Source organism: Pipra filicauda, unplaced genomic scaffold (genome assembly GCF_003945595.2).
Source record: "Pipra filicauda isolate LSUMZ 115617 unplaced genomic scaffold, ASM394559v2 scaffold69_size3009148_pilon, whole genome shotgun sequence".
Lineage (NCBI taxonomy): Eukaryota > Metazoa > Chordata > Aves > Passeriformes > Pipridae > Pipra > Pipra filicauda.
Genome location: NW_024104864.1, coordinates 2214307 through 2475882, shown reverse-complemented (window position 1 = coordinate 2475882; position 261576 = coordinate 2214307). Strand labels below are relative to the sequence as shown.

At 39.8% G+C, this 261576-nt stretch overlaps 3 protein-coding genes across 6 annotated transcripts; 1 reads left to right on the top strand and 2 right to left on the bottom strand.

Moving 5' to 3' along the window:
• The first annotated feature begins 28592 nt into the window (after positions 1-28592).
• MAN1A2 (mannosidase alpha class 1A member 2) lies at positions 28593-162925 on the top strand. The gene is made up of 13 exons (XM_027730364.2): positions 28593-29361; positions 57601-57856; positions 72593-72689; positions 90849-90967; positions 93375-93455; positions 116790-116884; positions 119401-119524; positions 119952-120045; positions 137760-137875; positions 143128-143347; positions 148001-148173; positions 155651-155766; positions 158260-162925. Exons 1-13 carry the CDS (start codon positions 29054-29056, stop codon positions 158390-158392), a joined length of 1932 nt encoding a protein of 643 aa, XP_027586165.1. The 5' UTR covers positions 28593-29053; the 3' UTR covers positions 158393-162925.
• A 9606-nt stretch (positions 162926-172531) lies between these two features.
• HSD3B1 (hydroxy-delta-5-steroid dehydrogenase, 3 beta- and steroid delta-isomerase 1) lies at positions 172532-185365 on the bottom strand. 3 transcript variants are annotated; one of them, XM_027730377.2, is made up of 5 exons: positions 185338-185365; positions 184850-185072; positions 180560-180724; positions 177670-178422; positions 172532-172790 (listed from the first exon to the last, which is right to left on the bottom strand). In XM_027730377.2, the coding sequence occupies exons 2-5, from the start codon at positions 185001-185003 to the stop codon at positions 172621-172623; spliced, it is 1242 nt and encodes a 413-aa protein (XP_027586178.2). In that variant the 5' UTR covers positions 185004-185072; positions 185338-185365; the 3' UTR covers positions 172532-172620. The 3 variants fall into 3 exon arrangements, with proteins under 3 accessions (XP_027586178.2, XP_027586180.2, XP_027586183.2); XM_027730379.2 differs by lacking the exon at positions 185338-185365 and adding an exon at positions 185203-185290; XM_027730382.2 differs by lacking the exon at positions 172532-172790 and having other exon boundaries at positions 176534-178422.
• Positions 185366-192374: 7009 nt separating this feature from the next.
• HAO2 (hydroxyacid oxidase 2) lies at positions 192375-202818 on the bottom strand. 2 transcript variants are annotated; one of them, XM_027730384.2, is made up of 8 exons: positions 202779-202818; positions 200991-201143; positions 200077-200228; positions 198999-199282; positions 198414-198629; positions 196503-196661; positions 195086-195155; positions 192375-193195 (listed from the first exon to the last, which is right to left on the bottom strand). In XM_027730384.2, the coding sequence occupies exons 2-8, from the start codon at positions 201119-201121 to the stop codon at positions 193140-193142; spliced, it is 1068 nt and encodes a 355-aa protein (XP_027586185.1). In that variant the 5' UTR covers positions 201122-201143; positions 202779-202818; the 3' UTR covers positions 192375-193139. The 2 variants fall into 2 exon arrangements, with proteins under 2 accessions (XP_027586185.1, XP_027586186.1); XM_027730385.2 differs by having other exon boundaries at positions 198999-199279.
• Positions 202819-261576: the final 58758 nt, after the last annotated feature.

Genomic DNA, 261576 nt, shown 5'->3' with positions numbered 1-261576 from the left:
GTCAGAGAACAGCACCTGCATCTGACTGGTCTGTGCTTGCTAGTTTGCATTTGAGCAGCGCCTTTGTGTTTTTTGTGTGCATTTTCCATGTATTTGGGAGAAGCCTCTACACTATCCTTGCCAAGATCCTTCACTCTCCTCCTTTAAACAGCTCCAAAGAGTCCTGTTTTGCTGGAGCAGATATGAAAACTCTCCAGCTGTCATACTACTTAAAACCAGTGAGATTGCTGTCTGCTGTCAGTTTCCTGATGGTTCCCCATTTTTTGTCATGTTTTATTTCAGGCTGGTACACTTGGGTCTTTACCCTGGGTCTCTGGTCTCTTCTTCTATTTAATACAGAATTCCACTCAGCCCACTGACATATTTTTTGTGTGTGTACTGTAACGTACGGAACTGCCAATAATTTTTCCAGGTTCATCCTGCCTTTTCTTAGGAAAGGGGAAAAAGAAGTCCAACTGTCTCAGAGGATATAGATAGTTTTTTCTGTGATACAGCTGTCATAGCAGAAGAGGAGGAAAGGGAGGGAGGGCTCATGCAGAATCCATTGTTGTAGACAGGGGTCATCCTCTTTCTGCTCTGGCTGCCCTACTACATGGTGAACTGTTATCAAGGGGTTTTCTTCCCAGGCTGGGCTTCACTGAATTAAACCATGCAACTGACTGCCTAAATAAAAAGGCATGTGCCAAGCCACTGAAAACTACAGAAACTATTTCTCAGCAAATAAATAAGAATTTTTGCTTTCAGTCAAGAAAAAAATAAAGGATAGCCCTATTTTTTTTTTTTAATTCAATGCAGATGTGTAAGAGGAGAAGTTAAAACAATTTAGCAACTGGAGACATAAGTGGAGAGAATATACTGCTATAGCTGGGCATGTTTTGCAATGACTGTCTCACAGGAGCAAAGACCAAAACCGGAACTGAAAACAGGAGTGAGAGAGAGACAAAACCCAGGCCAGAATACCAGATAACGCTTGCCTTTCTTGAGGGGTTGTATTTGAGCTGTGAGAACAGAAGTCTCAAAGATCCTACATGGTTTCCTGTCTGCCATCTTCCAGGAGAAGGCATGTTGCTGGCGATGCTTGCATGAAGAAGGATCCCATGAGTCTGCAGATGGGAATTACACCCACATTCCCTGCAGAGGGGAATTGCTTGTCACTGAGAGTGTGACAAGCTGCTTCTCTCACATGAACTACTTTATAGAGAGAAGCTGAATCATTAATTGGGACACTACAACTTCAGTGCTGCATGCAGCTTTTCTTCCCCTTTTTTACAAAATGTCTTTAACAACCAAATGCAGATCCTTGGAGCCAGTGTTCAGGAAGGCTGAAGGAAGGGGAATTACACAGTTGGCTTCTTACATTTCTTTGGCATATTCAGTACAAATTCTGTGCTCAATTCTCTCTTATATCTGCAGGCCATTGAAAGTCTTCTTGTGTCCTAGAATTGATTAGCAATGGGGGCTAGGTAAGAGAGGAAAGATAGACTTAGCTTCAGGATATGGCCTCCTGCTGGCAAATGGTGCAGATCAAACTGCCCTCTTTGTGGCCATGGCCCAGTGCATGAGCACACTGCTCCACTTCAGAGCATTGTGGTCTGTGTATGGATGTGCAGTTTTCCTGGTCACAGGCTGAGTGCATCTGTTTGTGGAAGCAGCACTTTTTCATGATGCCAATGATAACTGATGAGATGAGAGTGGTTTGAAGACCTGTGGCTTTAGAATTATCTCTGACATTCAGAATAATGTGAGGTCAGTCCACGGGGAGGTACACATTTTCCCTTGCTAAATAAGGCTAGCTCTATGTGTTGTGTCTTTCTTGCCTTTTGAAGCTTTGTCAGCCATTCCTGGAGATGTCTTTATGACTCACAATTACAAATCATGTGTGGACATCAGAGATGAAAAATGGAGAAGTATATTAATTGAAATTCTGTCAGTACGCAGCCAGTAGTCACACTCAAACCCTTTATTTACTATCTCTTCAGTCCAATCACTGAAAGGAGAAGAAACCACATGAATACATGCACTTTACAGGCCTGATTCACGACCGGATTGGTTTGGCCCAAACAAGTCTGAGAAAACTCATGAAACAGTCCCCACTTGTCTCAGTACAGGGGGATTCCTGTCCTGAATCATAGATTCATAGAATCATAGAATGTTAAGGTTTGGAAGGGACGTTAAAGATCACCTAGTCCCAAGCTCCCCTGCCATGGGCAGGGACAACTCTCACTAGACCAGGTTGCGCAAGGCTATATCCAACCTGTCCTTGAACACTGCCAGGGATGGGGAATCCACAACCTCCCTGGACAATCTGTTTCAGTGTCTCACTACTCTCACAGTAAAGAATTTCTTCCTAATATCCAACCTAAATTTCCCCCTTTCAACTTGTACCCACTACTCCTTGTCCTGTCACCAGAGTTCCTGATGAAGATCCGCTCTCCAGCTTCCCTGTAGCCCCCTTCAGATACTGGAAGATTGCTATTTGGTCTCCATGCAGCCTTCTCTTCTCTAAGCTGAACAGCCCCAACTTTCTCAGCCTGTCTTCATAAGGTAGGTGTTCTTATCAACTTCCTGGCCCTGCTTTGGACTTGCTCCAACAGCTCAATGTCCTTTTTATGTTGGGGGCACCAGAATTTTACGCAATACTCCAGGTGGGGTCTCTCAAGAGCAGAGTAGAGGGGGCCAATCACCTCCCTCAACCTGCTGGCCACGCTCCTTTTGATGCAGCCCCAGGTACATGTGCCTTTCTGTGCTGCAAGCGCAGCACAGTTGAGTTTTTCATCAAGCATCACCCCCAAGTCCTTTTCTGCAGAGCTGTTCTCAATCACTTCTCCGCCCAACCTGTTGTGTCTGGGATTGCCGCAAGCCAAGTGTAGGACCTTGCACTTTGCTTTGTTCAACTTCACGAGGTTTGCATGTCACGGTGCCTCTGGATAACAAAGAACTCTAAAATCGATGTTTGGGAAAAACGGCGACTTCGCTCCCTTTACTTTTGAGGGCAATTGCCAGAAAGCTCGGTGTGACTTAGTTTGAGATTGGCGAGTGCTTTCCGTCTCCTGTTCCTCCCAATCCAGCATGTGAAACCCAGCATGTAAAACCCCAACAGGCACACTGAAGCATAAAGGTCTTGGAGTAAACAAGAGCTTTACCAATATGCTTGTCTGGGTTTTCATTTGCTCTCTTTTTTGCTGTTTTCAGTTTTGGATGTAGTCATTAACTTTTGAAAGACACTCACATCTGTACTCTTTGACTCCTAAGTTCCTTCACTGCCCCTCAGTTCCTTCCAAAATGTTCCTTTCTTGCATGGTCTCAGATGTAATTAGCTTATTTTCTTACATTGGGTACACATACTCTATGGGAAGGCTCCTGCCCCATGTTTCTTGTTGAACTCAAAACAAAACTAAAGACCAAAGTAGTAAATCATTCTTTTGACTTCTCTAATGTGGGGATTTTTCTGAAATTTCCACCCACTTGCAACACTGAGTAGTTCCACAAGCAGTGCTGTGAGCCTCCTGGCGGCAGAACATCTCTAAGACTTTCCACTCCTGACCTGAAAGCTACTAAATTAAATTATCCTAAAAATGCATTTACCAGCCTTCTCCCATGTAAACACAGGTTGATTGAACAAGTGTTATCAAAGGAAGTCACAATTTAAGAAAATTCTCTTAACGTGGCAAGTTTAGAGAATTCTGTGGTGCCCTTCACCCAAATACTGTGCCATACAACCATATAATATCCATCGAGGGACACATTTTAAAAAGATACCGTTACTCAGGCGACTTGTGTTTCCTATGTGCTTCTCCAGTTAGAAGGCGTCACTGTTTTAAACGATTGCGAAACTTTTCCTATTGCTCATTCTTTTAAAACAATTTTTTACACCAAGTTACATTTAAAAATTCTGGGCTTATTGTTTAATTATATTGTTATTATATGAAAAAATACAACTCTCTGTCCCCCTAATTTTTCATTTCTGAATGGATTTTTTCATTCTTTTCCATTATCCCCTCTCTAAGTAACATCCTTTTATTATATCCAAGATCTCCAGGAGAACCATGACTTTCACTATGATTCTGGGATAACTTTGTCCTAACATCTAGAAACTCCTCTTTTGATAGCAATTAAGAAACACCAATTATTTAAATAATACCTTTGGTCCAAAGATCATGGAGCATTCCACTGCTTCTGCAAGCAGAATTCTTCATCCACAAGTAGGGTGAGGTATCTCCGAGAGAGAGCACAGCGGCTGCCTAACGACACACAGTCCCACTGCACAAATCATAGGACACGAAAGTATTCTCCCTGCAAGCGAAACTGGGGGGGGAAATTCAGAGGGGAAGAACGTCATCAACCAGAATTAGACATTCATTAGGATTAGCTGTGGTGTTTGAGTTCCACCTAAAGGACACGTCAGGTTGACATATTTTTCCACACTCTAAGCTACATCTGGCCACAGAATTGGCAAGTTGCTTGAACCACTTCTGCATCACAGGTACCATACCTGTCCTCCTTTCCCAGCCCTTGTACTTGCCTCAAGGCTAGTGAAGCAAACTTGTCAGCTGGGAAGTAGCAATTGCTGGGTTTACTTCTCATCAAATCACACTAAACTGTTTGACTTCACAGTGAAACAGAGAAGGAGCACACCCTGTTCCCATACAGGTCATAATTTAGAGATGTTAGATGATTAACAAACCAGACAATCGCCGGAGTCTCTTCGAGAGGGAAGAAGAGGAAATTCAAATGCCCACTCCCAAGTTGTCCCTCTTCCAAGCCTACTATTTCTGCACAAGACACTGCCTGGAAATAGCATCATGGCTACACAATGCAGTGCAGGCATAACCTCAGATAGCAGTTTGCAGGGCACCTCTGATGTCAAGGTATGTACTGTATACAGAAGGATGAATCTGTACTTGATTCCTAACCTATATGCAAACACAGCTAACAAGGATTAGCAGCCATAGAATATATTATATGCTTCGTTCTCAGGTATTACATACTTTATTTTCAGTGTCTCTCAAAAGCAGCTGGGCATGTGACACAAACCTCATACTGCTTTTCAAACAAAAGGATCACTGATCAGATGCTACTTTTTCCTGCAATAAATTGATCTCAATTATTAAATGAAGATGTGATATTCAGAAGTGCAGTTAAATGAGCCAAGCCCTTCTGCTCTCAGTTCTAGTGCAGAAATCACTCTGGGGACACATACTGGTTTTCTCACAGTGCTTCTCATGGCACATTAACTGATTTACAAAGCTAAAGGAAAAGATTTTGCCTTTTGGTTTTTGTTCCCTCCCTTCAATCACCAGAATTGCAGTAGCTGGGAAGAAAGTACCTGATTCTCCTATCCACTGCTGTAAATTAAGACCAGTATCCTTACAACATGCATAATCAGACAATACCCTGCAGATCCACTTCGGTCCTTTTGCCCAGTTCCTGATTATAAACACCCTGCTCCAGGAATTCAGGAAATATTCTGTTGATGCCACTACAGAATGGGCTCTGGTTCGTTCTGCTATAGCTTGGTCAGCTTGCTCCAGGAAATAAGGAATATGTGTCTGAAACTGCTATGATAGCAGCTGTGACTCAAATGAAACAGAGAGTATCTGTGGAGCCACTTCACTAATAGCAATTATATTTTTACTGATGTATGCACCTTCTTGTTTATAGGAGCATTACAAAGGCTTGCATCTGTAGCTGTTCAAATCATTATCAGATAAAGAAAAAAGTCTAAACCACTCAATTGAAAGCATTATTACAATACTAGGGAATGCCTTATTTCTTTTTCCAAGGTTCCTGTCTCAGAGGCAGCAAAATAGCCCACTATGTCTTGACAACAGAAATGTTCATTCTTTCGTCTGTCCTCAGTATCTGTCCTCCACCATGTGCAGAAAGCCCAGATCACAGAAAATCAGACTTTCCTATCACAAATACGTTTGTGCTACTTATAGCAAACACTCTCTGTCCAAAAGAAGTTTCCTCTTTTTAAGTCGAAGTTCCCCTTTCAAAGAACATTTAATTCTTTCACAAGTCTCAGTGTTATTCACAGTGTACCTGAGCTGCTGTGTTGCCCCAGTCTTCAAGAAAACCTTTGCTTGGATTTTGCCTGAAGGAAAAAACCCTTTTTGAATAAGACTAAGTCTTCATGGCTGGCAAATTCCATTCACTTTTGTTTGCTTAAATAGGTCTTATAATAATAGAATATGAAATAGATTTTTGGCAAAGACCAAAGTTACTACAATGAGATTAAACAAAACTGTCTGTCTTTCCCTGATACTTTGCTGTTGAAAGTCACCAAGTTAATTTAAGAACTGATGACACAATAAAAATGCAGCTGAATGGTTTGTTATGTAAGAATAGTGATATCAGGACTGATTCCATAATATTTATGGGAAATTGTGGAAGTTTAAGGCCATATCTATGCCACAGCTTCCCTTCTTGTTCTCATTGACTTTTCTATATGACTGAGTAAAGAAGTTGTGCTTATGTGTTTGACTATTTGTATGTATAATTCTTTGATAAATTGATGACAATTTTCCTGTACTGCCAATCTATTTACATGGAATTTTATTTCTCCTGTAACCTCATTTTTTATTCTGCCAGCTTAGTAAAACTTGCAATTTTATAATTCATTAAGGTTTGTTTCAAGTTGGCTTATGAACATGCAGTGAGCCTCATAAAAGCCCAGCTTAACGACTGCAGTTATGCTTGCCAGACGTAGATCAAACAATATTCACACCTGAGTTTTTGTCTGAATAACAATTTATACATGGCTTTCAAAAAGGAAAAGGGCTGTCTGGGGAGAAAAAAAATCCACCCTCTATCTATTGCCTATTAAACATCTTATATCTATTGCCTATTATTAGAAATGAAATCCAAATCAGTTTCTATACACACGTTTTTCTTTGCTCAGGACAAACTACTCAAAAGCTCTGATTAAAAATAGAGAAGTAGGCTGTTAGGAGTGAAGAAGGGGAAGTATTTTCTCCAGTCTGTAGCAATCAGAGAACTATAATTTACTTTTAACAGTTTCCCACGAATGCAGCCAAAAGAATAATTTCTTCAACTAGATTGATTAAAGACTAATTGGACCTAATTTAAGTGTTTCCCAAACATGTTCAGTAAAAATCTAAAACCTAGGAGCATTTACAGGCTTCAGTTTTTTTACTTGCTTGCAACTTAGTTGTGCAATTAACAGGAAAAGCAGAAGAGGTGCATAGGATTTTCAGAGATGACGGAGTATCCTCCTCCAAGTTTAAGATGTCACCACAAATAATGATGGATGAGACCTAAACTTTGCACTGGAAGTAATCAAATTTGAAATGCTAAATATTCTTTGCCTTTCTGCCTACAGAGTCTCACCATTTATACTGAATGTTGTACAAATTTATTGAGTTCAGTGTTCATCTGAGTCAAATCACCAACCAGCTGGGCTGGCTACAGTTGGATTAGAAGGTAGTGCTCTTTGTAGGAGCCTGGGTAACTTTTGAAGAGATGGAATTTGGTTCCTAGTTCATGGTGAAAGTTTTGCTATGCATTTATAGTTTAGTTTTACCTATACTGTTATTGATAATAATAGGTACTTGATGCTGATAGCTTTGTTTGCAATGTACTGCCTGTGATTATCTCTTAAAAACTTGGGTGGCATCTGAAATAGGAAACCGATGAGTCTAAATCAGAAGAGAATCTAAAAGGTTTGGAGAAAGACAGAGAAAGTGCATAGGCAAGGAAAGAGAAACTAGATCAGGCTTTAATTGAAACACATAAAAACTACATGAGAAGACCAGAGAGGCAGGTATTTTTTAGAATAGAATTAAGAGTTAGCAGCAGATAAGAAGGTTTTTAAGAAGAGGTTAGTGAGAACACCCTCTAACAGTGTTAGGGGAAGAGACATACTTGATAATAGATCATGAAGAAAAGGCAAGTAATTATTCAGAAAGATAGACTGAACTTGAAAGCCTATGCTTAAGAGTGAATTTTCATCAGAAGTTCAGCCACTTCTTTGTCTGCTGCTAAAAGAAAAACCTTGAAGCTGAAATGGAAGAAACATGAAGATACAAAGTAAGGATTGAAAACACATCTCCAAGTTCGTATATATAGAAAGAGGAAATGTTCTTTGTTGAAACAGGTCACACTAATCATTGTATATATCTCAAACACATCACACCCTAAAAGCTGACAGGTACCTGGAAAAATGTTTCCTTGCAGCCTAGATTCCAGCTCTGTGCAGGTTTCCCCTGAAGACATGCAGCAGCAAGGACAAGATGCTATGGTCTGCACAGAACCTCACTGAAATTCACAACTGTGCAGCAGGGCTGCAGGTTAAGAAGATTTGTCAATCTGGAAGCTGTCTGTGATACTGCAAAACACATTATGATAAGATGATGTGCAAGAGATTGACTGAAGCATATGAGGACGTATGGGGACATATACCTGCCACCCATAGCATGGGTGCAAATGCTGTGAGCAGCCTAAACATGCTCAGCAGATGTCCCAGCCTGATAGAGGGCCAAAGCGTGGAGGGCCAAAGTCTTAATTTTTGTGCACACGGCTTAGCGTTAAATACATTTCTACTTATGGTAGGCAGATGTTTTGTAGATATTTATCAGAGTGGGAAGAGCATGGGATAAAATGGTCAAAGGCAAGCAAATCTGGTGTACTGAATCATGCGAGGATGTGGAGAGGTTTTTTTGGAAGGTTTTGGGAAGGAGGTAAAGGGCATCCTAAAGGAAGGGATTTTGGTGCCCCAGGAAATGGTTTGGCCTGAAAGTAAGTGCTGCAGTCTTTGGGAATCCCAGAAAACTTCCAGAGGAACAGTGTGATCCATTGCCTAAGGCTGAAGTAGCCACCAGGAAGGCGGGAGAGAAGTCATAAGGAGCCAAAAACTGGGGCGATGGCATCTAAGGCAAAGAGAACAGCCCAGTTTACGGTGAAGGAACCCCCTTAGCCATATGTGGGATCTCAGTTTTAGGCATATGGGATATGTTAAAGGCATATGGAATATGTTAAAGGCATATGGGATGGCAAAATATTCTTCATTAGCCCCAGAGTATTAACAGCTGATGCAGAAATGATTAAAAAGACTGATTAAAAAGCAAGATGAGCTCCAGACAAAAGTGTGTTACAGCAAACAACAGGGAAGTACCCAAGGTATTCTTAGGAGGTATCTTGGGACTCTGGAGGTATAATTACGAAATTGTTTTAGCATGGTCCCCCTAGAGTCTCTGGGTACCACCAAGGCCAAAACCTCTGCTAAGTGGCCTGAGAGTACAATGCACAAAAAGACTGAAAAACCAGATTGCCTTTTTTCCGCTGCCACAATCACAGCTCACCCTGAGAAATGAAAAGAACCCTGGCATGGGGTATTGCCCAAATGGGTTGTACAGGACAAATCTTAAAATCTAGGGAAGGTGGTGATACATATTTTGTCATAAATTCATGAGACAAGCTTTGTAGACAGAGAAATATCTTTTATGAGATCCAAATATTGGTGGAAAAACCAGGAAGAGCTTGAAAAGGCTTGAAAAATGCCTAACAGCCTGTTTTGTTTTTTCTGTTGTATGAGTTGCTCCAATAGGAAACATGATCTCTCTAAAAATCTTGCTTTACTTAGACTACCCTGGCTACAGCAGGACTGCTATTATAACTAAGGCTTTGAATGCCTACATCCAGAAAACAAGAGATGCTAAACACAGAGTTTGCATGGGGAGAATGCAATGCTTCCAAATGGAAATTTTGACAATTAGCACATTGAGGAGGGAGACATCTACATGAATCTATGGGAGAGGCCCGCTAAAATAAGTTTTCAGTCTGACCACTTTCTAGGATGTGGCTTTCATATTCTGTGCTAATAGGTAGCTGATTTCCCTCAGGAATACCAGCCTGAAAGCTTTTCCTGCTAATAGGCGTCTTCATCACTTCCTTTAAAAAGAAGGATGCATCTCTCTAGCAGAAGGGCATAAGCAAATCCTCTTTCTCTTCTTTAGGTGGCTCAGGTTCACAGTCCTAGTGAGGAGTGCCTGACTTAATTTTTCACACTACAGGACTACTCCCATGTACCAGGCTAAAGGCAGTCCTGTGGCAGTACCAAATCACTTCTGAACCAGTTCTACTTTGCACAGAAGAATTACCAAGTCTCTTGGTCAGAGACGGAGAAGGAGCAGAATGACCTTCATTTACCAGTGCTTCATGTGGAGCACTGGATTAATATTGCTGCTCCCAGGACTGTGTTAAGAGTTTTGTGTTAAATATTATTATGCCAAATGCACTGGTGGTGGCTTGGGGCTGAGAAAAGAAGACCAGGAATGACCTCCTCTGTGAGACTGCTTGTATCATACAGATAAAGTAGTATTCTCCCTTTCTAATTCACAGGTTCAGGAGCAGTTGAGAATTGCCATCTACCAGAGAATAGCTGTCTACAGTGCTATTCCATAACATAGGCGATGGAAGCGTACAAACATCTGACAGCAGGACTGGGAAATGGCCTGCACCCTCCCCACCTCTAAATGAGGGCTCTAACCACTAAGCAACTGTAAAAATAGTCCCAACCTAATAGGCAGAGAGAGACATTGTGCTTCTACCCAAACTTCCAAAGGAATAAGCACCTGCAATCCAATTTTGTGCAGAGACAATTCAATAAGTGTGGTCTGAGACAACCAACTACGTCAAGTCCATCAAAAAAGACAAAGAGAGGAAAGGCTGGGACTTGGCTGAGACTGGCTCTTGGTAGGTCCTGAATTAGTAAACCCTCTCTAAGTATCTCAGGTTTTGTCACCTGGAAACCTGAAACCCTGGAGGCCTATAGAATTTACCATAGTAGGCGCTGAGAAACTTGGTGGATTTATCCTACTGGGACAGACTTTTTCTCTCCTTTTATGGCCAGAGGCAGATCCTACACTGGTTTTTGTTATGTCTTTGGTCACTGGTGATTACCAATGTCTGTTGAAAATGACATCCCACATCTTCTCAACTTGCAGAATGGCAAAAACTTCTGGAGATTAAAGGAAATCTCATAGAAAATACATACTACAGTTTCTAAGAGCCATGGCCAGCAGTGCCTGGGAAAACACTCTACCCCTCAGGAAAGATTGAGATTTAAAATTCTGCTGGTCCCAGGGCCCATTTTGGCAAGTCCTAACAGTTGTCCAGGAATGAGAACTCTCAGGCACACCCTGCTTAGTTTGGATTCAGAGAAAGAAGTAGTTGCTATTATGGGGCAGGGAAACTACATTTAAATTTCAGTCCTTAAGTTTATTTAATTGGTCGTGTCTTACAGGATGTTCCAGTCAAACTGGGAGCAAAGTTTATTTAATACAAAATGCCTGCATTTTGAGAGATGAAGATTAAAGTATCCAGTGCATTTGGAGAGGATTTCATTTTCATGGCATCTGGTTTAGCAACTTGTTTAAACAAAATGTGATTCTTTGATGTGGAAGTGATGGTAACATGCAAGGGAATAAAATACATAACATTTAAATACAGGGAATGGGTTTAAAAACAGCCTTGTATATATGCTGATATACTGAAGTGCTCTTGTCCATGCATTCTATAGACTTATTCACTATTTTTCTATATTATGCCAACTGGAAGAATTACAGCATTTGAGACCAGAGAAGAGAGCGTACCCTTTTCAATTCAAATCTTCCCAGAACATAAGAGAATCTGGCAGTCCTCCTAATAAAAAATAAAAATAAAAACTGGCTGAAAATGGAAGAAAATTACTGTAGCCTCTTCTGCAGTGCAAGTCCACTGTGTGAAAATATAATCAAAAGAGAACTGTAAGATTTTACTCTTTAATGTTTTTGAGGGTTTTTTATATGTACCTTAAAAAAACTAAAAGTCATTGCTGAAAAACTGAAATAATCACATAAGTTGACAACTTATGAACATTTTTGTATGGTTTTTGATTTTTTTAATAAGTATTGATAGCAACTCGCTTGTCTTTGAAGCCATCATTTGAAGGCAGCACTAAAATAATAAACCCCTTTGGACAAAGCTTGGGTATTTAAACCTCTCTTTACATACTCTCCTGTCTCATGCTCTGCTAATGCTGTTTTCCTTTACTTAACTAAATTTCTTATTACTGTACCTACAAAAAATTCTTTTGCAGGGGTGACCTTCCTTCAGCTAGGATGAATAAAATTACTTTATTTCCCTGATGCTTTGCTGCTAATGGGACCAAGAATGGTTGAAAAAATTGTTAAGAGAGTACAAAATATTGACAGGAGCACTAGGAGTATCAACAGTCAGAGAAAGTGAGAGAAAATATTGGTGAATTTGGTCATCAATGAAACTAAACAGCCAGAGGAAGTGAGAGAAACTGAGAGCATCATCAGCTCATCTCTTAACCTGTGTGGGATTTGATAAAAGAGCTGTGCAGTAATCTCCTCCTTACCCTGAAAGCTTCCTATTTTGAGACCCTTCTATCATTGCTTTAATAGAGGTTGACAACATGCAAACTGATAGGAAGAGAGTTCAACTTTCAGGATTTGACATGGGGCTAAATTGAAGATAATCCCCTGAAGTTAAAGGGGTCAGAAAAAGGAAACAACATATATCAGAGATAAAATATGTGACATCCTTCAATACATTTGAGTTGCTGCAGAGAAAGAAGGATCCCATTCATAAGGGTAAGCAGCACTGGTAGTTTCCTCTTGGACCAACAAGATGCAGCTCCTGCTGTCCTAAGGCTAGTCCAAAGCAGATGGCAGTTCAAGACTCTGCAAACTAGCCTATAGATAGCTTCCCTACCAATGAGTAATATTTGTAACCTTTAGAAACTGTGATTAAGTGTGTCTGCGTGCTAGCTTGTACACATCCAAATATGTAGAAATTGTTACCTTAAATCATACTGCATTGTGAGGGTTGGAAACTGTGTTTGTAGCGTATTAGCTTGCCAAAATGAAAAAGAGAGGGTTTTAGGCCATTTTGAATGAAACAAGAGCAATCAGGTTGAATAATGGAAAATTGCATTAAGATCCTCAATAAAGAGCAATTTTGACAAGTCGAGCAGCTGCCTCAAAGAGACTGAAAGAAGGTTGTGTTTGTTATATTACCATTATCACACATTTCTAAGTCTCAGACAGGTAATTTCACAGCCTGAATCCCATTTGTGTTCATCTAAAGTGCAGTTGTTTACTTCATACTGTATCTTAAAAGTATATTAATTCATTTTATTGCAGTTGTAATTTAATTTGAGCACTGTCTTGCTTGATTTCATTTGGCTTAGTGGGCAATACTGTTTTATTAAGATATGAATGAACTTTAAGCTTCTTTGTTTATTAATAGGTAATCATCCTTGTAAAAGCTCTTGGGCATAGGGTTTTTCCCTTTCAGAAATGTAGTATGGTTATAAAAGCTATAGTTATTCTGCTGGTAAATATCTGTCTCTATCTCTTGATGTGTACCTGGGTTCTTCACAGTACATTATACACTTACACATCTGTGTAAGACACGTGCTCACCTCAGCTTTTAAGACTATTACATTAAATGCCTACATATACCTGTGTATCAGTGGGTATTATATTAACAGGGTATGAACCTGGAAAAAAAAAATCTAGCTATTTCAAATTATATGTAACTTTAGAATGTTTAATGGACTGTTTGTGTAGTTATGGTCTCCCAAAAGACTATTTGGTCCACACTGCAGCTCTCACTGTATTTTGTCATCCTTCAACATTAGGCTGTACTTTTTGAACAACTGTAACTTCTAGAAATCAAAGTACTTCATCTTGAATTTGCATCATGTATAACAGCCAATGGGTCTCGAAATATTCTTCAAGGTTATTTAATGTGCTTCTGTTATCTCATCACAGTTCTGGCAAAGACAAGTGAAAAGCTGTGGAGTTTATTAGCAATGCTCTGAAATATTTAGTCCACCAGAATACGTCAAAAAAGGATTATATAATCAGCAAACATTTTTTATACATTCTAGATTTACATTTCTATTGCAAAGACAAGCTCTTCAAAACTCAGAAATCACTGCATTTATTATAACGCTCCACCTGCCTTGCCCAGTGCATTCATTTATGTAGGCCTGAAGGAAGCAATGTACCAAAACTAGTATTGTGCAAGAATGGTATAGTCAAAACCTCATTGAGACAGATGTATCTGCTTATGTGTAGTACCATTCAAACACCTCTTTCAATGCATTATTTCTGTTATGTACTATTTATATCCTACAGAAATTCATGAGTAGTATTGGAGTACCTCAGTACACTGGCACACTAACACTTGAAATGAGGCATGTTATCAAAGACTTTGTTTTTACGTAGTATAAAGACTGAGTTCAGTCTGGTGAGGAAAAGACCTGAAAAAATGGAACAGCCTTAATAAAAAGACATTTTAATTTCACTGACATTATCAGTTACATTGACCTGCTCAGATGTTAATGATGTGAATGTTAACACCTCTGGTTATGATGTGATTAAGACAGATTGAGAGGAAAAAAAGAGTTTAAGAGATAGGACTATACAGTGAAGATACAATTACCTCGTTTTAGGTCTGTAGCTCATAGAACCATGAATTATTTAGGTTGGAAGGGACCTCTGGGGGTCATTTAGGGGAACCTCCCTGCTCAAAGCAGGTATAATTAGATCAGGTTGCTCAGGGCCATGTCTCGTTAAGGCTTGAACACATCTTGGGAAGGAGATCCTGTAACCTCTCTGGGCAACCTTTTCCAGCATCTGACCACTGTCAAGGTAAAAAACACCAAATCAAACGAAACCAAAAAATATGATCTATAATTGAAATTTCTCACGTCCTAACTTGTGCCTTTTGCCTGTCATGTTATTGCTTTGCACCTGGAAGATGAGATAAATCAGAAGTGAAGATTCCTGAATGCCTATAGACCAGTATGCCAACTAACACTGAAAAATATAACAGAAGTAGCAGGGTGGAAGGAGACAATAAGATGAATGTGAAAAGGGCCAACCCCTTAGAAGGGTTAGAAAACTTGCAATTACACCTAATCAAGTTTCTACAATGGGCAGAATTCAAATCTGCACTGTTATGGGGAAATTAAAAACTGGAAGAGTTGCAGTTACCAATTAAACATCAATAGAGTTTCATTTTTTGTTCAAAGACTTTCAGATTCTCTCGACAGAAGGGACCTCCCTGTTCACCTCGGCTGACCCTCCCTGTGCAGATCTGGATAATTTTTTTCAGAACTAGATCAAAGAATGTCTTTTAAAAAGAGATCTAATCTTGTATTCTGCATTCAAAGGGATGGTGACCTAACCACTTCTTCCAAAAAGTTGGTAAAATGTCACTTCTATAACTTAAAAGCCTTACCAGCATAAGATAAATATTTTGGACTTCACTACAAGGAATAAAGATAAAAGTTGTTGAATTGGAAGTTAGTGGTTACCAAGAGACCAGTGTTCAAGGCCTGATTATATTTAGTGTGGCCAATCAGAGGAGAGTCTCAAACACAGACAGCTTCAAAAGCTTTAATTTATGAAATCTCAAGAAAGTTATAAGCAGAATCTGTTGGGGTAATATATCTGGGCAGAACAATGTACATGGAAGATGGTGGCTCTTGAGGAGGGTTTATTAGCTGTCTAAAAGTCACCATCAAAGAACAGAACATTGGCCATACTGTTTTCAGTAAGGGAAAGCCATGATTAGAAACAAAGAAGCAATTCATAACTAATGAAAAAATTGGAAACGGGCCGTAAGAATGTTGAATGAGGACACATAAATCTTGGGAAATGGATATAGGAAGATAAGGTTGTCAAAGAAGGTTGCTTACTGGAAAGTCAAAAGACAACATAAAGTTAAGAGCATTAGTATAAAAAAAACCCAAAACAACCAACGAAAAAACCTCCACCAGCCCCAGCAATGTTTGCCCTAGCTAAATGCAGCTGATAAAATTGCTTCTAACAGTGCAGAAAAGACAGAATAATAATTTCTTTACTATATTTGGAAGAAAGCAGTGTGACACGTATGTCAAATGAACTATTTTCTGACCCACTGATTATTGGCATGTTAAGTAGCAGAGGCTAACACTGATAAACCCGCAGGCCCAAATTATTTCCTCCTATGAGTCATAAAAGTATTGGCCAACTTGACTTCTGCACCTCTGATAATTTTTAACACATATAGGCATGACAGAAAAAAAAACCAAAAAAACATGTCTTAGTGATAACGTCATGTCAATATTCAGAGAATGAGAATGGTACTGCTAATTATAAGTTAGTTAGCCTGATTCAGTCATGGTAAAACAAGGGAAAAGTGGTTAAGGGATTAGCTAAGAAAAACCTGAAGAGTAAGATTATAATTAATGTCAGTTAGTATATTTTTAGGGAAATGAATCAGATCAAACAGTTGTGCTGGGAAGACAGCAAGATATACAGATTAAGACAACATTGATACAGTATATACAGATGTTTATAAGGGGGTCGATTTAGTACCTCATTACACTCATCAAAAACTTTGCACAGTGCGATGAGAAGACAGACCACATTAACTGGGTTAATAACTGGCTAAACAATGGCTCCCAGTGCCTGTTTGCAAAGCAGAAGCCGTGGCTGAGCAATCGTGTCGTTACTTGGAAGTATCAGCTGTCAGTGGCTTGTCAGGTGCTGTGTGGTGTGGATTCCTTAGAAATTTCTTTTGGGCAGGCAGGCTGTGACTAAGTACACAGTAGGTGGGTTTGTGCTCAACAGGACCACGTTGAGGTGCAGCTCCATGTGTAATGTGAGCAACTGTGAAAAGTCCAGGGACTCTCATTGTGATAACTCTAGCACAAAACCATAGGTAAAACGGACTTCCCCCAGATGATTTTGAGAGAAAATGTCCATTTTCTCAGCAAAAGAGTGGAAGACTCTGGCTGATAGTCCATGCTTGTGGACAAATAGCTCAGAGGAATTTGGTGCACATCAGGACAGAGGGTCTGATAGCCATGGGCTGGCTTTTCTTGGGTGGGAAAGCCATCTTCAGTTCTCCCTGGTTATGGCAGGAATGCCGCAGCAAGATATTTCTGTGCACCCAGCAAGATGTTTTCACACTCTTGTCACTTATTTAAGTCAGAACTTTTCTTTTTGAACTCATTGTTCAAGTTTGAGACGGTTTGGAGATAAGCTTGTAACACAACAGGAATTTGTTTCTTGATGAAAGAGGCTGAAACTGGTTTTGCCTAAGCTTAAAGCAGAAAATTCAGCAACTGGATAAACCAGGCATGGGAAATTTCTGTCAGAAGACAATTATGGGTAATGGCAAACAAGAGATTAGAATTTAAACCCTTCTGCATCCTAACCAAAATGAGCATTACTGATTCAATAAAACTACATTATAGATGATGTATCTTTTGTTTAACCTCAATTTTTCACCTTTTTTCTTCTCCCCTCCCCCCCCAAACATGCTCAGTGTAGGCACATATTTCTCTGCTTCCCACAACCTGTGTCCTGGAGCACTGAGCGGAGGCAGACTAAAGGGAATTTTTGAAGGATTTTTCAGAATGAATCTTGGGTGCTTTCTTCTTAGGTGCATTTCTCTTTCAGTAATGATAAAGAAATACCACAGTGGAACATTTATCCTGACCTGTGGGGAATGTGTCATGATTTGTTTCCCGCCTGAAGACTGATGAAGCTGCTAGCATATGAAACGCTAGTTGTTGGCCATGCTGACAAAAAAGGCATTTGTAGTTTTTAAGAACTGTCATTAATCATACCTTGTGTCAGGGAGTGAAGAGTGCAGCAGTGCCAGCACATTTCTAAGAAAAGAATGAGCTGACAAAAAGGGGAACGGGACTAAAGGATTGTCTGTGACTGGCTATGTTGCTATTTGGTGCTATGTCATGGGGGTGGAGTGTGCTGGTGTGACAGGTAACGGGAGTCCCCAGGCAAATGAAGAAGGGAGGCTGAGCTGCTAATTCAAAAAGTAACTTTTACAATGCACATGCCTTTGGGAGAGGTGTGGAAGGTGGAAGTAGGTTGCTTGCCCTAACTTTTCACTCCTTTGCTTCCCAGGGTCCCTGCCAAGACTATTATGTATTTGTGTGTCTTAAAATTATTTTAAAAGTGCATCTAATTACTTTCTTAATACATTTCAACTCTTAAATAATGTCTGTGAGGGATATGAAGTGTAGCTGATGACAGAGAACATCTCAGATTTATGTGCTGTTATTAGCTGTACATGAAGTTTAGTGCTTTAAGCTGTACTTAAAAGCCTTCTGTCTAACGTAAACAGTACATTTCTTCTACCTGTTGGTAATTAGGTAGATAGACATGAAAAAAATGTGAAATAGCATAAACAGAACATTCCAGGCATTACATCTACACTAAATGGCACAGACATTTGCATTATTTATTATGGGATATCGACGAACAATCTCTGAATCTCTGTCATGAGAAAAATTCAGCCAAAACTAAATTTCAAAGTCTTCATAAAAAGAAATCATAAACCCTGAATGCTGGTGCTTTAACAGTAGCATCTGAGCAAAAATGAATGGCTATAAATTAGTCCAACCAAATTTAAAACATGCTAGAAGATTTTAAACACTGAAGAATGAATTTCTGGAGCATCCTTGCACGCTGAGATGTAGATGCAACCCAAGTTTCGTCAAATATAGCACAAAGGAGGCAGAAAATGTGGCTATGGAATGTCATAAACTCATAAAAATGTAGCTGATGAAGTGAGAAGCTGATAGGCCTAATGATGGGAGAATGATGGGCTGGGGAGGTTGTCAGTTTAGCCACAGGCTTTTTCCTAGAATTGCTTCTCTACGCAAAAGCAGGCTGAGTAGGAGCAAGCATCAGGTAGAAAACAGGCCTAGAAATATCTAGTCAGGTCCTCGGGTCTGCACAGAAATACCACAGCTGTAGAGCACACTATGAAAGAGTTTTGTGAGGCAATATCTATCAAACACATCAGAAGACCAAGTCTTTAGTATTGTAAAAAATGTGCAAGTTACAGTGATCTCTAAGGCCTTCTATAAATATTCTTTTGCCTCTGTCTCTCCTGCAAATACAGTTCTGTGTGATGCAACTGGCTTGCTCAGATCTGGGTCAGGTTTATTAAGGAAGCTGATTTTCTGTACTGGCCTACACCTTGTTAAGGACAAACACATGTGTTCCCCCTGAGATTTTGATGGAAACTTGTTGGTTGCCTGGGTATACCCCTGTGCCCTTATCTCACCATTTTGCCTTTTCTCTGAGTCAATGCTACCCAGATACTCAGTTTCGGAATTTCTACCCCAGCGTGGCATTTTACTCTCTGACATTTCAAGCTTGTTCCATGTGTAAATAATTTTGTTTCAGTTATTTTTATTTCTGCTTTCACTTTCCTTGCTGGTGTTCTGACTGTTCTATATGTTAGAATATGAACCATTTTTGCCTGGTTTTGTTGGGTATTCTCAGAAATTGCACATTTCCCCTTTATCCTGCTTACGAGGACCTTATTCCCAGTCATCACATCTTTAATGCAAATATTTTCCTGCCTTGTGTGTATATCTTTGTGAACTAGCTGGGTTCATCACTACAACTGCCGGTATTTGGACATTTTCTATTACACCTGCCAGCTGCTTTTTTGCTGACATTGTTTGGCATGTTTATTTATTTTGCTTTTTTATTTCTCTAGTCTTTACTGAAATAGTTTAAAATGGGTTGCTTACATCATGTAATCTATGCTTTTTACAGACCTTTGGGATTTTGATTCAGTGGTCACTCAGATATTCCATTCGATAAATCAAAAGTTTCTGACCATTAATTAATAGTTCTGATTAAACCAAACCAAGCCAAACAACAACAAAAAAACCCCCCTCCAAACATCCCACAACAAAACTCTTCAGGGTGGGGGGAAAAAATCCTACTTCCTCTTTTTATTCCGAACTCTTTGTGAGAAAATGGGTAACATTCCTATGGACACAATGTTCGTCCTACCTTTGCATTACCATTTCAAAACAGAGTTCCCTTTATCTTCCCAAACAAAATGCAATCAATACTCCCCAAACCAGTACCATTTGTTTAACTGTCATCTCATTTACTAGCCCAAATGATTTTCATGTACAACAGAAAGTGCTGGTTGCATCTGAGCTTTTACAAGATTTCATCATAATCTCTCGTAAGTTTTAGAGCTGCCATGTTATTTACACAGTGCCTGCCCGGAGACTTTGGAACTCTGTTTTTATTGTGATTTTACTGTACTGAGGTTAGTGATTTTCATCCAACTTCTTAGATTCATAAAATCATTTAGGTTGGGAAAGACCATTAAGATCACAAAGTCCAACTGTAAACCTGATACTGCCAAGTCCATCACTAAACCATGTCCCTAAGTGCCACATCGACATGTCTTTTAAATATCTCCATGGATAGTGACTCAACCACTTCCCTGGGCAGTCTCTTGCAAAGGTGGCCACCCTTTCCAGGAAGAAATCTTCCCTAATATCCGGTCAAAGCCTCCCTGACAACTTGACGCCATTTTCTTGTCCTGTTGCTTGTTACTTGGGAGAAGAGGCCGACCCCCACCTGGCTACAACCTCCTTTCAGGTAGTTGTAGAGAGCAATAAGGTGCCCCCGAGCCTCCTTTTCTCCAAGGTAAACATCCCCAGCTCCCTCAGCTGCATCTCATAGGACTTGTACTGCAGACTCTTCATCAGTTTTGTTGCCCTTCTCTGAACTTGCTCCAGCACCTCAATGTCTTTCTTGAATTGAGGGACCCAAAACTAAACACAGGATTTGAGGTGTAGCCTCACCAGTGCCCAGTACTGGGGGATGATCATTACCCTTGTCCTGCTGGCCAAACTATTTTTGATACAGGCCAGAATGCCATTGGCCTCCTTGGCCACCTGGGCATACTGCTGGCTCGTGTTTAGCTATTATCAACAAGCACCTCCAGTTTCTCCTCTGCCAGGCAGCTTTCCAGCCGCTCTGCCCCAAGCCTGTAGTGTTGCATGGGTTTGTTATGACCCAAGGGCAGGACCTGGCAACATCTTCCACAGTCTCGTTCTTTTTTCTGTATTTACTGGGAATTGTGATTTCCATTTTCCATTGCATTCAAGCCCTATTATATACAAATTTCAGGTAACAAAAACACAAACAGTAAGCACAGCATTCATGCTGTCTTTCATCTTGGCTTTAGTCTCTGCCTCTATCCATGAAGGAGTATCTGAAAATCTAACAATGGTCAATACAATAACCTGTCAGCAGTTATTTAGCTATTGGATGGAACATAAACTTCCATTGCAGCATTTATAGGAAGGTTGGATAGGCTCTCTGAGGCATGAAAGGACTAGCTGTAAAAGTCTGAAGATGTTCAGGTAAGATCAGCAGATTGTTATTCATGCTTGAGAGAGAAGGGATGAAGCTGGCTTTGTTCTTCCTGAGGGGAGACAGCTCTGTGTTCTTTGCTTTCAGTGTGTGCTCACGCGTGTGTGTTTGCAGAAGGGAAAAGAAGAGAATATATAATGATGGTGAAGGTATATAATCACAGACACAGTAGAGAAGTTTCCAGTCTCATTTCTGGGCATCTCCATCAGCAGTGGCAACAGTGGTCATCACAACCAGTAGAAGCAGAAAGAGAAACACCTTTTTTCCTCACCTGTTGTCCCATACCTAGATTTCATCAGAGAAGCTCTGTTTTGGTATCCAGAATTTCAAACTTGTTGGAACTGGAGATTTTGAACTGTATCTAGTAGATTCAAGTTGCTGCAAGTCTCCTGCATAGTTGTTCCAGTTGGGGGGGCTCTGTATCTGGAAGTCACTGTGGTTTCAAACACACACCTCACACAGCTGCTGCATACCCGTCAAATAGAGCTAATACCATCAGGATGCGCTGGACTCAATTACCATCTGTCTGCTACTCAGCCAGCGGAGTCTGACCAGCATTTTGAGCAAATGCTGCGTTCGTTGTGTATGTATGACTTTGATTAGTATTAGATAAGTGAGGAGGAGGAGGAAGATTACTGAAAAGTGTAAAGGGTAGACTAACAAACCAAAAGAAAGCCTTGTGTTTGGGTGATGAATATAATCTTTCATTGAAAGCAGTTGCACTGGCTTGACTTTCAACCTGCATAGAAGTGGATGGAAAATCCTTGTCTTACTGTTGCCAATCCTGATAGGCACTCAGAGGCTTCACAAGGTAGCAAGGATGAGCACAATGCTTGGGACACAGCAGTGCAGCTTTCCCTGCTGCATGTCACATTGCAGCTACCTAGATATGTGCAGGGGAGACAACAGTTTGACAGGAATTTGTTGGCTGAGCATTGCATCCATGCAACGCAGTCATGCATTTGCCCACTGTAGCTGATGATGGTGTTCCCCATAGGGGTTTTTTGGTTCATTTGGAACAAAGGAGCATTGTTACATGAACCTCATACATCCTAAGAAATGACAGCTACTGTGTCTAGTCAATTTGTCTTGATGCCTTCAACTCCACCCTCAGGCTTGAGCTAGCCTAGGAGATCCCAGGCAGTTTGTGCAGAGCCTTTCTTGCCTCTCAACCTGTGGCTAGGCTAATGAAGAGAGCTAATAATGTGAGAGCTGACACAGTTATTTTTACATCAAGTGGTATATTCTCCTTTAACAGCAGAATTCTTCACTGACTCTTTTCATGGTCCAAGTCTGATTCAGTAGCATGAGCTGAATGAGAACATTTACCCAAAGATTAGGCTTCCAAAGACACTTTCTTATCAGCTTGTTGTAGTTCTAAGGCAGTTTATACTTGAATGTCCATCTTTCCTTCATGTTTTTTCTCTTTCTAAAGCAAAACGTCTTTTAATTGCTCTTTTAGCCTTGAATGAAGATAATGCAAAACTATGAACAACACAATGATAAAATGTTAAACAGCAATACATGCAGGGGCCCATCAGTTTTCTACATATTTATGACTGACTTTCTTTTAATAGAAAACATATATTTTTTCTTTCAATGTACAGATACAGAATAAAATCACTTGAAAGCAAAGAATGAAATTGGATCTCATTAAAATATGGAGTTAGTGAAATGGTGACAGATGGGCCCTGCTGGGAAGGAGAAGATCGTTGAACGAGACTGGGATAAGTTAGTGAGTTTGCAATTATAAAGCATGTGGCTTTTGTAATTTCTAACCCCCAGTTCTGCAAAGTAATCAGTGTAGTTGGGCCCATATGCCTGCAGGGAGGTTCATTGAGACAGGCATGAAGATCTGTGTAGAGGAACAGGGACATGCAGATATTCCAAAACACAGCTGTAAGGGAGCAAATCTCTCTCTTTTTCAGCCAAATTTTAATCTGCCCTGTCCAGAATGGAAGAATGCTTCACTATGAAATATGAACTTGATTTTCATGTTCCCCATAGCGCTCACCAGACTAGGGTGGAATTTTAAGAAAAACATTACCCTTTCAAACATTGATGGATCTGCCACTGTTAAATGTTGTCCATCTCAGTATGCCTGTGGCATACTGAGTGCTGGGTGACAGGTTTTTTTAATTATGTTTTGAAGAGGACTCTGACTTGTTTTTTATAATGTTGAAAATCTTTGTCTTGACTCATTTCTGTAATAAACTTCTGGCAACGGGAAGCTATAATTTATTTACGTAGAAATTTCTCATCTCTATTATCGTAAAGATGTCTTAGCAATTCTATTTTTAGGATTGCACAAATGGGGCATAAATCCTATTTTTCTTTTAAAGCAGATTGTGCTAGGATATAAAACATCAAATGTGTGAGATTTGTGTCCATCTGAATGATCAGCTTGGTTTTTATTTCCAGGGACAACCTCAGTCATCAAGTCCCACCATATGTAAATGCAGACCACTAAGCAGATGATATATTTAACTTGTTACACAATCTCTTCCATGCATTTAACAAGCTGCAATAATTCAGAGATGGTCTTCCCAGTGCACCTTACAATAGGCAACTATTTGGTTTCAAGGTCTTGAAGCTATGCAGCTCTTGGCCCTTTTTTCTGACCGTTCCTGGCAAACTTATTTTCACTTTTCAACCAAAGAATGGCAGTGCTGCTGCTGATCCCAATACACTCATCGACATCATGTTTTCTTTTACAATCTGATATTTATGCCTGTTCTGTGTCTCTGTAGAGAAGTTGCCATGAGTAAGTTCAGTTGTCATAGCTGCAAATTTTATGGTGTAGTCTAATATTCTTTCATGGTTCCCAAATTTCTTTTTGATGTTCAAGTCCTTTCATGCCTTAAGGAAGCATAGAAGAAAGCACAGAAGTACTTGAAACACTAATAAATAGGAGCCGGAGGCTGATATTATAGGCCAACTGGGTGTAGGAGGAGCTGATGTCTTAATGATGAATCAGAAATGCTAGGAGAGGGGGAAGGCATGTCAGGAAAGATTGGGAAGATGCAAAACTTGAAGTGACACAGCGAGGTCAATCACTCACAAAAAAAAATCTCTTTCCGGAAGCACTTGGAATGGACATGAAAAGTGCAATACTGTCTTTGTGGGAACCAGAGAAAAGGAATCGAGACAATGCCTAAGTGGAATAGTTTGGCTGAGGTGATGGATCAGAAAGTCCATATCTTTGATACATTAAGCAGAAAAAATTCAACAAGTGCGATTCAGAGCGTGGATGTGAGTGTGTAAGGTGAATTCAGAGCTGAAGACCAAGCATGGGTTATGGGTCTGAAATAGGAGAAGATTGTGTTCTCCACCTCGATTGAAAAAGGAAGGAGGAAATTTAGACAGTATTAATCATCCTGCTGTAGCCAAGGTAAGGATGAGCAACGCTAGTCTTCCTCAGAAAGTTCTGAGGGAAAGGGTGGTTTGGAACAAAATGGGATTTGAATCAGAAAGGGTGATTTATGAGTTGTCCACATAGAAATAACAGTAAAATGTATGTTTACATACATTCAGCAACACAGAGAGGAGGTCTATATAGAGAGGGGTAATGTGCCAAAGACCAAAGTTTTGTGGCAAAGCTTGGCTGTGGATGAAGTCTCTTCCAAAGAAGTAATGATTGGAGCAATAGGAGGGAAAACGTGAAGACAAAGTCACAGGAGCCACTAGAGACTGGATTCCATAAAAAATGTGCTCTTGGGACCCCGATCACCATTGGGTCCAAGAGAATGTGAATGTTGTTTCAAGCTGCATCAGACTTTCCAGGGAATCTGGGGGCCACAGGAAAGACTGGAATGTGTTTGGAAGAAAACTGAAGAGGCTTTGCAAACAATGAATCCAGACTGTGTGCCCAAATTGTGATGCTAGAAAAGCTTCCTGTGGTCATTTAAAGAAGAAAGAAATAATACGTTGATATGGATCTGTACTTCTACAGGACTTAATTTGTCTACCTTTGAAAAATGTGAACTACCCTAATAGCTTTCCAGAAATGTTGACTTGTGGAAATACAGTGACTTCAGTGCTGATGATCAAGCACTTTTGGACCTCAAGTTCCCAGTTACATTAGCAATTGATCAAAGTCAAGGCAATGAGTACAGGAAGTTCCTGGTTCTTGTGAAAACCTTTAGGTTTCAGCTCAGGACACTTCAGAGAATGTTCTGAGAATCTCTGATAAAACCCTAAGAGATGCAGAATCTATATAGTGCAGCTCCCAAAATCCAACTAATTCAATACAGTTCTATATTTAATGTTGTTCAGCTACAGAGTAACACCACTGCAGCGTGGAAAATCACTGGCAGACTTACAGGGATATGCATATTACCCAGTATGACAGAACCAAAGGATGAAAAATTACTATCAGACTTTGGTAAAAAGTAGGGAAGTCAAAACAAGCACAAAATTGTAGAAATACAAAACTTCATCATAGTTTAGACACAGATGCTTTAGAATTTGGGAAGGTCACATAACAAAACCTACAGAAATGCCACTTTCTTGCAATGAGCTGAACACAAAAGAAACATGTTATAAAGAAATTGGAAGCTTCTGCTCAGTCTTTTAAAGCAAAAGAAAAACAAGTGTTGGCAGAGGAGAGTGAAACAAAGGGCAAAGAGACTGAAGAACAAAAGTCTTCATGGACTGATCTTTGTTTTCCAGACTGTGTGTAAAAGCAATTTAACAAGTGAAGACATGAACATATTTGAAGATACTTTACTTTACCAGATCAAAACTAGAAGGCAGCTGAAATGGCCAACAGACCAGTTGAAGCATGTTCATCCTGCAGTAACAACTTAAATGTTTGGTTTAGTTACTGTACTGGCTGGAGCACTTCGTAGCGCAAGACTGGTGAGCAGGGTCCATCTGTCTGCTGCATGGCACTGTCATGGGTCCTCTTTGTAAAAAAACAGAGAAGAGGAAGCAAAATATAAGTTGATGAAAGAGTTTAGCTGGGTGGACAGATGAGAAAGGCCACTGTCTCTGATATGTTATGAAAGATGAGAAGATTCAGCAAGGTGCAATTCATAGCTTGGTTGTGAGAACATAAGGAGTGGTCAGAGTAGAAGAGTTAATTTTGCCTAGGTCTCCTTTACCTTGATCAGTTAACTTCAGCTAACTTGACTGGCTCATTAATCTGGATTTTTTTGACACACCCACATCTGTGCCACTAGATTGACCATCAGAGTATTTTTTGTTAGCTCAGCTGCTTTCCTTCCCTGGAATCCTCCAAAAATAACCTTTCTCGAGGGCTTAATTTCCATAGTACACCACACTCTGAATTCCCCAAAGACTGTAAACACTTAAAGGAAAGCATAAGCCAGACCTAAATGCCTGGTATTACTGTTATCAAGTCTGCATTGCTCAGATACCAGCAGCTGCTGTGGCTGGGATCAAGGGCACCACACTCATGGGCATTGGAAGCATTTGGGTAGTGGAAGCCACTCTTGGCTCTGTGCCTGCTCTGTCTACCTGCAGGACACATGCCTCAAGGCTTTCTCTCCCACTTTGTTTGTGTATTTACACCTGCAGATGGGATTCCTCACCCTTCTGGAGCTTCCTGAGGAGGAAGGTTTCCTGCTGGGAGCTGCTGCCTACTGCTTCAGTTCAGTTCTCATCTTGTCACTCCTACCCCAGTATAGGGATGCTGCCTTACACCTCAGAAGTCCTCTCCAGCCTAGCTAGCTTCACTTCAGCACGTTCAACTGACCTGTTCTCTCTCCTGCCTTTATGCTTCCTTGGCTGTGATTCAGACTTGTCTGCCAGGTTTGCTGAACACACTCTGCTCTCCATAATCTGGGAGTACCCGAGTCTCCAGTGATGTTGTAAAATCTTTAAAACGTGGAAAACACCCTACTTTGAAAAGAGCTTCAGGTGTAACTTGTCTCCCAAACTTATGGACCTGCTTTTGTTATGTGAACTCCTCTGAATCTGGTTCCTGCAGTTACCTTGTCCATGCCTTTTCTTCACTTTTCCTTTTGCTTTTTTATTAAACCCTGTACTGAATGGGGAGCCCTGCCTTGTGGGGGAATGCAGGCAGCAAACCATGGCTGACCAGAGTAAAACAGCTACGTTAAATATTTGTAAAGGGCAATTCAGGTACGCTTTCTGTCTGTCACTTTATCTGCATCCCTTCTCAACACACTTCTGCCTGAACATTCCCACAGGTTAGGTTTGAAGTGGCTCAGGGAGCAGGATGGCTCCAAGAGTTGAAGCCACGAGACCTGGCACTCTTTGTGCCAGAGAAGTTGTGAGAGAGAACACCCTGGAAGTGTTCAAGGCCAGACTGGATAGGACTCGGAGCAACCTGGAGTCTAGTGGAAGGTGCCCCTGCCCATGGCAGAGGGGTTAGAAATAGATGATCTTTAAGGTCGTTTCCAACTGAAACCACTCTATGATTCTATGACTATCTGTGGTGGACCCTCGGCTGCCCCAGGACAGCTGCCCTGGGCAGTGTGCTAAGCCCCTAAAGTAAACCAGAACAAGCTCACCTGGGGTGCAAAGCCTGACGCCTCCAAGTCCGTCTTACCTGTGCTCCCCTCAGGTCTCTGCAGCTCCCTCAGGATGTACCACAGAAAATGTCACTCCTACTCAGGGCCTTGTCTCGCAGGGTGCCCAGGGTGACTATGAGGCCCTGTGCTGGGGCAAATCACAGAATCATAGCATCCTTAGGGTTGGAAGGGACCTCTGGAGATCACCTAGTCCAGCCCCCCTTCCAAGGCAGGGTCACCTAGAGCAGGTTACTAGATGCAAATAATAGCATAGGAACACATCCAGGTGGGTTTTGAATGTCTCCAGAAAGGGAGACTCCACAATCTCCCTGGGCAGCCTGTTCCAGTGCTCTGCCACCCTCAGTGTAAAGAAGTTCTTCCTCATGTTCAGGTGAAACTTCCTGCATTTTAGTTTATGGCCATTATTCCTTGTCCTGTCGCTGGGCACCACTGAAAAGAGTCTGGCACCATCCCCGTGGCACCCGCCTTTGAGATATTTATATGCATTGATGAGATCCTCTCTGAGTCTTCTCTGGATTAAACAGCCCCGGCTCCTGCAGTCTCTCCCCGTAGGAGAGACGCTCCAGTCCCCCCAGCATCCCCGTGGCCCCCACTGGACCCTCTCCCGCGGCTCCGTGTGCGGGCGGTGTTTCCGGGACCCCCCGCGGTGTCTCCGCCCGCCCCCCACGCGCTCCGGTACCGGCGCCGCATCCCGCGGGGGCCGCGCTGAGGCCCCTCCCCCTCCCCGACCCCGCCTCTCCCGGGGCCCCGCCCACGCCCCGCGCGCGTGCGCCGCCCGCCGCCGCCGCGCAGGCGCAGTGAGGGGCGGGCAGAGGGTCCGGAGCGGGACGGGCGCGGCGGCCGCTCCCGGCGGTCTTCGCAGCGGGACCCCGGCGCGGCCAAGGGGATGCGCCTCCGCCCGGCCCGGGCAAGGGGACGCGGGCGAAGCGACGCCGCGTGCCAGGCCGGGCCCCCGACCGCCCGCTGCCGCTCGTCCCGCAGCCCCGCGGTCGCGGAGCGCGGGCAGTGCCGCTGACCGGAGTCGCCCGCTCGGGCCCGGCCGGCCCCGCGGCCAGGGAGGGAGGGAGGGAGGGAGGCGCTCAGGTACTGGGGCGGCCGCGCCTCGGCCCGAGCCCCCGCGGGGGCCGTCGGGGCGGCCCGGCCTCCCCCCTGCCCTCCCTTCCCTCGGCGTGGAGGATGGTGCAGCCGCCCGCAGCCCCCGAGCCGGGCCGGGGCCGCCCTCCCCGGGGGCTGAGGGGATGAGCCGTGCCCCGCCGGGTGGTCGCTAGCGCAAGGATGACCACTCCCGCCCTGCTGCCGCTCTCCGGGCGGAGGCTGCCCCCGCTCAACCTGGGGGCCTCCGCCTTCCCGCACCACAGGGCTACCTTGAGACTCTCCGAAAAATTTATCCTGCTCCTTATTCTTAGTGCCTTCATCACCCTGTGCTTCGGGGCGTTCTTCTTCCTCCCCGACTCCTCGAAGCACAAGCGCTTTGACCTGGGCTTGGAGGATGTGCTCATTCCCCACGTGGACACCAGCAAAGGGGGCAAGAACCTCGGCGGCTTCCTCATCCACGGGCAGGGGCACGACGAGCACCGGCACAGGTAGGTACCTTGCTCGCCGGCGAGGGAGCGGGACTGGGGAGAGGGAGATCCCTTAAAATAGGTCCTTCCCGTACTGCTGTTCCTCCTCTCTCCGACATCCTCGTGTCTTCCCAACGTGCATCAACTTCTGAGCGCTAGCCTGGTGTCCTCCAGCTGCCACATGTAGCTGTGGCTCCATGTTTTCTTTCCCAGTGTGAATTTAGCCTTCTGGCGAGCGAGAGCTGGAAGGATAAATATGAGCTGTCCTCCAGTGACTGATTTATTTTCTCACCCTGGCCAATTCCCTGCATCAGTCATGGAGAGAAGGGGGTTAAGTTATGGCGTTTGTGGAGACAGTGTAAGTGACTGAAAAACTGCTGCATCTCTTCTGTAGCTATTATGTGCTTACTCAAAACAGCTGCTTGTTGCTGAATAGTGTGCAAGAACTTTGATCTGACAAAGACTGCATGCTGTGATCCAGAGGCTGTCAGCCTCTGATGAGCAGGACACGGAACTAGTGCGTATGGCACAATTGCCTTTTTCTGGCCCTTAAACTCACTTGTAATTATGTTATTCCAGATAATTGAAGTTGCCGGTTGCTGAGTTGCCTTAATTGTATTTGCCAGTGTAAAGAACTTGGAGATAAGATAAGAGTATCAAGGTTTAATGTCATACTGTTGATAGCTTTTTGGGGGCCACCTAAAGCTTTGTGTGGTGTAAGCCTCTAAATGCTCAAGGCTGGGTCATGTGAAGTAAAGCGTTCAAAATGGAGATAAAAACCCCCTAAAATTATGGTTATACAGTGTGCTTACTTCTAACATACTTTAATTGCTTAAATCCTGCCCTAGTGCCTAGATCATAGTGAGGCTGACAGATCTCTCTTCACTGTCAAACATGTGCTAAAATATGATGATGGGTGATAAAAGATCTGCTCTTCCATACTCAAATTAGTAATACAGTGAAATTTGAAGAAAGGTTACTTATGTTGGTAATGTTCCTTTGAGAACAGTTTAAAACGTATCTTTTTTACGTAAGTATTATTTAATGGTTATTTGTGCTAGATTAAAAGGAGAGGTTTTAATTGACCTCTTTTTATTAATCTGTTATGAGTTATAAAGAATACCTGAATACTGTGGTATTTTTCCTTAAGGCATCTTTGCTGTCGGATACCTTAGGCCACTTACATGAGCCCTTTCTCACTATCTGAAAGGGCATGGATACTTAATATTTAACAAGTATTTATTTTGTCTATGATGTTAATTGCTGATGTGGTTAAATGTTGCATTAAGGATAAGTTTAGACAGTCTCTAATATGCCTTTGAAGTTCTCGTGTTTCGCTGTGTGTGTTTTTTTTTTTCGTGATGTTATTTCTTAGCTTCCCTGCTCCCTGTTGCACATTCAGTCAAAATCAGTTTCTAAAATATAGGACAGATGAAACAAAAAGAGAGTTCAGGAATTTTCAAAACTCCAGCTGTGACTGTTGTACCTTGTGTTGCTCAGTAGATGGGCTGTAGAAAAAGGAGTTAGTTGATAGTGATATTTCATGTGGGTCCTTTACAGGTTCCTTCTTGAAGTGTAATTACTGAGGCCACAGCTTTAGTAATGAAGTACATACGTTTTTGTCTGTCATGTGTAGATAAGCAGTAACTTAAAACTGTTGGAACTAAATGCATTTTTGGTTGTTTGGGATATGTTCTTAAGCGAAGTGGTTATCCTGTCATCAGTCACCTCTCCTACTGTTCCTCTATTGCTGTAACTGTGTGTACCCTGCCCTCCATTCAAAATTTCCCTGTCATGTTCTTTTTTTTTTTTTTTTTTATGGCCACATTTTGAATTGTTATTTAAGCAAGAATAGATATTGTTCCTATTGTTTTAGCTCTGCAAACCACTAGATTACTCTAGGCATATCTTAACTGCTTTAAAAGCCTGCCTGCTTAACCTGCTTGTAAGACCCTTGTGTGAATGCCACAAAATGCATTGTGAAGCAAGGTTACGTGCTTTACTTTCAAAACAACTTCTTTGGCTGATTACCATACAGTCTTATCAACAAGCTATTTCCTAGCTTGGAGCTGATGTGGTGGCTGCTTTCCATAATGGAAAACACATTTTCATTATCGAGTTCTTGCTCCTGGGTTGCAGGGACATTGATAGATGGTATTTTGAGAAAGTATAGGGTCTTTGGTGGTGAGTTCTAGATTACTTGTTATATCTGTTTGGGATGGAAAATTTTGTTCTACCTGCTGTCAAGGAGCAAAGTCATGCGTCAACTCTGTAAGTGTTGGTTTTTGGGTAGTGCAGAGGAGTTATGGTACAAAAGATCAAGAGAAATTAACCTACCCTGAGTACGAAGGAGGATGCAGTCTAAGATGTGCAGTGTGAGGATGGATTGACAAGTTGTGTTTCCAGAAATTGAGGGACTTAGGTAATCAGATCAAAGGTCATTCATATGAAGTATACACTTGATCATGAAATGACAGGTGTTTTGATTTAGTCACTAAAAAAAGTGTTTCTTCTGTGAATGCTAGTATTGACCTCTATCAAATGATAAAGTGCTCATATTAAAATGCTGCTCCCTTGGTATATAGGCTATAATAATTTAATGCACATTTTGCCGTACTCAAATTTTTAGCTTTGTAGGCTGTTGGAAAATAATTTTGTTTCTGTCTTCTAGCAAAATATAGCAATGCTGTAGGTAGAAAGTTGTCGTGCAGCTATGCTTTAGTGTTGGGTGTACAAACAATTGTTCCCACAGGACCTTTTCTGTATTCCTTGCATTGCTTTCCCACCTTGTCCCTTGGGCACCCTTGACATTCTTGAGTGCTTTTATTATTATTGTTACAGTGGTTACCCCTTGCTGACATTAACTTTACATCTTCCATTAAACTGTTTTCCTTACTGCTCCCGTCCCTTTTTTTGTTTTCCCTTCCAGGCAGAAAAAGGCAGGAGGCGGGGGGGAACCCTGCTCCCTTCCTGATGTTCTTAAATATTTATTCAAGAATTACAGTGTCCTTGCCTATCATCCAAAGAAAAAGACATTTCATGTAACGAGATAGTTAAAATCTGGAGTTAAACTGCAATTTATATTTTGGGAAATGGGAGGGCTGTATTGCAAGGTGATGATCATTTTCAGCTGCTCGTTTCATCGGTAAACTCTTCATGTGCACTTGCAGCATAGTGCATGGGGAATGAGTTAGTAATGTTGGAAAGATGTACCACAAAATTTTGCCTCTGAGGGGAGGGAGAGTGGAAAAGACTAGTCCAGGACTTAGGAAGATATGTGCGTACACACACTTTTAAAAAATAAATTTAATTTCCTGAAGATGAATTTCTCTCCATTTCAAATAGGATATTGCAGAGATTCTGGAATGAGAGCTGCATGGTTTTAAAGATACATCTTGCCAAACTAACTTGAGTGTCACTCAAAATTTGTTACACAGCTTTAGATAACTGTCACTTCTGCATCTCCTACCACACAAAAATACTTAAGGGGTTTCTTACTACCCAGTTACTTTTCAGATATCTTAGGTATTTTATTCTTCCATACTAGGCCTAAAAGATAGCTCAGGAACCAAATCAAAACATTCTTATGGCTTCTTGGCATCTAATGTAAATGAGTGAGAATGCAGATGCCCTGTAATCTCCTTGATTTCTCAGATTTTTTGAAAACAGGATTATCTGCAATATAAAAATGGAGGGAACTTGTTTATTTAATGATGTGTCAAGCAGCTGCTCTTTGTATTACTTTACAAAAGCTAAGATCATTTCTGTGGTAAAAGTGCATTAATCTTAGAGGCAACGAATAATGTAACTTCAGGAGCTCAAAGCAACAAAGCTACTTTGTAACAGCAATTGGACTACTATTGTACCAACAGTTAAGTCCTTCAGAATTTGCAAAGCTGTATCTTCAGCTGCTAAATTCCTGTGTATTGCTGAAGTCATACTTTCTGTCTGTGCTTAAAAAACAAAAACAAAACACCAACCCTCACGTCATCAGGTTGATAGCAGGAGCTGTTAATAGAAGTGACCACCTCAACTACCTTACCCTCTGTGAGTGAGTAGGTATAGATCAGTTTAAATCATGCTTTCAACTTTGTTTCTGGAAAGCTAAGGAATATTGATTTCCATGTGATGCAAAGATATAAGCTCAGCAGTCTGACATGACCAGTTGAGAGTCAGCAACTGTATGGCAATAGTCTGAAAGTGCTCTTTCTTCTGTTGCTCCATATGTGGTTGTCTCTATGGCAGTAGCAGCTCCTGTGTCAACTCATAGGAGGTGAAAATAACAAAAATTATTCTGAGGAGCTTTCAGTCTTAATTTTTTCTTTTAAATTCTGCATTTTTTAAAAAGAAGCAGGAAAAGCTTAACATACTTCTTTTGAATCCCTTTATCTTATCTGTATGACTTAATTAGCCATACTAAAAGTGGGCAGAGGAGATAATTTAATCTCTATTACTGGGATCAGTGTGTTCTGTCATAAAAGTACCTAACGCTCTTTGCTCTTCCTTTCCCAACTTTACTCTAGGCACAGCTCATTAGTGTAATTAACAGTATTTGCTGTTGTGATTCAGTGAGCCTGTTTTTTCCCCTGAAACATCAGGAGCTGCTGTGGTGTTTGCACCCCAACTCCTACTCCATTCAGTTTTTCATTGCAGACTCCCCACAGTCTCTTTCAAGTTTGGGCACTGAGTTTAGGCTGAGATGCTTGATCTAGAAGCAAGGATTTTCTAGGGTGCAACACACAGGAGATACGGGTCCTCATGGTTACATCTCTGGAGCTCAAGTAGTAGGTTCCAATTCAGGGGTCAGAAATATCTTGTATGTCTAGGGCAAAGTAGGCATAACTGACTGGTGCCAGTCTTCAACTGTTGAAACTACTGCAAGAGCACTGACCCTCTTTATTGGGAGACTTTTCTCAGCTGGAGTTTTTAGTAGACAAATATAATTCTTCATTCTGGACTCCATTTTGAGAAGGGACTTGAGAGATGATGCTGGTACTTGAAGATTTATGGGAGTTTGATTTCTTCTGGAGTGCCCACTTTATACCCTTAAACTCAATTTTGATTTGTCCTGAAGTTGCACTGGGCAGTGGGAGAGGTGCCCTCTTGTATTATTTCTGAGGTTCTACTGGAATTAACGCATTATGTTGTAGGCTGAGAAGTGCTTTCAATTTTGAATTACAAAATGCAAATTCTAGACCATCTGTCTAGATGTCCTCCTTCCTCTCCCCCATCTGCTGAACAGAGTAGAGCATGTGTAGAGCACTGCTTTCTTCATGTTATTTTACTGTACTCCAGTTTGTCAAAGTATTTCCTCTATTATGAAAGAGGGGAGTCAAGAGCTGGTGTTCTCCAGTTCTTACCCTTTTCAGTTAAAAAAAAAAAAGTTTTAACTTGTTGGTTTTCTGCATGATCTATACTTTGTCTGCATGCTGGAAAACAATCAGGCGTGGGAAAACTGCAGGAAGCCTGCTAGCTGGACTTACGCCAGCTAGTGGGTGGGAGGCAGTAGCAATTTGGTTCATTCGTAGTTTTGTAGATTAAAATCTCAAAAGAACTTTAGCATAAATGTGGGTTGCTTGATTATGGTAGCAATGGAGGCAATAGTAAGCAGCATGGCTAGTTGTGGGCATATTGCACTACAAGAGTTCTCCCATTGTTTGATCCTCTCAGTTTCCTGTAGTAAATACAAATATCTCGATCCTACTCAGCTAGTTCTGAGTTATGGGGTTTTGCTTCCTTACAACAAACGTCACCAAACTTGTAATTAGTTTTTCATACACGTGTGGTATGTGCACATGTTTTCATAACAACTGAACTGGGACTGAATATGGGCAAAGAGGAGAAATTTTGTAATACCTTTATTTTCTTCTTATGTCCATCCCTAGAAAGCCCATAAAATTAAAAAACATGGTCAATGCTTTTATTCTACCATTCTGCACTTCCATTATTGCAGCTGTCAATGTTGAGAAGAGACTGGTCTCTTGGGTAGGCAGCTGTTCCTCAGAGTAGTTATTCCAGCTAACAAAGTGGGAACTCGGGGACACCTGTTTGGGTATAGCTTGTGGGATTTGTTCTTTTCCCTTCATTTTCAGATGCAGGCTCAAGTGAGTGCTATCATCTGTCTTAATTCAGTAATAAGATTATCTCTTTATTACTGAAATTTAGAGTTCTCTTGCAAGTTAGCTGTTTGTGGAGAGAGGAGTGTTCAACAGGCCAACAAGCCTGTAAGGGCAAGAAAGGGAAAAAATAAGTATCTTTTTTCCTGCTGCCTCAAACCTTGAAATAAAAAGTCTGAGGGCTTCAAATGTCCTGTTTGCTCAATATGACCTAGGATATTTGTCTTCAAATTCAACACATAGATTTTGCTTTATTATTTTATTGTATTGAGAGTGAATACATTCATTCATGGGGGGAGGAATGTTGGGAAAAGTTTTGGTGATTGCTAGGTTCTTGTCATAGGTTTGCTCATAAAATTTGTGGGATTTTGATTCCTTTTGTCTTTGTTGTCTGACCTAGTGTCCGGTACGGAGGAAATTATGTAACTTCATCCATTCACTCTAAGATCTGGAGATTCTGTGTTATTGTTTGAGATCTTCGAATACTAAATAATAAGGGAGATAATTTCCCTGGTAACTTCCATTCTTGTTTTTTTGAGTACCCAACCAGGTACACTGGTGTTTCTAAAATTAAAAAAAAAAAAGCTTAGAAGATAGGTTAATAAATAGCCTATAATATTATTATGTCAGCTAGACATTGCTTTTTAAAGGTCTTTTTGGCCTTGTTGCCAGAGCAAACAAAGTTTGTGGACATGCTGTGTGTTTACCTGTAGCTCTTACTGACCCTTTGCTGTTCTGTATTCCTCATTCTTCCCTGTAGGATCTCTCAGCAGCAAAGGGTGACCTGTTGAAATAAGTGCTAAAGGAAGGATCACAGCTGTGAGCCCAAGAGTCATTTGTGATACTTGGTCTGTGTTAGTCAGTCTGCACAAGTGTAACTCTGAACCAGCCACAGCACTTGTCCTCTGTTCTTCACTGATTGCTGGAGAGGGGTGGTTGGAGATTAATGCTGTGGCAGGGAAGAGCTGGATTTTATGGGATAGCAGTAGCAATGAGGTGTGTTACTGAGGTGGTAGGAAACATTGAGACAGAAAGCGGAAGGCTATTGGTGTTTGAACTACAGGACTGTGTTAGTTCTTCTTCTTAGAGGACTTATTTGCCCAAATGTTGAATCATATTTGCGATTCTCTCTTGCTGCTTTTTTTTATTTTAAATACTCTTATGATGCACACTGATGAAGAGGATTACCTTCCATGTGGTATTGAGCATTAGTTTCATTAATGTTTTATGTGCTCTATTACTTGCTAGTCATCTCTTAAACCACCAGAGGATTTTAAAATGCTTTCCCAGCTCCTTGCAGTTACTGCCATTGTGGCTTACAGTGGACAGCTAGCTATTTTCCATGATTCTATTTGAGAGAGCAAGTTTGAGGTTCTCACTTGGCTTAACATTATGTAATCTGATCAGTATGGCATGAGCAAAATTACAGCTTTAAGGGAGTGCATGTGATGAAAGTATTTTCTTGCTATATAAAGCTCTAGGAACTCTTAAATGAGATAACTCTGTTAACACCAGGATGCAGAAATGTCAGTTTTCACAGAATCCTAGAATGGTTTGGGTTCAAAGGAACCTTAAAGATCATCTAGCTCCAACCCCACTGCCATGAGCAAGGACATCTTCTACTAGACCAGGTTCCTTAAAACCCCGTCCAACTTGGCCTTGAACACTTTCAGGGATGGCGAGTCCACAGCTGCTCTGGGCAACCTGTGCCTCACACCCTCACAGTAAAGAATTTCTTCCTAACATCTAATATAAACCTCTTCAGTTTAAGGCCATTCTTCCTTGTCCCATCACTACATGCCTTTGTAAAAAATCTCTCTCTCCAGCTTTCTTGTAGGTCCCCTTTAGGTACTTGAAGGCTGCTAGAAGGTTTCCACAGAGCTTTCTCCAGACTGAACAACCCCTACTCTCAGCCTGTCTTCATAGAAGATGTGCTCCAGCTTTTTATATGCTAGTAGGCAGTTGGAAGACTTTTGCAAGATGGTGTTCATCTCAGCTGAGTTTTAGCACTGTTTGCAGTCCAGCAAGGCATTTGGAGCTTTCACGGACAGGCTGCATAAGTAGTTTCTCCCTCTCAGTAATTTGCTATCATATCTCTCTGTGACCTGCTGACATGTTTTAATGTCTGAAGTGTACAGTCAGGCCATTTATGAGCAGGTGACCATCAGTGGTAAATCAGACTAATCCAATTGACTTTTTATTGGATCAAACTGAATGTGATCACTAAGGGTAAGAAAAACATACCGTCTGTGGGATTGGTATATCCCTTAAATCCTTCAGTGGGAAGGGGAGGATCACATCTGCTGTATTCTTGCTTTGAATATCCTGCTGGATAAATAAACTTGTGCTGAATATACTGGGTTCTACACTTGGTTTAGGTTTGTTGGCTAGTAAGAATAGCTTGCAGCATGTGCTGTTCCCTCAGCAGATTTTTCTGGATATGTTGCTATCTTTATAAACGTGTTGCATTTTGAGTGCTATTTGCTGTTTTTCCAATGCAAGTTGTGGGATCTGCTTTCGCTCCAGAATACTTTCATCCTTTCTGTAGTATATTTAGAAAATCGTAATCCAGAGCTGACTTTCTGGACCACAAACTTCCTGTTTGTTTTTATTACTTTTGTGACATGAAATTTGCTCTATGCTTTAAAAATAGAACTTGAAAAACACCTGCCACTCTCTTGGCTTGTTTGAGATGGCAAAAGTAGAGGGAAGGATGCTTAGAGAAGAGGGAAGTTATTTTCCTTGTTAAGATACAATATTCCTCTCCTCCCCCCCTTTTTTTTTGTTTCCAAAGAAAGAAAGAATTCTGTCCTGAAAAAATGATAGTGTGAACTAGTTTGACTAAGAACTGTGTTTCTGGTGACCTTTTAAATCTCTTAATCAGGTTTATCTTGGAAACAGTGATGACTATTTAATTCTAAACTTAATAATTGCAGATGATGCAAGCAGTGCTATAATCACACATTCTTAGTTTCCTAAAGGCATCTGTTCTGCTGTCACTGGCTTCTGTTTGAGTTGAAAATGTTCTCCAAGTTTTTAAGTACTGTATGTAGTGAATTCTGAATTGCAATGCACAGTGTTCTGGAGAAGACATGACTGCAGAGAGTTAAGTGGGCTCTTCTGTTTCATGGAGCTCTGATTTTATAAAGGGTATTCAAGAAATTCAGATTTTCAAATTTTCTACAGATAGTAGAATCCGTGGCAATTGAAATATTAATGGGTCTCTGAAACAGCTCTTTTCCAATAAATACATAAAAATTAAAACAAATGAGAAACAATGCTAACAATTAAAAAAAATTAACTTTAGTTTTATCACTGTCTTGCACATTATTTTAACTGGTTGTTACTCTGAACTGTTAAAAATACTGATTTAGGTACTTAAAAACAGTTAAGTTGGATCTGCTGATTGTTATACTTGTTAAACTGGTCGAGATCAGTGCAGTGAAAAGTTAATAGAATTTGAATGTTACACCTATTTCTATGTGAAATGAGTTACTATTTCACATGCCAGAGGATGGACCTTAACTGCTCTTCAGTAACTGTCACCCTAATGACTAAGAATTTTTTCAGTTTTATGTCATGTCTGGGAACTTTCTCATTTTGGGAGTTTGATACCCATGGAAGGATACTAGAGATATCACGTATACAGATATATTATCTGTATATGTGATATCTATAAACTGCTTGGTGAAGTGGATAATCAATTGTCACTGCTATCACTTAAATACTTGAATGTGAAACTTTAAAACCAATGACTAATGAGGTGACCGATATTCTACTGGAAGTTTTTATAAGTAACTTCTTTATGAACTTGGTTCAGCATTTTCTTGAAATAATATTAGTGAACATGATGATTGGGAATAATTCAAAGTTGTACTGGTAACCAAAGGAAGCTCTCTTGTAAAAACAACACCAAAATCCACCCAAATCCCCACCCCAAACCAAACAATAAACCCTCTCATCACCCCACCATTCTTGGTATTTATGTGAAAAACAATGGCAGAAACCAGTGATGGAAGAGAACCTGGAATCTTTCTGACAGACTTCTACTCAACCCTGTGTTGGCATTGCAGCATTTGATTGCTGCTTGTTGGCCAAAGTTGGCAATGGTAGACAGTTTATTCACTCAAAGTGAGTGCCTAATGGTGACTTTGTTCTTGAGTGTGTTGGTGAAACAACAGAATTTTTATCATTGCTCCATGTGACCCCCAGGTTCCTTGCTTTGCTCTGTTTTCTTTTGATATGTTTATTTTGGTTTCTATAAGTCACTTGAGTACTAATTTTATTCCGATGGGTGTGCTGTTGTGGTTATGCTCAGTCATTCGCTTGACACCCCGTCTCCCCTTTTTAGTCATAATTTTCTCAGAATAGCATCTGGCCGTCACACTATGGTGGGACTAGATCATCCAATCTACTGCTGTTACAAAGAAAAATGAGGCTTGACATATTCATGTCAATTTGGCAAGGTGCCTGAATCATTGTGCTCAATGAAATATGTGACGTTTCAAGTGGCAATGTAACCTGCAGGAGCACTTGCAGGAGAAACTTGAGGCAGTGCAAAGAAAATGCCACGTTTGCTCGGGCTGGAAGGTTTAGATGCTGACACAAGCCACCTGATCAATCCCCATCACAAGATGGTTTAACCCATTCCGATATTTCATTTTATTCAAAATTTTTTATTCTCTAGAATTTGTTGGTGGTGATCCTAGAAAAAGTTAAGTGCCTTTTGAGTTCAAAAGCTAAAAAAACCCAAGGAAGCATCCATGGAGCTTCCTTTCATACATTAACAGGTAGACAAACTAGCAACTAGCCCAAACTCCAAAGTGGTGTGTGTAACTTTTGAGTAAGTTGTAATTCCTTGCTTTTCTATGGTTCTCTAGCAAGTTGCTTTTGAACTTTCATGGATTCATAGTATGGAATTTTTAGGAAAAAAAAAAACAAGCTATGTAATACTGTCTAGTGTTTTAGTAATTAGAAAATATGTAGAGGCATAAAAAATTAAATTACTCCTAAAATATGATACTTAAAAAATTCATTTTTTTATCTGACTTCTGTTAAGGAGAAGAAATTCTGGAACCTGTACAGACTGTGAGTAGAATTCTTCCAAGCTGTCTTGAAAAATTCCCTTAAACTGCATCAGCCATAACCTTGTTCTTACCAGCTTTCAAGTGTATTCAATAGTGCTTAAAATAGAATGCCTTTTGAGATTTAGAAAGGCTTGTATTTACATCAAACTGTTAAAAAACATTTGTGGCAGATGGTTTTTGGATTTGTATTTTATTTTCAGTTTCTGCTCTACCTCTTCTTTGTATAGAATTGTTCACTTATTTTTAGCAATTTGACCCTGCTGTTTTCAGTTCAGTGCTCAACAATTAAAAGGAAACAGGGCAGTGAAGGTGGCAAGTGCTATCCAATGGTTCTATAGTCCAAGACTTCTAAAACAGCATCACCAACTTCTGTGCTATGTGGAGATGGGAAAGCTGCGAGGGGAGGAAAGGGTAGACGTTGGATTGTAGTCTAACCCAGAAATTTTTCTTATATTCCTTTATGCCATGCTGGTTTTCAGATCACGAATAGCCTTTGCCCCAGCCTTTCTCCCACAAAGGCTTCGTGTGGTATTGAAACATGTTGTGGTGATGGATGGCTAATAATGCCTTTTCTTCTTTTAACCCATTAATAATGACTGAACTGTAGCCGCTCAGAAGAAAGAATGAATAAAAGCCTCCATAAAACTGAAGAAATCCTCAAGAAAGGAAGCTACATTTGGCTTTGACAACCAGTTTAAATACCATGTTTTGTGTTATTTGTTTTTTCTGGAATCCAGAATGATAATGACTGAAGGTGACATAATATTTATAGGGGAGGGAATTAAGCTTCCATTTTCTAGTCTGAGTGCATAATTTTGCAGCACCTTTACTTTAGGGTTGGAAAGAACTTCCAGCTAATACTAACTTCCATGCGTGACAGTGGCTGCAAGGACATGACCTTTTACCACAGCATTAATCTTCAGAAATAGAATCTGTCTTTAAAATTGCCATGGGTGAGCGTTTGGCATCTTCTGCCATGCACAGAGGTTCTTCAGACAGGGGATACACAGCAGTTATTTACTGGCTCATGCAGAGAGCCTCACCAGTTAGGCTATTTACTGTGGATTAATGTGCTTACCAGCTCAGTGAGTCTCTGCTGACCTGGAAGGTATAAGGTAGGAAAATATCAGCCTCCTTTGATCTTGGAGTGGGTTGATTCTTGATCTGGCTGAGTCAACATATTCCAACTCCACTTTTTCTTCAGCTTTTATGCCTTTTGGAGTCAATATTTTTCTCTTGGATTAAGTTAGTATCTCATCAATTACATTCTGTTTCTTACCTTTGGTAGCTTATAGCTGTGAGAGTATCCTCTCATAAGGTTCCAGTTTATTTTTGGAGCTCAGCCCAAGCTCACACTGGATTTTGAGTTGTAAAAGAGTTGAATCTCATGATTTGGTCATCTTGGGACCATACGCTTGTTTACTCTGGACCAGTATGTTTGAAGCTATTAGGTCTGAACTCAAAATAAACATGACTGTTGCCTACAGCCAGTGAAATGAAGGAAAGAGTTGCGAGTTGTTTTCTAGTTCCAGAGTTTTCATTAGTCAAATCAATGGTGTTATCCTGTTTGAGTCATCTCTTAGTTATGTACTGTTATATAGTACATATAGCGTGGATACCATTTGTTAGTGAAATGATCTGTTTTTCATGAAAGAGGTAAGAAAGTTGCCATAATAGTTTGAGCTAATGAAACAGATTTTATTTTAATCTTTGAGGAATCAAACATTTAACTACATCTATCCATGAGCTGCATTTTGTTGCTGGGAATTTAGGAAGTTGTATATGGTGGTGGTGAAGGAAGAAATTAGACTTTACATGCTGGATGCATGTATGATTATATTACACAAATTAATAGAGGAAGAGACGTGTGTACTATGTACTGTTTATAAAGCTCTCTGAAAAACTTGAAATTCTATTGATGAAGACAATTCAAAGACCAAATTGCTGAGACATTTTATATCCCCATCTCTCTCCTTGTTTTGGATTCATGTTCTTAGCTACAGTACTTCTGTGTATTTTCTGTCTCGGTCATGTCAAGAGCAGTTTGTGTCCAGCTCATCTGTTGTTGCATACAGCTAAAGTCTGTATGTGTAGCCTGTAAAACGTTGATATTTAACTGATACTGAAAATAGCTTTTAATCAACATTTCATTGCATTAGCTTAATCTGTTAATGTTATCGTAGGTTTATGAAAAATATCCATGATAATTCTAGATGTACATACTACTGAGACATTTGCTGTATTTTGTTTCTTGTATCCTGACAATATTTTTTTATAGCAGATATATATGAAAAAAGATTTGCTTAGCAATTCCCAAAGAAAGCCAAATCATCTTTGGATGAATTATTTGTAATGTGTAAGAGTAGTTTACGCATCACAATTTCCTCTGTCATACTTTTTTTGTATTCTGTTATGTTTACCATCATGATGCTGACATCCTTGCCTTGTTTATGGGTCAGTCATTCCTTAGACTTTGTGCTGGATTTTGCTGTCAGCAATATTGTTTACTCAGTTGGGAAGATGTTTCAATTGGGAAGATGTCTTTTGCAGAGTGAAGCTTATCATTCATATTCTATGCAGTTTGCTCGTGGAGTGGAGCAAATGAGCAAACTCCACTGCATAATTTATGGCAACGATATCTATATCCTTGAAGATATTCAGAAGCTATCTGGACATGGTCCTGGACAATCAGTTCTAGGTGACTCTGCCTGAATATGGGAGTTGGACTGGATGACCTCCAGAGTTCCCTTTCCACCTCAAACTTTTTGTGATTCTGTGATAGGTGCTGTATTCTTGTCAGATGTGCAAAAACCTGCTTTCCGTATTCGTAGATGTACTGAGTAGTGTGAACCTTCCATTGTTATATTTTTTCAGATGAGGAGTTACTGATCCTCTCTTGCATTTCTGGCCTTTTCGAAAAGGAAAAAACTCAACACCCAGTTATCTGTCTCTTGAATCACAATTGTGTATTTCATTAGCAGTGTGGATTATTTTAATGTGGAAACTTATTAAAAGCACCTAGAAGGCTAAATAATTTGTCACACAGTTGTCTCTTATCCTCTGCTTTACTGACAAGATTAAAGAACTTTGGGAGTAATGAGATACAGTTTTGCTCTGTGGAGCAGTGCAGATTAGACTGTATGTCATGATTTGCAGGTATTTTGTTGCTCTATCTTTAGTTACTGTTTTGGCTGATTTGCTAAGTAGAGAGGTATAAAACCTTGCTGTTCTTTCCCTCTAAGTAGTCCCAGCGGTGCTGCATGGGAGAAGGACTTATATTTCTGTTTTAATTAATCCAATATTACTGTTAAGTATATCCACTCTGCAGTCTGTATCATTCTATATGAAATTCTCTTGAGTCACAGTATATGTTCTCTGTATATATAGATATACCTCCCCTCCCCTATCCCTCCTTCCCCAAAACAACAATGACTGTGTTTAACAACAGAACATGGTCTGCAGGTCCTGTCCTGTCCGGGCCTTTTCTCACGACGTGTGTCTAAATATCTTCTGGAAGCTATTGATATTCTGAGACTGAGTACAATCTCTTTTTTTTTTTTCTTTTTTGCTGTCATTGCCCCATAATTCATCCAATGTCTGTAAGCAGGACTACATTTTAAAGTGTTGCCTCATAGAGGGAAGGAAGTGATCCTGCCAGTCCTGCACTGTGATGAGCTGATCTGTGTCTTTCAGACAAATCCAGTGCTGCTGCTGTGCCACAGCAAGGCGAGTGGAGTAGCACTGATGCTGTAATAGCCAGAAGGGTTGTGCATAGCTGTGTCTTGGTGTCAAGAGGAAGAAGTAAAGGGAAATTGCTGTGTTTGGACTGAGCTGCACGCCCCTAATAGTGTTGATTCCTATAATGGAATCACTTCCCTAGAGTAGATTCCAGGATTTTCCACTTTGTCTTCAAGCTCTCCCTACAACATTGCAGTGCATGGCTTATGGTGCCATGCATGGCGACTAGTCTTCTGATTTTGAACACAATGATAGACAGGTATCAACTTACCATGTTAGCCATATGGTAACAATTATAGGTGGAGGAGGAAGATGAATCTGAGCAGTATGTGTGAATTTCCAATCCAATATTTAAAGCAGTGTTGCTTCTGGGATGTGCAAGGCAACTTTGGCTGGGTGATTAAAATAGCATTATGGAAATGTGGCACTTTGTGTCGACAGAACATCTGTGTGAGGGTAGTCACTTCCTTAGAACTATGTAGGACCTGCCAGAGGGTTTCCTGTGCAGAGAAGTCTAGTACCATCTGCTTACCTGAAAGTTTGCCATCTCTGAGTCTGCATTATATGCTACTGCTACTTTTACTTTGTAACAACCACTCTCTTTATGTGTTGGATTTTTTTTTTTTTTTTTTTTTTTTTTGCTGGCAACTTATTTTGTATTTGAACAATTGAGAATTTTTAGACTAAGACCATACTAATGTCATGGCTATTGCTTTAAATTGCTTATGTTCTCCAGCTGTTTTTCTTCTGTTGGTGAGAGTATTGGTGTTTTCTGCTGAAGATCAGGCTGCCTAGAGGATTCTGGTTGTAAAAAGAGGGAACTATCATACTAACTGTGGTACCCCTTTTGAACACAGACATCAGGAAGAAGACATTGCTTCAGTCAATATAGTTTTCATTTTTCCAGCATGGGGCGGGGGGGAAGAAAGAAAAGTATGTGATTAGGAACAGGAGCCTGGAGGGGAGGGGAAAATTGAGCCAGGGCTAGCAGGGGGACTTGGTGGTAGTGAGGAGCAGCAATTTCTTTTCCTGGGAGCCCGAGATGGAAACTGCACATGGAGCAAACTACAAGAGGATAGGATGACTGTGAAATGGTGCCTTTTGGTTTCCTCCCCTTTGTCCCTAAGTAGAAAGAGATGAGTGTTGTCTGAGGCATAAGAAGAGGTGGACATTGGCTGAATGAGATACTAATCAGAGAAAGGAGACATTTGGAGGAAGGTGATACTCAGGCATAAATAAAATTTAGCATTGTAGGGACTGACTTGCTGATGGAAGAAGTGGTATCAATGGGGTAAACTAGAGAAGAGGAAACCATATGGCTGAGTGTGGGGATAGAGGTGATAGCAGGGAATGGTTGTGGTTAATGGCTGTGTGAATTTGTATGCAGAAAACACGCATCTTATAACTTGGACTTTAACATCCCTGAACATGCAGGTCTGTAATACTTGAAACTCATGTCCCGTTCTGTGGTGCCCCCAGCCATTTAATCTTGCCTATATCCTTGCCCCAGCATCAGTGTTTGGGCAGTCAGCCAGTTAGGAGACCTGATTTGGTCTGAAATGATCCATAATTTTTCAGCTGGCTCAACTCACCACTGGCTGAATGGCTTGTTGCCCGGTCTCCTGAGTACCAGCATAAGGAGTAAGTGAGCTTGCTTCTGTAGGGCCACTAAAGCCCTGAAAAAAGAATGTTTTGCACAGAGATGGTGACCAACATAAGGCATATAGAGTTATAATATCCTTTATTACAAAACCCAGTATTTAGACTATTACAATTGATCATGCTATTAATGCTGCAGTCATTTTTTAATGCTACAATTAATGCTGCAATCAGTTTTTAACCTAATAAAGCATGTATGGGATATACAAGCATCCTTCATGCACTAGCTGGCTTGTTTCTAAAGAACTGTTAATTTTCTAGTCACAAGTGTCTCTGTGTCAATGCCAGGGAAGCTGTGTTCCTTTGCAGTCTCTGGCTGGTGATGAGCAGAGGGAACCCCTGCTGATGGTGTGCAACTCATAATTACTCAGGGATATTTTCTTACCAGCCCACACAGGTGGACTTCTCTGCCTCAGTGAAGGCAGTGTCATCGCTTCTCCAGCTGGAAGTTGTGTCTGCAGATGGGTTCCCTGTGAGTTTGTCAGAAAAATTTCCCAAAGCTTAACCTGCCATGGCTTGTGCATGCATTGGTGATCTGTGCTCTAAATGTTGTTTGGGATGTCCCATCAGTTTGTTTATCTCACTGCATATTTATACAGTAGTCCTCAGTTTCCATCGGATCCTTGCCTTATTACTGTTGAGACCTTTTACTTGGCAGTAACTGGGTATTAGTCAACTTAAATCTAATGTGAAACTGTAGCTGGAGTCTTTTTTTTTTTTTTTTTTCTGCTGTAAGCTGATATGTGTGAAACCCTGTCAAGGTATTCTTTTCTTCCTCTGTTGTTTACCTACATAGTAACTGATAGAGGATGACAGCTTCCTGCCATTAGCTCGAATGGTGGATCCTCTTATGGATGAAAAGCTCCAGCATTACCATTTTGAAACACTAGGATGTTAAAATGATTGTCATAATTTTTAGTGATTGCTTCTTAGTTTCATTAAAAAACACTCCCTTACCCCATGACAATTCTACACAGCAAATGTCTTTTGACAGCCTATTTTCTGTTGTTTCAGGCTCTGTTCTTAAGGTTGCTTATTTGATACTTTTAAAAGTCAGAAAGATGTTACTGCTCACAGTTGATGTTTAACTTTTTTTTCTGATTGTTGTTTGAAACTAAATGCTTTCAAGCCCTGTTCTTAACAAAATAAAGTCAAAAGTTGGTTGATAGAGTTGTTTGCTTGTTGATTGTGTTGCTTGAAACGTTTTCTTGGTCTGTTTAATGGTTTGCTTGGTTTTTTGTCGTTTTTTTTTCAAACCAAAAGTAGACCAGGAGTTTCCTTCCTTCTGTTATTGATCTTCCTGGAATCACATGTTTAATGTGGGGCTTTTTGGCCAAATTCTTCTCAAGTATGTCCCCTCCTGTTCTTTCATTTCAGAACAAATTTATGTCTATGTAGAATGCCACAGAAGCATCATCTGTCCTACCACCTGTGGAGAATGAGGCTATTGTGTTATATTAAGTACTTAAAACATTTGTATTAAGCACTTCCAATTGCAAGGAGTAAATGCAGCTTTCTCTGTGATATGTGCTATTCTTACGCAGTGATTTCCACAAGCTTTTGATAGCTCCTGGAGGAGAGTTTTCAAGCTATATCTTACGAACATAAACAGGTAGAATCCTGTTTCTCTTTTGCTTAAACATTCTCTCATATATTGCTGTTTCTCTGTGTCAGGTGAAATGTTAGAAAACTCTTCATAGCTTATTAGTCAAACAAATATCACCTGTTCTCTTTTTGGGCCGAACTGCCTGAGTAAGGGCGTGCTGTAATCAAGAAATGTGCTGAGAAATTCCTTTAACATGTGTATATGCAGAGGAGAAAGGAATTTTTCAACTAGCTAAGGCTCCTACTCAAAACTGGTTCAGTTTCTGGAGGCTATTTGGGTCCTTTCTACTACTCCTGAAGATTTTCTGCATGCCTCCAGGAACTTTTTTCTTCCTCTGGGAAGAACTCCTCTGGACTTCATTCTTGTTTTTGTCCCCACCTAATCCCAAAATTCCTGTACAAGTCTAAGGTTATGAACCCAGCATCCCATCTTGGCACAACTCTTACGCAGTGTAGTTGGTACAGAGGATAAAGGAGTGGCAAGTGAGTAGTGTAGTGCTTAAGATGTAGTACAAGCCTCTGTAGAGCATATACTAAAATACTTACTGGTGTTGTACAAAATGGTACAAAATGATTAATTTTCTTTAGGTAAAAAAATATGTAAGCGTTATATTTTAGAGAAAACAAACTTTTCAAAGAATGTTCAAATGTTAAGTAGTATAGTAGTTTCACATGCAATTTGAGGGGCTGCAGTGCTCAAAAGGGTAAGAATTAAGGTGTAGCAGAAACCAGTAATATTCTTGGTTTTCAGGTGTTTGAATCTGTTTTTTTTAATTTAAAATTAGCTGTTGAAGTCTGGCTAATTTTAGGATTCTGTTTCATATTGGGTGGCTAAGTTATCAGCTTTTCCCCAGGAAAACTACTATCAAAGCAGCTTTGTTTATCATTGTGAAAAACACGAATTTGCAAATATTCAGTTATGTATAGAATAAAGAAAAATAAGGAATGTTTGTAAAGATTGTAGCATGGTGACCTTTGAGGAAGATGAGCTTTGATGCTTCAGACTCTGCAGCAACTTTTGTGATATATGCCAAATCATAGAATGTACCACTCTTATTTTCCTTCCTGGCTTCTGTTGATGAGTTTGACTCTTTGTTGTTTTTTGTTTTTTGTTTTTTTTTTTCCTATTGGAAACTTAGTTTTGGGCAGTAGCAGTAGACTAGAAATAATATTTAAGAGCTTGATGCTGTATGTGGGAGTGCTCTGGTTCTTTTTATTTCTGCTTGAGCCTATGCTTCAGTATCTGATCTGCACCACCAACATCAATGGGTCTGCTTTGTCCTATATGTAAATGTACTTATTTATAAAAATTCCTTCTTTAATAAGACACAAAGATGACACGTTGTTCTTGCATGAGGACTCAGTTCATTGCTTTCTCAGTATCATAGGACCAGCTAAGTATTATTCTACCTTGATCAATCTGTCTTTTATATCAATAAATTATATAATATGCAAGATGGTGGTTTGTGCTGTATTAGAATTGACCGCGGTGAGTTGAGTTTAAATACATTGCTATGTACATGTTTAAATTTGTACAACAGCAGTGTTTCCAATGACTTAGAATGGTTTGTAGTAGAAAATTCTGTGGTTTGACATTGTTAATCGTAGTGGGGTTCTGAAGTTTTGAATTAGGATTATCCTACTATTTTTTGGTGCTGTTTGAATCCCACATCAAAATAAACCTTAGATTTCCAGATGAAGAGTTGTTAACTTTTTATCCTACCCAATTCACTTGTTCAGTACTGATTTCTTTTTCTGTTTCTTATTCCTATAGTCTATATGTGTTTGTCACTCCTGTTTCTTGTGACATTCTTTCATCTTTATTACTTTTAAATAAATAAAGTCTATCTCATTGGGATACTAGTTGGAAAGGAAGATCTGATGTTCCAGTCAGTATGGTGTTAGGAGACAGGAAGCTATTTAAAATCATTTTGCACAGGGCAGGTAGCACCCTTCTTCTCGTTCAGTTTTCTTGATAGAATGTGAAGAGATCCTAAATTTCCTGAAGTTTTAGTAGGACTTAGGCTTTTCAGAGTACCTTTTTAGAAGTAAACTGGATTCCTAAAAGATAAATTTCTTTTCCCTCTGTATTAGTATTGTAAGTACTTTGACAATCAGATTTAAGACTTTGTTCTGCAGAGGCTAAGTATTCTGCACAGATGTAATTAGCTGCAGATGTTAACTCAAGTTTCTTTAATCATCAAAAAATCTGAAATAATGCCTGTTTTTGATTGTGTTAGTGCCTTGAGGCAAATGTAGTTGTATTCTGTTTTACGTTGTGTAAGCGAAACAGATCTAAATGAGGTGTGTTTGATAGAGCTGTAGTGATTGAAAACTCTACATTGTTGAACTTTTTGCTTTTTCTAATGAAGTGGTTTTGTACCTGAATGACATTAAGACACTAAAAACTGAATGAGTTTACTTGTATACAGTTGAAAACTTGTGTAATTTGTTTTATTTGCTCCTCACTAGTGAAAATTGCTTTCATTGCTGTTGTAGTCTTAAAAAGTATGTTGATCTGATTCTTCTTAAAATCTGTTTCAGCTGATACGTGAAACTTCTTAGTTTCATAGTTACAGTAAGCTTAAAATATTTGTGCAGTCTCTAGTGACCCTTCTTAGCATTGAGAAATTCCTACTGCTGGTGTAAGTGCAGCTGTAGGAGTGTTTGTAGAAAACATCTGCTTTTCTTCACTGGTAAAACTTAAGCTGACTGTAGCAGTTATGACAGTGCTTCCAGGTCCCAAGGAAGTCACTGACTTGAGCTTGGCACCCTTCTCATTTTTTTGCATTGGTGCTTGGAATAATGTGGCTGCTACAGAGGTGAAGAAAAAATGCCTTTGCTAATGGCCACAGCACTTGACAGATTCTCAAGATAAGTTTTACCAATTCTGTTCATGTCAACATTCATAACATCAGAAGCAAATAATTTCCAAAGGATGATCCCTCACCTGCATAGGTTTTGTTTTGTTGGTTTGTTTTTTTTTTTTGTTCCATCAAAGGTTATACATGTTCCACATTTGATCGCGTAATCTGTATTGTTTTATTCTTAACTGGAAGGTACGTTTTCTTTTTATGGTGGTTATGAAAGAAAAAAAGAGATGTCTCATATGTTCATGCTCTTTATTAATGAAGTATTTCCATATGATGATTCACGAAGATCCTAGCTATGTTCCAAAATCTTATAAAAGATACCTGGGAATACTCAGGCTCTTTTTGACTTGCAGTTTTGCAGAGGACTTGGTCTTCATGTGTAAGGGATGTGCTTCAACTCTCCACTCTCTTCTGCAAGTTCTGTGTGCCCACTCAATCTGTGTTTTTGAAATTCTCTCTAAATATGTTTCCCCAAGGATTTTGCTTGTCCTCATTCCAGAGCAGCTTCCAAAGGCCATACCTTAATTATGAGACAAAGGAAAACAATTGGGAAGAGACAGCAAAGGATTAACAAGCAGCAGCTGGTCATCTTTAATGACCAGGATGGAAATCCATGAATTTAACATACTGGACATCTGGAAGTAGCCATGTTTTTCAATTGTCTAAAAAAATACATATAATGAGTTAAAGTTGAAGGGAAAAAAAAGTACAGAAAGGCAGTCTAAGGATGCCAGTAGTTAAGTGGATTGTCTTCCTAGGTGAATTGCTGTATGAAAGGAACAAGATCAAGCTCTGAGGGCTTATAACTATGGGTTAAGAAAGACTGAATTTAAAACACATGGAAACTAAGCAGAAAGAATGCGCAGACACTGGCAATCTGGGCAATGGAAAAGTTTCCATTGCTGAACAAAAGATGTGGAAAGAAGATTAAAAGTTAAATTACATTTGGCTTGAAGGTGACACCTAACTATCTACAAAGACATGTCAGAGGCTGAGGTTTTGGTTTAGACAAGAGAGCAGATCTGAAACAGAATCAGTGAGCTTCTACGATAGAGATGAGAGATTTAGAGACCAATCTGGCTGACAGCCCAGAGTCTTGGTCTAAGATTTGGCTGCAAAAGAGATCAATTAGGGACATGATTTCACAGAAGTGGAAGGAAGTTTTATTTGGAGGAGGTCTACAGGAACTTTAGGAGGGGGTATTTAGTATTGAAGGAGAGTGCCTGTGTCAGTGCATTAGTTCTCGCTTCTCCCTAGCATGGTCCAAATAAGTCAAATGATGCAAGTGAGGAGGACTGGCTTTCAGTGTGGTGGCCCTGCCTTTGTAGAAGACCAAGGAAGCAAACTAGCCTAAGTTGGTACAAATAATAGTAAAGAAAGGCAGGAAATAGGAACATGAAAAAGGTCAAAAGGCAAACTGAAACTGAATGGAGAGGGATAGGAGTTGAATAAGGACTCTTATCTCACGTTCCTTATGTTTGAGGAGCATTACTCATGTTCACATGCAAATCTAATCACTTGCTAGAAATAAATTCTACTGTCATTTTTGTTGAAAAGAAACCACTCAAGGAATCTATTATTTGGTTTAATTTTCTGGGCTATGAATCATAGAATTATAGAGTATCTTGGGTTGGAAAGGACCGGCAAAGGTTCATTGAGTCCACTCCTGGTCCTGCACAGGACAACCCCAGGAATCACACCGTGTGCCTGAGAGTGTTGTCCAAACACCTCTTGAACATCCACTTTCTGGGGGAGCCTGTTTCAGTGCCTGACCACCCTCTGCTGAAGAACCTTTTCCTAATATCTAACCTAAACCTCCCCTGACACAGCTGACAGGCTGGTGATGCTTTGCCTGATGCCCCCAGGACACGGTTGGCTCTCCTGGCTGCAAGGGCGCTTCCACTCATATTCAACGTGATGTTGACCAGGACTCCCAGGTCCCTTTCCACAGGTTTTCTGTATCTGGAAAAGTTTAACAATAATTTTTCAAAGTGAATTAGATCTGTTCCCTTCTGATGTCATAATGAACTGTTGTCTCCCATAAGGGAGAAGGATTGAAATGGGAATATTCTGCATTTTGGCTATTCCTAGGCCACCAGTACATACATGCACAAGTAACTATAGCACGTGTATTACGTGTAGGTATTACTGTCTTAACTAAAACAGTGATCAGGTAGGATGTTTGCAGATAAATAGAATCATAATGTTCTTAAAATAGTTTAGAACATCAACAAAGAACAGTTTGACTTTTGGTCTTCTTTTTTAAATAACAAAAATTTTTTACTACTAAGTTATCACCTATCTACTTTGCCTGTGCTAAAGTTTCAAGCTGTTTCCATCTGCAAGAGTATTTTAAGCAAAGGTGAAAACATATTTAGAAACTGTGTTTTGGACGAACACTGTGTCAGAGAGAGGATTTTGGGACAACATATTCCCTTGCAAACATGCACAAGATTATTCTTAAAAGTCTGGTTGGAAAATCTTTATAACCAATACTTTGACACAATGTTTTTGATACACTTAAGTTACCTTCAGTCCTGCAGGATTCACTTATTTTCTGATAAAAACATTCCTTTCTAACCAGTGATCTCTGATTAAGTTCATTACCTGAGGAAAAAAACTTCAGTAAAATAAATACAACCTTGAAAGAGAAATGGTAAGTAGCAGTCTCACTGTTAACAGTGGTGGAGCTTGCCCCTTTAGCTGTCACAGTCATATACAGATCTGGTACTCCTTCCTGAGCATATTTTCTGCTGCCTCAGAGCAGCCCAGCAAATTGGGAGGAAAGTGGTTATTTCTGCAGGATGACCATGATGAAAACCAAACATGGGAAAAAATAATCAAGCCTCCTCCTCTGTACACACTTGACAATAGAGAGCAATGCAGCCATCCAGCAAGGAGAAAAACCAACACAACTGCTCCTTTTTTCCAGTTCTTTCTCCTTCAGACTCTCTTCATGTAAGGGGCAGTATATCTCTCCAGTCGTGAGATATATAGACTTGTATGTCCTTGTATGTTGTGAATTTACATTCTCCATATGCTGGGAGGACACGATGAGGTTGTAGGTATTATAAAATCGTGTATGCTGCAAGATTGGAGTAAAAACAACATTTGTAGTTAATGTGTGAAATGTTTTTTAGGCACTGACTCTCAAAGATTTAGTTTTTTTTTTTTTTTTTTTTTTTTTTTTTTTTTTTTTTTTTTTTTTTTTTTTTTAATTAGTGCCTGTTTTTTTGTTTTACTGTCTCTGAAAGCCTCTGGTTGAAGATCAAACTTGACCAAAGGGTAAAAGTTTAGAATTTCCACATAGGAGGTTGTTTCTGAATGACAGGCTTACACAAATATTTATGTGCTTTAACAGTTCTTGCCTATCCACTTGCTGAAACTCCAAATGATAATAAACTGGATGTCCTTTTGCTATAGTGAGCCAGTGGTTTGCTTTTTTAGTGGAGAGAACAGTTGCTGGTGGCCAGTTTGCTTTTCTTGACTCCATTCTAATTTTTATTTTCTTTTTTTATCTTGAATCTTACAAAGAAATTTGAAAACATTTTTACAGATTTTTTTTGCAGTTCACTTTCTAAAGAGCATGCTGTGTCACAGCAGATAGGAAAGACTTGGTTTAAAGTCATTGTCTTGGCAAGTGAAGCTGTTCAGAAGGCTCACTACTGTGTACATAATTAAAGCACATTAAGTTTTGGTTAGTGATTTGCTTATCAAGCATTATAATTTGTGGTCTTTTCCAAATGATATTTGGACAGTTTTTGGACACTTTGAGAGTGTTCAGTGTTCCTGCATAAGCAGCTGCATTAGTTAATTGCAGTGATTGTTTAAAATACTTGCACCTGTTTCGAATTTCAGATTGTAATTATTAGATCTATTTATGGTTCTTACTGGCAAAAATAGTCTAATCACAGGTTCTTTTAATAGCATTGCTTGTTTTAAAGTAGCTTCTGCTGTAGTTTTATGGTACTTGAATCTCTGTTTTGAGACTTTTGAATAAGCTTTTGGGATGACTAGAAGAAAGCAGCTTTCTATTAGATAAGGTTTTTGAAGATTTGCTCAAATACTCTAAATTTTAAGTTTACTTATGTTGCTTAGAAGCGGGGGTGGGATACGGAAACAGTTTGACACGTTTTGGTATATGTGTTTATGCTGGGATTCTTTCCAATCTTATATTTTTAGATTGATTCTTTCTGAGGTCTCTTTAACTCTGAGAATTTGAATGTAGTGCTATCTACATGTATTAAACTGCTGCTTACCCTTTCTTATGCTGGCTGAGGAGCTTGTTGGTGACTTGAGGGGGTGTCAGCTGCTCACACATATCCAGTCTTCTCATTAACTTTATTCTGTATTTTCACTTAGTTCTTGTTGCTTAAGAACTCAGAAGAAACATGTGGTATTGATTTTAGGAGTGTGATTTTTCTTCCATTAGAGCCGTGTTCATGAATATATTTGGTAAAATATGTCTTCAGCTGGCACATAGAATATGACATATCTTGTAGTTCCTGCTGTCCATCATTGGTAATTGCACTGAGAGTATGTGTCTGCAGAAGAAGCTCTTGTACTATCTCCTGTAAACTCCCTCAAATACCTGTTGACCTTTCTCTTCATCTTACTGTTTTCTTATGTTTATCTCAAAATGTCACTTCCTGGAAGGAAGGCTTTGAGCTGATCATACAGTTAGCGCTAGAATTTTTCATCTCTATTGAGTCTCTGTGTGTTTTATTCTGGTTGACTGAAGGAAAGCAGACTGTCATTCAAACCTCCTTAATGACTCTAATTGGATTATATTGCTGGAGAAATCAACAGCTTTTGTATATTTATGCAGTGGTGTCTGCAGTGTAGGCAGATGTAAGTTCAAAACTTGTTTTCCGATTTATGGCTGTTTCATGCAGTTTGAATCTAGATGATTCAAATTATTTGAATCGATGAAGTTGGTAGAGTTATGGAGCTTTTATTATTACTGTTGTATGCAGCACCTGGGACTGAAAATTCAAAATAAAGGTAAAAGCGAAATCTTCCTGGCACTTGATCTTGATGGTGCAAAATTGTGAAGGTGCACAAAGCACATCACCAGTGACTCATTCCAGTGAGTCAGAGTCACTGTAGCTACTAAAACTTCCTTAATCTTTTTCACTTAGGGGAATTGTATTTGGGGACATGCAAGTTAACTGTGGGGTTTACCGAAAGCATTTTTATTTATCAATAAAGCACACTCATTGTAAAGCATCTTCAAATTAGGGTTGTGTGACTATACCTTGAACATATTTTTATTAAGGTCTGAGATAAATTGTTACCATTTTTTTTCGAAAAGTTCAAGCATTTCAGTGATGGTTGATGCTTTGCAAAAGAATTCTAGTATTTAGTAAGAAAATGTTAGTAAATTTGGTCAGAAAATAAAGACTGTCACTTGCCTCCAGAAACCGAGTTTTGAATATGAGAAGTGTACCTCCAAAATACATTATTCCCAGACTGAATTATTTTGATTCTTAACCGTTCAGTAACACTTCTGATTTCTCATTCTTCGTCAGCCCTCCCTTTGGCTCCTGTACAGCTGCTGTCTCTTGGTGAGAACATGTCTCTTGGTGTGGGAAGGATGTCTTGTTCTGGCGACCTCATTCTCTCTAACTGCATCTTACACAGAGCCCTCTGCTAGCCTTGGAAAAGTTTCCCAAGGTTTCAAATCTTTCAGGTGGTAGGAATTTTCATCTGTTTTTGTTATTGAAAATTGAGCACATTTACTGCCACACCGAAATGTGAGTAGCTTTTGCAGGAATACAGGGAAGTTATTTCCCCATATAAGTGGGTCATAGTAGAAGTAAAAGTTATCCTAAATGGCATTACTTGTGTTTTCTCTTTTTATAATAGCGTTTTGCCACTTTGAAGGTTGTTTCTTTGCTCCTCGGTTGAGGGAGAGAGACACTGATACTGTTTGACAGTATTAATGAGCTTGGATTTGACAGTCAAATTGAGGAGCTCAGTCCTTTGCTTTTTTAATGTTTGGGATGTTAATGTTTTAATATGGATGTGACTGGAGAAAAGTGGCTGAAGAACTTCCATTTAAAAGCCCTTCAGTCGGCGCATCTATTAAAATGTTGCTTTGTATTTCTAGTACTGAAATATTGAAGGTAATAATGCTGCTATAATTTATTTTAGATGTAAACCTAATAGCACTTCAGAAAAATGTAGGGGCTGATAAAGTACTCTTTGGGTAACAATGCATTTTTTACCTAGTGCTTGTTTTAAATCCCTACAACTTTTTTTGACTTACATTAGTCATTGGGCAACTCTGTATTTTAAAGAAGCTTGAAAAGGTTGTGCTATATTGAGAGATCCATGTGTATCTTTCTGATGCCTTGAAATAATTTAGAACTGGAATGGACCATTTTTGTCTGTTGTTAGAATAATCTCTTGTTTAAACCAGGCTTTAAACCAGCACTCTTTGTTTTGAGTGTGAATCTTAAAACTTTATCTGATCATTAAAGATCACATTGTAAGATACTGCTTAAAACCAAGATGGTGTTGATTTTGTTGACAGTGAATTTAAAAATCATGTTTTACTAAAAGCTCTTATGCTCCTAAATGGCTTTATAATTAATTCTGCTTTTAACCTTTGGGGTTTAAGGACTGTACTGATTGGAATAATGTGTTCTGAATTCAAGACAAAACATACTGCAGTGGAGTTTGGTCATAAAAGAAGTGGCTGTGATTTTTTTCTTTTTTTTGGTAGCGGTTACTTTACTTCAGATCTTGGCAAGTTGCGTACGATCTATTTATTGTGCAGAAGGTGAGGAAGAGACCTTCTGATTTATAACAAAAAAAAAAAAAAAGGAATGTTTGCTAGATGTGCCTCTGCACACATCCTGTATTTGAAGTACAGGATGTAGGTCTTTTCCTCTCTAAATTCTTGAGTGGACAAGCAAAGGTGCTGAGACATAATCTAGAAAACTCTTATGATACATATTTCCACAATAATGTTGCTGATGTGTGTGGTGTTCTTTTGGGGCTCATGGCAAAAATAGCTTAGGATTGTGCACTGACATAATACAGTAAGCTTGTCTGCATCATTGGAATTACTTAGAGTAAACCAGCTGGGGATGTGGATTCTGTTTTGAAGCTGCAGTTTGTTTATAAGCAATATGTTTTTAGTAATGAGATGCTGACTAGCATTTGTGTCTCTAGAGAAGAAGAGGAACGTCTGAGAAATAAGATCCGAGCAGATCATGAAAAGGCTCTGGAAGAGGCTAAGGAGAAATTGAAGAAATCACGTGATGAAATTCAAGCTGAGATTCAGACAGAAAAGAACAAAGTAGTGCAAGAATTGAAAAAGAAAGACAGCAAACCACTGCCCCCTGTTCCTTTACCAAATCTAATAGGGATAAACAGTGGAGAACCAGCAGACCCGGATATCCGAGAGAAGAGGAACAAAGTTAAAGAGGTAAAGATGATGTGGTCCTCTGTGTTCTTGTATCTGATAGCAGTTATTTGTATGGCATTTAGTTGCTATGATTTATACTAAAAAGAAAAGAAAAACAGGCCTACAAATCTTTTAATAAACAGTAAGATAAAAGTGCACAGGTATTAATGAGCATCAGCATTATTGCTTTTTTCCTTGTGTTGGAGTGTTAATATTTCACTGGATAACAACATAAAAATTATTTTAAGGATTTCTTCAGCTTAGTGGTATGAGTTCAAAGTGAGTTTGTTGTTGACTCATGGAGCAGTAACAAGAGCATCTTTAAAGTAGAGCATGACTTTGTCCGTTTCCTTTCAAAGAATGGGTTATGTTACTGTATCACAGGATAGTTTTAAAAGTTTAAAAAGTAGATTGAAAAGATAATTTTTTAGACACACTGAAGTTTTATTTTGAAAAGCATATGACTATTTTTAATAATTTTCAAGTATTAGCAGAAGGTCTTTTTTTCCTTATGAGTTAATTTGAGTAGCTTGAATGTTTTACAGGTAAATGACGTAAACTAAGATGTTTGCTTAGGCTTTTGATTCTGTGGCAGCTTATGCTATGGAAATTGCTGTTTCTGGTCTTACCCTCTCCACTCCCGATTGGCCATGAGATTTGTTGCCCTGTTTTGCCCTGGCAATGCCAATTTCCTATTAGTATTGCCAGGCATTTTTCTGAGTCTGTACTTCTAACTAATACGGCAGAAATCTCGTACGGCCTTTTTTTTCTTTTTCCTTTCGTACAATCTGATTAGTTTTATGCCTAAAAATCGGGTTAGCAAGCAGGAATGGTTCAGCCAGAGTTAGACAAGCACAGGCTCTGTTATTAAAGAACATCCAGGACCACAGCACTAAGTGTTTACATCACCTGAATCTTCTTTTAAATTCTAATCTGAGTTTAGTTAGCTCATAGAACCAAACAGAGATCAGTCATACACCTGTCCTTGTCACAGGAAGGAGTTGTAGTTGAAGTGTGTGCCATGCTGTGGGTAGATCACCCAACCTGGAATTTTAATTTGAATATTAATGATAACTAGATGGAATCCACTCTTACCGAGTAATGAACAACTGCTTATGATACATGAGAGATACAGCGTGGGGCCGTATCACTGTTGGTAGTAGTTACTACAGAGCTGTATCACAATTTGAATCTCTGAAGTAGCAAATCCTTCCCCACAAGATGTGCCCGTTAGTGATTATTGCAGAAGTACTTCTGACTGAGAAGTTGTGTGTGGAATATTGGACCTCTTTTACCCTGCTTGGTTAGGGCTGTTTCCCAAAGGACAGCACTGAACTGTGGACTTGAAAAGGCTCTACTGCTTTTCAAGCCTATGTCTTCAAACGTTTTCGGTAAGAATATACAGGGTATTTTGCTTTTCAAAATGTCTCTGAAGATGAACAGTGAATGGGTATGGTCATGTAGTTGTCAACACTTCTTATTTTTTACTACAGATTACTGTAGTTAAACACTTTTACCACTGATGGATTTAATAGATGGAATAAAATTGAGTTGACCAAGAACTGCAAAATTACTGCACACAGGTAACAATGAAGAACTAGCTGGAAGAAATTATCAACCAAAGTTCCTCTAGATCAAGCCTGGAATTGGAGGGAGGGTTGAAAATTGATATTTACATTTCTGAGGTTGTTTGGTCAGAATGTAGACTGAGAGGAGATGATGAGCTATAGGTTAATACAGAATGGCAATTTTCTTGGCATCATGAATAAGTAGTAAAATTTGGACAATTCTTGCTGATCTAAACCTGAAGGTATATCTATTTGTAAGGAATTCAGGGTAGTTTGTGAGGATCACTAGGTTATAGTTCTGGTGATCCTTAGCTGCAGTTGCCACACACCTCGTGCTGTAAAAGGCTTACTCCTTTTTTTGGTGATCGGCCTACGTGTGAGTCACGCTGACAATCTGTTTTTCTGTTGCATAACTTGTTGATGACTACTGTTGTGGTTTCTGAGGTGTAGCTTTTCATAGCCAGACAAAAGGTTTTTGTGGGTCTATGTATTGGGTAGGTAAGTCCTTCAGTTAGGATAATAATGCCTTTGTACTATGCAGTCTTCAGTTGTGTGACCACTTTGCTTGAACAGTCCAGGATCATACTAGTATGACTGAAATTTGTCTTTGTGTGAATTGCCTTCATTGAATCAATCTTGTTAGTACTGGTACTTGTTGGTGTCAGGTGATTTCCAGAATTTTTAATTTTTTTTCATGCAGGGCAGCAGATTATCACTTCTACAGCAGATATGAGAAGACATAAAATACAGGGGCAGAAGGTCTTCTAGGGAGAGCAGTCAAATGATAATGCTGAGGAACCCATGTTGGTACAGTGTTATTTTTTTTGGCCTTTGGGTCCTCTTCTGGATTTTGCATCTGCTATGTTGCAATGAATACAATGTGGCGGAGATAAAACATGTATTGACAGTGTCAGATGGATAATATTTTACCTGAAACCTGTTTTTGGCAGCATCAGATGTCTCAGAGAAGGCTTTAGTGATTCCAGAGACGTGAAGTGCATTTTGAAATACGTTATGTTCATCACTGAGTTGCTCTCTCACTGTTTTATGTAACCAGTATAGACTAATACACATTGTCTTGGTAGATGAGATGGAGACCAGGTGGCCAAGAAGGCCAATGGGATCTTGTCCTGTATCAAAAATAGCGTGGCCAGCAGGAGCAGGGAAGTGATCCTTCCCCTGTACTCTGCATTGGTGAGGCCACACCTTGAGTATTGTGTTCAGTTCTGGGCCCCTCAGTTCAGAAAGGACATTGAGGTGCTGGAGCGGGTCCAGAGAAGAGCAACAAGGCTGGTGAAGGGACTGGAGCATAAGTCCTATGGGGAGAGGCTGAGGGAGCTGGGGTTGTTTAGCCTGGAGAAGAGGAGGCTCAGAGGTGACCTCATCACCGTCGATAACTACCTGAAGGGAAGTTCTAGCCAGGTGGGGGTTGGTCTCTTCTCTCAGGCACTCAGCAATAGGACAAGGGGGCACGGGCTTAAGCTCCGCCAGGGGAAATTTAAGTTGGATATCAGGAGAAAATTCTTTACAGAGAGAGTAATCAGGCATTGGAATGGGCTGCCCAGAGAGGTGGTGGATTCACCATGCCTGGAGATTTTTAAACGCAGATTGGACGTGGCACTGAGTGCCATGATCTAGTAAATGGACTGGATTTGGACCAAGGGTTGGACTCGATGATCTCGGAGGTCTTTTCCAACCCAGTCGATTCTATGATTCTATAATTCTATGAGACTTAGCAAAAAAAAGAACAAGTTTCAGGAGACAATCTCTCTTAACACTGGTCTGCAACTAGCACATATAGCATTTGTGACATGCAAGACATTATAGGTGCCCGGATTGAGGCTTAAAAAATAGCACAGGGAAGCTCCTAGCTCTTTGAAGGCTGCATATCTGGCTTCGGAATTCCAGAGGGTCCCAGGAAGGCATTTGACCTATGCCTTGGTTTACTGTAAAGTGTCCTGGTGCATGTTTGAGGAACTTCACTCTCAGAGAACAGCTTTAGACTGTTTAAATGCATGAAACTAATGATGTTATTCAGCCTGTTTCACCTCTTATCAAATAGTGGAAAACTGTGTAGAATTAGGCTGAATGATGGGGACAGTATGGAACACGTACCACACACGGGTCTTTACAGTTGTGAGAAAGGCTGGGAAATTTTCAAATGAGGATTTAGTTTCTATTATTTTTGCAGAAAATTTATTACCAATTTTTCTTTCCAAATAACAGCTTGATAAAGTCTTTTTTTTTAACAGATCTCTGTATAAAAAGTGATTTCTCAGTACTTAAATATTTTAAAAAGTCTTACTTTGATTTCAAAAAAATGCATATAAAAGAAAAAAAATTGTGTAATGCTCTTAAGAGAGCTTTGTAAAACATTTGAAAGCTTTTTATAATAACAATGCTTGCTGAGCACAGAGAGGGAGCCTTCTTAAGGTTGTGAAATAAACTGGGAGCAGAATCTGCATCTTCTTGGGGGTTTTTTTTGTGTCTTTGGTTCTGATAATTATATGTAGTGTTACATTGTATTCTCAAGTGTAACTAATTTACAGAATTGCAAAATTTGTCTGTCTTCTTCTAACAAACTATTCATTTATTCCAATAAGCAGTATTTATGAATTGGCTGATTATTTTAGATACACAATGACAACTTCAAGAAGAAAAGGTTTTCCACCTGCTTACAATATGTGCTTTGTAGTATATTAGCTTGCTGTTCTGGCTTTTAAAAAATGCTATGGTGTTTAATTAACTGGTATTTTAAGAACAAACATATCTGAAAATCTTTTCAGATTATTGCTGCTACACTTTAGCTTTCTATTAATATTTCAGTGGGCTTTTATAGTATGTAAAAGAAGAATGTTGGAAGTAGAAAATGTTCTTTAAGATGGTAGAAGTAAATTGTATAATCTCACAAAAAGATTTTAAAGTGTCTCTTTTTGTTGTGGTTAATGCAGAGAAATTAAGAACAAAAACTCATCTTTTGGAAGTCACTGACTTCCTTTCCAAGTTAAATTAGATATAAATTACTTGAACACTTGGAATTTTTGGCACTTAATTTTCATTATTATGTCCTTTAAATGATCAGAATATTAATTTTTTTCCCCTACAGTTTAAATGTAATCATTACATAGTGCTCTGTAGTCTGTAATGAGTTTTATTTCCTTTAGAAGTTAAATTTTACCCAGTCAAATAAGGAAAATTTTGTAATTTTTTTCACCCTAGTCAGGGTTCAGGTTTTCTTTACTTTCAGCATGTCATAGTATTATCTTACTGCCAGCATTCATTTCGGGCTAAAGTAGTGTATTTCACCCAATAATGGTACTAATCCCATGCAGGTGATCCTTCCTCTCTACTCAGCACCAGTAAGGCCACACATGGAGTTGTGTGTCCAGTTTTGGGCTCCTCAGTATGAGAGACATGAGCATACTGGAGAGGGTAGAGAACCACAAAGATGCTTAAGGGGACTGGAGCATCTCATCTGAGCAAAGGAGGAGACAGCTGGGACTGTTTGTCCTGGATGAGAGAAGGAATCTTACCAGTGTATAAAATAGCTGAAGGGAGGGTACAAGGAGGATGGAGCCAGGCTCTTTTCACAGTGACAGGCACAAGGGTAATGGGCACAAATTGAAACACAAGAGGCTCCATCTGAACATCATAAAACATTGTTTATTGTGAGGGTGACCCAAGCACTGGAACTAGTTGCCCGTAGAGGTTGTGGAGTCTCCCTCCTTGGAAATACTTATAAGATGACTGGAAATGGACCTGGACAGCTTGTTCCAGATTACCCTGCTTGAGCAGGGAGGTTGGACCAGATACCCTCCAGAGGTCCTTTCCAACCTCAAGCAGTTTGTGGTAGGATGATGTTTGTTGACTAAGCCTGTCAGCTGAAAGAAAGCTTCTCTAGAATGTTACGCAAGTACGCATAGTAAACTTAGGAGTGAAATAATAATGTTCTAGGTTTCAAAGAGACTGGAAAATATCAGTTCTCTGGAGCTTTTACTCTATTACTTGTTCTGTATTTGTTGAGATGTGCAGTCATGTAATTAGGCAATGCTACTTCTAAATGCACTTTTTTTAAATTGACCTCAAGGGAGGTGTGTTGTTCACACAGACAAGCTACTTATGAAGTGACTGAGGGTGCTGGCTGTAGAACATATTTGCCTGTGCAATTTAAAAGCTGTTATGTTTAATGAGATGGGATAGCAAGGCGGTATCCTATTACTTTCTGATAAGCTGTTTTCAAGGCAGCAAAATTTTAGTTATCCTGCTTGTCACAGATTTCTGATAAAAAGAAAAAGCGGAGAAAGACATTTAAGCAAAAGGTGAAATGGACATCTGGGGAGTATGGGTGCCATGGTTAAGGTTCATAGAATCATAGGATAGTTTGGGTTGGAAGAAACCTTTGAAGGTCATCTAGTCAAACTTGAAATTCACTTGCTACACTTGTGGAAGGAGTTACTGTTAAGTTTGGATGCTTTGCACAATTGAGGAACAAGGTCCTGTCTGGGAAGCTGGGGATGTTCTAACTTGAGTTCTTTTGCTGGTGAACTTCCTTTGGCAGAAGTTTCCGTTGATCCTCTTTTAAAATTAGAGTTATAATATATTGCCTCTTAGAAGGGAAGGTAGAAAGTTCATTTATTTAATATTAGCGGAGGCAATTTTGGAAATACTTCTAGGAAGGTGCCAAGAAGAAAAGTGATTAAAATGTATTTTTTCATGGTCTCTGGATGATACTCAAGAGGCTGTTTATAGTGTTGAGAAGTAACAAGCTGTTTTGTAAGCAGCAAAACTAGAGGTTTTCTGTGGATTTTTGACCTAAATCCCATTGTACTACCCTCTGCTCATCGTGCACATATTGCTGTGAATGTCCTCTTATCTTCCTGTTTGGCTGCATGAATTGCAGTGTGTTCCATACCTGCTTTAGAGATACCTGTGTGCTAAATGCTGCCCCTCTGAATGAATAAAGGGTTGAATTATGACTGCCTTTGTCTCCGTCAGGGTATTAATTTGTGACTGTTTACCTTATCTAGCCGCAGGTATTTTTTTTTCCTTTCCCCCCCCCCCCAAAAGCACAGTATCTGGTTCCTCCAGCTCTTTAAAATCAAGTATGAAATTAGAAACGGATTCAAAGGCTACTGCAAATGTATGTGTCAAATGACAGATGTACAGACAGCAAGACTGCATAAGCCTTATTCTTTTAAGAAATCAGGTTAACAGTAATAAGTGGCCTTTTACCTGAGTTCTATTTAGTGTGCTTATTGAGAAAAGAGCTGTGTAGAAGAAAGAAATACTTAATCATCTGGAGATCTTTTTATGCTGCATAACTCCTCTTTTCATAGTTACTATTCATACAACTTCCAATGCTAATCTTGTTTATTGTTTCTAATTGCAGTGTTTCTTATCTAGCCAAATACACTGCCTTCTGTGACTGGGGGACCTTTTTTCAACTTCTGAAACCAACTTAGAACAATTTCATTGTTGCTGACACTTTATACTCTTTGTTTTCTTGATCAGACTTTCTTGGACTTCTAGTTGGTTATGACACCAGTTTTTAATAGTCCACGTCTGTTCAGAGTTTTGCACTGTATTTTGTAGTGCACTGTTCCTGACTTAGATCCCAGTGAAACTGAAGGACATCAGGATTATGATCCAGCTTTTTCAGTGTTTAACACTCGCTGCTGTGTTTGTATAAAATATATACACATATTTTATATGTAAGTGTGCATATAAAAATGTCTTTGTATCTGTACATATGTATACATACACATTGTTTATTTTGTGTGCACACTATTTGGATTCTCTGTGCTCTGGATTCTCCAATGTAATTCGACATTATGAGAACAGATAAGTTGGCTTTCAGCTAGTTTCACTGCACTTCTTTAAAGCTTGTCTTAATTTTATTTAATTAGTGAAATCTGTAAATTAAGGATAAAATCTTTTTGATCGAGTTGGTAAATTAATTTTCTGTGGATATATTCGAATGAATATTTTGTAGTTAGCACTTTGGCCAGTACAGACATGTTAGGAGTGGCCCTGCGCAAAGTTCTGTCCCAGCTTGTTGGAATGATTGTATAAAGAGCTCATTTTACATTTGTAAATCTTTCATTTATGCCTATGAGAAGTTTTGTAGGTTGGTGTATTTATTTTGCTGAAACAGAAGAATGAAAATAAAGCTTGGAGTTTTATGTGCAGTATTTCAGCTGCACATCCTGGATAAGTTGCTTGGCTGGTAACTTAAAATATTCTACTCGTGAAGAATGCAAGTTTTTGTTTGAGGGTATTTTAAAAATGAATCAGTTTATTCAAGTTGTAGCAATGACAGAATTCTCCAGTACTCGTGCACTATTGGAAGCATGTTAAAAATTCAAGGGCTTCATTATTAGATTTATCTTTTTTCCAAACCATTGTGAGAATAACCTGTCTTTCAATGTGAATTAAGTGATTTAACACATTTGCAGCGCTTAATATTCAGAAATGCAAAATATAATCAAAGAAATAAGGAAATATTTCACTTCCCTGATATAATCAGACAAACAAAAATGAGCAAAACTCCAGGTAAATTACTTATCTTCAGAACTGGGTATATCTAAAGGCTCCCTGAAATCTCATTGACCTTTTTTTTATTTGTATTTTATATGCCATTTATTCCCATACAACAGAAAAGCTCATAGCAAAAATCATGAATTATGGCTAGATGGAAGATATCTCTATTTTAAATTTTACAAGATCTAATAGACCAGTGATATTATGTTTATTTTGCAGCTATGGGGACTTTGATTGGAAGGCCAGAGCATGCTGTTACGCTTTTGTTAGTCATCTTTACATAATATCTCCTGTAGGCTCCTCTGTGTTTCCCAGAGCAACTCCAGGGAATATATGCCAGTGTGTTCTTAACATACAGTTTTTCTGATAATGCTACCTCTCAATTGTTGATATTAATAATGTAATTGATACACAATATGAGGTGCTGGTAGTTGATGAGTAACCTCTCATGGTGTGTTCCATTAAGACACAGACCATCTGCACACAATACTGAAATACCCAAAACTTGAAACAGTTCACTCTAACTAGTTTACTTTGAGATTTGGGTTCCTGATTTGCATTGCTGGCATCTATTCTTATTTTCTGCTTTGTTACCCGAGCACTGATGGCTAACAAGGCTAACAAGGGGAGATCAAAGAACTGCAGAACACTATGCCTGCTGATGAACTGCCGATTAACAGAAACCTGAGTGGGGAATAGAATCTCTGAGCACACAGATATGTAAGATTTCCTGCTGCATTTTATTGATGTCATCATGCACAAAGCTACAGAAGATTCCTGAAAGAGTCAGCAAACATGGGAACAAGGGAGATAGGGTTAGATACATAATTTTTCAAAAAATGTTTGGCAAGGTTTATTGCTAGTAGATATTGAACCAAGCAGCTGTGGGATGGAGGATAGTTTCTCTGTTTGCCTGAAGAAATTGGTTAGAAGGCGGGAAGTGGAGACTACAGATAAATGGTGCTGGAGGCCACAGAGGACATGTGCTGGGGATCCGTGCTCTAAATTATACAAATAAATTATTTAGAGTTTGAAAATGGATGAATATGGTAACTGCTGCCAATGTGAAGAATTGCAAAAAACCCTTATGGGACTGAGTGATTTTTCTCCCCTTTTATTTCACAGCTAAATGTAAAATGATGATATTGGGGCTGGAGAGGGAGAGATTCCAACTTCATGCTTAATATGAAAAAGTGTGAGGTGATTTATTACCACTTTAGAATGAGAAATTGTATTTATTATAGTTCCTTGGAAATGTCAATGTAGTACTCAACAGCAGACAAAGAGCAGATATTCAGTATTTCAAAAAAGAACAGAACAGGAAAGGTTCTTATGGTAGCTTCTGAAGCTCCTCAGGTGTCTCTGCATCTTGCATGCTTCACGTAGTTATTCAGCTTCAAAAAGGATGCAGCAAAACTGGCGAAGGTGCAGGGATTAGCTGATGAAGATGATTAGTCTGATGCCTGAAAAGACAAGACTGGAAGAAAGCAACTGCTTTCTGCTGGTTGATGTGCAGTCAGGGTTGTTTACAAAGATGTTCTGAGAGATTCTAGTGTTCTAAACACCACAGGACCAGTCAATCCTGTGAATACCAGTTTCTTTTGAAACTATGAGAATGCACAAGGTCAAAAATCTTGATTTTCCTTCTTGGATAGAAAGCATTTGGCTCTCTTGTACAAATTTGAGCAGTCAGTTCACTGCTTTAAGCTCTCCAAATTTAGGCTCTTTACATCTACTGTTCCAGTTCCCACCAATTTGAAGTACTTTCCCCTTAATTTCATCAGGCATCTAAGACTTCAAGTGTTTAATGCAGGGGGAAAAAAAAAAGCTTTTCACTTTGCATCCATTTGATAAACAGTTTTGTTTTAGTAATGGATTTGTTACCAGATTTGACAATAGAAGAAAACCCAACTGTGTGTGTGTTAGGAGCATGTTCCAAACAGACATTTTCAGTGACAGTGTTCAGAAGTGCATGACAGAGGCATGAACTGATGCCTGAAATAATTTCTCTTTAAGTAGAGCTCCCAGAAGAATAAAAAAATCTGAGTTTTCTAAGTTTCATCAGCAATCTGAGTAGACAAGGAAAAGATCGTTCTTTAAATTAACCTCCAAAACATATTCTCTGCAGACAGGAGGAAAATGGTTATTAATTTTTAATCTGCCAGTTGAGCAGTAATTTTGTCTAGCAAATCCTTGGTTAATTTTAAAACTGAATTTGAAGGTGGTTTATATAAATCTCTTTAAAGTGTACTCTTAACCAGAAGACATTCCTTTGGAAGCAAAACCTATTTGCTATCTGTTATGCATATTGCTGATGGAATGGCAGGAACCAGTAAATACTGCAATTTGCCAGTAAATTGTTTCTTTTGCTAGTTTGTCAGGACTTTTCTGTTGCCACGTTGTCTGCCCTATTTCGAGGACTGGAAAGGTGCTTTTGAACCAATCATTAGTTTGAATTAATGTTTCTAACATGTCACTATAGCGATAGATCTTCCTTACAAATCTGTTTTCAATCACTGTAATCTCCTTTTACTGTTACAATTGTGGATTTGTGAAAGATGTCATTACCACTCTATATGTATAAAAACCTGATTTCCCAGTTACTATAGAGAATTAGATCCCATGAAAGTGCTCTAAAGTCAGTAGAATCAACTAGATAAGGGTGTACCTACAAGAGCAGTTTCATTTGACATGCCCTGCTTCTTGCCGTTCTGGCTCTCTTGCGGCAGAGTCCAAATCAGTCTTTTTGTAGAATTATCAAGATGTACGTGCAGCAGCATCTTGCTGGTGGTTGTTTCTGGTGCATCCCATAATAAACATTTGCAATATTAGTATGCAATAGACCTCTCCCCTATTAATGATTTTGCCTTCAAAAGCAAAATTTGGCACTAATAGTGTCAGTAAAAAGTCCACTGCTAAAACCAAGTGTTCTCTGGTGGACAGATTGTAAGATCTTTATGTGACATCAAGCTCCAAGCACTTACCGTGACAAACTACTATCAGGTAAGGAAATTTCAACTGTGGAAATCTGTGTATTGCCTTTTTCACAATGCTTGTAATTTTCATTCTACTGAACTTAAAATGTCTCTCTTGTGAGTTCTTTAAGGGTTGGGTGTGGTTTTTTGCTAATAGTTTTACCTTCTTTCTATTATCTGTAGTGCTGATGTTCCAGTCAGTGTGTGAGACTTTCCTCTCCTCTTAAAGACAAGGTTTTGGTTTAAGAAAAGCCTGTCTCTTCCTGGTGCTGTTCTTCAGCATTTCCAGCTTTGACTATGCAAATGCTATCTAGTGTAACTATAGAGATAATTTTGTTTTTCCGATTAGGAGTTCACGTTGCTTGTACTTCCTGAGCCAAAATGCCATCCTCTGTTAATTTTTCAACTGGCAGAGGCATCTATCTTTTTGTGTCTCTCCAAAGCTTTTGTGTGAACAACTACTCCCAATAGTATAGATGGTCTAACTATAGTATAACATGCTACCTGGTCTGGATGTAACAGAAATCTCCATGTTGTTATAAGATCTCTTGGCATATCATCCTTACAAAATTTAATGCTGTATACAAGAGCTGTGGGGTTTCTCACTTGCAGATAATGTGCATTTATCTGCCATCATATCATGAAACCTGCTTGCTTTGTGGTAGAGGAAAGCAGTGAGCTGTGTGACAGAGTAATGCTCAGTGTTCATCTGGCAAAAAACCAGTTGACTACTTCCTGTAATAAAGTCAAAGGATTCTGAAGGACTTATCATATTCTTAGTACACTGCTTGGGGGAGGCAAAGGGGACAGGACAGATATGTTTGTGGTTATCAAAGTAGCTTAATCTCCTCAAAATATGATTTCCTGTCTCAGAATTAGATGATGCAGTTAACTGTGTCTTAGCCTCTTGTGTTCAACTGAGTTTCAGGTCTCAGTAGTGTATTCTTAAGTTACTTCTGCATTAAGTTATGTGTCTGGTGAAATGTACTCTTTCACAATTTCTATCTTAATTTTATCTTAGAATAAATTATGGATATAGAAACATGTTGTGATGTATTTGGTTTTAGCCATTTGTGATTTCCATATTTTTTGTGTTTCTTCAGAGCTAAATATTCTGTAACAAAATCTGTACCTTTTCCCCAGAAGCATAGCAAATTAGGGCAGTGAAATATTCCACAATTAATATTCTACTGTGAGGAAACAAGTTCTTCTCTTGGACTTAGCTGGTATTTGCATACACTGTGTGATTTTTACAAAGCTAAAATGTCAATGGTTATTTGATTTTCCTTAATAAATATTTATTTGAGGCATCCAAACATCCCAGAAGCCCAGTTTCCCTCATATGCAAGCCAAGTGGTTAGATCTGCCATGTCATGGTCACAGTCACCTTCTTGTTTAGTCACTCATCTGTTTTGAACCACACTGGTCAGTCAGTCTTTAGTTTCATCCTCTAAACCTATAGGTCTGTGTTTTCCCAAGTAGAGTTTTTAGGACTTTAAGGTGGTCTGGCAAACTGTGAGTTAGAGCAAGACCCTTCACAGAGGCCTCGACTATCCCATTCTGACTGTCCTTAACTCTGTCCTGACCGGATAAAGCCTTGAGTAGCCCGGTTTGATCCCATAACTTTGAGCAGGAGGTTGAACTGAGATCCCTTCCCGCTTGAAAGATGCTGGGATTATTGATTTTATGATCTTAAATTAATTAACAATTTTATACAGAAATTTGTACGTTGGTTCTGGATAACCTCAGCAAGAGCTCTCACAGGAACTTCTGTACTTACTGACTGTGACCAGGCTTTTACTGCGTTTGTCACGTCAAGAGAGAATCACTTTGCCTGAGTCATCCTGAGGTTCTAATAGCTATGAATTGGTCAGTTTGGTAAGTGCTTTGTAAACACTAAGGAATTTGTGAGTGCTAATGAAATAACTTTTCTCTCCTATTTTAGTATAATATTTGCATCCGCTTTTGCTAGTTCATGACACTAAAAGAAGTGATACAGTATTATTGCCTATTCAAGTGTCAAAATTTTTTAGTGCAAATACCAAAAACAACGTATGAGCAGACTTTGAATGACAAGCGGTAGGAGTGGGACCTCTGGCACGTTGAGAGGGACAGCTGTGCCTAAGTTGATGCTAGTTTAACACAGGAGTGCTTCCCATCTTTTGGACCTGTGTGTATACCTTTGCTGTGGTTCACATTTATTGTGTAGGCATGACTTAACTGAGCCGTGGGAAATTTGGAAGGAATTTACATTCAAAGGAATTACGGCTGTTTAGTTTGGACAGGGATCTCTTGATGGTTGTAGGGAGACAGGGACTTCGTTTTCCATGTCTCAGCAGGCAGTTTAGATGCAGTCTGAAAGATTTGGGATTACCGGATGCTGACTTCCACTTGAACTTGACAAGAGGGGAAACCTGTGAGGAAGTAGGACACATGTGAGGTAGTGCTGGCTGCACCTCATTTTTTAGCCAGCATCTGCTTCTTCCTACCATTTTCTGTGAGTATAGTGACTCTCTGATTAAAATAAGATAACTACAGTAATGTACATTGTAGTGAAAACTGCCTTCCCTCAGTTTCTGAAACGGTTAGTATTGGTTTGTTAGTTACATTAGCATAGTTTCTTTTCCGAGAGAGCATTTCTCAAACTTGTGGAGATCACGATTTTAAGTCCTATACAGTTGCTTGGGGATCTTGTTTATATTAACAATATTTTAACACCATTTTAAAAATGCAATATAAAATAAAAATATATGTAATGTGAATGCAGACACATGGCTGTTGTTCTAGAAGAGTTTTTTCCTAACTGTCACTGTGGTAGTTTGTCTTTTGAAATATAATTTCCTTCTGTTACTTGCTCTTGTCTCTTTGGGTAACTAATAATTTTTTTTTTTAAACTGCATTCAATTTGCAGTTTTCAGCTGCTGTATATCAACAGGCAAGGAGTTTGAAGAGTTTTAGCAAATCCATAAAAGCACTGCTTAGTGGCTGATGTGCACAGCTAGTATTTATGTGGGTCAACAAGACCTTTTAGGGTTTTAGATGTAATTTTCCTACCAGGTGGTGGAAACATCTATTAAAAGGAGTTTAATGTTTTGTGTAGCAAGTATTAATAATGTTATACTTCTTTGTTCATTATGCTTTCTAAAGAGCAACCTTTTGGCATTTCTTTAGGTAGAGGCTATATGACAGTATATCTTTGTCAAGTAGGTGTTGCTAATAAGAAATTCATTATGCCTTTTGCAGAATTGTTTAGTCATACTTGGATGTACCAGTGTAAATAAATCCCTTTTATGCTTCAGATATTGGTAGATATCTTTTTCTTTTAGTTAGCATCTTAAGACATTAACCAGTGTTTTACAGCCGTTCCTTACACTTAAATGCATTCCTTATGCTTACATTCTTACATATCTGTGCATATATTAAAGGAAAAGAAAGAACAAGAAAATACCTAATGCAGAGCATTAGGCTCTATAGCTCAAATCAAATAGACTTGAAGTTGTTTCCAAATTTATTTATGCTGTAAAATCTGATTTTTTGTAACAGATAGAAATAGTGGCAAAGTAATTAATCAATATGCTGGGATGCCTATGAAAGTTAAGTCTCAAATAAGAAATAAAATATGTTAATAGAAAGTGGTTTTATAATGTAATCAAATCTTATTTTTCATTTCTCAGATGATGAAGCATGCCTGGGACAATTACAGACAATATGGATGGGGACATAATGAGCTCAAACCAATTGCCCGGAAAGGACATTCCACCAACATATTTGGTAGGCTATGTTATATGGTTTGTTTGTGAATTTGGTTTTTTTTTATATTTCTGTCTGTGTGTGCTCTTTGAAAGTCTACCCAAACTTACTACCAAACTCTGTTTTAACACAGATCTTTTGAAGTGTGGTTGACAGAAATGTTTGAATTATTTCCATGGTATTTCGTTGAATTACTTTACTAACCTATCTTTTTGGGAGTAATATGTTCTTATTGTTGCAAAAGCTAAGCTGTATCTATGTGCACTGTTACTTTGTGTGTGTGTGTGTGTGTGTTTATATAAATGAAAGTTCTAATGCACTGATGATATTTTGGGATGCAATGAATATAATTTTTTTTTTTTTAAAAGCCAACCTTATGTTGTCTAGATCTTTGTGTTTAATTCCATGAGAATCATAGAACAGTTTGATTTGGAGGGAATATTTTAATTTAAAGATGATCTAGTCCTACCCCCTCTACCATGAGCAGGGACACCTTCCACTAGACCAGGGTGCTCAGAGCCCCATCCAGCCTGGACTTGAACACTTCCAGGGATGGGATATCCACAGCTTCCCTGGGAAACCTGTTCCAGTGTCTCGTCACCCTCAGAGTTAAAAACTTCTTGTGATACAAGAAAAAGGCGCATGTAAGATGCTGAAAAACTGCTAGTACCAAGGTGAAATTTAACGTAGCTATAAAATGGTCTGGGTAAGGAGAAAGTAAATTATTACTTGAGGTGTGTGACTTGTGGATCCTGACCCTGTGGATTGGAATGAAAGAAAAAAATTATATTCAAAATACGGAAGTTTGAGGGTAGGGGCAAGTTTTGAAGAAATTCAAGGGATGAAGTGAGAATATTAGAGCAATGGAGTGTGAATATAAGTGTTACAAATGGCATTTATAATAGTATAAAATGTGAGGACGGTAAAGATCAAGAAACTGATCAAGCCATCAGACTAGATGGCTTTTCTTCCTTAAAATATCAGTGTTCTGTGGCAGTACTGCTTTTTTTGGTGTTAATGCACCGAGATAGATCAAATAGAATAGTGATTAGAAAATGACAAGCATTTTATTCGTTCCCAAACCAGGAAAGAATCCATTTTTTGACCCCAACTCTGTAGGACTGATGGTTCCAAAAAACCCACATGGTCACTTGGTTGTCACTGTTGAGGACTGAACCCTGGAGGTCCCTTACGTTCATCCTCTGGTATATCAAAACACGTAACCTTTGTGTTAGTAATTAAGGTTAAGTCTGGATTGGTCCAGGATGCACAGCACCTAAGATGGCTGAGCTGTGAAGTTTGTGCATTTATTCTGAAACATAGTGGAGAGCTGCTCGAAGGCTAGGAAGAATTTTCTGAATGCTTTTCAGGGTTTCACACTGTGTTCATCCATTCTCGTATTTGAGGAAGATACAACTTTATCATAACCCCTTTTTACATCAAGAATGATTGTGAATATACTGTGTATACCTTAATTATGTTAGTATTGTTTATAAATTTGCTTGAAATCAGGGGGTTTTTTTTGGCTTTTATTGTAATGGCTTTGTGTGAGGCGGTTTCTCATTGTAATTGATATTTATATTATTCATCTTGTTTTAAACCTTGAATTTGTTTCTTGTAGGTGATAGAATATGGATTTAGATTGTGTAATTGTCTCATTTTTGCTGCTTAGTGCCTGAACGTAGAATAAAATATTTTGACTTAAATCAAAATTTGGTTAGCTTTTTGTTTTCATTCATAGAGAAAAAGTAAGGTCACAGAAGAACCCTATTCCAAAAGAAAAGTCAAAGGATGTTTTTCAAAAGTATTGTAATATTTAAAGGATCTTTCTAATTTTTTTGCTGTCCCTTTTCCCAATCCCCTTAAATTTTATCTCAAAACCATTCTTATATCTTATCAAATAAACAAGTTATTTTCTTTATATCCAAACAGTTTTTCATTAAATTTATTTGCATGATGAATTTCAACCTTAAATAAGTTGTGGATAATGGAGCATGGAGGAGAATTTTTAACTAGGCACACTGCTCCTTTCCCCTGCTCCCAGCAATGGAAGGAGAAGCCTCCAAGTTAAATTTTCTGCAATACTTAAAAAAATCTCAAATGAATAAAACAAAAAGAAAGCCCACAAATAAATGCGCTTCCTCCTTGGAAGCTTATTGAAATCCATAGGAGAATAATTTCGGCTACTGTACTAGGCCAATCTGCAGTAAGGAGTGTTTGACTTAACTGCAAACCTTGACAGCATTGATGTCTTCTGGTCTTGTGCTGGAACCTGTTTTTTTACAGTTCAGTACGGTATGAAAGCTGATAGTGTTCTGATGTTATTTTACTTATTTATATTCCCTTATACAGAAAATGACTGGATCAGGGGGAGTTGTCTGAGAGAGGGAAGATGAACCAAGTTAGTATGCACAGGAGAAAAAAAACATCTGGACTGGGCGAGGAGTTTGATGAACGAAAGGGAGAAGTCTTAGATGCAACTGGTACTAAGCGTAGTGCAAGGAAGGATTGTGAGGCTGAAGGAAAGACTGTAGGAATAGGCTTCTGCCATAACAGACAAAAGAACTTTTCTTAGATACCAGGAAAGTACTGTGAAGTATTCTTAGATAATTTGTTTGCTACCTTGTACGTTGGCACTGCTTTAATTTCTACTAGAAAAATATATTTTGAAGCTTACTGTGATTTAGTTTTATGTTATGACTAATTCATGGCTTTCCTTTATATTTTTTCCAGCTGATGAAATGGGATCTGACAGTGAAAAATCTTTAATGTTCACCTGCATGATCATGTCTTTGTTGAATTTAGATGCAATTCTGTTGCTTAATTTGCCATGTATAATTTTAGATTAGCCTTGGTTTGTAACCCAAACTCTATGAACTAAGGTTCTTTCTTCATATGGAAGGAAAACATTTTTATAATGTTTTGTTTTTAATGTGAGTGACGAAGTATTTTGAAGCAGTTATGAATTATAATTTCATTGTAGTCTTTTCTTTCCATTCTTCCTCTGCGTACTTCTAACATGTCTCCTAATGAGTCTGGAGGACTTCAGCTTTTTTCTCCTTGGAATGCTTATTCTTTAGAATGATGTATTTTTTAAGTTTTGGCATTGCTTTCTGAAAGAAATTGCAGGCTTTTCCACATTAAAGTTTCTGCTCCTCTTGTTACAGTTAACTCTAGCAGCCAGTTCCTGTGCGTCTGTCCTTCTAAAATCCAGATGCTATTTTGTGCCATTTAATTTTTAGCCAAATCATGTCATTATTGCTCAAGGCTATTTCATGTGGAAAACTTTTCTAAAATACATAGTCTTGCAGTATATTTTAAGTATATTTGATATAAGAATAGAATCAGCTGTTGTTCATTTGGTGGATGGTTGATGGGGGGAATATGTGTGTGGAAATTGGCCTTTCTACCAAGAACTATCTAGGCTGTTTTGTTATTCCTAATTCTTTGCCAATCTCTATTACCCCTAATGTCACCATTCCCAGCAATATTTGCCTTTATGGAAGGATTGCATAGTTATTTTTGAAATCTCATGCTAGTTTTAAGAAAAAGATGCTTAGCAAAACTTGTTTTTATTATTCACCTGAAAGATGATGTGACCCAAACTATTTTCTGCCATTACTGTGGTCTGCAGTCTTCCATTTCAATTCCTAGCACATCTGTGGGATTCTGCAAGGAGATGGTATCGCTGGTTGACACTGCAACCATTTGCATGAATCTTTGGGAAATCAGGTTTACTGATAACTCTCAAGTGAGGTAAACATGATTCAATGTGGAAGGCAAATAAGTCATTAGTCTTCTCTGGTGGACTCTACTTCTGTCCGAAGAAGTGTATATCCATATCTATGCCAAGAGGAACGCTGGTGTTTCTAACATTGCAAGATCTAGCAGGGTTCAGACTGGGGTCAGAGAAGGGGAGACCAGGTGGCCTGCTCTGCTCTTATAAATCTTAGTTTTAAGTCATTAAAAATATGAGGAAGGATAAACTTTGTAAACTTAAAAGCAAGATGCTCTATGCCTCACTGAAGCATGCCAACAGGAACATATATGGGCTTCCTCAATTTATTAGCTTGACTTTTATAATGAAACCTGCTAGGGTTGCTTTAGTTGGCCTGCAACTAGAAACTGTTGCCAGTCTTCTTGAGATGTCTGACTGTAAATTGTAAAGGAGAGCCTGCTAAAAATACTCGTCAGTCAAACTGTGTAGTCAGTCAGTAGTTATAATCTTGAATAGTACCTCTTCAATTGCTGGGTCACAACAGTAGTATGGTGCTGCTTTGGGAAAGTACAATTGGGAATTGGTGAGCTTTTAAAGATATTTACATTTAGATAACATATAAACCAAACCTTTATAGGTTCTCTGTTGGTGAAACAGGATGATAACTTACCTGTTTTTGAAAAGGCTGGTATTCTCAAGATTTGTTATTTATTCCTACCCCATAAGATGAAATATGAAAGGCAAAGAGAAAGTACAGCAGAGAGGTGTAAATTTTTTTTCCAGTTTAAATTTTAATTTGTAGCTCTGCCGGAGGTTGTAGCAGCTAAGCTTAAAAAAAAAAGTGAACCTTTTTTGTTGGACTGCTTAAATTGCTGGAATAATTTGATGGCAGCCTCGGGGCATTATTGCAGAGGTGTGTTTCTATGGGATCTGGGTCAAGTTCTCATTAGAACACAAAGTATGGAGAGAAAAGGCTGATGGAAAACGATGCACGTAAGATAATGAGCAAGCGTGACAAACACTGAGCTTTCTTCAGAAGGTTTTCTGAGTTTAGCCAAAACCAGAGTAGTTGATGATACTGTTGGATTCTCTTGCTGTAGTGAAATCTGATTGGATTTGCGTTTGAGGATGAGAGTAACCGTCTGAAACATGCTGTTTGAGGATGATTTGTCCCTGCACTTGTTTGATGACCTGTAGGTGAACATCAGTCCAAATATGCTTCAGAGTTTTAAGATGTATGTTTGTGGTATCTTTTACTTCAGTATCGTATGAACTGATTACTGTACCATAAGCTGTAAGGATACTTTATTGTGAGTTAAATTTAATAGTTTGTACTACTTAGTTTCTATCAGTCTTCAATCTTTATTTTTCTAAAACAATGTTTATTTGAGAACCTGAATGACTTTTAAGGAAAAAGGTAAAGAAAATAGACCACAATCCTTGGGCGATTTGGAACATTGTCTTCAGCAAAACTAGAAATCAGGGGCTGTCATCTTACCTGATGCTTTCTGAAATGAGAGTTCTAAAATTTGTGGTGTGGTTTTTTTTGTTGTTTTGGTATTGTTTTTTGTTTTGTTTTGATAATTTTACTGTCTAAAAATAAACTGAAGATGTGCATTTTTTTCAAGCAATAAGTATATGACAAAGTATACAAGTCTGGCAAAACTGAAAAATTTCCATCTTACTAGCAGTGTATTTCTAAACCTGGCATTTGGATGTATTCTGTCTAGAGATGAAGACAATCTGATAATGTATATATCCATAAACAGTTATATGTCTAGATTGTTTTGAAGGGTGTAAAAAGATCTTAAGAATGATATCAAGTTTTAGTTGTAGGCTCTTGCATACAGATATGCCCATTCTTATGCACAAAGATTTAATAAAATCATAATTTTGTATTTTGTCACACTATTTTGACACTGTCTCACATATCAATAGGGCTTTCATGCCTCTCCCGTTCTCTCACCTTACATGCTACCCAAACAGTCAATTTAATCTGCGATGTCTTCCAGCTCTGTCTTGGGATCTTGTCTTCTAGGGGGGAAGAGAAAATTGTGAATGAAGTCACGGTTGCATTTGTGTTAACGTGGTAGAGCCTCAAGGCTGCAATGCAGTGCCTTATCTCTTCCTTAAAGTTGACCAAATGAAGCCATTCTCTTTTTTATGAGGGATTTTTGTCTGGAACGTTCAATGTCATTAATGAGCAACATGTGTCTAAGGGAACAACTTAAGGATTCAGTCGGGGCAGCTAGTGTGCTGAATATTTTTTAACTTGCCGGGTACTACTTGGTTTCTACCTCCTCACTGAGTGTGTCCTGTTGCCTGGCTTGTGCACAGCCCGTCTCAGCCTTTTGCTGCCCGTGCCACTGGTAAACCCTTGTGACACGGGAGAAAGTTGCTGAGCCAGCTGCCAACTGCCCACTGCCGCAGTGTAGGAAGCTCTTGCTGCAGATCTTTGTGTTGCTAAGCAATGGAGATCTGACAGTGCATTTCTCTGCTGTGCCAGAGAGCGGGAGCAGCGATACTCTCAAGCCCCGTTCAGAAAATGCATTTGTCAGACCACAAGGACATGGGAGCTGTTGCAAGAAGGAGCTGAGTCAGGCTCAGGAGTCTGTTTTTCCAATACCTTTGACAAGTACAGTATAGCTTGGGAGAGGAGTGTGATTTCTTTGTTGAGTTTGTGGTCCTAAAAATGAGAGGCGGAATATTTCTTGTAAGCACTACAAGAAAATGTAACACTTTTTTTTTTTTTTAATTTACCCTTGGAAATATTCATTAGTTTATTAGACATTTTGGTTATCTGTCCTTGTAACAGTTACTGGACTGCCTGAGTTGCTCTGACACTATCATCTGCTGTCACCTGATTAGTTGTAATTTACTTCTGAAGTTCACTTAATTGAATGTCGTGGGTGTCTGGTTTCATGGGCCTTCTGTATTTTCTGTTTGGTTTTTTTTTTAAGCTGGCAAAATACCTGCAAAAATTTATAAACAGTACGGAGACAAACACTTTTACTGGGAAGAAATTAGATGATACACCCTAAAGTACAGGCTGAAGGATGACCTTCTGAAAATATGGCTGAAAACTTCTTGTGTCTTCTTATTGTAAAATCCTAATAAAGATGGGAAACACAACTTCTGCTCAGCATCCTTTTTCTGTGCATGAGTTCAGCCTCTGAATCCATGAGGAGGATAAATGAGCACAAAAAAAGGAATATGAGGTCTATATGTAAACAAAAATGTCCTTGACTATATGTTATCTCGATGAAAAAAACCTACTTAGTGAACAGTAGTTCTTATCTTTTAACCATACCTGCACAAGTAATCTACCCATCATTGCCTTTTCGTGTGGCAGATGAAAGGGGAAAGAAAATCCATTCATGCTAACTAGTAAAGAGAGGTAATTTCATGATGCAAATTTCAGGCTAATCTCTGTATATCAGGTTCTATTCAATTTTAAAGTAAATGGATCTGGCCTTAGGACAGGCCCGTGTACCTGTGTCCTCTGCAAACTTAGTAATGAGCGACTACAGCGAGACAGTGTTGAATATTATATGTACATTGAATGTGTATTTTTTTGGCCAGTAACACAAATTTTGGAAAGATAAAATTTTGAGAAAGGGCATAACTATTCGAGTTGCTGGCTTTTTTTTGTAATCAGAACAGTGTTCTGATATCGCAGGAAAAGTTTGTTCAGGTTGGATGAAAGATCAAAGATGATCATTACTCATCCTTCAAAAATTGTTTACAGCAAGTACCAAGGGAAAAAAATGTAAGAGCAGGAAAAGCTTATAGTAAGTGAGCTTGTGTCTGAGTACTCTATAGCCTTACAGAAGTTTGTGCTTCTGTGGTCAGAGGCAGCAAGTTTTATTTAATAGCTTTTAGTTTATTTTTCTTTGATTTCGTGCACGCTACTTTGGAGTCTGGGCAAACTTAAGAGCACTCAACATATCCCCTTATGAGTGGTTCCATAGTTTGATTTGATATTGTGTGGGAAACTTTTTACTTTTGAAGTCTGCTCGCTGTCCTAGGTGACTGGTTTTGGTCTCTTATTCATCTTTTCCTCGCCATTCTTGAGTTTGTAGAACTGCATATGCCCTCAGTTGTATGCCTGTTTTGTATGGAGAGTCTTAGCCTGTTAACATATCAGGTATGAAAAAATGTATGTATGAGAAATGACTTATCTCCTTTCCTTTTATCTTTTCAAGTTCTTTTTTTTGTTTGTTTTTAAGAGAAAGACCGAATCTTTGTTCTATTTTCTGCTCTGTTCACTGTTCCTTTCCTAGTAATTGTATTTTGTATCTTTTAGGCTCCTTATGGAGTCTAGGAAAATACTACAGGGTAGCTTTTCTGCAGTAGCATTCCTTTTCAAAATCCTAATCCACTGTATCCAATTATATTTATTTATAAATATTTATAAATATTTCCAAATTATTTAATAAATAATCATTTGCCCAAGCATTCATCTCTATAGGATCCCACTGGTGGTTTCACCTCACAGTGATAATTGATTGTTTATACTTGTCCCATTTCCTTTCTTTATAACAGTTACTCACCTGCATGAGAAATTTTTCTTATCCTGTGGTAGGTTAGTTTTCTTAAAAGCTTTAGTTAAGAGATGTTCTCACATTCCTTCTGTGTATGCTCTCTTTCCGTATACAAGTTCACTTCTTAAAGAGGCCTCAACATTTGTCTGAAGATAAGGCTTCCCTTTGCAATATTTCAGACTCTTCCTCAGTTCATATAATTTAAAAGCTGTCTTCTGATTGATGCTGCTAATTGGGCAAATAGTGGTGTGTTAACACTATTTTACTTCACTGCAATACATGTCACACTTATTCAGAATATAGTTGTTCTCTAAAACTTGTAAATGTGTGCAGGCAGGATGCAATCTGTCTGTGTGTTCCCTCAGCTGTTTTACAATACTGGTGCCATAGATAAAAACAACTGCTTAGCTAAGAATCTTTTTGGAATGTCATTGATAGTTCATCAAATTGTCACAAGTGTGCCTGTGCATATCAGGAAAATGCACCATGAGCAGCTGTTTCTGTTCTTTTTAATAATACAATATTCCCACTGAATTCTTCTCACCCAGTTTGTATTAGCTCATGTACAACACATTTAGGTCAGTTGTTCTCAGTGGCTTTTTTTTATGTGTTTTTGGACCAATGATATTTAATCCTATGACACTATTCAAAAGATTGAAAATTCTGCTTTAACAACAACAAAAAAAAAAGATATGCACAAAAAAAAGGTGGAATTAGATAAAAACACATCATTTCTATAACCTGTGTTGTAGAATAGTGAGGTAAACATCTGCATGAAATGGTAATGAAGAAATTAAGCCATACTATAGTTCAGGGCTAAGATTCAGATTGAGAATTTTGATTCTTTCTAATCGCATCCTTTCCTGCTCTTCTCTTATAAACCAGATGGTTTGCTCTGAGGAAAAAAAAATTATTTCCCATTGGAAATCTTTGGACTTAACATTTGTTTTGATTTGGGAATTATTTAGGTTCTGGGAATTCTGTTCATGAATTTAAACTTGTTTCCTATCATTTGGAATTAGGAACAGAGCGTGAAATTAAAGCTATGCAGTCTGTTTTGGACTGTGTTAAAATATTAAGTAAACAGGCATGACAGCTAAGTAAGAATTAGCATACTGAGCTCTAAAACTATATATGCTGAGGACAACCAAGTGGGCACATGTACGAAGAGGGAGGCAGATGCGAGAACGCTTTGTTGTGATCTGAAGCTGGCAGATGTGCAAGGCAGTTGTAATTCAGAAACAGTTCAGCCACATGAGTGTAGCACTGTGCTTGTGCCTAATACACTGATACTGTTCACTCAAGTTTTGCACCATTCTGGTAAAGTTTTATGGCTACCACACTGAAATCAGCTCCTCTTCAGCTGTTCCAAAGAAAATTTAGAATGTGGTTTGGACCAAAATGTGTGGAAGTGGCCCAAGCTTCTACCTAAAGATAGAAAAGCTTTTGTGGCATGATGGCTCTTAGGTGTTTTGTTTTGTTTTGTTTTGGGTTTTGTTTGGTTTGGTTTTATGGTGTTTGTTTGTGTTTTGTAGGGTTTTTTGTTTGGTTGGTTTTGGTTTTTTTTTTGGGGTGTGTGATGCTTTTCCTACTACCTAACTGACAAAGTAACTTAGCTCACAGTTTTCTGTAAGAGGTTGTATCTTGTCTGGGAAGATGAGTATTTAGCTTTCTTCGTACATCAGGTCACACAACTACACTCGATAACATCTTGTTCTCTTATTTACTGTCAAATATTAGTCTTGCTTTGCTTCCTGCTGGGTTTAAGTGGCTGCTGCCAGTGTTTAGGTTCTGCATGCTTCTGTGCCATCGTTCATAGGTACTTTTCCTTTCAGTCTTCCACTTCCTGCTTTCTCAAAATGGACTTGATTCAGATCAGTATTTCTGGTTAGTTTTGATGGACTGCTTCATGTGCGCAGCAGATTGTCGTCACCATTCACTTCTCGCACGTTATTCTTGCTTCCCTTCTGATACACTTCCGTCCCATTTAATGCCGATTTAATGCCATCTCCTCTCTCTCCTTCCTTTCCTACTCTGAACTTCATCCTAATCTTTCTCTCCTGATATTGTGGCCTTTCAGTTATCACGAGGTCTTAAACTTCCCCTAACTCAGATCATAGTTTCTGCAGTAATCTTCATTATGGTCTGCACACAGTCCTTCTTCTGTCTACAGTAATTCAGTTTTGTGTTTGTGCTAAGAAATAAAGTAACCAAAAAATATGGAGACAAATGGATTGAAATGTAGAAAATTGAAGTGGTCCGATATTAATCATAAGCCCTTTTCGGATTAGTTTTGAGGACATTAAGTCTTTGTACTAAAGAAACTGCATTCAAGTCTTGCTTGCATGACTTTCAAATTAATTTAAAGGGCCATAGAAGATTTAGTTAGAGAGCAAAGTAAAGCAATCAAGTGAGGAGCAGAGAAGAGGAATGTTTACTGTAGTATAGATTCTTAGACACTAAGTTTTAGAATTTGGGTCTTAAGAACATAGCTATTTGAGCAGCAGTTTGCTGATTAATCACATCTAGCTGTGGTCCAGTTATTAATATATTCAAAGACTAGCATACACTTCAGTGCTTCACTCCCATTACTTCCTCAGTTATGAAATTAAGGAAAGCATTAAAATTGATTATTTAATGTTATTTATATGCTGAAGTACTTTATTGTGTGGTACAAAACATTAAGACCTCCTTTTCATGTTGTCTATTATCAGCAATTTAACAGAGCTAAGCAATCAACATGCTTAGTTTCTTGTTCTGCTTTTTTAATTAGTCTAAAATGTTAAAGGCAATTGGTTTCTTCATGGATACTTAAAGGCTTATTCATTGTATTTTATGACTGAGCTGAAATCATATATTGCAGTTTTGTATTAAATGTATGGTTTCATTGACTAATTTTGAGGCACTTGTTTTCTCAGTGAAATTAAACTCTCTTGTTCAAAAGTTTAATTAATTTTCTTAAATGTTATCTTGTTCTTCCTGAGTCGTTAAGATATTTTGCAAGTGGTATGCTTCAGTAGTGGCAGCTTTATTGCCAGAGCCTCATTAGAGATACAGAGAACTGTTGACAATTGTTTGCATTTAATTTTCATGTTACATATTTTCCTACCATGTCTGTAATTGTCTGTCACATCAAGAAGTCCCGTTGCTACAGTCTGAAAGCTTGAATTATTTGAATCTTTTTTAGGAGATATTAGTATAATTTCCCTAGATCAATAAAGTCTTGCCCAGTCTGCATTTTTCAAAGCAAACTGGGCGGACAGGAATATCAATAACAAGAATATTTGTTTTCTTTAAGATTGTAACAACTCTTTATTGAATATCAGGCTGAGTTTATCAAGGAAACATTTTCACTCTGTTACTAGGGATTGAAACACCTGCCTATGTGAAAAATAAACTTTCTGGTTCGAAGTGTGACAGAGTATATACTTCTCCTTGGGGAGGCTTTACATCTCCTCTTTTGTTTCTGGAATCACTGTGGTGAAATTGGGAGGATCTGCTCTATGGTTGTGCACACCCAGTGGTTGGGTTGCTCTGTGGGTAGTGCTGGATCACTCTGAAGCTGAGATCACCCGTCTTAGTGGAAATTTGTCTTAGGAATGAAGATAAATCGAAAAATATAAAGTCTCAAATCAAAAAGATAAAGTCTCAAATCCCTTGAGACTTCGGTCGTCTTACATTCCTTTTGCAAATCGAACCTCCCTCCACCCTCAAATAAATACACCAGTAATCAAATGCATTCTGCACCAGTAGGGGTAGGTTCTGTTTCTAGTTTCTAGGACCCTGGAAAAAAACAAGAACTGGATATGAGTGGCTGAGACCAGTAGTATTTGTGGCAGATGAGGTCTGTTCATATCTTATGGTTCTGTTGATCACTCCTGTTAGCCATACTGTTTTGAGTGAAAGCCATTTCCTTACATCTAGATCTCCAGTCTTTACACATAACTAACTATGGATTTCAGCTTTCTAATGCTTAGGAAGATAAATTGGCTTTCTAAAATATAAAATAACTTATTTCCAGAGCGGGGATGTTTTATGACAGAGATACTTGCTGTTTGTATGACGTAGAGTCAGTTGTCTTCAATAACAGACCAAGTGCTTTTACTGTGTCTAACTGCTTGTTCTTCCCCAAGCAATCTTGCCAATTCCCTTAGCTTTCTTCAAAACATAGCTGCTGGTGGTGTCCACAGGCTGTCCTTGTAAACAGGAATAATAGTCTTTATTAGATTTCTGTGTGATTTTGTCACTGGTGTAGGAAATACTAAAACCCTACCTTGATTGTAAATGAACTGGTGAGCATCCTGCTTTTGGATCTGTCATCTGCAATCTTTTCTGAGTAATAATAAAATACTTCCTTCTCAGTCAACAGCATAAGGTAGAAGAGTACAAATGGTTACATGCACCTCTTAGGACTATTTATGTGACTTGGTTTGGAAGCAGAGTGGCCTCGCAGTAATTTTCCGCTTAGGCTGGTTTCCTTGACTTTGTAGCAGCAGTCTGCATTTTGGTAATGAGAGATCCATTTGAATGGGCTAGATTTCCTTCAGGTTTGTTACTCCTCAGGCTGGTCTCTGGGTAAATACCAAGTGTGTTGTAAGACACACTTGGTGTTGTGTCCCAAGTGTGTTGGGACACAAAAGTGTTAGAGCACAGGCAGCAGAGAAGGGGTAAGAAGGAAAATTCTCTCTCCAACCTCTTGCCTACCCCCAGCTTATTCACTGTGGGGGCACAGAGCGGGGGGGAAAAAGAGAAAGCCTCGTTGCTGTGCAAGCACTGCTTAGCAATAGTCAAAATTTTGGTGTGTTATCAATACTGGTTTAGTCACATATGCAAACCACAGCACTGTACAGGCTGCTGTGAAGAAAATTAGCTCAGTCCCATGCAGACTCAGTACACCTCCACCCTCAATTTGGGCTAATGAAAGCCTCCATGGAAGTGTTTTTCAGGAGAAGTAATGAGATTTGTGTGTGGTGTATACATGTTGAAATAAGGAGTAGGTATGGGCGATGTGTCAAATAACGTTTCTGTGAAGCACCTATTTGATGACTACCTTTCAATTCAAAGTGTATGACTTCAGTTTGCTGATGCAGAGTTTTAATTTGTCATCTTGTTCCTTATTTAACTTGTCTGTGGCTCATATCTTCAGTCTTCTCTGTTCATAATTCGTCTGTGCTTATTCTCATATTTTCTCTAGTACCTCACTGCTCATAGTCTCTTCTACTTCCACATAATAAATACACTAAGCAATTCTGTAACTGATATCAGACTTTCTAAATCTCTACACTTATGGTATAATGAAAATGGGCTATTTGTTTTCTTCATATTCTTTTTGTGACAGAACTCATGACAATGATCTGTCTCCCTTGTACTTTCATAGTCTCTTGTGAGACTTTCAAATGGTACAAATAAACCAGTTCTTCATTTAGTGCTTTGGCATACTGAAAGAATTCTGGATAGGGAGATAGTTTTTCTTTTAGAGGCTTGATATTTTACACTTAGTCATACGATTTGCTAGATATTTCAAACTGTAGATTTATGTGCTATCAAGTGAAGGAATTATTTGGCTTATCTGAGGAAACAGAATTCTACCTAAATACAAATCTGTATTACTGTTTTGCAGTCCTTTGGAATAATACTGTTGCTTAATGAGAGTGTGCATGATTTTCTTAGTAGTTCAGCTGTTTCGTGGTAAATTCTTTCCATTAGCTTGTGATGGATGTTCTGTTTTATTTTGAAGAATAAGCATTGCATTCATTAGGCAAACTTCATTAAATTTGGAGCTCAATCAACTAGAACTATAATTATATGGAGAGGAGACTTCCTAATCTGACGTTTGTAAAAACTGAGCCTTTTTGGAATCAGTTATTATCTTATGCAACATGACTAGTCGAACCTTTTTATTGAACAGAGGCAGATCCTGGGAGGAGTGCCTTCAGTTAGGAGGAGTGTTATTTTCCATTGTAGTTTAATTGTTTTATAACCTTTTTCACCACAGTAAGACATCTGCTCTCTCTGTATCTGGAGCGATAATAGATCAGATTGGTTGAAGTGGTAGCAAGCAGTGTATGCTCCTCTAAACTGTAATCTTGTTGTTTAAGGTTACTTTATGGTTACTTTATGGCTCTTCAAATGACCACCTTTTACAGTTTAAGTCCAAGAAGGCTATACTCTTGTCCTTTACAGCAAAATTTATGGATATTTGTGTGGTTATGAAATAAAAAAACTCCCACCATCCTTTATTATGAATGGAAAGTGATTTCTCTTTGTGACTTCAGAAGAATGGTTTCTATCAACATCAGGAGGGGGGAATACAGCTGCCTATCCATTGCAGTCTGCTTTCCCTATGGTACCACGAATGACACTAATTCAAGTCAATGATCTTTGAACACTTGCTGTTTCTTCCTGCTTATATTTCAGCTAATGCTTTGCTGCATTGGTATTACTGCTAATGGTATTGCAGTGAATTTCAAGATGAAGACAGCTATGACAACATCACTGCCTGTTTTGGTTAGATTGTAGACCTGAGCAGATAGAGAAGAATTCAGTGGAAACTCTTATTTAGGAACAAATTAAGAATGACATCCTTTCCACATAGTCCTTGAAGAAAGCTTAGAGCAATTAATTTTACTCTTTAACCAACCTCATAAATGGTTTTGAGTTGTACTTCTACCAGAGTATGGGGCACCCAGTGTGTTACATGTGTATTGTCCTCAGTGTTGCCTTAAGTCCAGGGCTGCCTTCCATTCAGCACAAGACTTCTGGGTGTGAGTGCCTCATTTTGGACTCTTCTGCCTCAGTGCCCAGGAGGAGAGAATTAGCTGTTTTTGTGCTGCCTGATTGACACTAAAGGAAGAAGACTGGGTAGACAATCTGTTGCAAAATATTGACTTGTCATCTCTTGACCTTTTGAAAACGTGTTCAACCAAAAGAGTTTGAAAAAACAAAGATTGTTCTTTTGAGTCTTCCTCAAGGAAGAAATACTCATGCAGAAAAAAGAAAAATAACCCAAATTTGGTTGAAAAACCCTACTTAGAAGGAAGAAGAAAAACTAATAATTTATGATAGGTTGGGATATAAATGCTATCCTTAAGAGATGGTGTTAAAAAACAATTGAGCTCTCACATGGAGTCTAGAAACTATAACAGTACTGATCTGCATCTCAGAAACAGGTACCCATCACCGCTCAGGGAAGAGGCAAAGTGTGAGTAGAAGGGGCTTTGCTCAGTAATGTTTTATTTGATGTTTGTGCTTCTAGGAAATATAAACATAAAAATATGAGAGAAAGGAGTGTAAAGAGAGGAGGAGGGGGAGCTTCAACGAACTATCGGAGTATAGCCCGGACAAAAGTTTAGAGTACAATGTTATGCCTTTAATTGACTCTTAGGGGCAAAAAATGCTGAGCAAGTCTGTTTTACTGTTTTGGGCTGCATTTGTTTCTGCAGCTGTCAACAGCATGAAACAGGTTGTCAGGCAATCCCTTTTGGGGACCACTGTTTTAGGTGTGATCTCTGTATGTGGGGTTGAGGGCTCACTTTTAACACAGTGATGATGGAAGCAGATTTCTTGTCTGTATTTGGTGAAGTCATATTGTTCAGTCATTATGAGATGCATTGGGGAAACTGTGGATGCTTTTGGTCAGTTCTGGAGAGAGATCTGTTCTGCTCTTTCTGAATGCATCTGTTTCATTCGTAAGATGGCAAAAGTAGTCATGTGCTCTTGCATTTCCATGGCCCTTTTTTCATGGTTCTGTGCAGAGAACTCCATGAAAAAGGTGGTTTAAATTTGTGAAGATATTTTCTTGAGGACTGGCAATTAGGTATTCTTGTGCCCAACATACTGCTGTCCCACATTGTGGACACTGGAACGTATTTCTGAGATCTAGAAAACTGTGGGTGATTGTTACTGTGGTGTTTGAAATTTTTTGGGGGAGGCTCGGGTGTGGGATGGCAGACAATGACACACCCGTCCATTCCCATGCAATGCGTTCTCTTTATCCCATGCCAGTTGAATAATATGAGAGCTTACTGATGTGATTACCACTATGTTTAACTTACAAGGTTTTTATTTTTTGAAACTATTACAAGAAGGACTTTCAGGATTTCCCAAGGGTATGTATCCCTATTTGTTCAGACACTTTGTGTATTTGAAAGTTTTATCAACGTGGTTTAAATAAAGGAACAGAAATTACTTTGAATGTGTCCTGGAATCAGTATAACACATTCCAGTTTCATGTCAAAAGATACTTTGTCAGCTGGTACTGAAGGTAGTCCTCATATCCTGGTCTGATTTGCATATTTTTGAAGTGATGTATTAGATAACTGTCACATTATGCTTATGAGAAGGTGTGAAGTTAAGTGCAGTGCTGTAGCTCTGCTCAAAGCAGCCTCCACTTCAGGACAAGCAATGGAATTTGGCTGAAGGCGTTAAACCTTACAGTACTTACGCACCACGGTGAATTCATATCCTCAGAGCTATAGGTGTGGATGGTGGCCAGTTTGACAGAGAACGTCTTTTAATTAATCTTGCAAAAGGTGGTGTGTCATGATCTGTACTTGAATATTCTTAACAAATACCACTAACTATAGGCTTTCCATATCTAATTGAAATTAATTAAAAATGATGCATGACTTTCTTAAGAAATTAGTTGGTGAGATACTGCTGTGTTTAATTTTTATTATTTGGGGAAAGAAGTCCCTGAAAATGGAGTTAAGCTTGCATGTGTGTCAGTCATTTAGGTTTGTGAAAGAAATACGATGGGGTTGTTGGTTTCATTCAGTTATTGTTATGCTTGAGGGGAAAAAATAACTCTAACCATGTGAAAGTCAGAAATGGAATAGAAAATACCATGCAGAAGCACTGCTCTTTAGAGATTCCATTACGGGTGAAAAGCACATTAAAAAAACCCTAAAATAGGCTTAGCTTGTTAGGACACTACTGTCATTAAATTGCTAATCATAGCAATTGTACTGGTTTATAGATTACTGGTATGAACAGTGAAATTTGGCTATTTTCTTAGTGCATAGGACATTTTATACACTCTATGAAAACAAATAAAACCGATGGTAATTTTTGCTTTCCTCTAGAAACAACGATCTCTGCCTGCTGAGGGCAACAGCTTAGGTAGGGGTGGCCCAAGGAGACCAGTGCTAACATGGGCAATGACTCACTACCTCATCATCCTGTCTCCCTTGTACAAGTCGATGAGTCAGTCATCAATCAGCTCTAAATTGCTGCTGTTTCAAGTGAATGGCGTTTTAGGGTAAAGCACCATTGATTTTTATTTGTCTTTCAATGCTCCACTTGAAATGGTGACAGTTGAGAAAGCCATTAGCAACTCACGTTGTGGAACCCCCGAGAAACTGAGGTGAACGTCTTGGGACTGTGGCTTTCTCAGTCAATCCAAGCCAGTGCGTCTCTGCTCATCAGGCCATGCTTATCAATGATAAGGTAGCTTCCATAATTGCAAACTTTGAACATTTCAGAAATAAATGTTGGGAAATGCAAGACGTTACTTCAAGTATGGATTGTTTTATCTTGCATATGATTTTTTTTCCCTAATGCTTCTGTCCTAGAATTCCTAGTAGCTTTTTGAAGCTGAATGTCTTTCTGTCCCTTTTTTTTGTGTCGAACTACAGTTGCTCAAGTTCAGGTTAGAAAAGCAGATGAGAAGGGCTATTTTTCCATCTTTAGTCTTCTTTTCTCCCCAGAAGCCAAACTGTTCCAGAGTGGTGCGTTGAAAGAGAAATGGGAATCTTCTTATGTACCTGATATTCCTTGCTCGTTTTGATTATTCTTTGTGCTGACATCTTTGTAGTAACTTTGCTTTGCTACTGCTTCTGTTATTTTGTCATGTTTGTAATGTTTAAGAAAAGTAATGAAATAATCACTTGTAATATAAGTTCTTCTTATTGCATGTAGGAAACTCGCAAATGGGTGCTACCATAGTAGATGCATTGGATACTCTTTATATCATGGGGCTTCATGATGAATTCAGAGAAGGTCAAGAATGGATTGACAAAAATCTTGATTTCAGTGTGGTGAGTAAAGCTTGCCCTAATATTTCTCTAGTCCTTTTTAGTGTCCCCCTTGGGGGAGACAGAAGAGGTCTTTCAGCTGAAACTTAAAAAACATATGAATCAAAGTGTCATATCTAAGCTTTAACTGAGTTCTCTGTGTATCTAACTTTATTTTGGAAAAAAAATATACCTCAACCCTTTTGCACTTACAACTGTAAGTAAAGTAATGTCTATATATTGTGTTTTCAAAGTGCAAATTATAATTGGATAATGGAAGAAAGTGTTCTGTGAGAACCAACAGGGCCTCAGAAATGAAGGCAGAAAGGTGAAGTTTTATTAACTGATAGTAGTTGCAACTAACTGAGCTATGAAAGACAAATTTCCTCCAAGCCAGTGTGTAAATTACTTAAGAATACAATCTCTTCTTCTTCTTCTTCAATGTCCTTAAGCGTTTTAACATGAAAAATGCCACCTGAGTTGTTGAGTTTTCCTTTTCTATCATAAGAATTTCCCAGTCGGTCATACAGCATCTGACATTCTTCGTGTATGCAGAGTTTGGAAACATTACATGGAAGAAATGGCTCTATTTTAGTCTTATTGATTAGTGTTCTTATTCCTAATTTTGGGACTGTCACAGACTCTGTGATGGAATTTTTATTTCAGTCCTTGGATTTGCCCTATGGTTCCAAAAATAATTTTTCATTCAATAAATGAAAAATTATATCTACATAATTAAATGTAGATATACACTCAGAATTCAGCAAATGCTTACTGTTGTTTTTATATCTTATCCTACTTTTCAGAAATTATTTGTTTCAGCTTTTTCCTTTTCTTTTATACATCAGCTGTCTGGCAAATGTTAAAGAAATTTTACTTTGCTTTTTCAGTTAGTGCCAGATAATTATTCAGTCTAAAACTGAAGATCCTAAATATATCAGAGACAGTGTAGACATAATGATACCATTATGAGGGTGAACTAAATTACTTCCATAACTTTTTTCTGATCTAAGGCAATTTCAATATAAATTTGCAGAATTAATCTAGGATTTGGATTGAAGAAATTTACAGGACCCACTAGGGTTCAATTAGGTCTTCCTATGTATGAGAAACTATCTCTGAAGGTTAATGAGTTGTCCTGTGTATACACTAGACTTGAGTAATTTCCTTATATGGTTTGAAGTTTATAAATACGTAAATTTGTTCCTCTTGGATTGTTTTACTTGGAAATGGAAATATTTTGTTTCACTTCACACTGTACCATTGCATGTGTGATTCATGACTTTAATAGCTATTAAGTGGAATCATATGCTGCATTGGTGTTATTTTTCTTTTATCACTTGTTTATGAAAAAAGAACAGCCTTTACTAAAAACTCATATTTGGGAGTATTTCAAACTTTAGGTTTTTAATCATCAGTGCTATTTGAGGAAATCTTTAAAGTACTCATATAATCTTTCTGAAATAAGTAATACATGCAAAATGCATTGATTTTGGACACAAGCAAAATGCATGATATACTGGAGGTGCCCTGGAAATAGCATGAAAGGAAAGACATACCTATGGATATATTTCATCTGTGTGTGAATTGGTGAGTCAGCTTGTACAGTGTACATTCTAGTGACTTTTCTGGATAAAAGGAAAAGTCTGCCCCATCTCAAAATCTCTTGATAAAACTGCATTTCTGTGTCTAATGGGTTGAAGAGAAGTTTACAGGGGAGACAGATGGAGTGTATGTGGGCAAATGAGTGAATGGGGCACAGAGGGAGTCAGAAAGATATTAAAACTACCTGGTTCTTCTTAATTTTTCTGTCATTAAATGAGTCAGAAGATACTGTTGAATTTAGCCTGAGGATATTAATGTGGAGGAAGGCAATAAAATGGTTTGTTCTCCTGAGTTTCTCGGTGGTCTTGCAGTATTTCTTGTCATAACATTAAATACATAAAGGCTGTTTCTAGACAGAAAGTGTTAAAATGGAGCTCTGAATTTTAAATTGCTCATTAGTAATTCAGGTTAAGAAAGTGCATTATGAGAATTCTGTAGTTATTATTCTGCTTTATCCTGTAAACCTAGAAGATTTGGTGTTATGCTTAAACATAAGAGAAAAGATGCTGAATTATGGAAATGTATGGTCTTTGCCTTCTTTCCCACCATCCCCAAATTACTGTAATTGCACTTTGTGGTGATAGTATGAGTAGAGGGCAGGAGAAAAACTAAGTTGATTTAAAAAAAAATCACTTGAAGCTGTAATTAGAATTATCATTTGATGTAATGAAGATGTGCACAAGAATTTCAGTATGGATCTAGAAACTGAAACAGTACAGCCCCTTGCATGTAGGTTGGTTTAGGATATCTACTTGCCTCTGCCTTGATTTTTTTTTTTCCTTTGAATAAGAAATTGATTATTATTTATTCTTCCTTTCTCTTCTAGAATTCCGAAGTGTCTGTATTTGAGGTCAACATTCGCTTCATTGGCGGTCTTCTAGCAGCATACTACCTTTCAGGACAAGAGGTAAGGAGACTGGAAGATGTCTGTGAAATTCAAGGTATTCTGTGAAGACCTTTCTAGAATTTTGATTTCTCAGCAGTTTACAAACTAATTACAGGAGTCAGTTGTCCAAAATAACCAAATTATTAGAGTATGAATCTTTAAAGCTTGCTTCTCTGCAGATCTGGCACCATTTAGGACCCTTTGTTAGAGCTTTGAAATGTTTCTTTTATCAAGATGTTTTCAGAAGATATCTACTCAAATAAGCATCAACTTGAAATGTCAAGTGAAATGTCAACCTTCTCATGCCAACAATAACTCGTTTTGATGTTCCGTAACTTCATGAAGGGAGAAAGAATAGGTTTGTCACTTGTCCTGCAAGGCTGTAGGTTTGCTTCATCAAAGCACTACACAATCTCCTTACCACTTTCTCAGTGACAGACTGATAAATAGCAGGCCAATTTTGTCCTACTTTTGAAACTTCTATTAAAAAAGATCAAAGACTGCTGAGCATGTATGCAAGGACATGCTTATACTGAAAAAATGCTTTTACCTAAAAACTTGCGACCATGGGCTTCTTTGGTCCCACAGTCACATTGCTGTGACCTCTTACTTCACATTCTTTGACAAGGCTGGAGCCTGACCCAAACTACAGATTAAGTTATAGCTCTTCTCATGTCTTAGCAGCTACCTGTCTTTAATCTGTTGCCTGTCTGATTTCTTTGATTTTGTCCTTTATTTTTCATGACCCTTCTGTAGCCCACTGCCATATATCATGGCTTAAGGTTCAATACAATTTCAGATGTTCATAAGTATCTTCCTCCTTTGTTTGGGGAAGCACTGCATACATATCATCAGGTTCTCAGGTATATTAAACCCACACTCCTAAAAATAACCAAGAGAAAATCCAAAGTTAGTTGACTCTTTAGGTCTTTGGAATCATCCTGGGATCTGTAAATTTTCTCTTGTATGAGTGTCTTCTCCTTTGGAAGAAGAGCTTGGTGGCAAAGCAAAAATCCAGTGTACACCATGAGAGAAATGGGTGGTTCATTTTTCATCAAGTGCTACTGCTTCACCTCCTTCAAACTGGAGCATGCTCCTTGGAGGCATCTACTGTGAATATGAAAAACCTCAGAGAAAAAGCAAAGATCACACATCTGTAGCTGGATTGTTTGTGTAGATCAAGAACTGTTTTGCCCCAATATGCAGATGGGTACTGCCAAAACACGTGCTTTGCCTGCAATTGTAAAGCTGAGTATTCCTTCTTTTAGTTGGTTCTAACTGCTTGGTAGAGTCAGATCAAACTCCTTTGCTTAAAGAGCTTTCGTTTCTTTTCTTCTTAAAAAGCATCTACCCTCTGTCTTTCCTAAATATTCGCCACTGGTTTGTCTTTTGTTTTTAAGAAGATTTCTATGGCATTGTTCTCTCCAACAGTCTTCAAATGCTTCATGACTTGTGGTACAAGATTATTCCTGTCAAATGTCCCTATGAATCATCTTTATTTTTCTAAGGAACAACTGCTAAAAAAAGTGTTCAGACTGCATTTCTTTCAAAATAGTGTGGCAGCTACGATTGCTTTGGGTATCTGAGAGACTACATCATTTGCCAAGTTGGATGGTGTTTCTCTGCAATTTGTCATTGTGAATATGACAAGCAAGGGAATCTGAGGCTTTTCAGCAACTGAGCCCAGGAGAGACACCTGTGTCTGGGAACTCCTTGGAGTTGGAAACAGGTTTGTTTTGAGATGTGATTTCCAGTCTGGTCTTTTCTCTCTTGTTCCCAAGAAGGGAAGGTATTCCTTAACTCAGGATTGTGGCATGCCTGATTTCTTTTTTTACTGCATTCAGACACGTGAGGAGGCACTTTTTAGCCACTGCTAAGACAGACAAGCCTGTTATCAACTGTTCGGATGTTTTGCCAGGTCAGGGTTGTGGACATGCACATGGACTTATTCCTCTAAGGGAATCTCTATCTAGTGATAGACTTCATTCATCAAGCTATAATTTACTTGCTCATATTCACTTACCAGACCTTCTTGGTATTTCAATCCCCATCTCCCTTCTTCCAAGCCTCTACTTCTGCAAGACTGTTGCTAGAATGTTTTTGTACTGTTTTCCATACTCTTCTGTGTCTTGTTTGATGTCTTTAAAGTAAGGTCCAATACAGGCTGCTTTGAATTAATTCTGGTTTTCTCCTTTTAATATATAAATATATATATATATATCAGCAACAGGAGTTACTGCTCTTTGGTAATAGTTATAAAAACCATTCTTATTTAATGTTACTATAATTACTTAGTCTTATTAAAGATGCTGTAGAGACAACCATAAAAGAAAGTGTCCAAGACTCAGCATCAACTGTGGAACTTTAATCACTTTTAAATGGCCACATCTGGAGAATTTGATAGTCATCATGGTTTATCTCTATGGTTTCACCATTTGTAGGGGGAGGGCTTGATAGGATTTTATCTGATTGAATCATCATGGTAGATATTGACTATAGTTTTCTAGTACAGCAGACTATTAACTTAGATAAAACTGTCCTTGTTAGTGCTTTTATTGAAAACATATGAATTTTAAAAAATTATTTAGCATGTCTGTTGGCATGATTCTGTGGTCTTGATGCTATATTTGCATTTTAACTGTCATGTTACTGGTATTACATAGAGAAGGGTCAACTGTGATTGTGTTTTTAATAATGCTGCTTACAGTTGATGGTAAAAATTCAAGCCTTTCATATTAAGATTGTAAGTATTGCTGTACTTTCTTTTATCAGTGGGAGTTCCCTCTTACTCACTGCAGTGAATGGGGAAAAATAACCAAAAATAAAGCTGCTGTTTTTAGCCACTGACACAGGTTGGCTGAAAATGCTGTGGGCGTGTCCTGTCCCATGTTGAATCACAGGCCTCCCCTGTGAAACATGACATCTGTAAATCTTTTAACAGCTCAAACTTTTCCCTGTGGGAATTTATGCTGGACTTCTGTGTAGGATGAGCATGTAAAACTAAAGCTTGAGAAGAATGCATTTTCATGCAAATGTCTTGGTTGTCTTGCCTTGCTGTACCATTCTGTTAATGTAGGAAGACAAAATTGTTTCTATGATTTGGGAAAAAGCAACATCTTTCTCCATTTTTCCATGTCAGAATAACTTTTGAATAAAAGAAAATAAGATATGCCTGTGAACCTTGGCACAGTGGACAATTTGCCCACGTGTCTGTTTCAGTCTTTTCTGGTTGAAACAACACTGATATTTATCTGGTGACAGGGGTTGTAGGTCTGCAGTCTGGGGGGGCCTTATTTAAATCCTCTGCACAATACGTTTTTCCTGGCTGATCGTGGACAGGCCATCTGGTGTCTGGCTGGGTGTACGTTATTAGATCTAAGAGTGTGCCGCCTTTGCCTCAGCTCCCATGTAGGAATGAGGTCTCAATCTGTCATTGCTTTTGAGATTCTTTTAGCCTGCAGCTTTTCTCCAAGTACTTTATTGAAATATATAATGAATATATGCTAAAATAGTGGAATATAGAATCATAGAATGATTTGGGTTGAAATGGACCATTAAAGATCATCTAGTCCAAACCCCTGGCCATGGGCAGGGGCACCTTTCAGTAGACCAGGTTGTCAGAGCTCTGTCTGACCTGGCCTTGAACACCTCCAGGGTTGGGGGATCCACAGCTTCTCAGAGCAACCTGTGGGTAGCCTTATTACCCTCATTGTAGCAAATATTTTCCTTATAGGGCTTTGAGCAGCCTGATCTGGTGGAGGATGTCTCTGCCTGTGGCAGGGGTTTGGAACCTGGTGATCTTAAAGGTCACTTCCAGCCTAAACAATTCTGTGATTATATCCAGTCTAAACCTACTGTCTTTTGAGTTTTAGAACTGTTGACTCTTCTCCTGTCACTACAGGCCATAGTAGAAAGACCTCTTCATCTGTTTTGAAAACCAGACCCCCTTTAGGTACTGGAAGGCTCATTTAAGGTCTCCCCAGAGCCTTTTCTTCCCTAGGCTAAGCAATCCCAACTCTCTCAGCCTGTCTTCACAGGAGAGGTACTGCAGCCCTCTGATCACTTATGTGACCCTGCTTTGGACCCAGTCCAACAAGTCCACATTCTTTCCTGTCTTGGGACCCCAGAGCTGCAAACAGGATCCTCAGTATGAGTGGGGTATACTGTATACTGGAGATTTTTTGAAATTATGAAATTATATTGTCAAACCAAAGAAAGAAAAAGAGACGTAATAAAAAGCAGAAGAAAAAAGTATGATCTCTCCCAGGAATGCTGTATGACATAAAATCATAGAATCGTCTAGGTTAGAAAAGACCTTGAAGATTAGAGTTCAGCCTGTCCAGGCAGGCTCTTTTGTATTTTTCTGTATGCCAGAGTTTCCTTCCCAGTTTTCCCTGAGCAACCGATGCAAAGTGTTTACTTCACTCATTGCTATCTTTATTAAGCTGTATGTTAATAGTCATAATCTCTAAGTACCAAAGTCTCTAAATAAGAAGTGCAAAATTCATTGTGCCCGTACTCAATAAGGAGGTACTAGTAAAATATTTTTTGAGGTACAGAGTTTAGGAGACTCACTTAGTAGAAAGTGGCTGGGAAGCCATACTGTGAGAACTAGGCACTCCTATTTTCCACTCTAGGTTATGATAGAATGTATAAAATCTTTATTTTAAATCTTGATCAAACAGGATTGTAGTTGAAGTGTGTGAACTACAAGTCTTCCACCTTCTGAGTTCAGAGGCACCATGATGCTTCCTCTTTTTCATCTGTCAAATGGAGTTAACAGTCCAAAATGACATACTGGTGCTAAAATATTACTTCTTATCTAAATTGAGCCAGACTGTTTCTCAGTAATCCCTGCAACAATCCTTTAATTTCTTTAAGAACTAGATATGGTCTTCATTATGCTTGGGGGAGGGGTGGGGAATACAGCACTATGATACAGTTGATATTATAACAGAAATAAGTAGAAATTAAATATTCTCTATGTCTAGTTTGGAGTAAATGTTGACTATGGCAGTTTAGGATGAAAATCAGCCTTACATTAATTAAAAAAACAAGCAGACAAAAGAACACAACAAAATTCCCCAACAAAACTAAAAAGCAATCTTTTTTTTTTTTTTTTTGTGGCTGCATTAAGATATTTGTTTTCTTGATGCCAAGCAAGGCATTACTTAGCATTTTACCCAGAACAGTATATTTCTTTGTTTATTCCAAGTTATTCTCTAGACTGACTGTATGAGAATGTTATGTTCTTTATGATTTTCTTTATTTTATTTGTCTTGGACAATATCTTGGTATCACTCTATTGTATGTAATAGCATCAGGATAGAAATGCTTAGTGAAAGAGTATCATGTATACTCAGAGATTAGAACAAGATAAAGCCACTTGCATTTCACAAAAAAAAAAAAAAGGGTGCTGTTGCAAGGATGCTATAGCAAAAGGATGCTCTTATTGTTAGATTGGAGCTGTCTATTCATACGGTCTTTTAAAGTCTTTTTCCAGGGAGTTTGCCTGGAAATCAGCCATAGTGTATAACTGGTTTCTCAGGATGTGGCTCTGGAATTCTTTGATCTCCTATGGTGTCTATCTAGTTTTGTGGCTGAAGATTTTATTCAAGATCAGTCATGTTTGGTGCTTGCTTTTTCTCTGGGTAACAAGAGGTTTTCACTTCACCATGTATGTTGGTATTGGTAAATTCTTTCTTTTTCACAATACAAATAATCTAGTTGATCTTTATTTTGTATATGACTGATTATAAATTCTTCCACTTCTTTCAGTCGCAGATCTGTGGATCTGGTTATTTTTGGGCTTCAGGGTAGCTGATACTGATTGCTGAGGGAGGATGGGAGCACTGCTTTGTAAAATCACTGCCTGACCTGAACACTCGCAACTCCTGGTGCAAAAAACAACAACCAGGCAAACAGTAAGAATGAATGGCATGAAGTAGAAAAGAATTGGCTGATCTTTCTGTGTTAATGCTGAAACAACAAAGCTTGCCAACAGACTGCAGTGATAAGCTGCAGGAGAAGTTACAAAATAGATCCATGATGAGAGTGTCTGAATGTAGAATTTGTGAGAGTAGGCTACCACGAGACTGGGAATTGCAGTGTCCTCAAGGCCTAAGACAGTAAAAGATCTGCCACAACCTGATGTAGGGTAATGCACTGGAATCTTCAACAGAAATTGGATTGTCTCGTGGTGTGCTGCATGAAATGGTCCAAGAGTTATAACTTCTGTTATGCTGTCCCCACACCTGGGTAGTGAAGGAGCAATCAGGACGAGGAAGACTTCGTAGATGACAATGCCAGCAGAAAGCAGCTGCAGTCCTTCATATTGGTTGTGTGAACTTTGAGTTCATAAAGGCAGATGGAGATTCTAGGGCATCTTGCAGGATCCACTGTTCCTCATTTCTGAAACCCATCCAAAAGACAGCAGTGAAGATGCTGAACCCTGCAAGGAGCAGCATCTTCACTTCCAAGTCTTTGTGAACACACTATAAATGAACTTTCTGCTCTCCAAATGGGAGTTTGTTCAAGGAGGGAGGGAATGACAGCTGCAGAGCCCAAATGTTGCATACGTGCCGAATCATCCTGTAATTAAACAGAGTGAATGATCGTAGAAGCAATAAAGCTTAAATAAGATAAAGAGTACCAGAGCTGAGTGCTCTGTGTTCAAAATCTGATTTTTATAATTGTGTTTGGTGAATTGCTGTTGCTTCTCCTCTGTGGCTCCTGCCCAATAGCCTCTGGCATTGACTATACGCACTGCTGGAATGAACGTGATACTCTTGTTACATGCCAAGTGTCTGTCCAACTTCTTGAATAATAAATAGATAAAGTCCAGGTTTTTTAGCAAATCTACAGGAATAATCATCTCTTCACAGTGGTCCCAATAATAGACAATCCTAGACAAGCAAAAAAAAGCCCATCATTACGGAGTTATCAGCATCTCCCCAGCTGCAGAAGGAGTCTTCTACCTTCTGTATGCCAAATCTGCCCTTTACCCCGTGGCTACGGCCCCACTTGTGTCTGTGACACCGTGTGGCTCACTGTGGTGGCAAGCCCTCAATGCCATGGACCCCTTCTGAGGCTTGGTGGCACCTGGGGTGCCACCAAGTTGGTAAACTCCTTCTAATAGCAGTTTCAGCTTAGGTTAAGAATTTTGGCGTTTCCCTCGTATGTTCCCAGTGTACTTTATTTTCTGCTCTCTCATGATTGTGTGTGTTAGGAGTTGAGCAAGATCCTGTTTATACTGAGAGCAGGAAATAAAATCCTCTAACACTGAGAGAAAGTACCTGGAGCAAACATACCCAGGCATTTGCTACAGCTGTGTCTTCAGGTTGGAGAAAGCAGAACACAAAATGCACATCATCATCAGAAGACTGGGGAGCTGTAGTTAACTGAGCCTAAGAGAGTCAGAGGAACATGGTGTTACATGGATTTATTTTCATTCACTGCAGACCTTGTTTCAGGTACCTAAATTTTATTCAAATTACAATGTAACTTTTAAATGTGTGGCTTTTCCCTGACTTTCTGGGCATTAAAGAAGAAATAACACAAAAACATGTAAATAGAGCCCTAGTCTATACAGAAAGACAAAATTCTTCTGCGCTTATTTCAATGGGTGAGCATATTTTTTTTGCTGATCATTAAGAAGTCATTGTTTTATGTGCTTGCTCTCTGGGGTTTTTTTTAATTGTATCACAGGCTCTAGAATGCATCTTCCAAGATGGTTGTTTTGAGGGCTTCCCCCAAAGAGGTGTGTATGCTGACTGTAGTACTGTGCTACCAGTATTCCTCTGTTCCAGATCTGAGATGGTCAGTAGGTCACAGGGTGCTTGGGAAGTAGTGCTCTGTCCTGCAAATGCATGAAATGCAACCCCAGCCAGAGGGGAGATCACAGGGGAAGAGCTAGTTAATCATCACTCATGCCTTCTGTGCAGGAGACTTGGCAGGTGTGTGTGTGTGTGTGGGACACCTGTGTTTATAAGTACCCAGGATGAACCTTCTGTTCTTGATCTTTGCTGTAGAATTGTATTGGGCATGTGTCCCATAAATGTTCATTCATGAAAGTTTACAGTATTCTTGTGAGAGTGCATGTTATCATGCTAGTTTCAAACGTCAGTAATTACAAAGTGGATAGACTTAAGGATAAATATACTGGAGATAGTCACTGGATTTGGAGTGCTTCAGTGATCAGGAGTGTGACTTTACCTTTTCTCAGCAATTAAAACTGTGAGTGCCTATGGCCCTCACTTAACAGTCCTTAAAGCTTCTGACAACTCAGCACATTTTCTGAAGCAAAATGAACCAGAAGAAGGAATGCCATAGCTAGCAGGGGTCTCTGAAAAGCTGGATTTAACTCTTTTAACTGGCATCTCATAGGAAGTCTGTTATGGCATCTCATAGGAAGTCTGTTACAAAACCAAACATTGAGCCCATGGCTTTTGGATTCCTCCCTACAAAAGTTTATCTGCAGCTGTTTACAGCAGGATTCAGGGTTTATTTCCACTTCTTGCATGTGTTCTGGTTTGTAAAGAAAGCGAATGAGAATTGAGATAAGAACATAATTCCTACACACTCTGCCTAGAGTCCTTTGTTAGCAGTCAAATCCATAAGAGATTTGTAGGGTGTGCAGGAGTAACCCCATCTTGCCTTTAGACTAACTAAGCATTATCTGGTACAAACAGCATTTGTCTGAGGAGAGAGTGCACAAGTGACCTGTTGACTGCTTGCTTTTTTTCATGAAGTGGAGCTTCACAAATCATTAAAACTTCTGGCATGACTGGTGGTGGCAAATAAAATATTCCTGTTAGCAATAATGCACGGAATGACAAAAGCCCAGAGATGGATAGAGGGTTGGTTGTTGTGCAGTGCACATGGCTGTGCTTGAGAAACGGCATCAAGTAAGGAAAACAAAGTGAATATTATTCTAATGGCTGTTGTGTGATAGCATCAGGAGGACAGTTAGACCACTATAACAAAGTGTTCTTGTCTGCTGATGATTTATTAGTACAATAAAAAGGGTAGCTTATTGTTTTATCTTTGTTGAACAAACTTATTTATGATATTTGCAATATAAAAAAAAAAGATTAATGATTTACTTTGTCTACCTTTGCGAGCCTTAGATATAAAGCAGTTAGTTTACATGACTGTCTTTTTCATCTTTTTAAAAGCCATCAAAATGACATATCTTTCTGGGCAAAATAGTAATATAGTTCACATGGATAAATCCATCCTCAAATCTCATTTAAAGTAGAGCACGAGGGCTATTAAGTACCTGATACTCTGTTAACAGACAATCAAACTAATCCTGAATCTGACAGGCAGCATCTCTTCTATTCAGGAAAATTCAGTCAAATTATGTTATATATGCCAATGCACATCCTCAGCAGCAGACTTAAATATATAAAATATAGGTCTTCAATAAACAAGACTATATTATGTGTCCTGGTTTCACAGAATTCTTAAATGTACCTATGAAATAATCTAAATTAAAGCTTTAAGGCGTATCTAAATTAAGTTTTCAAAGGTTGAAAATCTCGGAAGAGTTACTAACAGTGCATATGTCCTGTCCAATGAAAATGAGATTTGAGCTTGTTGCCAGGAGATGAGCTGCTTATTCGTAAGTAGTTGTGACAGCTCACTGGTCTCTAACAGGACACAGCCTGAAAAATAACTCTTTTTTTTTTCCTTGACTTTTAAAGCATTGTTTCATACAGGGCGTTGCCACTGCTCACTGCAGTGCAGATGGTAATGCTTGTGCAGTTTCTGTTTACCATGCTTGTAGTAAACATTTTCTTGACTGGCAAATGACACTTGGCCCAATTTATTGCTGCATCTTGGTACTGCACAGCACCTAAAGCGGAGAAAAGGAGGGGAAGACTGACTTCATTGCAGATTTATTCCCTCTACTCTGTCTGATTGGAAGCAGGTTTTTCCTATTAGCATAACATACTTTAAACTGGTTTAAATAAAGGACAAGCTGTTTTAGCAGTAGAAAATACAATAACTGTGCAGTGATAGCTACTTATGAAACTCACTCTTTGGTCATGTTCCTGCAGAGGGCTATAAAAGCTAAGAAAACGTTGGTACAATGTCATGTATCTCCTGTTGACCAAGTCTCTTAGTTTTTGTGTCCTCCTTCATTAATTTGAGTCATACTGATGCTGATGGGCACCAGTGACAGCAAGCACAGTATCCTGCCTGTTATTTTGCCAAACATTCACTTACTGGCATTATTGTTGACACAGTAATACATTAACTGAGTTAATGTAAAAACCACTGAGTTTTCCTGGGTACTTTCCTCCTATGTTAACATCTACACTGACCGTTTTCATGCTTGATCTGATCCAGAGAGGAAGTATGGTATTGTCTTTTGTCAACTGAAAGCACAAGTTCTTCCAGTGGGATTTTTTTTCACTTTAAAACAGAACAAAAAATAAGGCCGTGGACATGATACTGCTCTTAAATAAGGCATCTTTGGCTGGTTTTGCCTTTTCAAACTTGCTCTCATTCAGTGCTTGCTATCATGCTTTTGTCTTAAAAAGGAGTTTGAATACTAAAAACTAAGAACAGATACGGTGAGAGAAAAATAAATGCCATGAATGCTGCAATAACTGCTAAGCAAAACCACTAAAAGCTAGCAAGAATGTTAACAAAAATCATGTTGCCTGTAATGATGTGTTGCACCTATTGTATGATAAAGATGGTGAACTCTTCTAGTCTGTGAGGAATCAAGTGGATGCTGTCTGCAGTAATATTGTGTTGCCATTTATGAATTGGATAATCTGGGAACAAATTGTTAAAGAAATGACCAAGAAGCTCTCTAGCCTATTAACAATAATTTTTTTAATTCAAAATGTAAGATTGCAGATAAGTGCCTAAACCAAAAGAACGGAACTATGTCCATGTTCAGAAAAGATCTTTTAAGGTGACCTAGGTAACTGTGAGCCAGAGAGTCTGACTTCACTCCTCTTCCCCATCTCTGAAAATCACTTAATGGAAAATAAGAGATCATCAGTACATTTGTGACTTGACAATGAAAGTCTTCTCTTAAGAATGTATAGCTCACTCTAGCTCATGTTGAGATGGCAAATAAGTAGAAAACTCCAGAGAAACTTAGTCGAATGTTCAACTTGCTCTGTATAAATTAAATGCATTTTAATGTTACCAAAGGTGTAGGTGCAGGCTGCAAGTACAAGAAGGGTGAACAACCCATGTTGGACAGACCACCGTGGGAACAGAACAAGGGATTGTGTTTTAAGTAGCTGTGACTTTCAATATACTTTTTTTTTTTCTTTTTTTGTGGAACTCACAAAAAGCAAGCTGCTCAGCTTGAACTTCTGGTGTGAAATCCAGTGGCAAAGGACCCATGAGCATTTGGATTTATAAATAGGACCTTTGAATACAATGAGGAATTTTATTTCTGTTTAAGTCATTAATAAGGGCTGCTGTTGGTATGCTGCAAGACTCTTGGTAATCATGTTCTTAGAAGGATTTGTAAAACCAGCAGAAGCGATAGAAAAATTGTGAAAAATTAGAGGACTGATAGTTATGCCTCCTGCACACATGGATTTTCAATATGTGGTACATGACACAGCTCAGATACATCTCTGGAAAGAATGTTTTTCCTAAGTACTACTTATTGATGTAACTATAAAGGTATCTTGGTACTTATGCTTTATTTTATGCAGATGATCAGATTGTTGCTCTTGAACCTTTTTTATTTTTGTTTGCATGGCATAGAGGAAGAACATTTTTATCTTATTTCTAACCCTGAGATCTATAAATTATGCTGCAGGAGTTTAGGGTATTTAACTCACTGTTTTTTTCAAAATAAATGTCTGGTTTTTCAAATGCCTTACAGTATTTATGCAACTATGAAGATTCAGTGCTTACTGATTCATTCCTCATAGGTTTTGTTTGCCAACTAATTCTGTGTCAGAACTTGGTCTATATATATATAAATGTTAGCTGTAGATAAGCTAAATGTCTGTTAATCGGTGAAAACAAGCCAGTTCATTCATTAAAAAAAAACCAGATCACTATTTACTTTCACCAAGTGCAATGTATGGTGCTTTGAGTCTGACACTGTGTAAACAATATGTTTTGGAAGATGTAAAAGCTATGTGATTTTTACTTTTTTTTTCTTCTAGTCTGTGATTTTTGCATTGTAATCTGTCACATACCAATGGGGGGAAGGAGGCTGTGTGTATATGACTGCACATAGTGTGAAACAATATGTAATTTAATATCTGTTTAACTTTTTTTTATAAAGGCAAATACAATCTAAAAGGGACTGAGTCATTTCTGACCAAGACTAAAGGGGAAATCAAGATTAAATCTAAAATGGAAAGCTTGGCAACACATTCAAGAGAAACAAGAGACAGAGGAATAATCTGAGAAAGAAAGTAGAAATTGATACAATGTAAGCACAGAGTTGAAGGACAAAAAAAGTAACATGGCATAGAAAAATAAATGGGAAATTAGGGAGATAGCTGACGTGAGTGGAGAAAGCATTGGGAACACGTGTTACCAAAGACAAAGCCAATGTCAAGAGAGATTAATAATCACAGAAAGCAGATAATTTCTGTTGCATGAAAATGATTCTTGTGAAACTTGTTAGTACAAATAGCTTAATTATGTGACTTCAGAACCAGTTCTTAAGGTTCCTAACACAGATTTTTTTTTTTTCTTAAAAAAACACAGACTGGATCATCAGTTGGGTTGGGACTTTCAGGAACACAATGCAGTCTGTTACTCAACTCAGTAGAACAGCTGGTAGTACCAAAATAGAAAAAGATTGCTGTTTTATAGGACAAAAATCCCCACCCCCAAGACTCACTTTTACCTTTTGCTTTGCCTGGATGTGTTTGACTACAAAGGCACGTTGAAAGATTGATATATTAGAGTCAATTCTAGTTCCTAGGATCATGTTCTGGAAATGAGAAAGTGTTCTTCCCCTGTCAGATTCCCCAAGATGTTTCTCATACTCTTGTTCCCTACAACTACACTCTTGGCAGTCCATCCATTTTATGTCTTACCTGCTTTAGACTTCCATTCATTCCCTGTCTTGCTCTTGATGCCTTTTGTTTCTTCCCTTCACTGGCTATTTGTGCTCCCTTCTTTTAGCAACTTCTCCCTGGCATTTCACCCTCTAGGAGATGGGGAGTTGGAATCCCTGTCCTTTACCACTTCTGCTTCCCCACTGGCAAAGCTCCATGCTGATCTTCTGTCCCTTGATGGCTCTTTCTTTCAGTTTCCTGGTGGCTGTTCAGAAAAATTTTTCTCCTTTTTCTTTCTCTGTTCCTTTTTTTCACAGTTTAAATCAGTCTTTCTCTGTGCCAGCAACTATTGAGGAACATTTAAGCCAGATGCCAGACATTGTCTATGCTCTCACATCTGGTTCCCTCTGCTACTGTAGTAGCTCCCACAGCAAGAACAAATCATCTGAAAAGAGTCTCTTAGGGCATGCTCGGGCAAGAGTGATTGTGATTGGTATGTTGTGCAAATTGAAGATTGTTGCTTCTAGTCCTGGGACAATTTTTTTACAAAGGTAACTAATCTGGCAGGTTAATACTGCTTGTGAAGGTAAACTTACAGTGAAGAAGCCGGAGATATGAAAAGCAGGAAAGATAAAGCACAAAAATTGCCTACACTGAAAGCAACTTTCTAATAATAATAGTAGAAGAGAAAATTAACTCCAGACTACCATGGTTTCTGACACAGTTAGACGGGATGTGAAACAGTGTGCTGTGTCTTCTGGAATTATCAGATCAAGGAGACATTTATATGCCAGATTTTCATCGCATTAATTCTGAATTTTAAGTAATCTGTGATGTTGACTGACTGGTGTAAAGTGCCTTGGATTTGAAGGCCCTTTAAAAGTTGAGAACATGTAACTTTTCTACTCAGATATGCATGAAATCCATGCCAAGGAAGCTGATACAGCTATTGAGGTGAATGGAAATTATGCAGTTTGAGTTGTTATTAGCCAGTGCCAGGTAGTTAAAATGTGATTAGCTGGCTGTCCAGTGCATGCCAAATTTTTATGTTTAGATCTTCTAAAGCAAAAATGTCAAATATTTCTAATAAGCTAATATATGCACAGACTTTCTCATGTGGTTTTTTCAAAAATATCAGTAGTGTGAAACCAATGAATATTTCATTAGACCCTAAGATGCCTTAGTCAACAGTAACTAGATGCTTCATGTCTCTGGTCCAGGAAAACAGCTTTGGAAAACTTCTGAAAAAGATATAGTGTCACTTAAGAATTCTGTTTGCAGATCTTTCCCTGTTGATGGTAGAAAACCACTATAGTATTTATTATATCTAAGAAGCAGCATTTGAGTAAATAATTGCTAATTTGTAAAATGTAAATAGGGGAAGCTATAGTCAACCAGACAATATCTGTCTTATCTGCAGTTAACTGATGCAGTTAGACTGTAGCTGAACAATATGATCAGATAGGCATTTTAATGCTTTTTAGTACAACCCTTGACTTAGGAACTACCATTAGGATAGTTTTCCTAGACTGCCTAGTCCATCCAGATTAACTGATATGGTGGGGTAGTTTCTTGTACTCTTTATTCTGAAAAAAGTGACCTGTATTTTCATTTCAGGACTGTCCAGAGCCTTTAGGAAAGAGGAGATCTTGGATGTATGACTGGACCTGTCTGGTCCCGCAGGCTTTACTGAGCTTTTCGTTTCAGAAGTAAGATGCAGAGCACAGTTGCAGATTTTCCTTTGGAAGTTATGATTATTCTGAAACACTGCCTTAGAAAATTTTTACAAACTGAATCTCTGAATCTCCAGACAGAGAGACTAAGGACAGCTAGGCTTGTGTAGCCATAAATTTTAGATCAGAGGCAACTGTTACGTCACCTAATTTCATGCATCATCTGAAACTGGATAACCTTCCTTGCCTTCCTACCGTTCTTTAAAACTGTTAGCAAAAGTCTGTCTTTCAGAGAGGAATCCAGTCTGACTTCTCTTAAATAAAAGTATTTGGAGAAGTTTGTGTGTGGTGCTACTGGCTAAAGAAAATGTCAATCTAGTCTTGAAAACTAAGAGAGTTTCTTTTTCCCAAAAGAAGGAACATTTCATGAAGTGTTTATGGTCTTGTGAAACAGGTCAATCATCAAGTTATGTAATATTTATGGATTAAGTACAATCTGTTCTATCTTATTATTCTTGAGAGTCCAGAATTCTCACAGCTCAGGAGGACTTTGCAGCAACAATTGCATGAACAGAAGTATCTGATCCTGGACTTCCATTAGGGTGAATTTGACAGTGTTTTAAAATTTTGAAGGCTGTTAGAATTAAGCCCAATTTCTTTCTCTCTACCTGTGCAAATTGTCTGTGTGCAAGAGCTGCCTTACAGAAGCGTAGTAGCTTACAAGGCAAAGGTTTAAATGAGCAACATTGGGCAACAAAACTAATAAGCAAGATGAGTGGCATCCCCCCTAGATCAGTCCTATATTCAGAAAGGGCAAGCAGGAGGACCCAAAGAACTACAGGCTTCTCAGCCTTACCTCTATCTCTGGAAAGGTGATGGAGCACCTAATTTGGAAAATTGTTCCCTGGCCCATGAAGAACTGTGTGATTGGGAAACACATACTCAACCAACGCTGATAACCTATGCAGTGGTGCAAACTAAAGTCTGAGGCCAGTAACCAGTGGTGTACCCCAGGTATCAATACTGTGTCTGATCTTGTTCAATGTCTTCATTAATGATCTGGGTGATGAAGCAGATGGCACCCTCAGCAAATTTGCTGATGACACCAAACTGGGAAGAGTGGTTGATATGCCAGAGGGTCATGCTACCACCCAGAGGGACCTCAGTAGGATGGAGAAATGGTCTTGACAGGAAACTCATGCAGTTCAGGAAGAGCAAGGGCAAAGTTCTGCATCTGGGGAGGAAAACTGTATGCACCACTGTATGCTGGGGGTCACCCACCTGTGCACAGAAGTGGGGAACACCAAGTTGACCACGTGCAGCAATGTGCCCTTGCAGTCAAGAAACTGGAAGGTGTCCTGGGCTACATGAGGAATTTTGCCAGCACATCAAGAGAGGTGATTCTTCCCCTTGACTGTGTCCAGTTCTAGGCTCCATAGTACAAGAGTCACGAATGTGCTGGAGAGAGTCCAGCAAAGGGCCACAAGGATCATTAGGGGACTGGAGATCATGGCCATTTTAAGTTCACACCATAGTCCAGATTCAAGTTGATTCCCCTTTTTTTAACTCTGATCTTAGACTGCTGAGATGGGTTTAGCTTTTTCATTTCCATATTGATCTTTTTTCTGTCACAGAGAAAGCAATAAAAATTCATAGAGCATCTGTTTGCAGGGTAAGTGTTCCCTTTTTTAAAGAGTTTCAGTCTTTTAGAAATGCTAAGTGTTGTTCATCAAATACCTTGATAGTCATTGCTGCTCACCAAAGAAAGGAACATTATCTTAGCTGTGGCATTGTCTTTACAGTATCTGCAAATACTCCTTCCTTGAACATCTGCTACTACTCGAGACCTCAAATGCTAAAGAGGTGCTGTTGAATTTATGCATTTCTACATCATTTCACCACTATAGGTAGTGTAGTTTGTAGCTACCTTGCTAAGTTTCACATGAACGTGATTTACATTCTCCAGGACCAATTCTAGATTGGCATACCTCTTCAGTCACCACTCACAAACATCTGTAAAATGTGGCTGAAGTGCTTTCCCTCTCTCATTTTGTACTCTGATAGCTGAAATGTTAGCAGAATCTTACTGCATCTCCCTCATCACACAAGATGCCTTTGTAATTAAATACATGGAAGTTATTAGAAGCAAATGTGCAAAGAGGGAACCATTTCTCCATTTCTTGGTAGCAGGATGGCCCCTGCTCGCAGAGGAGGATGCCCTAGGAACACTGTAAACCCCAGGAGTTCCCAGTCTTAAAGGGGTAAAGTGTGGTGGAACTTACAGCTATTCATCTGGCATGTAGACATCTTTTTCCTATGCATTATGGCTTAAGTATAAAGAGGCATCAAACCAGCAATTCTTATTAAGCTATTTATATTTTTTTTTTGTGACAGTGCTGCTTGATTTTCACCATGAGCCTTTATCTCTACTCATGCTGATAGTCCTTTCTGACAAGTTGAGCTTTAAATGGGTGGTTAGCCACCAAAAGGCAGTGAAGAGTTCACTGCTACAGACTGAAACTATTCCTGTTTGGGTCGAGGAATACCATATAGTTTCCTCAAGGGTCTGAGTCTAGTATTGCTGTCAGGTGCTCTGTTTTTTTAATCTACATTCAGTAGATAGATCTGCTTCATTATCTTCATCCTTAGTGTCAAAGGAAACAGGTGCAGGGTTTGATAGTAATAGTAGTACTGACAGTGAACTGAGCACTACGTTTTTGTCAGCTTGTGCAGTATATCTGTTTTGTCTGATGTTTTTTTCAAGGATCGAGAGTTATCAGAACCAGCCACGTTGCATGGCCATAGACCATCAGACTAAGGGGAAGTCTGGCATTTATTACTGTTTAATAAGAATGACTCAAAGGCTGGTCTATGCACATAAATGAAAGAGGTTCTTTATTTGTATAAAACATCTATAATCTCCCTCAGATTTAGGAACAAAGGCCATTCGATGCTGTTTGCCATTCATAGTGCTGGAAGGGAACACCTAACAGCAGTATTAGCATAATATAGTCTTCTGAGAGTTGCAGCCATGTATCTAGGCAGTCACTGGATACATCAATAAGGCTTTTGAAGAATCGTTGAAACCTTTAAGGCCTTTTCTGCGGAATGTTTTGGCCTTGCTTGGATTAGGCTCAGGAGTTAGCTTTCATGTTGTGGGATGGGTGGCAGGTTTGATATGTTAAGCATCAATTTAATGGGTGAAAATTATTCAGGTCCTCACAGCTAGCCTGCTGTACATACTAGTTTGTAAATAGATTGCTGTTTTCATCTTAATGAGGGATCCACTTATCCGATTTGGGGTTTAAATTTTGCTTATTCTGCCAATTTTCACTCTCTTCCCTTATAGCTGTAAACAGCTTGATTTGTTTTTGAAAGGGGGAAAAATTCTTCCATTTCTTTACAGTATTTGCAGAAAGAAGCATTAACCTAGAAAAGGCCATGTAAATTAGTGCATTTAGTATATTAGATTTTGCCATGTAAAATGGAAATGCTTCTCCAAGTCTGTGGTGGCTTCTGAAACTTTTCTGAAAAATTTCCATATGATGAGAGCATACAGAACAGCTACCCTGGGATTAATAGACATGTTTACCTAGTACAGTATTTTTGCATCTTCAGAATAGAATGTCTTACTGTCGCTGTTATGGTGTCTTTAAGAAGATTCTGATTAGTTACTTCCATGTCTTAAGGCCACTGCATGCTGAATTCTGTGATTTTTGCAAGTGTGAATGCATATTTGAAAAAGGTGGAGTTACCCTGCAAGAGCAGCATTCTTTTTGAGAGCTGTTGACTTTGTGGTTTCTGTGACTTTCTCACTCTTACAGGGTTTGATACTTGGGAGCTTTGTGCTAGCAAAGAAACTTGAGGGTGATAGTCTCCATGATTTATGCACCAGTTACAAAGGTGGGTCTACAGAGTAGATACAATAACCCAAGAGACAAACCACTTTCCATTTACCTGTATGGCACAAGCCGTCTCATTACTGGGGAACTGTGGTGGGTTGATCCTGGCTGAATGCAAGGTGCCCACCAAAGCTGCTGTGTCACTCCCCTCCTCAACTGAACAGGGAAGAGGAAAAAACAAAAATATTAGGAGGGGCTCATGGGTAAAGGTAAAAGGATAGGGAGAGATCACTTACCAAGTACTGCCATGGGCAAAACAAAGTTGACTTGGGGAAATTCATTTATTACCAATCAAATCAAAGTAGGATAATGAGAAATAAAAACTGAATCTTAAAACACCTACCTCCACCCCTCCCATCTTCAGAGGCTCAACTTCACTCATGATTTTGTCTATCTCCTCGCCCACAGTGGTGCAGGGGAAAGAGGAATGGGGTTTGCGGTCAGTTCATAGCAGATTTTCTCTGCCTCTCCTTCATCCTCAGGGGGAGGACTCTTCACACTCCTCCCCTGCATCAGTGTGGGGTCCCTCCCACAGGAGACAACACTCCATGAACTTTTCCAACATGTGTTCTTCTCACAGTCTGCAGTTCTTTGCAAACTGCTCCAGCATGGGTCCTTTCCATGGGGTACAGTCCTTCTAGAACAGACTGTTCCAGTGTAGGTCCCCCACAAGGTTACAAGTTCTGCCAGCAAACCTGCTCCACCATGGGCTTCTCTCTCCATAGGGCCACAGATCCTGCCAGGAGCCTGCCCCAGCATGGGTTTCACATGGGGTTACAGTCTCCTTCAGGCATCCATCTGCTCTGTTATGGGGTACTCCACAGGCTGCAGGTGGATCTCTGCTCCACCATGAACCTCCATGGGCTGTAGGAGGACAGCCTGCCTCGCCATGGCCTTCCCCACAGGCTTCAGGGGAAGCTCTGACACCTGGAGCACCTCCTTCCCCTCATTCTGCACCGACCTTGGTGTCTGCAGGGCTATTTCTCTTACATGTTTTCACTCCTCTCTCTGGCTGCAGTTGCTGTTCTGCAGTTGTTTTTTTTACCTTCTTCTTTTTAAATACATTATCCCAGAGGTGCTACCACCAATGCTCATGGGTTCGGCCTTGACTAGTGGTGATTCTGTCTTGGAGCCACCTGGCATTGGCTCTGTTGGACACAGAGAAAGCTTCTGGCAATTTCTCAAAGAAGCCACCCTTGTAGTCTTCCTCCTACCAAAACCTTGCCGTGCAAACCCAGTGCAGCAACATGGCTGAAAGAGTGGTAAGGCAGGTGAGTAATTTTCAGTTATTCTTCTTTTCTTTGACAGAGTCAAGGAACATCTCGGACAATCATCTCAGTCTTTGTAGTTGTATGTGTTGTACAGAGCATTTTTAAAAGCTGTAGTGATGACTTGGCAGCAGTCATGGTCATGCTTCATTCTTAGTTATCCTTTTTACCAACTTTTTCCTAGTAACTAACTTGCTTTCCCTTACTCCATTTCAGTGTTATTTTCTGTTCTTCATGTCCACAGGAAAAAATATTATTTCTTTTTCCTTTTCGTAGCCTTTTATATACTAAAAAGTCCTTACCTTGTCCTTTCTTGAACATCTTTTATCTAGACTAAATAACCCCAATTCTTTTACTGTTTCCTAATGAGCTCTATTTTAAAAGGCAGCCATTCATTTTTTTGTTCTTTTCTGTTCTTCTTGTCTATATATATTTTTAAATGCATTGCCTGTCAACAGGAAACTGCCAGGGCTAAAATAGAATTTATCTTTTCAACCTGCTTTTTTTAAAAAAAATAAAACTATTATATGATAAGTAATCATATTGTCTGATATCAGCTTATTATTTAAAAGCTAGAACCTGAGGCTTTTACTGTCTAGAAGTTGCTAAAAGAAGGCATTTTAATAAGCTCAGCAGAGCACTCTGGACAAATTTGCAATTTCCCATAAAAGGCACCTTACCCACCACTGCTTGCTACATTTCTTTCTTTTCCCTACATCTCTCCAAATATGCTTTTCTGGTCACCTGGCCCTCACAAAATCCTGTGCAGCTGTCTCAAACTCTCACTCCAGCCTGCTTAGGTAAGCATTGTACCAAGTACTCAGTGGTTTTGTTATGCACAAGCAGCAGCGAGATAAGACTGAGATGTCAGGAATAGAAAGTAAAGGCATGTCTTCAATCAGTTTGTTTCCTTGCATTCAGCCTTGGGTGAGAGGGATATAGAGGGAGTTTTATACCTTCTGATGTTAAATCAGTGCTATGTAGAGTCCTCAACCCCAATGGAGGTGACAGGAGGGTGCCTCTAATCACAGCAAGTTTTGGCAGCTACTGCTAACAACGTGGTTATCTGAACCAGCAGTTAGTGCTGCTGCTCTGATGCTGAAATGGCTCAGTGATGCCTTGCTTTGACTGTCTTGTCTAGATTCGTGTACATTTAGATCAGCTCAACCTTCATACACTCCTACTAAAAACTCCTTCGATGCTATAGCTTGTTCCTCAGATATTGTAGTACGTTCCAAACTGATTAAAAGCTGGATAGCAGTATGTAAATAGTTAACCATTAAGAATATTCCTCTAGTAAGGATGTTTGTAAGGATGTTCTCCCATTGAATATTCTTACCCTATTGCTTCAGTATCTTTTATTAATGAATAATACAATAATGTGGAGTGCTTTCATAGGGTACAGGATCCAAATGCTGAAGCTAAACAAATTAATGCTAAAAATGTCTTTTCAAACAATTTCTCATTTAACTGGAAGTCATCATTCTTTTCTCGATTAGGTGTTAAAGCTTGTCTGTGCTGTAGAGGAACTCCCTTTAGATGACTCTGTAGATAGTTCTGTCTGGTCTTGACCCATCTACTACTTAAAAATCTAAAGGTTCAGTGTGAATTTTTGACACTTATCTGTAGATGCAAATCAGGTCGTTTATATGTAACTGGGCCAAGAATGAACTTTTAGTTCTCTTTACGGTTTCTTTTTCCCCAGTTATGATAGACTGCACATGTATTGTACCTCTGTCTTATACTATGCCTTCTTATTTTGACTTGGTCCTTTATTTAAGGTCAGAGTGTTATCTGAATTTTACTGCTAAATTTCTGTGTATTTTCTCAAATGCTGTCTCTTGTCAGTTTCTTTGCTAAAAATCATTCAAACCATATTGCCTCTGTTACTTCACAATTCTATCAAATAATATTCTGAGGTTTTTCAGTTTAGACGTATCCCATCTTACAATTCATTTGAAGTACCTCTGTAAAAGTTCTTTTTCCTGGCTCATTGCTTTCAAATCCACCTCCATCTTTCCATACTACACTGCATCAAATACAGTTAGATGTCATCTTTAATATTTTGTTCTGGTTTATTTCATGTCTCACTAGTCATCTCCTCAAACATTAAGATATTGATTTTTTTTTTCCCACCTTCATATGAAAAATAAGGGTGTTCTTGATTGCTTATTTTGCAACTTGTTTCTCCAGTAAGCATTTCTTCTGTTTTCCTCCCATAGGCTTTATAAAAGGGCAAGATGCCTTTTAGAAATCCAACAGAACTATCATGTAGTCCTTCTTAAAGATCTTATTCTTCTTGATTACATGAGTATTGGTCAGGTAGTTGATCATAACGGAATGGTAGAATATTGCAAATTAGGATTGTTGAATCCAACACCCTCCTTCTCTCAGGACTACCTAAAACTAAACTTTGTGATGAAGAGCACCATCCAAATGCTCCTTGAGTTCTGGTGGGCTTGGTGCTGTGACCACTCTCTCAGTGAAGAACCTTTTCCCAATCCGAAATTCTCCTGAAATTCGTTCAGTTTCCTCGTGTCCTATCACTGGTCACTGGAGAGATAATGTTTCTATACTATGTCCATGTTGCATAAATTATTTTGGGGCATGGTACCTCTTTTTGTTACATGTTTATATGGTGCTTCAAACTGGTGAAAAATGTATCTCCAAATTAGGAGATATTTCTCCACAAATGTAGTGAATACTGAAACTGCATTAATTAAAATGTGTGCTAGCAACTAACTGGTAAAAGCAGATTCATATAATGGGCATCTACCAAATATGCCTGCTTTGGAAAATGTGCTTCATGTAGGCTTAGAAGGAGCTTTCTCCCAATTGCTCATTTATTTAACAACCGTTAGGGTCTGAATAAGGCTGTTACAGATTTATGTTCCAAAAGTAAGTAGAAACAACACTAGAAATGACAGAGATTTTGTTCTTTCAATAGTTTCTCTAAGTAATCAGACTAGGGAGGAATTGTTTTTCCTATGCATTATCAGTGAAGGAAAAACTGGGAAACTGCATATATGGTTTTGCATAGATTGTGTTTGTGAAAGAATAGGACCTCTGTTTCCACTGATCTCAATAAAAAGAGATTGGAATTTTGTTAAAGTTAAAATATTCGGGTAGGAGAGTTGTGTCTCGATTTTTAGCTATCAATATAAAGAATGATTTAAAGACTGCTTTAGAAAGCACTTGAAATTCCCAGTATCTGTGGAGGAAGGTGGGAGGAGAGCTGATTCTTCTTCTGTAATAGGAATATAAGAACTATTGCTGGAGAGCCTGGAAGGAAAAAAATCAAAATGACAAGTTTGCTTTTCATGTTCAAATCTAAATGAAATTTATAAAGTGAACAAGTGGCAAAAAATTATAAGTTAATATGTTTTTTACAATGTAAAGCTTTTCTAATACAAAGGAGTAGGTGGGGTGGGGAAATTTCAGTCTTTATAGTTCTTGGAGATAAATCAGACTTTGTAACTATTTGCAATTGATCCTACTATCTTAGGTTTTCAAGATCAAAGCAGTGCAACTGGCAGGAAAACTTCTTCCAGCTTTCAACACACCTACGGGTATACCATGGGCAATGGTGAATCTGAAAAGGTAATGAGTTTTCTTTTGTGGGGACGTGTGTTCCTCCCCCTCCCTCCAACTTAGAATTAGTAATGGCATACATCAGTTTTTCTTAGTAGGGGAGCTGTAGAAAATGGAGACAAACTGTCATTCCTGGCATGTTAGAATAATTTTAATAGAGTTTAGAGCATTCTAACTCATTAACTGCAATAAATTGTGGTCATGGGTTTTTTCCTCTCATTGTACAATAAGCATTCAATGTGCTGTTGGACCGTACCGAGTGTATTATTCTGTGTGTTGCCCTAGGGCTTAATAATTGTTTATTTAGTCATTGAAGAGCCTATTAGAAAATAAAATTGTTTGCAGGACATGGTTGAGCTTACAGGGTTTTCTGAACAGTGTGAGGTGTATGTTACCTTTAGAAGACTCACAGCATTTGAGAAGATGATAGGACTCTGAAGATATTATTTCATTTTATGTTTAACTTGGGTATAAAGTCTAGTGTGCGGAAGTCTGCTATGGTCTGTGCAGATGGAGAGGCTCCTTTACGTGACTGTTCGGGTCAGACTGGACTTAGATGGTCTGTATTGCCTTGTGGAAGGGAATTACCTTGCCTAATTCATCTTGTATTGCTTCCTCAATGCTGGGATTTCCCTCAGATTTTGAGAGAGCATTTTTGATGCAAGGCATTCTTTAAATTTTAGTATGTTCTTAAACACTAGCTGAATTGTGATGCATGTCTAGATTGTGTGTATACTTAAGCAATGTGGGATAGTAAATAGCAGAGAGTTTTGAATTGTTTTACATCATTTTCCTTTGGGGAGAGGTATTTGTTGTGCTTTGTTAGGAGTGTGAAGAGATTTAGGACTTTTTTGAGAGCCTTAAGTGCCTTTTTGTGATAACTATATGCTCCTCGCTTTGCTGTCAGCTTTAGGTGAAGAACATGGAGCTGTGGTTTGCCCTTCTGCTCCTGCAGGGCATCACCACCCTTGCCTGGTTTTCTCTTCTTTGCCCATGCTGCCTTTCCCCGCTGAGGCCATTTTTTGGACCATTTTTTGTACAGTCAGTATTGTTGGGTTAAATTTCCCTACACACTTCCTGCACGATGTTATCATTTACTCAGTACTGTGTTCTTTCTGCATTAGAGCTTGAAGTTCCTTTGTGCATAAATGAGTTTTTTTATTTTTGCTTTGTTTAGCCCAAACCTGCACCATGACTCCAGTGTGTTTGAAGGGCCCTGGTGGCCCATGCTCCTCAGTCAGCACAGGCATCTGCCTCATCAGCTCGAGCAACACAGATAGTGAGGTTTAAGAAGCTGAAGCAATGGATGCATTGTTTTACTTATCAGTAAAACATGGGGACCATCAGATAGGTCAGATATCAAAACTCAATCAGAAAGACAGGACATGGAGAAGGATTTGCAGTAGGTGGAGAAATTTCCTGCATAGTAGTGTCATTTATGCATTTACTGTGTCAGTCTCTCAGTAACGTATAGAACCAGCCAGCATCACAGCAGAAAATAGTGGCTGACATGCCAGAGGGCAGTGGCAGTAGAAGGTGTATATGAGAACACTTGTCATGAGGCTGACATGCAGTAGAACACCAGACCTGAAGGAAATATTTGGAAAATTATTGACTTGTGTTATATTAGCTTTTGTATTGATAATGAAAAAAACCCAAAAACCCCTCTGAGGCCATGATTGTGTCTTTACACTCTGTAAGCAGTGGTTACTGTGTCTTAAAATGTGTTGTGAGATCTACAACTACTGCTCCATAACCAACATTTTTTGTTTACATTTTCTCTTTCCAATTTGTAATTTAAAAAATAAAGAGGCGTTCCTAATTGACTGTAGCCTTACTGAAATTTTTTGTGAGAGAAAGTAGAAGTAATATTCAGGAAAATGTAGTTGACTCCAGAAATTAAATAACCCGATCCTGAAAGGTGGTGAAAACTCCCACATTAGATTAAACCAGGTAAATTACGAATTATGACTTTGCAAGATAGTAGCACTTAGAGTGCAAAAGATAGGAGGTGTGTGACACTTTCTGCTAATTCTTTATGTGAGCCTGAGGAACTCATATATTCTGCCTACAGAAAACATAGTGTATTCCAATGTAGATACAGATAGAGAAGCACATCCCACACAAGTAAAGGGAACACAGCAGGTCTTTGGCAGGAGAAGGAAGCGAATGTTACACTCTTTGAAGATATACTTGTCTCATTTTGTTTCTCGTTCTTAGGAACATACAGTAAATAAACAACAACTGAGATTGAGCCCAGTGTTAAGTCATCGTATTTCTGTGACATCAAGATATTGTATTTTTTAATTGCAGGACTTTTTCTTGATGAGGTCATGGTATCTTTTTTTGAAAAAGACCCAACCAGTGAGCTAACTGATCAATCAAACCACAATTCCTATAATCTGAAGTACAGGTTAAAATTTAGATGTTACCTGTTTAATTAGCTGTGATAGTTGTGTTGTATGTAGTAATTCTGAAGTTTTTGTCGTCTTCTCCCTTTTTTATGCATATTTGTTGGAATTCAGTGGTGTCGGTCGCAACTGGGGCTGGGCTTCTGCTGGCAGCAGCATCCTCGCTGAGTTTGGTACTCTGCACATGGAATTTGTCCACCTCAGCTATTTGACAGGGGACCCTGTATACTACAACAAGGTGAGTCTCAAAATCAGTTTCTTTTATCATACTAGTGTCTTTTATTCTGTTTCATCATAAATTGCATTAAAGGAGAAGTACTTTCTATATTGAATTCTCTCTGCATTCTTGGTAGCAGGTAAATTTATTCATACTTGTATTTCTATTACCAAGTAGATGTCCTTTTCAAGTAGAAATATGACAACACGAGTTTTCTTATTTGTTTCAGCATACCTTTAAAAATCATAATTTTTAAACATGTTTATGTGAGCAATCCTTTAAAAACAAAACCATACAAATCTGAAGAAAGCCCTCAAGAAAGCTTGTGGTTCAGATTAAGAAAATTTTCTAATAAAAAAAATAAAAAAAAAAAGGAAAAAAGACTTACCTATGTGCAGAGAGCAGATGGACGTTGTTAGCAGTGATCCTGATTCTTGATTTAATTTAGGTGATGCACATTCGGAAGTTACTTCAAAAAATGGATCGTCCTAATGGACTTTACCCAAATTATTTGAACCCAAGAACAGGACGGTGGGGTCAGCGTAAGTATTCTTATTTTACTAATTTCTAATTAAAACTCCACTTCTTACTTTGTTGCTGAGTTGAGGATCAGAAAGATTATTCTATAGGGCACAAAACAGTGTTGTCTAAAAACATCTGACATTGAAGGATTACTTAGACTTGAGATCTCCTAAAACCAATTTTTGCCTGTTGCTCTCTGAAGTCACAGAACTGGTTTTTTAGGGTCCTTTCTGAAAACAGTTTCCTACTAAATCTGGTGCCTATCCTTACTTTTATCAGTCAGTAAAATCTTCAGTAATAAAGAATGAGGCTGAAAATATTTCCTCATTATGATTCTGTTCCTGGTTTTGTTCTGCAAACCATCTGGTAAATGGATTACTGTAAGGTGATACAGAGGTAATGCATGTTTGTGGTGGTTAAATTATGTTAGGGACTGACATCTACAAATGTAATTTGTTTACTTAGTGGCATGTGAAATGGCATGATGAACCTCCCTACAGATCCTGTTGGTATCAATGTATCTCCCGTTAAAAAAAAAAAAAGGCTTTGGAATGAAAAAAAAAAAGTTGATTTTGTTGCTCGCAATGTAAGTAGAGAGATAAAACATGAAGAAAGAGACACAAACATGATTCCTTTTCTTGAAGTGGTTCTTCAAAGAAAAGTTGAGTGGTTTAGTGCTTTCATAGTGGCTGTGATAAAAGAGAATCTTTTTCTTCAAGGTTTCTGTTTCTATTTCTTTTATGAATGCAGGTCAAAACAAGCAAGATGATCTATTTCTGTCCTGTTTGACATCATTAATATGTTTGGGGAATTTCAGTGGTTGGCTGTAAATATCCAGCAGAACAAGTTCTGGCTTGCAAACTGAGAATTTGCTCCTGACTTTGAGTCTGGTATGTGAGGGAGATGAATGCAGCTGTCATTGCAGTCACTGTGAAATACTTGTCTAATCCTATCGTTAAGGCAAAAAATCCCTAATCTAATATCTCATCTAATGTCTTTGAGTGAATTGTGACACCTTTTGAGACAGGCAAATGGATTGATGGGATAAATTCTTTGGATAAAATTAGGTTTAACCACACATTCAGAAAAAAAAAATTAAGCAAATACAAATATTCATGTATTATTTATTCAAAAGACAATTTTACATCACTGCTTTGAAATATTTTTCTATTGCTTTTTTTCCTATTCCTAACCAACTGCTTGTGCTTGTTTTATCAAAAGTAGTCTAATGTGGCATATAACCAGGAGTCACTAGGGGCTGTTTCATAGAATCATAGAATGACTTGGGTTGGAAGGGACCTTAAAGATCATCTCGTTCCAACCCCCATGCCATGAGCAGGGACACCTTCCACTAGACCAGGTTGCTCAAAGCTCCATCCAACCTGACCTTGAACGCTTACGGGGATGGGGCATCCACAGCTTCTCTGGACAACATTTTCCTGTGCCTCACCACCCCCACAATAAGGAATTTCTTCCTAATATCTAATCTAAACCTACTCTCTTTCAGTTTGAAGCCACTCTCCCTCATCCTGTCAGTACATGCCCTGATAAAAAGTCCCTCTCTGGCTTTCTTGCAATAACAATGCTGAGAATTAGTATCTCTTGGGAATAAAATACTCTTTGTCACTAAGAATAAACATACAGTACAAATTTTAACTTTGCAGAAGTTTGGTGGAGCTCAAACATACTATTTAAATGGATTTTGAAAGGTAATAAATTTGGAACTAAAGTTTAGGATTACAGGCTGAGACTTAAGTTCTGAGGATAAAAAGAAATACAAATTTATAGAGTCTTATATTTTTTTTTGCTGCTCATGAGACATAAACTTATTTCCTGGAATTTGGTGGTTGGATGTTTTTTGTGGGGTTTGTTTGTTTGGGGTTTTTTTTAGCAAATAAGGTTCCAAATGTCTATACAAGTGTTCTGGTGTTATTTCTAGGATCTTCCCAATGCAACAAGCATTTTTGAACCCCACTTGAAAAGTTTTGTGGGGACTAGATAGAAAGAACCCATTATTCACTTTTTCTTCTTACAAATCGAGATGGAATGACAAGAAAATGTCTTTGTTGTATCCCTGATAGATTACTCATCAGTGAACCTATTTGCAAAAATTTGAGACATTACGGTAAAGGAGCATGTGGACTGAAACACTGGATGTATTAGAGGGAATAACTGAGTCTTAGGCAGGAATTTCTTTCTCCTGATGCCTTTGCAGTTTGTGTCCTGCATCGCACAAGTCAGTGGAGAAAGGGTGATGCCTTCACACGTAGTGTCCCAGTTCACTAGAGGACTTGAGTTTGAGTCTCCAGTAGTTAGTGACTTGAGTCACATGGTTGGTATTAAAGGCAGGCAAGGCTTTTATGTCCTCCTCAGAAGGTAATTTTAAAGAGCATTGTATTTGGCGTGTTATATACTTTTGTACTGGAAAGGCTGAGACAAAGGAAAGAGACCAAATCATGACTTTTCTTTTTTCAGCTTCTGGAAAAGCTGCCCTTTTCATCTGTGCTGTGACCTTTAGTTCAATGCATCTTATCTTGTACAAAGTACTTTCTGCAGATAGTTTCTGAGAATTATTTCAGAACTCTTTATTTGCCTAGATACATGTAACTCTTGATTCTGACCTTTCAGGGGTTTCTCTTCTGTCTTTTTTTTTGCTCTTCCTTCTAACATTTTTTTTCCTCTCCTCAGAATTTTTTTGGCTCAGTTCTAGTTAGGTTTTTTTTAATCCGTACACCATTCCAAGGAAGTTACAAGGGCTGTGAAATAGGTAGAATAAATCTAAATAAATATATATCTAAATGCACTGTTGAAGAAATATGGGATTTAGCTGCAAGCATCTCTATGTTAGTGGGGTTTTTTTCTGTTTGTGTACCCTTCATTCTAGGGGTGCATATCTTTTTTCAGAGTAATAAAAACATCAGCAATGTACATGTAACAGTCAGACTTAATGTTATTACTACGAGTTGGTTATTCAGAGAATATTAGACAAAATGCATAGTGGAAGAATTCATTTAGCTCCAGTTTTCTCAGCAGTTATGTTTTGTCTTTACCTAATAATTTATTTTTTTAAAGAAAAACTTTATGTGATTTGAATAGAAGAAAAGTTATACACTTCTAGAAGTGCTGGTATTTTGTATAATTTGTTCTAACAGGCTGATAGATAAACTTGAATACTTAAAGGAAATTCCTGTTGCAGGACGAATTTGTGGAAGTAAAGAGAAGCATCATTTTTTGTGGGTTTGATGTGGCCCCACAGGGCTGTAAGTTGGATCGATCTTTACTTACCAAAAGAACTTTGTGGAAAATTCTCGATATCTTCTACCTTGACAATTGATAGAGTATTTTGATACCTTCTCAGAGCTGTTTGTACAAGGAGCCGAGACACATCCTGATTTTGTGGTTTTAACGAAAAAACCCCAGAAGTATTGCATCTACTTTATTTGACTTGTCATCCCAAGTATGAACTGCTAGTGTGAGCGACTAATGTGCCTTTGAAATACCCCATTTAGAAATATTTCCTTCCTTTTTCCTCTTTCCTCTGGGGATTTGTGCAGTAATTTATACTGACACATAAGTAACTTAGTACAGGTAAGGTCTCCCAGCATACTGCCTTTCTGGTTTTTTGAATCTTAGATTTTGCAGAATGTAAATAGTGTGTTGTCCATCCGAAGTTTATGTGAACTGGATATAATTCATAAATATGAAGCTTGTATCTCAGCTGCTGGGGTAGGAAAATTAGAGTAATAAAGTTCAGTGCTGGGTCTTGTAGAAGGGGAAGGTGGTATTTATTTGTTTACAGACTCTTTAAGCAAGCTCATTTTTACCTACTGTCATTTTTTCCTAAGTTTAATTCACTAATACTTACAGGTACCAAGACACGTCCAAGTTGTCTGGACTCAAAGAAAAGGGGACACTCGCTCTCCAGTCCTCTTGGCATATCCAGGGTTCTTGAATGATAAGCTAACTTTCGTAAAGATCTTTCAGACCTTGCAGGGATCAGCAATTGTTATGGGTTTTTTCTGTGCTTCAGAATATTTCTGTCTTTAGCCTCTGTAGATCTTAGTCTGTGTTGCTGTGTCTTGTCTGTTTTTCCTGATTTAAATGTATACTTTAAAGGTGGTCTGTGCTCTTCTTGGATTAGGAGAAAGGGAATGGTGTACGTGATATGCTGCAGCCTTGTTGGTATGCTTCTGATGTTAGGATGCAGGGTCCAGTGAATCATTTTTGCTGTGGTTTGATTTATCAGAGTGCAGGCCTTTTGATCTCAATATAAACACCATGTTCTGCAGTTTTACTGCTGGGGAATGATGTTCTGGGGACACTGCTCTGAGACTTACAGACCATCCTTTTCACTCATCATTCTTCTGCTGGAGCTTAGAAAGATGTGTGTTTTCATTCAAACCAGTCAATGTTTCTGTTATAATTACCTGAAAAGGTATAATCAGTGAAGTAGCTTACCAGTCCGTTAGTAATAATGATTTCATCAAGGAGGGTGTGACCATTGCTTCCAGGTTCTTAACAAGTTGTAGAGATGAGTCAGATCATACAGTGTGACATTAATCTATAGCTGTGTCTTTGAAGTGATTACAATTTTATTAATATAGATTTTCATTTGTATTTAATGCATTTGTCACAGCCCTTGAAGAAGAGTTGTTGTGACAGATTACCTTCTTTCTTTTTCTTCCTGCCTCATGAAGCAGCAGCAGCCATGGTCTGAAGCCACAGGCAGGGCTGAACAGGGACTACCGTTCCATCCCATAATTTCTTTCCATTTGTATGCTGTAAAACTCAGTCCTAAAAACTGCTGGGTGAATGGCTTACTGGACATTGCTAAATCTCCATGTTTTGCAGTGCAAATGCTTTGTAATACAACTGGACACTTACTGCTGTGTAGCAGGAATGGGGTTCATTATATCCAGGAGGAGGAAAGTGATCTATGATACTTCTTTGTTGGGGTTTCAGTTTCTGTAAGACTGAAAGGAAAATAGCCAGCCAGAACCATTTTCTAACCTCTCACATTAACCTTCAGTTAAGTTTATTAGCTTTTCATTTACAAATGGTGAGTGGTTGGTTTGGTGTTAAGCATCAGAACTCCGAATTGGGATTATTTTCAAAAACAGTGACAGTGCTTCTAGAGAAACCTGCTATGCAGATATAACAGAAATGTGATTAGAAGCAAGAGGTTTCAGAATTATGGAAATTAATTTGTACTGAAGAAAAAGGACTTTTTAAGAAATGAAATATGTTGAGAAAATTTAATTCTAATTTGCATTTGCAAACAGGTTAGATGAGAATACTAACTAGAGAGCCATAACAAAGGAAATGCCAATCTGCATGTTATTTCAAAGTCAGGGAACGCTACTTGTGTTTGCACATTTCTGTAAATTGGGCATTCTTCCTTTTTGCTTTCCAATACCAAGAATAAATTACTGTATTTTTTCTGATTCCAACGTGTCTTGCAAATAATAATGTTATGAAAAGGGATCTGTAATCACTCTGACTTCAAATCTCATTTCCTGTGCTAAGGCTACCTATGGAGTTACCTGGATTGGCTACAAAGAAAGTTGTAAGTTTAACTAAAATTGGGGTTTAGACTAAATATAGAATCGACAAAGTTGGAAAAGACCTCCAAGATCATCAAGTCCAACTCTTGATCCAACACCGCTGTGGTTACTAGACCGTAGCTTCCATATGCAAGAAAATAAGCAGAAATATCTATTCTATGTTAATCTTGTGTGTTTATTATGACTTAGTGATATGTGAGCACATTAACAAGTTGCTAGCATGTGAAGCAAGTAAAGCAAGCTAGCATGTGAATTTACAGTGCATGAGCTGAGCATTGCTATTACGAATGTAACAGCAGATACTGAATTTGCCACCACTGAATGCTGATGTGATGAATAGTTTATTCTACAGTGCTTTATTCATGTCTCCTTAACAAAAACAAGCCCCCTTGCTCAGATTTGCAAGTAGTCTAAGTTAAAAGCCTGATGAGGGGCACTCTGTCAGCATGTTTACAAGGACTCCCTGACAGTGTGGTATCAATGACATGTGTTATGTGCATTTAGTGCACTAAATTTAAATGGTGTCTTCCACGTACACGGCTATCCTTTAAAGATAGTAAAAGGATTCACACAGGTATTTAACCTGCCTTGTTACACACACTACCTTAGCACCTTTTGGTGATGTTCTCACCGTCTTTCAGTTCCCTGCACCTGTTACTACAGAGTAAGTAGAGGCACAACCCAGATGGCTCAGTGGGAGAACCTTACATCCTCTGTTTCCCAGTTGCTTGTGCTGTGGACTGGCCTTTAAATAAACCTTTATGGATGTGCATATTTCATTTTTTTCAGGTGGTCTTCCATTTTCAAAATAAATGCTTAAATTAAACCAAACCAAGCACTTCTAATTTTAAAATACTATTTAGAGAAAGCTTCTGTGGATTTAATTTATTTGGATTAGGTTTACACTTCAGATAAAATGGTACAATTTTCCTATGTAGGAAAACCAATAAAAACTATTTTAAATTACTGTCATTAAATCAGTGGAAATACTGGGTAACTATTCCAGTTTTTTTATGCCTGCCTGTACAGCTGGTTTTAGGCTAATGTTCTTGGGCTGAGCTAGGTAATTAACTGAACTGCTTAATTTAAACTCTTGCAGGTAGTAGACAAACCATGAGCAATACTTCCTATCTATTTTCATTTGTGATAAGAGATTGTATCAAATACATAGCACTGTCTGTCTATATTTATTGTTCAGAATTTAAAGAAAAATTAAAAATAAATTTGATATAAATGTTTGTAAGACACTTAAAGATGTTAGGAAAACCACTACATCCACGAGACTCCAAGACCTGGTGATTCCTCTTTCCCAGCTACTGAAGCCCAGACAGGTACCGGTCTCTCCATCCCTATCCAATTGCTGAAGTTCCCATTTGGACTTTGGCTGGTGGTGAGGCTGAGAACGTGTCCTAGAGAGGTGTGCACATGTGGTGAGAGGACACTAATTGAGCTGCCCACACAGGCCGCCACCGACAGCACTGCCTTTGTAGCACCCACATGTTGTACTGCCACAGCTCACATAGAACATACCTGCAGGTAGCCAGGTTTTGATCCTTCTCGTTATGTTCACTGTCACATAAATGCATGGACTCGCACCCTTCACAAGTGTCCTCGTGTTCATGGGTCCTTCAGTTATGAGCAAGGGCTCCCAGTCTACCCCATACCTGTGCTTGCAGCCTGGACCTCTTACGCAGCCATCAGCTCAGAGCTTGGCTCTTTCAGATGCAGATCTCCTGCTGTCCAGCTGGAAGTTTGCTAATGGACTACACATACACACATGCACTTGAGGTTAAATTCACTGGGAAAAACAAACACATGTGGGTGTTTCCAGTTGCTGGCACGTAAACCTTGGGCCCGGTGACCCACTTCAGCCTTCAGGCTCTGCCACCCAAATCTAGTGGCCCCTGTGATCTGCAGACTTTTTTTGATGAAGAAGATGCTGTCACATTCTGCATATCCCCCCATGTGAGAATGCTAATACTGAGAACAATCAGCATGTCAGCTGAAGGATATTGCCCTGACAGTATGAACTCTATCTGATTGAGATGTATATATATCTATATCTATATATAGGAAGAGTGGTTCTCTTGAATGCAAGCTTTCAAAGGTGCTGCAGAGATAGGAATCCAAATACTGATTTATTTATCAGTTATTGGTGCTTTCATTTTTAAAGTTAAGCAAGAAACCCTTTCAGTCTTTACGTGTGCCTCTCTGGGAGATTAAAACCCTTGCGGATTGCCAGGTGAAGTGAATAATACTGAAGAATGAAGTGGTCTTTCAAAACATTAAAGAAATACCGCAGATAAATATTTCAGATAAAAATATGATTGTAGCATAAATTAACAGGTTGATAGTGTAGTTATGGGTAGTGAGAAAGATGCTAGTGTTAGAAAATTCCTGTCTTTGCCAGCTGAAGCTGTTAGTATTCTCATTTAACTTTGAAGGTACTTTGCGTTTTCCCTCCTCCCCTTTATTTATTTACTGGATGCGTTGCTTAGCAGAAGTATCTTAAATTATATCTAGTAGTAACCCTACCTGCTTTAGACAACACTAAGAAACTAGCAGTCATGACAAATCAAAATGTAATGTCAAGTTCTTGCAAAACATCCATAACCTAAAAGGAAGTGAAGGGAATTGAGTAAAGTAAGCCTATATATTCCAAAGTATCTTCTCAAACTCTTCAGATAATTACCTTCTATTTGGACTTTTGAATAATAATTTCTAATGCTTTAATTCTCAGATTGGTTTTTTTCCCTTCAACATAAGGAAAAGATTTTCTCTCTCTTAAATAGGAATTAAATGGTGCAGAATTAAAATAATTATATATTGTAAAAGTAGTTGTAGAGTAGTTTCCAACCTGACTTCATCTTTGCACATTTATATGATTTAGCAAGTAAATTTCTTTTTTTGATTTGTGGTTGGAATGTCAGTTATAGAACTGGAGATATGTGATCTATGTGATGATTAGTTTGGACATTGGTATACGCATTTCTTGAGGTGGGTTTTTCTACTTGAAATCTGCTTACGGTTGATTGCATTATGAATAAAGACAACATTATTTCTAAATACAACATTATTTCTAGACTTCCAGCAGTAAGCATGCAGTTGCAGGTGAGGAGGTGGGGCCAATTCTTTGCAGTTTAATTTTTTTTGCCATATTGGCAGATGTCCTTAATTTTGTTCTCCAATATATTCTGTGATGTTCTGTTCTTAGGAACATGCATGTGTTTAGAATAGAAAATAATCTGTGTAATCTCTGCTGGGGAATTCCCCTTGCCCTTTTGCTTTACAACCTTGTACAAATGTAATTAGCTGTGTTCCAAGAAAAAGCTGCATTGGAATTTGTTTATTCATTAGGAACCAAGAGCAAGATAATCTGTTAAAACTTTGTTTTAATGAAATACAGCAGAACTGTACATTACAGGGAATATGCTTTTATAAGACTACAGTGTTAAGGCGTTTTACTGATCTTTTGAGCAAGATGTTGAAAAAGGTGAACAAATAAAAGTTTTGTTTAGCGTGTTAAAGATTCTAGTGTTATTGGAAGGTTAAACATGTATATGAATTATGCATTTGAAAAGAAGTGTCTATAAATAATTTCTAAAGAAATTATTTGGATATGGTGTAACTGGGTTTTGAAAGTGCTTGCATACATTGCTGTGGAAAGATGAATATTTCATTTTGCTGTACCACTAAACTATACTTTTAGAGCATGATCTTGGTGAGGAGTGCATCAATATCTGGAATTTGAAATTTGTCCCACAACAGCTTCAACATTTATTTTCCTCACTGTGAATTCAGTAAATTAATCTGTGTTAACGTGTTTTAGGAGTGGTTTTGAGAGTTTACATTGATGGCTTTGAAGACAGTTAACTTGGAGGTCTGTGTGAAAACGTAGCTTGCAGATAGCACTTTTTGAACCCGTATGGTCAAAAATAAGAGAGGGATGGTGATGAATGCTGTGCATGTATGGTGTGGTAGCTCAGTCTAAGTCATAGAGCGTGGACTGAGTAAGTCTTAAAATCGGCACAATTTCCTAGCACCTACAGAGTGACCAAAACTTCAGCTGGCTGTGTGTGCCATTTCAGGCATTTGTTGTGAGAAGAAAAGTAAGAGATACTTAGACAGAAGTTTAGGAGAAAGAAACAGGCAGAGTAGCCTGGATTTATATTGCATGTGGTATAATCCGTAAGTACTTGCTTCTTAAATCGCTTTTGACTGTCAGCTTTCATGTGTGATATATATACACAGGTACATATGTAAATATGTAAATTACCATGGTCTTGATAAAACTTGAAGGGAGAGAGTGAAGTTGTTGACAGTGGTTTTGCCAGCTAATTTTGTAGAGATGAGTGTTGGACTAGATTTAATCTAATAAAGGTTTCTCTCCTATTCTTGTTTTTTATCAGTAAGAGGAGAGTTGAGATCTTCAAGGAAGGTTATGGTGACTAAACTAAAGATTGTAATGATCTTAAGAGCTTGTCAATCCCCCTGTGTAGGAAATCTTATTCAAAAGGGACTCTTTGCATTTCGGGCACATGCCTACAGCAGTATTGTTTGTAGTAGGTGATGTTACTACCCTTTAGCTGCTTTTCACAGCCACGTTGTCATCAGAGATAAACATGTACCTGACTTCCCATCAATCCGCTGCAAATCCCAGCAGCTTAGTTAAAGCTGCCTGCACAGGTGGGATTTACACTGACTCCAAACTTTGCAGAGAGGCAGGTGTGCTTTATTTGGGTGGCTCTGTGGGCGAGTGTAATAGTCTTGAAAAGACAACTTCAGGTGATAAAAGGCCACTTTACTTCTCAGTAAAAACATCAATGTAAGGTTTTAATATGTTTCTAATTTTAGCATGTGGACTTGATTTAATGGGTTGATTGGTCTTAAATTCGTGAACATGCCTTCTGAGAGATGACCTAAATCTTTCCAGAATTATAAATAATAGCTGGAGTGTTTTGATGTTTCAGGAAAGTTTGAATACAAAAAAAGAAAATATTTGTTCCAGCTGTGAATTCCTGAGAGTGAAAGGACAGTCTGTTGTAAGATACCAAATTAGGATATTCCTTTGACATTACAGGATCATAAATTACATTCTGTAATTGAAGAAGTGGTTAGATTCTAACAACATTAGTTGCCTAAGTATATGTATTAATTGGACTAGTTATACTTGCTGGTCTGTTTCAAATTATTTCTTTTGTCTTTGCATACACTTGAATTGTGCAAGTTTGACAATTTTTAATCTTAAGTTTGATAAACCCTACAGTTTTAGGAAGTCATTTTTCTTAATTTTATTATATGACAAACTGGTAGGACTTATTATTAAGACTGCTTAATACTTTCTATTAAGTGATTATATTTTCACTTTCTTGTAGCTACCAGACTTCAGCTCTTCCAACTGGAATATTCTGTCTGGCCCAAGCTGTTTTGTTGGGTTTTTTTAAACAATTTTGATAAAAATGCTTTAACCATTTCTAAATGAAACTAGAAGTGGAACGTGATTCTACACAGATTAAAGTTTCTTTTTTCAAGGAGTATAGTTAAGGAACTCAAGAACCATTCATATTTTTCCAAGCCTTTTAAAATTATTCACATCTACTTTCTCCATATGATGTATTTAGATTTCAGCTGCTACGTTCTCTAGAGCTGTGTGTGCTGAGCAGGCGTGATCACATATCCCCAGGTTGGGAGGAGCTGAGCAAGGTTTTTCTTGTTACTTGATTACCAGACAGTAGAATGGGAAGCAATGTCTATTCAGCCATCTCCCAATTTATAAATGCTTGGCATTACACCCTTAATTTACATTCTTTGAACATAGTCCTGTTACGATTTGCTTGGATTTCAACAAGTGAAACTTCACAGATTTCACAGAATATTCTGAGGTGGAAGGGACCCACAAGGATCATCAAGTCCAACTCTTAAGTGAACGGCTCGTAGGGGGATTGAACTCACAACCTTAGTGTTATCAGCACCAACTGAGCTGCATGTTTTCAGAAAAAATGTCATGCTGTTGACATGTTCCTTAGTGATAAGTAGTTCATAGCTGACTAAAAAGTGCACCTTCATCTCTTTTTATCAGGGCTGCCTCTGCTGCAGTTAATTTACAAGCGTTTGCACTTTTAAGCCAACCACTATGGCTTATGACATCCTTAGGTTGAATTTCTGCTGTGAATTGCAGCAGCTGCAATTTCCAGGGCCTCAGCTTTCTGGATTAAAGGATTAGAAGGGGAGCTTGCACCTATTTAGAGCAGCTGAGGAGCACTAAGCCCAACTACATGAAGTAAAGATTGAACTGAAATTTAATCAGAGCCACTCTGAAGACAAACAGGAAAAAAAAATATTTGAAAGTTTCCTGCAGCGAGAAAGAGGGCTCTGCAGTGTAAGGCCAGTTGGTACAGGCCTTAACAACTACTGGTGATGGGGTGTTTGGGTTTCTTAATGAAAGTTAGTATTAGGATAATCACTTCGCTGTTCCCTCATGGTCACTTAACTTTTCCAGTCTTGAACTCCTTCTCTGACATATTACAGTAGCACTTTGTCAAAGATTTAGTTTGTGATCCTTAAGGAAGAATAATCTCCCTTTTTATTACTTCATTCTTTTGTTGCAAAGTAGTTCTGTACTACTCCTTTTTTTGTTGAAATGAATCAGTAGTTTGTTTATTTTGGCGTTTCCAGTCTATGGAGTATAGCACAGGCTTAAGTTAGTTTTCCTTTACTTTAGAGCTGTAACTAACACTTTAAATTCTGAGATTTGAGTTTCTTTTACATATTGCCAAATTTCTAATTTTTTTTGCTTGGTCGTTCTCTATCTGTCTGTACCTTAAAATATTAAATCAGTGTTGTAGTTGCAATTCGTGGATTAAAAATACTATGGGCATAGTTGATCTGCATCTCTTGCCTGCTTGTGCTTATGTACTGCTACAATGTTATCTCACCTAACTGCTTTCCAGCAGGGCAGCCTGTGCATGCTAAGCATGCTTCTGCTCGGTATTGTATTACATCTTTTTTTTCTACTCTGTGTGCAGTAAGTGATGCATAAGCTTTCTGAAGCAATGAAAAGACAGGAGGACATGCCCTGGGGTCAGGGAGGGGCAGTGGCTCACTCCCTGTCTGCTCGGGGCTATCAGAAAGCCTCACCCTCAGGTGTTGGGCCTATAGCAGCAGTTCTGGCATTATGTGCTGCTTTTAAAACAATGCCTGGCTTCTTTCTTTTTTCTTGCTCCTTGCCAAGAAATGACAATTGAACAATTAAGGCACAAAGCAGAGAGGGTTTAGCAAATCATGTACTGTTTTTAATTTGCCTCATTAAGCTGCCGTTAACTACTTAAAGCCATCTGCTTAAAAATAATTTACACATCTTGAGTTTGCTCTAGAGAGCAGGTAGACCTTCATTAGAGCAGGACTCGTTATTAATGTTATCTTTAGGGGGCTTTCAGTTGTTGTGGAAAATATGTTATTGTTCACTGAACCAAACTTTCCCTGTAAACAAAAGGAAGTGACGCATGTGGGTAACTTGCAGTCTGCATCCATAACCGTGTTCTTGGGAACCACTGCCATTCATTTGGAAACTGGCTTGCTGTGGAGGTAGTTATTTACAGCCATTAGGTAGGTCTGGATATGTGAGAAAGGAGAATGAGCTGTGTAAATGCCTCGTATCAGTATTATCTAAAATCATCCCCCAAAATTAGTCTTGGAGAGAAAGAACAGCAAGATCTGCCTCAGTGCCTCACCTGTCATCGAGGAAGGGGAGTCCTGTTGCCTGCGCCCTGAAGAGCTAGCTGAGGAAAAACAAGTTTCTTTGTCTCCCCAGATGTGTAAAGAACCAGTTTTACTTACGGAGAACAAATCACCAGAGCACGGACTCTCCCTCCTATTTGGGGCTGAGATTCATTGGCATTTCAGTCAGACAGTATGTACACCCCGTCTGACCCGCTGCATAGGTCTGTGGTTTGCTGTGAAATTATTGTCCTGCTTCTTGTCAGAGGAGACTGTGTCAGTAGTGAGCTAATGGATTGCTGATACGAATAAGATCATTTGAAGTGAAACTAGCTTTAGGAATATTAGATAATGATGGTGTGAGGATTTAAAAGAAGATCCCCCCACTCAGTCTGTTGGAAAGAGATAGATGTGATTTTTGGCATATATTTGACTAAGTATAAATCTTTCATCATTGCATTAAAAACTCATTAAAATATTGCTATGAGATTGATTGGTTTGTTGTTTGGGGTTTTTTTTGTTTACAATTGCGTGCTGTTTATTAAGAAGAAAAATGCCAATATTTAATAGGATGTAAAGCCTTTAAATATCATTGTCTTTCTATTAAGGTTTTATTTGTTTCTTTCTGGCAAGAAGGACCGTACAAACAGACTGACTGCAGACGTTTGCACACAATATGCTTTCAAGCGTGACAAACCAAAAAAAAATACAGGGCTTCTTGTAATTGCTTTTGGTTGCAAAAGTTGAAGCTATTCTTTCCAACTGTAGCTGCTGTGTCTTTTAAAATTACACTTTCAAAGCAATCCTTCACTTGGAATCCTTTTATGTTTGCCCAGTCATCTGGGCCTTCATTTGAAAAAATAGGTATGAAGAAAATATCTTAATGTGTCTTGATTAAAAGGAATGAATGTTCTAAAAATGTATACATTGAACATATACATGTAGCTTCTGCCGTATTTGATGTGCCCTCATGCTTCTGTTCTTTTTGCTATATTTGTCTTAATCTGGAATGAATGTTGCTTCAGGATTTCACTGTGAAACAGTTCTTCAAAATAACTTTAAGTAACATAGAGCTAATTAATTCTTGTAGATCAAATATATGAAAAAAACAAATCCATTTTTAAATTTTCAAAATGCTTGTAAACATTTTAAATTTAATGCTTACCTTCTCAACTGATTACTGAGGACTGCTCAGTGCCAAGATGATGATTGAAGCTCAGTTACTCAAATCACAAATTGTTCCTTTTTAGTACTCTGGATTGACATGTAAGGTTAGAGCCAGTTTGAAAACTTCAGTCTATTTTATATGCAAAACATTTTTCTGAGCAAAACATTTTGAATTGAGACGAGTTAAATCTTTGAATCTATCTGAGCTGTAGCTCAAATAGCAGGAGAAAGTGATAACCACCCCAGACCTTCCTGGGAAGTTTGGGTAGAGAGCTTTGTTTTTAGGAGAGAATGATATGTGATGACTCAAATCTGCAGTTTTCACCAGTTATATATATGCTAAGGAATCTTGGAAAATATTTCTTTAGCATTTCCACTCTAGGTGAGAGCAAGTTGTCAAAGACCACAATCTGTCACAAAAAGTGTTTTAATTTTCAGTCATTTCTACCTACAATCCTTACAAAATGTAGCAGATTCTTGCTTTAGCAACACCTTCAGACAACCCTTAGCCCTGCACAGGACCATCCCCAGGAATCACACCATGTGCCTGGGAATGTTGTCCAAATGCTTCTTGAACTCTGGCAGCCTCAGTGCTGTGACCAGTTCCCTGGGGAGCCTGTTCCAATACCCAACTACACTCTGGGTAAATCTGGGTAATGTCCAACCTAAACCTCCCCTGACTCAACTTCATGCCATTCCCTCAGGTCCTGTCACTGGTCACCTCAGAGAACAGATCAGTGCCTGCCCTTCTGCTTCCTCTCGTGAGGATGTTGAAGACCACAGTGAGGTCTCTCCTCAGTCTCCTCCAGGCTGAACAGACCAAGTGCCCTCAGCCTCTCCTCATACGGCTTCTCCTCAAGGCCCTTCACCATTTTCTTTGCCCTCCTTTGAATGCTCTCCAAGTGCTTAATATCTTCCTTATATTGTGGTGCCCAAAACTGCACACAATATTCGAGGTGAGGCCGCACTAGTGCAGAGCAGAGCAGGACAATCCTCTCCCTTGACCCACTGGCAATGCTTTGCCTGATGCCCCCCAGGACATGGTTGGCCCTCCTGGCTGCCAGGGCACTGCTGACTCATTTAACTTGCCATTGACCAGGACCCCCAGGTCCCTTTCCACAGTGCTGCTTTCCAGCAGCTCAGTATGTACATACATCTGGGATTGCCCCATCCCAGCTGAAGACAATGTGAAGGAGAAGAAGAGCTACTGACAGGAGAGGGACAGTTCTCAAATGACTGCCTGAAGAATTAGACATAAAATGGGGCATGTTACTGATAATTGGCTTTGGAAACTCATCTGGAGTATGGATTTCTCTGTTTAGAAAATAAACCTTTTTCACTCATCTTCCTGCTCTTTCCTGCCCCGAACCCAGCTGGAGCTGCTACAAGACAAATCCTGCTGAGGGTTCAACAACTCTGTCCTCCTTGGGGGCTGAGTGCATCTGTCAAAGAAATCTGGCCAAGGAGCAGTGCTGACTCAAGTGACAGAGCTCAGCTGGGGATGCAGCAGCTTAACAGAAGTAGTTTTAAACAATGTCTCTGATGAAGACAGCCCCTGAGTAGTGCTAACATGAGTCGTAGCTTTGAAGTCTTGTGATGGTTTGTGCTTTTTTTTTTTCTGAAAACCACAGGCCCGTAGTTCTTGTGTCTACTTAAGGATGTAACTGTACATTGAAGCAGTAATTTCTAGCCCTTGCGTTTGTGTGAGAAAGTGACTCATGACCTGAATGTCCTTTTACAGCTCAGAGCTAGAAAGCTTATGAAAACTCATAATCACTGAGTAACTGGGTGTGAAAAGGCAGTCGAGGAGATTCTGAGGTATAAGAGAAGGGCATGAAGTAATTTGCTTCAAATTCACAACTTGAAACTAAATGGGAAGCTACTGGCTCTCCATTTGCTCCTTCCTTTGTTTAGAAATCCATTTGTAAGTAGCAGAGGAGCCAAGAGGCAGCTAGAAGAGTTAGGATAGCAGCACCTACCAGCTCTATCCTCCTACTCACATCTTCAGAGACAAGCCGACATACTGGGGCAGGATGGTGCTTGAAGAGAAAAAGAACAGAAGGAGAGTTTCGACCTCTTTAGCACCTTTATTCTGGAAAAACTGCAAAGAATACTTTTTTGAGGTATTTTGTAAAAGGAAGTATCATATCTTTCCTTCACGCAGTAAAAGGGAAGTTGCATGACTGAAAGAGTCATGCTTAGGGCAGTGAATTTCTGGCATTGTGGCAATGTTGGCGTTAAACATTTCCCTTGTCTAGCTTCAGTAGAGTTCTTGTGTTCTTGTGCCAGTGTTTTGAGGGGTGTAACATTAGGAAAGAAAAGGTTATGTGTGTTCTGTTTGGAGTCACTTATTAAATCTCATGGAGTGTGCTGCTTTTTGAATGAAGGGTGTACTAGGGAGTGCTTATCCTGTTTGGAAAAGAAGCTCTGAGGCTGTCAGACCATCAGTAGGCTTTTTGTGGGGATAGTTCACCCAAAGAGAAGTGTAGGTTGATTGATCTCATGTGGTCTGTCAGCACAGAATAGCAATGATGCTACTTGTGAAGGGCAACCTCTGAAAGAAAAAGAAAAAAAAAAAAGAGGACAAAACCAAAATCTATGTGTCAGGAGGTCCAGTGCTGGTAATGGTGACTTCTAATAGTCAAGCAGCTTTACCCTGTTGCACATAGCGTGGCTCCGCGTGGTTGCTCGGGCATGGCGAAAAAGAGCTGGTCCTGTGTTGTACACTGCAAAGACAGTTTGCCTCCCTTTTGACTAAAATAGCTTCAATAAGAACATTTAATTTGAGGACTTCATTGGTCTGTCGAGTAACTACCTTGTTAGAAATAAAAAGCTCCTGGAAGGGTTGGATTCTGTGTAGTTCATGGCAGTTTTTAGCCAGCCATGTAGCCTGGTTACACCCTGGATAAAGAGATCTGAGGGGCTTTTCTACATACGTTTTTGACATATACATTAAAAAAAAAAAAATGAAACCCCAAACCCTAGCAACAGAACAGTTAGGTTCTTTGGAAGGAAGTAAAACTAGAGGTTAAAGTACGTTTTTTATGTGAGGGCTAGCCCCCTGTGCAGAATGACAAACAGTGAACACATGCAGCAGGTTCCATGCCTATGAAGTAAGTTTGGAGGAGATAGGGTGTAGTGTAGCTTTGTCCTGCTAAACAGGCTTAGATGTTAATTCTACAGCAGTAGGCCTTAAAAACATAAGTTTATGTTTTGAATAAATTAAGGTGCTATTACATAACAACTTCAACATTTTTTTTGTTCTCTTCCCTCTTTCCCTTCTACAGATCACACATCCGTGGGCGGGCTGGGAGACAGTTTTTATGAATATTTATTGAAAGCCTGGCTTATGTCAGACAAGATGGACACGGAGGCAAGAAAAATGTACGACGATGCAATTGAGGTGATTATAATTCATCGAGTTTTCCAGTACAGTGGAACCATCTTTAATGATTTTAAAAATTAAAAAATACCCCCCCCCCCGAAAAAAAAACCCCAACAACTAAGCAAAAAAAACCCACCATCAACCACAGGACTTGTTTTGATTATGTAAGTTTTAAGAAATCAAGTGATGAATAATACTAGTTTTCACTCTGAGAGTTTAAAAAGTATTATTGTGGAATACATCTGATGCAGACTATTGTACTAAAATTAATCAGCTTGTCCAAAATGGTATAATGTAAAAGCCCAACCTATAGTTTATTACAAAGAGATCTGGCAACCCTAAGATATGTGCAGAACAACCAAGTAATTTTTCTCCGGTGTTCAGAATCGTTCTAGGAGTTTGAAGTCCCAAATTGTTTTATTCTTTTTATTATTTTCTAAGGCATTTATGTATTACATTCTATATTTATCTTGTAAAATGTAGTTCATATCTATTCCTTACTCTATGGTTCTTTTGTGATATGGTCTTGTGCCCTGTCACAGATCAAGTAGTGCTTGCCCAAACAGGGCAATACTGCAGCACCGTTCAGTAGGATTTGGGGTGGGGGCCTTTTTGTGGTGGCTCTGAGCTTTATGCTGCCCAGCTCTTACTTTCTCAGTTTCCCCACACCCAGGCATCTTCTCTCATCAGCTTCTCTTATGCCCATTATGCCACTGTGCCTAAGGTACAGTTAAGATGTGTAGAGCGTAACTAAGCTAATTTTAGGCAAGTGAGCTGGTAGCAGCAGGGACCATGTAGTCTTGTCCTAGTGCAGAAGTGTGGTTGGTGCTTGATGTGTTCCATACTCTGTGCATGCCCTGTTTTTTTTCAACACAAGGTTTTCAAACTTAGTTTTAGTACAGTCGGTCTCCTAAAGCAAATCACCTGTTCTTGGAGTTCTCAAAATGACCATTTTAAAAGACATATAGTGAAAGTTCTAGGACAAAATTACTTTGAAGATGTAATATGTCTTATTCCTGACCTGAGTTGGATTATATTTGACTTCAAGTTACTTGAACTTTTTCCTTTCCTACATTGTTTTAAAGTGTTATCTGCATCATGTAGCTGGTTACTATCAGAGGTATAATAGTCATTCTCTCCTGGAGAAAAAGTGCGTTATTTTCTTTAGTCTCACAGTATAAAACAGATTTTGAGTTATTTTTCAAGCTTTTTACATACTTTCCAGTGTCTTCAGTATGGAGACAACAGGTAATGGTTCTTCTAATCTGTTATTACCTGATTTCTTTTCAGTTTTCTCCTCTTTGTCCAACTAGGAGCTGTGTTTACACTCTTAACCTTTGCCTCACACCATCATGCACTTTCCAGTTGCTTTATCCTGAAGCTGGTTGTAGTCATTGATTTACTGCTTTCCTACTACTGTGATTTACATTCCCAGTTCCTCAGTGTTTGACCTTATTTCTATTACAACACATTGTTCAGGCAAAACCTGTTTTGTCACCCGTTCTGAATGATTTTACAGGACTGACTTTTTCTTTATCACTATCTATAGCTGTATCAATTTTTGTGTCATCTCCAAATTCTTTTTAGCATTTTTCTCGCAGATTGTTGTTAGAAATGCTGCCCAGTGTTGAATAAAAGTACCTTTGTAGAATCTTCATGAGATGAGGATTTTTTTCATGATTTTTTTTTTTACTTTGAACTGTTCTAGCAAGCAAACTTTTAGTCCACTTTGTATGTGCTGCCTTGAATTTGTTTAGGACTAATATATTGTAAAATGCCAAGAAAATTCCTGAAATTTCTAATATTCCCAGTATCAGCATACACGTATCAATCAAATATTTATTTTTGAAATTACATAATTCATTTTATATGATTGTTTTATTTTCTATTTAAAATACTGGTAAAGCATCAGCTATTCCCCAGTTCTTTTGAACTTCCTTAGCTTTCTAGGGTTTGTTAAAGTCATCATTACTAGTTCAAAACATTAGTTGAATACTTTTAATAAGCTACTTTTAATGGGTCCTGTGGGTTTAAAAATGTTTAGAAATTGATGTTTAAAATCCATTCTGGTTACTGTTGAAATATTTTATTCAGATTCTTAAACTGTGAGCACTTTAAAATTAGAGGAAATAAACTTTCCCTTTCATCCTCTTCACTGTAAGCCATCTTGCAAACCTTTTGTATGGGCAAATCTCTGTCTCTGAAGGGAGACAGAGTGAAGCAGAATTGGGACCTGGTGAAAACACACTGTGGATAGGAGGGAGGAAGAGCTGAGCTGTTCCCACTTCATGTGTGATATGACCTGCAGTCCAAGCATCAGATGGTTTCTTCGGCTTTTTCTCAGCTAAACCCACTTCTGTACCTTTGAATCTGCACGAACTATGCTGATTTATACGTTGTGGAACATAATTCTCTTTCAGGATTTGTGTTTCTCCCAGATCCTTCTTGACACTGAAAGACATGGGCAAAGAGTTATTAAGTAGGATTTTCTTTGTGTAATTGCAATTTGAATTTTTATTTAAAATATTTTTAAGAGCCCATTCCCTTACCATTCTTTTGTTTTTGCCTATAACTTAGGTCTTCCTCCATAGCTAACACTTCTTACTCTTGGTTTTTCAAAATGTGGAGCAGAAGCTCTTTGCGTCGTTTGTGCAAGCAGAAGGGGAATGGTATAGAACACATTCCTCCCACGGAGTTGGAAATGTTCTCAGCACCCACCAGTCTAAAAGAGTGTTTCTGTCCAACCACTCTTCACTCTCTTAGCGTATTATGGGGAGGTGAGTGGAAGATGGACAACCATAACCTCACTCTCAAGTCTTGCAATAGGCAGTGATATCTCATTCCTCGGAGGTATTGAGAAGAAGAAAAGTGCAACATCTGTTCTTCAGATGTCATGATTTCTGATCCATGGCATATGAAGCCTTATCCAGGTCACCATGTACTTTGTAACAAGAATACAAACAAGTTATATATCTGTAACATCTCTGTGCTGTATAACATTAATGCAGTCTTCCACTGTAAAGGACACTTCATTGGAATGTCCTGGTACGTATATTCACAGTTGTGATAGAAGCTGAAATTGTGAAACCTGTTGGGAATTTTCTGTGGTGATAAAAATTGAGGATGGGCCTCTTAACTTTGCTTTCACCATTGTGTTCACCTCCCCTCTAGTCTGGTTTCAACTGTCTTTTCTCCTTCTCACATCAGCTGGAGGATAAGGGAGCTTCTTTTGATCTGCTGCCTTGAGTAGTCTCATCTCTTAGGCTCACAGATTTGATCCTCATCCTTTCTTATTGCACAGCATTAGGATAGCTAAAGGAAAGATTCAGCAGTGTGCTTGACTGTCACAAAATGGCAAGTATGGCTGCAAGTCAACTCAGAAAGTGCTATTTTTGTAGTCATAAAAAGCACAGAAAGCATGAACATCAGATAGAGAATATTCAGGTCTTGCACAGAATCACAGAATATCCTAAGTTGGAAGGGACCCAGAAGGATCATCTAGACCTATTCTTAGTCCTGCACAGGACCATCCCTAAAAGTCACACCATGTGCCTGAGAGTATTGTCCAAATGCTTCTTGAACTCTGACAGGCTTGGTGCTGTGACCACTTCCTTGGGGAGCCTGTTCCAGTGCCCAACCACCCTCTGGGTGAAGAACCTTTTCCTAATATCCAACCTAAACCTCCTCTGATAGAACTTGATTTTCAGATTTCACAAACTCCCCTTTCTAAAAGACCGTGATGTTCAAGTTCTGAAGTTGTGTTCTCTGCTCAAAAGAGTGGCACTTTGCACCTGGAGCGTGTTCTTCTGGCAAACCATGAAAGCAAGTCTGGAGTAAAGGAGTAGCTCATGGACAAGTGTATAAATGTGGCCTTCGCTGGGTCTCCTGGTGCTAACTACAGCAATTTCGTCCCACTGGAAAAGCTTCTGCAACCATTTACTCTTCAACAGTTATGAAATTACAAAAAGATACAATTCAAAAGGGAGTTTCACACAACATTTGGAAAAAACATGTTTTCCTCTAGGAAATAAATAATTCCTACATTTTTATTCCCTCTTGCTCCTCATAGTAAAAGTGGCTTTCCTTCAAAGAGGACTCAACTTCTAAGTGCCATATGGTCAAAAAATGTCAGTTTTGTCACAGTCTAGGATAATTGAATCAACAGAGTTAATGCTTACAGATCTGAGTATCCTTTTCAGTGGCAGTTTTCAGCAGATCCAGTACTTCCTGTACCAGTACTTTGAGAACAAATGAGGCTTGTACAGTTAACCACATCAGGCTCCCTAGCAGCAGAAGCTATGATATCATACCAGTCCTTAATGCCAATCTGCATGATGGTTAGAAAACCACTGTCAGCTGTCAGAGATTTATTGATTTCTGCTCTGTCAGTTATTTCCGCTTTCTTCTCACTGGATCCTGCCATAAGCACAAACTTTGGATCTGTCAGTAGTATTAGTGGAGAAATTAACCCAACAGGAATGCAGACCAGCACTTCTCTTTCATTGCTTTTTTGAGTGTCTAATGCTAAACATAGTAAGTACTACAGCAGATTGGGGGGAATTGTGAACCTCTCTGAAAGAAGCTTAAGCAAATTTTGTTCCATCTAGTTTTCAACCTTTGGAAAGTTAGATCAGCTATTCCTCTTACTAAGAGAAGTATACAATTTTTAAGTCACAAGCAACAACATATATTGGTACAACTGTGCAAAAAGAAACCAGCAGTGGCCTCACTTATAAAATGATAATGTTTTTTGTGAACAGCAGCTCTAATACTCACCCATCATTTGAGCATGTGTAATTAGTGAGCTGCTTTGGAGAAGCCAGAAGGTGGCTGGTGCATTCCTGTCACTGACTGAGGGTACAGGTGCTGCCTTTACATATGTTGCTGATCAAAAGTTTCCAACGTGGTTGTGTTTTCTGAGTAGGCACAGAGTGTACAGAGGAACAAAAGGGTACTTCTCAGAAGTAACAGGTGGACAAATACTGTTTGAGCCATAAAATAAGTGCTGAATTCTCAACTAAAAGTACAGTGTTATCTATGCTGTGATTTTCCTATGTTTGATTTCATTAGCATTGTTAGCAGTTAGGGTGTTTTTCTGTGTGCATTGAAATTATATTCTTTGTTCCTCAGAAGTGAATTTGCTCAGAAGTGTATTTGAAGGAGAAAATTTTTTTTCATTTTGAACACAGTACTTTGTTCTTTGAAGGAGAGTTAATATGTAAAGCTTGCATGTGAAACACTATTTGAAAGTTCTCTTAATCTTTCTGTAGGCCATAGAAAAACATCTCATCAGAAAGTCCAATGGAGGACTGACCTTCATTGGAGAGTGGAAGAACGGGCATCTTGAAAGAAAGATGGGCCATTTGACCTGTTTTGCAGGGGGAATGTTTGCCCTTGGAGCAGATGGTTCCAGAGATGATAAAGCTGGACATTATTTGCAGCTTGGAGCTGAAATTGCACATACATGTCATGAGTCGTATGACAGGACAGGTAAGATCTGTTGTTAATCTAGTTATTTCAATAGCTGGAATACAGCAACTGTTGTAATTATTTTTAGGATTTGTTATGGACCTATGCCTTATCTAACATGCTCTAGTTTTATACCAGTATAAATTTTAACATCTATGTATTTACTTCTACTCTACATCATGGTGAGTAAACATAAAACGAGACTTTAATATGGTTCCTTCATGCATGTTTATCCTTATTTTTGGGTCGGTCAGCGAAGATAGGTTATATGGATACAGGGAGGAAGCAACTTGTGTAAGCTCTTGTCCTCACAGATATATAGGGCATTTTGTTTCATGTATATTTTTCTTACAGTTATATAGCGTGAAAAATTTGTAAATATACTTTTTACTGTTTTAGTAATAGTGCATTCTGGGTAAGTACAATTGAACTAGAGAGGATGAAAACTAGTATACAGACTGTGAGAAGACCAAAGACTTGACTAGTGAGGAGGCAATATCAGACTTCCTTGTTGGGCTGGAAGTTTCTCAAGGTCAGTCTTTTGGACCAGGTTTGTTTTATATCTTTAGTAGTGACCTTGATGCATAAAGTTGAATTGTGCTGATTGCACTTAGAGTGACTATAAAGTTGTAAGACATAATTAAATTGGAAGAGTCTCAGAACAGTAAGCAGGAAGATTTTGAGAACTGGACTGTCAGAAATAAGTTCACTAGAAAAAGGCAGGAACTCTTTCTCTGAACTGGGAGTCGAAAAATGCCAGTGCAGTCCTAGTCTGTATCAGAGGGATAATTTTCAGCAGAGATTAGATAATATTAAGACTGCCTTAGAAGGCATGTATAATTTGTCACCCAGAATACTCTGTACAAATCTGAATTTCAAACAGAACAAGTGAGGAGAATGACCAAAAAAATAATTACAGTGACAGAGCTTGTATCTTTCAATGGGGAAATTAAGACAGATCAGCCTGCTCAGGCTAGAAAAATAATACCAAAGAAGGGACAAAATTTATTGTCATCTCAAGGGTAAACACTGAAAAGAAATAGTTGTTTTTTAAGATATAAAAGATTACAGTTGTAACAAGAGCAAGATTTTTAAGCTCACCATGAATAAATGTAGGTTGGAAATTGGAAATGGCTGTGTAGCCATCAGAGAAGTGAGCTTCTGAAATAACTTCGCAGTAGAAGTAATGGTAACTAAAACTCAAGCAATTTTAAGATAAGAATTCATGTATTTATTCAGAGTATTCCATTGTATCATTGTATAGTTGCTTGTCTTTTTAGATAATTCAGTCACACAAGTGATAATTTTATTTGGGTAGCAACAGCATTAAAAAAAAATATGAGGACGCTTAAGAACAAAGGAAGGACATAGTAGCTATTGTTGCATTCTGAAAAATTGCATTTAAATGTTTAATTCGACATTTAAAAATAAGCAATGCTAAATTTACAGTTGTTTGAGCAGACCTAATTTTATTCCTTCAGATGCTTATTCTTATCCTAAATAAGTCAAAAGATGGGGGAGATAAAAGTTTTGATTACATATTTAATGACCGTATAGGAACACACATGCAAGCAAGACTGAAAGTTATACAGACAGCTATAAATTTGCAATGCCCTCATTTTCTTTTGTTCAGTCATGCAGTCCCATGAATGTGGATTGTTTTTGTTTGGGTGTTTTGGTTTTTATTTTCTGGACTGATTTTTCAAAGAAAATAAAGAACTTACATGTGCAAAATGTCAACTTCTTCATTATGCTTTAACAGCAGGATTTGAGATTTAATTGTACACTTTAATGACAGAACTAGATGATTGCAGAAAAAAACCTCTTTCAGAGGGAAGACAGTCATCCTGGTTCAGCTGATAGGTTTATGTTTCGGCCAGCAAAGGGGAGAGTTGATCTGTTTTTCCTATGGACTTGGGAGAACTCTTGCCCAATTTAGCATCCCCAGAAGAGACAGAAAGGTGCTGAGACTGTGCTGGGGATAGGCAGCTCTTTTCTTTACAGAAACCAACTAGAGCTGTCCTTTCTTGTGTCTTCCTAGGATGCTTATAATAAACTGCAGTATATACCTGGTGATCATGTTTAGTTACCTAGGTAGCCTCATCTCCTTGGATGGTAAGATTGATGGAGAGATAGACAACAGGTTAGCAAAGGCATACAGTGCCTTCGGAAAGCTTCATAAAAGAGTTTGGTGAAATAAACACCTGAAGAAAAGTACAAAGATAGTGCCCAATAGCATTAGACATAGGTATGAGTAAATAATTAAAGATTTAATGCACAAACAGGCTACAAGCAAGAGAAGGCATCACAGTTTCTGTAGATGATGCGTCACCAGAACTGCCTGAAATCCAGCTGCTTTGGTGGATTAGAGTAAAGTAGTTGTCATGTTTACCTGATTTCCAAAAGGCTTTTTCAGAAGTATTTTACTAAGGCCTGTTAGGGACGTTAAGCAGCTGCTGCATAAGCAGAAAGTACCTGCATGGAGGGAAAAAAAATGGGTATAGTATAACAAACAGGGTAGAGGTAAATAGTCTGCTCTTGCAATGGATAAATGGTGGTTAACCAGTGGTACTTTGATATATTTGATACATGTTTATACACATATGTGTATAGATGTGTAAAATGTATAGTGTATTTATATACATTATGTGTTAGATGTTTATAAAAGTACAGTATATTAATACACCTGTGTGTAAATGTGTAGTATATTTACATTTTAATATGTATATAAATAATATATATATACATATATAAATTATCAGAAAAGGCCATGAACAGTAAGATACGTGTGCCAATAATAACAAAGAAAGCACTACACAAGGACCTTTTGAGGTTGAATAATTACATAATAAATTACTAAATTAAATTCAGTGTAGTTAAATATAAAGTGAAGAACCTATGAAAAAATTATTCCTAACCTCACATATTAAATGATGAGCTGTTAACTGACCATTATAATTTGGGAAATTGCTCTTGAGATTATGAAAATGTCAGCTCAGTAGCACTCAGGAAAAACAAAATGAGAAAGAACAAAATAGAAGATGTCATTATGTCACTGTATTCATCTTGGCTGCACTTTTTTTGCTATATTCAGGCTGGTCCTCTCATTTTACAAAGGATATAATAGAATTGGAAGAGTTGTGGAGAAAGGCAGGAAGAAAAACTAAAGGCTTGGAACAGTTTCCATTCAAGTCACAGCAGAATTGGAAAAGGGACAGGTGGAAAAAGGGACAGGTTTAAGGGCACATCAGATAAGTACTTGAGAAATAAATCTATTAAGAATTACTGACCACATAAAAAAAGTATGTCTAGTTTTGGAGAAGCCTCGAGCTCCAAAACTTAGAGACTGGTAGGAAAGCTAGAAAAAGGTATCTCATATGCTGCCCCTGTTCTTCCACTTCCCCATCTATGTCTGATTGGAAACATAATTCTGAAACAGAAAGAACTCCGTCTGGTCTAGTATGACCATTCTTATATTCTTAGTTTTGGATAGGTAGAACTCTGTATCTAACCTATCATTTTACAGTGAAATTTGTGTAATTTTTGTACTGAAACTGATAAAGTGGTCCGTTTTGAAAGAAGTACCATAAACGTTTCTTGATGGAGTGTATGTGGCTGAAAATACATGGTGCTTTTTTCTTTTGGCATCCAGCACCATACTCCCTTGAAACAAGAAGATTAAGGAACTTTTTTTGGAGATTTTCAACTGGGCCATGCACTGGGAGTTGCTCACGTTTTTCGTTGTAGTATTCTAAGGTTCCCCTTTCAGGCCCATGAGACAATGGCTAATTTGAACCTCTAGCCCATAGGAATTACACGGTTAATTAGCTGGAGTGCAGCTTCAGAGTTCAGCGCCTTAAAAATTCTCTGCCAAAACAAAAGGTGAGGTGCAGCTGTAGATAAAAGTGCATTATTAATGTTGGATTTGAGGAATAATGTGTAGCTGTATAATAAAATATATATATGATTGCAACTTCATATTATAGACAGTTTTTCTACATGTACCTCGTTTTTATATGAATAGTCTTTCCAGATGCTGGCACAAGACCTTTACAACTTCCTTTAAGGGCTGAAATAGTGAATTTCATAGTTTGGAGATTTATTTTCAGGTGTAGTTAATACTTCATTGCCCAGTTGTAAACCCTAAACTTGAGAATCACAGCATGAAGCATATCAGTTACAGTGGCCTTGCAGCACTTCCTTAAACCAACAGCTTAGGTAAAGATACAGATTATTTGGGATGGTGCTACCTGGTTTAGTTCCAAGATCTTTTTCTGCTGTGCTAGATGGGATCAAAGGACATCAAAACCTCTGTTGACCCTTTTTTTTTTTCCCCTTTTGCTTGTAGAGAACTGGTGTCGGTCACTTGAATTTTATCCTGTAATCGAATGTGTTACTGTGTTTATATTCTTAGCATTTCATTATTTTTGAAGAAGATTACTGTAGTCTTGTCAAAATAGGTAGTTTTCTCACAGGAATTGGATAAATTATTCATAAGAAAAATTATAGGCCTCAACAATAGGAAATATTTATGAGACTGCTTAAAGACAAGCTAGTTTCTGTTTTTCTCACAAGCTTGGGATATAGCAGTCTCCTACCCATCCATCCTGCAAAGATTGGTATGGAATAAATTTTTCTTACTCTTCTTTACTTTTTTTTTTCTTTCCTCTGCAGCATTAAAGCTGGGCCCAGAAGCATTCAAATTTGATGGTGGTGTAGAGGCAGTGGCAGTGCGGCAGAATGAGAAGTATTATATCCTAAGGCCAGAAGTGATTGAGACCTACTGGTATATGTGGAGATTCACCCATGATCCCAAGTACAGGCAGTGGGGCTGGGAGGCAACACAGGTAACTGTATTAATTATCTCTAATTTAATTTGGTGTATTTTTCCTTTGTAGCCACTTTATTCTTGTGGTACTGAAACACTTCAAATTGATTGTCGTGATTTCTTGCAAACTAAGGGGCTGCACACAGTTACTGCTGTTTCACAGCTGCTGAATCAGATGCACAGTTGAGAGATGCATTCAGCATTATACAGGTCATGAGTTTTAAGCATGGAAATAGAATCCACTGGTCATGACTCCTACTGTTATCAGTGGTCCACAACCCCCGAGAGCTCCTCTGCTTCCCTGCTACCGCTCCAGCAGTCTTTGGAAACAGCTCAAAACCAGTTTCAGAGATGAGAATAAACATTAAAGATAACAAGACAGTAATGAAATATTTTGACTACAGCCAAACGAGATGAGGAAAGAACAAAGGAAGAGACAAAGGGGGCTGGATAAGCTTTATTTTGCAGATGAAAACCAGTTTTGTTCCAGATGCAAGAGACTGAGACGAAGTACTTGGAGGAAGAGATCTGTTGAGATGCCTGTATTCATCAAGTGGAAGATAGTTAAGGCAGGTTCAGAATACTTAGCCAAGTTCGTTATTATCTGTCCCTCAGCACAGTTGCAACCATGTAGAAGAGTCCAAGTATTTTAAGAGTCCAAGTATATTATGGTTGTGTCATAGTCTTAGTGAGGTTTTGCACTGCAGTCTGTTTTGTTACAACCAGCATTACGTTATTCTGGAGAGAGGTTCCACATTTGTCACGCTTGTATTCCAGAATGCATTGCTGCTGTCTCCAAAACATCAAACACCAGCTCCTACCAGAAACTATGGCTGGATGATCTAAGCTGAGATTGGGTGCTTTGTACTAGGTTAAAGAATTTACAAATATAAGGATTTTCAGTACAGTATCAGTCTCTTAAGCACACTGCAAAGCATATCTTTTAATTGTGTTTTGTTCAGTTTTCTCCATTTGCTTTCAAATCTTGGTCCCGTTAATGCTTTCAAAACAAACCCTCCCATCCTCCCCTCAGCCTCCAGTTTTCTCTGTGTTAGGGGTAGGATTTTATTTTATCCTTCTGTCAACCTACATCAAAGTTCTGTAAATCAAGCAACCTGTGTGCTAATTGCCTCTGTCCTTACAGAATACCTTCTTTTGCTTGTTTCCCTAATAAAAGATTTCTTTATCCAACATAGCCATAAAATATTTTTGACCTCTTCATAAATAGTTTTGCAAACCCCTCCTTCCCACAATTACAGATTTTCTTACCCCACCCTCATACTGACACAGAAGCTTGAAGCTTTTTCTTCCCCAGGGTTTTCTGTTCACTGCGCACAGAAAATAATTTCTTGTGTTTATTCCTCACACCTACTCACTACTTTTGCTTCTTCTGTACCCTACAGAGATCTGGCTGTGTTTATTTCTCCACTTATAAATAGAGAAAAATCTGGTGTGACACACAGAGCAGTTGGCTTACTGCTCTTGTACATCACTGTCTGAATTTGCTTTCCTTTTGCCTTTCAACCTCTGAAGCATACTTGGCAATCAGTATTACAGACTTCTCGTGGTGAATGACAGTTTCTTCATCAGAAGTCTAGTAGTTCTTTTGAACTTTTTAGGAAGTGGAGTTTTGTTTCTGAGTTCTAAATAGCTTTATTTTTCTACACTGAACTTGGTGTAACTTGGTGTTTGATGGCTGAGTTCTTGTGGTCTCCCTTGTTTGCTTCTTCGAATGGATGATTACATCCCTGCCAGAATGGATTTGGGTTAGTTCACCGATTTGTTGGATGTCTGCCTCTGTCATTTTAAGAATTCTTCAGAGATGTTCCAAGATACTTTGCAGAATCACCTGGCTTTTAAATAAACTGCATTTCTAAAGTTTCTTAGCAGTCCCAGCCCAGATCTCTCTGCTTTTTATAATAAGAATCTGCACAGGGAGCTGGACTCTGTGTGTGTGCAGATCATTGTACTGTACTTTATCTATTTCACCATTCGCAGCTTCTTTTTGTCTTTGTTATCTAGATTTTTGGACAAAACTTGGGCACTTTAATGCAGATGCTGTGCTTTGTCCAAGGCCTGTTTTGTCACATCTCTTCAAATCCAGTGTCTCTGGGCGGGGAAAACAGGAAGTTCAATCTCACATTTCCTCAGTGATCATAAATCCCTGTGACAGGATCTCTCTTTCCTAATAATAAAAGGCTAATTCTCCTTGATACTATACGTAGTACTAGAGACAACATTCATCTCAATTGTATTGGGCCAGCCAAATTGGCTGATGGTGTGCTGGGGGGCTGGCTGAAGTATTACAGAAATATGCATGCAAGATATTCAGGGTAAATACAGAAAATTAGTAAAATCCTTTTTAGGTTGATTATTTGAAAGCAATAAGAGCCACCACTTCACAATAGGCATGTAAAGCCAATTACTAATCTAAGCTGTGTGAATGAAAGGTTCAAATATTTTTTGTGGACTTCTGTATCTGACTAAGTAGGATTGTACCACAAAGGCTGCAGAGGTTCAGAGTTTCTACTAGCAGTGAGAATAATAGTCAAGACCTCAAGCTTGGGCTAATTTCAGGACAATTGAGGATTGATGGTAAAATGAAATGAAAACACCTACAGCAGAAGAAGGATGTGGGCCTCGTAGAGCAGGTTCAGGGGAGGGCCAGGAAGATGATCAGAGGGCGGGAGCATCTCTCCTACGAAGACAGGCTGAGAGAGCTGGAGTTGTTTAACGTGGAGAAGAGAAGGCTTTGAGGAGAACTCATTGCAGTCTTCCAGTACCTGAAGGGGGCTCATAAAAATGAGAGAGATGGAGTTCTTATATGAGGAATAGTGACAGGACAAGGTGCAATGGTTTTAAACTGAAAGAAGACAGATTCAGATTAGATGTGAGGAAGAAATTCTCTACTGGGGATGATGAAGCAGTAGAACAGTTTGCCCAGAGAGGTTTTGGAAGTCCTGTCCCTGGAAATGTTCAGGACCGAGTTGGATGGGGCTCCAAGCAACCTGATCTGGTGAGTGGCATCCCTGCCCATGGCAGAGGGGTTGGAACTAAATGATCTTTAAGGTCCTTCCAACCCAAGCCATTCTGATCCTACCTAATGAGGTACAGTAGACAGAAAAGAGCCAGACATAGGTTGGAGGCAAAAGAAACATGGTTTCACAGTCTCATGGGTTAGAAGCTGTGAGTACCACAGCTGGTGAAGAAACTGGCACAGTTTTTATGGGCATGTTGTTAGCATAGTCAAGAAAAGTCACACATGCAACACCCTCAGAGGAACTGAGGGAGTTGGGGTCCAATCTAGAGGACCCTCAAATTTTATTTCCAAGGAACTGAGGTCAACTCTGACCTCCCTGTACATTTCAGGCACTGAAATTTCAGTTTGTGTCATTTTTGACCTGAGACACATGTATTTGTCAAGAGTACACTGTTGCATATTCTTCTGTTCTAATCTGAATAGATGAAACTACAAAATCCACTTCTTTTGGTAGTTTGTTCGATTATTTAATTAATTCTGCTGTGAAAAAAACCCCACACTTTATTTCCCATTTGAATTTGCTTGGTTTCAGCTCTCAATCACTGGATTTTCCTATGACTTCCTATTCCATATTAAAATGTCTTTTATTTCCCTCATGTTTTCTTTCCAAAGAGTTTTCATAGATTGTAATAAGCTTACTACTGACTCTACTTAAGATGCTAAACAAATTGTATTGTCTCTCACTGTAAAGTATTTTCTCCAAATGCCTGCACCTACCTTAGTTCATCATCCTTTTCTAAAAATGAATTCTAGAATCGCATATTCCAGTTTTGACTTCATCCACAGCCCTGTGCAAAAATAAAACTACAGCCCTGCTACTTTCTACCATCTCCGTGTGTGCATCTGCCACGATAAACTAGGAGGAACTCAGACTAAATGGTCTTATGTGGCCACGGAAGTCTTTGAAGTGTCTCTACCTGCCAGGCTAGCCTGGTTCTGCACTTACACAGCCTTTATGACTAGATTTAGGACTATATGAAACTCATTTTCTTTGACACCCAGTTACCTCCAGATTACACTGTCTGCTGTTATTTACCTATGTCATTTTTGCCAGCAGCAGTGTTGCAGTGATTGATAAAACTTCAGGCCACTCCTTGTGGATCTCTGTGAAAAGCAGCTCTGTTTTGTGATGATTTTGCATTAACAGTTTGTTCTTAGAGCACTGTCAGTCAGCTTTAAATTGAATTATATTGATATGGTGTAGTGCTGCCTTGTCTTCTCATAATATCTTAAAGTACCATGTCAATTGCCTTAGAAGCATTTAAGTTTATTACAGGTCTGCAGTTACCTTTATTTGTCAAATTTTTAGTTCTCAAGGAATGAAATCAAGCTTGTGAGCAAAATAGTTTTCTATAAAACCATGTTGTCAATTATCCTCTAATTCTTCTATATATTTAAACGTGTTTCTGTAATTGATTGGAACTAACATCAGGTATGCCATCGTAAAATTATTGTCTGCCAAAGCCTCATAATGGTAGCATTACCTTAATACCCTTCCAGTCATCTAAGGCCTCTCTGTATTCTGGGGTGCAGTAAATTTAACATTGTTTCGTCAGCAGACTGGGCTTCAGCTCTTGAGTGAAAGTATATCCGAGTGGCAAATCAGGTGCTGCTACACTGAGTACTCTGAGGCCTGTGTGAAAGCAGTACACTGCAAATTTCAAGTGGCATTTGAGCAGCTTGTCTACGGCACCAAGTTTTTCAGCTAGTGTCCTGAAGTTCTGTACATGTCTGAATCAAGGACAATTTATTTGTTTATATTTTAAAATTTTACATTTGGATGAATAGCTGTATAGCAGTCTTTCAGAGGCTTTTTTCCTCTGCAGTTCATTATGACCTGTACTGCCTAGAACTCTGATCAAACAGGGTAAATCCTTTGCCCATTCTGAACACAAGTTAAGCCAGAGTCTGCCTTCCCAAAGAGAAATTTCTGAAGGTACAAGGCTACTTGGTCATCATAAGGAAAAAAAAAGTTAATATAGATCACATTTTTTCTTTCTCTGGGCTTGTAGGCCTGCTAGCTTCACCAGCGTTGCATGTAGTTACCCAAGCATGAGGCCTCTACAGCACAGAGCAGGATCTCAATGCTATGCATTATCTACACTCTCCAAAATAAACAAGTTTTGTCTCTTACACTGACATGGGGATTTAATTCTTTAGGAGGAAGGAGATGGGGTCCTAACAGTGGTACCATTTATTCCTTGTTTTCCATTTGCCATAGTCACTTAGCAAGTTTCACCTCTCCAAGCTGTGGCACACAGCATCAGGGTTGCTGAATGGTTGACTAGAGAAACTCCCACATGATCAGACTCCGAATGCTAAAATTCTCGCAGGAGTTGTAACCATTGGAGCTTCCTCAGAGCAGAGGCAAGGTTGTGTTCTGCAGTATTATAAAAAGGGGATAGTGGCAAGAGGAGGCGCTTTCTTTCCTGCGTATAAAGGAAAAGTGCTTTGGCTCCTGTTTATTCATATGACACCTGCCTAGGGGCTGTAGGACTTCTGGGGAGGAATATGCAAATGGTTCCATAAACAGCACAGGCATTATTTCTTCTGAAGTTGGCTGAGCTGTTGGACTAGATGTGTCATGTACACCTTTCTCTCCAGACTGTAGAGAAAACCTGGTCAACCCAAATCCCAGCGTGTGAATAGTCTCACTGTAGCTCTAGCCTGCACCAGTAACCGGATCTGAAAAGAATTCATCCAGACACTTCCTCCTTTTAGACTCAGGTCCCAACAAAAAAGCAATCATTTCCATCCAAACTTGGAGAAAGCTGTGCTTGAGCTAAGGAATTAGAGTGAGAATTAGATTTTGCCCAGAAATACTGTATCTTTCTTGGCATAAGCTCTTCTTGCTTCTTTAAAAACCTTGCTCTTTAGGAACTTGAAAGAACTTTGTCCAGGCTGGATTATTCTTTTTTCTATGAACAGTCTCACATTTCCACAGAGTAAGAGTGTATACTAGCAGGAGGTTAGCTGTTGTACCTGATGTGCTATGACTTACTGCCCTAGGTATCTTGCTCAACTTTTCACTTTTCATCCTGATTTCGGTGATGGCATCTGCTAGCATTCCTTGTGCATTTGTCCAATGGAAAATTCCTCTCTGTTTCCCAGTATTTCTAGTATGCAAAGGCAATAGATGTGGGTAGAGGTAGCTTTGATTGAATCTGTTTTCTCTGCATAAAAGGCACATCATTCAAAACTTATTTCCTCCCCTGCCTTGACTCCCCTCAGCTTCTGTTGAGTAGAACTAGCAAAAATCAGAATTAACGAAAATCTGGGCCTAAAGCACCATGTGGAGAGAAACTTCATGCAGGCTAACGAGCTGAAACATAGATTACTGAACTACAGGTAGCTGCGTTCAGTCATTGGTAATGACAGACATCCTAAGCCAAACATTTTCCTTCACCCCTGTTCCTTTTCTGTCCCTGCATGAATCTATTAAAAGAGTTGGTGTCTGCTGAGGAAGCACAGTCAAAGCAGCAGGGAGGCACAAATAACCTGTGAATCATTTCAGAGTCGTTTCTTTGGAGCTGGTTTTAATGGCTGATATCCTTGTGTGCTGTAAGGTCGTGCATGCGAGTGGAATAATGAAAGCGTAGGCGAGAGGTGCCCTGAGCTACTAACACGTTCTTTCCAGTCTCCTCCTCTTCCATTGTGCTTTTTGCAGTACTGTGTTGGAGCTGGGTGGTTTGTGAATTGCAGATCCATTGGTCCCTTTCTGCATAGAATGTTTACAGTTTTAAACTTCATGCTTTAATGAAAAAGAGCTCTTCTGCAGTCCAGCACACAAGCTGACTTGAGTTTCAGCTGTATGAAGGGGAAACAGAGAAAAGCATATGTAGGAGATGGAAATGTACGGAAAAAGTAGCAGCTAGAAGAGTTTATAAGATGAAATCAACAGTTGCTAAAGATGAGTACAGTATTTTATTACTACTTTCAGTAAATCTCTGTGACTGGCTACTAGTCACAGAATTCCTATGACTCTTCAGACTCTTCCAGCTGCCAAATCCAGGAATGCTTGTCATCTTCCTATGCACACAGTAGTACATATTGCGTTGATTTGACTGATGGATGTTCTACTCGGTGTTGGCTATGAGGAGCCGTACAAGCTCAGGGCAAAAGTCCTTGTCATGTCATTAATACCAGCCAACAGTAAATACCCAGGAAAGAAAGTGTTCTTCCCTGGAATACTTTCTTAGCATGCAGCAGTTTGCCAAATGCAGTGTTGTTAGTAGCCCTGGAGGGATGCTACTTCTATATGTGTCCAGTCCCTTTTTATTTTTTCTGGTCAGCATGAACTGTTAACATCCATAACATCCTCTGACAAGGAGATTCACAGCAGGATAATGTGGCACGGAAAGAACCACCTCTTTTATTGAACGAGCCTGATTCTTTAATGTTCCCAAATGTTGTTCTACAATTACATTCTCTATGTCTTTTCCCTTCCTCTTTGCAGGCAATTGACAAGTATTGCCGAGTTAGTGGTGGCTTTTCTGGTGTCAAGGATGTCTATTCCTCATCTCCTACATACGATGACGTACAGCAGAGCTTTTTCCTTGCTGAAACCTTGAAGTAAGTCTTCTTCAGTCCTGCATCTTCCGGTAAAAGCTGGCATCTAAGCTCTAGAAACGCTTAACAAGTTTTTGCTGTAGCTGATGTATCTGAAGATTAATTTGTGGTACTGGGAGCGCAAAATGGAGCAGGGGAGAAAGCAGATTCTGCAAGTGGCAGTACTGGTGCCTATTTCAGGCACCACAATGTGTTTCACTGACAAGAAGGGGCTCCAAGTTCATTGTCTGTAAGGGAATAGTGTCCGTCTGCTGGCTTCTTATCAAATTCCTCTACATAATTACAATACTTTTTTTCCCTATGTTATCATTATAAAAAGAAAGTCAGGTACTGCTACCTGCTCTGTTGACTTTTTTAATTTTATTTCATTTAATCCTTCAAGTTCATTTTCTGGAGACTAAAAGCTATGTTCCCAAAGAGAGAGGCAGCAGTTTCAAACAGGTCCAGTCAGAGAAACAATACCTCCCCAGGAGCTGATGTTATATGATTGATCTGCCTATAAAAGCCAAATCAGAGAATGAAATCTGCTCCTAAGGGACTTCTGTGGTGACAAGGCTGACTTCTGATATATCACCAGAATCTGTCTGCATCTTAAATAATCACAAGGAGATCTGAAAATTCACTGATGTGTCACTCAGTAACTGGATATACTGTAGTGCAAGCATTGCAGAAGGTTGCAGTTCTAGGAGAGAACTCAGAAATTTTTATTGGCTTTTGGTTTGGATAATTTCCTGACTGTGGGACAAAACAAAGTTTTATTGAAAAGCTGGATGTTAGATGTTTGACAGTGATGCAATTGGCATAGCCAAACCAGAAACTGGTTTCACATTGAGATAAAATAGAGAACAGAAAGTCAAGATAGCTCAAATAAAAATAAAGGCATAATGGGTGTGATGCCATGAGGAAAATGAAGATGTCCCTTAGAAGAGGGGCATAAACTGTGTGTTATGGAATGCCTGCTGTAATCTTTTCTGCTATTAATGATAACTTCTGCATTTTCATTCCCCTTAAATTCAAAATTGATAACTCTCCCAAACGTGCATTATTGCTGCTCAGATACTTTGAATCATTAAGAATAACACAGGAAATTATGACAGTTTTGGGCAGTACCTGGCAAGAAGGTACCTGTTGAGTGGGAAGGAGCAAGATGTAGAAATAGGTTGCTTCAGTTATTCAAAGAAAAAGTGTGAATCAAATGAGGAAGTGAGTTTGAGTAAGATGAAACATTGCTGCTGTGGCAAAAGAGAGTTTATAGAGCTGCAGAGGAGAGAGCAAGGCAGGAGTATTGAGGAAGGGAAAGGCATGATGCTTTAAAGTCAAATGAAAAGTGTGGAGAAAGAGATATGCACGACAAAATGGAATCATCTCAGCAAGAAATTTTTATCCATAAACAGTTAATTGGTGAGGAAGGGAGGAAAAAGTAGTGCTCCACTGACTGGGTTGTGCTGTGGATAGAGCTGGCAAATAAAGGCAGTGGGAGAAATGATCAGGCAGTGACACATGACTGTAGGCAGCAGACACTACCAGTGTCTGATGGAGAGAGCATGAAGTAACAGCAGAACAATGTGTATGCACATTCTGGATGTGACAGAACCCACTAATGGGAATGACATCCCTTCCTTGTCAAGTGCTGCAAGACTTGTCTTTTCCTGGATGACGGGAAAGCAAGCTGCAGCAGGAGATGAGAGGTCCTGTACACCATGGTGTTGCGCTTGCACTCACACAGTCAGTTTTTCTGTAACAAGGGAAATGTCTTGAATTTTAGCAGTTGAGTTAAGAAGTCTTGACAGAAATCTTCACTACCAATACCTCCTACAGTGTGTAGCACAACCACATTCAACAGTGTGTCTTAAGAAAAAAGAAACAAGAAAGACTTTTTTCCCGTGTATGTCCAATAACCTTAATTTTGTTACATGCTTCATGTCCTCTTCATTACATTACAATGTACAACATTTATGAAACCACTCTGCACAGTATATAGTCCCGTATCCTCCCACCAGAAACTGAACCAGCTTCCAGAACAGTGCTGACAAGTCAAGTATCTGCCATGGCTTAGTGGCTTTTCTTGTGCTGCTGTGAAATCTTTGATTTAGCTTAAAGAGGATTAGTAATTTCCAAGTGGGTTTACTCTGTTCAGAAGAGTTTTTTGACAACTACTTCTCTGCTCCCCTGTCCTCCAAATCCTTGTGCTTGGTGTCTTTATGTTTGTTTTCCATTGCAAGTCTTGGAAAGGAGACTCAAAACACAAAAGTTTCTTGGAAAGATTAAAATGCTGTCTTTATAACAACTTTTCATTGAAGGCCTTGATCATAATAAAAATGACTCTCCAGGTCATTATAATAGGAGAGGTTATGTGGGTGCTGTACAAAGGTTGAGAGCAAGTAATTTGTTTATATCTTTAGCTGCTGAATGGTGGGGCCTGACACTGCTGTGTTGCCCCTGCCTGCCTGTTGCTCTGCTTTAATACCCATTTTTCCCCTCTGTCTTGATTTGTAGGTATTTGTATCTGCTTTTCTCCAACGATGATCTTCTACCTTTAGACAACTGGGTTTTTAACACAGAAGCTCATCCTCTGCCTGTTTTACATTTAGCCAACACCACACTGTCAGGAAATCCTGCATATCGATAAAAACAGCTCTATGAGGAGGAAGAGAGACTGTTTTCAGCTCTGTTTTGTTTACATGGACCACTTGAGACTTTAAGCAGGAGAGGAGACAGACAGACGCTTGGTAAAACTAGACCTCCAAGTCAAGCAAGTACCAGCGTGAGAAATGAAGCTCTTCAACATATAGATAAGTTAAAAGTTCTGTTTTATACATGACCAAAACACGTCAGCGTGATTTTTGCAGGACAGAGACTTCACATGCTTTGAACCCTAGCAAGACATGGAATCTACTGATAATATTAATGCAGCAGCTTAAATAAGAAGAGGCTTTCCCATCTGGGGAGAGGAACTTGCTGCTGCTGTTCACTGTTGCAAGGAACAACACACCAGTCACCTCTTCAGATCGGGTGGGTTCCAAATACCTAGGTTTTCTTTTTCTTTTTTTTTTTTTTATGATGGCATGAACGAAACAAAAACAAAAAGCGACATCACTACACCAGCAGCACCAGGATTTGAACTTTTTTCTGTACCTGTCTGAATTTTCTAAGGAGCATCTGTTTGTCCAGACTGGCAGCCATTCTCAGGGCCTCTAAGCTATTAAAGCTAAACTCTAAACTATAAACAGTACTGCCTCCTCATTTTCCCTTTTCAAAATAATGCTTATATCAAAAAGAAAAAACAATTAGTAAGCATTTGGTTTGTAGTTCACTGTCAGCAGCGTGGGCTTAGTTCATTTGGCAAGCTACAGTCACAGAGTCTGGAGCATATCGCAGGGGTAGGAAGGAGCCTAAGCTTCCCTTCCTCACAAATCATGTCACATGAAAAAAACCATTCTCAGTCATGGTTCTTTTAGCTAAATAAACAGAGATGACAACTTAAGAAAAACAATCTCGTGATTTATATAGAAGGATACATATGGAACTAAAAAAAGCTCTCCTTGAGCTAAGCAGCTGGAGTTTGTTGCTTTATATTATTCTACACAATCTAGATTTTTCCTAAAAGTTACATTTTGTTCTTTGAATTCTATTCACAGAACCTTCTTTGAAGGTTGTTTATGACAGGAGCCTAAAATCGCCTTTGATTTAGTTTACAAAACTTGCTGTTCTTCTGGGGGCTCCAGTACAAATGCAACATGATCTTCTTTGGAAGCAACTTAACATCTCTTACATATGAATGGAAAAAGAAACTGAAGAGTCTCTTCTTTCATTAATTTATGAGGAATGAGGTGCTGCTACCTGCATGGCATTATTTTCAAGTACTCCATGGCTGGGCTGGACAGTCTCACTTAAATGGAGTCCGCTTCAGTCTTCACTTATTTGCCAAAAGAAGTTTGTTTTTTTCAGGTCTTTTCAGCTTTTGCGTCTTTTCAGTTTTGTCCTTCACAATCTCTTCCTACTCTTATTCCAGCTCAAATTATTCTTTTTATTCCCCTGTATAGCTCTCAGATCTTTTTGCCATGGTGACTGGCCCCTTTGCTGAAGAACAGCTTTTAGGTGCTCCTTGCCCTCCTAATTCATGCACAGATTGAGTCTTTAAAAAATCTTTATGATGTTTTCAGACATAGATCAACTCTTCAGTTAGCTACAGCAGTACACCATCAGATCTAAAGGGGGAGGGTGCTATTTTGCCCCCTCAAAAATGTTTTTATATGAAGTTTTATATATAAAAACCTTTTTCCCTATCATATTATATCTGACAGTAGAGTTTCCCCCCTAAAATTATTCCTCATTTGTCTATGACACTAACTTAGATATAGAAATCATCACATGATCTAAATAAAAATGCCATCAGATGCTTTTTTCCAGCCAGTTACTTTAGTTTAAGAGGAAGAAGACATGGAGCTGGCCACAAGCTCCAATCTCAACCTTTGTATCTTAATACCAGTTACTTAGTTACAGTAATTGCAGCTGTATCTTGAAAATAATTTGAGAACTGATGAAGTAATTAATATAGTAAATAATACTGATTCCAGTATTTTTTAATTTAAAATTAGAAGTAGGTTAATAAATGGATTCTTCTTACTGGTCCCACATTAATTTCTTTTTCTAATTATTATTCAGTAATTCACTGAAGAACTAGTCATTTTTCATTTTCCAAAGTTCAAATACGTTGTGTTTTCAAATTGTTTTTCCAGTCCCATGAGAACTGTTATTTGTTAAAAACTGCGCTCAGTTGCCTTGTTCTCCTGAATCTCTCCGGGTACAAAGGAGAAAGAGGAAAAGCAGACTCTTCTGTTTTATTTGAAAAAAAAAAAAAAGAGAGAAAAATAAAAGCAACCCATAAAGCCATCCCTATACACATCCTAGTAAATGCAGATGTAGAATGGCTGCCAGTCTGTTCAGAGGAAGGTCCAGGACAGAATTCTGGAGTCCCCAGAACAGCAAACTTCTTATTGTTGCTGCTCTTCCATCCCCCTTTTGTGAATTAAAGAGCAACCCTTCAAATTAATTCCTCCATGAATCCCAATGGGTCAGCTCACTGCCACAGGAATCCTTGAATTGAGGACTAAGCCATTTCCTGTTATGGGATGGTATTTTTCTCAAAGCAGATGTACAGTACTGCTATTTCTTCTTTGTGTAGATAAGCAGCAGGTACCAAATAAAGGACTTGTTTCTTATTTTCCAGTTACCCCAACAGCAGTCAGTTTCTACTTTATCACTCTTTAAAATATCAACTATCCTTTCCCCCCAGAAGTTAATGATGTGCATAGTCTATCAAAAATAATGCATTTTAAGGACTAATTGCTATGTCATTCATGAATCTCATCCTGAGATTTCCTAGATCAAGCAGAGTTTGGAGGTGATGGGTTCTGAGTGAGATTTGTGCATAATAACCAAGCACCACATATATTGAAACTTCTGACTGAAGTGATGTGCCCTTGTTCTAAGTCCTTCACAGAAAAGTAGGTTCTGATCTGCAGAATGGTATTACGTGCAACCCAAAGTTCAGACTGTTTTGCCTCTGGGTACATAAGGTACAGCAGAATATTGCCATTTTCATTATGTTGCTGCTGACTTACTTTCTTGAAGATAAAAGTGTAAATTTAAGCACAAAATGACTTTCTAGTCCTAGTTGTTTCTGAGTCTTGCACTGTACTCTCTAACAAAACAATCCTCATTTTCTTTAGGTAGTTGTCCCATTTTACCAGTTTCTACAATACCCTTTCCCCTTACAGAATGAAATAAAGAACAGAAAATCATGTACATTTTTTGGCACACTGGACTTGGGCAAGAGCCTAGAAATCCCAGAATTGTCTACTTCCTGTTTGCATGCAGTCAAAACAAGGATGTATGGTTCTTTTCCTAATCCAAGCCTCAAACTTGCCTGTTGGTCAGGATCTGCCAGCAGTAAATTTTTTTCTAACAATTACAGCTTGACTTTTCAAAGAGGCCAGATTTCTGCAGCTTCCATTAACAACCCTGGAGCTGTGTGTGTCTGCGGTCAAGAAGTCAGCTTCTTAGCTTTGTCCTCTAAATAAAAACAAAACCCTTGAATGATATTCTGTGTTAATTTTGCTGCACAATGTAGTCCTTAAAACTGAATGTGTAAGAAAAGTATGGAAAGCAGTAGGTGCCCTGGAGTAAAAGGAAAAGCAAGTAGTTCCATGTTCCAGTCACACCTTTGATGATCCTCCAAATTTGTGGATCACTGTCTTCTACCTCCCAATGACTGATGTATACCCACCAGTATTTTACAGGATTTGAATGTTACCTGGATTCTAAAAAGTGACAGTAATTACCTACTCCCTCTAATACCATCCTTTAAGGTTAAAGGTCTATCCTCTAAGCAAAGCCCTGTGGGGCTGTTTATGATCCCCTCTTCTGTCCCTGAGGAAATGCTTTATAAATCTTCATAACGTGACTCTCCTTAGTTTGAATGGAGAGGTGGTTAATAGCATTAACATTGAAAGGATCAACAATATAAAATGGCATCCACAGAAAATGGTGAGGCAAACTGAGCCTGGTAGGTCTAGTCCATGTTTTTAAGGGGACAAATAAGAAATAGGCTTCTTGATACCAGAGAAATGTGAAAACAAGCTCTTGATCCATACTGTAGTTGGGAGATCTGTTCACCCTGAACAGGACATCCCTCTTTTGCTCCTTGAATTTTGAGAAACAGTCTTCTGACTCAAGGGTTTGTGTTGCCATATAAAGAGGAACCCCAAGCTCTTTTGCAAGTTACGTGCGTACGACTGTAGCAGAGATGATAAGCACGAGCTGCTCCAGCTGTCAGCACCTTCTAACAAACTGCTCTGTAATTGCCCAGAAGAGTTGGGAACCACCAAAGTTGGAGGAGACAGCCTGACTTGTTACAGTGAATTGTTGCCTTTAATCCTAATTGCTTGGTGGAAGTTGGATTTGCATTCTGCCTTTATTCTTGCTTTGTCTAAAACTGACAGATTATTTTTCCTCCAAAATAATAAAAGGTTAAAAGTCTATCTTCTGATGTGGAAACCTTCTGCCTCTGACCTGGAATCCTGCATATGTACTTTTTACAGATAAAAAAATAATATTGTATATAAAAAAGATTGAATAAAGAATGTCTTTAAGTGAAAAAGGTGTGGTTTATGTCCTTTGCTTCCAACAGCAACATCCTGGCGCACTGACCCTATTTCATAGGCTTGGTGATGCTGCAACTTTTCTCTCCCCTGCAGCTCTTCTAAGGACTTTGTCAACTTAAACATGTATCAAGACCCCTTGTTGCAAAATTAAACCTCTGTACCGCTTGCTTGCTTCTAACAGGTTACTGTAGTGCTCAGATTGTTCTCAAGATGCAGCTGCATGCACAGCAGTCTGAGGCTGTTTATGTGCGACTGTGAAAGTGAAACCCCACAAAATCATGAGATTTCTCCCCTTTTGTCAAACTTGTGTGAAAGTGGAATTTTCTTGCAATACCAGATTAAAACTCCAGCTTTTCTTGAGGCTAAGTAGCCAGTGAATTGGGCAGTTAAGTCTGTCCATCCATTCCTCTGCCCTCTGTGAAATGGAAAAAGTTGTAATTGTTTAAATGTTATTTACAGGGAAATTGGTATGAGGAAATGGTTCCAAGTGAACCTGTTTTCACCCTACACCTTTAAATTCACCGGAATTGCTGCTATCGTTCTCTGTTCTGCAGTTCAGCCCCTGAATAACCAGATTTGCTTTCTGATTCACACTACCTGTGGATAATCCTTACTGTCTGATGTCACCCATGTTGCTCATATGTGGTACCTTGTTTTCATGACTGCCAGCCTGTGCGTCCTGTGTAAGTGCTTTACATCCAATGCTCAGCTTTCCCAGGCTGTACCCAATGAGGGTGCTTTAGCCTCAGGCTGCAGTGACCTACTTCAGTATTACTTCAGAAGAGAAAATTGCTTCCGAAGTGCCATAATCCAGTGCAACACATGACACCAGGTCCACACCCTGCCATGCCATCCATCTTGAGATCCGGTTTTGCATTCAGCTGTTGCTACCTAGCTTTCCATGCAGGCATGTTCGTGATGCACTTAGCTTCCAACTGCAGAGTCACTACCAAAGCAACAGCTTTTGCTTCCATTGATCTCTCTGTGGTGTGCTCAGCCCTTAAACCACCTCACTAAAATTCACTTTGTATATCAAAGCATGTTTATGTCTATTCATGTCACAGTGTCTCCACCACTGAGCCCTAAAACACAAAACCTTGTGCCCTGGTACCATCAGGCTCTCTGTCCTTGTGTGTAACATTTTGGCCGATACTGAAGACTCCATGAGTGTCCTCACTGCTCTTCACACAGGATCCTATCCTTTGTGGTCACACTGTGTTGTCTCTGCCTCTTCAACAGTGAAGTGTTTCACCCCTCTGCTTCTACCTCTTCTGAAACACACTTTTTTTTTGCATGTTCTCTATCCAAGGGATATATATAGGGAATATCCTCTTTTATCTCTTCTTTGGCACTCTGCCTGCATGTCACCCGCCCCCCTCCCTTCCCTTGCAGACTCTCTAGTTGTGTGTGCTCCTTCCTGGAGACCATGTGCCTTTCCTATGCATATTAATTAGCTATATTTTAAAATCCTGAAATTAATCCTTTAATGGGCTATTTTTAGCCTTCATCTTGTAGTTCAGGGAGTTGGCTTCTCTCAGTGCTTTCTGTGGGCTTTGGAAAGGAAGCATTACTCTATCTGTGCTGCTTCACATGTAGGATGTGTGAAGATTGTTGATGGTGTTCTTCTTTTTAATGTGAAGAGCAAGAGTCTTTTTGACAATATTTCAGACTGAGCCAACTCCCATGTGAAAAGGTTTGAGAAGAGCGGTCACTCATACAGTCAAACTTAACTTTCAGATAAAAATTTGGGGAAGGATTTGAGGAGGAAGAAAAAAGCACTGTGTGTTCATGTGTACCAATAATTTCACTGTTTGCTTTCTTACATGGTTTCCATTGTACAAGTAGTCACAGGCAACAGGTATGATGTGTATCTGTTACCATATAAACCAAAAAGGATGACTGGGAAAATAGCATGATGTGTTGGTATGGGGTCACACAGAAGTCCTCTATGAACTGCATTATGATACAGCAACAAAATGGAAGAATGTCCTCAAGTTGTCTCTTCCACAAGCTGGTGCTGTGTATGTCTGCACACCCATCTGTTTGCCAATCCAAGCTGTTACTTGAGCAAGGAAATCAGTGGAGGAAGTCTCAAAGAATACAAGTGGATGCCAGCAGTCTGCTACAGCAGCTGAGGGAGAGGCCTGGGCATGGGTTCCAGGAGATGAGGTGCTGGAAGATTTTCTATGTGGACAGATAGACCCATCCATGACTGGTGTGTGGATCATGTCCAGCATTCCTGTGAATCCCTTTACAGAGCTTCTGGCTCAACTTGAACCATCTGTGAGGTCACAGAATGTGTTTTTAGTTAAAGAGTCCCTGAAGATGCAGAATTAACTTGGAATACCAAAGTTCTCAGGGTAATCAGATGCTACTTTTTATGAGATCTGTCATTTTCCAGGTGAAGGATGTATGTTACATCTCATGTAACTGAACTCCAGTAATGTATGCAATCGTGCACCTTGATTAATTTGTCTGAAAAATATAAAGTTGAACACAAGAGCTGCACAGTGATAAGGAACTGGATAAAGGAGAAATGGATGTATAGAATGGAGAAGGAAACTTCTAGGTGTTTTAATGAATGTCACTGAATCCTGGTACTAGGACAAATCTTCTGTAATGGCAAGAAGAATTTGTAGGAAAAAGTTAGAAAGAATTGTCAATAAAGAGAATGAAGGATCAGATAATCTAGAGGCCTGGAACAGTAGAAGACAAAAAGTCAAAATGCAAACTTGTTCCTCCAGGGACTAAGAACAAACTTTTTCACTATTAATCTGGGATGTCATCAGTCTGAAATCAGTAACGATGAAAAAATACAGAATGTATAGTCAGTTATAATACACAGATCACCAATGCAGGATGAAAAACAGCAAATGAAAATTAAAAAATTGTTGTGCTGGGTCAAAACTAAGATCTGTCTAACCTCAAGTCTGATCAAGAGCAAATTCCTACAGAAGAGCAAGAAAGTAAGTATTGATACTTTACCAATGTACCTTGGAATGATATGCAGCTTCATGAGCTGTTGGTGGTTATCTTTGTATTTAATAGACCTTGACATCCAGGGAGGGGGATTGTTCTTAGGAATTAGTCCAGTCACTTACTGAATCAATAGAGGCTGTCAGTGTGCAGAACAAGCTCTGTCAAAGAGCCTCATGGCATTGGCAAAGCATCCATTCATTGAAAGTGTATTTCTGATGAAAGCAAAGAAGTGCCAGTGTTGTAGAAAGCATATCTGAGATACTGTGTATGGTTCTGGTCACCTGTATTTAGAAGGGCTTGTCTCAGTGGAACAGGTGTAAGACAGGAGTATTGAGGCTTATTAGGGAATGGAGAGTTGGCATCAGGAGAGGTGAAAGAGTTTAGCATGGCAAAATGGAAGGTTGACAGAGGGGATAACTGCTGTCCACAAAACATCAAGTGATAGATCATCCTGGGAGAGAAAAAAAAAAAGCTGTTTTTCCTGGAGGACAAACCTGCCACAAAAAACCCCACACAAATTGATACCTGCAATGTCTGAATCATTTCTGACGATGAGGTCCTAGAAGTGGAAAACATGTTTATCTGCTGAAGAAAGGGAAGATGATGTGTGCTTGCCTGCAATTTCATGTACCTGAATCAAGAATGTAGGAGGTCCTTTCCTGTCCTGCATTCTAGAGCACCTGTGGGGTCTCTGAATGTAGAACTGAATTTACAAAATCCCTTTCCTTTGTTCTGTTATTTGTTTCTAAGGCAGGGCAAGTGTAAAATGCCAGTGGGTCAAAAAAAAACCCACCAAAACTTTTCATATCTTCATAGATGGGAGCAGTTTGTTCATGTTTGCTACACTGATTGAGTAATGATAAGTAGAAATTCATCAAAATACTTTCTATTAAGTTTTCTAACATGGTTATCCAATGATCTTTCAACATTGATTTGCTGTGGCTGTATCAGAAAGACTGCAATGTGTTGAAGCACAGTGTGCTTCATAGGACGCCAATCTCTTTTTATCTCAAGACTTTTTCTGAAGAAAAACCAAGTAACTAAGAATATGATAGTAAAAAGAGTGGTGCAGACCACAAATGAAGTCCTTTGTCCAGTGATTCTTACACGGCAAAATAAGTGAAGATCATCAGTACCCTCAGAGAGATAATCTCTGAAGATACTGTCTGTTGCACCCACTTATATTCTCGTTTTGTCCTTTGTTTGGGTAGGTATCCCATTATTATTTGAGGTGCTTTATGTCTGTGGGTTATTTCTATACTAATTAATGTTCACATTAAGGGATTTCCCTGACAGTTCTCTGGCATCTTTGCAAGTGGACTCTTAGATCTGCACTGATACGTGGTTATGCATTTTGTACACTTTAGCCAGGGAAATAATTTCAAAGAATCTATGGATTATTGCTGTTAGTGTGCTCAAATCTTAGACCCAGTATTTCTTGGGCAACCATTTCTGTCAAACTAGTATTACTGTCTGCTAAAACCTTATGCCAAGCTCAGACACTGTATTTCTACTTGAATCACAGCAAGATTAGCTTTTCAGGTTCTCATTAGATATTTTGCAACTAAAGTGGAAATTTTCCACAGGAAAATAATCCCCAAATTCTTTCAATACACACCGGCCATCAAATTGTGGAATTAATTGCTTTACTGTGAAGCACACTTTGATTAATTCAGTGACAACAGTGAAAAATTTACCGCCACATCCAGGAGACATTGTTACATTCATTTTTTATTAGCTGAAATAATACACAGATGCTGCTTTTCCAGTGTGTTGCCTAAGTAAACCTTTCAATATGCTGCCTCCAATTTCCTCCAGATCCCACTCATGCTGTTTCTTAATAGAAGTCTATGGGGAAAGCACACCCACCCCTTCACAGAGCACAGCACGTAGCCCTGGAGATGTTCCCTCTGAACGGGCTATATTCAGTGCCAGATGCTTGTTAGCTGCATCAGAAAGATGCTCTGCCCACATCCGTATTTTACCCCTGCTGTAGAAATTTCTCTGCCAGCCTGAGCTGTTGGAAAACGGTACTGATGTGGCTGGGTGTGATCTGGTGCTGGTACCACCTTCCTCACCTCTCTGTTCCCTGCTGTATTCTGTGTTCAAGGCATATCCGGGCTGGTCAGCTCAAAATTTGAAAGTCATGATTTGGTTTTGATAATAGTGTCAGACTGCCTTCCAAATTGGTGACATTTGAACATTAGGTTCAAATGTCAGACACTTGCAGTCTGCCTCACAAATGCAGAACATCCTTCGCTCACCTCTGTGTAACTTGCCAGGATGTGCCAAGTTCCCTGTTTCAGGAATCAGCAAAGCTCAGAACAGCCAGCCAAGTGCAGGGGACACGTCAGGCTGCCCTGAACAGATCAGGAAATCAACACAAAGGATGGAGATGAGTTTGTGATGTGGACATGAACTGTGCAGAGCCTTCTTTCTGGGAGGGTGCAGAAACACCTGATCAGGAGGATCTGGTAACCTCTGTGAGATTTCAACTGGCTCCTGTTTAGAAAAGACTGTACTTAACCTGCTTGACAACCTGGATTTTTCAAGAACTTTTGAGTCAGGCTGCGAGAATTATGAGATTGCTTCTAAATAATAAGTTTGAGAATCTTTTTCCATGTCCTCATTTTTGGTTGTTTTTTTTTTAATCTCGAGCCTTTGAGTCACTGAGAGTTTAATATTTCCAAGCCCCTTCCTTTTCTTTCAGAATGATGAAAAACATGCTTAAAAAATAAAAGAAAAAGAAGATTTGGCATGTCTCTCAGTCTGGCAGAAGTTCCAGTACCATGAAATGATCAAGAGTGGGCACTGCTGCATTAAGCTCACCCTGAGCATTGCTACAAATTAAAGGCAACTTGCTTTGGAAAGCAAAATTTTTTGAAAGTTAAATCTGAAGCAGATATGGGTCTTCATTCCCTAGACATACCAGGCAATTTATCCTGTTGACTGTTCTGGTTTAAAGAATTGGCAACATCCTGTTTTTAGTGAGATGGCTTACAATAACCAAGTATAAAACACAATATTCAACAGCATGACATGCACATAAAATGTTCCGTGATATAACTGTGAGTCTCACAATTACTTTTGGATTCTTCCACAGATGCTTATAGGAGCAGGATAATTTTTCCACTCAAAAGTGAATAATGAACGGGATTTATACACTTTACCTCAACTCTATCACCCATGATTATTCCACCTCTTGCTGCAGGAGTGCTGAAGGAAGGAGGGAAGGGACAAACTTGTGGATTCTTTAATCCTGTGCTACCTACCTGCTTGTACAGACCCATGTAGACTTCCAGTGTATGAACCAGTTTGTCCTCAGACAAGAACAGAAACTAGACAGTGGCACTCTGAGACCTTCCAGACGCTATCTCAGCTGTGCTCTAACTGTTCTGTTGTCACAGCTACACATGGCATCACTCCCACTGGAGCAATAATTAGAGGATGAACCTGAGACCTTTTCTTGAAATAGATGCATCAAGCCGTTCTCTTAAAGCTACACTGTGAAATTTTGCCTTGTAAGAGGGCTAGACTTGGGTTGCAAAGCACCTGAGAATGTTAGCAGGAGAGGAGGTGAGATGAATATTAGTTGTATGAATGCTTCACGTGATGTATCAGGTTAATCATTTACCTCCGTTTGTCTGAGTCCAGTGTACCCAGTAGCAGGCAATCTGCACCAGCAACCTTGAACTGTGTTATTTGTGATAAAAGTGCAGACCTTGTGAAGACAGAAACTCCACAGTCAGAATATTAAATTGGGCTTCACGGAGCGAGTGAGGAGAAACCATCGCTAAAGATACCATCTTGTGGTAGTAAGAGGCACAGACCAACAGAGACAGCCCATTTAAATGGTGTGAAACAAGCATCAATCCTATCGAATAGCTGATCATAAACTCCTTCTTTTCTAAGCAAAGGATGCCACCGTGGAGTAAGTCCTAGGCTCAGATCCCGCTCTGCACGCTGTCTTACCCAGGAGCTTCGGGGAGGGGACATACTAGAAAAGTCACAGTTCTATATTGCACTCACCCCACCCAGCGGCCGGTCCGTGACATCCCTTTTCCAAAACACCTTCCCCCGTGAAAGGGTGATGAGATAGGAATGTGGACCTAGTCCTTACCCTGGGACCCCACCCAGATCTATCCGTAGCCACTTCCCTCCTGCCTTTCCAGTACAGCAGGAAGCTTTGCCCTCTGCCTGGGCACTGATGTTCAGCATAGCACAGCACTTCTGCCTGCTCCCTGGAGTTCCCACAGCTTCAATCCAGGCAGAGAGTCACTGGCAGTATAGCCAGGTGGAGAGATCCCAGCTGGGATCTACATCCTGTGGTGGGACCTGGTCAGTTCGCAGTTTATCACAGTGCTTGTTACAAGAGGTGATCGAGCTCCTGCTGTGAAATTTTCTTAGTTCCTTTCCCTCATTCATAGCGACACCACAAACAGAGAAGTCAAAGTAAATGAGATCATCATAAAAGTAATTACTTTTTCTCTGTAAATATATAACTAGTAAATGTAAAGGTACTGAGGAAAAGTCCCTAGAAGCAAGAAAAACACTGCAAAAACAGTACCTCAAACAATTCTTACAGGCAAAACCTACTGTGCTGTGCTCAGAGTAGAACAGTTTTCATTTCTTAATTATTCGTTATGACTGGCCAGAAAGACCATTGCTCCGGGAGTACCTGTGTGCCAGAGTTTATTTCAAAAGCCCCGAAGACAAGAGACATCAGTTGCTAGATGGACCAAAAGAAACCTTCCACAAGAGTGACCATCTTGAACTTAGCGATGGGCATTTTAATGGAAGATACTCATACTATTGAAGGGCAGTGCTTAACTTTCAGCCCTCATTCTCTACAGTCCTCTTTACCACCTATTCCTGTGACTGCATTTGTGAGAGCAAGTGCATCCACTGATGAAAAATGTCCTTGAAGAAGCCAGTTTTGTAGACATATTATACTATTGGTGCCTAAAGAGTTCTCTGCATTTTTCAAATGGGACATGAACTTGACAAGAAGAGAAGCCCCACCCCATGAGCTCCCCAGTTCAAGCTAGTTTGTTAATTGAGCATCTCACTGCCAGGAACTTCTGGCCACATGACAACAAACCCCCTACCAGCCCAGCTGACACTCACAGAATTGAGTGGCACCTATAATAGAACCAAGATGGAGATTTAATAGATACTCTTTACTTTTGATTAGTGTCCTTTTCCCTTTCATAGATTAATCCTCAACTACTTAATATTCTGTGTTTGTTGCTAGTACTGGAAAGGCGCATCTTATTTAAGAAATGTGAGAAGTTTAGTTATTTGAATGAGGAACTTCTAGAAATAGCAAGCAGTGTTATGGCTAGAATATCCTTTGCACAGCCATACAGGAAGTCTGGTTCTCCAGTGGGTTTTGAACTGAGATGGAGATGTAGATGGAGAGCTTTAGAGAGGGAGAAGAATATTATATAGGACTACAGGAGTCATGACAAGAATTGGTGAAACAAACGTCTTTTGAAATGTATCCGACTGTACTCCCACTTTCCAAATTAGCTTCACAGCTGCTATAACCTGTTATATCTAGATGTATAAGTAACATATTTTTCAGGTAAAGAGATCATTGTTGCTCTTGGTTTCCTACATAACAGAGGCTGTTATGTAGGAAATGTTTCACATTTTCTTTCTGCACCAAGCCTATGAATTGAGCCAAAGCTTTTTTAAAAAAAAAAAATTAAAATGCAGATTTGATTTAAAGATCGTAGTTGAGAAAGTAAACATTTATTCTGTGATTTTTATCATTTAGTCTATATTGATTTATTTAATGTCATAATGTAAAATGAAAACGTGTAAATCAGACTTTATCTAATAATAAATCAAAACTTTTATCATTATTTGAAATCTGCAATGCACTCAGAATACCAGTGTCACGCTTGTCTGACAAAATGAATTCTTCATGAAAACATGCTATTTGACATTTACTATCCAACTGCCCTCCATTGACTATAGCCTATATTAATGATACCAGTGTCAATCAAGTATTTATGATACTGACATGATAGCCACTTTTGCTTCTGTCCCTCTGGCACTTCTTCAGTATTCCTAAATTTATGAAAAATATACATTAATAGAGTTCCTGTTCCCTTTTAGCAAGCAAAACTCTCTGTCCTCTCTAGTGGCAAATTATTTAACAGCAAGTGGTGGTCTTTAAACTTAGCTTTTTGCACCTGCTGGAACCAGAAGTCGTTAATTTGTCTGTAGCATGTAATTATCGCTGCCATATCTTTGCTACTTCTTCCTTTTCTGCATACCTGTAGGTAAATAAACACCTTTCCAGCAAAGGAACCTTAACTTTTTTCTTTTCCAGTGTGTTTACAGAAGCAAAATTTTTCTTACTGACTGCTACCCTGCTGACAGTGGAGCTTCATTGATAACCAATAGTTTGCTTTACTGATTGCCAAACAAACTAATTAAATTATATGAATGGTACTGGTCAGCTAACTTAAAAATAATAAGCCTCTTACGGATCAAGTATATTTTGGTTGCCATTTTGCTAACCTGCCAGGTGTAAGAGTATATAAACAAGCAGCTACAAATTAGAGTGAAGTGTAAATGTGCAGCAAATCAGCCACTCTGCAGATAGTGTGCCTGTTCTCAGAGTATCTTTATTAGCTTGTGTTTGTTATTGGGTAACAGCATGCACAGGCTCTCTCTGCTGAGCAGCAGAGTAACGTGTTCAGGTACCCATTCCCTCAGGATTTCGGTATTTTTTATTACAGGCACTCCACCACTTTGAGCAGACACCTGAAGTGAAAGACAACACAGATGCAAACCCAACGGTGTTCAGGGTGTGTGGGTGCTTGGATCCATCTCTCCACTTCACCTTCTGCTGGCCCTCCCTGCACCCTAGCACCAAGAAAAAAACAAAGAATTAATTAGAGGCATAAAAATCCCCACCACACCACAAAAACACAACTAAAAATAAATAATGTAAGCCTTATGTTTTCCTTCCTTTCCTGCTGTCAGGCAGGTTTTGCACCAGCAGGTGCTACAGGGAGCTGGATACAGCACCAGGGGGCTGCGAGAAGCTCAGCACAGGGAGCCCTTTCTGCAAATTGGAGTATCTTCACCATGTTTGGGGTTTTGCCCTCGCCTCGAGGTCTTATTTCACACTGGGGCATTGACCCACCAGCTGCTTGTGGCACTGGGCACCACCAGCCCCCTGACCTGGCAGCTCTCCGGGAAGTGCTTCCTGTGTCAGCCCCCGAGGGGAGCAGCAAGAGGAGTGGGCCAGGAGGGAGCCACCATCCTCCTGCCCAGGCCCAACATCAAGGCTTCTCTCAAACACTTTCCCCACTGTGTTAACACTGGAGCTGAGGGAAGCACCCACGAGGCTGGTTCCCCTCAGGCTGCACTCCCACCCCACTGCTGTGGGGCAGAGTTTTCTTCACTTGGGTGGCAAGGCAAAGGGTCCTCCTCCCTGCCCTCCATCCTCTGGGGACTGTGTCTGCCATGCAGGATATGCACAGCTCAAATTTACTATGTGGTGGGATGAGGGATGGGGCAGTGATAATGCTGGGGCAGCCTGCAGGTTGAAGAGTATCCTCCCAATGGAGTGGTTGTCTAGGTGGTAATTCCTGCTGTTCTGAAGTCTGCTTCAGGGTTCATTCACAGTTGGTCTCCAGAAGGAAGAAGAGCAGGAGCTGTGCATGGCCATTTTCAAGGCAGGGAGGGGATCTCCCCACCAACATCCCCAAAGGCGAGGAATATATCAAAGTGATTCACTACATTTGTAACATAAAGCCAACAAAGTCACTTCTCTGTTGAGTTTGCAGGCAAGTCCAGGGTATCATTAGTCATCAGAGATTAAGGATGGGAACAATTCTAAATCCCTGTGTGAAGAACAGGTGTTGCCCTCTAAGTCCAACCTTAAACTAGCCTTTAGTAAAGACTCACAGTCTTCAAGTCCTTATGTTGCTTTCTTGCTGAGCACTCCTGCTGGCTTCTTTAAGATGAGGAGGTAAATAATGGGAATGAAGATGAAGGTCCCCTGGCAGACAATCCTGAGAACGTGAAACAATATGAGACATTGCCAGAGGCATCTGAAGATAATGCTTTCCAGAGATGTAGAAAGGTAGAGGCCTGTAAGAACCAGCACATGCCAGAGATGCACCAGAGAGCTCTCTGGGGAGAGACAAGATGATGGTATTCATCTAGAACAGGCTCTTGAGGGCCTCAGTGTCATTCTTCTCCACCCAGAAGATGCTATAGGTGACAATCACTCTGGATATATGAGTCAGACATCAAATCTTTATCAGTGTGAGGTATCCCAGACAGAGAAACCCCACAAATGCCCCAAATGTAACAAGGATGTCAGGCGGAGCTCTGATTTGATTAAACACCAGAGAACTCACACAGGTGAGAAGCCCTTCATGTGCAGAGAGTGGTTAGCTCCCACTGGACTCCCACAGAAAAATACACACAGGAGAAAAACCCTACTCTTGTCTTGAACGTGGGAAAAGCTTCAAGTGAAACTCTCACTTGGGGAATCACCAAAAAAACTCACAGTGGTGAGACTTCCTTCAAATACATGCAATGTGGAAAAGGCTTCAGGGATTTCTCAGCACTCAGCATCACAAAACCCACACGGCTGAGAAGCCCTGTGTGTGTTCCCAATGTGGGAAGTGCTTCAAACAAAGCGCTTACCCCAACAGGCACCAGTGAGTCCACACAGGAGAAAACCTCTTTATGTGTGCTGAGTGTGGGAAGTGTTTCGAAAACAAGACACACCTCAAATAGAACTGGAAATTTCACCTGAAATGGACAGCAGGACAGCATTTCTCATGAGTCTATGAGCATTGGTACATCACCTTTAAAAAAACCCTCAATTATTAATTCTATGGTGTGAATAAAAGAAGGAAGAAATCACAAAGGCGAGAAGAAGGTCTCTGTCATAGTATGAATACCTTGCTGATGAGGTGGGAGGGGGTGTTAGAGAAGAAACATAAGTGGGGAATAAGCACCCTGTCAGCAGGAGTGGCTTGTCATGGGGATTGAAGGAAGGGATGTTGTATCAAGAAATAGGAAAGAAGCTCAGCAAAGAAGGAATTTAGCATTTATAAATCTGACTGTTGGGCGCAAGGCTCCTGGAGACGTTAAAAGGTCCCACTGTCTTACTGAGAAGGCAAAAATGGCAAAGTAAACTCTGGCAATGGGAGCTTGCATTTGGGAAAGAAGTCACTAAACTGCAGAAGAAAAATTGTCCTCTATTCTCTCTGGCAGCATCTGTGGATATTTTAGGACTTCTGTTAAACCTGGGGAAAGATGTCCCAGTTTTCTAGTATATGTTGTAATATTCCAGCTCTTTGATGTGCTAAGTGCCTTCCCCTATTAAATAGCAGCTTTGCTTCTGTTGTTCTCTCCCTTCCTTTCCTGCTCTATTTCCATGTGCCTGGATTGCCCTTTCTACTCCTACTTCAGTGACAGACACGTGGCTGCACCCCTCACTTTGGTCTCACTGAACATTAGGATGAAATATAATTAGCCTAGGAAAATGATGGATGTTACTGTGTTAAACACCTTTTTGCTTTTCTAAGTGGTGTTTGATAACCACCTTCAGCAGTGTTTTGTCTTATAAATCCTGAGAGCCTTATTCAACCCTGGAGGCAACTGTGTATATGTAAATACATGGACCTGACCTGTAGCTTTACTAGTAGCACTCAGAGGGCTGTGAATTCTGTGTACTTGGGAGTGTTTTGGAGGCTTGTGGCCAGCTCAGAGCCTTCTTCCCAGAAACAGAGTGAAAGCTGGCAACTGGAAAGGAACAGGGTATGAGTGGTGGTGACTGGAGGCCCATAGACTGCAAACAGAGAGGCCCAGAGGGGAATGGAAATGGAAATAGAAATGAAGAGTTCTGGAGGGGAGCAGAGTACGTACAGAGGTGAATGGAAAGGAGGCTTTTGGTGAGAAAAGGAGGCAATGAAGTGCGCTCTTGGCAGGATTGCACATGACACCAAAGTGGGGGAAACAGCTGACAGGCTTGAAGGCAAAGCTGCCTTTCAGAGCTACAATGTGGGCTGGAGGAATAGGCCCACAAAAACCTGACAGAATTCACCAGGGACCGATGCAAAGTCGTGTGCTGGAGCTGGGGCTGACTGGCTGGGGGAAGCTCTGCTGAAAAAATCTGCAAGTCTTGGTAGACATCCAGCTGGATGTGAGGGAGCACTGTGCTTCAGCAGCAAAGGTGGTGGAACAGTATCCTAAGCTATGTCAATGGGAGCATAGCCAGCAAGTAGATGGAGGGCAGTGATTATCCCCCTCTACTCAGCAACATTTTGACATAATACAATGGAGGGAAACAGAGTGGGCTCAACGGAGATTGGAGGGGAAAAAATACCCGAGAGGAGTGGAGCGAAACAGGGTGTGCATAGAGGGGTAGTTCTATTTTGCTGAGTGTTTACAAGGCCTTCAGTGGACGACTGGAAAACTTATCTCTGTGTCCTCAGAATATGACTGGAAGTTCTGGTGTCTGGTATTGAACTACTTCAGCTCTTACACAGTTAACCAAAGATGTTACTAAAGCAAATAGTAATATTTGCACTGGGACTATCCAATGTCTAGGACACTGAATAATTGAACTCAGCACAGACTTTAAGTCGTCAGCATCTCTGGAATTGTGATTTATTTACATTAGTACTGAGTCAGGTAAAATGTTTCTGTTCACACCATCCTGAACAGAACAGAGAAATTCCCATCTCTTAGAGTTGTTTTCAACAAGTGGGACATACACTGAAGAAACAAACACTGGATGACATCTGCTTGTTCAGACAAGATCTGCATTTTTGGCCTGAAAGTCAAGTTACACATTCTGCAGAAATTCATACGGCCATCAGAGTAGAATGGGAGCAGCACATGTGCACCTATCTGCTAAGGTTAGCCTTTGTTCCCAGCTGAAACCTGGTAATTGCATGATTTTTTTCAGCACTGTTTACTTTTTCTCAGTGTTCACAAATACTTTGACTCTGCAAAGGACCAAGGCTGTCCTGTAGTATTTTTCTCCCTTTCATTTTCTTGAAGCTGTTTGCTGGACACCCATCAGATTTATTGCAAAATTTGTAACTAGGAAAATGAGAATTTACAAGGAAGTATTAACCTGACCAAATTTCCCCTTCTCTCCCTCCACATACTGTCCTTACTGAAACTGTATTGCACTTTTGGCCTCACAATGCATACAGGGCTCAATGTTTGACTGTCAGGTGAATGGCACAACACTTAAAAACTTGTAACAGCTTTTGCAATCAAGTGGCTTCTGCCTGCTGTATGTTTGGTAAGGCTGGCAAGCGGCGCTGAGTGAATAGGGTGTAGCTGAGTGGCACATATTTGTAAAGAGAAATCATAGTTCTAGGAAAAGTTGTGCTTTGCTGGAAAAGGTGGCTTGGAGTGAAAGAAGGGTTGATGTGTTCATACCGTGGATTTTGTGGAATCTTACGAAAGTCAATCTTTGTGCTGCAAAGATGTAGAAGTGTGTGTGGACTATACAGTAAAGTTACCCTCATCAGCCTGTATTTGATAAGCAAACGAACATTTCACTTTTATTTATTCTGAGGGTGGGGGTGGGGCAGTGGGCTGTTACACAAAGTATTCTTTTAAATGCTTTGTAGTCATCTGCTCTCCTCTAGCTCAAGGCCCTACTTGTTTAGCTGGGTTTCAGCTTCTCTTTAGGCTTAGGCAGCATTGCTTTGCAAGTACAGCCTTCGCTGGGGGATCACAGAGGCAATCCACTCACCAGTACACTGCTTGGCCTCTTCCCACGTGTAGCGGGGCACATAGCCAAAATCCTTTTGTGCTTTTCTATAAGAAAAGGTGAATGGAGTATTCAGGAGGGTGACCAGGTGACGGTTGGTGGAGGGGATGTATCTGACAAAGGGCCGGAGCAAGAAGCTCACGATCTCCAGCAGCAGTGAGAAGTAATACAACATTGTCAGAGGCATGGGGAGCTTGGGCTCGATTCCAAACCCTAGGTCCTTGGTCAGCTCGTAATTTAGATCCGCATAGCTCATGTGAGGAGTGTCATCTGAGATGTAGTAGAACTTCCCCCTGACATGCTTGGCTTTCTGCGGGACTCTCAGGGCTTTGGCCGCCTGCACATGTGCCCAGGCGATATTCCCCACGTACACAGGGTTCACCAAAGCCTCCTTCCTGGAGAAGCGCAGGTAGACATTTTGGTTCAGCAGGCACTTATCCAGATGACCCTGAAGAAACGGACATCCTTCTCCAAAAATGTACATGGATCTCAGGGCACAGGTCATCAGTGTGCCGCCATCCTTTAGCACCTGGCCATCTGCTTTCAGCACAGAATCCTCTGCCAGTCTCTTACTTTGGGCATAAGGAAATTTCGATATGCTCTCATAAGCTGTATCTTCATCACCATTGAAAATTGGGTCACCTCTGCAGTTTGGGCCTGTCACTTCTATGGTACTGGTGTATATGAAGTGCTGGACATTACAGCGGACACATGCCTCCAGCAGTAGCTGAGTACCTTCAAAAGTGAAACATGCAAGTCAATCTAGAGCTCCCAAAGTAGGAAAAAGAGGGCTTTTTAGATCAGAAACAACATCTCTGGCCTGAGCTTGGTCAGATCTCCTCTCTCTGCAGCTTGAAGAATCCTGTCCTGAACTGAGAAGTACGTTAAATGAAACCAAACCTGTTTAGATTATATTTCATTACTTTCTTTATTCCCTTCCTTTTAAAAATTTGCTTCCCTACCTTCCTAAAAAGATATTTTTGCACTGAGGCATTGTGTGGCATGTGACAGAGAGGAAAGCCCTGCATCAGGCCGAGTTTAACTTGTTTGCTTCTGTTCTGCTTTGTGAGCATCCACATCTGATTTCTCGAAACATTTGTATTATAAAAGCTCTATTTTCTAGGAGAAACAAAACTTTTGTCCTGCAAGCCTATGAAGTACATAGCAGTCTTGGCTGGTCAGAAAGCCAGAAGAGCATCAGAGTGAAAGTGGAGGGAAACAGGGAAAAGAGGACAGCAGTATTTACTGACTGAGCTCAGGGTCAGTTTGCTGTGGGAGAAGGACTGGTGCGTGCTTTCATTCTAGCAAATGTTATCAGTAACCTTCACTGACCCAGTGGGCTTTTTTCATCCATGGGTAGGGAAGGGGGGGTCAGAGCTTACAAAGCTTTCTGGTTTGGGGACACTTGAATATTTGCTTGATTGTTTTTGTTGGGGTTTTTTATTATTATTTTTCCCCAGGGATTTAGGCAACACATTCTGCTGTGAAAAAAGTGATTGCAGCAGCAGTAGAGTCATAAAGACAGAGCTTTACAAATCCTCTTTCTGAACTACCAACCCTGTATATTTTCAAACTACCCAATGCACAGGTTTCCAGGAACTTGGCTCTCTGCTCTTCCTCCTGGCAGGGACCTAAGAGGCTGCCCACTGGTCTCTAATTTGTGGTCACTGACAATTTGTGGCTTTGACTGAGCAGAAATGAAAGGTTCTGGAAGCAGAAGATACTGGCAGTAAGTCAGGCTAAAACAAGTAAAATACCATCTCACTCTTTTTAAGGTGCATGTAAGAGACAACTCGACTACAAAGAATTCTCTCTTACTCTGAACACTGGTGAGTAGCCAATATTTGTAAAGTGGTGCCTGTAGAGGTATGTTCCTTATTTTTCTGTGAAGAGGTCCTGTATCTGTGGGAGAGAGGAACAAAGAACTGGGAAAACTATCCATATAAACAAGAACATCTTCCCCAAATCTTCCCCAAGTTGCTGAAGCAACACAGCCGGGGAGGTTCAGCATGCATACAGGTTGGGCAGTACCAGTTCTCTGAAAAGCATAGAGAATTTTGGGATCACAGAGAGGGGGGTGAAGTTGTTCTTTTAGGAAACACATTTAAATTTCCTGGCAACTGATGCTACACAGGCCATTCCTAGGCCAAAACTTTCCCCTTCATCTGATCTTTTCAGGAAGAACAGGGGTTCCTCAGTAGAAGGGGAGACCCCATCAATGAGTCACTGAAACCCCTCCCTCCCACAGCTTTGAGTTTGTTGGGGAATTTTTAGTTATAAACTCAAGGTGGGAGAGCACTTGTTCCTCTCAACTGCCTTCTTGCACACCCAGACCTTATGACAAATGGAAGGAAAAGAAGAAAAGGAAGAAGAAAAAGAATAGGAAGCAAAGAGCCACAGACTCTGGGATGTTATCGATGCAACATTGCTGTAACTGCAGTGTTTGTAAAAACTGAAAAACGTACACAGGGCAGGGATGCTACGTGGAGAGGGAGAATAAGAACTGATTTCTGAGGTGGGCATTGGGATTTCAGAGGTGAATTGATTTCAGAAAGTTCCACTGAACATGGGCTTGTGACTATAGCCACTGAAGGCAGAGTCTGTGCAGATCTCAGGATGGGCATACGTAAGTATTGCCAAGAGTGAACGATCCAGCAGTACCCTGCAGCGGGAGACTGGGTGTGGAGAGGCCCAGAACTGCATAGGGCTGCATGTACGCACGCTTTGCACTCTTAGGTATGCCTGTGCAAGATGCAGAACAACACAGTTAGCTTGGCTCAAGGTAAACACACATCAGGTGCTCCCTTTCCTGAGCAGATGGTGATCAGGACATAGTAGGCACGGGTTTGAGAAAGTTGCTTCACCTGCTCACCTGTCACATTGACTTCCCAGAGCAACTTCTTCTCTATGAGGCCCAGGGTGTCGATGAGGGAAGCCGTGTGGATGACGAGGGAGACCCCCTGACAGGCACGGTGCAGGAATGTCACATCTCGGATGTCCCCTTCCAGGATTTTCACCTCAGTCTTAACCTTGAACTCTGCAAGAGCAGCAGAAAATGAAGCAAAAGAGTTTACAGGCATCCTAAGAAAAGCACTGAAAGGAGTGGTGAAGCATTGACCCTGGCTGGCAGGTGCTGACAGTCCCAGCACAGGAATGATATTTTAAGGCTGGTGGAACAGGAGGCATTTTCCAATAACTGTATTTTCAAGTGCTAATGGCAGTGCTATAAAGGTCTATGTTGCATTACCTACCACATATTTGGAGCCAATATTCAACACATTTCTTTCTTTTTTATATTTAAAGAGAAATATTTTCCACTGATAGCAAGATTCCTTCAGGTGTGACTATTTTAAAGTTCAAAGGGGAGTAGCTTTGGCTACCCGTGTCCTGAAGACTGTGTGGCTATAGATGTGTTAACCCAAGCCAGGCGCTGCAAGCTCCTGTCTTCAAGGTGATGAATGATCTCTCTCCACCCACAGCATGTGAGCACAGAAATGTGTTCACACCTACTTTCTTCCCCTTGACCTTACCCATATTGCAGCTCTTCTAGTACATCACATGCAGTTCTGACACATCTTTTTCTTGTACATTCACCAGGACTTATTGTGCTTTTTCCAGCTCTAGCTCTGGCTCCATTTCAGCATCTGTGCTGTGGGGTCATTTTTAGTATGTACATCTTATCTGAACTCTCAAGACTGTTCTCCTGAGCTATCTCAGCCCTGGCTTGCTTTAACTCCTGATTTTTAAGCCCTCTCCCTCCACAGCAGCTAATGTGTATGACCCTGGTCAGCTCTAGGTCTCAGAGCCATCCTTGCCCTACATTGTGCTGAACAGAAGCATCTTTTCTACAGCCCAGAACTACACCAACAAATGAGCCAGCACAAGATGATCACTTGGAGACATTTACAGTCTGAGCCAATGCTGCTCTCCTGGGAATTCAACTGGCCTGGCTGCAGCAATGCCATGAGAGAGGAGAGGACTTTCTCAACATGACCTACAACTTTTAAGGAGGTGGTGTCATTACAGCAGGTCTTCTCGGAGACTCTGCTGTGGTTGCACTAGATGGCTCCCCAGGCGCAGCTGCTGGGGAAGGACTCTACAGCACAGGCAGATCCTCTGTCTTACTCCATAATCAAATGCCCCTTTTAGATAAGAGAAGAACCTGATCAATTTGTACAGCTTTTAGCCTCAGCCACGTCTGAAATCTTGTGCATCACCAGCTCCAAAGCAAGTAGTATTTCATCCCGTGTCTTTATTATGAAACACTGAGAGAGGTAGCTGTTGGGATCTGGAACTGAGTGGGAATATCTTTAGGCATGCCTGTAAACTTCTTAGCTTGAATTTCTTAGTGTTCTTTTAGATAGGACCTAACATCTGTGAGGTGAAGCGTGGGGGAAGGCATTCCTCATGAGAGCTCTCCATTTTCCTGATTAACTGGATGGTTCATTAAAATGGTCTACTTCGTGTATTCATGGGAGAAAATTTAAAATTGCATCTTATTTTAATTTGTAAAGAGTAAAACAATTTATTTGCTTCTTTAGCTCAGAGAAGCTGAAATGTTTATTCTGTCTCCCTTTCAGCTACTTGGATGTTCAGCTACTTTTTTCCACACTGCCTTTCTGTTTTGAATGCCCCGATAAAGGCAAATTAATGTCTGCAAGGTTGAGCAAAAAGATAGCAATTTTTCCTCAGAAAGAGTTCTGGAAAAAACCCATCACATTCCTTCTCCCTTTACTTTCCTTCTATTTTGGATCAGTGTTGGGTTAGCAGTGCAAAACCATTCAATGCTCAAGTATCACACAACCTATAAATGTGTCTCTGAAAAATGACATGAAAAGAGGGTTCAGGGAAGGAGGGAAGAGATGTGCAGAGGGGTGAGATAAGGACAAGTGAGAAATCCTCTTGAGAACAATACTGGAGTTCTAACTTCGCCAGAAGTGCCAATGCAGTAGTGAACAAAAAAAGAATTGTGTTAAATGGAAGACCAGGAAAGGTAGAAAGATAAATCTGAAGTGGGGATTGGATGTAGGAAACCCAAGGCACCGAACTACTGTGTTCAACCTGACGTTCATTCTCAGCCACACAATGTCACTGGGTAGACTCCAGCTCACAGCACTTGACATTAATTGGATCATCCTGAACTCCTCAGGGCTGTGGAAGAATGCTAATGCCACTATTCTACATAGATTGAATGCAGTGGTCAAGGTCTCAGCAGGAATGTTATTTGGTCGAAAGAGGAGTGTCCCTGAGTGTCTCCTGGCACAAGGAGCTGTAACTTGCACATACTCTTCTGTCTCTGCCCTGACTCTGCAAAGAGATTACAAGTTCAAGGTGCTCAAGAGATTAGTGAGAAAAAAACCCACTCAGCTCTGCTCCTGGCTATTCAAGAAATCCAGATAACACCTGCTAGCAAGCAAAAGCCTCCACAGTAAAAATAATGCAGGTCAGAAGACTCCAGCCCTACAGGTTTTGTAGCAGCCCTGCACTTGGAATAGGAGTCACTGTGATAGAGAAGAGCTTGAAAGGGATTGGCAGGGCAATATTTCAGGTAGTCCCAAGCACAGGCTCTGGTAGGACACTTGAGGAGATGTAGCCACAAGTGCTGATCCAGACAAAGGAACTGCCAGTCAAAGTGCAGCGGTTCAAGTCTGTTTAAGCACATCTGGAATACCAGCCTATGGTTCCTACTACAAGTTTATGGGGGAAAAAATGCTTTGATAATTGATTTTTCTCCACCTCCTGTGCTGGTCAGATAAGCAGCAGGAATTTCAAAAGAATAGGAGAGAGGGTGTGTGGGCAGTGCTCAGTGGAGGAGGAAGGGAGGATAAGAAAAGAGGGCAGAAAGCTTGCCTATTAACAAAAAAAGAAAAAATAACAGGGAAACCTTTGCTGCAGCTCAGCCAAGATTGTGCCCACACAAACAATTGTTTTCACTCCCTAGGATTGTCCTCACAAAGCTCTTCTGGCCCAAAGCAGCGCAGATGCCTCTGTTGCTGTCCTGCTGCATCAGTGCTAAACTACACACACTCTGGCTTCCTCAGCCTCTACTACAGCTGCAGGTTTTGTCTCTGTGGAAATGCTCTGAAAATCAGAGTAGGAAGGGCTGCTGCAAGGCTCAGAGCCATCTAGCAAAGAAGTCTCAGTTCTATAAAATGATCATAAAGGCTTGTACAATTTATACCAGGTTTATGGTGCACTGTTACTATTCTTTGATGATGTTTAAATGATTTATAGAAAGATTGAGGCTCTTTAGCAAATCATATGAAGATATTCCAAAAGGGTTCACATATGTGTATAGAAAAAGAAGAGTCCTGAGGTGAAGATGTGATGAAGGAAAGCATTAATAAGTAAATGTAATGTAAGGACTTAAGACCTTGATTGAATTTTGGTCCCTCTATGCCTTTTTATAGATGTGCTCAGTATCTCAGGAAATGGGACATTTAAAACAATACTCTGAGCTGCTTTCCCTGCCACAGACTGTTTCTAACACTGGACATATCACTCATTTGTGCTGTCTCCAATCCATTCAAGAAGCCAGAGTCCTTCCTTGCACTTTGCAAAGGGGTCCTGTCTCTTCTGCGCTTAGCACAAGTGTTCTGCTCTCCGGAAAACTGTGGTAATGTTAATAACAACAATTTTTAAAATACCTCCTCACAGCTCTCAGTCAGAAGATCACTATTAACCGAACTAACCAAAGGTTGAAGAAAACTGTTAGAATTTACACCCACAACTTTGTCACTGCATTCTAGTCTGGCATATCAGAGCCCAGCACAGCATGCTCTGGATAACACTGCCCTCCTGCTCAGTATAGCAAAGCTTGTGTTTTCCTTTCTCCTGAGCCAAAGAGTGAGATTTTTACATTAATTTTGCTCTGTGGGTTTTGTTGTAATAGAGACCAGGTTGAAGACAGCCTGTTTACTGAATGAACAGTCTCTCTCTCCCAATCTAGAGAAACCTCAGTGCCTGACAAGGAGAACTCTTGTTTTCATTTTACATCTGATTTCTGAACTGGAGGGAGAGGGAGGGATAAAGCAAGACTTCCTTGAAATAAAACTTCTATCTGCAAAGCTGGTTTGAAGGAGAGGATAAGACCTCCAGGCTATCCATGTGAGACAGCAACACATATACCTGCAACACACAGTCCTCATGAAATGGTACTTACTTTCAAATCTGCCAAGTGCTTCCTCACTAAAGGCTTTGTCCAGCAGTCTGATCTCAGCCAGAGCCTCCTCTTCTTCCAAAAGCAAGCGGACAATCCTCTGGCCAAGAAATCCTCCTGCTCCTGTCACCAGACAGCTTACCCCAGCCAGGGACATTGCTCTGGGTTGCTCCTTGGTGTCAAACTGGCTGTCTCTTGAGCTTAGGCAGGCTGGTTCACCTCCTGCCTGAGGGAATGAACATATGACATCAACCTCTGGAGTCTTTACAAATCAAAGGATTTTACCAGAAGGAGAGACTAATGAAAGACAAACTCTAATCTCTACAATAAGCAACAATATTTTAAGCATGTCTCACTTTTGCTAGCTATTGCTATTCAGCAGTAGCTTACAGATTTTTTTCATGCAAAGGAAGAATACTTTAAAACTACTGTAAGTGAATTAAATTAACAAATCAGAAAATGCTCAAAATCAACTTCAATGCCAAACAAACCCCACAAAAATCTGCCTCAATCCTTGGTTCCACCTCTCTAACACGCAGAAGACTGTGGGGGAGATTTGCCTGTATTTATACACTGCAGAGCACTACCTCACTCATTTTGCTCCCCCTCCCTCTTGAGTGCCTCCTTTGCTGCAAAAGAATGTGATGCTTCCATACCACCACCACCACTCCTCACAAAGAGGAGAGCTCTGGATGCAGTGAGGTCTAAGCCCTAAATTCTAGGAGAGTAAACGCTCATGCTGATAATTCTCTCTAGCTTCACTTTCTTGTGTAATACAGTGTCAACATGGAGGTAGGGAGCATTAGAATTAAATATAAATAGCAGGAGTAGCTATTTAGAGTGGTTTGAGGAGCAGACTCTATTTTTTGGGTAGTGTGCTTCCCCATTATAGCATGGGCTCCTCACTCTGTGCAAAATCAAAAACTAACCTCTGGGATTTTGTGTTTGTACATGGATTTTGTATACTACAGGCATTCAAGGTGATGAAATGGTTTAATGTACCATCAAAGACAAATTAAAGCTGCGGGAGATAAAGATTCACCTCTGGAAATGTCTGGTGTGAGTGTACCTAATTAAAACAAGGCTGCTTGTTCCTCTGCAGTGAGCTGTGTTGTTTACATGTTCAAAACACAGGGAAAAGGCCCAGGTATTTCCTGCTTCTCCAGTTCTAGCAAAACTCTTTTCTAGTGTGAGACCAGAGCAGGGTTTAGGCATTAGCCTGAAGCTCCTAATACCTGCACTGCCTTCCTGGGTCTGTCAAGACATGCTGGCTGCAGCTCAATTTTCTCTCTCTCACACACAGGGATAGACAGACATCCCTGCTGAAGTAAGATGATAAATAGGTAGCTACCTTAAGAGATAAGGAAGCTATGAAGAAGCCCGGCAACACAATTAATTAGGCTGAAATCACCGGAAAATGGGTCACTGATTTTGGGCACAGCTGGAATGAATATCTAAAAATGTTTTGCTTCCATTCACACGACTAACTGCTAAGCTCCCTTTTTTATTCTATCATAGATTTTGTTCACTCATTAAAGAGAACCCTGGAGAAAAGCTATAGAAGAAGCATCCCCACATTGTTATTTTTTTAGAGCAAAACTGGGCCTGCAAGGGACAGGAGGAGAGCGAAACCATTTCTGTTGGAGGAGAAAGGTTTCTAGCTGACACAGATGACAAAGTTTTGGCAACTGTTTCAATCCTAGCATCCTTGAAAATCCTTTCCTTACACTAACAAATCTTTTAAAAAAAATTGTTATCAGTGCTTCTTTCCTTGGCTTTTCACGGGCGGGACCTTGACATTGTATGTTCTTATCAGAAGCTGCTGCAAATTAATTTTGTGCACTTTGCAAGGCAAAATAACTGGTCAGAGCCTGCTGCTGCAAGTGATGTTCTCTGTAACAGGGCTTTCTTTTTTCTTTTAGGAAAGAAAAAAAATGCCTTAAAGAGGCATTATAAAACCAGACAACACAGCATAGCCTCTTAAGATAGAAAACACTCTCCTACACCAAGCTTGCCTATTAGAATGACCAAGTTTAGCAGGGGTAGTGCTTATATGAGAATGAGTGCTGCATAGGGGACTGCAAGGAGATTTCGTCCTCTTGGGTACTACTCAGCCAAATGCTTGGCTTAGTTTGAGGTAATTTTATACAACACTGCATAGCAGCCTTCATCTGAAATGTCATTTGTGAATGTCAGTGGTCAGACAGCAGTAGTTTGCTCAGTTCACACTCAGACCTGCTGGTGCTTCCTGCAGTCTCACCTGGAGCCAACATTTTCACATTTGGTTCTTGTTGACGTTGCTGGGTGGCTCTGTGCTGCAGACAAGGCTGGCTTTGGTGTTCCCGAAGGGGCACAAAGGCAGATGCTGGAACGTGCTGTACACCCCAGAACAGTGTCAATGAGCAACAAGGCCAGAGTCCACCAGACCTCTGACCACCAGGAAACAGCTTGATGAAATTCTGAGTTATTGCACAGGTATGGAATTTGCAGACTAAAACATGATTCAGCAGCATCTAAAAAAGTTTAGCAATGCTATATTCTGTGTCAAGGTATAGTCATTTTTTAACTATGTTGATGTCTTCTCTTTGACTTCATTGTAAAACAAAGCCACCAAAATGTGTTTCTTACAACCGTATGCCTGTAAGCTCAAAATGCCTAGATGTGGCAGCTCTGGGAAAGAGACTGTACTTTGAGATGTAGATTTACTCAAGGAAAGCTTCTGGCCTTCAGAGTGAGAGACACTGTTCCCTCTTGGAAACATTTTCCTCTCTCTTCTGGTTACACATTGACAAGAGGGAATAAGACTTAAATAATTAACTTTTGGGCATCTGTCCTGAATCACAGTCTGAATAAATACAACTTTTCATAGTGGGGAACAGTTACAAGACACTTTAATCAAGGTATGAAGATAACCACCTTAAGAGGCCTCAGTGTTTCTGTGTGTTCAAATCTGAAAAAGAAAATATCTCCTATTTCAGTAGTACCAAAATTCTTCCAGTAGAAGGGAGAAAGTGATTGTAAATGTTTCTTACATGGCCTCCAAAATCAAAGAGACTTACTTGTTGTAGTCTTTGCTATATTAGACAGCACATGAGTTGTGCAATTAACTAGAAACAAACATTTAGTCTCCTTTTCCTTTTTGTTTTAGGAAGAACTGTTTCCTCAGATGAAATTAAATATTGAATTATATATTTAAAGGCTGGAGAAAATTGCACCATATGCCAAAGGAAAATGTTTATATTTGGATCGATTTTGTAGATAAACTACCCTTGTAAATACCCTGATTCCCTCTCCCTGCTGCATCCTCCAGGGATGCTGTGAAACAGCAGGGTTTGATTAGTCCTTAACCCACAAGTTTACAATATTTTTTTGAAAGATTTAACCTTGCTTGAATTTGTAGCAGAGATATTCACAACAATCAAATACAGAAAGCAGAACAGAGTGCAGACAAGAGGGCATGAGACTTTGGTACACATTGGCATGGATCATAGAAGATTTCCGAAGTCTTGGAATAGCTGTAGGATGGACTTGTTAAATAGTCTCTCAGCCTAGTCAAACCCTGGGAGCTCTTATTTTTAAGCTCACCCACCAAATACCTTTCTTTTTCTCTCAGAAAATTGTTTCTGCAGCCTCTTTCACAGAGATACATGGTTGCCTCTGCAGCTGCATGGTAGTTGATCATGGCAGTACAGTGGTACAACATAGTACAGATATCATGTGCGGTTCTCATTTTATGATTCTGTGATATTTAGATTAAAAGGAGCCTCTGGAGGTCTCTGACCCAAGTGCTTCTTAAAGTAGCATCAGATCAGACAAGGTTGCTCTGGACCTTGTCCAGTCAATCTCTAAATATCTCAAAGGATGGAGGTTTCACAAACCCTCTGTTGCAGGATTTGACCCCCCCTCATGGTGAATTTTTTTCCCACTGATTTCTACCTGGAATTTTCCTCATTGTCTTTCACCCTTTTACTGTTCACATCCCAGAAGCTCATTTCTCCAAATGAGTAGTAAAAGACAGCAATGTGATCCCCCATCCACCTTTAGCCTTCTCAGGACTGAGTACTCCCAGTTGTCTCATTCTCTTATTGTACATCCTTGAAGTCCATCAACATGTACCACGTGCTGTAATTCCTGAGTCTTATCTGGCAGGCTGTCAGTCTGCTGACAAGGTTTATTGTTACTGGAACAGAGAGGAAGGCCTCCATGTGAAGGCCTCTGGAAGATCAGTGCAGACACTGTTATCTCTGAGAGAAATTAAAGTCTAAACAGAGCCAGCTAACAGGGCTAGCTTCTTTCTTCTGCCTCCTTAGGGACAATTTAAAGTAGGGTTTATGTAGAAGGTTGCTTTTTGATAGCGTAGTTCCCCCTGGCCATGCCAGTGAAGTGGGCACTGAGGTATTTGCCAGCTGCAAAGCAGTCTGTGGCAGGGCGTCTGAACCACTGAGAGCTGGCCTTTTGTCCCAGAAGTGGTACTCTGCTGCAGGCTCAGCTTGGAAACCTCAGGTGAAGAGCAGATTTACCATTTGCCCACAAGATGCACATGCCCAATTCTATAGGGATTCCCCTTTGTTATTGATTCCTGAGGCATGATACTTACACAAACCCGACCAGCAAAATCTTCCCTTACCCTTGCTCTATGGCCGGGCATGCAGAACTATTCAAGCGTACAGGCATTGCCTCAGTTTTGGAATACATGCTGATCTAAAAGGGGAAAACAGGCTAGGAGGATATTCTATATGATTACATAGTTTGAAAAATCAGATAGAAAATTTGTGTGGCTTTAAAGGCCAATAGCAAGAGGCAGGATTAGAGAAGAAGATATTTCAGCTCTGTGAATGCTGCAGTCCCGGACCCCTGCTAATCTTCATTTCACTTCCAAGTGCTCCATGCCTGTTCAAATATAGCTCCAAAGGTACTCCACTAGATGCCCAGATCACAGGATTTGCAAATTAGTGGCCTTTGCAAACATTTCTGGTTTAAGATGTTTATGCTATCTTATACACCAAACTTATAGAACAGCTTGATTAAAGGCTACCTTAGTAGGGTTTACACATCCTTCAGCTCCACCTGCTCCACCTCCTATCCTTCATCCCCCAACTTCAGTGTCATGGGAAAAACAGAGAAGGCGATCACAAAAAAACCACGGTGCTTTTATTTTCATGATGTTACACTGTCTTTCCTTTAAAACAGATTTTGATCTCATGTACTCCATAATAGTGTAAATGAAGCCACCTGAAGTCAGCTCAACAGTGCAGACAACTTCCATCACTACTGTTTCAGCTCCAACAGACTCTCTGAGTTTCTTAAGATGGCTTCACAATTGCAACAATAGCAAGCATTCCACCATCTTGGTTTTGTTGGCTTTAAATGAAAGCTGAGACTCTGGAGCCTGAAATTAGTGATTCTCCTGCCTCAGCAGAGCTGTCTTGAGCACTACCTCAGCTCCAAGGAACACACACTGCTGTGAGGAGCAGCATGAGCAAACCCTCAGACTAGCTGTATGCATGGAACATTGAGAGGGTCTGACTGCAAGTGAAAGGTGTCTCACTGAAATGCTGGTAAGAAATGGATGATCTTTCACTACCTGGATTTCTCCAGACAAAAGAGATTTCTTTCAGTAAATAGGAGTATAGAACAAGGAGCAAAGCTCTTGATGGTCAGCGACTAGGGAGACAGAGGAGCTCATTTTCATGAAAACAGAACTTAAATGCAGTTGTCCCAGCCCCTCACTACCTATTTTCCCATTTCACAGCATCAGCTCCAGAAGACAGTAGCTAACTTCAGGCACCTGCTCACTCTCACCCTTTCCATGTCCATGTCTAGGTCTTATAGATTTACAGAAGCAGATATAAAAAAATTCAAATGCCTGAAGGCAAGTCATCAAGATGTATTGGAGAAAGGATGCTGGAAATTCTGCTCCTCTACAGAGCTTAGCCAGATATCTCCAGTCTGCCAGCAGGCCCCTTCAGCCACTGTCATTGCTATAAGCTGGAAACAAGTCTTCTAGCAAGTTTAGGACCTAATGAGCCTCACTTGATTCTTCTAAGATATGGGCAAAAGTAGGTGATGCTGCTGCTCCCATTTTCCCTTTTTACGCCAGGAGCCAGAGGTCAACATGCTCAGCAAGAACTGGGGGAGTACAGATGTCCTCTCCTCCACAGAAAAAGCAGCACCTCTTCTCTGACGGGAGAAAGCCTTGAGCAAAGAAGCTCATAGGCAGTTTTGTGGGAGGAGAGCGAGCACTTTCTTGGAATTTGGCCACACAGCACTCCAAAACAGGGTTAGATAACTGTGCAGCCCCATCCATCCAGGACTCCTGTGGTGTTTTCCTCTGAGTAATTACTGTGTGAATTAATGATCTTAGGCCCCCACCTTCACTCTCATACACAGGAGAACTTTGATTACTAGCCTACAAAGCATCACTTTTCCCTGTCCGCAGCCACTTATTCTTGATGCTTTTACTGAACAGTGCCAGAATTCCAAGGAGAGCAGGGGGAGATCCCACTTGGTGGGAAATACCACATGCTCATGCATGATACCCAGGGCAGTGCAGTTTGCAGGACACCACTGTTTGCGATTGCCAAGAAAGGGAGCCTTGTGTGCAAGGGGAGACTGGGAGGTGCACTAAATAGGGACGGTGCCCGGCAAGTTGGTATTTCTTTGGCACAAAGTGACATGGCATCCCATTGCTGTCTGGCATCCCTCTGCCATTTTGTGCTGCTGTAACATCAGTGGCCACACTTGTGAGTCTGGCCATAAAAATTATTTATAAGAAAACAAGGTCAGGTGTCTTATCAGATATTTTTAACATCACATTGCATTTTTAAAGATGACGAACATTAGCAGTTTTCCTGTATGTACCATCTTAGTTTACTTAGCCTCATTTAAAAGACCTGATTAAGCCAGAGCAGTTAAATCAGTTAAACTCTTTGTGGAAATTCAGTTTATTCCCAGATACACTGACCCAATGCCCCACAGATTTACACGTCACATTTATAACTAAGACCAAATATGCACACAGCGGGTTCAGCCATTTTGAGTAGATAATTCTTTCTACACCTTTACTTGGACAGCATTATGTAAAGATTAAAAAAACAATTGTTGTTAAACTCCTCCTAGGGACAACAGTTCAGGATAAATACTCATGCTGCAGCCTATTGACACAGACAAACCCCAAGGGACATCAGCTCCAAATAATACAACATCAACAGATTTCTGCCCTGGCTGTAAGACCGTATGTGCCCCCACATTCCCTCATTTCCATTCCCCAGTAGCTCCCTCAGCTATGGGCAGTAGCAGACTTCCTTGTCTACTCTGGGCAGCCAGAAAGCAGCTCTGACACAGCCAAGGGCCATTGGCTTCCTCATGAGGAGGCAACACTCATGTCTCAGGAAGAAACTTGGACAGGGAAGGGATGAGCACATATTTCTGCTACCTCGGAGAGCAAGTGTTTATGCTGGCAGCAGGTGTGACACTGCCTCTGAGCTATCCTCAGACAGCAAAGGTCACATGCTGCTGGGGGGGTGCCAGCAGCTCCTGCCCACTCCGTTAGCCTGTGCTGGCTGCCCTTATCCATGGGCAGAGACCAGGGCACCTGGTGAGTGATGTACCCACTGCCACAAACTTGTGGTGTCCTCTGAAAGTGAACAGGTCTTGACTGCTACTCAGAAGAGTTTGCCTTACAAATTAACTATGTAGTGAAAGAAGAGGCTCTCTCAGCAGGGAGCACAGGGTGCTGATTTGGTTACAGGTGATTTCATTGCTCTGCGTTTAGAAGCAGTGGGCAAAAACTGCCCCCACCATCAAAGGGTAACTTGTGTGCCTGTTAACTGATACATCTTGTTTCTGTATCTGTTATGAATACATCTGGGAAAAGCCCAAGCTATGGAAGATATTGGCCACAACAATTACTATGCCAGAGTAGGAAAGTGTGACTGAGTTGCAGTCAGACTTGGTAGGACAATCAAGTGGAAAAAGCAAGGCACACAGTTTTCCATGTCTGGATGTCCAATGTAATAGAACTCGGGAGTAAAGCCCAACATAGGTAATGACATGGAACAGCCAGTTTAAAGCAAATGTATTTAAACAAGTAAAAATTACTCGAACTGCTAAGGAATTCATTGGTCTCAACGAAAGCAGAGCACAGCCTTTGCTAACACGGATATTTTCCTAATCTCCTCAGAGGTTTCCTGAAGGCCTTATCATATACTTGTTGCTCCTTCTTTGCTGTCTTCAGTCTGGCTGGGACCTCAGCTTGAGCTGCCTCTGTTTGGTGGGTATTGCAGGAGGCTGTTCACAGCTTGGAGAACCGAACCAGGTGTCGGCCAATCTCTGAGACTCTGGCACAGCCTGAAATACATGAGACAACAATGAGAACGAAAGGTTTGTGGATGAAGCTTGGAAGCCCCCTTCTCTGAATTACAGTCTTGTCTTGTATGAACTGGGTTGGGATAGGTTCGTACTTCAGTAGTTCTGTTCCTCAATGGCATCTTCAGCCTTGAGGTTAGGCACCAGAGTTCCCACACAAGTAGAGTTAGAAACATGAAAAAAAATGATCCTTACAACAAGCCGAGCAGAGTGTTATCTGATCCAGTCAGCAGAGAAAAGGTAGACAGAAAAGATACAGGGATTGCTGGGTGCCAAGTGACCGGAGGTGGAGATTTGCACTGGCATTTCATCTGGTCAAAAATGGGTGGAAGAGGGATTCTGGTTGGCACCCAGCTGGACATGAGCCAGCAGTGTGCCCAGGTGGCTACAAAGGCCAATGGCAACCTGGCCTGTATCAGAAACAATGTGACCAGCAGGACCTGGGCAGTGATCAGGCCCCTGAATGGGGCACTGATGAGGCTGCACTTTGAATCCTGTGTTCAGGAGAGATTTAGACTGGATATTAGGAAAAATTTCTTCACATGAAGGGTTATCAAGAATTAGATGAGGCTGTCCAGAAAGGTAGTTAAGTCACCATCCCTGTAGGTATTTAAAAGACATGGAGATGTGGTGCTTAGGGACATGGTTTCATGGTGGGCTTCGCAGTGCTGGGTTAAGAGTTGACCTTGATGGTCTTATAGTTCTTTTCCAACCTAAAAGATTATATGGTTCTATGAATTTCACGCTTCCACTAAAAAGATCCCAACTTGCTGCTCTTGCTGAATCCAGTGCCCTTTTGCATGTAAAGTGTAAGAGCCTGCTGGAAAAAAAAACCAACAAAACAAAACAAAAAACAAAACCCCCACAAAACCAACAAACCCACCGTGTAGGAATCTTTGCTAGTTGAAAAAGTGACCTGTAAAACCAACCGTGCCAACAGGATTTCAATTCCAATCTCCTAGTCAGCATTGTTATCCACTTGAGTTCATGGTTGCTAGAGCATGAAAATCTTTAATAAGATCCTTTGCTGATGTCTCAATACTCCTGCACTGGATCTGCATGTCATGCTTAGTATCATGGAATATCCTGAGTTGGAAGTAGCCCACAAGGATCATGGAAGTCCATCTTCTGGCCCTGCATAGGACAGCCCCATGAATCACACCATGTGCCTGAGAACATTGTCCAAATGCTTCTTAAACTCTGACAGGTTTGGTGCTGAGACTTCCCTGGGGAGCCTGTTCCAGTGCTCAACCACCCTCTTGTTCATATGTGAAACGAGTTTGCACTGGGCTCTGCAAGTTTGCTGTCAGTGAGGGGATCAAACATGGCAGCTACAGTTGGGAGCAATAGTGAGAAATGAGAGTGAGGAACAAAAGTAAAATCTTGGAGGAGACATGAAGGCTTTTAAGGCATGTAAAATGCAGAGGTTTGAACCTCCACGAACAGGCTGTATTCTCCAATATGCAGAGAAAAATTCTGCATCCATTTTTAATGAACTTTTCATGCAGAAAAAAATTGGTTCCATTTTGCCCTGATAAACAATATGTCAAATTCTGAAAAACATATGCTACCATTCCCAGCAGAACAAAAATTGCAGGTTTTGCTCAGCTTTACTTAGCAATTTTGTATCTCTTTAGCTGGGTCACAAAGCTGCTTTAACCTATTTCCTCCTTGTAAGTGTCATTGCTCTGACACCTGAAATGCCAAGTGGTTTTCTAGGAAGCAAAGAATCACCTTAAGCATAGCAACTTGAACCGGCACAGGTCAGGTGGATTCCCTTTTTGTGACCCATCCATCAGACTTCTGATTTTATATGGCTTGCATGAAGAAACCTCTGTATCACCCATTGCAAACAACCTGCAAAATACTTACCGGCCAAGGCCATCGACAAACGAAATTCATCCTGCAAAATTCTCAAAACGTCCTGGAGACCTTCTTCACCCTGCTCCAACAGAGAAAGCACTCAGGGTAAAAGGAACACTGGCACAGAGCAATGCTGCAGGATGCTTGCACTGTGAGAGCTGGGACAGTCCCTTAACCTCGTGCCAATTCCAAGCTCTCAGACAGATGAATGATTAAAACTTTATGATGGATGTGCTCAGTTCATTGCAGATTAATTTAAATGCTTTTCCTTTTGTGATACATCTGAACATGGAAAGAAAACAAAGCTGGTTTTCACTTGTGACATTTTCTAGCTGGTTTCTTCTCTTAGCTTTCAGTTTTCCTCTGCCAATTGGCTTGTTATTTAAAATGTCAAGCCTTACAATGCTGACAGTTTTCAATGAAGTAATGAGAGTTTTATATATGATACTGCTTTAAAAACTTTAGTTTACTCAAATACTGGTCTGAATCTTCAAAAATAATATACTCTGTGTTTTCCCCTGTGTGACACCAAGAAGCTCAAAATCCAATAAATTGTATATAAGATTTTGAGTTTCTTGTGAAATACTGGGTGATTTTTTCTTTTTTCTTTTTTTTTTTTTTCTCTTAAATTTTCTTTTTACTTCTTACAAGAATGTTTTGGGTGCAGACAATGTTAGTGCTTGTTCATGTCCTTCCTCTTTGTATGCTAGGGTAACACACCGAGATACATCTTTAGGAATGCTCTAACTTACTCATCTTTAGGAATTTAATACCAAAGCACAGTTAAACCCCCCAAATTCCATCTCCATTCTGCTTGCATTGTGGAAAAAAAGAAGGCAACTCACAGCAGCACCCTTTTCATGTTAGGCCCTTTTTTTATGTTTACTGGCAAAAGAAACAGTACTGACAACTCTTCCAGGTTTCTCAGAAGATTCAGGTGACTTCTTGCTTAAAATCTAGCTACTGGAATCCACAGCAATCACACCACTGGACAAGAGTCTCATTCAAAAAATAGGAAATGTTTCTAGGCCATAAAAATAAAGATTTTTTTATTCTAGAGAAAAGTTTGGAATCTCCAATCGAGAGGCTAAATAGCAAAAATTTAGTAAAGCAAACAACTGATGTAATAATATTTTAATTATATTATGTTAACTTTCTGCATCAGAGGCCTACTTCATGCCTCTGGATTGTAGAAATATTCCCATAGTTAAGAAGCAGCATATATAGGAAATTGTGAAATTCAGTGGTATTTTTAAATCACAGAAATGTCAGATTTGGGGTGATTCCACTTAAAAATCCATTAAAAAAAAAAAAAAAAGAGAGAGATATTCTTTACCAGTGAAAACATTTTCTCTATGACTTCAATAACAACAGAGTGTTGAAGAGTATGAGAAGCAGGCATGTGAACTGAAAGCTCCTCACTCACCTTGTAAGCCAGACCCCATAAAGCTGGTCTTCCAATAAAGACGCATTTTGCTCCCAGTGCCAGTGCTTTCAACACATCACTTCCTTTTCTTATTCCGCCATCTAAGTAAACTTCAACTCTGCCTCCTACTGCCTCCACAACTTCAACCAGAGCATCAATCTGCAAAGAAGCATCCAGTCTCACCTTGAGGTCATCCTTTGATTCCAAGAGAAAGAGGATATATTCCAAAGAGACAGGCAGGGAGACAATGCTTCCATAGCATACCTTCTCAAAATAAAATGTGATGATGCATCACAAATAGCTCAGCACCAAAGGCTGCAGGATAAAGTGCAGCTTACGGGATAGTTAATGTGATTTTCCAGTGCTTTGCCTATACTGATATTTTTGTTAGCACTTCTGGTGAGTGCTTTATGGAAGATTTTATATATAAATTTCAATGAAAATAACTGTTATTAATATTTTACTTTCATTTGAGACAAATGTTTGTAAAAAAGGCTGATGTCCAAACTGCCTACAGTTTACATTTCAACCTAATCCTGGTGACCACCTGTAGAATGCCTCCTCAAACCCCCTAAAGCATCTATGAAGGATTTCATTTGCTTTGTATGACAGTCAACATATCATTTCCTCCAGGTTAAGTCTCCTGATTCCCTAAGGTCTTTTTGGTAGAGTCCAACATGGACTAGAGTCCGAGTTGCCAGTGCAGGGCAGCACCATACAGAGATGCTGGCTCTGGTCCCAGAGGCAGTACAGTCAGAGGCAGGACATTACACTAGACCTAATTAACTCTCGGCAAACCCAATGGCTCTTTTCTGCAGTCTCTTATACCCTTTTGCCTCCTTTTAATTTTTTTTTTTTTTTTCAAGTAGAGCAGCTATAACTAAGTAAAGCAGATTTTTCCAATTAATCCAATTTTTTTTCAGGACTTCAGACTAAAAACTTTCAGGCTGAAATTTTCTAGGAGTAGCTCATCAAGGACAGGGACAATAGATTCTATTGTCAAGCTTGGTACCAAAAGAATATCAGAGCCAAACCGGGTATCTACTGCCCTGTCTGTGTATGTAAAGAAACTTTTATGATAGAAGAGCAATTCAATATGGATGCCATTTCTGTTATTATGCCCTCAGCATTTAGACTATAAATATTTTTTATTCATTATTGTCAGGCTTGATGTAGAATAGAAGACAATTCCCTGGTACCTATTTTTATTTTACAAAAGAAAACAGAGAAAAAACCATACATAAGATACTATGCAATGCAGAACTGTAAAATGAGGACAATTGGAAAAACTGAGAGAAACCAAATTAAACCAGTGAAATACACATATGTCCAAACAATGCTTGATTTCCTTGTACAGTTTAAAAAGCAGGGGAATTTTTTTCCAGATAAGTTATCCTTTTTTTGGCTCGTGAAAGTCAATAAATTCCCATTTAGACTTGAGTCCGTAAATACGCAAGCAGGCCTCTCACTAAATCTAGCTGCGTTGTTTTGCATGTTTTGACAGATGTGAACAATGAGAATACATTATGCTTTCATTTGTACATTTTTGGTTTCAGAGCTTCGTTTTCCTTTTGCTGCAGTGCGCAAAGAGTTTGTGTGCACTGCACCAGCTCATGGAGACACAGGCAGAAAACATTTCCTGACTTAGGCCAGTACTTTATCTGCAGTTATGTGGTTTCTGCAACACTCACAGAACCCTCCCAAGAAGCTGAGAAAATACTTCAGTGGGTAGCTCATGCCAAGTTACAGATCTTACAAGTTTAAAGCTAAAGTACATCTGCACACACCCACGACCACTGAACAAATACAAGTCCATGAAAAGTGTACACACAGAGCTGGTCATAGAGATACCCAGGTTAATGCAAATATGAAGACTGTAAGCAGTCATGGGACATACATTTTCTCACTTACAGTGGCAGGTCCTTCATCCAGTTGTCTTCCACCATGATTGGACACAATAATTCCCTGGACTCCGTGTCTCACTGCCAGCTCTGCATCTTCTTTTGTCAAGATGCCTTTGATGATGATGGGCAGGTGGGTCAGGCTCTGCAGCCAGTAGATATCATTCCAGGTGATGGAAGGATCCAAGCTGTTGGGTGGCAGTCCATACTCAGAACGGTCATCTCCCTACAGCCATAGAACAAAAGAAAGCCTCATCTGAGCTGCAAAAATCAGAGGTCCCTTGAAGTTTTTCCTTGCCATAGAAAAGATTAATTAAACTTGCTAACAAACATGTTCATCAGCTCCAGAAAGCATATATCTCTGAAGAAGAATAATTACAGTGGGGGTGGAGATCAGTTTGTCTTAGGCATCTGGATGGGGATTTTGAAGTCGGAACCCAGGTTGGCAGGAGATCAAGGCAGGATGCTGCAGAACCAGAAGGGGAGAAGATACACCCTGGGTAGAGCAGATGCCAAAGCAGCAGTTACCCAGTGGTTTTGTCTCATGTGGTACATGCCAGCAGAGTGAATGAAAGGACAGGCTCATTTTACAAACCTCAAAGTCTCGTTCCAAGTTCTTCAGTTTCATGTGGGGTGGAAGGCAGAAACCATTGCGGATATCGTCGCGTCTTTTGCCCGTGTAGGGCAGATCCGCGGTGAGGACAAGGGCCTGGAAACCCAAGGCCTCTGCTCGTTGGACCAGCTGACGGGAAACTGCCCTGTTGCGGTGGATGTAGAGCTGGAACCACCGGAGGCCCCCGGGAGCGGCCGCAGAGATCTCCTCCAGCGTGCAGGTGGAGTACGTGCTGGCAATGTAACAGGTGTTCATGGCTTTGGCTGCTTCAGGACGTATTGAAAAAGAATCAGAAACAAAGTGATTTGAACCATCTCACCAGACATCAGACACAAAATGTTGTGCTCTTTGCAGAGACTTCCTGAGCTCCTGTTTTACGTATATCCTATGAAGCAGTGTGCAATTATGACCCCCGGATTAAAAGTAGCTGTATTTACCACACGCTAGTGTAGGATCATGGTTAAGAAAGCGGGAAAGAGAGAGGCAATTTACCAAGCTGCGCGTTCATTTTGCAACTACTTTTTTTGAAAAACCATGAATTTTTTCTTTCTGACTGAGTTTTCACAGGAATGCACTCTCAATTCCACTTGGTGTACACAGAAATACACAGAAGAAAAGAGTAATTTTAAAGCATCAGGTCTCCAAACCCACCATAGGATTTGTGAAGAGATACCATCCCTCTTTTTTCTCCAAGGGAGACACTTCTTAACCGGTAACAAGGAATTCACAGTCTGAGTCTTGTCCACCACTTTTATGACCTATCTAGAGCCACCAGGACTGAGAACCTTGTGTGGTTCTTGGTGTGAGTCAGAAATGGGTCCACTGCCCTTGTCTTAAGTTTGCAGCAGATTCCACAGTGAGGATCTTGTAATAGTGGTAGCTGGAGAAATAGAGCAATGCCTATACAGGTTCCCATGCAGAGTGTCAGAAAGTGGGAAAAGAGTTTGCCCCTTCAAGCCTGAAAACTTTTCTCAGTCACACTCCAAGCCATCCTAAAAGCTTCTTGAGGCTTTTACACAAACCACCCTTTTCGAAACATGGCAGCAGACCAGAAGAGTACCTCTGGCTGTGCTTTTCTCTCCATCAGGCCATGCTAGCTGGTGGAAGCCAGTGGGGGCGATTCCTACAGGAAAGCTGATTTCAGTCCCCAGGATCTTAGTCCTAATATCCATCATGGATACATCCCGCAGCATACGTGGCTGGAAACGAATTCTACAAGGCAAAAAGAACCACATTCAGGATAGTAGATGTTCAGTGACTTTTCCGAAGTTTCATGGAAACCAGGTCTTCATTTACCAACTACAAGGAATCTGATACAATAAATAGAATAGCATATAACAGAGGCTCTTCATCCTTTCTGTTCACTTTTAGGGGTCAGTTCAGCCAGAAGTTCAACCACTTCCATTTTCCATTAATCCTGCTTACTGGCCACAGTACTTAATTTCTTCACTTCCAATTCAGCATATTCTGTGATTCTGTGTCTTGTTCTCCCATTGTCCACCTCCCAGGTTGCTTCTACTTGCAGCCCAATCCCAGGTTGGTGCCTTCCACTTCACCATTTGTATGTCTGTCCTCGCTGTACAGTGTGCCTGCCCTCACACTCTGCAGCATGTTCCCCAAATCCCATCCTACTTACTTAGACTTCCTGCTTTTCTGCAAGAGCTCCCTGTTGCTACTCATTCTATTATAGCTACTCATCTCCTTTCCTGTCATGCCTGTATACCACACGGTACCGTACCATACCCTATCACTTGCCTGTACCCTCAGCATCACTTATGCCTCACACAATCTGTGTCACAGTCAGGCTGGCATCAGACCATGCAGCATATATCATTCAGGTAAGTGCATTTTGCTTGGGGATCACCTTGAAAAGGCAAGGTCTTAGGTGTCTTTGCTTGTGAAGTCCAAACACTTGCACAAAAATGTAGTTTAAAAGCTCCCAGTACAACACCCCTCGTTTCCTCCTCACATTACCTTTTATATGCCAAGATGTTTTCATCTCGTGTGTTACAGTCATCTGCTCCAGCTGCAAAATAATCCCAAGCAATCTTGGGTAAATACTTTTTAGCGTAGGCTTCAAAGTCTGAAAGACACACCATAGCCATTGCTGAGAGAGGCTCTGGGAACCTTGAAGAAAAGAATAACATGGAGGAGAAATTAGATCCCTGAACTGTCATTCTCTCTTCCAGGGGCTCTCATGTCACTCAATGCAAATCTTTGAGCCATCTGTCTTTTAGAAGACCTGCTGAGAGGTTGTCTCTGTCTATTGGGCACATCAGTCTATAAATGCATCTTCTCCCCTAGTATGAGAAAAACTTGCAGATGAAGCTATAGGAAGCTTGTATCTCTGGGCCTTTATTCTGTTTTAAACAGCAACCTGAAGAGGACATTTTAGGTCCTCTGACCTTTTAGTTGCATAATTCTGTCATAAGTTCCATCTTAAAACTAGCTGGGTTATTTGTTCCACTAATTCTCCTCAAAGTTTGTCCCAGAACATCATTTGCTAGATTACCCCTAAGGACAGCTCCCTGACTGAACAATTAGTTATGGAACACAGTGATGGAATTCGAGATTATGAAATCTGGAAACAAGTAAATGCAGAGTCTACATCTAACCTGCTCCAGCATGAACGCATTGTAAAACTATGTCCAGACTCTGAGTGCAAGTGGAATAGCAACTCTGTGGAAAAAAACAAAGCATTTTCTACAGATCTTCATTTCTCTTCTCTAACAAATATCTTCTGGGTGTTTGAATTACATGACATATACTATAAAAGGAGCATACAGAATTTGGACAAACCATGAGAAAATACTGGCAAAAAACAATTTCTGCAAAATGAAACGTTTCTAAGAACTACCCTCAGCCTTTCAGGGAAGACAAGTGATGTTGTGTTACCCAGATGGCTAATCAAACCAACATAAATGCTGCCCAGCAAATGCCTGCACTTACATACTTTTGAAGTAGCCAGGACTAAAAGCTGTGCAAATTAATGTTTTAGCAAACCGTGGCTGTGTGTGAGGAAAAACATGTACAAAACACAGACAAAGGCAATTTGCTAAATTGTTTATTGCAATTACTTCCACAGCTCTGATTAAAATAGGCATTTAGTAAGGTATATGAAAACATGAAGTTTTTAAACAGCTGTGGTTCAGTCTGATTTTTCTGAAAAACATACAGGAAGAAGTAAATATCCTAATTTTCAGGATTAGCCTCCCACCACAGATTAGCAAGGGTTGCAAGCTTCACCAAAATCAGTCCCGTGTGTCTGATGTTGTACAGTTCTGGCACAGATAAACCCACGGGTTATGTACACAGAAACAACCTGTCAAACTGCAGGCATGGGGATGTCTCAGTGACTGAGGTACCTGTGTTTACATTTGAAAACAAGGACTTAAAATTCTATGCTAGAAAAGAGCCCAAGATGAGGGAGTCATTGGAAGATGAAGAAGAAATGCGACTGATTTCTTCAGTATTATTTTGTCTCATCTGACAGGCATTAGGTAGCCAGTGGTGTCAGTATGCCAAGTCCGCTCTCTATGCATTCAAGACATCAAGCACTGCCGACAGCACAAGTCTTCTCACATATATACCGTGACATACTTTAAACAATGTGTCACAACTTCTGCTTTTCCAACTCTTACAAAGGTCAAAACCAGAAAGCACAATAAGATAAACCAAGTCCTCTCACAGCAGAATAAACTGCAATTTTAAACAACCCAGGCTCAGTCCTGTCTCCCAGTTCAGGTCTCAGTTCAGACTTACTTTGGGTTTCAGAGAGAGCTGCAGGAGGTGAGAGCTTCTCCCTCAGGTTTACCTGCAAACAGGATGTAGAGAAGGTCTTTTCACTGAGTAGATTCTGTTTTTTCTAGAATCAATAAGTAACCGTCAGAGATTAAAGCTCAATCCTGTGGTAAACTTTGTACTGTTTGTATAACACTAATGTTGTTTGGTTATCAGGTGATTAAAAATTCCTTCTAAAAACATGCATCACCTTGTCAGTGGTGCGATTGCTTGGGACAGAGCCCCAGAGCTGAGCTCTGGCAGCTGCTGATGGCTGTGCATTCATTTAGGAGAGCAACACTATTTCAGGGGTTTTACTGAATCTCTAAACTGTTGATAACTTGCTGTTTCATGTGCTACAGATCCTACCAAAATGATGATCCACAGACAGAGTGAATTGTAACAACCCACAGCTACAGAGCTTGGACTTTTTACCAGTACATGTGAAAGAGATATTTTTTGCCTCCTACAGTATATGAACAACTAAAATACCCTTTGTCTTCTGCCATTTTTAATGGGCTATGAGTGCTCTCATGATCCAGTTGCTCTCCCACTGGGCTTGCAGATTCCCTCCTTTGGTCCCCCACTTAGTCATCTCCCAAGAAGATTGCCAGTCCTTCTTTTTCTGTGCTTGGAGCTGGTGGGACTTCTCTGTGCCTCCCTCCATCTCCTCTGTTAGCATTACAAACCAGGACTGAGGTGCCAACAGATCTTAAATTTGCAAGATACAAAAAATAAACACTGGACAGTTTTATTTGTCTTTTGTTTTTTTTAGCCTTTGGGGTAAAAAAATGCTTTCAACATTTACATGCATCTCTGAGATCTTGAAGCTTTGATTTTTACTAACCAAAAATTGAGATATTATGATAAGAGATGTAGAGAGTGAGGAAGAAACTTGTTAAAACACTCCCAAAGTTTTACAAGTACTGTTGTCCTCCCAGCCCAAGCAGCCCAGATGGGGCAGTGAGAAGCTGAACAGAACTGCAGCCTCAGAACCTGGTGTTCACCTGGCTAGTCTGGTCCAGAACTGCAGACCTGAAGTTTCTGACAGCAGAAATTGTAGTTCACTGACACCATCTATGCAGCTGCAATGAACCCCTGTTCTTCTCTTAGATGTGTTCACAAGATCCTGCCCAAAATAAATCAGGCATGGTCATCTCTACTGTTGTGTTCTGAAACTTGTTAAAATTCAGCCTTCAGAGCTCATTATCTGCCAACAGCACTGTGAAGTTAGCTTCTGGCATGGATAGCTATGGATACAGGTGTCACAAACCAGACAAGGTGTCACACTTAGCTAGAGTGCCCATGAGCTCTTTGTTTTGCTTTCCTGCTCAGGAAGAGCTGTGCAGCAGATGGCCTTCAGGTCACTTCTGAAGAGAAAAGCTGTGTTCTCTGTATGTGCACACAACCCTGGGAAAGGACGGAAAATCCTGCCCTCATTCTTTCTCCGCTAGATGTCAGGTTTGGGTCATATATATCAATTTATGTTGTTAAAAACAACAAAAAACCCCCAGTACTTGCTGGCCTTCAAGACACTATGGCCTTAAACCCACTACGATCACATCACAAGAATGCCTGCTAATATGTTTGGAAATCTTCATTCTCTGTGTTTTATTCTTAACATTTTCTGGTGCGACAGCACAGTAATAAATGTAACTACGTCTGGTCTGCCCTGATCTTTGTTTCAGCCTACAAGTTGTCTGCAGGGTCCTCTGTCATATTTCTCATTATGCTGATCAAAGGACTCCCCTACTTTAGGGATGCACATTGCAGGCAACTCCCCAAACCATAAAGTTTATGGTTTCATGATTATCATAATTTTACATGAATTAAAAATAGTCTGTGACTACTGTATTTTGGATCAGGAAAGGGGAAAAATCTCTGCATTTGTGCTGTGGCTTTTAAAAGGCTGTACTTTGCATCTAGATATATTTTCTTCCTTCAGCAATGGGCTCAATTCAAAGTAGCAATGACTTTTTTGTCCCAAAAGTGGTATTTTCTCTGATACTAGTAGAAGTCCCATGATTTAGCTGTGAAGCTGTTAAATTCTAAGAAAATCAAAATTTGCCACAGAGATAATATCTTTGATTACAGCTCCTGTATATACTCAAAAAAAGTGGACAAGTTTTAAAGCTCTAGAGCCCTTTCACTGGAGTACAATAAAAGTACCTCCCTCCCACCCTCCATTATTCCTTCCTTCCCTCCCTTCCTCCTACCCTTCATCCCTCCCTCCATTATTCCCTGCCTCCCTCCCTTTAAAAACTTTGCTGGAAGCCTTGCTACCTTCTTTTGAAAACTGAATAAAATAATATAGGAAATAATTGCACATCTGGTCCAGGCTTGCAGGTAGAATGTCAAGCAGTCAACAGCCAAAGCTCAGTTTTTGCACAGATCTGCATAGTCGGGGTTTTGCAGCTGCTTACTTTTCAATACTAACATAGTCAAAAGCTTGTGGGTCCAAACACAAAGATCCTCTGTAAATCTGTGCTCCAGTTCCTATTACAGTCATGATGCTCATTACTCCAGTTGGTTGTATTTGTTTGCTTTTCACAGATGGCAAATCACTGTGGGTCAAGTTGACATCTCTCTCACTGATGCATCCACTAGTGGTCGGTTCAGTCTGGGACTTTGAAACATTTCAGTGAAGAATCCGGTGAACTCTAAGCAATGTAAATAATTCAGATGGCATAACAGTTTGCATACGGTCGCCACTGTTTTTCCTTATCAGATGTCTTTCTTGAGCATATGCCTCATGTTTGGAAGGAAAATTCTTGTCAGTCATACCAGAAAGTCTATCCCAAACTGAATATTTAAATAGCCATCCCTCTGTTATAGGAGGAGATGGCAACAAATCTTATATTTAACACAGCCTAACACTTTTGATTATAAGACATGTTTTTCAGCTGTTTCTAATCTTTTCATATTTTGATCATTCTAGGCTGAAATTTTCCATCCTTGATCTCTGTGTTGGGTTGAATTTTATTTCGGGAATGTTTCACTGAAAGTTGGTCAGCAACTTCCAAGAATGAGGTTGGTGAAAAATGATGGTTGGCCTATGCTGAAAATGTCTTACAATGGTTTCACTGCAGTTCAGTGCTTCATGCAGGGACCTGAAATTAGTGGGGCCTGATCCCTGGAATCATCATCCTGGACTTCTGGTCATATGAAAATTCTGTCAGATCTGACCCAGTTGTAAATCATTGCTTTCCACTTGCACATGATCACCAGAGCTTGCCTGAAATCCAGATATTATCTTTGCTGAACACTTGCCTAGTGCAGAGCATGCTTCTGCCATAGGAACTCAGAGAGCCCCAAATATGAGCAGAGGCCTGACCCCACTCTCCCACACCCCATGCCACCTGGGTTTGGACTCAGCCTGAAACAGCAATAAAGGGGAGAAGGAAGACAAAAATAATGGCTTAAAAGAGGAGCTGTGGGACAGCACCTAGGGACAGGCAGGGTGAGATGTGCCGAGGCAACAAGGTCAGAGACAGAGCAGATGGAAGCCAAGAGGGCAGGGACATCTTGGGATGACAGGGCTTCAGGGGGATAGAACAATCAAGAGAAGGGGACAAATTAGGGGAAGAGACAGAAGGGCACTGTCTGTGACATACTGCTCTAGTGTTCTAGGAGACTATCAGATATTTGACTGTTCTTTCTGCAACCACCTCTGCCTCCAAAATCCAGAAGAGAGTTTGATTTATTCTCAGCATTACTCTGCAGAACAGCAAACAGCTACGGAGTCCTTTGGGAAAATGTGTCTCATGTACCTGGGTTTAAATTTTCAGAAAGGAAGTGTTTTCTGCTAGCAGATTACTTCTCTAGCTCATGTGACAGGGCTCTGTACTGGGTGCCTGGAAGCCAAACCATGTCTCCCATCTCCAGTGTAGTGCCATGTGGTAAAATGTGATTTCTAAGCCTTTCTTTGTGGCTTACCTAATGTGCCAGAAGGTCACCTAACTACAAGTGTTCACACTAGGCAGACATCTCAGTTCGACAGCTGTACCAGCATGAGAGAAGAGGTCTGAAGCACACCAGGTTTGACTACATGTATCAGAGAACACTGAGCAAAGATCTGCTAAACCAGTGACAACAGGGCACAATGAAATCACGGATGCAAAAGGATATTGAGTTGGGAAAGAAACATCGAGGGTGGTAATCCACAGCCAGTTAATTGCCAGTAGTGCTATGTCAGCACTCTTCCAGTCTGTGAGCATTCAGAGTGGTTCTTGAGATTACCAGCAGTCCTAAACTCTGTGTTCTGCACCCTTGTCTATTAAATAGAGATGACTTTGTTATTATGCACAGCACCAGTTCAGGACTATTCTTTTTTTTCTGGGCCCTGCAAGAGCTAGTGGACTTAGATTGCCTGACGTATTCGGAAAACTGTGCCTCATGGGGTCCTAATCCCTCACCCTGCTACTGTAGCCCTGTATGTGGAATCTCTTCTTCATCCTCTATCGGGTTTAGGTTAGAAGAACAATGATCATTTTTTCCTCCAAGGTGTAGAGATCCCTTCTGTCCTCTCATAAGGTGAAGAGAATTAAGCACAGTAGATTTTCCACGTTACAGGCTCGATCTCCAACTTGATCCCAACCCAAGGTGCAGCAGAATCTTTCAGCTGACAACTGCTTTGATGTACTGGAGTCTACCTCTCTCCCACAGCACATCTGTCTTAACCTCCTTGGACATGGCAGCTCATAGGTAGAGCACAATGTACCCTGCCACCTATCAGTCTAAACCTTCCTACATCTCTAGATTTCCTCAATCATCTGAATTTTTTGTAGTATCCTTTCTTTCATGTCATACTTACCCTTTTCCTTTATTCCTCCTTTCTCTCCCTCAGAAAAACAGAAGAAACCAGGAGCATGACTCTGGGTCCTACTGTGTAAGTCTGTTCCATTCCATCTCTTCAGATAAGGAAGATCTGGAGTGCTATGTGGCACTGAAGAGAGATAATGTAGTCTTTTTACCTGGCTACCCCTCTTCAGAAAAGACCTGGAGCTGTAGAATCTGACACCAGCAATTCTGGAATCGAGCCAATAGGCTGGGAGTAAAGATCACGTCAGTGATGTAGAAGACCCACTTATCAGTCATGTGAGGAGTGATGGTCTGCAGGTAGCAGGGAAGGAGTGCACAAGTGGGGTCACAGGCTGAGCACAAAACCATAGAAATAGAGATTTCAGAGACCAGATGCAGAGTCATTGAATTATTGTTGGGAAATGCTGAAGGAGGAAAGACTATGACTGTACATTCTCAGTATGAAAATGTACAGCACTACTCATCTCAGGTACATATCTAAGACTGCTGTCAGGCAAAGAACTGCAATATGTCTGCAAAATAGGAGTAAAGGTGTGAGGTGAGTAAGAAAAGAGTTGGGGAGAAAGGTCTGCAGAACCTGTGTTTCCCAGAACACCCTTTGGTTCTCACCAGCTGCTGCCAAAGTTGCCTCCAAAGACACTGAGCTCACAGAACGTGGAGCAGCAGAGGAGCTCAGGCATGACTCAGCTTTGAGTTTGCCCCTTGATTTCCATGGGCAGCTGCCCCTCTTAAAGCCAGGAAGTTGGAGGCAGCTGGATATGACATTAACCATAGTATACCCTTATGTAGGTTTAGCTACAGTTTATTTTGTCCCTAGCCTTACTTGGCCTACTAGGCCAGCTAGGCTTGTGTAGATGCCTAGCCTTCCTTCTTTGCCGCGTTCTTGAAATACCATGGTGCTGGTAGTGAAAGAAGTAGCTCACTCAAGTCCACAGAGCACAATAAAAACAGAAACGAGGTACCAGCAACCTGCACCTGTCTGAGTCAAAGACTACTTTGTGCTTGATGTCCCACTTCCATTTTACAAGCTGGGAAAAGTCCTGGTAACTTCCATTTGCAATGGGAATGATGCTGCTCTCTGACCACCATTTTGGAATCATCGAGAACTAAGTCTTTATCTGTCATTGAATAACAGTCATAGAAGAATAGAAAGTAGGGCTAAGAGGTGAAGCTACGTAGTCCAGTCCTGTTCCTGAATTCAGAATCAACTACAATTGTACCTGTCTCCACTCGTGGAGGTACCACATCCTCCAAAGAAACCCATTTAATTGATTGACTACACAAGGAAAATTTACAGATGTTTCACTTGGATATCCTTTCCTGTAATTCCGGCTATTACCCATCCATAGTGGGAACAGAAAAATTCACTACTGTACTCCTTATGTCTATCTTTAAAATATTTAAATATCATTGATGGGCCACCCCCTCTATTGTCTCTTTTCTAAATCAAGTTATGCAAATGATTTTCATCATGAACCATGTTTTCTAGACTTTTGGTCATCCCTAGTTCTCTCCTCTGACTCTCCAGCTGTTCAACATACTCCCTTAATTAAAGCACCAGGAACTGGACATGATCTTCCAGCTGAGTCCTCTCCTGCCCTTATTTGGAACAAAGGAAAAAGAATATGTCAATATTCCTGTTTATTCAGCTGTGATGGTAGAATAGTATTTTTGTGTTCATTACTCAGCAGTATGTTCCTTACTTATTTCTTCAGATGAACCTTTCCATCCCGAGATTAAGAAAGGAGACAAATGCATTTGTTCATCTCTTCATCTCTTCCAAACAAATAAGTAGACTCATCTCTTTTTCAACTTGGACAAGAGTCAGGTTAAGGGTAATAGAAGTCTCAAACCTCAGAAATCAACCACTTATCAAAGAACTCTTAAATTTGGTAAAAATTTTGAAAGGAAGTAGATGTCATAAAAAGACTCCATCCCAAATACATGAGGGAGACGCCCTAATACATCCAGGAAGCCACCTCGGAGAAACAGAGACAGAGAAACTAATATGATATAACGGAGGCCTTTGAACAACAGTGTCAAGAACAATCTCTGTCATGAAAGATCCACCTTAGCCTTGAGATTTTGTGGTGGTGGAAGGGCAGAAAATAAAGGAGATTTTCACGAATCTCAGTGTGAATGAGAATGTGGTCTCAAAACTACAACTGAGGGGTTCCTTTTAGCCTTGAGACTCAATTATTGCTGAAGCTGAGCCTAGGTTTCCAAAATCCCAGAGCTGATGCCTTCAGAAAAGTAAAACTCTGCTGGTACTTTGAAATTTGGCTTGTCTATTACTAATGTCTAGACTCCCAGTAGAGCTTCAGACCTCTCATGAAAGCAGTATGTGATCAGAGCTTGCCCTGATCCTGACCAGCCCAAGGCTGATCCACTATAGAGGCTGGGTCCTCTGGTTGACACTAAGTCCAAGAGCAGGGAAGCAGCTGACTTGAGGCAGCACGACCCTGTTTGTACAGTGATATGTGGCAACTTTCCACGGAGGGGTTTCTCTGTCTCGCAGCAGCACTGCATGAAGCTTTCAGCTTGGGAGACACTGCAGCCTTCAGATTCCTCCCTGCAATGCTGCTCTCTAGCTGCACAGCTGATGATTGAAAGCTAAAGGCAGATGTTGTTTTCCTCACAAAACTGCATCCTAGCTTTTCCAGAATATTTCTCCAGTTCATCAAGATCATTTAAAGTAATTTCAAACCCTCCAAATACATTCTCTAGCATGTAATCTACCTGACTGATGAAAAAATTAGCAATAGCAATCTCAATCAACATATACTTTCAAGTTAAGAGCCAATGTTTTCTTAACTTGCTTGTGAAGAGCTCATATGAGACAATGTTCAAAGCTTCACTAAAGAAACATTTTTCTGCTGTTCTTCCCTAGCCACAAGTCTCATCATGGAAGCATACTAGATTGGTTTGGTATAATTTGTTCTTAGTAAATCCATACTGGTTGCCACTGACCTTGTAGTTGACCTCTGGAGACTCAAAGATTACTTACCCTGCCCCCTCATTATTGAAAAAATTGTGAGAGGCAACACATTTATCTCTGTACCCCCTGGTTCCTCAAAGATAGCAGCTAATGGTTCTGGCATTGCTTCAGACAATCCTCCCAGTATCCTAGCAGGAATTTCATCAAGTCCAGCTGATTTGAAAACATCCAATATATCTCTTTCATGATATTGTTTGGTCTTGAAGCAAATTGAAAACATTCTCAGACATTTTTAGCAAAACGAAGGCCCTGGGCAGTCATTTTGAAATTACAATATTCCCCAAGAGGCTGGAAAACCCAGGTAGTTGGGTAAAGCTGATAGACGTGGAAAAGCCCAACATGAGAAGCCTCACTATAAAAAAAATGGGAAAGTTCTGAATCCTGAAGGAAAGTGCAATACAGAAGGTACAAGTAATCCAGCAGGGAAAGGAAACAAACATAATGGATTTTATACTGGATGCCAATAAAAGAACCAAAGTAATGGTAAACTCAGATCTACACAATATTTGAAATCTAAAAAATGAGAAAGGGAACCAGAATGTCTGATCCAAAATGCAGACACTCATTTCCAATACCATTCGTATTGGAAACATGGGACAAAGAAGACCATCAAAGGGACACTAAACACAGGATATAAATTACACAGTAAAAACAACCTTTGTCAGAGGAAGAGCAGTGCTCATCATGAAATCAAATTAGAAGTTCATCATCTCAACAAGTAACATAAAGTCAGTACAGGTTGAAATTCCAGGCTTAAATAGGAAGAATACAGCTATGACAGATAATGTTACTAACCCAGGATAGCAAACTGCCTTGAATTCAATGCACTGAAAGAAATTAGAGAGGCAGGAAAAACAGCAACGGGAGACATCAACTGCCCTCCTGTAGACTGACAAATGTCATGCCAGAAGATGAAACAGAGATGACATTTTTTGGCTCCGTCAGGAATTATTCCATGGAGCAGCTGGTTAGAGCCCACAGAAGCAAAGGCAGTTCTTGGCTCTGTGGCTCTAGTTCTTCCAGTGGAAGCTCTACTCTGTGACAGTGACCACAGAGAATTCAGCTTCACCAGCTCTAGAGGAGCACCGCAGGCCAAATATGCCAGTGCCATTGTCCTCCGCTTCAAGAAAAGCCATGCAGAAATGAGGAAACTTGTTAAAAAGAAACTAGAAAGGTCAGCAAAGAAAAATCTTAACAAACAGCCTGGAAACTGCTGAAGAACACCAGACTAGAAGCATAACACCGCTGCGTATGACCTATTGAGAAAGGCTGGAGAATGGATTAAAGGAGGCCAGCACATATAAACAGCCAAATAAGTAAGTTTATTAGCAGTAAGAAGGCAATTTTCAAAAAGATGTCTATTGTATCCAAACCAATAAAATGAAATGAATAGTATAGTCAGGCAGATTAAGAGCAAAAATCCTAAAGGAGTCTGAGGACAGCTAGCTAAAGAAATCAAAACTGGTACTTCATCAAAAATGTCAGGAGAAAAAAACTTGCTAGGCACTCTGCATGGCCAATGAGTGATAAGGCAAGCATCAAAGACAATGAAGCCATTCTGCTTTGCTTTTCACTGGGAAGAAATGTGGAAAGTTTTCCAGTGGGGGTAAAATGCAGAAGATATGTCTGAAATCAAAGTAATTGTGGATGAGATTATGTTTCAAACAGACAAAGTGAAAATGAACAAATTGCTAGAGTCAGATGATACCTAGCAGAAATCAAAGATGGAAACACTGAATTACTAACCATAGTGTGCAGCCTTCCACTTGAAACCTCCTTGGGACCTGAAGACTCAACAGTGACATATATGAAGCCAGTATGGAAAACAGGTTCTGGGGGACATCCAGGGAAACACAGTTCTTACGCTTCATATTATTTTTTAAGCCTAGAAATGTGAGCTGCTCCAGAAGACCAGGGTGTGCATGTGGGACAGGGCAAATTCTTGACAAGTCATTAGCATTCAGTACAGAATTCATTGATACGTGAAGAAATAGGATATACTGCAAACGAGTCAAAATTCTTGTGTAAAGAGAAGTCTTTTCTGAGAGCCTTCCTTGAATGTCTCTGAAAGGATCAGCAGCAGATAGCTGAAGATGGCCCTGTATACAGAATCTGCCTTGAAAAGTCCCTCACCAAAGCCTGCAAAGTATGCTAAACAACCAAAGTATAAGAAGGAAAAGTCCTGAAAAAGAATTAATTGGAATAAAGGAAATAAAGAGTAGCGATAAGGATTTTCAGAACAGACAGATGTCTACAGAGTAGCTGCACAAGGATCTGTGCTGGAACTACAAATATACTTGATCAAAAGCAGAACAATTCTCATGTACCTCTTTCTTACATAGAATTATAGAATTGCTTTGGTTGAAAAGACCTCTAACATCATCATGTCGAACAGTAAACCTGACACTGCCAAGTCCACAACTAAACCATGCCCCTAAATGCCACATCTACACATTTTTGAAATACCTCCAGGGCTGGTGACCCAACCATTCCCTAGTTCAGGAATCATCAACACAAGCCTGTTCCAGGGCTTGACAACCCTTTCCGTGAAGAAATCTTTTCTAAGATCCAATCTAAACCACCTCTGGTGCAACTGGAGGCCATTTCTTCTTATCCTACTGCTGGTTACCTGAGAGGAAAGACCGATCCCCATCTGGCTACAGCCTCCTTTCAGGCAGTTGTAGAGAGTGATAAGGTCTCCCCGAGTCTCCTTTTCTGCAGGCTAAACACCCCCAGCTCCCTCAGACACTCCTGATAAGACTTGTGCTCCAGACTCTTTACCAGCTCCATTGCCCTTCTCCAGGCACGCTTCAGCACCTGAATGTTTTCCTTGTAGTGAGGGGCCCAACACTGAACACAGGATTTGAGGTGCGGCCTCATGAGTGCCAAGGAGAGAGGGACAATCGCTACCCTGGTCCTGCTGGTCACACTATTTTTGATACAGACCAGGATGCCATTGGCTTTCTTTGCCCCCTGGGCATACTGGTGGCTCATGTTCAGCCACTGTTGACCAGCACCCACAGGTCCTTTTCCACCAGGCAGCTTTCCAACCTCTCTTACCCAAGCCTGTAGAGACACAAGGGTTTGGTGTGACCCAAGTGCAGGACCTGACACTTTGCCTTGTTGAACCTCAACAAAGTCCTCAGCCTGTTGATCCAGCCTATCCAGATCCCTCTGAAAAGCCTTCCTACATTCCAGCAGATCAACACTCCCACCAGACTTAGTATTGCCTGCAAACCGAGGATGCATTTGATTTCCTTGTCCAGATCACAGATCAAGATATTAAACAGGACAGGCACTAAAACTGAGCCCTGAGGAATCCCACTGGTGACCAACTGTGAGCTGGATTTAACTCCACTCACCACCACTCTCTGGGCCTGGCCATAGAGGCAGTTTTTAACCCAGCAAAGAGGACACCTGTCCAGGCCATAGACAGCCAGTTTCTCCAGGAGAATGCTGTAGGAAATGATATCAAAGACTGTCACTACTGTGTCAATAGCCCTTTGATAATGTGTAGATGAGGTAGCGGATGACTATTGCATTCTTTGTAACACCTGGCCTGAATGTAGCTATGGTGTACATCCTACACTGACCACTCAAAGGCCCCCTTGCCTTCAGATTTCTTCAGAGTTCCTTCATAGTCTAAGTATGCAGTAGAAAGCAATGAGCTGTCTCAGTACCTATCTATTTAGAGAATATTCTCTCTAAATGGACTTTCAAACTCCTCTATTCTGCATTTTTAAATAAATGGAAATATGAACATTCTTTATAAACATGAGCTGCAAACCCAGGTATTCATTCACATCTTGTTCCTTAAATATTGACAAATATTTTAAGTTTATAGCTCTTTAGGCACAATCACACTTCTTTTTAAACTTGCATTACAATCAGTTCTGCTCTGTAGCATGCATTTCTAGTTCAATTTCGTCTATCATGACAAGGTGTCACCAAGCAGTTCCAGTCCTAGGCTCCTTTCTACTTTACCATCCATCTCCTTCTTCATCCAGATCTTCCTGTTTTCTTCATATTTATGCATAGGTTTTATGCACAAAAAAAAAAGGCTGTCAAATATATGTACTTTCATACTATCCAAAATTGTGAGTCCTGAACAAACAGAAAGAATTCCTTGGGTTTAGTTTGTTTTCTTGAACAGATTTGCACTATTGAAACTGGGCATGAATCGCTCCATTTGGCCTGCTGTCCTACTAGATCATTAAAGAACTCTTTAGAATGTAGTATCTACTACAACGAGAAATTTGAATGACTGCAGCATTTTCAGTGGGGTTTTGATTTTTATTTTTACATGCACCATTTATTTCTCATCATTTTATTTTAGGGCAAACGAAAGCTTGGGAAAAATAATAAGCAATCAGTCTTCCTTAATTAGGGGATATCATTCCCTCTAGTGAATTTGTGGAAAGCAGGAACAGAATAAATTTCTTCTCATTTCCTCACTGGGAATATTAAATGCAATGCAGCTAATTTGTCTGTGAATTAAATTTCCAGCTTTTTTCCAGCTCTTTAGTGCTAGTCTTATCTTTTATTTTACTGTAGTGGGAGAAGATGCTATTCTAGCTGAAGTATAGTGAGCTTTGCATTCTCCTTGCTTTTTCTGGTATTGAATTTCTGTAAAAAAGAGAAGTATACACAGAAAATAATATAGCAATACATACAACAAGGTTGGAATCTGTATTTTTCAAATGTAGCATTCTTTCTCCATTTACACAGATTTCATTTGTGTGTTTCTGCTGGCTCCTATCAGGCAGGAGGGTCTATGTCAGAAGCTTTAAAAACAGCCTCTCTCAAAGCATTTTCATGGAGGTCTGGAGCCTCAGCAAGATTTGTATGAGGGAGCTGTTTGGGGCAGGTGTTGGTGCCTGTGAAAGCATTCCTCAGGCTGGCCTGAGGGACACCAGAACTTTGCTGTGCCTAGATTCCCTGCAGCACCTCCAGCCCTGCTCCTTCCAGAAGCAAGAGCAGTATTATCTTGCAATCAAGCTGTTGTCCTGATGAAAAAATTATTTCTTTAAAACAAAAAACTTTCAGAGTAAACAAGTTTTAACCTAGCAGACCAATACATCTGCTTGCAGATAGAGCCCACTGACAGTCCTGTAAATTCATCTTCTCTCCCTTCCTCTGTTCCAAAGACCTTTTAACTGTTCAATGGATTTTTCAGCTGTGTTGCTTTTAAAACCTAAAGTTTGGCTGTTGCCCTGTTAGTTTGGATGTTGGTTGGAAATGTTGCTTACTTGTTGGCTACTGCATTGCTCTCCTGCTTACTTTTCCTCCAGCAAGGCCAAATCTTTCCTCAGTGAAAGCATTATACTCTCAAGTATAGTAAATCATCTTACTAATAATGTCACCATAAAATTATTGTATTTCATTATTCTTAATCAAATTGCAGTGTTTCCACATTTTCCACCGAACTCCATACTGGAGAGAAGAGAATATGCAGCCTTTCTCAGCACAGAATTGAGGGTGGCCTCCAGGAATGACACTTGGGTAAATTTTAGATAAAACCAAGATCCATTTTTGTCCCTAATGTCCCACGTTTGGGATATATTTTACATACGGCAGAGTGGGCGGTTAATAAGCTTATACCAACTTCACCAACTTATTGACCATTACTGAAAAAAAAAACCACAAAAAAAAGACTGAATACATTTGTTACATTTACATGTTTACATGTCAATTGTTCATGATGTAGAAACTTTTTTGCCCTATTTACTGTAAGAGCTCACAAAAAAACTGTCTTGGTATGGAACTTGGTACTTCAGGAAGAAGCCCTTCTATGATCTGCTCTTCTACTTTTCATTTACATCTATAACGGTCTTCTAAACAACTAACCAAGTGGACTAAGCAGAAAAATATTTGTTTCTTATGTATTATATATATTTATAGTTTTACTTGTTCTTCTTTACAAGCTTTCTTAAATGGCTGAGGAAAGCAATGACTTTGTGGCTGGGTAGTGCTGCGAAGCATAGGTTGTGGTTTCCATACTCTCCTCTAGCTGACCCTTAGCAATTCACTTCTCTGGATGTTTTTACTTGGGACTTCTATTTTTATCTAGAGACAATGTCCTACAGGATATGCTATTTATCCAAATAATGGTGTAGGACCCTTGACAGAATGTAACTGCCATATATTGTCATGTAGTTGCCTGCTATGTCAACATTTTAATTTTTTCTCCTTGTCTCTAGAAATTTTTGCATGCCTGTCTGGCCTGTCCTAGACCCACCACACCATAAATTCTAGTCAGACTACAAGATGGAAACTGATGCTGTACTGGTGGGTGATCTGCTGGTAAAGCCGAGAGCACAGATTTATCCTAGTCCTTCTCAGCTCTTGTGCATTGTTCTGGTGTCTTGCAAGACATCAGCTGTGGGTGATCTGGGGGAAGGGGTGCTGTTGTTTCCCGGCAAGATCTATTCCACAAACAGTGGTGGGAAGCTGAGCTTCCACCATCAGCCTCTTTACCTGTGGAGTCTATAGAATGTTTTCTCTTCTCTCTACTTGCTCTTCCCAAGATGTACTCATTCAAGGCCTCAATCCATGTGGCTGTGCCCTCTGCAGCCCGAGTCCACCATCGCTGAAATAATTCTGAGAACTACAGGGCAGAGTCACATCAACAAGGCACCATTCTCCACAGAAACAGCTCCTAAACCCTTGTGAAAAATGAGGAAGAAAATATCTTTTTGTATTTTGGAGGAAACAAAGAAAGAATGAAGGGTAAGGTCATTCAATAGCACCCTGCTTTGGAGGAACTTCTTGAAAGGGAAGTTTGAATGCATCTTCCATGGTTTGACATCTGCTAGAGAGGAAAATCTGGGTGACAGCATTGGGTACAGGTCTGAAAAACATTTGCATGTGGGTCAAATGTATTGCATGTATTTGATCTGGTTAGGCTCCATGGCTTAGACCAGACAAAGAACCAAACAAAAGTTAAAAAAAAAAAAGAAAAAAAATTGGAGCCTGTTTCTATTCTCCTGTATGTTCAGCGTACTTAAAGTAGTTGTCTTATCTTTTTATGAAAAACATATATGTATTTGAAGTCTTTTTCTCCACCTACCCTTTCCTCAAAAGGCAGGGTCCGAGTTTATAATTTCCTGCTACAAGCAGGCCTATGACACAGGAACAGGGGCTCAAAAATTATGTTCAGAAAATAAAATAAAAATGCTTTAAGCAATCTCCCTTCCACTCATTACAAGGAATCCATATGCTCTGAGATACAAAGCCAGCCTCTTCCCTTTTCTGATTCACACAGAGGACATTCATGACAACATAGCATTTAAATACAGTGAACACAGATGTATGTTATGCTGGCAACGGTGAATAGTGAGAGCCCCAAGTCTCTTTTGTGAAAACACATATGAACAACATCAAGGTTACAGCAGAGCAGTTAATACTGGCTTAATACAGCACAAGCCTACTCCCAGAGTCTGTTACTCCCTTAGGCTTAGATCCCTTCCATTTGCACAGCTTGACAGTATGAGGACAACTGATGCTGGAAGAATATGGGCTCAGTATGTCAGTCCAGCAAAAGGAGATGAATAAGTATCATACAGATGGTGTGTGCTTAGAGGAGAGGACAGGATGGAGACACTCTCCTTATAGCTGGACCAAAATTTAATCATCTGTGCACCTGGCTTCAGACAAAGTCAGAGCAGAGATGTGGTTTTAGTTAGGGATGTAAGCTGCATCACAAAGGCAGAACGTCTATTAGTTAATGGCTAGTATCAGTTTTCATGCCTTTTTAGACTATAAATATTTTAAATATCAAGGCCTTTTTCTTTCATGTGTGTATCTATTTCTCTTAAGTGCATTCCACTGCTGTCTGTTCCCTTCTTCTCTGCTCTGGTCTGCAAAAGATTATACATGATTTTGTCCACCTCCAAGCCCTCAGTCATGGAAGGTGTTCCTGGTTCACCACAGGTCATAATCTGTAATTATTGCATAATTCCTATTGTCTTTGAGAGAGTACTTCATATTAGAAGACTGGGCTTTCACAAAGATGGTGGAAATTATGACTCACAACAGGGATCAAGCACTTCTCTAGGAGATATGGATTAATTCAAGAAAGGTAGTGTGAAGCTGTGACAGAATTAATACTCCACCTGCCTACAGTTGTCTGGGACTGATACAGAAGCACAAAAGCAGGCCTAAAATGCAGACTGGAGTCTGAAATCTGTGTCCGTTCGATACGGAGAGTTACTGTTTGATTCGCCAGATGTGCTCTTCCATATTCCACTCACCCACTCACCATTTCCTCTCCATCAGTGATTGTGGTATTTGGAGTGTGTTTCTACATAGGAGGACTTTCTTATTTGGTTCTGTGCTGGTTCTGTGTAAGGCATGCTGTTATTTTGCCACTATGATGGGGAATATGCTGACCTCCTCTCTGCCTTGCTTAACTTTGAACTTTTTCCTCTCCCCAGTCAGCTGTCATTACAAGATTAAATAGACTTGCCTCCTCTTCTATGTATTTATTTCACTTCCAGCTCTTTGCACTCATTAGACATCAATATTAGTTAGCGATGTCTTTTTCCACTGTCAAATACAGCAGAAATTTCCAAGTGAGGAGACTGACAGCACAGGTGAATCATACACTGTTGGAGACAAACAGTGTTTGTGAATTTAACAGAACTGTCCACAGGTTAGACAAGCCCCAGGGATGTGTCTGAATCCCCTGAAAAACATTCACATAATTAATTTGTGATAGACAATTCCACCTCCTTCAAGCTTTTGTTTTTGTTTTAGTACTATCAAATGTTAACAAAACTAGCAGACTTTGTGGTTCTAGAAGTAATAAAAGGCTCTAAATAGTAGCTAAATCCCAGCTGGAGGATGTTGACATTGGTCAGGTGGTGGAGGGACTGAACAATTTTAGGGACAGCAGAGAGGTAGCTCCAGTATTTTTATTCCACATTTGACATACAAAGATGAATAACCCTATATTAACTTCTGGCATCCCCTGGTGGCAAGAGAACATGACAGAAACTCAAAGAATTTTCACCATATGAAGCTTATCTGTCTCTAGAATGCTTTTTTTGAGTGCATACATTATAAGTTTTGACATTTTCTGGGAGTAAAAGCCTCCCTGCAGAATTGGTCATGTATTCACATTCATCTGTGTATATGATGTGTGTCATCTGGGTCTCTGACAGTTAAGTGGTTAGATTCTCTGTAGACATTTCAGCATTAAGACTCTTCTGCATTGTGATCACCAACAGCATGAAAAATCTCTACCTTTATCAAGCTTAACGAAGAGGTAAGTTTTTAATCCCTTGACTGCTGCTGAGGCTTCTGTGCCTAAAATTAGATTAACTCCATAACTTTTGTAGTCATCTGTTTAGAGGTGTTTAGCTGAACTGACTAGATACATCAATTGTTGCTTTCACATTGTCCTTTAAGAATGATCTGTTAGACCTCAAGCAGCTGGGGTCCAGATTGGAAAGAAGATGCCTACAGCAACTGAATGTGTCATTTAACATCATGAGCTTCACAGAAGGTGTTAAAGGGAGCTGGCATGCAAGATATGCAAGGGACATAGGGATTCAATCATACACTGTGCAACTTCAGACAACCGAATTGGAAAGAAAGAATTAAGTGAAATTTGTGCTATTATCTAGGAATGATTCAAAATACTTTGAAGTCAATGGAAAGATTTTCACTGACTTCCAGGGCTCTGGATCAGGTCCTAGATAGTCTTATTCAGAATGACAGGGAACTTTCATCTTTAGGAATTCCTTTCAAGTGACATTGCATTAAATGGCCTTGACTAGCTGTCAAGGTCAGTGTATCTTTAGATGATGAAATGGAAAATTTTTGGATCTTCATGGCAACTTCAGCTGTTGTCCACTAAGCAATTAAAATCTAGACACCTATACTGAGACGTATACATCTATATATAACTTCTGTATAACTGAGGTCAAACATGCAGAAGGACAAGCTTTTAGCCCTAGGCGTGAAAGTTCATGACAACTGTGGGTAATTATCAGATCTAAAAACCTGATCTCTTGATGAGATGCCTAAATACAGATGAGTCAGAGGAATGCATCCAGGAAGAGACCCTGTATTTAAAAATGTGTATCCATGTTTGTTCACAAACACATCTTTTTTCTTAGGCAAATGTATGCAAAGAGCAACCATTCCACAAACATCCTTAGGGACTGCATCCTGAAGTGCATCACAGCTGCAGTCAAACCAACCAGTTGTTTGGTATTTGAATATATGACATTTCCTTAACATTTGAACATTTCTCATATAGAGAAATAGAGAGATATATATATATACATATATGTGTATATATATATGTATATACACATGCACACTTAGAGGTGTTGGCCTTAACAGCTCGGTTATAACTTTTGTCCCTTTTCACTGGATTCATCCAATTTGTCAGTAACTGTCTAGTAATGATGCCGCTATAACCAAACCCAACAGGCAGATGCTCAGCTGGTGTTAATTGGCACAGCTCCACTGACTTCAAAGTCCCCGAAATTTTCAGGTGTGGTCACACCAGGTATGTAGAGAGTGGGTTTATTGTCATGTTCTCTGATGTGGTGCCTTTGTGTATGCAACCCAAACTGCATTACTGACACATTGCAAACTCATGTCTGATTTATGATCCACTCTGAAACTTAGGTCTCTTTTTTAGCCTACCTATTTCCATGGCTCCCTTGGTGAATAATGTGTTTTAGATGATTTTCCCCATATGTATTGGTTTATATTTTTTCCCAAGAAGGATTTCATTTTTTCACCCAGTGACTTTCTGATTCTTGGGCTTTTCTCTGTTCAGATTTCCCTGAGGTAGTACTTTTCTGCCTGCAGACATCAGAAAGTTGAGACTTACCCTCTTTCCCATTGTGAAAGATCTAGAAAATATCAACCTCATTACTCAGTGTGCAAAGTGTTCTGCAAACTTCTGGAGAGCTGTTGATTGTAAGCCAGTTTTCAGGTAACTTGCATCTTGACTGTTATTGACAAAGTATTTTAAATTATGCTACTAAAACCAAAGGATCAAGTCTTGAGTTACACCATGATTGACACAACCCTAAAAATAAGGCAGGACAAAGCAGCTTAGCACTGTGGAACCTTAGCAGCAAAGCACTCTCAGCACTTCCCAGTCCGGCTGCCAAACCAGTACCTCCTAAAAGCTAAAATTGCTTGAGGGCTGCTCTGATTGATCTCGCTGACCTCAGGAAGGTTGGAGGGGACAGGTAGAAAGTGAAGGTGACATACTTGAATTGGCAGCCTCGAGAAAGGATAAAATAGGAAGCAGGTTGGCTGGCTTGCTGCAGTGCAGGACAGGAAGAGTGATACCCTGGGGGCCAAGTAAGGCACATTTGAAGCTGGCTCTGTTCAAAGGTCTTATGTTAGACTTGCTCCATCTACTGGTCTCCCTCTTCTCATTCATCTCTGCTGAAATCTATTTTGTGTCTGACAAACTCTACTTTCTCTTCATGCTTCTGTGATGTAGATCCTGGTACTTACTCCTTGGCAGGTGAGATCAGATGCACAGCATCAAGGCTCAAAGACAACACTGGATTTAGGCAAGTGATATATACACTGTGAGATCGTGGGGAAGCAGCTGAATCCCTGACAGCAAACTTCTGCTGTTTGCAATCTCCGCTCCTCTACTCTTCTGCCTTTTATGGGCACTCCCACGTTCATTCCCACTCTTTCTCTTCTTTCCTCACCTGTCCTATTTCTTTTTCATACTCTGTGAATCTCCACCACAATTTTCTATTGCCTCCTTCTCTTCCTGATAATTTTTTTTTTTATTTCTCTGTCCCAGCCCATGCTTCCCATTCAGGCTATTCATACCCTGCATCTTCTGAGTCTTCCCAGTAACTCACTTTGCTGCAGCTCCCTTTGTTCTCCCCACTTTTTATTTTATCAGCAATTCCTACTCCATCTCTAGGACAGTCCTATTTTGAAGTTGTCTAAGCACTGCAATCCCTCACAACAATCTGCTTTTGCACTCACAGTTAGCTTTGTGAGCCCACCAACAAAGACTATGGGCTTCCATATCCTACAACCTGGTGTCTCTGTCAGGCTCTGAGGACAGGTAACACTCAGCCTGAGCTAAGACTGCATACAGATTGCCACCCAACTTTGCAGCCATAGCATCGGAATCCTTGTAAAGTGAACTTCAGGGCCTCTGCCCCTGGTATTGCTACATTTGCCTAACAGCAGCACCAAAAGTTGAACAGGAAGCTTTATGGAATGCCAGGAGCTCAGCAGGTAGCCATGGGATGCAAAGTCCTCCAAACACCAGGACCGACTGGGGTCCTTCCCTTCCCCACACCAGAAATCGTGTCAGAGCTGATACTCATCAGGCAAAGAATTTTAGTGGCTATTTCAACATCTAGGAAGCCCTAGATGTGGGGACCCCTAGGGGATGTGTGGCACAACAGGGCAGATGTAGCAATTGTGCTGACCAATCTGATGTGGAGAAAAATGACTTTATGATCCTAAATCTGGAGAGTGCTTTAATGTGGAGTGTGCAAGCAAGCCATGCCATGCCTGTAACCTAAAAGATCCATCAGTAACCTCAGGACTACAAGCAGTATAGGACCCAGGGAGAATATACGGACTTTGAGCCTGAGTATGTATGTCAGCAACATTTTTGGCTGAATCTGGAATATTTTGCCATGTGGATTCAGAATATGGCTTTGTTGTGGGTGGATGGGTTAGTTACCTGTGGTGGTAGGAATCTACCCTTTAAATAAATAAATACAATTGTCTTGTACAGACTGCCACTTCCGTATCTCAACTGCAACACTAGTTGCATCACCCTACAACTGTTCACTGCTGTTCTGCACCAGGACAAAAATATATCCTGTGAAAATAAATGCAAAACATCACTGAAGAAAAATCTTACAATTCAATGTAACTTAACATTTCTGCATTCCCAAATCTCGGTGTGCCGGATATCCTGTGAGTGCAATACCATAGGCAAAAGACAATTGATTTAATTGATTCTTATTGGCAGAATCCCCATCTGCAGATTGAAGTTCCTGCATAAATGGTAAAACAGATCTCTTGGCAAAGGACCGAGAGATTGATTTAACAATTGGGAACTGAGAAAGAGGGGAAGAAACTTCCTCTTGAGGGAAGAAAACTGGGAAACAAATCTAAAGCTACATTGGAAAACTGCTCTCCACAGGTATCAAAGCAAAAATCAGTCAGATGTCCCACCTTCCTCCTTCCTCTGACCTCTCCCCTGTTATGGACTGAGAGGCAGGTATCCTCAGAGCAATTAGACTTAAGTAAACAAAACAAATTGGAGAGGTCATGAGTGTGTTACCCAAGTGTAAGAACAGGCCTCTTGCATCAGCATTTAGTGAGCCAGCATGTGAGAATGATGGATGGAGAGTCTGGGGGAAGGGAGATAAGGAAGTGTCCTCACTGTTGAAGCCCCCATTGAGTTTGATTGGAATATGTGAGCAGGAGACTTGCAAGGAATACGGAGCTGATAATCAAAAACATGACAGGGAAACAGATGTTGCCTGCTTTGGAGACTCTCCTTGCACATTCAACACAATGGAAAGGGCTCAGATAATAAAACAGAGAGGATCCCAGCAAGAAATATAGTGTGCTGACACTTTTATGACCTGAGATGCTTACAAAATACAGAAATGGCGTTTTGTTTGCTTTCCATGCGCAGCTTGATATCACATGCTCAGCTCTCTCTGCTGCCACTCGGAGTCAGGAAGGACAATATATTTTCCTTTCCAGATAAACCTAGTGATTCTAGTCAGGTGCAGAAAGCAAATAAATTACATGAGAAGACTTTCTGTATCTATTAATCAAGAGGCTTGTCATTTTCCAGGCCTTGATCCACATGAAAGAAAGTGAGGAGGGGGAGGGGGACTTAGGAATAAAGGAGGATGTGGAAGGGAGCAGAAAGAAGATTCTTGCTGAAACTGCTTGAGAGGTTTCTCATAGCACGAAGGACCACAGCTTAGACAAACATACTGAAAAACAACTCCCTACACTCTCCTTTTGAAGCTTTTCTCTGCAAGCCAAGAGGATGCAGTCCAAAAGGAGGAATGCAGGAACCAGGAATATTCCATTACGCTTTTGGGGCAGTTATTGTCACATTTCCTTCTTATTTTGAACATTGAGAAGAAAACATCCTGCTGCTGAAAAAAGGAGCCACATTCAACACCTTGTCTGCAAGTATAGGCCAACAGGCTATATCACACACTTGCAGGTTCCTTTCCAGCATATAGCTAACTATTTGTGGACTATAGCAATAGGATTGGCTACTTACATAGATAAAGGAGGAGATAATTTTCAGTGCAGAGCACAGTAATTTTACTACCAAGTAGAAAGGTATGATGGACTCAGTAGTTTGTATGAGAAACTGGCTCTATTTCACTCTCTGCAACTGACTTCACATGTAACATTAAACAAGGCTCAGAATAATCTTATTAAGGCCATCATATTTACTTTCTTCCTTGGACCGTCATGAATGTAAATCAATGAATATTTATAGCATTTTGAGATCTTCCAAGAAAACAAGCTAAAAAAGCATAAAATTATTTTATGGAAGGACTGAATTATTGCTGCAGACCAAACATGAATCAGAATAACATCCCACATGGAAAACTACCAGGAAAGTTCTTGAACCAGGAACCTGGTTCATGGCCAAAGAGTAAATCTGGTTCTCTCTGAATCAACTGCCTGAGAAAATCTGTCTACACACTGCTAGATAGTCATGTAGAGACAATATGGGCAAAGCAATTTTTTGCTCTGAGGCTTCTTCCTAAGGCCAGCCTCAGCTTAGGGAAGCTGGTCTAAGTTCCCTCTACTGTCTGTAGAATGGCTTTTCCCAGAGGGACCTTGGAGGAGCTTAGGCTCTTCTGTACTGCTTCCTGGAGCTGCCTATACAACCGTGTGTCTCTCCTCTTTCTAATTTCTGCACAGAAACAGGCAGTATTATTGTGATTGGAGCGATCATTCTAGTTCTGGTGTCCACACCCATGATGGTCAAAATTGGAAGGGATTTGGAAAATAATTTAATGACTAATTTGAGGTCATGAATATCTGCTGTACAGTGAGAAAGGAAGAAAGGCAAACATAGTTTATCCAATAGACAGTTGAGAAGGAATTTGAACCGTAACGATAAATACCTATGTGGGAAAGAGATACCTGATAAGAAAGAGCTCTTTAGTTTAGCAAGTAAACACTATGAGATTTACAAATTTGGATTGGAAAGCATTTCAAATTAAACAATGAAATCACCTACAGAGGGACATAAGGGATTTTCCATTATAAAAATGCTTCACCTCAAAACTGAAAAGGTTTGCAAGGGATATGCTATAACTCAACCACATGCTACTAAAGTCACTGAAAAAAAATCTAAACCCTTTAGGTTTACGACTTTGATCAAATCCCTTAGAGGCTACAATTTTTTGTAACTCTGCCAATAACCTCTTAGTTTGTTGGCAGTCTCTGTCTAGGTAATATTCAAGATCAACCAAAGATGATTCTGTAATTTTTACTCCTACTTTAACATCTGTTGTCAGACAGACAATGGGAACACTGAAAATACTTGCTAGCAAGCGTTTCTAGACATACGCCTGTTGAAAGCGAGTCCAGAAGACAGCCATCAAGTCTTTCATAATTAATGGCAATGCAGTAAAGTTTCTTAACTGGATACCCTGACTTCTCAGACAGAGAATTTGTTTCTAGATTTACATTTGACTTGCTACATATATACCTTCTGTGGGTCCTGATAGTTGTAACAGCATACCAACCACAAAACTTGCTCCTCATCTGGGTGTCTTGTAGGTATATTTGTTTGTTTACTTTTCACTCAACTTCGCTTCCATTTTCTGTCATTCCATGTTATTCTAATTGTTTTTAAATTAACTGATGAGTACTGGGATTGGAAGATGCATAATTTTCGGCATAAAAAATGCACTTTGCAAAAATGTGTGTAGAATTTAGAGATGGGATATGTGACCAGGTAGTGTCACAACATGAATATGCTACCACAGTGAGCGCCGGTTGTGAGGTCTAAACCTGCAAATTGGGAATTCCTTCTGGTTTAGGTTGTACTATGCCATCGCTGTTGATTATCAGTGGTTTGCAAGAGAAAATAGCATTGAGGGTGGTTACACACGATTACCTTCTGTTCTGTTACTGTTTTCTCTTCTGCTTGTCCATAATGGAACCATCACACACCTGTAGTGCATGAGTGATGCCCATTCAGTGGTGTATTTACAAAGGCTGGAAATTCACAGAATATAATTTTCAATTCTCTCACACTGAAGGATGTCTACCACACTGGATACAGCTGTTTATACCATGTTTTCTTTCATTTTATTTATTTTACAGAGTAGGTACCATGTGCTACCTAGGCATACCCCACCGGAAAGAAAAAACAAACAACCAAAATACCCCCCAAAAAATCCTATTTATCCTCACTCTCTCTCCTTCTTCCACTTCATAACCGCAGGGTATTTATTTATTCTGTGTGTACTATGTTTTCCCAACAAATGAGGCTAACTTGATTTCCCGACATCCCTTTCTCTTGTAGTTTTTGCTAGAATGTATAGACAAATTACCTAAATCATTTCTCTCTACACCAGTCCCAATACTCACCCTTTCCATATGCTCAAAGGCTTGATTTAAAGTCTTCAAATACTGGAAAATCCACCATGTGCCTAAATAAGTTGCTTCAGTAGTTAATTGTCTCCACAGCCATGCACATGCTTCATATCCAATCTCAATTTCACCAGATTTGGCTTTCAAACACTGAAACTCTTGTGCCAGAGTTGTAACCTACCATACAATGTACACACCTTAAGGTACACATCTTGTTGATTTTTAAAATCTAAATGGTATTGTTGTGGCTCAACCCTTAAACTAATCCCTTGGAAGATTTAACACCTCTGCTATATATATATCTATGCCTCATTAAAAAAAGCTAACAGAAATTTTTATAGAAGACTCTTTTTTCTAGAGGAAAGCTTCATAAATTTGAAATGTAATTGGACTAGTGCACCTCTGACTGTCAGAGGTGTCTATTCCATAGTTGGCTAGCAACATGTTTCTGATTCTGCAATTATCTTGGCTGGACCCATCATTAAGGAATCTTAGACTTTTTGTCCTTTTTTTTTGTGTACATAACATCTTTTTCAGCAAGATTGTAGAGGACTGAAACCAACCTGTTGCAGCAGCAAATAGGCTCATTATCCGTAAACCAGTGACATTCAGAAAAGCATCAGATTTCCACACAAAGGATGCAACTTATGCATCCAACATATACAATTTACATACCTCCTCACTCCACACATAATGTGCATTCCCAGATCAATATTTTTCTCCTCTCAAGGAAACTAGTCGTATCTACATCCAGGTCCTCTGCTGGACAACTACCTGGGATGGCAGCAACTCTTTTTGAGGTGTCATTCTGATCACGGAGCATGATCTAACGTGTTTCAAAAGTGCTTAAGTCGGGTTTGTATGTTTAAAAAGTTCTATCTGGTGTTTAGGATACCTTTTACAAAGACATATTTTAGAATGAGTGCATCTTGATAGCAAGACTTCAGCTTGACTTCACAGAACTGTGGAAAGCTAGATTTGGAGAGGAAACTCAAGGGTTCCCATTACATTTCATATGAAATTCAATGATATGGTCATCTTTGCAACAAGAAAACATCATCCTGGTTAATTTATACAAGTGGAAGTTAAGTGTGATGCAATCCTTTAAAGTATCTTAATGGGGATAAGATACCCAACAAAAGACAGATAAAAGCACAAGGAAATCCAGTGACTGGAAACTGAAGGAAGATCATTTCAGAGTATAAATAAAATTACATTCTTGTCCATGAAAATAGCCATTGAAGCCTCTTACCCAAGAAACACTGCATCAACTGAGACTTTCAAACAAAAAATGGAATATATTTCTAACTAATTTAGAATATATTTCTAGCTAATTTAGAGATAAAGTAGAAGATACCATTCTATGGATGGAACCACCAAAATGCAATTCCCTGGCCTGTCTTATGGAAAAGCCTACAAGTATTGTAGTGGTTCCTCTGGGCTTTAAGATCTCTGGGAAGAACATCAATGCCTTGTGTTTACAGGGGTTTATTTTTCAGTTTACCTCTTCTGGTTTTAACTGGCTGATTTTCAGCTTTTAACCGCATTCTGATACTTTATGTCTAAAAGCGTCTCTCTTTTTCTGTTGAGCAGACTCCTTCCTTCTGTGTGCAGAGCATCATCAATGGAAAATCTTGCTCTTTTTTTAAAAATACTGATCCAGGCAGAGAGCAAAATACGGTTCTATTTAGTCCACTGAGATGATGACATTTTTCTCTCACATAGCTTTCCCAGTAAGTGATGTTTCAATATCTTCCTTTGACAGAAAAGAAAAAACAAACTTTCAGAGAACCTGCCTCTCACCAGCTGCCAGATCCCCACTGAAAACTGGCTTGAAAGCTCACTGTGGCTTCCTTGAGCTGCTAAAGGAGTGGTGGATATGGGAGTGCTGAGTGAATGAGGGTGTGCATTGTATGTTCAGAAAACACGGAACACCATTGTGTATGTGGGGGTGGGGATGATGTCTTTATTAATGTCTGAATGGGTTAGACATTGAAAAAACTAAAGGTCACTCTTTGGGAGCCAGAACCTGCAGTACCAGTGAAATCGAAGTGTGGGCACTGTAAAAGGCAATCAAGAAGCATGTTTTCCCAGCAAGACCTAGATTAATTTTCTAGATTAATGTGGACTCTTGAGCTTTGTTAGCAAGCTCAAGAGGGGCCCTACGTCCCAATAGTTCAGCTCTTGTGTTGTGCTGCTGTACCTCTATTGTCAATGTTCAAGACCACGTGAAACACACATAAAATGCGATCACTGATATTTTACATGTTCTCAGCTCAAGGTAGCAATGGATGGCTCTCCACAATCTAAGGAGCTTTCACAAAAGTAAAAACATTCTTCTTAACTCCCCATTCACCTAACATAAGATGTTTACCCACATAAGATTAAATTGGTAAGCATGTAAGAGAAACAGCTTTTCTCACTGGGTGAGAAATGTGACATCCAAGTTTTATTCTGTTTCTGTCAAAGTCTAAAGCTTGTCTAAACAGTTTGCAATTACCCCAACTAGCACCTCTGGGAAGCTGGAGCTCAGGTTGCATATGTTGTCTGTAATTTAGGAACTTGATAAAAATATGGATAATGTTGCCTAAATAAAATGAATCTGAATTGCAAGAAATGGGAGGTAAGATTACAGATAAAAATATGCTGGACAGGACAGAAATGCAGAACCAGCAGGGAATGTAGAGTTCTCTGGAGTACACCTTTGAATATTGTGTATCTGTGCAGGAGATCAGAGCACCTGTTAAATTTAATACATATTAAATTTTGTCATATCTTTTATATCTAGGCAAATGTAGCATACCTTCATACTTTGCTGGCAGCTTACAACTCCCAGATTTCAGTTTATGTTACAAAAAATATGTAGCCAATTCCCAATGAAAAGCTGATTTAAAGGACACCACTGGGGATTGTAAGGAGATTAAATTGTTCTAATATTTTCAATACATGGAAGGGGGATCTTAAATGGGAAGCTGGGAATCTTTGTTCCTTTTGTGAAACATAAAGGTCAAGATTTTGCCATAGATACAAGAGTTGGAAGAGAGTTTCTTGTTGTGTAGATGTCCATATGTCCTGGGTGGGAGCTTCAGATGGTCTTAAATCACATATAATGCACGTTGATGGTTCATCTTGTCAATATACAGAGGGATTACAAATCTGTGTGGGTTTTTTTTAGTATTATAAATGGAAGATATGCAATAAGGGGAAAACAGATTACAGATTTTTGGGACCTTGCTTTCTGAGGTTTTAGATTTTTAAGTTACTTCACTGAATTTCCCATTAAACCTACTTATTTTAAACTCTTTCACCATTATTTTTCATTCTTCAGACATGAATAGTATTTTCTTAATTTTAATTTAATTTAGGCTGTTGGAGTGCTCGTTTTTCTGTGGAAGAAATGTCATCCCTTTCTAGAATAAAATTAATCCTATGCAAAAGGCCAGTACAAGACCTACTTTATATACCAGGGTAGGACATGAAATCTGTGTGGGCTTCTGTGATCATATTCTGTCCTTATAATCCTACTGTTCTAGCAGCACTGCACCACATTGTCCATCATTGCCAACTTGTATGTAATAAAAAACTCATGAAAGCCTTGATTCTAGCTTAACTGCTCACAAAGCTCTAGCTGTATATAGCAGAAATAGTCCTCATTCACGCTGCTTGTGAGTTACCACAGGTTTTGTACAAGATAGAAGGAGAAAAAAAAGGAGCAAGAAAAGATAGTTTCCTCTCCACTCTTCTCATTCTTAAGATGAAACTGTGCACATTGTATAGTATTTTATGTTTTATTTTTAACATATGCACCATTTCCTCTATTTCTGATAGGAACTGATCACAATAAGAATAAAAACCATGTCATAGCTTGCTGCTTGCACAGGGAGAGAGCACCTGTGACCTGAGAAGCTCAACTACAGCCCTCTAAATCTTTGGATTGATGGCATTATCATGGAGGAAAATTGGATATACACAGCTCCCAGTGACCTTCTCCATGTTTCTAACTGCTTAGGTAAATTCCTCCACACCCACTGAGAATTCAACATTTGCTGTATCCAAGAAGAGAAGCTACAAAAAAAATTAAATATGTCATATCTGGCTGGGGTAGGCTTCTTCTGGCTCATTAAAATCAGTGAGCAAAGTTCTTAATGGCATCCATAGGTTTTTTTCAGCCTAGCTAGTAAACTTATACCAAACTAGTCATGGGCAACAGTCAGCAATGAGATCACCAGAGAAAAAGATTGTAAAATAGAGACACAAAATACATTAGTGCAAATAATTAATATATTTGCCCAGAAAAATATAATTTAGGGTTAATCAAAACTATGCATGAGTCCTTATTGGATTTAGCAAGTCTGCAGAAATATTTTTTTTTTGGTGGAGGATAAGAAAAAAATAATTTTAACATTTTCTTGGTAAGCATTTTGACTTTCCCACAAAATATTCTTTGAAATTTGCTTACAGGTTGTATTCTTAAGACTAAGAAACAATTCACAGAATTTAAATGAATTCTCTGCTTTGGTATTGAGGGGAAAAAAAGCATCTTGAAAGGATGCTTTATTTTGTTGGGAGAAAAAAATCAACCTGTATTAGCCAAAAAAAAAAAAGAAAGAAAAGAAGAGAAAATATTTATTTCAGAATTATCGACTCAGAATTCAAGCTGAAAACCCATCTATTGATAATGCAATATGGCATTTTCAAAAAAGAGTATTCAGTAACCATAGAAAAGGCTGACATTGAACACACGTGAACTTGGCTCGATTTGTCAGGCTCTTTCCCTAACCTCTGTTTCTGGAATTGAGAGGTGATGGGTAATTACATGGAAGGCTGTCCTTTGGTACACGGCACAGCTCCAACAGACAGGGAAGGGAAAAAGACAACTGACTATTTTCTGATTTTACTCTCTGGGCCCCTAGAAGAACCTGAAAACCTAAAGTGTGTGGAGAAAACCCATGATTTGGCAGACCTGAAATTTTCCAGCCCATGTTGCTTTTGAGTCATGACATGCCAAAAAAGTTGTGTAAAAAAAAATCTTTTTGAAAGAATGCTTCAGTTTCTATACAAATCCAAAAATGTCTCTTCCAATTTGTCTCAAATTTTCCAGAAAACTTCTGCTCTGACATGAGATCATATATATGAAATGTAAGACAGACTGGTTTGGAGTTTTGGCAAAGCTGGGAAGGAAGACAAATTGGATTGTACTTTTAAAAAGAGAATTAGGGTCTCATCTTTGAATTATCACTTATTTAGGCAAGTCCTGCCACTCATGACACTTTAATCATTAGAAATTATTAAAAGAGTAGTAAATATGTTACTGGGGACTACTTTGCACTGGCAAAAAGATCATAAAGCATGTAGGAGGAGGATGAGACATAAGGAAAATAGGGATGTGTAGGGAAACCACAGAGAATAAAAAGGAAGTAGTTACAAAAACTTGTATGCATCTGTGTGCAAGGAAGGGCTGACAGGGAGCTCAGGGGACTGTGTGGTGTAGTAGGATTTTAAGGACCATAGGGGACTGTAAAGGCCAGAAGAGAAAGAACAAAGAGATGTTGAGAGGCTGGGGAAGTGAAAACCCTCCTGAGGAAAGAGAAAGAAATAAAAAGTAATTTTCCCAGAGAGGATGGAATAACTAGAGACATCACAGAACAAAGAGAAAGGAAAAACAGTTTATGCCATTGCTGGAATCATATATACATAAATATTTAAAAGCACTAATGTTTAAAATGCTAAATAAAGCGCTAAATATTTAAAATGTGAATATCATTTCAGTGGGCTTGGGACACCCATCTTCCCAGCATTTGTACTGCAGGAGAGCTCCAGTACACCACCACCCACCTTGCTGCCAGTGCCTTCTGCACTTAGAGAAACTACCACTGCTCCCCTGGAATGCACCTATGCAAGCACTGCTAAAGGGTAAAGTCAATGCAAAAATTTAATTAGTAAACCAACTTCTCAAAATACCTTAGGAGTGGCTTACATTGTTTGAAACATGCATAATAATACCTGGACTATACAAAATGGGGTAAGATCATCCATTTATGCTTTCAGCATGCTGAAGGTCACCACCTTAAAGAAATGAAACACTTCAAAATAAAATACAAAATGATAAAATACAGTAATGAATAACAATCTGCAACAAAAAAATTCTGTGTTAGAAACTCCTCAACTTTTGTCTTAAACTCCTTTGAGTGCCTTGGGATGATGTCTTTTATTACTTTTTGTCATGATTTCATTTTTCCTTTGCAAGGAAGAAAATCTCTGTTACTCTTGGAAAGACATGGGAGGGAACCAGAGGTGTCATGCAGCTCACTGCCAGAAACACATATAAAGGCAGCCTACTTTGGCAGGAGGAAGATGACTGGCCCTGCCTGTCAGCCACATATGTTTCCTGGTCTTTATTCTCCCTAACGTTACCACATGTCGCAAAGTACATTACAAAGCCTTAAGAGGAATTGCAGGCTTCCCACCCAAACAAAAACATAGAAAACCAACTCTGCAATTAAGTATCCATAACAAATTATGAGGTCTGAAGATGGGCTGCTGCTCCTGAGTTGACACAATTCATTAAGACTTTTGACTTTTGCACCGTTTTTTAGGGGTGAAGGGGAATCAGGGAGGAGGTTTGGTTTATTTTTTTCCTAATTGCTCTGCCTTTCAAAGGGAGAGGCAGGACTAAGGGCATTTAGGTGATGTCATCTGCTAGACAGCAGCCATATGGAGAACATGAAATGGAAGTTTTCCACCCAGCAACTGGCAAACCTGTGGCAGATGCCACATGACTGCTTGAAGCAGTCCACAGAGACACAACGGGCTGATCTCCATCCTTTAAAATGTGCAAAGGGGCCAATGGCACAACTTGTGCAATGGATGTGTGGGCAGAGGTTTTATCCCGTGAACTCTCTTTCAGCCTTCGTTTCCAAGGGCTGGTGTCCAGGGAAGGGGTACTTTGGCTGAAAGGAGGCAGAATGCAGAACCATAATGAACCTCCCAAGTCACCAAAGCAGGCAATTGCATCATGTAATCCTTTTAAATATTTACCAGCCCCGTCTTAGAGTTTGTTCAGTTTCCAGTTTCCATTATTCCTACTGATGCTTTTCCTCACTCTTCCAATTCACAGCATATGTTTTCTCAAAGCCATTTTTCTTGTGCCAGGATGGTCACTCAGCTTATATTGCTCTTCTGTACCCTGGCTGCTCAAACCTGGATTATGCATAGAAAACATTAATATCTTCTTGATCTTCTGATGGCTGAGTTTAAGAAGACAAATTGTCTTCTACTCCACACATAAGACAGGCTTTCTATTCACAGCTATGCTAGCAGGCATCCTCTGCAATTATACTTGCAGTTTAGCCTTTGCCAGCATGAACTGTGTTCTTACTGAACTCTTGTATCATGATATTAAAAGTCAACATCTGATAGAAATGCTTCAGTATACTGTAGGATAACATATGTTTTCTCCACAGTCATATCCCAATGGCAACTCACAGCCAACCTGAATCAAGTAAAACCCTCAGTATCTTGCTCTGAAACAACCTCGCCCTTCCCTTTCCATGCACCAATATTTATGGCCATTTGCTTTTTCCTGTGTTAAACACAATCACCTTTTCTGCAGTGATGGTGTCCCCAGGTCTGTGCCATCAGCAAAGCCATAATTGCTTTCTTATGCTTTGTACATTACTGAAGCCATTAGATGAGATCCATCCCACCTACATACACACCTCCTATACTGCTCCTTTCTTGAGAAAGTTTGTCCTGGGAATAATAAGATTTTGGGTACATCATAGAAAGATATTGTCTAGCCAGGGAACCCAATTTCTAAGAGAGAACAGTAACTTGAAACTTGTAATGCAATATACAAACTTATTTTAATAATGAAATATGGTTCCAAAACAAATCAAAAGAAAAGATATTGAAATGTTGAATCTTAGAGATGAAGATGTAAAAAAAAAAAATCACCTTTCTGAGTAAAGCCTTCCAGAACTTCCACTCTGCAGGAAAGTGGATGCTCCAAGCATTTGATATACTAATGCTGAGGTTGTTTTTAGAAAAAATATGTTACCTAAATATTTATTTCCAGTCATTGTTAGGGTTCAAAATTAAGGTGGATCATCCACATGAGACTCAGAGAGATTCAATTTATACACTGAATTATAAAAGCAACGGTTTGCATATCTATAACTTCATAAACAAATGGGAAAATATAGACTAGATTGAAAGGTTAATAATCAAGCAGAAAACTCCTGTTCAATAATATTTTCTAACAAGAAGTAAGATGTGTTTGGATTTTGGCCCTATTCTCTTTTGCTGGAGTTGAATTTTTGCATTGCTGGAGCAAATTGAAAAAAGAGCAAACCTCTGTATCTGTAGCACCCCTCTTTCTTGTTTGACTCTGTAAAACTCATGGAATGAAGTGGGTTGTTCTCATATCTGCCTGTGTTCTTAGTGTGGTGTTCCCCACTGCTGTTAACCTGGTTACCTCAATCTGGGTGGAAATCAGACATGATTTCATTTTGAATTTAACATAATACAAAAAACCCAATGATATTAAATGATAGACATGGGGAGAAAATTCCATAAATATTTTTTTCTAACTTCAGCAAATTTCAGGTTTTTTAAATCAAAGTTTTCTTATCTGACTTTGCAGAATAATCATGCTATGCAAAACACATTAAATTAGTTTCTGGGGAAAAAAAAGGCAAAATGTCTTTCAAATGGACAAGTTGGCTTCTTTTACTTTAATTTCCCACTTTTTACTTTTTCTTTAGGAGACTGTCTACGTGAAAATGCTGTGTAAATTATAGACATGAGCTATGACGCAGAACAATATTTATGACATGCCTTTAAAGTTATGTAATGCTGAGAACAGAAATGCAATTAAAGTAGAGCATAGAGGAGAGGAAGTTCTGTACTCTGCAGAGCATGCTGTCTCATCTTTAAACAATGCAACATGATGGAAACTAATGAATGTTTCTGCAGAGATGACTGGTTTTTCCTCCAATGTATTGATATGGGAGGGGTTGATCTCAAAGATACATATTTTCAAAATCAATTTTTCAAATTCATTTGGGGAAAACAATGACATTTTCATTTTCTTTGTAAGAAAAATATATGCTATCTTCCCCACGTGTCCTCAGAAGAGTGCAGGCAAAAGAGGGTATTTGGAAGTTATTTTCGAGTTTATACTAAATTATTTCATGGGATTCAAAAACAAAAAGCCATGTTTATATGCATGGATGTATTTTAGACTGTGATAGATAGCTTCTCAGAAATGAGAACCCAAGATAAGTGGGGCATCAAAGACTTTCTAAGGATGTCAGCTGCACAAGAGAGGTCTCTTGTTTTCCATCGACAGAGTAGGAGTAATTAATCTTGTTACTTCACTTTCTCCAAAGATATTATTTTTATTTATTTGCTTTTCATATACCAACTTAAATATTTTTCTCTCACTAGATCCTATCTGCAACACTGTACACCGTGCAACTGTTTTTTTGTGACTCGTAAGTGCCAGAAACGTGCCAAGTATTCATCTGTGTAAAATGTCCATAGGATATCAGGTATTATAATCACTAGCCCTTTTCAAAACATATCCACTATAATTTCAGCATCATGTCCCAAATGTTCCTTGCCATAAAATCCCCTATGGGATATTTTTGCCTTCTAGTGCTCCAAACAGGGAAGACTGACCAGGAGAGCTGACACCAACACAGCCACATAACCAGCAGCACCAGCAGCATTAATGACAGGTCTATTGAGCAATGTTGGCTTTCACCAAGGACTAATAGTGAGAGAGATGCTGTGTGAGAAAAAAATCTGAAAACTAGGGAGAAGTGAGGTATCAAGTAAACTATATAAATTAGTACCTTCACTCTGCAAATCTTAGTTTCTGTGGACATGTTGATTTTTTACTGGAAGAGTTCAAGTTCCCTGGGAAAATGCCCAAATCAAATAAAATTCAACACTCAACCTACTCTAGCATATAAACAAAACAAGAGGGTGAGAAAAAAGAAAATACATCCAACTGCAGCATTTTGGAAGTGGTTTATACTCATTATTATCTCATTTGCTTCATTTTCTTTTGGGGGCTTAATCTGTTTGGGGAATATGAATTTTGCCTTTCCCTGCGTTGAAGAGCAGGGTGTCTATGAAGGGACATGGAGATCAAAGCCCGAGGACACAAGAAGGAAAGATGACACAGAAATGGAGCGGAGGAAAGAAACAGCATAAAGAATGTGGAATAAAAGTTGAGAAGGCTGTTAGTTATTAATGCCAAAGCAGTACTCAGAAACCACACTGAGCATCACAGCCTGAAGACATCACCAAAGATGATGCAGAGCACTGAGGACCATAGTTGAACTTGGCTGTCTTTCCTTCTGCTCCTGTTATCTTTCAAGACACAATAGCAGCAGGTGAAGGTGTTCATCAGGCTTGAAGTCCTGATCTAGACCATTCCTATGCACTGTTATTACATGGTAAAATACAGCAGAAATTTTATTCTGGTGAGTCTCTGTGAACAAATGCAAAAACGTACAAATGCACTTTTCAGAGAAAGGGATTCAGAGATCATCATTTCTGTATTGGATAAGGAGGATCCTGAAGGAACCTGGACTACTTTGCAAGACCACACAGAAAAATAATTAAAATCTTGTATAGTCAGGTCTATTTAACTGGAGGGAGACTAATGCTGATCAGAAATTCAGAGGTGAGAGTTCAACTTCTCACACATTTTAAAATTTAAGAGTTCAACTTCTCACACATTTTAAAATTTAATTCTTGTGTTAAGACATTCAAATCCGGCAATCCTTTCTCCTCAAACCCAGCCATGTGCACTCAGTTGAAGCTGTTCACTGTGCTCTGGCATCACCAATGGCTACCCTTGCATTTCTCCTTCACAGAATTATCAAAAGTGGACAGACTGGAACTTACGCAATGATAACTTTAGAAATGCAAAAATTTCTAAAAGAGAAACTTGACAGGAGAAAGCTAAAATAAACATTTCTTTTTAAAAACCTATAATTGAGAAAGAGAAGAAAGGGGAGGGGAGGGGAGGGGAGGGGAGGGGAGGAATCTTCTATTTTTAGTAAAAAACTCCTTTTTTTTTTTCCATTTTTTTCAAAATACAGTTTGGATGGAAATCTTTTAGCTTGCTCTACTTGCAACGAGGTACACGTCATAGCTCTAGGACCAGCCACATGGGCTCATTTTGCTAGGACTCTAGTAGAATATAAGCTCTTCTTTGACTTTGCAGGTATGAAAGGACAAAAACTTTTTATATTAGACTTTTGCTTTCTTCCTTTTGCCCTTCAGGACAAGTGAAGAATTCTGAAAAATGAGCTGAACTAGAAACATGTGACCAGACGGGATCCATCCCAGGGTGATGAGGGAGCTGGCATAAGAGCTTGCCAAACCGCTCTCCATCATCTTCCAACAGTCCTGGCTCTCTGGGAAGGTCCCAGATGATTGGAGGTTGGCGAATGTCACCCCAATCCACAAAAAAGGCTGCAAGCAGGACCCTGGCAACTACAGGCCTGTCAGCCTGACCTCGGTGCCTGGCAGGGTTATGGAGCAGATCATCCTGAGTGCAATCACACAGCATCTTCAGGATGGACAAGGGATTAGACCCAGCCAGCATGGGTTTAGGAGGGGCAGGTCCTGTCTGACCAACCTGATCTCTTTTTACGATCAGGTGACCCACCTGGTGGATGAGGGGAAGGCTGTGGATGTGGTCTATCTAGACTTCAGCAAGGCCTTTGACACTGTCTCCCATAATATACTCCTGGAAACGCTGGTAGCCCATGGCTTGGACAAGTGTACCCTCTCCTGGATTAGGAGCTGGCTGGAGGGTCGGGCCCAGAGAGTGCTGGTGAATGGAGCTGCATCCAGCTGGCAGCCGGTCACCAGTGGTGTTCCCCAGGGGTCTGTGTTGAGTCCAGTCCTGTTTAATATCTTTATTGATGATTTAGATGAGGGGATTGAGTCCATCATCAGCAAATTTGCTGATGACACCAAACTGGGAGGGAGTGTCGAACTGCTGGAAGGCAGGAGGGCTCTGCAGAGGGATCTGGATAGACTTGAGAGATGGGCTGATTCCAATGGGATGAAGTTCAATAAAGCCACGTGCCGGGTCCTGCACTTTGGCCACAACAACCCCCTGCAGCGCTACAGGCTGGGCACAGAGTGGCTGGAAAGCAGCCAGGCAGAAAGGGACCTGGGGGTACTAATTGACAGGAAGCTCAACATGAGCCAACAGTTTGCCCAGGTGGCCAAGAAGGCCAATGGGATCTTGTCCTGTATCAAAAATAGCGTGGCCAGCAGGAGCAGGGAAGTGATCCTTCCCCTGTACTCTGCGTTGGTGAGGCCACACCTTGAGTATTGTGTTCAGCTCTGGGCCCCTCAGTTCAGAAAGGATATTGAGGTGCTGGAGCGGGTCCAGAGAAGAGCAACAAGGCTGGTGAAGGGACTGGAGCATAAGTCCTATGGGGAGAGGCTGAGGGAGCTGGGGTTGTTTAGCCTGGAGAAGAGGAGGCTCAGAGGTGACCTCATCACCGTCTATAACTACCTGAAGGGAAGTTCTAGCAAGGTGGGGGTTGGTCTCTTCTCTCAGGCACTCAGCAATAGGACAAGGGGGCACGGGCTTAAGCTCCGCCAGGGGAAATTTAAGTTGGATATCAGGAGAAAATTCTTTACAGAGAGAGTAATCAGGCATTGGAATGGGCTGCCCAGAGAGGTGGCGGATTCACCATCCCTGGAGATTTTTAAACGCAGATTGGATGTGGCACTGAGTGCCATGATGTAGTAAATGGACTGGATTTGGACCAAGGGTTGGACTCGATCATCTCGGAGGTCTTTTCCAACCCAATCGATTCTATGATTCTATGATTCTATGTTATTTTGGAAAATAGACACAACACAGGTATGCTGTGGTTCCAGAATTGTAGGTCATTATATCTGGCAATACTTCTCATAAAACTTCAGAACAAGAATCAGAAATAATTTTTATTAAATGATCCATTTTCTGCACTGCTCTGCTCCTGCTAAAAGAAATACTGATGTTTGCATAGAAGCTGCTTTGGTCTTTGCTTTGTTCTTTTAAAACCCACGTGTCCTGCTGTTTAGTTCTCACTGGGATTTACAGATTTCTTCAGAGCAATCAATAGCGATGTGATAATCTTGGACAAGAGCCCTGACGCTCAGGCGAAGATCAAGAAACTAAGAGGCTGTTTTCTTGCAAGTACTCTGAGAAGAGCTAAAACTTGGAGCCAGAGGGAGATCATACAGGTCTACCTAGTGAGCTGCTAGTTCAGCCACCCTGCCAAATTTACATTTGCTTTTGTTGTAATAGGGACAGGCCAAACAGACTGGGGGTCATCTGTGCCAGGTACTGATGCAGAGGAAAAAACAGGCTCTGCCGAAGACAGCTTATGCCACAGTGACATCTCTGACATCAGATGAACAGGATTGCTTGTACCCAGAGAAGACAGTTGCTTTTTTCCCCTAAAGATTATCTAGGTTGCCTGAGCTCAGTAAGTTATTTGAACATAGCATTACAGCAGCCACTGGAGTAGTCCCTTTCATTTTTAAGGGACTACTCACATGCAACACACCGCACATTTAAGAATGCTCAAAACTGGGGTCTAGAACATCACATTCTGTGCTCCTGTTTGATCTCCACTCCAGAGCAGTGTGCCTGCACAGTGAAGTTACTTCTCTGTAATCAGGTTGTCTCTGACTTACACATACAAAATGTATGGAATGTTAAATAAAACAGCACAACAGGCAATTTGCAGGGTGTGAAAAGAGGCTGGCAGCAAGCATGGTTCCACATCAGGTGCCACCACCTGCTCTACAGGAAGAACATTCATGGAAATCAAAGGCAAGATGCTAAATGTGTTTAAAATGTAACTTCACTACAAAACTCTTCTCAAGTCTTGCATCAAGGAAGAGTGAATCAAGAATAGGATATTATTCCTTTCCTACAGCAGCCCTTCCTAGCAGTGTACTTAATATTTTCCTTCAGGTTATTTTCAAACTCTACATTCATTTAAAGCTGATTCCTAGATGACACCCCTCTCTCAGCCATGCCTGCTGGAGTTCTCTATCTACAGGGCAGGTGCAGCACCTGCAGATGTAGCATGAGTTCCTCCAGATATTCACAGAGCACATGGAAAAAAGATGTTCACACAACATACAATTACACGTGGAACTCATTGCTCCAGGAAACTGGCACAGCTCAAACCCTAACAACAATAAAAAAAGGAGCAGATATTTATGTGGCTCTCAAGAACATCCACGGTTGCCACAGACAACAATAGAAAACATTTTGTACTTGAGGGCTTCTACCACTTGCTAACTCTTGGAGACCTGAATGGCACGGGGAAACAAGGCCAAACCAGTGTCTTCTCTTTTCTCATCTATTGTACCACAGGATCCTCAAGTCTTCCTCTGAAATCTTTGTTCTAGATCCTGCGGGTTCTGGACACTGGACTGGATGGGCAACAATCTAACAAGACCATCAGTTCCCACTTGTCTATGCCTCAGAAGAAGGAAGAGGGGACTTCAGTCACTCGATCTTTTTCCTTCTCCACCTCTCTCCACTGAGATTTGATAATAGGTGTCGTGTATTTTAGTGCCTGTCATCCACAAAGCTCAAAGTACTCTCTGTGGAGGTTATGTCCTGTTATCACCAGCTTAGAAAGGGATGTCAGCAGAGCTGAAGTGACTTTTGCGAAGTGTCTCACTGCAACCAAGCATAAGAATCAAGAAGAAAACTCCAGTATGCTTCCAGACAATCATAACTTTGCAGCCATGCTGGTATTTTCTAGTTGAGTTGCACATGTCATGACTCTGCCCACTGTAGGTTGGCATCCAGCCTGCTGCTTTCTTCTAATCAGACTCTGGTTTCTCGCTTTGGGATTGTGGTGGGCTCTGCTTTGAAATGAGATGCCTAAAAATGGTTGACACCTGTACTCCTCTGGCTCTCGGGAAAATCTGTTAACCTTCAAGAAAAGTTCTTGGAGAGGAGGGACTTTCAAGTTTTACAAGATGGTGAAGTTCTCTTTAGTTCCTTTAAAAAGCATTAACAAAGGTCAGATTAACAAGTCAACACTGAAACTAGATACGACCAAGACTCCCAAAAATGATGCAGAAAAGAAAAGAGGTGGGTGGGGACTGGGTGTGGGGCAGAAAGGCCCACAACACAACATTGGCTCTGATCCTTTCCCCCTCGTTGGGCCTGGGGCACACTTGATAAGGTGAAGGGAAATTGTAAAATTAGACCTGGCAACCTACACAGAGAGGCCCAGTGCAAGGCCCTTGGCCTGAGGCAAGCTGAGAAAGTTGAGGAATTGTGGGGGAAAGGGGACTTGGCAGGCTAACTTCCTGTGGCTGCATCCAGGGCTAATTAGTTTTCAGTGTTCTGTGTGTGTTTGAATGGAAACGAGCCAGCACTGAGAGGCACGGGGTGAGGAAATCAAAAACACATGCACCAAGAAGGAAGAAGTGGGGGAAGAAGAAGGGAAAAAAAAACCAAAAACCTGTCCTTTTTAGCTACATTTTCTTTTTCAGGAGGAGATCTCATCATTTTGTTCCATGAGCACTAAATCACCCCAGCTCCCCTGTCTATCACATCTCACATCTGCTTCAGAACTCATTAAACATCAAAAGGCCTGCCCTATCAGTTCTGCTTAGTTAGAAGTCTGAGTTACTAGAGTCCTAACCAGGGAAGATTTTGTATGTTTTTAATAATAGCTTAAGGAACTTCTTAGCACCCCATAAATTACTTAATGCAACAAACTCTTCCTGTGGACCAGCAAATGTTTTACAGAGGAGCTGAATGCTGCCTTAACATGCTTGTGGTCAGTCCAGAGTTACATAGCAACCTGCTTAAACGAACCTTTAATCTAGGTTTCAGTTGAGGAACTCTTTTCTCATGTATCCTCTCCTGTCACTTGCCCACTCTCATTTTTACTGCCGCTCTAATTTTATATAACTACATTATAACTTGTATTTCTGTAGCATTTTGATCCTTCAGAATGCCAAGGCAATTATTAAAACAGTGATCATAATGCTACGGCACCAATAAAATCTGCCTACTTCTGCCATACCATTTTCCCTACTTCACATACATATGTACAGTGCCCTCCACTACTGCATATGCCAGACAAACGGTTCGTGAAAATAATTTATATACAGGAAACACAATGAACACAGTAAAGGCTCCAGTGGGTGTTTGTTATTAAGAGTACCACAAGAGCACTTTAAAATGAACTGAGCCTAGACTAAGTGTGATCCCTGAGTGCTTGTTATTCAGACAAAAGCAAATCAATTTTCACCAGGACATTCACAAACTTTTGTCTTTGGTGAAGATGCTTTTCCTGTCTGTTTTGAAGTTTTTGTCTGCAGCTATATTATCACTAGAGCATTTCCATCCCTCTTTATAGAGTCAGAAAGCACGAGGTTTGTACTTTTCTTCATATGTAGGAATTGCTAAATCACTTTTTGTCACATCTTCTAAGAAATCTGATGAGTGGTCAGAATGGAAAATGTGAGCCCCATAGGTAAAAATTTCAGATGGCAATGGGCAAATCAAAGTGAGTCTTTGAACTAAAAAAAACTCTGCAGGTTCAACTTTAGCAATCATCCCCTCTCAACTGATACGGATAAACTTTGTTGTTTAGTTGCAACTGTTCCTTCTTCAGAAATCAACAGCATCCATTTTTTTCAAAATATCAGCATAAAAAAAAGGAATTAAAAAAAACCCCATGACTCTCAAGCCATGTTGAACTAAAATCATCAGGGAGCACGAGCAGAGATGTGTATTAGCACATCCGTTATAAGGTCCTATGATTCCACTGGCTGTCTAACACTTACCTTGGGGCAGAAGAAACAACCTTGGACATTGAAAGTGCTATTAGGCAAGGAATCAAGAAAAAAACTGATACAATGGCAAGTTACTAACTCTTTTCTAGGATTGCTATTGCTTGCCAATGAGCTGTGAACACTGCATGCCAAGGAAGACTTCCCTTCCCAAACACAGCATGTTTGTCTCAGTGGAGGACAGTCTTGGAGGACAGGGAGGACTTGTACACCTGCAGTGGGTGCAGGATGGCCTCTAAAGGAACACACACTCTGTATGTTCACTTCCTCTTCATGTGAAGGGTTCTCAGCACTGTCTAACCAGAGCAGATTTAAGAGAAAAGTATGAAGTTTATTTCAATGTGATGCACCAGGAGAAAGTTAAGTTCAAGAGGTGATACCTAGCCATTTAGCTCTGTTTTGAGATCTGTGTGGCGCTCCTTTCAATGACACTGCTGATAGGACAATTTCACAGCTGTCAGAGCTGCCAGCTAAATTCCTAGGTGATCTATGGCCTCCGTTCATTGCTCATTTAAAGAGGTACCTTTATCTGGAATAAGCTTCCCGTAAGAAAACTCCAAGTCACAGAGGTCCAGTTCAATATATTGGCCTCTGGGGACTATCTGTAACCCTTCACCTCGACAAGAAATGTAATTAAGACACCAGCTTATAAAAGTACATCAGTGGAATGCAATCAGTCACAGCATTAGTCTCTCTTATGCTATGTGCTTAAGGAATGAAGCACCCAGTTCATCAATAAACAAGCCCCCTTTACAATGCAAGGCTGACATTCCCTACAAAGCAAGGTGCTGGGGATTGAATATAGTCCTTGAGAGTTCACATATGTATAAGTACAGAGATGTTCAATGACATATAACTCCAAAACTATTCACTGCTTAAATACTTAAATGATGGAGATGAGTCCAGACTATTACTAGGTCTAAATAGAGACTAAGCACATCAGGAACGATGACAACTTGAAGGTAATTATGGTTAGACTAAAAAATGCCTCAGCCACAACTCATTTTGTTTGTGAACCCACATCAGACCATAAATATTCCAGAATCAGGAAGATTATTAATAATATGGAGATGAAATGTACCTGGATGGTATCATTGCACGGGTAAGTATTTCAAACAGGTAGACCATATACTCCAGATTTTAAGACAGCTATGCTCAGCTCTTAGCTGCTATTCTCTGATAAGGCACACAACAGCTGTAGTCTTCCTCCTGTAACTGCAGTTTTCCTCTCTATTCAAGATTCGTATCCTGCACCAGTTTAAATTAAGCACCCCTATGGAGGAAATGACAGGTTCTGAGTGAAAGAAGCTCTGGGGAGTGTGTGTGCTTTCCCACTCTTTGATTTTCCTCTTCATGTGGAGCTCACACTGCCTTGGGATGATATTTACTCTTAACATAGAGTCAAAGAACATATTTGCTTTCTGTTTTTCATTAAATACAGAGGGTTTCACAAAAGAGGCCATTTTTCATCAAAAAATTGTTTTCAAGTGAAAAATATCTACCAGCTCTACTCTTGACTCTAAACAATTCCTGGCCTAGGAGCAAATTAATGTGACTTTACAGTTCATAGAGTGTGACTCCAGAAATGAGAAAAATGTTTTCAAAAAGTTACCATGAATATTTTTAAAAAACCCAACAAAGTATTTATATCATAGCTAACAGTCCAGCTGGTAGCCTGCATGCCATCTGAGACAGCCACAGCATTCACTAGCATCAATCTTGCTCTTTTTTTGATGACGGGCTCTACATTTGCTTTCACTCAGCCTCCTGCTTCCTTCTTCATTTTCTATCACTTTAAAATAATTGTCAGTAGCATGATATAAGCTGCAGTATTTTTTGTCCTTCTGCCTTCTTCAACTTCCTACACTTAGAGGTGTGCTAGAATAAAAACTGTGTAGGTTGATGTTCTGTGGCTAGTGTACTAAATGGGACATGAGGACTTGCTCTATGTTAATGCTTTAGGGGGTGAAGTATATCTTATTTGGATTCTAAAAACTGTCATAAGACGTTCTTCATATGTGCTTAAATTCTTTGTGGCTTCATCAAAGCAAAATCTAGCCTCTGTTTAAGGACACAATTTCCTTTCTTTTTCTTTTTTTCTTTTTCTTTTTCTTTTTCTTTTTCTTTTTCTTTTTCTTTCTTTTTCTTTTTCTTTTTCTTTTTCTTTTTCTTTTTCTTTTTCTTTTTCTTTTTCTTTTTCTTTTTCTTTTTCTTTCTCTCCTTCTTTCTTTCTTTCTTTCTTTCTTTCTTTCTTTCTTTCTTTCTTCTTTTCTTTCTTTGCTTCCTCCCTCCCTCCCTCCTTTCTTCTTTCCTTCCTTCTTTCTTTCTACCTGAGACTTCCTGCATGTCTTTACTAAAATGACATAAATCCCTCCCTCATCAGACCAGTGTATACAACATATTTGGAGGAAGCTTATATAAACAAAATAAAATGGAGTTTATTAGCAGAGGTTAGGTCAACTGATCTGAACCCTACACTGCGGTGTAGTTTTGTACCTCTGGAAACTAACAGAAAAAAATTCCTCTTTAGCTGCAAACTAAAGCATTGCCCATCATAGAGTTCAGAAACCATGACTCAAATGCAAGAAAATTGTTAGGCTCACTTAAAAGTCATGAAATGCACTTAAAAATAATAAACGTAATGTTTTTAATTCTTTCTATATTTTCAACCTTTACATTTGGCCCTCTTAGTATACAAATATACTACTTTTATGGACAAAGGGTGAGATACACAACCCCTTCATAAAGAAATAAACCAAAATATTACCTGTCACAAGACACACAGGTAAATAATATGAATTAGCAGCATGAAATGGAGTGAGCAAGCACAGTAGAAGTTCATTCTATTTTTAGAAAAACACCAATGCTCCCCTTTTCTGAATTCTGTTACAGCACATAAGGTAACAAAAATAAAAAGACATCTGCTCTGAGAATACTTGATCATGCATTCCATGTTGGCAGGACACTGTGAGCTAGCTACTGCATGCCAGTTACACAGCCAAAGAAGGCATCATTGTGCAGGAAGAGGGGCGAGCTGAAGTCATTAGGGATAAGCTAACAATACAACTGCAAAGTTATAACTGTGCGTCATGATTTCCCTAGAGAGCTAAGCAGAAAATAAAACTGCTGTCTTCTCTGAGGGAGCATATGCCAGGAACACAGAAGCAATGCTTGTTGACATCTCTAGAGTCCTCCCAGTAAGCAAGGTATTGGATATAGAAAGCAGGTGTGATTATTGTAGCATCTCTGCCACATCTGTCCATCTAAATAGCTAAGCCCTAGTAGTACGTACACCACCATGATATATGAAAGTCCTAGAGTTATTGTCCCAACAACATAAAGACACAGTCCAGCAGCTGAGGGAATTTTTGATTTTGTTTCTTCTCTTCATTTTCCATTCTCCTATTTGCCTTCACTTGTTGTTGTTGTAAGCTTCACTGAAGACAGGAGTTTATACATTTTATTCACAGAATGCCAAAGTCCCATCTTCACTTGAAAGGAAGCCAGACTCTGAGAAAATTTCATCTGCTATCATGCCCTTCCTTTCAAGTCTGACAGTTTCATAAGACTTCTTGTAAAATAGCACAGAAACTACATACCATATTATTTGATCCCTGAAAGCATGTAATTTCACCTTTGTTTAGCACTTATTTCTTCATCTATGTATTACTGCTTTTGCAAATGATTTGGCAGCACATATTGTCACTCAACTGGAAAGAACAACAATTTTAGCAAAGAGCTGAAAGGCAAGGAAGATCCTTGTCTGCATATGCTCTGAAGTTCGGTTTTCTCTGGACCAAAGCTATTATAAATAAATTTCCTACAGATCAGCAGAACTCGGGTTTGGCCAGACCAAGGTCTTCTGCAGCGTATTCTTTTCCTTAACAGTAGCTCTTACTGTCAGATATATTCACTTCAGCTTTGCAGAATAAAGAGTGTTTGACTCCTGAATTCTGTTCTTGACTATAAGAACTATCAGTAATCTTTCTCTGAATGTGTCAATTAAACCTCTGCTTGTCCTCCCACTGAATAAGCACACTGTGATTCAATTTTCCTGTCTATAAAATGACATTGATAAGGCAAGAAATAAAAAATAAAACCATAAAAATTTACCCATTATTTGAAAGCATCTACACTCCTGATCAGTCATCCTTCCAAGGGTTAGACTTTCTGAGATTTAGTTCAACAATACGTGTTCCCTGCATGGTTTTCCCTTCTTCCTTCCTTTCCCTTTGAAAAACAGATTTTAAAGAATCTAGGTTAAGCGTTAACTCATTCTTCTTTCTTTGCTATTCTTCTTTCGCTTCAAGTCACAGATAAATCTTGTTTTGATGCTCTCTATCCCAACATTTTCATATATGGATCAGTTGCATTTAAACTCTCCTTCTCAGAATAGCCCCTCAGTACATATGAGGTCTTTTTCTTGTTCCCTGAAAATGTTTTTGGTTTTCTTTTCATAAAGGAATGCTAGCTCCTTGTGCTGTAATCGCAATGAGTCTGCAAGAGAAGGCTCTGGGGAAAGGCAAACTCTGTGAGGATGAGTTCATGGTGACTTATTAGTAGGGCTATGGGAAGGACACAGCTCTACCAGGAAGGAAAATTATTCCTCTCCCAGAGCACATGAAACCTTAGGGATATTCTGAAGGCAAGGTCATCTGTGAAAAGTCTCTGGTTTCCCCTGCTACCACACGTTTAACACTAGGGGAGGCAGTAAAAGGGAAGACACTGATGGAAAGAACTACCTTTTCATCAACCTCCCTCTGTCCATTTAGAAAAGTAGATGAATGCACATGGCTGCCCTTCATCTTCCACCGAGGATGCCAGATTTTTAGTGCTTCTTCTCTCATCTCCTAGAATCAAAATTTCAATGCCCCAATTTTACTTTACTGTGGTTTTATTCCTATAAATTGTCGTGGAAGTCAAATGGAGCCAACTCAAGCAAAAAGTAAGTAAACAACAAATATTGGTTTGAGGGTTTGGTTCTACATTTTCTAGTCTTCTTTTATCCTCTCTATTTTTTTATTAACTTTTTTATTTTCTTTCCTTTACTTCTCAGTACATTTATGAATTCAGTAGCTCAGTCCATGTCCTCTGTCGGCAGAACCTCCTGGGTCCTGGTGCCAAAGGAGGCAGATACCAGACAGTGTCTTCACTGACAAGAGAGACTCCCTCTCTTCTGAACAATAATGTTATTTTTCCTATTCAGTCTAGGAAACTATTTTGTCCTTCTTTGACTAAAGAGAATTCCTGAGTTATCAGCATACATAAAGTTTACCCTCCTTCCTAATCTTGACATTTTGTGGTATTCTGCTTGACCAATTTGATCTCCTTTTATGACCAGGTGACCCTCATAGTGGAATAGGGAAAGGCTGTGGATGTTGTCTACCTGGGCTTCAGTAAAGCCTTTGATACTGTCTCTTACAGCATTATCCTGGAGAAGCTGGCGGCCCATGGCTTGGACAGGTGCACTCTTTGCTGGATTAAAAATTGGCTGGATAGCTGAGCCCTGAGAGTGGTGGTGAATGGAGTTACATCCAGCTGGTGGCTGGTCACTAGTGGGGTTCCCTAAGGATCAGTGTTGGAGCCAGTCCTGTTTAATGTCTTTATCAATAATCTGGATGAAGGTATCGAGGGTGCCCTCGGTCAGTTTGCAAGATGGCACCACATTGGGTGGGAGTGTTTGTCTGCTGGAGGGCAGGAAGGCTCTACAGCAGGATCTGGACAGGCTGGATCAATAGGCCAAGCCCAACAGTACAGGGTTCAATAAGGTGAAGTGCCAGGCCCTGCACTTGGGTCACAACATAGCTTGGGAAAGAGTGGCAGGAAACTGCTGAGCAGAAAAGGACCATCCCTGAAGTGTTACAGAAAAAAGTGGATGTGTCACTTAGTGCTATGGTTTAGTTGACAAAGTGGTGATTAGTCAAAGGTTGGACTCGATGATTCTGGAGGTCTTTTCCTGCCATAATGATTTTATGATTCTATTATTCTATGATTTGCTGGTTTGAGAAGATTGTGTTAGTATTCTCCTCCTGCCCTGGTGATTAGAAACAAATGCATATTTACATTTTTTTCTTTCTTTTTCTTGTGTCCTTACTTAGAAAAAGGAATCAGAACAACTTCCTCTTTACCCTCTTCTGTTCTGTATATCTTGTAGGCCTCATACAGGCCTTCCAGTGCCAAGTATGGCTTTAGTACATTTCAAAGTTTGTTTTACTGCATTGCAGTATACATCCATTAGTACAGCCTTATCCTCAGAATTACTATCTGACCCACAAGCTCCTTGTACACTAGGTAAATTCAGATGTTCCTATTTTTAGTATTTAAAATAACTCCATCTTTCAGCTTTTGTTTATCTTCTGTTGTTAGGAGAACCCACAAGACTATCTGTGTTAAGCAAAAACTTCTTCTTCTTATCAGGTTTAGATACACACTGGAGGAGGAAGCTCATCCACCATGAATCATTTACACCTGTACGTGTCACCAACTCACGATCCTTCATGCTGCTTTGGTAACACGCGTATACAATGTCAAAATGAGATTCTCTCTTACATGATGTTTCCATACATGTGAAGTTCCTACATGCGAAAAAAAGAAACACAACTATTGGTACCAGTTGCAATTTTGCAAACTTGAACAGAGGAATTAACACTAGCTTGACAACCAGACCCAAATCTTCTCTTTGAATCATCGCTGAAAGAAATATTTTGCTGAAATCCCTAAAGTCAAAGCTCAGCTACACAAATAAATACTGTAGCAGATCCTGACAGGAAGACGTTCAGCCCAATCTTTTCCAGATGGCAGTGATGGATGGCTGTGTGCTTCTATTTATTTGGTTTCCCAGGCAATGGTGTCCTGCTTTCACTGGTCATCACTTGAAGTGCTTTGGCTTACAGACCAGCACAACAGTTGTGTACACTGCCAGACAGGTATTCTGGTGGGCTTACTCATTGCTTGGATGTCATGGCTGCAAAAAAGAAGATAAATTTTACCACTTTGCTGGGACTATCTTTTCTAAAAACTTTGTGTCTTCAATTTGTGACAAACTCATGGCACAGAACGTAAGAAGCTCCCAGGTAAAGCACAGCCCAATCATACATAACTTACTAATTGTTCAGATATGCCAGTTCTGAAAACAGTACAGTGGCCTAAAGGGGAAGGGGGTGGGGGGGTGGGGGGAAGAGAGAGAGAGAGGAAGGATATCCAAATCCTGAACCACATTGACTGAAAATGTGGCTGTCACTATTGTTCTGTAAAACACATGGTACTTTACATAGGGCTATAAAACAAATATCCATAGACCAGGGACTTATGTTATAGAATAATGTGTGGGGAAAAGTGGAGCTGGGTTACAAAGGCTTGTTACAAATCCAGACCATTCATTTTGCTTGGACATGCTTGAACAGTGAACCAAAGTTATTAGCAACAAACACATGTTTGGTGGCCTAGGTAAAATGATCCATTGCTTCCAGATGATGTTCATTTTGCAGGCATCCATGCCAGAGAATAAAATTAGAAGTGTTTGCTGCAGAGGTATGAGTAGCATGGTGCCAGCACATTGCAAACAATTTGGTGAAGAGGCTGTATTTTCATGTGTTCATATAACACCAAGCAATACAGGGCCATACTGGTGACTGGGGCTTTTGACACTACTGCTAACACAGCAATGAATAAACACAAAATATTGATACAAAAACTTCCTAGTGAAACCAGATGATAGCTGAAATATGGAGACACCCAGGACTGAATGCCTTATTGGAGCAGACACCAAGAAATGCCTGCCCTTCCCATGGTCTCAACTCACAAACCTACTTACACAGACATTTTTTGGAAAGCAATATAGGCATTATGATAAAGCTTCCTTCTAAATTAAAGCATACACATTAACATCAGTAAATGAACAGATTAAGGGAAGGTTTCTTTTTAAAAAAAGTTCTATCTGGAATCCAAAGACAGCAGGAAGTGAATGAAATTGGTTGAGGCTGTGGGGATGTGGTCACGCTTCTCTGTGTACTTGAACAGATGGGCAGCAGAATTTGGCGTGTGCTGGTTTGGACAGCTGGGACTCAGGGAATCCATAGAAATGGAGCGATAAGAGTACAAGAAAATGAAGGCAGAGTTTTAACACCAGCGTGCACAGGCACGAGTCTTGCAAAAAGCAGTTCACTACCTACTAAACTAGAGACTAAGGTTACCTGCCGGGCTGAACCTTACTATTCGACGAACGAAATTAATAAAACATTGGTAGCCATTGTAATGGTAGATAATCTCAAATCAAAAATAAACCAACGTGCTTGGTTTTTTGTGCTGCCTAACTTAATTAGGCTCTCCTGTAGATGCACACCATGGTGCTACCAATAATTACACAACCGTGTGACACATTTTCTATAAAAGCTTCCCGAAAAATTACAACGACAAAAATATGGCACACTAATGGCATACATATGGCTCACAATAGGATAAGGGATTTTTTCAATCAGCACAGATCTATATTGTGTTATCAAATATCTGAGAGAAATACTAGATTGTCAACTTCTTTAATCTTACATATAGAGATGAAGTCCTCTCATAGTATTGTTCCTAGGTAAGTGAATAGAAAAGGAAGCAATGATTCTCATTTTTCAATCCAGAGCCTGAAAAGCAATGATGATCCTTCTTTTTCCTTTTAATTTGGCCCTTTTAACCCATCCTACTACGTCTCCCTCCTCACCTTGGTCCTGCTCTCCTAATCCACCTGCCTGTCTCAGAAAAATTACTTGGCCCCACAGCACAACAAAGTAAAATCTAGCCTGAGCCTTTCAGCCAGTCCGTTCTGATTCCCTCTCCCATCCTCCTGCTGTGACATGCCAAATCTCAACCTCCTGTCCAGGTATACACAGCCCCTGCCAGAGCTCCAGACTGCCAGCAATGGCCGAGCTGTCCAAGGAGATGCCACAGGGCTAAGGAAAGTGAGGATTTCTGAACGGATTGTGGCAGTAATTTATTTTATACATACTCTTGGCAATAAATTCATAGCTTGCACACAATATGCTGCCAAGTTCCAGATCATTATTTTCCTAGCCACTCAGCACCAACACAACAGCTGCAGTTGGCCCGAAGAAGTTGAGGAGTGAGGTGAAGACAAAAGCAGCAGCAGAAGCAAGAACCCAGTTATTTGCCAAACGTGACATTTTCATACAATAACACAACTGAAAAAAACATAGGCAAGCTTCTTTGTTTATGATGAGATTTTGACAAATTATCCCAGTGAATTTAATTCACCCTTCAAGTAGATTAGGAATATAAACTACCTCAGCTTTCAGGATGGTGCTCAAAGCCCACCATAAAGGAGAATAAGCAATCCCACAGGCTGAAAAAGCAGATGAGAAGGTAGGCGCATAGATTTTATGGCTAAAGAGAAAACTGGAGGTTATCTTGACTTCCAGTGCAATACAAGGTGCAGAAATCCTACATAAACTCTGAAAACTTCTCTGAGCTGGAGGACATCTCACAGGCAAACTGCCAGACATAATGTAAATTTACTCAGTTACTTCAAGGAAAGGTGAATACACTGCATTTACTGATGAGCTTTTTCTAGCATCTCTTTGGCCTCACCATGTGTCCAAACTTGATTTTCAGTTTGATTTTGTCTATTTCACAATGTGTAAACTTGCAGAGTCTTGGTAATTTCTGCCTTTGCCTGAACTGTTTGATCAAAATCTTCTGTCTATATAGTTACGTACAGACCATCATCTAACTTCCACGTGAGTAGCTTTCTCATTATGAAGACTCTCTTTGTGGTTATATTTGTAATTGTTTCTAAACTTGTCATTTTTTCATCACCTTTTTGAAGTGTAGACAGCAGAACCAGGCACACATCTAGTGCCAGATACATATCACCAGTGATGTTTGCAGAGGAAATATGATCCCTTTATTCAGTGTTGTCTGTTTATATATGCAGTGATTGCCCAGCCATCACTCACCAGGTTCACTCAGCCATAACACTGCACCAAAAGGTTATATTCAGTTATTTGCCATAAGCTGGACTTTTAGGGTTACTGCTTCCCAACCAATAGGCTTCATCACACCAGGACTACCTCCTTCCTTTGCCCAACTAGTGTATAGCATTGCATTAACTTCAAAAAGATGAAAAAAAATTACTTTCTTCCACTAGGGGAGGAGCACTCTGTGTCAGCCTCATGCAGAACTTCACAATAAGACAACTCATCTTAGAGCACAGCAGTAACTGTGGGATTTAACATATCCAACCAGTTCCTTTTCAAACTGTACATTTAAGTTGCATTTCCTGCTATGTAAGGAATATCCTTTAAGTGATAGCTCAGCAAGAATTCTTCAGGATGCATCATTTACATCCTGAAAGGGCAGGAAATTGGACATGAACCTAAAAGAAAGAAACCTACCATGTATGAGGAGTCTAGGAGAGATCCCAGTATGAACCATTTCTAGATACAGAATCCTACTTGAGAATACAGCTAAATGCAGAGAAAAAAAAAATTGATCACATACCACTCAGTCACACTATTCATTTACTATGGGATGTGTTTGTCATGGAAATTGTATTTATTCACTTGACTTTTAGCCAACTAGAGATACAACCTTTTCATCACCTAAGAATTTCCACTTGTATTTACATTCCAGCTGTGGACTGTGGAATTTCACTCGAAGAGCTCACCACAAAGGGTATGCGCTGTCAAAACAAGAGCAAAAGCATAAAGAAACTGCCCTTCAAATATGTTATTTAACCTTAGCACAAGGTCATGCAATTCATGTGAAGACAATGTGTTATAGATGATGTTAAGGCCAGCATTGAGTTTGATTGTCCATTCTCAGCTTTTAGGCATGGGCTGAAAATATATTGGGATTCTATGACTGATGTTCTATTATTTCTGCCAATACACTGTAGAAAAACAATTTTATTTCTTTCAACCAGAGACATTCTAAGGTGAAAATATACAGAAAAGTCAAATCCCTTGAGGTTGAAATCAGTAGTTTCAGGAATGGACAATCAAGATCTATTTCAGAATTTATTGGACCAGAGAGGAAGGGCTCAAATTTGCACAAATTTTGTGCAAAGGGAAATAAACTTGGGGAACTCTGCTGACACCCTCAGCAGGGGCTGAAGCCTCTTTCTGGCTGAAGTCCACACTGATTTACAATGCTCAGCATCCTATCAAGACAGAAACATGTTATTCCTATTATATTGCATTCTTTCCTTCCACTCAGTTGTGGAATATCGATTCCAACACCCTATAGTCTGGTGCTAGGAGAGACTGCAACTACTAAGAGTTGTAATTATATTAATTTAATGGTGCAAAGGATTCTTTGCTACAGACACATTTTCCTGACCAGAACTGTGGATTTCAGTTTTACCTATGCAAAATCCAATTGCTCGAGATGAGCTTTTTCCCTTTTTCCTATTGACAGGATTCCACTTCAAATAAACAACCAGATATTTGGTGGGCCAGAATGGGAGTAAAAATTACTCCAATTAACTCCAAGTGACTAGTTCTGCAGATTTAGCAGGTATGACACTTGTCCAGTGCAGGTGAAAACAAGATTCCAAGACCCTTCTCCAATTAATAATCATAGAAAGTGGCATTTGCCACATGAACTGCTGGATTTCCAGAAAAGATTCAACAGAACTCTGGACTGTTTTCACTAAGAATACATGAGATAAGGACTGCAAGAGTGGATTGGGCATTGTGGGGACTTTAGGCAGATTCCCATAATGCAGCTAAATCACTTAGCCTACAGGTCTTCTGGAGAAGTCGAGGATACAATTCTCTCATTTGCAGAACAAGTCTTTTGGAGACCTGTTCTCAGCTGAGTGTTTTTGTTAACATAATCTAATAATGCCCCAAACTGAAAGCATAGCATCTGTTTTCCATCAAGAGAAGAGAAAAGATCATGCCCTTGACTCCTTTTCACACAAAATGAGACTAATAGACTAAGAAAAAACTCAAAGACACACTAACCATGTTCCCTGGAAATGGATTGAATCTTGTTGATAAAGCTCTTCTGTGAGCTCCTGCAAACTCTAGAGCTCACATTAGCTCTAGACCGTAATCAATTCAGAGAGAAAAATCTGTTTCCTGAGAGAAAATGTTAGTGCTAGTTAGAGCAGAATTCAAGCACATAGGAAGGATATTTACAGAGCATTTTGTACAGAGGAAAACTTCATCTAAACAGGGAGCTAAATTTCTAACTATTCCTACAGTATTTTCAGTTTAAAGCCCTGACTCCACTAACTGGTCTTAATTGTCCTGATGAACCTTACACATGGAATTCTCCTATACACTCTGTCCACGGGTCCAGGAACTCACTGTAAGTTCAGCCCTGAGCTAACTACAGCCCTTGCTTGAGCTTTGTTGTAGGGCTATTGGTTTCCAGAGAAGCCACAGCCTTGCCTGTGCCTGATCTTGGACCCCATGTTTTGGACATTAGCCATGGACCTGTCTTATCACTACAGACCTTCTCCACAATCACTGGACTCTCTCCAGTGGGTTGACTTCCTATCATGACCTTACACTTGCTTCATTATCACAAGCTTGCCTGATGATCTGGACTCTTGATTGCACCTGACCCTGGTCTTCTTTGCTCATATGAGTATGGTGAAACTAAACCTTGCCTAGTAAATCTGTTGCCTTGCCAGGCATGTTACTGATGTTGGCTTCCAGTGAGCAGCTGGCCCTCTGTTGTGATTTAATTCCAGCCAGCAACCAATCACCACACAGCCACTTGCTCACTCCCCCACCAGCAGGATCAGGGGAGAGAATCAGAAGGGTAAAAGCCAGAAAACTCATGGGCTGAGATAAATTCTCAATATATCTCAACAAAATTAAGATAAATAAAGTTTAATAAGGAAAGCAAAAGCCATGCACACAAGCAAAGCAAAACAGGGAGTTAATTCACAGCTTCCCATGGGCAGGCAAGTGTTCAACCCTCTCCAGGGGAGCAGGGCCCCATCACACGTAACAGTTTTTTGGGAAGACAAACACCATCACTCCAAATGTCCCCCCCTTCCTCCTTCTTCTCTCCACTTTATATACTGAGCATGATGTCATATGGTATGGAATATCCCTTTGGTAAGTTGGGGTCACCTGTCCTGTGTGTCCCCTCCCAACTTCCCATGCACCACCAATTTCCTTGCCACCATGGAAGTACAAAAAGCAGAAAAGGCCTCAATTCTATGTAAGCATTCCTCAGCAATAACAAAAATATCTCTATCTTATTAACCCTTTGATCAGCACAAATCCAAAACATAGCCCCTTTCCAACCCCTGCAAAGCAAGTCAACTCTATCCCAGACAAAACCAACACACCTTCACCAATCCCTGACAATACTTACCTACTAAGAAAAGAACTCTTTAAGAATTCACAGTCTTTTAAGTAAATTAATCCAACTGTGGCTACACAGACTGTTGAAACATCCTTCATTGTAATGGTATATATTTACTACATGTCCCACCTTGACCTTCATCTCCCAGTCACAGTCTTGCAGTTTAGGCTATGGGAAATGCCAGCATAGCTCTTTGTCAGGAAATTCTTTCTTTGTGGTGATAAACACTGTAATACTTAAATATTAACACTGGAGTCTTGTACCTCTCACCAATACGAATACTGCATCTGGATCTTATGGTTTCTTATTATTACAGATGGTCTACAAAATCAGGAAGATGTATCTTAAATTCACTTTGTACTTTTAAAGGTCTTCTTCAAAACTTTGATAAAAAAATAAAAAACCCTTCCAGACTCATTTAAACATAAGATATTTTGTGGGATGGGGAAGAAAGAGTTTCAGAAAACACATTCTAAGATCCTACTCATTAGTGTACTAATTAGTGTACACATTAGTTCTATATTGAGTGCTTATAGACTCCCCACCCCGACAGCAAAGGGCAGGCACGACCCCTGCTTACAGCCATCTTCCCAAGGAGTCATGCTTCCCAGCACCTCACAGAGACAGAAGCAGTTCAAAGTAGCAGGCTTGCTGTGCTGGAAGACTGGACAATTCTTATCTAGTTTGTAATCTGGATATAGGGAAACAAAGTTTTTTGTCTTGTGTGCAAACTTAAACATCCCCTTTCCAAAAGTCACACACATAGACAATACTGGTTGTCTTGTGTTTCAGTCAATGCATTTCTTACAATCTAAATGAAAGGTAAGACTAAGAACGCTTATGAAATCTATGCCGTTTTCCTGTCTTCTGTTCCAGACAACTACTTTCAATGCTGCCTAGTCCTCACTGTCTGAGATGGTCTTGTTGGTTCCAGCAGCCTGGAACTACCAGAAAGTCTGATGAATGTTTTCCATACACGATAAGCCCAGAGCAGGCAAAGCTATAACGTTTTGAGTTCATAAACAAATATATTCTGTAATGCTGGAAAGTCTTACAAAGGCAGAAGGATCTGGTCTACAAGCAGTGGATGTGCTAAAACTCGTCATGTCTCATATGATAGTGGATACAGAAAAAAAAATCTATATGCTTATTTTATGTAGACATCGTATCGATCAAAGCAATATTTCTTCAAATAGCGAAAGCACCAGAACTGTGGTGGCCCCTGCAAGGCCCTGACCACAGAGAAAAATGCACCAAAAAGCTGAATGTAAAAACCAAATTGTGTCAATATGTACAACCTGAACAGGTATTTGGTGCAGAAAAACTGTTGCAGATAGAACCCCATGACAGTAACTTCTGAATTTTATTATTTTTTAGAATGCTGACTGCGATAATGATAAATCTTCCCTTTTAAGTAGGGACACCATACAAGTAGAGGTGCACAACGAGACCATGAGACAAAAAAGCACCACTGGTTATTTTGAAGCTTTCTGAAATAGGATGATGAAGAAAAAGCTTCCTGAAGTAAATGAAAGAGAAGGAGGAGAGAACTTGGTCTATTGCCTCTCAGGTTCAGAGAGACTAGATAAGAATAGGAATCCATGAGGTATCCATGGTTGCTAAATAAATGCATGTATTAAAGTGTCCCAACATGTACCAGAGTCTGCCCTGAGTGCACCAATGTGCTCTGCAGCCACTTCCCTCCCCATCCAAGGGGCTTGGCCACCTGGATCAAGACCAGCTCTAGAATAGCACAGCTATGTAACTTGGACCAGATGCTGTGGAAAAAAGTGTAAGATGCCTTGTTGGAGGCCTCTCACCTTTGCTCAGGAACTGCATTGAGACTTAAGGCTTCACCTTTGGCTCCAGCCTGTGCCTGGCTTTGTACCAAATTAATTCTGAGACTTAGTCACTGACAACCTCCTGGCTTGACCTTGCACCTGCCCTGTCACTGTGGACATGCGTGGCAATTACTGGATTCTTGACTTAGCCGTTACCTTCACTGGACTTGCCCTGCTCACCCTGTTTGGGTTCTGTGGGACTGTGCCATTTGCCAGTGAAGTCCCAGTCCCTGTCTGACTTGCTGTTACCCTCAGCTTCCACCTCATCTTTCCTTGCAGGGCAAACCACTCTTGCAGAGAGAGTATACAAAAAAGTTCTAAATACTTTGAAATATCTAGCTGGTGAAATACAAATACTAGGTTTCCTACAGATAAGCATTATGATCAGAGTAAACTGTGATGAGTGAGTCTTCCTCTGAGTTAACAGAAAATTACATGCAAAGAAGTGCAGAGTTACTGCTCCGTGCAGAGTTACTGCTCCATGCAGAAAGAAGCCCCTGTAATGCATCCTCCTGACAGCTGATGCACTGAATGCTGTGTAGGTAGCAGACTTACTTCAACAGAAAGTGCCAGTTTATGGTCCACAAATTCCTTCTGAGAAACTCCCTAAGCAGAGCAATTGTGCTATCTGCACAAAATCCAAGTCATGGCCTCACCCTGGCGGTACCACAGCACATGGGCTTTGTTTGGTTTTTTTAACAAGTTCAAGAAGTGGGCACATGTGAATACCATGAGGTCAACAAGGCCAAGCGCAAGGTCCTGCACCTGAATCAGGACAACCCCTAGTATCAATATGGGCTCAGAGAGGAAGGGATTGAGAGCAATCCTGTGTTGAAGGGCTGGGGCAAGCTGCTGGATGAAAAGCTTGACAAGAGCTGACAATGTGCGCTTGCAGCCCAGAGAGCCAGCTGTGTCCTGTGCTGCATCAAAAGCAGTGTGGGCAGGAGGTCAAGGGAGGTGATTTTGTCTCTGCTCTGGTGAGACCTCACCAGGATTACTACATCCAGCTCTGGAGTCCAGCACAGGAAAGACTTGGACCTCTTGTAGCAGGTCCAAACGAGGGCCATGACAGTGATCAGAAAGCTGGAACAACTCTCCTATGGAGAAAGGCTGAGGGAGTTGGGGTTATTAAGACTGGAGAAGATAAGGCTTTGAGTGACCTTATAGCAGCCTTCCAGTACTTAAAGGGGATTTATAGGAAAGATGGTGATTAACTTTTTAGTAGGACCTGTTGGATTAGGATAAGGGGTAATGGTTTTAAATTAAAAGAGAGTCAATTTAGACTAGCTATGAGGAAGAAAATATTTATCATTAGGGTGGTGAAACACTGGAACAGGCTGCCCAAAGTGGTCGTGGATGGCACATCCCTGGAAACACTCAAGGTCAAGTTGAACAGGGCTCTGAGCAACCTATGTAGCAGAAGGAGTCTCTGCACTTTGCAGCGAGGTTGGAACTAGGTGACCTTTAAAGGTCCCTTCCAACCCAAACTATTCTATGATTCTAACCAGCATAAAATGGATTCCCAGAACGGTGAAGCAGACACAAGAGGGCATGTATATGAATGCATATACATATGCACATATATGTGAATGCTACTTAGCCAAAATCACACAGTCCTTTTGTAAAAATATTAACATCCAAAATGGAATACAGTTCTGGCACACTGTGAGGAGCACTGCTGTCATAAAGCTGCTAACAACAACAAATGCAAATGAAACTATACACAGCTATAAATCACAGTTTATATGGTAAAGCAATACCAAAGTTTCTTACAGCTCAGTGCTTTAGGCAGTAGCAGAGCAGATGTGACTGTGTCTGAGGTGTCCAAGGCTCTGGGATTTCAGGAAATACAAAATTATATTGACAGATGACTCTACCCATTAACACTTAGGCCATATGACAATAATGGTATACAAACAAACAATTCCCAACCAATTGTAATACAAAATTGAAATTACTATGCTTCCCTGAAAAAGTTAGTTACAGCACAAATGAGGCCGTGTTTTGATCTGCTTACACTGGTGAAAATACAGTCATTGCAGTGACTTCAACAGAGCTTCAAAGAACTGACACGCCAGCAGAGGTAACATCAAAAACCAGTTAATTGTCCTTTCCACCACTTTGACTGTTAAGTTTCCATGTAACATACAAAATTATCAAGTTGTGGCAAAAAAGTCTGTTGGGTGCTTTTGTCGCTCAGAGGATACATTAAAATGCTTCCCGAGGAAGCAAGGTCTTTTATAAGGACATGCCAGCTGTCAAAGGGGAAGATGGAAGATTGTGATGTTAA

Excerpts from the sequence above, each read along its gene's own strand:
- MAN1A2 (XM_027730364.2), top strand. The coding sequence starts at position 29,054 with ATGACCACTCCCGCCCTGCTGCCGCTCTCCGGGCGGAGGCTGCCCCCG. Across the intron at positions 57,857-72,592 it reads AGAGGAACAAAGTTAAAGAG|ATGATGAAGCATGCCTGGGA; the intron begins GTAAAGATGATG and ends TTCATTTCTCAG. Across the intron at positions 119,525-119,951 it reads ACCCTGTATACTACAACAAG|GTGATGCACATTCGGAAGTT; the intron begins GTGAGTCTCAAA and ends GATTTAATTTAG.
- HSD3B1 (XM_027730377.2), bottom strand. The coding sequence starts at position 185,003 with ATGTCCCTGGCTGGGGTAAGCTGTCTGGTGACAGGAGCAGGAGGATTT. Across the intron at positions 180,725-184,849 it reads AGCACTTGGCAGATTTGAAA|AGTTCAAGGTTAAGACTGAG; the intron begins GTAAGTACCATT and ends CTGCTCTTGCAG. Across the intron at positions 172,791-177,669 it reads AGAGGCCAAGCAGTGTACTG|GGTGCAGGGAGGGCCAGCAG; the intron begins GTGAGTGGATTG and ends TCTTGGTGCTAG.
- HAO2 (XM_027730384.2), bottom strand. The coding sequence starts at position 201,121 with ATGGCTATGGTGTGTCTTTCAGACTTTGAAGCCTACGCTAAAAAGTAT. Across the intron at positions 200,229-200,990 it reads AACATCTTGGCATATAAAAG|AATTCGTTTCCAGCCACGTA; the intron begins GTAATGTGAGGA and ends TTTGCCTTGTAG. Across the intron at positions 193,196-195,085 it reads TTTGTCGATGGCCTTGGCCG|GCTGTGCCAGAGTCTCAGAG; the intron begins GTAAGTATTTTG and ends CATGTATTTCAG.